The sequence below is a fragment of the Amphiura filiformis genome, chromosome 16 (assembly GCF_039555335.1).
Source record: "Amphiura filiformis chromosome 16, Afil_fr2py, whole genome shotgun sequence".
NCBI lineage: Eukaryota > Metazoa > Echinodermata > Ophiuroidea > Amphilepidida > Amphiuridae > Amphiura > Amphiura filiformis.
In genome coordinates, this window is record NC_092643.1 from 57,066,247 (window position 1) to 57,334,552 (window position 268,306).

The 268,306-nt window shown below is 35.8% G+C and overlaps 1 protein-coding gene across 1 annotated transcript; it reads right to left on the reverse strand.

Annotated features, from left to right (window-relative positions):
- Positions 1-6,307: 6,307 nt before the first annotated feature.
- LOC140136248 (docking protein 5-like) lies at positions 6,308-210,158 on the reverse strand. Its single transcript, XM_072157969.1, has 10 exons — positions 209,805-210,158; positions 184,672-185,011; positions 54,667-54,889; positions 44,604-44,720; positions 40,771-40,960; positions 39,872-40,016; positions 36,674-36,830; positions 35,856-36,053; positions 8,192-8,341; positions 6,308-7,364 (listed from the first exon to the last, which is right to left on the reverse strand). The coding sequence occupies exons 2-10, from the start codon at positions 184,735-184,737 to the stop codon at positions 7,264-7,266; spliced, it is 1,347 nt and encodes a 448-aa protein (XP_072014070.1). The 5' UTR covers positions 184,738-185,011; positions 209,805-210,158; the 3' UTR covers positions 6,308-7,263.
- Between the last annotated feature and the right edge of the window lie 58,148 nt (positions 210,159-268,306).

Here is a 268,306-nt window from a genome sequence, read left to right on the forward strand (position 1 = left end):
ATTGCAAATATCAAAATTATTTGATATCAGAAGGACATTCTTCAAATCAGAATGCAATTTGATATGTCTGATGCGCTCTCATGTCCCACAAAAAATACTGTCCAAATGCTCATACCAGAGCCGTTAACTGAAAATATCATGATCCACTTATATAATCTTTGTTTGTAGCAAATTTGGCATGAAATTTTCTGATCTTCAGGATTTAACCCACTCAGGCCAAATTAACAAATTTGGAACTGGAAATAATTGGCAGTATGATGAGGCCTAAAAAAATTGTTTGATTGGCTTAACCCGACCGACCCTAAAAATAGGCCCGACCCTAGACTTTTTTTTTTTTTTTAATTTAAAAAAAAATTAATTAAAAAAAAGAAACAAAAAAGATCCATACGCAATTTACCGCTTAAAATGTGTGTAAAATCAATCAAACAATTTTTTTAGGCCGTATCCCCTGGCATCCCAAGAATAGCCACGTTGAAAAAATATGAGGCGACCAATTGGAGCCAAAAATGTTTTGAGCCCCACCCTTCAAAAACCTGGCTCAATGCCTGCAATGAAAACAAAAAAGCAGCTATTCCATTTGAAATCTATACACCCTATGGAAGACATGACCTTAATCTTCCACACAGGGGGGTGTAGATTTCATATAGAGTCACCCATTCAGGTAACCCCATTTGAAATTCACACTCCCTGTGAGGTAGATTAAAGTCTTGTCTTCCATAGGGGGTGTATGAATTTCAACTGGAATAGCCCATTTTGACAACTTCACAACCAAGATGCTACAGACGAGGGCGGACATTTTAAAAATGAATTTAGAAGAGCAGCAACGACACCACCTGCATTACATTCCAGATGTTAAATCTACATCATATGCAAAATTTGAGGAAAATTGAACGAGGCTGTTTATTTTAGGGCCATTTGTCTATAACTGGTCTTTACATGTAGCCCTATGGAGAGAGTGCCTGTTGAGGGCGCTATAACCCCATTTTAGGAACAAAAATGTGATATAAAAAAAACTGCCCCGTGCGACTTTTTTAAAATTTTCAGAGTATGTAGTATGAACGCAACTTACAAGAAAATAAGTTTGAACATAAACAAAATTTGAAGGCTGGTCTTACCCTGGAAATGTGAAACCTTTGGACCTGATAACTGTTAAATTGTTGGTCTAGATTATATAAAAGTATACATATTTAGGATGGCAAAGATTTGACGAATCCATATGTTGCCCAAAACAATTTGGTCAATTTTTTAATTTAAGCATTTTTGCCCAAACCTCACCGAAAGTTTCATCAAGTCTTTGCCAATTTAAATATGTATACCTTTATATAAAGACCTCCACATAAAAAGGTAATGCAGCCGTTATAAATTCACCCATAGCTTCAGAACTATTAATTGTATTCACAATATTTTAACATAGAAAGGAGAATGTTTTTTTACGCGCATTTTGATACCCCTCCATCCAATGTCGTTCAATATTAACAACACTACTTTGAAAGAAAAACACCCAAAATTAAAAGTTGCAGTTTACAGTGATCAATGGTTATTATAAAAGCATTGTGGCATGTAAAATCCGCCGTTATCTTCACGCTGAATTCAAATCAATAGAAATAGAGGCCCTGCATGAAATTATCGATTGGCTCCAAACAAAGGATTTGAGCCCGTGTCCTTCACCGTAGTTATGGCGGAGTGCAGTCCATTCAATCAAATGTTGTCATCAACCTATTTGATCGTAGTGCAGGGTTATGTGTGTGAGACGAACTGTCACGGTAGATTGCAATCATGCTTTTGTTGAATGCATTTGAGTTAAAGTCCGCCATATTTACGGGATCATGATACGTCACATGCAAGGCTTCTATAACTAGAGTCATCAATTTGACTTTAATCAATACAAACCCTGTTGCTAGATACAAAACCTTTTTGTAAAATTTAACAAAGTTGATAACCAGTTATCAACTTCCTTATTTTACATTTAAGAAATAAAAGACCTCTTGAAACAAATTCATCAGGATCATTCATAGTTCATTAAAAGTAGAAAACCAAGCCGTAGCCACAGTGCGATGCACCCCCATGCCAATCCAAATAAAAAGGTCCACATTTTTATGTGAACAGTTTTGAAAATTCACAAAAGCTCTACATTTTCTGGTAAAAACATTGAAATCTGCTTTTTTTGTAAAGAAAAAATCACAAAAGGTCCCCCTTTGATCCCACCGCACCCGCACAAATAAATGCTGACTACGGGGCTTGTAAAAAAAATTCTTTTTCGGTTACAATTATTAGATTGCCCATTACTTCTACAAATAAAATTGAAACATGTTTTTTGTGTCAATATATATAAAATGTGATCACAAAATCAAAGCAATACTTTTTGAGTGACACATTTCCAGTAAACACTTACTTGTGTTAAAATAGCTATGATGCAGTGCAGAATTTTGACTTGGTGAGGTACTACAAAAATATAGTTCATAAAATTTACTGTACATAATAATGGTCTAGCACCCTCTATTGACAAAACCTAACTATATAGTAAAAGTCTGAGATGCAAAACTAGTTTGTGTCCGATGATCAACTGCCCCCAGCCTGTGATTAGTTAGTAGCACATAACGTCGGTCGCATCACATACAGACTTATAGTTTAATACCATTTTAAACAAAATTGTTTCACATACAGAGCTATAAGTTTAATACTAAGTTACACAATAATACTCGAAAGATTGGCATGTAAAATTCACCACAATTAAAAACTTTCAAGTGTTTATTTGAGGAAATTTTAGCAATGAATAAGTTTGAGGCTAAATAAAATACCAGTATTGTATAGCTCTGGATGTGAAACACTTTTGTCTGTTATTGTATAGAACAGTATATGATGCGACCAACGATAAGGAAGGTTGCTACGAACCGTCATCAGAGAAAAAGAATCGCCCAAAATAGTGAAAGATAATGTACTTTTACAAGTCAAAAAACACTACTAGGCATATTCTTGACATGGTGCCTTCAAGAAACAAAGTTTCCCAGTAATAAAACCTGAATTTTGAGATGGTTTGCATGCTTGAAAGTGCAACTAACCATAGGGCATGCTGTGATCCACTGCATTCAGAAATTTCAATCATCATGACGAATCGTAAACAAACTTTCTGAGTTTGATTGACAGGTGACGTCAGTCGCAAACTAGTTTCGTTAGCTCTGATTAAAAATACACCTTACACAATCAGCAACTTGAAAGTAACAGAACAGTTTACCAACATTTCTTAATGTTGCAGACTCATTCTTTACACAAAATCCCTGTGGAAGATTTATATTGAATCTTTCTCAGAGGGTGTATGAAATTCAAATAGAGCTGTCTAATGTGTTAATTCCATTTGATATTCATACTCCCCCTGTGGAAAATATTTCCAAAATCTTCCACAGGGTGTGGATTTTAAATGAACAACCCATTCTGTGTCTGATGTGTGCTGTGTCAAATTAAAAAAGTGCGCCAAGTGCCCATATTTTATTTACCATACAACCTAAGATATCTGTTTCAATGTTTCAAGTTCTTCAGACACAGTAAATACAAACCGGCTTGGTCATATTCAATATATGTGACCATCCAGCACAACTGAGCCCTGAAGTCGCTAATCATCATTTTTGAGATATTCAACCAAAATATTCTGCTTGAAATTAGCTTTAAAATGATGTATATCATGTCTATACTACTTGACATTTAAGTAGTGAAAAATCAATAAAACAGTCAATAAATCCTTTGTTTCCTATTGTTTATTGTTAAGTTCAATGGAGCATATCTCAATAGTGGCACTGGAGACATCCGGGCTCAGTTGTGGTGGATGGTCACATATTCTTAATTTATCTAAATACACATACATCTCTCTTGTAAGATACCTACTTGAACTTCCATTAAATTCAGCTGCCTTTTATGATTAACTAGGATCTACAACCTGATTAAACACATCTCACTAAACATGAGCATTAAGACCACTTTAATTAAATAGTTTGGCTCAAAGTTTTGATGAAAATGCAAACCTAATGCAAAACACAATTTTTTGTTCAATTTAATTTAATTTTTTTTTATATGGATGGGGGGGGGGGGCAGTTTGTGAATCAAAATGTGAATCAACTTGCAAAGTTTTTGTTTTTAATAATTAAAAAAAAAGAAAAGAAAAAATATGCAAGATTTTACTAACATGTGCGATAGCTTTTGAGTAAACTATTTTATTAAGATGGCCTAAACATGCTTTGGCTAGTGATAGATCTGAGTCCTGATTTCTGAGTGTTCCTCCAATCTTAAGAATTTAAAGCAATTATATCGATTAAAAAGCTTTAACTTCACAGACATTTGCCTGGGAATGTTATCAAAATCTTATTTTCACATCCTTCACATTATTAACTTTAAAATTGTAACAAATTTGCTAGCATTAATTTCCAAATAACAAGTTTCTTTAATTTGTGAAAAGACAGTTATTGTTTGTTTATGATGACCCAGTTCATAATAATATTCCAGGTCATCGCGCAGCTGTTGGGCACAACACTTACACTAGTTGCTCTTTGGGTAATGTGTGTCACTGGCAAGCATTTATATGAAATTTCTCATACTTAAGAAACAAACCAAAAGATTGATGAAGTTCTACATATCGCCACTGGGCAGAAAAACCTCATAATTATGTACTTTTTGCCCTTGAACATGGATGAAGCAAACCATTCAATATAAAGAATACACCTACAAGGTTTTATCCATTTTCAAGGGCCAAAACTAAATATGAGGTGTTTTTCTGCATGTACTTTTCGCCCTTAAACATGGATAAAGCTTTGTACGTGTAGACTTTATGTTGAAGAGGTTGCTTCATCCATGTTAAAGGACCAAAAGTACATGCAGAAAACACCTCATATTTACTTTAGGCCCTTGAAAATGGATAAAGCCTTGTAGGTGTATACTTTATATTGAATGGTTTGCTTCATCCATGTTCAAGGGCAAAAAGTACATATGAGGTTTTTCCTGCATGTTTTATTATATAATAACATATTTCACCCTGATACGTCAGTGACATCAGTGCACATTTCTTTAGGTGCAGCGTTCGCTCAAAGTATACCCACACACATGCTTAAAGACACTGCACATACAGCTGCCTCCACATGTTGATGTCACTGCCACATCAGGGTGCAAAATAGTATAGTGCCCTCATCATCTGTAATAGCACTGTAAGTGATAAATGTTTGTAAAACTAACTTACATAGTAAACTTTTTAACCCCATCCCTCACTTCTGTCCCCTATATATATTAAATGAAACCAATGGTACACATGTTATGGAGACTGTTTACAAATATTGCACAAAATATAACAAGCAATCATTATACAAATCATGAAATTTATGTAAATCATATGATACACATCTCCACCCAGTAAGAACTTGTTCTTTTGCTGAACTTCTACAAGTTCAATGATATCAGTGTTTTGAGCTTACCTCATTGTAGCAAGCCTTGAAATAAGCCATAAGCAGGCGATAGGAGCAAATATGGCCTCGTAAAGCCACCAATCGCTCCTGGTCCTTGTAAAATTTAAATGAAGAGCAATTTTCTAAAACAAATTGCTCCTGGTTCCAGTTTTGCAACTGATGCAATAGTGCTGGTTGGTATTGTATATGCAGAAAATACTATTTGAAATTTGCTCCTGTTTCTTCAGAAATTGCTCCTGCTTCTTGTGAAATCCCAGTGAACCAGGAGCAATGTTCAAAACAAATTGCTCCTGGTTCCAGTTTTGCAACTGATGCAATAGTGCTGGTTGGTATTGTATATGCAGAAAAGGATTTGCTATTTGAAATTTTGAAAGGAGGCGATGGGAGTAAATTTGCTCTCGTAAAGCTACCTCCTGGTCCTTGTAAAATTCATATGAAGAGCAATTTTCTAAAACAAATTGCTCCTGGTTCCAGTTTTGCAACTGATGCAATAGTGCTGGTTGGTATTGTATATGCAGAAAATACTATTTGAAATTTGCTCCTGTTTCTTCAGAAATTGCTCCTGCTTCTTGTGAAATCCCAGTGAACCAGGAGCAATGTTCAAAACAAATTGCTTCTGGTTCCAGTCCACTTATTTCAAGGCTTGATAGTATCCTGATGTAAAGTTTAATACAATGAAGTAGGTATATTTCAAAACAATGGCTACTTTAACAATGATATCATTACTTGAGGCAGTAAGCAAGACAACATTAAGTTATGACCAGTGACAAGCGATTTGCGCGGAACTTTTTTTCCGTGCAATTGGCTATTTTTTTTACTATGGGCATGTATACATGATTTGCACTGAAAAAAAAGTTCCGCGCAAATCGCCTGTCCCTGGTTATGACTGGTAAAGTTTTCACAATACGGTTGATTCACAATACAATGCACCTCCAGCGGTTGCTAGGGAGAGGCCAAAATATGCAGTGCATCATGGGAAAAAGTCAACATCCAAAGCCCACATAATACAAATACAACACAGAGACATACCATAAAAACTTGATAGTTAGCATATGTGCTTACTATCGAGCGCTTTTAAAACATGCAAACATGAAGAGCCTCATCCACAAAAGTGTAAAGGGTTTTGAGCGAATTATCGATACACATAGTTATATTCGAACAAGTAAATATGCAAATGTGTGTCGAAACCCCATTAGCTCAGCTGGTAAAGTGCCGGACTTTGGTACAATTTCATGTTTTCAAAAGCGCTTGATAGTAAGCGCATATGCTAACTATCGAGTTTTTACGGTATGTCATTGTATGTTTAAATATCTATTTAATGATGTTACACGTGAATGACATTAAAGCAGCAATTGACAATTATAGTAGATCCATTTTCTATCTATTGATTACACAGAATCCTTCACTGAACCCTTTTCAACTTGATTATTATCAGACTCGCATGTAAATCCAATGGTGGTTAGAAAGGCGATGTCGACCCGGGAGGTCAAAAATTGGACTGACAAGAGCAACCGCTGGAAGCGCACCATACTGCAGATACCGATAATTATATACAGATACATATAAAAGAGGTGACATTCTATTGTCCTTGAGTATAAAATAAATTCTATGATATCTGTACAACAAGTTAGTTTCCATAGCAGATCACTACCATATTACCGTACTAATTTGACTCCTGACAACAGATACTGATGAAAAAATTCAATAAGTGCATGGTTTTATATTCATATAAAGCCTGTTTCTCAACATTTGCCTCAAAAACTAACTTGTTTTACAACAATAATAAAGTGTTTCTATATAGTTTTTTTCATCATGTTGAGTATCAGCTTTGTATATCTCTAGTGAAAGCTGATATGATTGCACTGTCTGTAGGACTCGTCAGATTGCTGTCCGTTATGTAGTCACGAAAACTGCTACCATCATCTGTAATGAATATAGAGAGAAACAAGGAAGGGTACTTAGCATTCCAGTTGATGATAAAGTGATAGATAAATCAATATCAATTAACTGTATAAACTACTCTAGTTTGTAGAAACCTCTCAAAAAAAAAACCCAACCAAAATATACTTAACAATATTGCCAATCTTTTAGTGCTGTTATAAACAGAAATACCCAGAAACTACATTATTGTATCATAATATCTTTCTATCTTTCTGCCTGCCTTGGGAGGTTAAAAGAGATAAGAGATGGTTTATTGAGGGCGCTTCACATGATATATAGCGATGCTTGAGTAATCCGGTATTCGCCATTTACAGAAATCATCATAAGAGACGCAGGGCATAATTTAGTGTAGAAATTGTGTATAGCAAAAACTCACTACATCGATGCGTAGCAACCGTGTCACTTTGAATAGAAAATACTACAAAACTGAAATGTGGAGTATATTGCTGCGCGACACCACTTGTACCATGCCCTCACAGCCCCTAACTTTGGGAATTCATCAAATTGGTTTCCAAATACTTTTCTTCCATGTTTGACCATTTCACAAAATCCCTACATCAATCTACTGCAAAGGTAACAACCCGCAACTAAGGAAAACTCTATCAATATCCCCATAGAAACCAATTTACAAACATGACAATCTCTAAGGCACAGTTCCTTAACCCCAATATGCTTCTACACTCAAAGAATAACCTTTGGATGTGTTGGGTACAAAAACTCATATTCCACAACTTGAGGTCAAATTTGAGCTTTGCTTGTTTAATGGGAGTTCATTGCACTGTGTCACTAGGATGAGATCATAGTGTTACCTGTGTCACTTGTAAAATCCATATGCTCTATTGACAAGGTGGATGGCACCGACGGCCGATTATGAGAACTACTCCGTTTCACCCATATGTCTTCATTGGTATGCGCACCACAACTACACGTTCCTACACTGCATACAACGCTGCCCTTGGCTGAAAAAGAGAGCACAACACAAACATACAATATAGTTTTATTCATATTGTTGATATTAAAAAGGGACATCGTTTTTATTGGAAGGGGTTAGGTGTGAAGTTGGATCAAATAATTTAAAAGACGACTGCCTGCAGGGCAATGGTGTAAATAGAGCCAACATATAGGAGGCTATGGGGTGGGAAATATTATCAATGAGGGGGAAAGTTTGGGTTGGTTATCTTCCATAGATAATATACTATATAGACTGCTAATTCATAGACTTTTTGAAAAATCAGTTTAAACTCAAATAATTATATAGTTTAGTGTGGATTTATATGTGACTACGATATCTATCACTATGAAAAGAATATTATTCACTATTGGGCTATTTACTTGAAATCCATACACATCCTATGGAAGACATGATCTTAATCTTCAACACAGAGTGTGAATTTCAAATGGAGTTACATGAATGAGTGACTCCATTGGAAATCTACTCTCTTAAAGGAGTATTTCGTGATCCTCCTCTTTTTATGACATTTTTCAGTTCATATACACGAAAAAAGCTTAATTCCAAAATTTCAGTTGATTCCGATTTTGTGTTTGCGAGTTATGCACGATTATACACTGCTCCATAGACAATGTGTTATAATTTCGTTCTGGTATACCAGAACAAAATTAAAATTTCACAATATCTGCTAAACGAATTAATCTGCAAGATATTTTTTGTACATAAACATTATGTAGCCAGAAGTTTCCAGTGATATAAAAATCTCAACTTTTTTTGAGAAAAGTGGAGGGATGAGGCTGTGGATCACGAAATGCCCTTTTAAATGAAAAGACTGTTGCAATCTTTAAGTCTGTGGTGAGAGCACAATCGAAAAAACAGATTGAATATTCAATCTTTCTTTTTAACGATTGTGCACTATTGACTTATAGATTAAAAGCTGATCTCTTCCTAAAGAGGGTACACCCAGGTCAACACCCCCTGCATGGGAAGGTCATGTCTTTCATAGAGGGTGCAAGGGCTTTAAATGGAATAGTCCAATTACCAATATTGATCCTGTGTCCGCTTAAATCTTATTTTCTCTCTTGCAGTAAAAAACAAAAATAAATGTACATCCTAGCTACTTCACCCTATGAGTGGTTGCTCAGTATAGCTAACACTATGGACCACAATGACCTCATCTCAATGGCATAGTTCAATAACCTCAATTATACAATCACAGTGAAAAAGTTGACCTCAAGTTGCAGAGCATGAGTTTTTGTACCCAAATTTTCAAAGGTCATTCGATGAATGTACAAATGTATTGGGGTTAAAGACTGTGCCCTAATAGATGAGAATGTTGTAGATCCTAGTGTAAAAAGGCTAACAAAAAACGATGCACCTTTGTAGTAAACCTTTAAACCCTTAAGCTTTAGTTCGAGAACCTACTCCAAAGAGGTGTCAATATTGATTGCTAAAGCTAACGCTATCCTAAGACAAAAATTCCCAAATTGGTATTCCTCTGTGTGTCCCTATAGGACAAGCTGCAGTGCCCATAGCAGGGCAGGGCAGGGAAGGGAAACACAAGACATCATAATGCACTCACACAAGTCAATATTTGGTATCCTTATATGAGGTGTGCCAAGGTGCTGAGTTTGTTGATCAAGAGACACGCTAGGCATGTCCACATGCAGGGCTTTTTGCTTAAGTAATGCAGTTCTTGAGCAAAAACTTGGCGGAATCTGCTGTTTGAACTGTCTTGAGGATTCAAATCCTTAAGTTTGCCCAAGAAATTTATCCCCAAGAAAGTTAAGGGCTTTCACGTTTTCCCCCGAGTGATCCTTGAATGCTATCAATGTGTGAACGATACATTTGTGATTCTCGAGTGCTGAGCTCAATTTAATAGGCCTAACAGCTCAATCTGGCATGCCATTTAGATGGGTCACAGTAAGATTCCAGTTGTTATTCCACATCTCACATTCTTAAACACTTGAGAACATTCCTGCAATCTTATTGGTTCTTACCTGTGTGATATGACACGATATCACACGGGTAAGCGCGTGTGCATCGGCCCGATACGCGGACTCGCTATTTGAACCAATCAGAGGCGCACTGCAACAACAGGACTGATCGATTTTAAGTCATAGGTAATTCCTTGTAAAATGTAGAATTTAATTTGATTAAAATTTGTAATAGTTACAATATTTTTATTTGAATTAAAGTGTTTTTAGAATGAGAATAAAGGTATTGTTTTTAGCCGCTGTCGTGCATCTATCGTCTCATATAACACGGGCAGCATCATTATTTTGGGCGTAAAACAACTTGGCTCCGCCTCGTTGTTTTACTTAAAATGTCGCCCGTGTTATATGAGACAATAGATGCACGACAGCGGCTAAAAACAATACCTTTATTCTCTAATCATCACATCATCAGGCATTGCTAATTAAATTCGAGGATTCCAGGCTTCAATCAGGGATTGACTTAGGAATTGCAATTCTCAAGCACACCAATCCTCAAGAATTCTATGAGTGTCTGAACATGACTACTGATGATCATCATTGCGTGTGAAACATTCAAACACATTTGCTTAACTCAAAACGACATGTTCTGAACTTAACCACACTATAGGGGTTTGCACTTATGCTAGGGTGCTGTATTTGGATGTCTTACAGGCATTTGTAGGGTTTTTTTACTATACACATGGAAGTTTTCAGCTTTAACATAATCTGCATGCATATAACAAATGGAAAGTGCACTGTACAGATTTTTGGTAAAAAGTGGATGTAATTTGCCTTGTCACCAAAAAAGTGGACCTGTTATCAATTTTTCTCCACTTTTGGACATTTTTAGTGGAAAAATTAGACAACAATGGAGCTTTGAGTGGATGTTTAGGGTGTGTGACACCCCCTGTGCATTATTTTTCATACCAAGCATGCCAATCATTTAGCATAAGAAGACCCAATCATTTTAAAGATTTTGTCACCAAAACACCCTTATTTCAAGTTATTTGTCAACATTTAAGACAACTACATTTGAAAACAATACAGCTTTGTCAATGAAAGATCCCTCTTTCTACATTTTGTTGAATCATTAAAACTAAAACACAACACAACACATGGTGCTGGTGGATGGTCATGCACTTTTACATCACCCATATTGATTACACTTTTAAAAAATCAACAATTTCCCAACTTTATAAAATAATGAAACAAACCTATATGTGCCCCACATTTGTGTAGTGAGGAGTGATGAAACCAACATATTATTCTTTTGGGAGAAGACACATGAAACCTATATGGCCTGTGGTGATACTCCTATCAGACAAATAGGTGTCAAGAAATGCAAATGTTTTGTATAATTAATGTAGCCACATTCATGTCTCAAGAATCTCAAAGAATTTGAACAAACTAGTGCAAAATTTGAATCCTGAATTTGGCTATTCTGGTTGAAATCCATAGACCCCTTTGGCAGACATCATGACCTTAATCTGTCACACAGGGAGTGTGAATTTCAAATGGGGTTACCTGATTTGGGTAATTCTATTTGAAATCTATACCCCCTGTGTGGAAGATAAGGGCATGTCTTTAGGGGGTGTATGGATTTCAACTGGAATAGCCCAATTTTTAAGAGTTTTTTTATGTCCACACAGTAATTTCGAACAAAGACCCTATAAGCCGAAACCTCTATGCTCTTTGTAGGAGGGCATGGCTCACTCCGCATTACACTTTTTGAGTGCACTTAGAGGACTGTTAAACAAGCTAGCTACTTTTTTTGGGGGGGCGGAGGGGTTGAAATATTGAATTTACACTCGGTTGCTCTTGCTCAGTGTGTAAAACGAGAAAAAAGATTCAAAGATGAAAGATCAAGGAAAAGAAAGCCACTCCCAACAATCGAGTGAACAATTTTACTGTCCGCCTCTGCGTCAAGAAAACTTCTTATTCCTATTTCAAATACCACTGAGGTAATTTTGAGGCATACAATTTTTTTGTTGCCTTATCCATATATAAATTGGAAGAAACAAGTTACCACTTTTTAAACATCTTTTAGATTTCCACAAGTGGATAACTTTACTTTAATCTCCCACACAGGGGGTGCAGATTTCAAATGAAGTCACCCATTTAGGTAACCCCATTTGAAATTCACACTCCCTGTGTACAAGATTAAGGTCATGTCTTCCATAGGGGGTGTATGGATTTCATCTGGAATACCCTAATTCAGCCCATGGTTATGATGTTTCTTCAGGCACTTTCAACCCAGATAATACTCAAGCAAATATATTCACAATAAAGAACTACATAAGATAGCACAGGACATAAATATTTATCAATAAAGATGTGATAAAATACACCACAGTGTAAAATTTCTCTAAATATCATATGAAATTTGATAAGGTGAAATATGAAGAGAGATGTGTGCTTGAAACGGGAGAAATACAAATCTTGTTGAAACGGATGCACTTTATGTAAAATAACACAACATCTAGGATTTCATACTGGGTGATTGAGAACAAGAAGGACTTAAGTACAATAGCTGCCATTTGTGTTAATATTTTATGTTCAGGTGACTACTATTGGGCTTTTCCAGTTAAAATCCATACACCCCTACACACTAAAAACTACGGGGTTATATTTTCCGTGGTCATTTTGAATTGACCACGTTTGGGGTTGTTTTGACCCTTCAAGGGGGTTGTACTGTTTTAATTTGACCACATCCACGAGGTCATTTTAGCCACGACGAACGTGGTCAAAAACTTAGTGGTCATTTTGCCGATACCGTCGCGCATTGATATCAGTTTCTATCTTCCGCTTTGAAAATCTCAATTCATAAATGAGTTTAAACATGAGCTGCAATTAATGTTTGTTGATTAATAAATAAAACTAATTTTTTGACCAAAGTTACCCAATTTGTCAACTTTATAATGACTTGCATTTGAACTATTTGCACACACGGTGTGCATCGGCTCAATGGTCACATCAGCGCCATATTTGTTCTGATTGCGCAGCTCAGCGGATTGTCGTGTGTGCTTGTCTGCATGATGGAATATGAAAAGTTAGTTGAAAGGATGCATAGACCCTTATATGCACGCAGATTCATTCAATTTCATGCTGTCATGGCTGGTGTCTTGGCTGCAGTTGTTATAAGCTTATATCATGTAAGCTTATAATACGTGAACTGTCATAGGCGATGACTGACTGTGTGTGAGTGTGACAGGCCTACACAGAGATGCATTTTGCAGTTTGCTGTTTATGTAATGCTTTCTCTGTGCAGAAACACACTTATGTCCTGGTGGGACCAGCATGACCATAGGCCTACTAAAAAATCCAAACAACCCCTAAATGTGGTTATTGAGTAACCCTATAAAACAACCCTTTCAAATGGGTCATTTCATTTGACCCCGAAATGGGGTCATTAAGTAACCCAATAATGCAACCCTTTTGAAGGGGTCATTTCATTTGACCCCGAAATGTGGTAATATTTTGACCCCAATGGGGTTACTATTTGACCCAAATACGTAGTCATTGCAATGCCCCCGACCAATGGGGTCAAAATGACCCCATTAGTGGTATGGTGTTTAGTTGATAACTATGCTGGGGTCAAAAATGACCCCGTTTGGGTCATTTTTTGACCCCGTAGTTTTAAGTGTGTATGGAAGACATGACCTTAATCTTCAACACAGGGGGTGTATATTTTAAATGGAGTCACCTATGCAGGTAACTCCATTTGATATTCACACTCACTGTGTGGAAGATTAATGTCATGTCTTCCATGGGGGTATGTGGATTTCAACTGGCATAGCCCACTAGTAAACTATACTGTGGAAACCAAAGACTACAATGTAAGACTCAGAACATATAATAATTGGTATTCTCAGAAACTTTGATTGAAACAGTGTGGCAGCACCACGGGGGCATGGAGGAAAATCCCCCCAGTCAGAACTCTTGCCCCCCTTGACCCCTAGTAAAACCCAAAATTACAACAAATTTGTTGATTTTGCCACTGGGCTGAAATCTTTCTGGAAAAGAAAGCATCCTCGTTTATGAACCTGTGTCCTAAACCTTCTTGGCTACTTTATTCCTATCTTTCTTAAATCATTCACTCAGATAAAAGAACTGCAACTTGACTGTATTATATCAAAAGAGGTCAAACTTGTATCTTTGAGAGCCATGCTTGATAAGTGCAAATATCCACCAGTGCCGAAATTCAACACAAAAATATACCATCTTCATAATGCAATAAAAGTCATGCCCATGATAGCTGCCACTTGCTGCTTAGATATAAAATCATTTAACCCAGATATGACCAAGTTCCCAATCTATTGCGGTTGGCAGATTTTCTTGCCCATCTACTTTTGCTTGGGATAAGGGGTCAGTCCTCCTTGCTGGGGAAGGGGGGTCCTTCCCTACTATAATGCTACATATAGAGCCTGGTTCGCCTTAGTGCATAAAAATAGTGCAGTCAGGTTTTGAACACAAGCATTTGAGTGAAAACTTATCAGTCACTATCAGAATACTGTGAAGTTTGCCAATCCTACACAAACAGGTGGAGGAGGCAATGAAGGTAAGCCTTGTCTATGAACATATTGACACCAAGACCCGGACACCAAGATCCGAACCCACAACCTTGTTATCACGAGTCAAAGCTCCTACCACAATGCCACCTTGCATTCAAATTTCTGGTAGCTTCTGTTTTTCTCTTTCAAGGTGGGGTGGTGGGTGGGGGCATGTGGCAGCCATCGTATATATGACTTTGCTGTATTCACATGACATTATGGGCTACTTCACTTGGCAAATAATACCTCTATGACCAGGATGAAACCTGTATTTGCCTAAGAACTAGACCAAAATATTGGCCATCTTGTTTACAGAGTGGTCTGATATCAGGTTAAGAGAAGCCATGCCTATAGATATGGATGCTAGAATCTTAAAATGTAACACAACTTTACACCAAATGTACTAAAAAATAAAGACCATTCTGAAGTTTGTCAAAATTTTGTGAGTTTAATCCATCATTTTCATTGATGTATGAAAATTGTTAAACATGGTTCACAATAATGAAGTGCATGCATCAAATTTTGAAGCAAAAAATGTTTACAGCATGTTAATATTTGCCAAATACGAGGCGTCCTGTTATGTCATAACATGAAAGATATATCATATGCGGTGTCTGAGTCTCTCAATTTTGTTTGCTAACGACCAAGCTATTACTTTCAATGGACTGCAATATCCAGCACATGAGCTATGTTTTATTTGGAAAAACATGATAATATCTTATTTAATCACCAAAACCACTTCAGCAACCGGGGAGGGGGGCAAATTTCTTGGTGAACTAAGAAAGGATCATAAAACGTGAAATATAACATACTGAAGCTTAAATGCGACATGATCAAGGGGAATGAATCGCATGTCGACCCTGGTCGAAAATGAGTTTTACATATGTTTCTAAAGAGGACATTTAGAGCTTTCAGAAACTGAAAACCCCATGTTGATATGACGTTTCGTTGCAAAGTTACATCAATTTATCAATGGCTGAAAACAATATAAAACAAAAGAACTAGTTCCTTTAGAGACTCTTACTTTAGTCTAAATAAGTTTCCTAAGACTTCAAGTTCATTCCTTAAGAGGTCCTTATACTTCCTTCAGAAGTCCCTACCTTAAAAAGTGTCTGTAGATATTTAAAGCAAATGCGCAATATAGATATGATATGGATTTCTGCATATTTAGTCTGGATTTCAGTAGTTCAGACCTGGATTTGAATTCAAAAGTGTCATACAAAATATAACCCCAATTTGGCATACTCAAACCATGGCAAGACGAATATTACCCATACATGAAAAGGTGACAAACGTGAAATGGTAATTTCATAACAGAGTTTTATCGGTGTTATATTGAGATTGTGATGCTGAAGTTGTGCACATGCATCTCAAATAGGCACAATAAACTATTCCAGTCAAAATTCATATACCCCCTATGGAAGACATGACCTTAATCTCCCACACAGGGGGTGTAGATTTCAAATTGAGTCACCCATTCAGGTAACTGCATTTGATATTCACACTCCCTGTGTGGAAGATTAAGGTCATGTTTTCCACAGGGGGTGTATGGATTTCAACTGGAATAGCCTAACTGATATCAAAGTACTAGGTAAACCAACTATTTAGAGTTTGTAATATATCTTGGCATGCCATTACTGAAGTCTACTTCTGTTAAAGAAAACTAATATAAAAGCCTCTCTAATACCTCTGTGATATATACTTTGAATTACTTTCCTCTTGTTTTCAAATTGAAAAACAAAATGCTAATTCCAGTTGAAATCCATACACTACCAGATGAAAGACATGACCTTAATCTTCCACACAGGGGTGTGAATTTCAAATGGGGTTTTGTGAATGGGTGACTCCATTTAAAATCTACACCCCCTGTGTGGGAGATTAATAAGGTCATGTCTTAAATAGGGAGTATATATGGTCAGTAAAATCGGGCGAGTGAAGTGAGCAATAAAATTTGTCATGGGTGTGCCCCCTTAGCCACTTGGTACAGTTATAAGCCAGGGCATTTGCTGAGGGTTTGGGAATGGCTAACAGTGCTCATAAAAGAAATGAGGCCCTTTTTTGACCAAACTGTAATGGGGGACAACATTTCCTGCAGAACCGACTGGGTTGGTTACACACTTGGTATATAAGTTTTGTTAGTAAATAACAAAAGGGGGCAAAACAGTGCAACTTCTTTGACATCCACACTGAACCAAACTGACCATCCTATAGTACTTAGCACCCCTCTATCAATAGATAGCCTCTGAAGATGACCTCACAAAATATGCATCACAGTATGCAGAACACGGAAAAGCATTCTAGTTGAGTACCACTGCCACAGGTGAATGCAGCAACGCATTCTAGCAATGTAACCAAATCTATTTATATGGTCAATTTGTGGTCAGTCCACTACTAGATTTAAAGTGTTGACAGCTTTCTCTTAAACATACAAAGGAGAGAAGTCTAGTACCTCATGCATCCCTCCATCAAAGTCATATAAAATCATATGCATCACAGCTAACTAGAGGCCTCAAACACCTAGAACACCTTCAAAATCAAGTGAGGATGACTTGTATGAAAATTTATGAGCTTGGATTCAGACACACTGAAGTTTTCGGCTTATAAACAAAATTTGAAAAACCCAAATGACCATGATGACAAAAATAGTTTGGTTTAACATAAATTCCCCCAAGAATGTGAATAAACTTGTAAGTCTACATGTAAAGACTAAGTTTTTCATAAATAATTTTCAAAATGTTCATTTATGGTGTTGGATCTACTTGTTTGAAAAGACAACAGATTGGAAATTCAGGTAGATTACATAGGAATTTATTTAAATTGTTCTTCATTTGGATATTGACAACTGATCTCCAACAGTTATGAACAGGTAGATTGCATAGAAAATGTTGTAAATACAGTACAAATATAAATTGTTCTTCATTTGGATATTGACAACTGGTCTTCAACAGTTATGAACAGTTTTCAACTTATTGCTTGCTTTATACCCCAAAAACTTCTTATTTCCACCTGACTTGAAAGACAGGTCTTACCATTTCTGGCCCTGCCTTGCAACATATTAGCTATCCAGATACTTGAAACAAATGTCATTTCTTAAACACACTAAAACTAAATTGCAAAATAAATTAGTTGATAGATGGAGAATTTTAGTCTGCGGAGAATTTTAGTCTGCATTCTTTGATACCTCATTTGGAACAATGGGTTCGTTACATACTTACATGTAGTATATAAGTTTTGTTAAAAAAATAACAAAAGAAGGCAAAACAGTGCAACATCTTTGACATCCACACTGAACCAAACTGACCATCCTATAGTACTTAGCACCCCTCTATCAATAGATAGCCTCTGAAGATGACCTCACAAAATATGCATCACCGTATGCAGAACACGAAAAGGCATTCTAGTTGAGTACCACTGCCACAGGTGAATGCAGCAACGCATTCTAGCAATGTAACCAAATCTATTTATATGGTCAATTTGTGGTCAGTCCACTGCTATATTTAAAGTGTTCACAGCTTTCTCTTAGAAATACAGAGGAGTGAAGTCTAGTACCCCCGTGCAACCCTCCATCAAAGTCATATAAAATCATATACATCACAGCTAACTAGAGGCCTCAAACACCTAGAACACCTTCAAAATCAAGTGAGGATGACTTCTATGAAAATTTATGAGCTTGGATTCAGACACACTTAAAAGTTTTCAGCTGATAAACAAAATTTGAAAAACCCAAATGACCATGATGACAAAAATAGTTTGGTTTAACATAAATTCCCCCAAGAATGTGAATAAACTTGTAAGTCTACATGTAAAGACTAAGTTTTTTATAAACTGTTTTCAAAATGTTCATTCATGATGTTGGATCTACTTGTTTGAAAAGATAACAGATTGGAAATTCAGGTAGATTGCATAGAAAATGCTGTAAATACAGTACAAATATAAATTGCTCTTCATTTGGATATTGACAACTGATCTCCAACAGTTATGAACAATTTTCAACTTATTGCTTGCTTTATACCCCCAAAAACTTCTAATTTCCACCTGATTTGAAAGACAGGTCATACCGTTGCTGGCCCTGCCTTGCAACAGAAGCTATCCAGATACTTGAAACAAATGTCATTTCTTAAACACACTAAAACTAAATTGCAAAATAAATTAGTTGATAGATGGAGAATTTTAGTCTGCGGAGAATTTTAGTCTGCATTCTTTGATACCTCATTTGGAACAATGGGTTCGTTACATACTTACATGTAGTATATAAGTTTTGTTAAAAAAATAACAAAAGAAGGCAAAACAGTGCAACATCTTTGACATCCACACTGAACCAAACTGACCATCCTATAGTACTTAGCACCCCTCTATCAATAGATAGCCTCTGAAGATGACCTCACAAAATATGCATCACCGTATGCAGAACACGAAAAGGCATTCTAGTTGAGTACCACTGCCACAGGTGAATGCAGCAACGCATTCTAGCAATGTAACCAAATCTATTTATATGGTCAATTTGTGGTCAGTCCACTGCTATATTTAAAGTGTTCACAGCTTTCTCTTAGAAATACAGAGGAGTGAAGTCTAGTACCCCCGTGCAACCCTCCATCAAAGTCATATAAATCATATACATCACAGCTAACTAGAGGCCTGAAACACCTAGAACACCTTTCACAATCAAGTGAGGATGACTTCTATGAAAATTTATGAGCTTGGATTCAGACACACTTAAGTTTTCAGCTTATAAACAAAATTTGAAAAACCCAAATGACCATGATGACAAAAATAGTTTGGTTTAACATAAATTCCCTCAAGAATGTGAATAAACTTGTAAGTCAACATGTAAAGACTAAGTTTTTCATAAATAATTTTCAAAATGTTCATTTATGATGTTGGATCTACTTGTTTGAAAAGATAACAGATTGGAAATTCAGGTAGATTGCATAGAAAATGCTGTAAATACAGTACAAATATAAATTGCTCTTCATTTGGATATTGACAGCTGGTCTGGAACAGTTATGAACAATTTTCAACTTATTGCTTGCTTTATACCCCAAAAGCTTCTAATTTCCACCTGATTTGAAAGACAGGTCTTACCATTTCTGGCCCTGCCTTGCAACAGAAGCTATCTAGATACTTGAAACAAATGTCATTTCTTAAAGACACTAAAACTAAATTGTAAAATAAATAAGTTGATAGATGGAGAATTTTAGTCTGCATTCTTTGATACCTCATTTGGAACAATGGGTTCGTTACATACTTACATGTAGTATATAAGTTTTGTTAAAAAATAACAAAAGAAGGCAAGCAGTGCAACATCTTTGACATCCACACTGAACCAAACTGACCATCCTATAGTACTTAGCACCCCTCTATCAATAGATAGCCTCTGAAGATGACCTCACAAAATATGCATCACCGTATGCAGAACACGAAAAAGCATTCTAGTTGAGTACCACTGCCACAGGTGAATGCAGCAATGCATTCTAGCAATGTAACCAAATCTATTTATGGACAATTTGTGGTCAGTCCGCTGCTATATGTAAAGTGTTCACGGCTTTCTCTTAGAAATACAGAAGAGAGAAGTCTAGTACCCCGTGCATCCCTCCATCAAAGTCATATAAAATCATATACATCACAGCTAACTAGAGGCCTCAAACACCTAGAACACCTTCAAAATCAAGTGAGAATGGCTCTATGAAAATTTATGAGCTTGGATTCAGACACACTTAAGTTTTCAGCTTATAAACAAAATTTGAATAACCCCATGACAAAAATAGTTTTGTATATAAATTCCTTCAAGAATGTGAATGAACTTGTAAGTCTACATGTAAAGACTAAGTTTTTCATAAATAGTTTTCAAAATGTTCATTCATGATGTTGGATCTACTTGTTTGAAAAGACAACGGCTTGAAAATTCAGGTAGATTACATAGGAATTTATTTAAATTGTTCTTCATTTGGATATTGACAACTGATCTCCAACAGTTATGAAAAATTTTCAACTTATTGCTTGCTTTATACCCCAAAAAACTTATAATTTCCACCTGATTTGAAAGACAGGTCATACCATTTCTGGCCCTGCCTTGCAACAGAAGCTATCCAGACACTTGAAACAAATGTCATTTCTTAAACACACAAAAACTAAATTGCAAAATAAATGGATAGTTGATAGATGGAGAATTTTGTTCTGCATTCTTTGATACCTCATTTGGAACAATGGGTTGGTTACATACTTACATGTAGTATATAAGTTTTGTTAGAAAATAACAAAAGGGGGCAAAACAGTGCAACTTCTTTGACATCCACACTGAACCATTCTGATCATCCTATAGTACTTAGCACCCTTCTATCAATAGATAGCCTCTGCAGATGACCTCACAAAATATGCATCACTGTATGCAGAACACGAAAAAGCATTCTAGTTGAGTACCACTGCCACAGGTGAATGCAGCAACGCATTCTAGCAATGTAACCAAATCTATTTATGGACAATTTGTGGCCAGTCCACTACTATATATAAAGTGTTCACAGCTTTCTCTTAGAAATACAGAGGAGAGGAGTCTAGTACCCCGTGCATTCCTCCATCAAAGTCATATAAAATCATATACATCACAGCTAACTAGAGGCCTCAAACACCTAGAACACCTTCAAAATCAAGTGAGGATGACTTGTATGAAAATTTATGAGCTTGGATTCAGACACGCTGAAGTTTTCGGCTTATAAACAAAATTTGAAAAACCCAAATGACAAAAATTTGTATAACATAAATTCCCACAAGAATGTGAATAAACTTGTAAAGATTAAGTTTTTCATTATTAAGCATATTTTCAAAATGTTCAATTATGATATAGATTCTATGTTTGAAAAGATAAAAAAGCTTGGAAATTCAGGTAGATTTACATAGGAATATAAATACAATAAATTATTGTTCTTCATTTGCAAATGGTCTTCAACAGTTATGGACAATTTTCAACTTATTGCTTGCTCTATACCCCAAAAGCTGCTCATTTCCACTTGACTTGAATGATGGGTCTCACTGCTTCTGGCCCTGCCTTGCAAGAGAAGCTATATTGCGCACAAAAAGTGCACTTGAAACAGAAGTCATTTCTCAAAATTCAAAATAAATTATAGTTGATAGATGAATAATTTTGTTGTGCACGCTTTGATACCTCATTTGGCACAATGCAACTTTATTCCACTAAGCTATACGATTTCCGCTGTCTTTGTTACAGCACGATTACAGCCTGACAGCTGAAAGCTCACTGCACTGCGTTCAATATCTGTGTGTGATTTGAGGGAAAAGCCAATGTAAATTTTTGTCACATTTGAAAAAACCCTTTTTTATTCAAATTGCTACAAGTTGGGAAATAAAGTTGTATCGTGCTGAATGAGGTATCAAAATATATGCAGAACAAAATTCTCCATCTATCAACTACCTGTTTGGATACATTTTATGCGCAGTATATAGCATTTCACTGCATTATAGGCAATGCCTCAGTTAGCACAGGTGAAAGACCTATCAGCTCACACCTTGCAAATGACCAAAAATAAATTGAGAAGGCAGATCTATATTCAAGCATGTCACTAACACTCCTTGCTATTTCTCTATTGGTTAATTCTAACTATGACAGTGTGCACAGATGCATGTATTTTTGAATGGGGAAATGTATCATACAGTGATAAATTATTTCAACCTACTTTATACCATTATCCATTTAAGTAACCAGCTTGAAAAGGGTCGGTGGGGCTAACAAGGATATAACTAGTCCCAAAATCGAGCCAAACTATATCAATCTGAGAAAGCAACACCCTGTTTTAGGGAAAGTCTGTTCTGGCATAGACCCTGTAAAAAGGTTTATGGTTATACCGTTCTGGATAGAGAGAAATTGATCAATAAGGTGGCTCATATACCTTGAACTTCTGCTGTTATTTCCCTACCAAACCTCGCTTCCCTAATCTGCATTATTCAGGTGCCAAAAGTACCTCATTGTATTCAAAACCTGGCACGTGAGCAGCAATTTGACACTTTGAGCCCACAATCCCAACCACTATTATATTCTCATACATTTTACACATTAATACTGGTTTATACAGTTACAACATATCACCATATTGTCACATTGGAATCCCTGAGCGTACCGTACCCCATGCACTGCCACATAACCTGTCATTTTACAGAGTAGACCGATACTGAAACCACACTTGGGATTGAGTGAGCAAGTGATGCTTTCTTCTGTTTGTCTAGACTCACAATTCAATATTTTACAGTTGGCACGTCCACACGGAGCACTTTTTGCAGTTCTTGTGCGAAAACTTGAGGGGAATTTGCCGTGTGAACTGTCTTCAGGATTGCAATCTCTAAGTTTATCCCCAAATATATCCCCAAGAAATTTAAGGGATTTTGGAACTTCCCCGAGTGATGCTCAAGTGGTCCTCGAGCAGTGGCATAGCATGGTTCATCATATTTGGGGTGGGGCACCGACCATGATTGGGGGGCACTGGGTCTGATTGGGGGCACAGGCTGTTTTTGGCAATCCTATGGGATTTTCTAAATTTTGCAATTGAGTGGGGGCACATGTCACCCCCGTACCTCTATGACGCTACACCAATGTCCTTGAGTGCTACCGCCGTGTGAATGATACCGTTTGCGATTCTCCAGTGCTGAGCATAACCTTTGGCCTTGTATTAATCATATTTAATGTACGGTTCATTTGGGGGGGGGGGCACTAGATGGGTCACAATAAGCTTCCGGTTGTAGTTCTAGAGCTGAAGTCATCAGGCATTGCAAAACTCAAGATTCCAGGTTTCAACTGAGTCGTGTGGACATGCATTCGCAATTCTCGCACACGCGCCAAACCTCAAGAATTGTATGACCATCTGAATACAACTGCTGTGTTAGAAACACCAGGCCTCAAAGATTCAGTGCATTGATATTAGTGCTATTTTTCATGTCAACAGATCGCAACTTGTCCACGCTGGGGTCCACGCCCATGCTGCTGCATACAATGATGAGAAAGGGTTTTACTTGTCACATTGAAAAAATGAATTGACCAATGAAAGTGTTAACATGGGACCCAGGTGTGGGTTTTTCAAAATTTGAAAAATATCAAATTTTTATAATTTGTCATAAAATTTGTATTATATTGTGATTTTCAAAAATGAAAATTATTTGATATCAGAAAGACATGCTTCAGTATTCAGAATGCAATTTGATAGGTCCGAGGTGCTCTCATGTCCCACAAAAAATACTGTCGACACGCAATAAACGCTCATTTTAGATCCCTTAAGGCTGGGTTTAATAGTTATCATACCTACAAGCAAACTTCATTATCTGAATATCTTCAAGAGCAGTCAAAATATGATATTCATCAATCAACATAATCAATACAATGTATAATCCAGAATGCATGTATCATTACTTAAACAATATTGATTCCAAGTAACTTTTACATTTACTCAATTAAAATGTATCAAAAAAATTGCAGGGTATGAACTATTGGGCTATTCTAGCTAAAATCCATACACCCCCTATGGAAGACATAACCATAATCTTCCACACATGGAGTGTGAATTTCAAATGAAGTTACCTGAATGGGTGACTCCATTTGCAATCTACACCCCTTGTGTGGGAGATTGAGGTCATGTCTTCCACAGGAGGTGCATGGATATCAACAGAAATAGCCCATTACTTAAACTTAAAAATAGGACCCTACAGGTCGGTTAAAATGTTACCTCTTTCAAACCTGATACCTACATGATCAATACACACTATCAAATTTATTCTAACAACCACGGCCTCAGATTGAAACTGTAGTCATTCCCGCAAGTAAAATAGTCAATGTCGAAATAACAAGACCCAATTTGTATAAATTAAGGTGAATTAAGTTTCAGCTCATGAAACTAGATCACCTATAGGTAGATGAAACCATAGACACCTAATCGATATTTTCTCTGAAATAAGTTTCGGTTTTTCTACACTTGCATTGTTTTTAGTGCGGTTTTGAGGTATAAGTTTATGACTTTGTAGCGCTGATTGGCACTTCTATAGTTTACTTTGGGTTAAAACCAATTTGATAGATGGTTTTGCAGTTTGCTATTTTAAAAACAAGAAGTCAGTCCCTTCTATTTTCCAAGGAGTTTGAATATAAACTTAACCCTCACCACACCGGTGTTGAGTCTGTAGAATGCAGACGATACATTCCAATTTTTTTTGAAAATTCATAAAATTTCAGAGTTGTACTTTTTTATGACCATATTTGGAATCAGCATGAAAAATGCATTAAAATGAGTACAAACAAGCCTAGTATTGGTTCAGTGGTTTTTGAGATAGCTCTTGATATTTTGAGAAAATAACTGAAACTTGGGACTTTTTATGTTGAAGCTTATGGCTAGCATGCAGAACATTAATAATCACTCACACATATGTAACTAAGAAGCTAGAGTGGAACTTTTATCAAAATATTTATACACTGTGCTGCAGTATGAATTATTTCTTTGCTGTTCAATTTTCATAAAGTTATGAAAGGGTAGATATTTTAAGGAATACACTGTCAACCATCTGAGTAAATTTTACAAGTCTTACTCTTCTGTTTTAAATCATATAACTTGTTTAAAAACTTTGCGAACATTAAACAACTTTTGCTGCTACTTCCCAGGCTACTTCCCAAGTTCATGTTGATCCATAGCTGTGTGGTAATTCTTTCACTTTAAGGCATATTTAGTGATTCCAGTAAAAGTGCTAAAAATAAAATTGTGTATAAATTGCCTAGAAGTGAAGGATAAGTCATCAAAATTGACATTAGGGATTTTTGAAGTAAAAAATTTGGCAAAAAACAAGGAAAACAGCAATATTGACTAAAGTTGAAACCCTATTCAAATATATGCATCTAATTTCTCTGATAAAGTAGAGAAATTACAGATTCATGAAAAATTTCTTACTTTGTCAATGATACATGGCTTAGGTTTAACCACTAGCAAGCTATGTTAGCACATAACATTAACAAAGGTCCCAAAATCTGAATTTCAATGATTTTTACGAACCTCCTTTTGAGCAAATCACTGAATAGGCCTTTAACACTGTACAATTATTTTACAAACCTAAAGCCTTCATGGCTTTAGGTTTAACCACTAGCAAGCTATGTTAGCACTAAGGTGCCAAAATCTGAATTTCGATGATTTTTACGAACCTCCTTTTGAGCCTTTAACACTGTACAATTGTTTTACACAAGGGCATCAAATGCATTATTCGCTTGCTCCACGCATGTTTCCCCACAACTTTTTTCAGGTTTTTCATTGATGCCCCCTTATTAAATCTTGTCTCAGGCCCACTTTTGTCCTGTCTCTTGCCTTTAAATAGGTTGTTTGTTTTAACATGATCGCATTTGACTGTCATCAGTGGGCGTGTGATCGGATACACTACTTTGTTTTGCATGTAATTGGTTTGCAAATTATGGCATTTGTCATTATATCATGTATTTTGGAAGCTGTGAAATAAATGTTTCATGAATTGAATTGAATTATTTTGTATTTGTTAAGTGTTCAAATTATGCTTCCTAAAACTCAATATTACTTTAATTAGCTCTGAATTTTAAAGCAGCAATTAAAGTTTGAAAAAGGCACTGAAAAAATTGTAAGTATATGATGCAGGTAACTATCCAAGCTGCAATTGGGATTCATCATTAATAGTTTTTTCAATCATTTTTCAGCAGTACCATAATTATTGAATCAACTAGCCCTACAATGTTTCCACGGAGACCTATTAAAGCAGATTGGATCATCTTCAATCAACTCGTGTAAAATTACTATTCTTAATCAATTTCTGTGTTGTTCATCCAAAAATGAAACTCATTTTATTTTGGATTGCTCCTCAAAGAAACCTAATCATGGAAACTCAGAGTAATTAGCAATTAAAGAAGTCAGTACAGTTTAAGAATCAATTCATTACAGTGATATATTAAACTCCTGCTACCTGCATTGTACTTTAAAGGCAAACTAGTTGGATATTCGAGTATTAAGTGTCATATTCATAACCTCATGAATATGGACGATGCATGTGATCCAATCATATTATATTATTTGTAAACACGCAAACGCAAATAGAGGTCATTAATATTTCACAATTGACCTCAAAGTGTATAATTGTTCCAATCTCACACATAAATAACCCCTGTTTGCATTTCATTTCATAACACGTAAGCCCGCATACTTGTTGATCGCGTATCAAATGCGAATTAAAACAGTGAACGGAAGATACATTTTCAATAGTCTTTTAAGCAAAAAATTGTGTTATTTTCATGAAACAAATTTGTTAAATGGCAGTAATGAATGACATTCATAACCTCATTAATAAACGCGATGCGTGCGATCCAATCATATTTTATTATTTTGTGAAAACGCGAACGCAAATCGAGGTCATTAATATCTCACAATTGACCGCAAAATGCGTAATTGTTCCAATGTCGCACACAATTGACTTCTAAGCGCCGTGACAGCGTCCAACGAATTGCGCGCACGCTGGCTGCCGATTTGGATTGCGCGCTACCATATTTGCACAGATTCTGATCGCACTTTTTGTTATTGGTCGTTTTGTTTTAGCCTGATCGATTTTGGGAAAGGGAAGATGTAAAAATTGTTTATTTTTACAAACTTTTGAGGAAAATTTTGTGTTATTTTGTAAAGTTAAAAGATCAAAGTGACGGTTATGAATGAGGTTAATAACTTTGCATCGGTTATATGTCGGGCATTGTGAAAAATCTAAACATTTTGCTTTGGACCTCGGAATATCCCTCGGGGCTGCGCCTCGGGATATTCCTCGGTTCCAAAGGCAAAATGTTTAGATTTTTCACAATGCCCTCCAAAAAACCGATGCGCAGTTATTAACCTCTAAATAATAACTTTGCACCATCCGTTTTAAGGTCATTGCGCAAAAATCTATGGGGTTTGTGTTGGGCCTTAGTATTTTTCCTCAGGAGCTCATACTCCCTCAGAAAATCACCTCTGCCCAAAACAAGCCCCTCCGATTTCCCACAATGACCTCAAAACAGATAGTTTCAGATGTTTGAATCCAGCACCTACACAATTTCTGTGAATTTAAGATATACAATAAATCAATTACATTTCATACCATGTATCTTCGTAAGACAGAAATGTCTGTGAATTTGAAATATGCAATAAATCTATTATACAATAGCATACCATGTATCCTAACAAAAGTATTTTATACATATATATAATACATAAGTCCATTACATCCATTCAATTTCTCAGCTTCCGTCTCAATCAATCTCCGTATGTTCCCAGGTGACAAGAAACTCAACAAACCAATTTTAGTTTATAACAAACCTTTCCAATAACTGCATTTTTCTTTTCAATCTATTATACAATTCAGGATATATTTATCTTTGCCAATCTAATTGAATTTCCCCTTGAAACCAAATATTTACTTTCCTTTCGCACATAACACTAAAAACAGAAAACTTGAGATTAATAAAAAATTTCCTATTTAAATCTATTTCTATATATCAAATACTTCAATTTTAATTTGAAAGTTGAAAAGCTGAGAGGATGTAATTGGCAACATGGCCGACGGCAAATTCCACTCATAACGCTTGATCATGTTCTTAATTTAACAAGTGGGATATAAATCAAAATGTATTTCAATTTCAATTGTTACTAATTTACTACCTAACCTAACTCCCTAAACTTACCTCTGATATACACTGTAAAAATTGCTGTGTAAAACTAATGGTTCGCTGACTGTTGATTAAATTTTGATTGAATTTGTCAAATGTATGTTGCTTATAAGACCACATGTATTTTGTAAAACTTGTGTTCAGTATTGAAAACAAACAGCACAATGCATATCTTAAATTTGAGGTTCTTACAGTTGTGACTCTCTGTAAACAAGACAAACAGCTAATGTCCCCTCCAAAGGACAAAGCATTCTCATGATTCATTTGCAAACTCAAAATACCATGGAAAAAATTAAATTTGCATTAATTTGTGCACTAGAAGCAAGTTCTCTAGTCACTGCACCAAGCACACATCCATGTTTTTCTTAAGGTCAGCAACTATTAGTTCACAGCATCTTGCGAATGGTAGTGAGCTTTGGCAAAAATTGCATTGATTATTTCATAGCGAGCATGTCGAAGAATTCAAATATCACAGATATACTTTTGTAGGTTCTGTGGTTCTTGAGTTATGTTGTAAAGAGGGCTGAAACAACAACACTTTTGTAAAACATACATAACTCATTAACAACAATAAATCAAGCACGTTTTCAAAGTATATGATTTGTAGATTGAACTTTTGTAAAACTTTAAAGTGTTATTTTTCAATAATATATTGATTTGGATATTGAAAATTGATAGGAACAATAAGGAAGATTACATACTTGTATTGGGACTTTGCCGAAATCCATCATCCATACTATGGAAGTCATAAACTTAATCTTCCACACAGGGAGTGTGAATTTCAAATGGGGTCAGCTAAAAAAAACTTGTCAGAAATACAAACTACATATTAAGCAAATCTGACACTACATTTATCTCCATGACAATTTTGATATTACTTTTGCCTAATAACACAATTCAACCAACATTGTTAGTCTAAGAACACAAGAAAAAAAGTTCATTATTTGCTCCAGATCTGTCAATTTTTATGCCAAATTGGTTGCTAGTCAAACAAAGCCAACATGCATCCTGATAATGGTTGTAATTTGCAGATTTGACTGAGAGATGCCGCTGGTGTATCAATAATTTGAAATGAGTTCCGTGTTCAATGGACTATATATGCTATCAAATTTGCCGAATTACAGCTATGATAAGCATTGCGGATAAATAATTTGAAATCAGTGAGTGATTAACCCTAGTTCTCATAGTATTGTTTTATATCAAAGTAAGCCTTCAGCAGTTAATTATTTCACTATAATTGAATACTCTCTTTACATCTAACTATTGAGGAAAATTAATTACTATCAAAACGGTTGATGTGAAATATAATTGCCGTGCAATCAAGCAAAAAACGTATCTCAACTCAAGTTTAAACACGCACTTCCTGTATTTGTTCTGCCGATGATGAGTCTTATTTTGCAAGCTTTATTCTTATTCAAAAATTACAAGTGATTTGGTTCACACAGATCTGGCACAAATTTAGGATTTTTTTTACCAAAACTCACATTAATATCTACTTCAGATTTTGCTTCATCACAGCTCATTGAGATTTTTTATAAGAAAGAATATTGTCAAGAATTCCTAAATTTATGTGAAATGCCTTTGCACCCGAGTGTTTTATGATTTAAGGTTTACAGTTTAGGACAGGATATATTAGGGTTAAGAATTGGGATTAGGGTTAGGCTAGGGTTACACACATCGTCATCATCAGTCGGCTGCGGTGCAGGCGACTACAAGCTTTCTCCAACTATTGCGATCTTGGGCAAGTGAAACAATTTTGTTTGGTATTTCTATCAGGGATGTAAATGATGCTTTGAAAAAATTACAGAAAATATTAGAAGTAAATTGTTAAGGAGAGTGACAGTGGCGAGCGCCGGAGGCGCGAAGCCCATACGGCGTGGGGTCCAGGGGCCCGCAAGGGCCTCTGGTGGGTCCAGGGCAAAGGCCCTGGTGGGGTCGAGGGGTGAAGGCCCCAGCTCAAGCTGTAGGGTTTCTGCATGTTTAGAGCCCTTAGGAAGCTGTAATCGTGGGGTAAAATGGCAGTAAATCGTCATGTAAATACTCCTTTAATTTAATACTCCTTTAAATTACAGCACAATATTACTCGCTCGGTACACACAATGTTTTGATCGTGATCGCCATCTTTGATTTTGAATTGGTCTCTTGTACAGCCATTCCATTCTCGCTTTCACATATGTACTTGTGTATTATCGTTCCACATGAAACTGGTAACAGAGGTTGTACAAATGTAAGAGAGACGACAAATGATGGCGATTTACTTATTAATTTATTTTGCCAGACAGTGATTTGCGGCATTAAAAAAACATTTCGGAAAATTAAAAAGATACAGAAAAAAACGGAAAAAATCACGAAATAACGGGAAAATACGGAAAATTTTGTCAAATCTACAAAATTACGGAATTCCGTAAATTTACGGAGAATTTACATCCCTGTTCTATACAGGGCAGCTGAAAAGAAGAGGGTTCTAAGAAAGAACCAAGTTCTCTCTACCCTTTTCATGCAGATTTTCATACAGACCAACACTTTTTTTCCCAAACTTTCCAAGCTTTTCTTAAGTTTGCAATTTTAACTTGTTATAGTTCTTTCACCCCTGCAATTAAATATGAACTGGGAACTAATGTTATAATTATATAACCAATCTTAAAGTCACTTCAAGTTTTTAATCTGAAAAAGATGGGGCAAGGCAATCACATTTCACCTTATAACATACAAACATTAGCAAGCATTGATATGATAGACCAACAATTGCCTCAGTCATATTCAGTAAAGACAATCTCTACACATCCCTTTAAGTTAATCATGAGAAATTTATCTTATACTCTTTCCATGAAAACTACTTTAAAATACTCTAAAGTCAAATTTACTTCCGTAAGGTTAATGTGTGAAATATTCTGCCTCCATTTCACATGTTTTGGTGCAGAGAATAACACATTTAGCAATCAATATGGACTAGACAGATCCATCTCATAACACAAGGACTGACTTAAACTATCTGTGTGCTGGTAATATGCTTCAACCACTGCTTCAACATAAAAAGTCCAAGTTTTGAGATATTTTCTCAAAATATCAAGAGCTATCTCAAGAACCTCTGAACCAATACTAGGCCTGTTTGTACTCATTTTTATGCGTTTTGCATACTGATTCCAAATATGGTCATGAAAATGTACAACACTGACATTTTTGAATTAAAAAAAAAATTGAAACTTGTCGTCTGCAGATGACACCCGTGTGGAGATGGTTAAACTGTAGGTGCTAAATTATGTCAAGATGATAAAAACATCAAGGTAACATCCTCTGCATAATTTACATCATTTCACACATTCCCAAACAAGGGGTGTTTCAGAAGCTATTTTTATATGGTACTTTAAAAAAGTTTTCATGTTATACACAGGCATATCCAAGTGGTGCTTCTTCATTACCGTGAGAAGTCCATGGTGGCAGCAATATTTTTTGAAGGGAGCAATGGGGAGGGGTAAGTGAAATATGGAGGCTACAAATCTGAAAAGTTTGCATATTTGCCCAAAAGGGTGACATTTTCCATGATTTTTAGGTTCTGACTGGAGGGGAGGGGCACAACTGGAAGAGGGGCAAACCCAAACCCATATGGTACTGCCACTGTTCATATCCTCATAATAATCTACTTTGATAAGAGCAAAGCTATCCTCATATAGATTGGTAAAATGGCTGCCATATACAGAATAGAGTCATTCCATCGCTATCTTCAATCTTGTTTAATGATCTATAATTATAAGGAGCTGGCACAACTTGATTACAACCAATGCTACATTCATTCACAATATTGCTATCAATATGAAGCAAATATTTTCCATAAATCTCTAGCAATTGCCGATTATTGGTATCCAAATGGAATTGGATGCTCAAGATTAAACCATGTCACCCACTTTTTTCTCATCTCTGTGCATATCCCCATGTTCCAATTAAGACTAAACCATCTCATACATTACTGGTAACACACATCAAGGTAATTGCAATCATGACTAGGTTCATTCTCAAGCGTTTGATCATTCTATCGAGAAGCGCATAATTATGACATTGCAAATTGTCGAGAACTCCAATCTTGTACAAATTTAAGATTGCCAATTTCAGAGCAAAAGGATGCACATACATTATGCCACAATGAGATATACTAATTCATTTTGCATTTCAAACTCTTTACAGATTTTTTTCCCAGAAAATTCTTGCCCAACGTGTAAATAGTGTACTCCTAATTTGTAATTCTATGGCAAGATTTTTTCCCATTTAAATAACTTTTGAACTGAATATGTGTGATTTTATAGTGTTCATTCAGTAACTTTTCTCCGAGTCCAATTGTACATTATGAGATGGGCTATTCTTGTTGAAATCCAAACACATCCTATGGAAGACATTACCTTACATTACCCACACAGGAAATAGTCTGTGCTACAGACCATGTACCTATATATCCATAGGGAGATAAACTACTGGGAACCACACACTCTTGGAAACCATAGTGGGTACGCTCCTCTCGCTGCTCGCTCCGCTCACTATTCGTGGGGCATCGCGGTTTGTGACTCGTGGCTTGTGTCCCCCTAAATTTGTGAGTAGTCTTTGACAAAGGAAACACAGGGAGCTACAGGGGGTGTAGATTTCAAATAGAGTCACCCGTTCAGGTATTCCCATTTGAAATTCACATTCCCTGTGTGGGAAATTAAGGGGGTGTATGGATTTCAACTGGAATAGCTTGTTGAATTTCAAGAAACTATATTGCTATACCTACAATGCAGTGCTTCTATGGAAGAGTAATAAAATTGACAATTTGAGTAGGTGTGTTCTTTGTCACATGTATTCCAACACCAACTTCCTGTAAACCATGAAAGAGATAAATATTTACCCTCACATCCATACCAGAATGATAATTGCACCTCCTACAACTCACCCCATCCCTATTGACCTGGATTCAGAAGTATATCTTGCAGATAACAAGTCCCTTCCCACCCCTGAAAGCTGCTATTTTTTCCTCATAATTCTCACTAAGTTAAAACCTTCTGCATAAAAATTGGGCTATTCCAAATGAAATCCACAATCCCCCTGTGGAAGATTTTAGAACTATCTTCCACACAGGGAGTATGAATTTCAAATGGAATGAACACATTAGCAGCTCCATTTGAAACTCACCCTCCCTCAGTGGACGGATCAGGTTGAATTTTTCTCAGAGGGTGTAAGAAATTCAAATATAGCTGCCAATTGAAAATCATACTACCCCCTATGGAAGATATTTCCCAAATCTTCAGCAGGGGTAGTGTGGATTTTAAATGGAATAGCCCAATGGTGCTATATGCATGTTGCTTTTACCAAAAACAGGAGATTTACATGAAAGATACAATGTAGGCCTCCATAAAGGCTAAGTTACTCATCATTGAAGCTAATAAGTGCCATAATCATTACAATTGAGTCCCACGCTCCCATCCGATGTAATCGGATAAAACACATACAATTATCACTCATACTATTTGCACACTCGAGTAAAAGGTTTCCTAATCTGACACGACTAAATCGTACCAAGTAAATACTGATGTACCCACGCTAGCAATGTTGTGATTGCCTCGTAATAAAGATACCTATAAAACTCAAGTAGCTTACACACTCTTTGATTAATGTTTGCCAATCACCCCAGATAAGTTGTGTCTCTATCATGAATAAAGTGACAAAAAAGTAGGATGGGAAAGTAGATTAGGGGGGTTGTAACCATGGTAACAGGGGAGAAACTCTCAGTATAATTTCAAACCGATTACTTAATATAAAGTTAAGTTAAACTTAAGCAAAAAAGCAACACTGATATATTGACCTGTATCTCAAGAAGCTGGAGATCAACTGTATACACTATGGGCCACAAAGGCCTCATCTCAATGGCATAGTTCAATAACCTCAATTAAACAATCATAGTGCAAAATTTGACCGTAAGTTGCAGAGTATGAGTTTTTGTACCTACATTGTTTCAAAGGTCATTCAATAAATGTACAAATGTATTGGGTTATAGAATTGTGCCCCTGATGAACACGTTGTGGATCCTAGTGATAACTTAAACAATATCATTGCCATAAGAAGATTGCAACTTACATGTAATAATATGAAAGATATCAAAATTGAGATTCAATATCTATAAAAAATATGATAACATTCAGAGAAACAACTATTACAGTAACTCCTAAGACCCATGATTTATACATGAAGGGCACCCCCTGTGCATCAATCAGTTAACTAAACCATTGTGTTATTCCAGTTGAAATCCATACACCCTATGGAAGACATAACATTAATCACCCACACAGGGGGTGTAGATTTCAAATAGAGTCACCCATACAGGTAACCCAATTTGAAATCCACACCCCCTGTGGGAACAATTAAGGCTGTGTCTTCCATAGGGGGTGTAGATTTCAACCGAAACAGCCCAATGTTGAACAAACTGCTATCATCCTCCATCCTGGATGTTCACCAGAGCAAATAATAACGGGCTATACACTGCAAAGCTATGAAGAGCAGTGTCTATATGCCTACTCTTCTCCTGGATTGTATCACAAGGGCCCTTGATATTCCTACATCCACCTTATTAACTACCGAGCTATTGACGCGTATCCTCTTCGTCGTTCATCAAATCAAATATTTGCTGAACATGTCTATTGAGGATGCCTTCAGTGTTTAATTAGCGATGATGTTTGCTTAGAGCGTCTTGTGATTATCGATCTTGTACATTAGAGAATGTTCAACTGGTGACAAAACAAAGTGTGTCAGGATGCTTGTGTTGAGACTCACAATAGATTTGAGATTTACTTTTAATTTTGATACAATGGCATACATTATTTTCAACATGACAAAAATTTATCACTTCTTGCCGACATTGATGGTAATTTCTTTGATATTAAGTTCATTCAATTCAAAACAAAATTGATTGTTAACTATGATTGTCAATATTTGCCAAAAGTCAAATTACCTTTTGTTAAAACATTTTTATGAAACTCTATCTTCAGCAGGGTAGGGGCGGCCATCACATAGGGCTCCCCTGTATATGGCTTAACATTTCAATTGTCTATTTAATTTGAAACCCATACTCCCTCTGTGAAAGACTATAGTATTTGACAACAGCAGCGGTGTCCAACTGCTCTTCCTGATTATCATGTAAAAAGAACTATGTCATGTGTTGGTACGCAGCATGATCAGTGATGATTGGCTAATGAGGTGTCCATGTGATGAAGACCGCTGAAGAACCTTGCCGAAAACTATAGCTAAATCAACCACAGAGGGAGTGTGGATTTCAACTGGAATATCCTACATCATACTCACCTATTCTTAATCTGTTAATAGAGGCAGGGCTAGACCTCTCTGTTGTTTCACTAGTTGGTGTATTGGTCTCTATACTCCCTACATCCACCCCACTGTCTGACTCCCCTTGACTATGTGAAGGACTGATCTTGACTCTCATAGCCTGTGATGACCGAGGCGATGAGGTGAAAACTGCATAGGGTTTTTTAGTTGGAGAATCTACAATGCAAAGTCAAGAAATAAGTTTTTATTAAGAATTCAATCATTATGTAAGGAGAAGAATAAAAACGGATGCTTTTACACCAAAAAACATGTAAAGAGGGCGTTTTCAATTCCTGTCCATGAGTATACATATCCAATAGTTTGAAAAGTGACATTACCAGGGTTTTTATTTGAGAGGACACAGTGAGTGCCAGAAGTTGGTTAGCACAATAGCTGCCCTGTGAACATTTGGCAATTTACACACAGTACATTGCACTCAACCGCATGGCAGCTACACATGGCAGCTATTGCACTTACCCACTTCTGGCACTGAGCAGTAGTTTTATCCATTTCCCTTCCTCAAGACAGTTAAGTGTGCATTTGATACAAACATGATTGAAGGTGGTGCATATGCAACATGCGATGCAGAGCGAAGTGACAGTGTCCTACAGATCGATACATCATCTTTGAAGGCATGTGTAAATCACACATGGACACCTGTCTTGAGGAAGCCAAATGCACTATACATGCCAGTGGTAAATGAAATTCTGTTGCTTTTTGCAGCATGCTGTAATAAAGACTCTTATCTAGTGGTAGATGAAATGGCACAGCTTTTTGCAGCATCCTATAAGACTTACCTAGTGGTAGATGAAATGAAGCAGCTTTTTGCATCATATGTGGCGTTCTCCTGATGCTATGTTGGCTGCTTGGTGATACATTGTGTGAAGATATAGGCTTATTACTTGGAGATGAATTGTTAGACATCGCTGATGCCATTGGACCATAAACCTTCATCTGGATAAAGGAAAATAATGCAGCAAGATTGTTATTAGGCAATCGGAAGTGGGAGTAAATAACACTATCTGCTCCATTGACAACCATGTGAATGGACAGAAACTATTGAGAATTCTGCCATATTTCTGCCATTTAAAGATTTGTTATAGTTCTAAACATTCTATTTATACAGAATTGTTTCCATATACTTCAATTTTCAAGAATTGTTTAGATTGCAATGACATGACATGTTTTTTGATGGGTAAAAGGCTTTTTCTTCCATAACTTCAACAAGTTCTTTTTTCCCCATACCAAAAAGTAGGGAATTATCAAGTTTATATACCCCTGCACCCAATACTTTTCTAGTTATTGTTGATGCACAAAAAAGTGCCAAATTCAAACCTGATGGTTATGTATTCATGTCAACATTAATACTTCATATTTTACTGTAAAAGTAGAAACTTTTGCCCTACATTTATTTTCGGGCTTTTCGCATACCACCGCAAAAATAACATAATACAAATATATTCCATTTGTGTATCTGCCAATGTATTGAAAGTTCATATTTGGTATAAAGCGTGAAAAAAAAATCGCACACAAAATTTCCATTTTTACAGCAGTCTTGTCAAAAAAGCGACAATCATATGATATAGAGATGTTCTCAATCAAAATGAGATCAACGTTGAATATTCATAAACTTATGACAGGTTTACCTTAAACACAAATGTTACTAACACTCCAATCAAAATTGAATCAATAGCTTCTGAGATATCAAAACTTGTCGTATCCCATAAACAATAGCATGAAACAGGATTATACGTGCTTGTTATGTCATATTTCAAAATCAATTTTCTCAAAAACCGCTTCATTTTGTTCGATTACATCACATTATTATCCATACGTGATATAAGATGAAATAGCTACAATTTTCTGTCATTGATTCCATTTATACATCTTGCTGTTGTTAATCGACAGACGAAGAGTTTTGGCACACACTATTTGAAGCAAATCTCTGTGTTTTCTTTGCAATGGGCTGTTCTGGTTGAAATCCATACACCCCTTGTGGAAGACATTACCTTAATCACCCACACAGGGGGTGTAGATTTCAAATTAAGTTACTCATTCAGGTTACCCCATTTGAAATTCACACTCCCTGTGTGGGAGATTAAGGTCATGTCTTCCATAGGGGGTGTATGGATTTCAACTGGAATAGCCTATACATAAGTTAAATAAAGTGATTCAAACATTTCTGCAGAAGTTTTGCGATAAGAACAATAACAAAATATATCAAAGTTATTGCTGAACTCTTTGCATGCTGGCCATAAGCTTCAACATAAAACTTTTGAGATATTTTCTCAAAATATCAAGAGCAATCTCAAGAACCACTGAACCAATACTAGGCTTGTTTGTACTCATATTATTGCATTTTTCATGCCGATTCCAAATATGTAATGAAAATATACAATTCTGAAATTTTGGAAATTCTGAAGAAAATTTGAAACTTATCGTTTGCAGCCACCACCCACGTGGAGATGGTTATGGTGAACGAAGCCCTGGGTATAATTTGAAACAAAGCCTTGAAAATATTCTTGACTTAGCTCTATAGATGATCCAAGTTTTTCTTTTCTTGATCATTGTAAGGATGTTTTCACATATGAATGTTAATCATCACTGGTCATGATTTGCTCATGACTCTGACGTGACCAGACAATAGTTTCAACGCAGCGTAAATTTGTGCCCAAAGGCAAATTTAATAGTTGGCTGTCAACTTGTATATTTTCAAACCTGGCTTTCTGGTTCTCAAGCATTCAATGTAGCACAACTTGATTGAGGATTAAACAAATTGTCCCATATCATGCAATGATATGTGGCCTGATCTGATCCAATCAGGCCAAAGTCGGAAATGTTGAAAATTGAGTTACGTGGTCAGTACACATTAGTACATAAGCTTACTGATTTTGAATCCCCAGGTCTCCAGGTCTCTTGAATACTTCGATGCAAAGTTATGAACCTTTTATATGCCAAATATCTTTTGATTCTTATAGTTTTTTCTTCTCACTTTTTGCCTATATCTCAGTTTTATTATTGCCGACTTTAGACTGATTGGACCAGATCTGATCACATATAAGGAGCTGAGAGACTGTTACTTGCAGTTCACCCCAAATGGGTTGTTTATGCACAACTCTGCACATTTCACTTAGGGTTCACCCCCCCCCCCCTTTGTCAGCCTCCTTCCTGGGTTCATCATATCAGTATGAGTAGTTGAAATCCACAAACCCCTTATGGAAGACATGATCTTAAGCTTCCACGTGGGGTGTAGCTTCAAATGAAGATTAATGTTTTGTCTTCCATAAGGAGTGTATGGATTTCAACTGGAATAGCCAATACAGTTTGCTGAGAAGGCTTGGCAAAGTCATAGCCAACTTGTCCCAAAAGGGCGACTCTTATAAACAAATCTGGTGATTTGTCATATCACTATTTAATCATGCATCATATTTGTGACCTGCAACCATGCAATGAGCGTAAAGTCGCAAGTTAGTAGTTTCGAGATGCCCTAGCTGTTGCTTTGGTGTTCTATGTTTCACACGCACTGTTCAAGCTAATATTATGTCTGTATGTCCTTTATGAATGGGGACACAATGGGCCATTCACAAAGGACATACTACTGTCTTGCACAGGTACGCGACAAACAAAGAACATCAACTCAGCAGCCAGGACGTCTCGAAACTCCCAACTTGCGACTTTACGCTCATTTTGTGGTAGCAGATCACATTTGTGACACGATCTGGTCCATGGGGGCCAAAGGCGGCAAATTTGAAACTGAGATAAAGGTAAAAATGTGGAGTAAATAAACAATAAAATACATAAGAAAATAGACATCAAAAAACATCATAACTTTAGAACCAAGTATGCTAGACCTTTGCTGTTATCAGTAAATGATAGCCTATTGTATGTATAATGTAATAATTACAGTAACTCAATTTTCAAAAATGCCTCCTTTGGCCCCCATGGACCAGATCCTGTCACATTTATGGTTTTCTCTGTCATGCATGTTTACTTACTTCTGAATCTGGACTATATCTTTTGTCTATCCTGGCTTTTTCTAAGGCTTCTGCTATTGCTAGTGATGCAGTATGTACTCTCTGGTAGATAGCTTCACCTTGTGTGGTCTTCACAGTAAACAGACCTTCCCCTGTTTCACAAAACCTGTTGGGGTAAATTAGAAAGGTAAAAAGAAGAATCATGGTTATGCTGGTTTGCTTCCGTTATACTTAAATCCATAATATGTGTTTTGCTCCACAGTGACGCCATCAATTTTTCTTGAATTTCCAGTTTTTGCAAGATTGTAATGTCTAATGGTGTACTAAAATACCATGTGAAAGATTAATTACAGTAAAATTTTTATATTTTACTGTAAAACTTAAAAACTTTTATATTAAATCCGGAGATTCCAGTTTTATTCCAAGTTCACCGATCGAATGATGGCTAGAACGTCTCGTGGATGTGAGCTTATGTGTACATATATCATTGAATCAGTGACGTATAAATTGTGAGCATATTGCATGCAGAGTTACAATGTACGTCTAGTGCAGGGTAATACATTCAAAATTGTTTTCACATATCGCTATGGTAATTACCGTAAAACCTCGTCTATAAGCATATAGAGTGCTTCTGATGAAAGCTAAATTAATCCAGGCGCCATTATGGAGTTTGAGCAAATAAATTACAGATCCAAGCATATATAAACAAGTATTATTGTAAGACCAATCTATTATATTGGCATATTTATGCATGTATCGTATTGATTAAGCTTTCATCAAAACATTATATATGCTTGTAGACAAGGTTTTACGCGTCCTGTTACATCACTATTTTCGCAGCGAACAGAAATGTTATAGAACTTTTGCATACTTTCAATAGAATCCAGTGGTCCACAGCCCTAATCCCTTTCACTACTCACCTTCCTGATTCAAATGTAAATCTTGAGCTATCTCTGCCATATCTCCTCAATGCATGTAATGGCCATGTGACCAGCTTGAGTCTGGGGTTGAACACGTCCCACAGGTAGATATTCTCTTCCGTTACTTGCAGAGTGCATTCACCCGACATTGAGAGTTGAGGACATGGTAAAAGGTAGACATGGTATCTCTCTGAAAAATGACACAAGGAATATATTAAACAAGTTAAATAAAGATAAATGTATCTAACAATGTATTCCAGAATTAAGGCTGGTGAGGGCGCTGCCCTAGTTCATTGGTAGTGTTTTCAGTGGTTGGTAATCTCTCTGAAAAATGACACAAGGAAAAATATGTTAAACAAATCAGCTCAATTATGTCATATGAACAATATAAATGCTCTCAACAAAACTAGGCTATTGTAGTGTACTTTGCTTTCAATCACAACAATGGTCTGCCATTCCTATGACCAAGCATTGGTATTATAGCTGCTAGTGCACCCCAAAACACACACGCTCATGCAACTGTTCAAGAGCAATATGCTTGCTCCAGGTTCACTCCTAAAAATGAATTTAGATAATTGATTATAGAAGGTTGATTAATAGACCCTTTGAAGTCAAGACATGATTATGATACAGAACAATTTGATAGGATGTATTTTAACAGGCATGATGTCAATTTGAACCACATTTGGTGACATCTTAGTACTAGTATTTAACACTTCTATAACACTAACATACATAGCTGGTGATCCATCCCCACCTCTCCAACACCACCCCCCCCCCCCGACACACACAGAGGACTATCAAGAGCAACTTTAACTTTGAAGTCAAGGCTTGACAATGATACAGATCAACTTGAATGCATTTCATAACAGATATGATGTCATTTTGAACCACATCTGGTGACATCTTAGTATACAACCATGACAACATAGCTGGTGATCCACCCCGACACCCCCATACACACCCACTCTACACACACCCACCCTACACACACCCACACAGAACTATCAAAAGCAGTTCTTATGCTGCTTCACTCCAAAACATGTGTATCTACAATGACTTTTGATGTAGGCTAAACTTTGAAGTTAAGGCATGATAATTGTTACATTGTATTTCACAACAGATATGATGTCATTTTGAGCCACATTTGGTGACACTTTAGTATACACCATACATCTTTATATTGAAATGTGAGTCCAAGGAACTTGTATGTACAATAGCTGCCTTTTGGCATTTGCAATTTGTAGCACTTTAAAGGTGTCTAGGCTAATAGTAATGGGACTTGAGATGCTTCCAAGAGCAACTTTACTCACCAGATGAACAATCCATATGAATTTGTCGTGTTCACTCAAGCTTCATTTTTAGCGCGACTTGTTTTCGGGTCAGAAAAGGCTTGAAAAAGTTGAAAAATTGCCGATTTCGCACGGGTTTTAGTCCGTTCTTTTGAATGGAAAGGTCGTTTTTCATGGACGAAAAGGGTTTGTTGAAGCTTAGTTTGTCACCGATCGTGTAGTATAAAATTTATATTTATATCTTGTAAAAATCCACCGTCATTTAATTTCTTCTGTTCCCAAGTTTCGCCAAATTTCCCGTGGCGTGATCATTTTTAGTCCATGGTGACCAGCCTCCTCTGTGTATAAATACTCCGGCGTGTATTATTTATTTTGGATGAAAGCCCTATCATTTTACTGACAATCTTAGGCAAATGCTGATATAAAATTCTTTCTGATTGGTTAAAATAAAGCATGGGTGCCCAAATTGCTTACAAACTCGGCCACAGGACTCGGCTTCCTCCGATCAAAATATATAAGATTTATACACAATATTATATGTACAGAAAACTGAAAATGTGTATGTTTTTACTGTTGTTTTTAAATGTCATAAAAATAAATACTTGGGGAGCTATGACGAAAAAACAAAAAAGTATGTTCAATAATTTCCAACTGTTTTCCGATCCAGTAGCGCTGTGTGTGCGGAATTTCGTATCGAACAATAGAAATGTTGTTTGCATTGCTTTGTCTGTATTGAACAGTAGATGGTGGTCAGAGAAAATCGATAAATGCCCAGTAAATTTACTATACAATTTCACTGAACAAAATTACATTGGAGAAATTCATATGTCAAACCTAAACATGCTAAAGCCCTGAATGAGATAAGTTTCTGGATTCCTCTGCAACCGCAAATGTCAAAATCTAACTCAAGGCAGCCATATGACTTTAGCAATTTGCAATACATTCAAGCACAAGAGTCATTTGTGGTGCTAAATATAATTTAATTTTTGCACTGATATTCTTTATTTTGGTTACTATGTACTGAAAAGTCCATTATAATTAAAGTTCCTATGAAAGAGGCCTATTACCATGATTACCTATTAAAATACAACAGATTTTGACAGTTTTTTTGGTTTTTGGTTATAACTTAAAAACAATTTTTCTTTGCCAGATGTCATTTGTATTGCTTCCACCAAGTATTACTCCATATGAAGAGGTAGTTTTCTCTGTAAATGACAGCAGTTTGTTTTGACAATCATAATCTGTCATATCCATTCTATGGATGGTTGCTACTTCTAGTTTCTCATGCAATACTGACCGCTTTTCTGAACTAACTTACGAGAAACCATATATGACACGCTCTGACAAATCCAGGAACAAGTCGCATTTTTGACATTTCATGATTTGGATAAAAATGTAAGCACTAGACAATAAGCTTTAAAATGATACCAAAATTATATAAATATCATCAATACTTTTCAAGATATTGATAATTTTGTAAATGATACCTTGATATTTTGCTATTCTGGGTAATGGTCCAATTAGTTTCCTGCCTTACACAAGACTGAATAGGGATTATCATAGTTCAACTATTATTTATTGATTAAATAAACCTGTTTTAAATAAGTACTTTCAAGGATTTGAAATACCACAAAATTAAGAATTCCAAAATTTGATTTTTTTTTTAATGGGCATGTCATGGCGACTTGTTCCGGGTTTTGTTGGAGCTGGTCACATATTATTCAATATGAAGAGGTAGTTTTCTCTGTAGATGACAGCAGTTTGTTTTGACAAGCATAATCTGTCATATCCATTCTATGGATGGTTGCAACTTCTAGATTCTCATGCAATATTGACCGCTTTTCCAAACTAACTTACGAGAAGCAATACACAAATTACTTCTGCCTGAGAAACTGATGAGAAACTGATGATCAAAACCGTAACAAAAAATGTCAGAGAAAAATGTTGCAGTCCTCAAAGCTATCTTATCTTATCTTATACACATGATTCAGTTGCCATGCCCTAAAATTTGGCAAGCCATGAGTGTTTACAAAATATTGGGCATTCATGTCGCACAGGGCAGGGACGTGCACAAATCAACCTCTTGTACAAAATCTAAGCTCTTAAAATTATAGAAGTATACAGTATAGCATTTGTTAGCTCAATCGATAAGGCGTTCGACTATGGTGCGAGAGGTTGCAGGTAAGAACCCTGGCGGTGCCTAGTACGCTCTCGTGAAAAAAGAATTGGCTTGAAATTCCCCTGGACAAGGAATTTACTGCTAATTGTCTCGTTGTAACCTGTACGAAACTCGGGGAGCTGATCCTGGTTGCGAAGGTTATTTGTGGATGTCTATGATGTGCGCTCTTGAAGCAGAAAATGTTCCTGAATTGTTGTTAAATGGTTTATGGAATGATGTGGGCCATAGTGGTCAGCGGGAACCTGCAAAGTGTGCTGAGGTTTGTGGATCAGCATCTAGACGTTGTGCCTGTGCGTAGCGCACTCACTCGCTGCATTTTTTTTGTTATTTCCCATTTAATTCATTGCTAGATTTCAACCTACCACTTTGTTCCATGTGTAATCCTGCCATTAGTATATCAGGTTCTCCTGTAGCTATCCCACAATGCTCTGGGCACAATTCTAAGGCTAAGGCTTTGCACCAATCATCAGCTTCCATTTCTGAAAAATACAAAAAGAGCAGAAAAAGAAAAGGCTCAATAAAATTCAGTTTAAACCATGTCAGCAAGGTCAGGATCCAACCAAAACTTGCTTATCTGGTTTAAAGTGTGACTTGGGGACAGTGCTCCCTCGGAATAATATTATCAGGGAAAAACGGTGGACAAAATGAAAATTTCTCTTAAATCAGCACTTTTTGGATGCTCTATTATACCTCTAATCAGGACCAAATATTCATTGATTGACATAACAAAAACTGAAGCTATACAACACCAATACATAGTGAACCAGTACATAGAGAGCTAGAGCTCTAACAGAAACTCAAATGGTTGCTGGCTCATCCAAAATTACGCCATATAGGGCATGCATGTTTGTGGAATCTATAACAAAAAAAGGTATTCATGTTAACATTATTCTCATCATTCATATTTAATTATGCCCTTAAAAACCAAATGAATTAATACAATAACCCATGACACACTGTAAACTTCAAATTCCTATTTCAAATCCTGAATCATTATTTTGAAATCATATACCCATCCTTACCCAGCCATGAATAATGACTAATATCTAAAACAAAGACAAGTGTTTCTGCTCACCTTCCTACATTTTTCTACAAAACAAAAGTGCACTCTAATTCATCCCCACCAATGCCTGAATGCAAGACAACAAGAATCTATATCGATGAGTTAGTGCAAAAAAAGCCTTATCTGCAATAGCTGCCCTGTGGACAATATGACCCAGGGGGGCCACTCATATAAAGAGTTGTAAGCATGCGTGTGAACAAAAACGCGGAATATGGGTGGTTTTTTCTACTGCAACACGGGCCCGCACGGGCCCGTGTTAAGGGTCTCAAAATCATTGATTATAGCAAATAAGGGTGTCATTTTTGACACCATCTGTCCGTGCTAAGGATATAGTTAAATCACATCCTAGGCCTACCCCTACAATCGTCATAATAAAATATACTGCCCTAATAATGCAGGCGATAATTATGTTGAATAATGATAACTGAGTAGGCCTAAGCCTACCAAATCCAGTTCGGAAGTATCCAATTAGAGTATAATAATAAAGGAAATACTTTTTTACTTTTTTCTTCAAAATTGATCATGCATCCTTGCCAAGGGTTGGATTTAATCCCCTTGTAACTTAGTCATTGTTAAGGGTATGGTTAACAAACCATTATCCTTGTTAAGGGTCATTTTGAAGACACAATGGTTGTCCTTGTTAAGGGTGCTTTTCTGAAGTGCATTCACACGCATGCTTACAACTTGCAATATGACAATATCTGTATTCTATATTGTAAGCTATTGTACATATATGACACCTGGCAGCCATCAGATATGGCTTTCTTGTACTATACCCTCGATATACAAATGATAACGCATGCACTCCAGAAAAAACAGGCGGTATATGGATTACAAGAATAACATGCCAGGACTGGGCTTCCCCCCTTTTCCGCTCATGGGCATGTAGAAAGGTTATACCAGGTACGGTGAATCATGGTGTGGGATCTCCCAGGAAAGCAAAGCTGCAATCAGTAGGATTACGCTAAATGTGTCTGCTAGTCTGCACTGAAAGATGATTTACTCTGCTCAGGATTACCTAAACTCTATGACTTATTGCAATATTTTTATTAAGGTTTGACTGGTTTTGTTGTTAGGCATTGATCGGATTAAGGTAAAACTAGTGAAAATTTGAAGTAAAATGTTGAAAGCTTTACTTGATAGTTGTTCAGATCAGATGGCATTCGCTTAACTCCACTGGTTTATAGTGGAACTGGTTCATCACATTCCCTATAAACTCCACTGGTTTAGTGGAACTGGCTCATTCTGTATTGGGTCAAATGAAGTTGAATCCATTGATCCTCACAGAGAGATTTAGCTTAGGGGTGTGTTTAAATCTAATATCAAGGAAAATATGCTTGACATAAGATGTTGACAAGTGCCAATCATAATTTTAAAAATTTTGTGTTATGGACATTACTGCTTTTATCCATCATGTCGCTATCTTTTTGTCTCTCTGGCACTGTTTCTCTGTCGTTGTCTCTCTCTTTCTCTTTCTTCTCTATCTGTCTGTCTGTCTTCTTTTTCTGACTGTCTCATTGTATCTCATTCTAACACTATACAAAATCTTACAAAGCGAAGCTACTATGCTTGCATGCATTCCACATGATGCGATGATGCAATCACCATAAGTCATATATACACAAGGATTTGTAGGCCGGGCCAGTGAAACACCTGTAGCTACCGGTCACCGATAGCATCCTTGACACCCAAGAGGTCTGGGGTTTGAATCCAAGGTAAACAAACAACTTCTTTGTTCATTTTCTTCCTTCAAAACTTCATTCTTTTCTTTCCCATCAGCACCAAAAAGCCTGATTGTGTTAAGGGGGTACAATTTTGTGCCTATTTTTGCATTTTTCTCAAAACTTATAGCGCATTGGGGACAAGTAAGATATGTATATTATAGGGGCATGGACTACAACTGCACTAGACAACAGTTGTGAAGTTAAGCGTGCTTCAGACTCCGTATTGTACGTACAATATTGTATGTACAATACTTTTCGTGACGTCAAAAAGTATTGCACATGCAATAAATAGTATGTACCGGAAAAATATATATTTTGCTACAATCATTTGTTGCTTAATTGATACGGAGTTGCCAAATTTCTAAGAGTGGTAAATTTAGTGAGTGCACGGAATGATGAACATCTTTTAATGTCTTCTTGTATTCAACTGTACTTGAGTTATTATATAATCAATGGGCACCTTTTTAAAGTTAATAATATTAATACTAATATTAATAATATTAAAATTGTAATAATAATATAAATGGCACATTCAGTTCTTATTTATTTATAGATTTATCTATTTAGGCCTATTTGTTTATTTATTTATTATTTATTTATTTATTTATTTATTTATTTATTTATTTATTTATTTATTTATTTATTTATTTATTTATTTATTTATTTATTTATTTATTTATTTGTTTATTGATTGATTGATTGATTGATTACTGATTGATTAATTGATTTAGAGATTCATTTATACTGATTTATTTATTTATTTATTTATTTATTTATTTATTTATTTATTTGTTTATTGATTGATTGATTGATTGATTACTGATTGATTAATTGATTTAGAGATTCATTTATACTGATATTTAGTCATATATTGATTTAGTCAGTTTAAAAGTATTATTTGTAGGCCTAGGTATGTATTTATTCTGGTTCTGATTTTATTGATACTGATATTTTTGTTATTTTTTAAAGTTTTGGCATAGCATTCGTTACATTATAACACGCTGTGTTGTGAATTTGCAACACCTTTTTACATATTAATATCGTTGAGGCATGTTATGATGGTGTATGTTATAGGCCTACTTATGATCATCACAATACATCCATACACATGTTAATGCAGTAACCGTAGCGTTATAGGGGCACGGAAGCCCCCCCCCCTATTGATCTGAAATTTTAGAAAATCCCATAGGAAAACTGCGAAAGCGGCTTGTGCCCCTCCCCTCATCAGAACCGGATGCAACGCCTTCTATACTTTTTCATTAATTATAGGCGTATTAATAGTAATGCGTTGAGTTTTTAAAAAGTAATATCAATTATGAAGATTATCATTCATCCAGGTATAAATAACTATGAAATTATTATAATCTGATCTACTGGACTTACGTTTTTGTGAGTGGCAATATTTCACTTTTGCGCTTTAACATCAGTTGGCCTGATGATGCATCCGAGATAGGATGTGAAATATTGCCACTCACAAAAACGTAAGTCCAGTAGATCAGATTATAATAATTTCATAGTTAAAAAGTAATATCTGCCTTTATTTCTTTCTTTTTGAAATGACATACGGTACTTGTTACAAAAACAAACCAGCATGGAAAACATTTTTTTTTTTCGTCAGAGGCAGATATTTGGTCTATTCAGTGTCATAAAGCTACAAAATAGACGATCTTTTAAAATCACTTTTAAATGGCTATTTTTTCAACCTTATTGTTTGTATTTGTAATGTTCACACAATCTGACAATGTCCCAACTTATACCTAATATGAATCGAGCCATTTAACATGTGCTTGTAGGACAACGATTTTGAATTAAACTTGTTAATTGTGATATTTTAATTCCCCTAGAACACCACAGTTAAGCGTCCAAAATTGTAAGAGGGTTTTCTTTTATTTTACCTCATTATTTCGCTAAAATTACTCGAAAACCCTCCTAAGAGTTGTTGTTACCAATAAACATATCATAATTTTGGGCAAAGGATAGCCAAATAGTTGACCGAAATCGTATATTTGCACCAATTTTTGACTGAAATCGTATATTAGCATTACCGTCCCTTCGTGGCTATATTGCAAGCCAGATTGCTGCTAAATGTGAAACGAGATTACTTGAAATATATATTTCAGAGTTGAAAGAGTTTCAATTCTACTGAATATATTTCTGAAATATGTCTCTCTGATTGGTTGATTGTCAAGAGGATTACGGCATCCTCAAAGCCTCTTGTTGTAATTCTCTAATCGATATCTATTATAGGACCGATCTTTTGAAATCCATACAACCGTGTCAAATGAAATAGTCTCGAATCATAATTTGTGCACGATACAACGTTGATACGTCAGATTTCGGAATTTTATTTCAAATAGGCATAAATCACATTGAACAGTTGAATGCTGGCAAAAGTTGATAAAATAACTATGGGTCGAATTTACATTAATCAGTGTCCTGGGCCAGGATAACATTTAGGACTCCTTCCAATTCTAAAACAATACTTCACCAAATGTCCTTGCTTTCATTTTCTCATTTAATTTGTTTTAATTTTAATTAATTTCTTTATCCACTGGCTCTGTGGTAAATCCGGTATTGCCAAATATTTCTCGCCCATTACCCGTGTTAATCTATTTATTTATTAAAATGCACCATCTATTAAATTCCTGTAATACAATGTATAGGCCTAGTGTATTTGATAACAAATTTGTTTTTATTTTTGATTAGAATTTGGGTTCCATTACACGATTTCATATATATAAAATAAACCTTGAATAAATATATTTGATTGTTTTGTAAACATTAAATTTGATGTTTACTCATAATTATGTCTGGAAAGTCAGGGAAAAACTAAGGAGTATCGGTATTTAGTTTCCTGGGAAAGTGGATCAGATGAGCAGTGAGTAAAAACATTCGCCCTAAATCTTTATTTGATTTTAATTTTTTATGAATTTATTAGGCCTACTGGTAAAGTGCATCAGCAGCAGCAGCAGCAGTAGAAATTTCTCTTGCATAGATTTTCTGGTGACCTCGCTTGGATTTAGCAAACAATGAACCGTCAGGGTTATAGCGCGTTATTTAATCTGATTCAACTCGTCGTGGCACGTATATTTATTGCATGTGTAATACTTTTTGACGTCACGAAAAGTATTGTACATACAATATTTTACGTACAATACGGAGTCTGAAGCTAGCCTAACAGTCAAAAATGAGGGAAAACCAATATTTGATCAATAAATCAATAACTACTTGCTTTGAGTTGCTGAATTTTCAGTACAGTAGTTGTAGTCCGTGCCCCTATAATATACATATCTTAATTGTCACCAATGTGATATAATTTTTGAGAAAAATGCAAAAATAGGCACAAAATTGACCAGGGGTGTAGTACCCCCTTAAGGTTAATGATAAATGCAACGATAGCAGCAAAAGCAATTCATGTATCGAAAGGAAAAAGCTACAGAACTAACTCACGAAATACGCCCTGTAGAAGTAGGACATGTAGGCTATATTATATATGTAATTTCCTTACACTTGAAATTACTCTTTAGTAGTAGTGAAATTGGGGCTCTGCAAAAATCCTTATCTAAAACGATAACAAACTACTTAAATCTAATGATCCAAATTTTCATTGTAGTTGAAACTTTTGCTTGAGTGAATAAGTGTCACCTGTTTGTTAACAATCCTTTAAACATTTTTTCACAAGATCTCTATAATATCCGAAGTTCTAAAGCATTTAAATTAGAAATAATTTGCGCATTGAAAAACTTTCTCATCACATGCCATACATGGGGCTATTCCAGTTGAAATCCATACACCCACTACAAAAGATGACCTTAATCTCCCGACACAGGGGAACAGATTTCTGATGGAGTCCCCGCAATCCCATTTAAAATTCACACTCCCTGTGTGGAAGATTATGGTCATGTTTTCCATAGGGGGTGTAGGGATTTAAACTGGAATAGCCCAAATCCTTTAAACATTTTTCACTACATCTCAGTTATATCTGCAGTTTTAAAGCATTTAAATTGGAAATAACTTGCACAATGAAAAACCTTCTCCTCAAATGCCATACATTTGATAAACTTGATTAACATCTAAATACACTTTGTATGTCATATCAGCTTCCCTCTTTCCTAGCTATTATTTTCTCTTTCTTTTATACGAGATTCTTGTTGGTAAAATGTAGGCCGGATCTACTGCACGCAGACAAATTATGTTTAAGTGGTCAACCAATACCACCCTGACAAGTACAATTCAATCACACACATACGAAGGGCTATTCTAGTTGAAATCCATACACCCCCTGTGGAAGACATGACCTTAATCCACACAAGGAGTGAAGGTGTCAAATGGAGTGACCATTTCAGGGAATCCGATTCAAAAATTCACACTCCCTGTGTGGGAGATTTAGGTCAAGTCTTCCATAGGGGGTGTAAGGATTTCAACTGGAATAGCCCAAACTGCTGAAAGAAGCTTGCTTGATTTGGGTTCTGTCTGCTTTAATTGTACACATGTGAATTCCACAGTAATGCTTACAACGCAGTGGGAATCTACGCTATGCTTTATTTTTGTCTGAATACTATCCTAGACATATCTGAACAACGTAAACAAGAAAAGCTCAGATTTTTCTGTCTGTATATGCCACACGTTAAGTGACTTTGAGCCTCAAAATTGATCTCAAGTATGTCTTTTCAGCCTACAATGAGACTCTATTTTCATTGCTAAAATCACTTCTAACCCATATAATTTCATTTGTGGAACTGGGCCAGTTGTTAGCCAGAGAAAATTGTCTGAAATACAGGTTTACATTTACCATACTATGGTAGACATGACCTTAATCTCACACCCAGGGACTGTAGATTTCAAATGGAATCACCCATTCAGGTAACCCTAGTTGAAATTCATACTCTCCTCCCTGTGTGGAAGATCCCCAGGAAGATCTTGTGGGGTGTATGGATTTCAACTGGAATAGCCCATACTATGGCAGACATGACCTTAATCTCCCACACAGGGGTGTAGATTTCAAATGGAATTGCCCATTCAGTGTAACCCCATTTAAAATTCACACTCCCTATGTGGACAATCCCCAGGAAGATCCAAGTCTTCCATAGGGGGTGTATGGATTTCAACTGAAATAGCCATTTACTCCATTACGTAGCTCACACCAATTCTACTTCATTTTATCCTCTTCAAATATCCCGTAAGAACTTTGTGAATACTTAGCAGAGAAAAATTTACATCCACTAATCCGAGTACGAATCAAGCTATATAAATTGCTCCATCATTATCACAACCATCTTGAGATGCTCCATCCACCTTAAGCTTATATCAATGGCATGCCAATGGCACCAAAATTATAAAGCCCTCTATACCACACATTGTGTCAAAGACCTATCAGTCTCCCCTGCCTATAACCCACCTGACTTCTGACGCTGTATCACACCTGTCACACCTAAATCCATTGTCTTACACCAAATGAGATCAATCCCAATCACAATGTAACAAACAATGATCGCGATAACATCCCTCCGAGCTCATATCAACATCGCAAATGACATACAAAATTCATATCATGAGATTAAAAAACTGAGAGAAAGAGACAACGAACGAGAAAAACACGACAGAAGTATGACAAATGGATTATGATATTCCCTCGGCATCAATATTATTTTTTATCCTAGGATGAGTCACTCAATATGAGGAAACCTGTCGTGATGAAACGTGAAAATATGGGAGGGGAAAGGTAATGGAATGAAAACATTTGGGTGTACGGTAATCAATACTTAAACAATGGGTTTTAAGTTCCATAGGGCGTTGCCCTATTATTTTGTTTCTAATTAAATTTGTGCAGATATTGGAAGATGTCATTATGCCTCTAGCTTATATGTTTATGTCTCAATGTTTTGATTCAAACGTTACAATTTCTTGACATATTTTTGGGCATATTTAGTGACTTGTATACATAGGATTACAGGTGTAGCTCTGATAATGTGAACTTGAACTTCAAAGTCATCTGATTTTAAAGTAGATGCCTGTCCTTCAAACTCCTGTTTTAATGATTTGTTAAATCTTACAGGATTATATCTTTACTCCCCCTGTTACTTTTTTAAATCTTACAGAATTATATCTTTACTCCCTCCTCCCTTGCTTTTTTTTAAAGTAAGAAATACTTGAACTTTTCAAGGTAAGGCCTAAGAAAATTGTTTGATTGGCATAACCTGACCAACCTACGAATAGGCCCGACCCCGACTTTACTTTTTTTTTTGAAAAAATAAAAATAAATAAATAATAATTTTTTTCTAAAATTTAATAAAAAGAAGACAAAATGTTCCTTGAAGGTCTTTATCAAATGCAATTTACAGCTTTAAAAGTAAAACAAAAACAACAACAACAACAAAATTCCTACCTACCTACCCTATTTTTTTAAAATGTTTTTAGGCCTAATATGAATTCAAAAACATGAACCCCTTTTTTTTAACCTGATTGGAAATTGTACAGTAAGCTCATCATGTTACAGGGAACCCTGGATCTGGCACTCTGGGGTATTTTTAGATCACGAAATTAGGGGTATTTTTAGATAAAGAAACACAGAAGAAATGCATTAATGAAGGGCAAAAAAAAAATTGTGAAATCGCTGAAAATTGTTTTTTTTTTTTATTCTGAAAACTTCATGAAATGAGATGCAAAAGGGGTGATTTCAGAGTTTGCCGATGAGCATCAGAGTACCCATGGATACACAGAGTACCAGAACCAAAAAAAATACTGCACATAGTCAAGTCATGAACTTTAAAAAATATATTTCAGTGTTTGATGCAAGTTAAGTCTCTTTCACCGTGCTTTGATACACATATCGCACATGGTTAAGGCCTATACTTGAAAACATGTTGAGCATCTTAATCTCAGGCCACAGACATCCTAAGAGAACATTACTATACAACGCATGCCTTCATAGTACTAAATCCAATCCACATGTAACAGTTTATAGTTGAAATAATGTTGTACATAGATAAGTGAGCTGATGATAGAAAACAGTTCAATGTAAAGAACTGCTTTCTATGTGGTTTATTTTGTTGAAGGCCCTTTCAGATTTTTTTTCTGCAAAAACTGCAAAATGGTTTTATGGATTGATCATTACTATAAGAAATGCACACAAAACCTTAACAAATTATACCATGCACACATTGGTACACTAAATGAAGACCAATGCGTCAAATTGTTCTAGAGATATAATTTGTCATATAATAATTTTGTCCTATTATTTGATTTCAACCAAAGGAAAGCATCATTAAATATTATCCTATTTGAGTAATATTGTAATATCTAAAAGTAGAAGACTAAGTTTCAATCTTACGATTCAGCGCCTCAAATTCGATGAGAATCACAGAATTGATTCTTGTAACATTTGTTGCAAGAGTCAACTTCTTTCATTGAATCATGCAGTAAGTGAAGCGACTCGGTAGTTTTTGATTCTTTCAAACTGGCACAAAATTGAGGCCCTGAGATTGTAGTGAGGGAAGATCTCTAGAAAAGATTGAATAATTGAACCTTTTTTTAACATCTTTCCCTCACCAGTCTTTTAGATTGAATATCAATCTATTCCTTTACAGTGCAAATAGAATCAGAAATGTTGCCATTGAATGATTGACTTGGTTAACTTACCAGACTCACAACAGAATTGTCGTGATGCACCATCTCCAAACGTTACTACAAATCCATGTATTTTTTTCTCCCGTGGTAACCTAGCAACATAAGTCACAGTATCTAAGAGTATAACCTTATGAAGACCACCACCGATAGCTGCTTTCTCGTCCACAAACTTCTCCAAGCGTTTGGGTCCAGCACTAGATGCTTTCTTAAAGATAACCCATCGTCTCTGCCAGACCTGTAAGTAAGCACAGAGAGAAATAAACAGGAAAATGAAATTATTATTGGAGTTCCTAACAGGAATAACATATCCGATTCAACAAGTTTAATAATAAGTGTTTTGATATATTTAAGGAGCCAAGTTCAAATAGTGTCAACTTTGAGATAAAGGGTGATAGAAATTGTTATTTTCAAGTTTCTTGAATTTCTAAAAGTTTTAGCTAACTTCCAGCACAAAAATTCAACTAAGTTGTTAGCTATGATGGCTGTATAGCCAAACCCATATACAGGAAAATCAGATAATGAGGAATTTCATATTTTTATGTCATCCCTTCTTTCATTCTCTTCCTTTTCATCCATGCGATTCCTCATATGACAAGGCAACATTGGGTTATTCCGGTTGAAATCCATACACCCCTATGGAAGATCTCTAGCTTTCATCTTCCACACAGGGATTGTGAATTTCGGGGTTTATCTGAGTGGGTGACTCCATTTATGAAATATACATCACCTGTGTGGAATATTAACTCTCTTCACGCGGGTGTCGACTGCAGACGACAATTTAAAAAAAAAATTCAAAATTCAAAATTTGTCATGACCATATTTGGAATCAGCATGAAAAATGCATTAAAATGAGTACAAACAAGCCTAGTATTGATTCAGTAGTTCTTAAGATAACTCTTGATATTTTGAGAAAATATTTCAAAACGACACATTTTTCCATTGAAGCGCATGGCTAGCACGCAGAGCATTAAGATCATGTCTTCCATAGGGGGTGTATATGGAGTTCATCTGGAATAACCCATTACTGTCTTACTTGCCTGGCTGTATGTAGGTTTTATATCATTGAACACTATTTTACTGGCCAAGTTTTTATGTAGATTTTCATTTCTCATGTAATTTCTCAGGCTCTCTTTAATACCAGATTCACTCACACAATTACTCACATTCACTCACCAGATTCACTAGACTTACTCATAAAATTACTCTGTCACTCACCAGATTCACTAGACTTACTCATAAAATTACTCTCAGTCCCTCAACAGATTCACTAGACTTACTCACAAAATTACTCAGTCACTCACCAGATTCACTAGACTTACTCACAAAATTACTCAGTCACTCACCAGATTCACTAGACTGACTCACAAAATTACTCACAGACACTCACCAGATTCTCTAGACTTTCTCATAAAATTACTCTCGGTAAGTGACCAGATTCACTAGACTTACTTATCTTGCACCACATGTCACTCATATTAACAATTATGAGTGAATCAAAATTGTGATACAAAGAATTTTGAAGACTCGATCGTCAAAACTTCCCACTTTTACACTGAATTTTCCATATTCTAATAATAAATATTTCAGTTCCTTTACTTTTTCATTATTCTCAAAGTTTAAATCAGTTAAAACTATCTATAGAGAAAGAAACCCTATAGGAGCCTACATTGACATAAAGAAGACAAGTTTGGTGAGAATTTGCCGACAGCTATTCTGTTAGGAGGAAGATTGTTTGCGACAATTAGCTGGCTGACATTTTACAGTGTAAAAACCAGCAACTCTGTTCTCAATCCCATGATGCAACATCAAACATAAATCCTGGCTCTTTATCCTCAAGGGACTGCACATAACACTTTTAATTTCCTTATTATTTGCTGCATTATAAGACATTTGTCATCAAAAGTTGTTATTTTGTAAGAAAATATGTTTTTGACAAGGAATTTTATATCCTGTAAAACAAATTTTTCTAATTCTATTTTTACATTGGGCAATTCCAGTTAAAATACATACACCCCCCATGGAAGACATGATCTTAATCTCCGACACAGGAGGTGTAGATTGCAAATGAAGTCACCCACCAATATTCAGGTAGCCCTGTTTGAAATTCACACTCCCTATGTGAAAGATTAAGGTTTTGTCTTCCATACAGCGTGTACGGGTCCCAACTGGAATAGCCCATTATCCCACTGATCACCGGTTAAGTTACAGGGTGAGTCTATTTCTTTTCTGTATATAAAATAAGAAGTTCAAGCTTCTATAGTGGGAATTATACAAATTGAATGAGCATGTTTAAAAAATAATTCTCACTCAGATATGACGTATTCAAATTTTAATTGTATCTAAAACATAAACATAAAAATGATTATATACCTCAGCAACTGCAAATCATGTTTTGATGGGATTTTCATCATATTTTAGCCGGAACATTTAATGGCCAGTCAAAAGATATCAAAATGTACATTGATTTAGCTCAGCTAGTTTTCCTTGCGTCATTTTTTTCACTTTCATCTCTTGCTTGGAGAAATAAGTAAAGAAAATCCCCTGTAATACACTTGTTTCTCAAATCCTAAAGCCATTTTAAGGTGGGTCAAAGGGGAGCATGATCTAGCAGTGTTTGCACTCAAACATTGAGACAAATAAAGTTGACACACAAGATGAACGGTACGGGTTCTATAAAGGAGATCCCAAGGCATGATATAAGGGAGGCATAAGGGGAATGATTTTCTCGAGGGGGGGCATTTGATTTTGATATATTATTGGTCTTAACTCAAGAACTGGAAGACCTATGGAAATATGATATGATTATTAGCTTCCTAGTTCATTTTCTATAAATTAATGCATCCAGTTTTGTAGTTAACTGCTAAAACTGGAAAATCAGTGGCACTTGCAATTGTCAAGTATAAAGTGATGCATTATGGGAATTGTTCATATCATTGTCACACTGCGTGAAAATAAGGTGTATCAGATGACCAAATAAGAGAATCAATAAAGGCCCATTATCTCTGTCAATATAATAATACAGAGTACCTAGACTTTGTACATTCCAATCCAAAAATTGTACACTATGTATCTTTTGATAAATCAAAATCACGTTTATTTCATATAAAATTCATTTGCCAGTTTGTTTCATGATAAAGGGTTACAAAATAGTAATATTGATATTATAAAAGGTAGTTGATTGTTAATTTTCTCAAAATTCAGTTTATGACAAAGAAAGTAACAATAGCCATTTATGAAGTGATTCAAAGGTTTTGCAGCCAGTGGAGGTGCCAGGATTTTTTTCTGGGGCCATGGGGGAGGGGGCAAAGGGAATTTCAGGGAGGGCAACATCAACAAATTTTGTATAAAACAAATAAACAAATTTTCGTAATTTTGGGTTTTAAGGCTGACAAGGGCTTAAAAGTAGGAGCAAATGGGGGGGATTTTAAGGGCTGCTACTGCTTGCAGCTGTTGTATGGATAAAAAAGTACAAATTGGGACATTTGAAAATCACATGAGAAATTGAAATCAATCAAATAAAACACAACATTTGCAATACAGATTGGAAAGTACCAGAAGAAAAATCAAGGCAATATAGTTGTTGAATCACATTATTAAGATTTCTGCTTTTAAATAAAAATAAAATGAAAAACAAAACAAAACCTGCAAAATGGCCATACCTATATCAACATTTTACCTAATTAGTTAATAAGAACAAACACAAAAGCAACAAAACTGGATTTCCCTTGCAGACTTTCCTTCCCCATCAACTTAAAAACCATTAAACAATGTACCGCTACTTTAAAAGTCAACATTAAAACTAAAATAGATTCATTCTTTTATATTCCCAAACTATTCAGTAAATGAGTTTTTCCTGATCAATTTGGAGAAAGTCTGTTGGAAAAAACCAAAAAAAGTGATTTATAGTTCGCTATATATACACAACCAGTAAGCCTCAGCACACTTCAGAGAAATTTGCTGATGGCAGTGGCCCAAGACACACCATAATAACCATTAGGCTATTCCAGAAATTAATGGCACCCCCTAAAGAAGACATGTGAGTTTCTAGCATAAAATTGGGGGATTCCCAGACCAAAATTTTATTGAAAAAAAAAATGCTTAAAAAAATTGGGAATTTGCAGCGCACACCCCTATTCACACCACCACAATATACCATCGCCATGATCGCAGTGTTAGAAACACAATGAAAATATATTAAAAGCAAAATCCTTATGATGGCACATCAACATCAAGGTCCAAAGATAAACATCCACTGTTTGTTGATTTCTTCAATTCAGTCTACACAATTACAAGGGAGGCCATAATTCTCATAAAGAAGTTACACATTTAAGTAACAGAGTAGCTAAATTTTCAAATAAATGTTTTTTTTTTTGTGTGTGGTTTTTTTGTACAGTACCATGTCCCATTATTGTCAGTATAGCAATGCAAGTAATGCCAATAATCCGCAAAAATGAAATTGAAATCATGTTGTCCCCTTTGGCAAGTGTATGGCTTTCTTTCTTGCTAGATGAAATTCCATTGCTTTTATTATTGTACGTATCCATATGTAGGCCTTATGCAGCAAACCAAATTGACTGATGCATGATTCGGATTTTGACTTGTCAGATTATAATCTTTTCTTGTCATTTACGTCTTGTACCTGTCTGATAGTCATGTTCATATGGAAGGCAACCTCCAAGAAGTCTGAACCTCAGAAGTCTCACTAGGAGGTTCAGGCCCTGTGAATGTCCTCCTCAGACAGGTTGTAAAGGGCAAACCTCCAAGAAGTTTGAACCTCAAGAGGTTTCACTAGGAGGTTCAGGCCCTGTGAATGTCCTCTTCAGAGCCGGGCTTCAGAGGTTGTGAAGGACAAACCTCCAAGAGGTGTGAACCTCAGAGGTTTTAAAGGCTAAACCTCCAAGAGGTTTGAGCTTCCTAGGTCTCACTAGGAGGTTAAGGTCCTGCAAATGTCCTCCTCAGAGGTTCTAAAGGCTACACCTCCAAGAGTTTTGAACCTCAGAGGCATAGGAGATTCAGGCTCTGTGAATGGCCTCCTCACACAGGTTTTAAAAGCCAAACATCCAAGAGGTCTGAACCTCAGAGGTTTCACTAGGAGGTCCAGGCAATGGGAATGTCCTCTTCAGAGGTTGTAAAGGCCATCTCCAATTGGTCTGAACCTCAGAGGTTTCACTAGGAGGTCCAGGCCATGGGAATGTCCTCTTCAGAGGTTGTAAAGGCCATCTCCAATTGGTCTGAACCTCAGAGGTTTCACTCAGGAGGTTTAAGTCCTCTGAATGTCCTCCTGAGAGGTTTTAAACTTCCAAGAGAAACTAAGGTGTTCAGTATGTCTCAACCATCTCCTATTAAAAAATACTGTGTAGTTCTTGTTTCACCCACAAATTTCCTTTGAATGCACTTGGAATACAGCATTTTGCAAAATGCATACAGCATGTTCCTACTGAGCGAAGGGTTGATGGGTGATATGAGTGATATGCAGGGGGGGTCTATGGGCTGGCCTCAGAGGGATCCAGGGACAGCTATATTCATGATATTGGAGCAAACTAAATAATCACGAATCATACAGGAACCCCTTGCAAATATGTTTTTATGCATGCACTGATTTATGAAGTTGCTGAAATTTCTTTTTATAAAGAAGAAAGGGCATTCAACTCTAGCAGTATATTCATATCTTTACATATGTCATCCAGAGTGATAATATAATCTATTGTTTTGTTCAAATTTATTTCTAATATTTCACAATTGATTAGCCTAGACATCAAGCTATTCCAGTTGAAATCCATACACCCCCTATTGCAGACATGACCTTAATCTCCCACACAGGGGGTGTAGATTTCAAATGGAGTCACCCATTCAGGTTACCCCATTTGATATTCACACTCCCTGTGTGGGAGAATAAAATCATGTCTTCCATAGGGGGTGTATGGATTTCAACTGGAATAGTACATTCCTTTTCCTCCAATTCTTCAAAGTCAAAAATTCCCAAAACTGAGACATGCATTTTTAAAAATTAAAATGCACTTCTTGTCAGTGTAATGTCAATGCCTCTCAGAAATACAATGTGTCAGTGTGTAATGCATGATACATATTGGAATATAACACATGTAGAAACATATTGGAGGTTTAGGGCAAGAAGGCCCAATCTGCAATAACTGCCTGATGTTATATTTTTAGATTATGTACAATATAGAATGCAGAAATGATCAACATGTCTACAGGGCAGCTATTGCTATGGAGTATTCTAGCATGAATTCCACAAAATGTATCATTTCTTTAAAAATCGTCAAATTTTTTGAAAGTTCTTTGACTCTTTGATAAGATATTGAAAGAGACAAATTGCTTATTCACAGTTCTGCCTTGAAGGAACATTAATAGTGTATTATCCTACTTGCAGTGCGGATATGCCATATATTTTGTTCGCTGGTTCCTGGGACTTTCATCTCTCACCTGCTGTCATCTCCTCACACAGACCAAACATGCAGACAGTGGATGTTATTATTATAAAAAAATTCGTTTAAACAAAACCAAACTTTAACTCACTAATGACAGTTATGCCTATCATAGTCCGTAGGCATCATCAGAATGATGGTTGTAGATCCTTACCCTTGGTTAACATATCAAGACTGAAGCGGGTGTATTATCAGCCAGGAGAGGATCATACATGTGACTAAGGAAGTGTGCCCCTCATCTCTGTTCATGTTCCTCTTCTCCTGATCCAAATGGATTCTTTGATTCTTCTTGTACTTGCATCACGCTCCTTGCAAAGGATTTTAGCATAGTACAAGTTGATGACATGATTTTGGTGTAATGTTTACCAACAAATCTGATGAATCTATTTAGTGATTTAAGGCAGTGGATGGTTGATCCAAGTCGGCAGATCATTGGCTAATGAAGTCTCAGTGAAATTTGACATTATTGCGTCATGATTTTAAAACATTTTTTTTTTACCATATTTTTCAACAAGCATTGTAACTTAAGCATTATCCTTAACTCTATAATTACGCAGAATTTTATGTCTGTTTAACTAGTGTGGCCAGAGTACACCATCATCACTTCACTCATTTTATTCCTATCTCCCCAATTTCATATTCCATTCACAATGTAAAATCTGACCAAAATATTATCAAGATGTTCATCAACAGTTCAAAAACTCATACCACCTAAATCCTCTCTAAGGACTAGAGAGATCATTGTTTCATGAATTTGTCATAATGCTTAGCAACCAGGTCTCTTAGTGCGTATCATTATGCCATGTTCTCCTCGCGCTGTCTGCCTTCTCTCGTTTTGTCTGACGGACATTATGACACGTTTCCCCTTAGGGTACATAGCATCATTGGGTATGACTTACAGTTAGATTTTCTCTTTATACATCTCTTGTGAAGTATTTTATCCATGCATGCAGTTAACAGAAAAACAACTCTCTTAAAAAAAAAGTTCCTAAACATGCTAAAAAGGTCCTTAAGCTGTCCTGACCTTCAATATTTTATGAAGAACTAAAACGGTCAGAAAGAATCATTTTAAACATGAAAAAGGTTCTGTAAAAGCCAAAAAAGAACCATTTTGGGGTGCTTGCAATTTCCAGAACCCTTTTGCTTGAACCATCCTGTATGTAGAACACCTAGAACCCTTTTTCTAAGAGCGAAGCATCTGAATAAACATTGCTCAACCCCTAATAACACCTAATTAAAAAACAACAACTAAAAGATCTTTATTAGCTTTTATTGATAAATCCCAGTCAACTCAGTAAGGTATTGCCTTTGATAAATGAATACATTTACTAGCTGCTCTTGCCTAAAATTACAAAATCTGTTAAATCTATCACATGAAGTTGATGATACCTTCCAAGCCTGAGCCAGGATTTTTTTGGGATGTGGAGGGCTATGAAGTGGACCTTCAGGAAATCTTTCCTTCAAAAAAGGGCTGATTTACAGGAAAAAGAGGACCTTTTTATTAGGATTGTATTGGATTGGGCAGGTCTGATACCTTCACACAAAATCCCATTTCCACATCTTTCCCAATCACCTGTTTTGTTCTCTGGTATACAGTCACATCGGTGACTTTCATGCTTCACCAATCTTAATCAACCAACAAAACCTGGTCTGGTTGAATAGTATCCCCCACTTCATACATTTATGCATGTTGTCATATCCCCAGGGCAAAATCTTTATTAGTATCGGCTCTCTGGTTTTTCCCCTTAAAAAGTAGAGAAATGGGATAAAAATTTATGAATCATTCACACTTAATCTTCATTACATTACAGTGGTAGTCTGGAGCAACTGGTAGTAGATGATGCAGGTATCATCTGATGTAACTCTCTCTATCATTGGAATATAAGATTGGATGGTAGAAATGAACTTAGTTAACCCCACCCACGGATGTATGGGCTTGGTGTCTGAATTATGATTAGAAAATATGTCTGTTGAGTTTGTCCACACCTTTATTTGTCCTCATTTGACAAATATACTATCCTTTCTGTCCATGCATCTTTCCTATACTAATTACTATCCCATTTGTTTTCGTCCTAACTCTCTTTTGTTTCTGTGTCTGTGTACTGCCATCTACAATGTCTTCCTGTCTGTCTAGTCTCCATCTGCAATGTCCTTTTATTTCTTGCCTTCTTTTTCCCCTCCTTTCCTCCATTTCTCCCTTCATACCTTTCTTCCTTACTTTCCTTCTTTCTGTCTCTTTCATTCTCTGTCTCCCTGTTTTCTTTTTCTCTCTCCCATCTTCCGTTCTCCATCTTTCTTTCTCTCTCTCTCTCTCTCTCCCTTCCTTTCTTTGTTTCTTTCTTTCTTTCCTTCCTTCCTTTCTTCAATCTTTCTTTCTTCCTTCCTTCCATCTTTCTTCATTCTTTCTTTCTTTTGTTCTTTCTATCTTTCATTTGTTTTTTCTTTCTGTGTTTATATCTTTATCTCTCTTTCTCTCATAACATTGCACCTCACTTGCAATAATCATCCATATTCTATTACCTTTTTAAAAAACCTAAACAGTTGAATGTACGAGGGCCGGTCAAAAAGTTCGTAGAACTCGGTATGTTACTTTGTTGCACGGTATTGAATTTGGTCTCATTTGAAAGCTTGTTCCTTCAAAACGTGATTGGAAAGATATTAGATTTTTGCATCACTGTATATGGGCAGGACACTCTTCAGAGGAAGCCTACCTCCATGAATTCACAGGTACTACCAGAAGTGAACACAGGGTCATCATGGAAATTTCTTGTTGTAAATGGTAATGAAGTCCTTGGTATTCAACAGCAACGAAATGGTTCTTAGAGTCCAAGAATGGAATAAGCGTCCTTGAAGATCATCCAAGGTCCAAATAACTTGCTGACGGCACCACCAATGATATACACGCTGGTACAGTGGCATTGATAATGAATAAAGAGCCAAATAAGAAAGATGAGATAGCCACAAAATATGACAACTCTGATGAATGTGTTTTCAATATTAATCCATTAACATTTGGGTATCACAGGGTGTATTCTAGATGGGGTCCCGGAATCTTCATGTACAAAATTGAAACCAGTTGACATATTCAGGTCCACACCTTCTATACACTTAGAATGAGGACCAAGGCAAGTTTAATCTATATGTGGCAAAAGGTGATAAGGCATACATTAATCACTGGAATTATGAGTGAATTTAGTGGAAGCACCTGGATCTCACACCCTCACGAAGATCATCACTCGGTCACCGTGAGTGCAAGGTCTTCATCGCTGTTTCTGAGATCCAGGGATAGTCTTGATGACAGATCATTTGCCAAATGAAAGTACAATTATAGGCATATATCACACAATTTTTATAGCAAAATTGAGGCATGCCATCGTGTGAAGAAGGTTGATGGTAGGAATGTGGCTGTTCTCGGATTGTGTTCTGTACGCTATTTTTAGTTTGTCAAGCTGCCATTCACGGCAGAGGGGTCAGTTAATCAAACTAACCATATTATGGTTCAGGCATGGCCTTCAGTTAGTGAAACCTATTTTAAAATTTTAAGTCCTACCTTCATAATACCAGGTTTGCTGGTGATCAATGCTGGTGAGCCTTCACTGAAGAGTGGCTCAAGGAGCTATCGGAAGACTTCCATTTTGTTGACATAGAAGGTTTCAAGAAAAATTGCGACGGGAATATTAAGGTATATATTGACCATGCTCAAGGGAGAGATAGAAAGAAATTGGCTAGTACTCTTTCAAGTACCTTGTTCTACGAACTTATTGACCGCCCTCGTACCTTCAAACTGAGGTAGCCACATCAATTATTTTGATAAAATCTACAGCATTTGTTGTGTATTGTTCTCATCTGTTCATTGACCCAATTGTCTATGCATAATTTCTCTAAGAAACTCATAATTTCCCTCTGATCCACAGGAGAACCACCATTGTCTACCATATATCCCAGCAGACATTATTCCCACCTTGCCTTTCAGATGAATCCCTCAGACACCGATGAGATACCAAAACACCAAAGCCGCACCTATTCTAAATTAGCATAATTACCTAGCCTATGGCCAATTACATTACACTCTCCTCCAAAACGCTTCTCAAATTTACCTCCAACTTCATATTTTGCTCAACAAATTCTCCAACACTCGATTGGAATGAATCACTCCATGTATTGTTGTATTCCAATTTGTCAACATAATCTAGGATGACTAACTAAGAAAAGACCAGTATGATTTAGAGTGGTGTCCTACCTTATTTGCAGACATGCCAACTTTGAAATCCAGATTCCCGTACTCAGAAGAACAAAAATCCGTATTTTGCACCCTAAAACCGTATTTTTTAAATATGTACCTTTTGCATACCTGCCAACCCCAGAAACCCCAAAAGTGGATCACATAATTGCAAGGGAGCACTTGTGCGAGGGAGCACTATAGCAAGTGCGACCGAGCACGTAACGGCCGGGGTCCAGGGGCCCGGCTTTCGAATTTGCAATCAAATTTGGCAATACCAAAGAACCATCCATCAAAGTAATAAATCAATACAGAAAGATGCTTCCTTTACGAGTTATCACTCATTGAAAGTGCTGACTTTCCTATACCTTACATGGGAAGCGGCCATATTAAAGTTGTCATATTTCTTTAATTACATGACTGATCAAGCTGATTTTCGGATATGTGATGCACAGTTGAAAATTAATTATTAAAAGATTTGGTGACCTCAGTCGACCTTTGACCTTGTATGTGACCTTTGACCTCACGAAATTGGATAAAGTATGTAGACCAAACAAATTGATATATTTCTGGAAACATTGGGGTTTGTTACTTCTAATGTTGTTAGAAGCATGCTTTGTTAAAACTTTCAAGTTCAGAAAATCATTGATCATCATCATCATCATCATCATCATCATCATTATAGTATCAGTTGGTAGGCCTAACATCGGGTTTTGTTCATGTTTTCCAAAAAAATTAAACAGTTTAATGCCAATGTCAATTAGAAGACTGTACTGGGTATAGCAGTTGTCTATGCATGGTTAAAAAGAAAAATATTAAAAATATTAAAAATGTGCCACTGCATGCACCATTGAGAAAACAAAGTCGGAAAGCATCTTGTAGGCTTATTCTTTTGCAGACCTAAATACTTCCAGAAGACGTAGAATGTGTAGCAGTTAGATGAAAATGCATAATAAAAAATATTAATGTGCATGAAAAATCAGGAGAAAATTATTTCGGAAACCATCTTGTAGGCCTATAAATATTACTTTAATGTGCATGCATCGTGCGAAAGTCGGAAGTAAAATGAGGTTGGAAACCTTCTTGTAGGCTTATTCTTTTGCACCAATAGAGTTAAATAGTTAACTAAATACCTTCAGAAGACATACCATGTGTAGCAGTTAGATGAAGATGCTCAATAAAAAATATTAATGTGCATGAAAAATCCGCAAGTCAATTATTTCGGAAACCATCTTGTAGGCCTATAAATATTTCTTTAATGTGCATGCATCGTGCGAAAGTCGAAAGTAAAAGGAGGTCGGAAACCTTCTTGTAGGCTTATTCTTTTGCACCAATAGAGCTAAATAGTTAACTAAATACCTTCAGAAGACATAGCATTAGGTTGTTAATAAAAATATTAATGTGCATGAAAAATCTGCAAGTCAGAAGAAAATTATTTCGGAAACCATCTTGTAGGCCTATTAAATATTTCTTTAATGTGCATGCATGGTGCGAAAGTCGGAAGTAAAAGGAGGTTGGAAACCTTCTTATATGCTTTTTCTTTTGCACCAAAAGAGCTAAATAGTTAACTAAATATCTTCAGAAGACATAGCATTAGGTGGTTAATAAAAAATATTAATGTGCATGAAAAATCTGCAAGTCGGAAGAAAATTATTTCGGAAAGCATTTTAGTAAGCCTATTAAATAATAATTTTTTAATGTGCATGCATCATCGAAAGTCGAGAGAAAAACGATGTAAGCAACCACTTTAACAGACCAAGAAAGAGGTCAAATGATACCAGTAATTCAGTCGGTAGTCTAATCTTGCAGCTGTTTATCTTTTTAAGACACAACATTTTATTATTTTGGTCAAAATTCTGGAATTCCGTATTTTTTTTGGGTTGACCGTACTACCGTATTTTTCACGTTTTACCGTACAAAATACGGTGAAACCGTACTAGTTGGCATGTCTGTATTTGGAGTGGTTTTTGACATTGTGTAAACCAACAATGACAGTATACCAGGCTGGGAATACTTCAGAACTTGATATGCCCGGTTACTCCATGTCCCTACTCGACTTGCTGGCATTATTGGTTTGCGATTACAAATGATGTAGACACATCATATTTGACAGATATTTATGAAAAGTGCAAGCACACAGAGCACAAAAACGAACATCCATCACTAGCGATTTGGGACAATAATTTTCAATGCTACGAACGATTTGAAATAGCTTTAAACCTGAACATGAAGCAAGGAATGAAAGATATGCAAATATCATTAATGATATTTCTTTCCTGTGATGTGACGCTCATTTTATATAGAACTGTAACATAATAACCTACAAAATTGATCAAAAATTCATTTGTAAATGTATTTCCACAGAATAATGACATTTATACAAAATGCAAATATTGACAATACCCCAGATATTCTCCTATTATTGATGTTACAATTAATTCAGAAACTGAATAATTCTGAAAATTAATCTTCCTTTCGCATTTTACATCACAATTAGTGTCAAATACATCAGTTTTCATCACACTCAGCAGTAATAAATATCTCGCTTATTCAGAATTAGCCACATATCCCTATTATTTCAAGATTTTTATCATCAAATCCTTCTCTACCTCCATCCAAGTACTTAGCCAAGTACTGAAAAGTTCATTTTCTGGCTCATCAGATAACACTGTGCCCCAGAGGGCAAAGTGCTCTCACCTACTACACACCCTGCAGCACAGTTAGTTGCAATAATTACACGCGTGAATGAGACCACGAAAGGAAACCCACATACATTTATGACCCTGCGCTTTGAGCTATTTTGGTAACAATTTGTCCGCGCATTTACAGGCCCATTTACGAGGGAGTGACTGCAGATTAGCTGTAAGATTTCCTTCCTTTGAAGACGTAGATTTAGGCAAGAAAAAGTTGCACCCACTTGCTCTTTTGACTTACACAGTATGAGTTCTTATTTTACTATGGAAATGTGCCTGCTACCAGGTTCTTCCCTTGTTGTACAGGGTGGTCCAAACCTTAAAGAATTGTGTGAGTTAAGGATCTAAAATAGCGTGAAGTGCATTTTGAATCTGAAGCATGTCTTTCTGATATCAAATAATTTTCATTTTTGAAAATCACGATATAATACAAATTTTATGACAAATTATAAAAATTTGATATTTTTCAAATTTTGATATATAACAGTCCTCGAAGTAAATTTTATAAATCTAATGATATATTCTTAAAGTGTATGTAGCTGGGAGGAAAAGCCGACGATCAATTGAAAATTTTGACCTTTCATATTGAAGATATGGATTTTTTTCCCCAAAAGACCTAATTTTTTTGGTGTTTTGGGAAAAAAATCCATATCTTCAATAACTAAAGGTCAAAATTTTCAATTGATCGTCGGCTTTTTATCCCACCTACACACGTTAAGTATAAATCATCAGATTTATAAAGTTTACTTCGAGTACTGTTAAATATCAAAAATATCAATTTTTAATGATTTGCCATAAAATGTGTATTACATTGGGAATTTCAAAAAATCAAAATTATTTGATATCAGAACGACATTCTTCGTATTAAGAATGCAATTCGATATGTCTGATGTGCTCTAATGTCCCAAAATAAATACTGTCCAAACGTTCATACCCCAGCCCTTAATTGTGGAGGGAAAATATTTTCATAATGAAGGTCTGAATTCATGTTGATAGACCTACCTATGGTTGAATTAAGTTGATTATGGGTCCCGCTTTGAGAAAAATATCTCTAAACATGGGTCCCGATTTGAAAAAAAAAAAGGTCAAAAAAACTGTTAAATCAGCTATTTTGTAGGTTAAAAAAATCCCTAAACATGGGTCCCGATTGGAAAAAAAATTGTCAAAAGCTGTCAAATCAGCCATTTTTTAGGTAAAAAAAATCCCTGAACATGGGTTCGAATTTGAAAAATATTGTCAAAACTGTCAAATCGGCCATTTTTTTTAGATAAAAAAAATCCCTAAAAATTGGTTGGGGTTGTAGAGCTTGAGTAAGTCCAGGGATATCCATTGCCTGTATCACTAGGATCCACAACATGCTCATCTATCAGGGCACAGTTCTTTAACCCCAATACATTTGTATATTCATTGAATGACTTTTGAAAATGTGGGTACAAAAACTCATTTTCTGCAACTTGAGGTCAAATTTTGCAGCATGATTGTTCAATTGAGGTTATTGAACTATGCCATTGGGATGAGGCCATTGTGGTCCATATAGTGCACAATTTCTTTCCTATTGGTTTCATTTGTACCTTTCTGTTTTAATTACCTGATGCATTAATCTCCTAATAGTACCTGCTATTATGACCACTGCAATAATTAGGACCTACTTCCATCTGTTTCCTGTAGTTCATCATGTTCATTATCACACTCAGTGCATTGCATCAGGAGTATAAGGGCCTTAACGAGGTCTGCAGAAATGGATTGCATTAATTCATATAAAGTACAATGTACCTGACATCATAACTCTGTATTGTTCCCAAAATGCAACAGTTTACTGATTTGAAGCAAAATGTCTTTAACTAAGGTGGCTCAGCATGACCTAGCAGTGTTTGTATTCAAATATTGAGTCAAAAAAAGCTGACATACAAGAAAAATGGTATATGGGTTTTATAAAGGAGATCCAAGGCCTGATATAACGGGTGTCATTTACATCCCATGTGCATGATTTTTCAATGGAGGGGGAAAATTATCAAAACTTTTGTTGACGGAGCTTATCATTCTCAAAGGTGACAGAGCTACCATAGATGACCAGGGTGGCACAAACCTTCAATACAATGGTTCACCTCAAGTTCGGTAGTGACATAGGTGCATATTTTGCTTGTCACAGCATCGAATCGTGTGTAATGTGTGTGTGTACCTTCTTTGTGATTAAAATCACAAAGAAGGTACACACACACATGCAAGAGCGGTGAGACGGCCCCGGGGGCACTTGACATTGGAAGTGAGGGGGATGTGCAGACAGCAGTTCGAAACTAGGGTCTTTCGGTGAGAGCCTAGACATCAAATAAAGAGGGTCTTTCGGTGAGAAGGCCCCCCAAAAAGGGGTCTTTGCATGAAACTGAGGAAAATCTTACCAATAAAAGGGGTCTTTCAGTGAGACTGGGAAAATTTGGGTCAAAATATAAAACGGTATCATTCAGTGAGAGATTATCATATATAACATTTCCCAAAATTCTTGAAAAAAGGGGGTCTTTTGGCAACAGGAAAACAAAGAAAGGTGGTCATTGGGTGAGAGGGAGTTCAGTATAACAAAAAAGGGGATCATTGGGTCAGGGAGTTCAGTAAAACAAAAAAGGGGGTCATTGGGTGTGAGGGAGTTGAAAAATAGGGGCAATGTGGCCGCACATCCCCGTCACCCATTTTCAGTGAGTGCCCCAGGGGTGACGGCACGCTTGCAGTGCAACAGCAAATAAGCATTGAATAAGCAGGTAAGAGTATACATATCATCTGATCACCCTCAAGACAACATATTAATGCAACACATGAGCTGTTTGACCGGTTCAAACGCCTCTACACGTAAATGAGAACTATTTGAAATGCTGTCAGGAAAATTGCAATAATCTTACTCAGGTGTTACACTATGGACCACAATGGTCTCATCCCAATGGCATAGTCCAATAACCTCAATAAAACAACCACAGTGCAAAATGTGACCTCAAGTTGCAGAGTATGATTTTTTGTACCCAAATGTTCAAAGGTCATTTAATGAATGTACATATGTATTGGGGTAAAGAACTGTGCCCTGATATATGAGCATGTTGTGGATCCTAGTGCTATGCATATCTTGTTGTGAATAATAATATTCTAGTTCATTAACATCAACACCTGGTTGAAATCTAAATTACCATCCTTTTATAAATATTACAGAGGCTAATATACACAATGCAGACCTGATCTGGACCAGGGAGTGGGGCAAGAAATATCTGGACATTTTAACACAAGGCAAGTTCTTGTGTCTTCATTGGGTTACTATGCTTTTGTGTCAGTGATGCCCCAGAGGATGATTTAAGGAAGCCCCATCATGCACTGCGAAAGTGTTATCACTCGAGTTTCAACTGCCACTTTACTTTTCAAATCCCATTGAACTCTGTGTAAAAGATGTTGTTTTAAAATTGTGCGTGTGTCATTATTACTTGGTCGATTTTAGAACAAAAGTGATGTGTGTTTAAAGGATAATTCACACCTTCTGTAGATAAAATGTGAAATCGACCAGCATCTTCACAGCGTTTTTTATGTAAATATAACTGTACAAATTCAAATTTAACCATGCACTTCTATGCAGCATAGCAAAGCAGTGGTGTCATGTTACTCACACTGCTCGCCTGCTGCACAGTAAACCCAGTGGGGTGGTGGGTAGTACTTAAATCATCATCTGGTGATGCCCAAAGTGATCCTAATTGTCACATGATCAATTTTGAGCACTGTCAGTGAAAGGGGTAATAGTGAGTCCACAACAAGAAGGGGGAGCATCAGAGGATGATTTAAGGAAGCCCCATCATGCACTGCAAAAGTGTTATCACTAGAGTTTCAATTGCCACTTTACTTTTCAAATCCCATTGAATTCTGTGCAAAAGATGTTGTTTAAGAAATGTGCGTGTGTCATTATTACTCAGTCGATTTCAGATCTAAAGTGATGTATGCATGAAGGATAATTCACACCTTCTGTAGGTAACATAAAATGTGAAATCGACCAGCATTGTGAATGCGTTTTTATTGTAAATATATCAGTCCAAATTCAAATTTAACCATGTTCGTCAATGCAATGTGCGCGCAGTGGTGTCATGTTCACTCACACAGCTGTGCTAACCGCAAGTCAACACAGTGGCGTGGTGGGAAGTGCTTAAATCATCCTCTGGGGGAGCATGGGTCATGTGGCATTTAATTTTTTCGCTGCCAAAGGTGTCAAATTTTTATTTTTAATTTTAATGCATATACTTTTATATTTTTACTCATTAGTGAGGCGAAATGTTTTAACGACTCACTAGCGGGCAAAGTTTTTTTCCTTCAAAAAACTCCCATGGCAACATACTTAATTTGGATTTTTGGTGGTCCTGACTGAATCTAGATTTAATATCATCATGTGGACGCCCCTTATGTGCAATGATCCCCAATCTTGTCAATACTCATCATTTTCATTCCACTTCTCTTAAAGTTCACACATCAAAATATAATTATGAACCTGATTTGTTGACATTTATCAAAATACAAATTTAATTGCATCTGTCACATTTATATTATTAACTAATTTTAATCACACATGCATTGTTTTAAATATGTCACCATGAAGTATAAGTAAAACATGGCTGGAGTTGTTTCGCACAAAGGTGGCGTTCTATAAAAACACTTCTAAATGAGCTAATCTACTTTGCAATTTGCGTTGTAACAGAATACCGTGGTCGGACAACGGTTAAGTGGCCAAGTTGACTTTTTGTCTCGAGTCATGTTGTCTTACTTACTCACCAGAAATCACTACCACAATGGCCTCATCCCAATGGCATAGTTCAATAACCTCAATTAAACAATCATAGTGCAAAATTTGACCTCAAGTTTCAGAGTATGAGTTTTGTACCCAAATTTTCAAAGGTCATTCAATGAATGTGCAAATGTATTGGGGTTAAAGAACTGTGCCTTGATAGATGAGCATGTTGTGGATCCTAGTGAGTATCTCCTTACATGAAATCTTTACAGATCTTCCTTCCTTCTTTAAACAGCAGCCTCTGAGCAGTGATGCCAATCAATTTCAGCTGAAATCGCCGTTCAAATAATCAAAAAGTTACCCAATTTTTCTCCTAATCATTGGTTTCTATGGGACAGGAAACTACTGGAAGTCACCGGAACCAATATTATAAAGCCCCCATTTTTTTTCTTAACCATTGGTTTCTATGGGACAGGAAATTGCCAAAGGTCACGGGGAAAACCTTCAAAAGTCGCCCAATTGGGCTACCAAATCACGGGTTTGGCAACCATACCTCTAAGCTTAATTACGGCTTGCAGGCTTGTATTTGAACTCATTTTAAAGGGGCACAGGTGATTAATTTGTAAGCAGGGCCGCAGATGGGGGGACAGATTTCACTAACGAATATCATGTTCTTCCATATTCAACTTAAACATTATAATGTAAAAACACTTCCAAAGCTCTCACAAGTGCGGTATAAATTTCATGTACTTTAAAAGCTAACATTGTCTTTGGGACCACATAGTATTATAAATCACTTTAAACAAGTAAAAAAGAATGCACATTTTGACTCCATTGAAATAAAATTCTTCAAACAAAGTTTTACTAAAAGGAGTCGCACATAGAGTGCTAATTATAAACAGAAAGAGTTTAGTTAATATGACATTAAATTCAAACATATTTCCTTTTAAATATATAGCTGTTCAAGTATGTTCAATTATTTTATCTCAGCAGAGCTGTGATTGTAGCAACCAGCAAACTCTTTGACTTTCCCCGGTTGACTTTCTGCAATATATAGCCTCACAACACAATAACATTCTTATGCACAAACCCAGTAAACCTTTTACAACCCAGCTTTTATATCATCTTTTTCTTCTCTCCTCTTAAATCAATGTTAAAATAAGGCCAATCTTGTATTATGCCAGTTTGAATGCTAAGAGGCTAGCTGCCATACAAATTCATATAGCTTAACGCTTTCCATACCGGGTGTCGACTGCAGACGACAAGTTCCAAATTTTATTAAAATATTCAAAAATTTCAGAATTTCACATTTTCATGACCATATTTGGAATCGGTATGAAAAATGCATTAAAATGAGTACAAACAAGCCTAGTATTGGTTCAGTGGTTCTTGTAATAGCTCCTGATATTTTCAGAAAATATCTTTAAATCTCAAGACTTTATGTTGATGCTTATGGCTAGTACGCAAGCTATTACTGTGAAAGTTCGAAGATAGAGAAAGCACAAAACAAAGAGCGATAGAAAGAAAAGAATTAAATAAACTAAAAGAAGTTAGTGCCAAGTGAAAATAAAAACCAAAAGCAAAAGAGTTAGATACTGAAAGTGTAAGAAACATGGGAACAAAAGAGAATAAGAGAGGGAAAGAGAATGGGATAGTGTGTGAAAGAGATGTATCATGGGGGCATTTCATTTTCTGCATCTTTTTACACTTGAAGCACTTCCCTATTTATTTCAATCAAATTGATCGACACAAGCCACCATTTATTGCACCCTCATTGCCTGCCAGCAGTTTGTGCATTAGCAAAGACACATTGTATAAACCCTTTACCTAGATATCTCATCAACATTTGCTATGTTTTTACCTCTTTTTGTTATTCACTCTATTAAGATTTGACTTTGTGCTTTCTTTGATGGCCTTTAAGCAGTAAAAAACTTCAAAACAATACTTAACATAAGAATGGAAATTCTTAGAGTACCAGGCACTACTGCGTAAAGTGTAAATGAAGCTAATAGGAGGGGGCCTATACCTTTAAACAAAAAGCGCAATACAATGGCTGCTAAAAGCTAAAAGAATTTTAGTCTTGCAAAACTTTATGACCTTTTGAAGTTTGATGATAAAAGATTGATTTGTTTAAAATAATGCAATTGTGATGGAATGAAGTGGAAACTGCGCTATTCCAGTTGAAATCCTTACACCCTATGGAAGACATGGCCTTAATTTTCCACACGGGGAGTGTGAATTTCAAATGGGGTTACCTGAATGGATGATTCCATTTGAAATCTACACACACTGTGTGGAAGATTCAGGTCATGTCATCCATAAGGGGTGTATGGATTTCAACTGGAATAGCCCTACGAGTTGTTTGTCACTAAGATGGTTTAGAAATCACTGAAAGAGGAGTTTGACTTCTTTTACATTATTTTTATTGTTTTCTGCAGCTTGAAATTATTTATCTCTGGTACAAAAGATATCTCACACTTCCCATAATGCATTTCTACCATTTAAATTTCTTATGATTCGTTATCTAGTGCAACATGGGTCGAGTGAGTAAACATACCTCAATGAACAGAGAACATCCAGATCTTGCAAACTATGTTTATTTCTTGACTATCGACCATGCCTTATAACCAGTCTATTTTCAACATGAAAACAAAAGGAATCTGTACAAAAAGTACAAAGAGTGTCATTTGCTTTTCTGAGGTGATGCATCATGTTGCACGGGATTCTGGGATTGGTAGATATTGCCTCTGCTCGGGGAACTACAAATCTAATTTCAATGGTATTATCAGCATACTATATGACTTGATTTAAAATATTGATTGCAAAATGAAAACTTGATTTTGTTAAGGTTTAGGAGTCTTAAACAGTATTGCTTCATGTAGTTGCATACTGAGAAATTCTAAATTAAGATTTAAGAATCTGCCTGAAAAGTATCAAAAAGTATGGTAAATAAGAAGAGCAGTAAACAAAAGAAGCTGGGAATTCTGCTTTATAGCTTTGTCACAGAAATACCTTTTTACATTTATAAGAGACCCTTAGTTTGGACATAATGTGGTGTGATCAAGCAAAATCAGTCTGAAGTCGGGCATATTCAATTTTCAGTTTTTTACATGATGGTATAAAAGCATTTGCAAAGCTATATTTTGCAGAAAACCCCATTGAAATTGAACATATAGTTCTTAAGATATGAACAGTTGAAGTATTTCCAAAACAATATGCAACAAAAGAAATTAATGCCTTTGTTTGGCTATATCTAAAAATCAATATATTCGACTTCCGACTGATTTTGTTTGATCGCATCACATATGCCAGTGGCACTTTGCCATAGCAGTACCTCTGGCCCAGGTAACATTAGGTGAAAAATTGACTGTCACTGGCCCAGATGTATGATGTATCCATAGACAGATAGACATTGAAACTGTATTAGGATTTGAAGAAGAGTTTGACCACTTGAATTTGAGATAAGTCTACAATATTGTAACATCATCCATAACATAACATCTAGCGAAAAAAAATACTGACCATCACAGAATTTAAAATGGGGCCTCCAAAAGCAAGTTGCTTTGTTGTTTCAAAAATCAAATGATTATATTTTGTATTTTAACCCTATGAGAACTACCTGCTCATTGTTCAAGAAAAAGTTTTCATTATCAATTGGACCAATCAGCAATATTGTTAAAATAATTTCACCACACAAAAAAATCGGGGTAAATTATTTGCAAAGCTCCATTCTGATTGGTGATTAAAATGAAGATATCATGTAATTGACCAATTAGAGGCAATGTTAGATCGGCAGGGTTAATAGATGCAGGGACTAGATAATTCAAAACAACAATAATCTAATTGGCATCAGTTAGATTGTTTCTGCTGCATCTCATGTTCTGACCTCGTAAACGCTCAAATCAATGATGCACACCCTCATAGTAGAACCTCCCCACCACTGACTGGATTTACATTACAGTCATGCAGGCAGCCTCATTCCTACTCTCAATCCAGGAGTATATAACCTGAGCCAGAATCACCAGAAAAATTGCAGAACCAAAAATCAATGCCACCTTCCCGAGGGCAAGCGAGTGTGCAGATGATGGTATTAATAATAAAACAACAGGCAGTGAGGAGGTCTTTGGGCCCTGATTTGGCTATGGTTTATTCATGTCCTAGTTAGCACTTTACTGTCTGTCTACACTTTAAGCTTACCTACACAAGTTACCCAATGTGAAATATATTCCAAACTATAAGAACCACTGAACCAATACAAGTCATATTTGGACTCATGTAAATGCAAATTTCATGCTGATTTCAGATATGTCAACGAAAATAAAATATTTTGTAATTTTTGCAAATTTTGACGGTGAAATTCAATCCTGTCTAGCACTACAATTCACGCCTGAAGAGGGTTACAACATAAAGCCTATGTACGACATGATTGCATTAATATTATTATGATTGCATTTGATACCAAGCCATTGATATTCGATTAGAATTTACTCGGAGGCAAACCTGCTTGCATGATGTCGTTTGCTCATGTAAAGTTTGGAAAACGGGGAAATATAAATTAAATCATGTCTAGGTTCAAATCAATTCTTGGTGAATTATAAAACCATCAACTGCATCTCATAATATTGATTTGTTCTCCTCTTCTGTAATGAAAGTTAAAGCTGCATACACTAGGATCCGCAACATGCTCATCTATCAGGGCACAGTTCTTTAACCCCAATACATGTGTACATTCATTGAATGACCTTTGAAAATTTGGGTACAAAAACTCATACTCTGAAACTTGAGGTCAAATTTTGCACTATGAGTGTTTAATTGAGGTTATTGAACTATGTCATTGGGATGAGGCTATTGTGGTCTTCTGTAATGGAAGTTAAAGCTGCATAGTTTTCCCTACATTACAGACTTATAGGAAATGGGAGGAGGTAGGCTTGTACCCTAGGGGGTACAACAAGTTTTCTGATGAGGGAAATACGAAATCTGATAAAAATGTTTTTAAAAATGGCAAGTTCTCAAGTACTTTAAGCATAGCCTTTTTTCCTTCCTTTCCTCATACATGCTCTTTAAATTGACATCCTTTGACATCAATTGACTCACAGTCTTTGGAAACATACAGTGCTGAAAACCAGGGCTGAAAATTTTGCCCAAATGATAAACCATGACATAGCTTTTCCATTTTTCCCTCCCGTAATTCCTTCCTGTCAATTGATTGATGCCTTACCAAATTCCAATAAAGATTTGTCTGCAAACTATTATTTCAATTTTTACAATTGTATTTATAATTTTTCTTTTATTTGAAAACTGACCGGAACAAGTTGAATTCAGGAGAAGCATTATTCTTGATATAAACAGTTTTGGTCAGGATGTTTTAATCACATTTAAATGTTGAGTTATAAACACTCATCCAAACATCCTTCCTATTGGGAAATTCGGCAGGTAAGCCTCACATTCACCGAGCTGGTAAACCAGTCAAACAAGCACATTTTATGCTATTAAGAATGTGAAATTTTAGAGAAGTGTTTTTACAAAATAATAATTTGTCAACTCTAAATAACATTATGTTAGATTTTTTTGCAGAAAATTTTCATAAATATCTTTGAATGTTGTACCTTTTATATATAACCAGACAATTAAATGTTTTCTGTAATACGTTTTGTGTTTGCTGGGTTTTACTCGCCCTCTCACACCCACCTCCTTAGCCGCAGTCTGTGGCCCTCACAGACTTAGCAGCAAGTCGCGAGCATGAGTAGCTGAGGTCGCAACCTCTCTGGATGGTATACTATTTAAAAGCAACAAGTCTGAAAGTAGTGCTACCGCCTCCTGGGATATTCAAGTTGCAAATCTATAAGACGGGTAACATTTTCCTTGATAATGGCACCAGAAATATAGCAAAGTGAACAATCATACTCTTTCAACTCCAAAATGAACCTGCTAAATCAGGAGCAGCTTATTCAGTTTCAACTACCCACATACCTTGTGGCTTAACTAGAGTAACACTAATCCAGGTCAATGATAGCTAACCCTGATTTAATGAATTAAATCCTAATTAATTAAGGTATGTTGACTGATACCTAAAGACTTGTTGTCTGAGGGCATCAAGTGTAATTGGGATAGCAAGGTATACTGTTATTGGAAGTTTGTGATGATAGAAACTTGACCAGTCACGTTGGTTACAGAGATTTGATATGTTACAGGCCGGGGTACTCAAGTTTGGTTTTGGTAGGGACGTGCTGCTGAGAATTTGAAAGTGGACCCATAAATATACCAATTTTTCAAGAAATTTGGACCCATTTATATACCAAAAGTCAAAATTTTCGGCCGAATTTAACCCAAATTGTCTTAGTTTTTATAAATTTTCCCAAAATTTTGGGAAAATTTTGAAAATTTTGGCTAGATTAAGGAAAAATTGGGCTATTTTCCGAAAAAAATGAGAAAATTTTGAAAAAGGACCCATTCATATACCAAAATAGGCTTTGAAAAAGGGGTCATTGATATACCAAAAGGCTGAAAATGCTACCCATATTTGTGGCACGTCCCCGTATGGTCATTTGTACTGAGAACCCCGGGTTACAGGGAATAGCAATGTTTCATTAAATTATATAGATTTCTAATCATTCTTGTCTGGGAAAGGTCTACACTGGATGAGAGTGGATTTTGATTTGATTTAACTTGTTTGGGTTTTGACAACCCTGGATAACCCAAGAAAGCCTCTATTGAAGCTTATTTCCATTGGGGTCTATTTGAACACCAGGATGGGTTGAGAACATTCAGTGGTTAACACCCTACTCTTTTCGAAACTGGCTGCGAGATACATGTAACAGGTATGGCTCTCTATACACAGACTGATGGCTTAATGTCCCCTCCGATGACGGGGTACTTTCATGATTCATTATTTTACTCAATTCTATGAATCATGGGGAGAGCAGAAGTCTGTATTATAATCTACAGAGGTTGCCAATTAATTTCAGACCTTTTTCTCCATATCTCAGCAAATCTCCACTGTCAGGAATTGAACCCAGGACCTTATGCACTAAAGGCAAGTACCCTAACCACGCTCTGGGAGCACGTGTGGCCGAGTGGATAAGGCGCCCGACTCATAATTCTCGCTATTCGCAATAAGGGCGCCGCCAGCGGTTTTCGATGTAATCGTGATGTATCATGGGAAAAGTCGACATCCAAGTCCGCATAATCTGAATATTACCATGCTATTACATAGGAACACGTGACAATATTTTTTAGTTTGTCAAAATAAAGGTGTTACACGCGAATCGATACTCAATAATACTTAATAATGTGATTTGAAATGTGCACAATTAATTTTTTCTCTATCGATTTGCGTGTAATACCGTTATATTGACAAACTAAAAATATTGTCACATGTTCCTATGTAATAGCATGGTAATATTCGTATTGCGCGGACTTGGATGTCGACCTTTTCCCATGATACATCACGATTTCCCCATGATACATCACGATTACATCGCAAACCGCTGGCGGCGCCCTTATTGCGAATAGCGAGAATTCATAGGTTGCGAGTTCGAGCCCCGCTCGTGCCAACATGTTGTGTCCTTGGGCAAGGCATTTTATCCTCATTGCCTACTGGGGGATGGGGTGGGGTTGGATTGGATGTTTGTATAGTTGTTTGTTTCAATGTTGCAATATTGGCGCTGATTAAGGGATCTAGAATGAGCATTTATTGCGTTTCGACAGTATTATTTGTGGGACATGAGAGCACCTCTGACCTATCGAATTGCATTCTGAATACTGAAGCATGTCTTTCTGATATCAAATAATTTTCATTTTTGAAAATCACGATATAATACAAATTTTATGACAAATTATAAAAATTTGACATTTTTCAATTTTTGATATATAACAGTCCTCGAAGTAAATTATATAAATCTAATGATATATTCTTAAAGTGTATGTAGCTGGGAGGAAAAGCCGACGGTCAATTGAAAATTTTGACCTTTCATATTGAAGATATGGATTTTTTCCCAAAAGACCTATTTTTTTTGGGTGTTTTTGGAAAAAAATCCATATATTCAATACGAAAGGTCCAAATTTTCAATTGATCGTCGGCTTTTCATCCCACCTACATACACTTTAAGTATAAATCATCAGATTTATAAAGTTTACTTCAGTACTGTTAAATATCAAAAATATCAATTTTAATGATTTGCCATAAAATGTGTATTAAATTGCTAATTTCAAAAATCAAAATTATTTGATATCAGAATGACATTCTTCGTATTCAGAATGCAATTCGATATGTCTGATGTGTTCTAATGTCCCAAAATAAATACTGTCCAAACGTTCATACCCCAGCTTAAGCTGCTGCCTGCAAATTGCATTGTGTCTGTTTAGTTGTGTTTAAAATTCTAGCAATTTGAAATTCTTACACCCCATATGGGTGACTTTAATCTATCACACAGGGGGATGTAAGTTTCAAATGGAGTCACCCATTCAGGTAACCCCATTTAAAATTCCTGGTGAAATTCATACTCCCTGTGTCGGAGATTTTATCTTGTTGTCTTCCATAGGGGTGTGGATTTCAACTGGAATAGCCCAATATAACCAAACCTGTGTTCTCTAGAGTTTACATCAAAATGGTTATCAATTACAGGTATCAAAAGACACCACAGCAAAATAATTTGCATTGGATCTCATATAGCTAAGCTTACCACTTGTATTTCCAATGTTTAACTAGCCTCATCCATCTAACAGAGTAACCAATTTATTCAACTTCAATTACATTCAAAACTGGGAATTTTTGCAGCACTAATATTTTCACCTCCCTTTTGATTTCAAGTCCTACATTATTTGCTTGTTTTACACACAAAATGTTCATCTGATAAGCAGAAAGAACTTGCACATAATATTAGAAATTTGCATTTTATTACCGTATGAAAAAAGTACAATGTGATAATGTACAAAGTACAATAAGAGCGATAATTATTGTAGCTCAAAATTTGTAGTTTTTAAGACTGGGGGTCTGGATCAATTCAGCAATGTGCGGACAAAGCCAAAAATAAAGGTTCATGGAATTTGCCTAAATCTTGTGATAGGAAAGGTATTTGGGTCTAATGATTTTGTAACTTGATCAAAATTCGAAAATCCCTTGTTGCCATGGTAACGGTTCTTTGAAGATTGCCACAGGAAAAGTTCATTTTTTCAATTTTACAGTTCGAAAAAGACACATTTTTCTAGCTAGCACTAATGAAATTGCTAGAAGTATGGAACAATTTAAATTGCTGCTGATAAATACCTATGTATTAGACGTTACAAAAATAGTATTGCCAGTTTTCTCACCCACCTAGAATATTGTGTAATATGCAATGCAAAATCCCTCTTTTTTGCAATTATTTTCATTAGTAAAAGTGGTATAACTTTGAAATTCAATAACTCTAAAGAAGAAGTTTGCTGATTAAAGTCAGGGGTTGGATGAGAATGACTATGAATGGGGATGATCAACCAACCAATAAAAAATTGGGGTCTTTACCCCATAACGAAGTTTTACTTTGAAGAAAGTTCGCTATTTTCGATAAAAATGAGCTAATTACATAGCACTTTCACAGTATAAAAAATCCTTTATTGGCTTGTGATTTGCAAATAACATACCCAGAATAGTTCATTGACCCATCATAACCATTGGTTATCATTTATTTAAGTAATTTTCACTTAGTAAACTGCCAGTGACCCCTCCCCAGCCATATGGTTTAATGCATGAAAAATGTGCAAAGTTAGGCATAAAATGGTTACCATGGGCATTAATTTCTTGGTGGTGGTTATCTGTCTTTTACAATCTCTACTCTTCCTAAACAATGGATAAATCGATTATAACTATTGAAACCAAATAAAACGCATTATATTTCAGTTGGTCACTACTCTGGAGTAGGCTAGGGGTTTTCCATGTATAATAATCATTTCTACTTCTTATTTAGGCCTATATTCACTACTGGACTCATTGATTGACTTTATCTGAAATACCTCACCAATAATCTAAATATGGTTTAAACATAATAAGAATGTGATAATTTCGTGGATTTATAATATTTAAGTCCTTTTCGCCAGCGCATAGGGCGCTGGTACCTAATTCTGAGATGGGGTTTGTGTACACTAAAGATTAGCTAAGATTATAGCCTTCTTCTATTGGTATGAATTATTTTTTTAACTTCTTGTGGTGGAAATTTTTTTGATGTCTGCTAATTCGATTTGCAAGGAAAAGAAAGTATGTTTTGCCGTTTCAACGAACAAAAACGATTGAGTATTGCCAAAGTTATGTCTGCATTAATTATGACTTAAAAAGTTATCATAGGTTAGGCCTACACATATAAACATAAACTTGTTCAGCAATCAGCATATCAAAAAATGACATGGTCAAAGCGGGGAATGATCACGAGGTCATATCAGTGGACTACTGCATGAGCATAGCATGATGTTTGGTTGCCTGTGAGTGCATAATAATTGATATGTTGATAACAGATCTAATAATGTTGTGGAATCAAAATCTTCATATATATTTACCACATTGAAGTCAAAGTAATTATCTATCCTATCCTGTATCGTTTTATGGATAAAATTGACTCAAAATGTTATTGATGATATTATTGCTATCTTTAACATCAGTTTTGTCTTTTCAACGGAAAAATCCAATTGAAAATAAAGTTTTTAGGGCTAGCTATAATATTGAACAATATATCCCATATTTTGACATGCACTTATAGAAAATAAATAAATTATTGTCTTACTTTATAAATGATAAATACTGTAAAATGACACATCTTTTTTATTTGATTCATAAAATTACATTCAACAAAATGATTGAAGACTGAGAAAACACACAATGCAGACTACAGAATGGAGTAGGTAAGATGCCATGTCCATAGCTTTGCAGGAGTTTCGGACTAACAATCAACACATTCAAAAAAGACAGTTTAAAAGTGAAGATTGTAGTGAATGATCAGTCCTTTATCATGTGCTTGCCACTATCTACTTTATAGTAAACTATACATTGCGAAATAATATAAAATAATTTTAAAATAAAATGTGCATGTAAGTTGAGTTAACATAGCGAATTAACTAACAACTGCAGTGTATTTCTTGATTTTATAATAAGCATGGGTAAAAAGCAGTAAAGACAAAAATACAGAACAATTTGGAGTAATGAATTAAAGAGTTGACAGGAGTTATAGGAGTTAATGTGTTTTGCTGTTTCAGTGTGCATGTTCTCACCATTGATGGTTTGGTGAACTGTCATGTAACATGGATGTAAGCGTGATCCTAAAAAATGCATTTCACGGAGACCCAAACTATATACAAGACCTCTTCTGCATTGACGCTGGCCTTCCCTTTTAAAGGGAATTTTTATTACCAGTTGTTTCTACCTTATCTGGGGTTTATAGCAACAACAGCAACTGACATACCAAGTAACATTTTTCTTTGTTTTATATAATGTTATCTATAAATCTAGTTCTAAGACTGCATGATACTGAAAACAAATCTCAAATGTAAGAAAGATCAAACATTGTACAAAACAATAGAAAAATGTTTATAAAAACATGGGGGCCGGACTTGAATGCACTTGAATTATTGTTTTTAAAATGCAATGTCACATTTTTTTTAAAAGTTAAATGTGGACATGGTGAAGCCATTGCCAACCCATCATAAAGTGATGCTCAAGTCTTTAATTTGTGTAGATTGTTGTTAGAATTATAAACGGAGTCGCTCATGTGTGGGATTTTCTAATGAGATCATGAACAGTGCCTGACAGATGTCTGTGAGAGTTTTGATGCTGACACTACTAAGTTTGTCATCTTGTACTCTAAATAATCTATTTGTCCCCAAATTTAAGTAATAGGAGTAATGGGATGATAAAGTTCTGGTTCCTGCACCGTTTGCTTTAGGCACTCTTGATATACCATTGTATCTGCAGGATCTGCAAGTTCATCATTGATCTCTCGGAAAAATACTACTTGTGTGTTGTGGGGTCAGATACTGCGTCTCAGATGTAGGCCTGCTAAACATGCTAAATGCCCTCTTGTTGCTATTTTACATCCGCCAAAAACGCATTTGCTTAGCAACAGCAGAAGGGTCTCTCTATTCCCAGCCCGGATTCCCAGTGACCTCTCCATGCTCATACCCATCAATAATAAATTCTTTATGCTTCTTGGAAATTGGGTTTGTTTGTTTCTTGCTGACTATAGGTTAAATACCACTTATTATGTATTACACAGGTTTCAATGGCAAAATGGCGAATTTCGGGTGGACGTTTCTTATATTCAGAACTCTCACAGTTAAATGCCACTAATATCAGGTGAAACTATATGATTTAGATGCCAAATGACCTGAGACTTTTCTTGTTTTAACGCACTGAACCGTAAACACCTCAAAATGGCAGTGCGCTTTTCGAAGCTGAAAGTTACAATATGGTAGAGGCGAATATTTACTAAAACCGTAGCCGTGCGTATGAATTTTGGTACTATTACAACAAAAATGTCATATAATGAGAGAAAATATACCATTTTGAAGCATCAAACTCTAAAAAGTACTTTTTGGCTATATTACTTGGTCAATTTCAGCGATTTTAAAGCAGTCTTTTCAGATGCCATGCAAACAAATAGTTACGTATTTCCATGTATCGCCCAGGCCTATTAGTGGTATATAACCTTTAGGGCCAATTCATGACCTAATCATATCTCTGATTCAGAAAGAATGCATTGCTGTCCGTTTGTATTTCCTCTTATCTTGGCTATAGAAGGCTTTTTAATTTTGATGTTTGTAATTTTGTCATATTTTCCTGATGGAATGTGAGCTACTAGCATCAATGCTTCAATGCTTTATGTATGTCGATGTACATGTTTCCTTGGTTAACTGAATAGCGTTTGCAATACCTCTTGAATCCACCGTAGCTAGTAGATTCATCTACTGAAGATAAAGCTTCACATACTTGCTATTGCTGATTGGTGTTCTCGTAGAATTGGTGAACACTGTTGATTGTACTGGGTTAGTACTAGTAGCTGCCTGATGTTAAAAGCAGCACATAGTTCATGATGTTGATGATTTTCAAATGTTTCTTGGTTAACATTTTCTGATGTTGACTTCCCTGAAGATCCATCTGCTGGAGATGAAACTTTACATGCTTCCTGATGTTGAGGGCTAAGCTTAAAACTTCCAAGCGGCGTGCCAAAAGAATTGCTTGCCCCTTCGGCCTGCCAACAAATCTTTGCCCCCCCCCCGCACATGACATATGTTTGAGTTCCCAATTTGCAAACCTTATAATAATGGTCTAGATGTACATGTATAATGCAAGCGTAGTGAGGAAAGAATTTGGCATATTTGAACATTTCTGCACTGTTTTTCTAAGCCCTTATCAGAGCGTGTCTGTAGTAGGGGAGACCGGGGATGGAAGTTACACGGGGAAGTTGTTACACCTCTCAGTGTGCCAAGCTGGAATAAGAGAGGGCAGGCTAACTGATATCCATATGTTGCCTACACATCACTTGGGTATACTGCCAATCGCGAGCTTTTTCCATTGTTCTACTAAAATGTTAAGTCTAAAAAACTTTTTTTTTCTTTTCCTAGTAACTTTCTGACAAAACTGTAATATTGTAATAGCTTCAACAACTGGAGGTGCGTTATGCTAGCTTGTTATGGTAAATATAGTATGTGTAGGTCACTAATATATCCCAGAGTCATGACCTGTAATTCTGCCTCAGGGTTGTGTTATAGTGGCTTATGTGTGCAAAACTCCCTATGGGGATAGTTGTTACACTGTATCAACCTACCCCATGTAACAACCTACCCCAATTACATTTTACATGTGTTGAACTAAATTTTGGTTCAATTTTCAGGTTTAAATGTTTCGATATGTTTACTATGTATTTTGCTTTACCTAGAGCTGTAATTGTTCTCCTGTAATGATGCCAAGAACCTGAAAAGGTAGATGGAGAGGGAAAACACCTCTTAATGTAACTTGGAAGCTGCTGCCCAACGTGTGTTGGAATATGGTGATTCTTTGCGAGTTGCAGCGGCTGACCATAATATAAGAGCATCATAGTTTAATATAAATGAACTTATTATAGAATAAAAATGATCTAAATGCTTCTAAAGGCCTATAAAAGGTCCATAAAATTTTGTAACATTGTAACAACTTACCCGCATGGTGTAACAACTTACCCGGTATGCGGGGTAAGTTGTTACAAAAAATACCTTCATTAATGAATTAGTAGTTAATTAGTTGTTTGATGTTTTCATGTTTTGTATGCCCCAAGTTTTAGTAAACATAATGGGCTAACCACAGACCCAAGATGGAGTGTTTGAGTTCTTTCATTGGAATTATATGGGGCAAAATGTGAATTTTGTAACGTCCATCCCCGGTCTCCTCTATAGTCTGCCCTGTAAATGTGCTCCAATGTCCATTGCCACCACCTAGCTTGCAATGGCAAACAAAAACCTGGGCAAATCATCATTGCACAGCCCCTGATTGATGTTCTCGTAGAGTTGGTGAACTCTGTTGTTTGTACCGGGTATCTAGCTGTCTGATGCTTAAAGCAGTGGCAAACTTACAAAAACCTGGGCAAATCAGATATGTCGTTTACGGTATATTGACACTACCCTGTGAGCTCCTCTGACGTGCTAGGAACCATGGTATAGGTTCATTTGACCTGCCAAAATTGCTCCCCCCCCTTTTGGGGTTGCCAAAATTCTTGGATACCCCCCCCATATTTACCCTTCCTACAGGGCTTATCATTATTGCACAGCCCCTGATTGGTGTTCTCGTAAAGTTGGTGAACTCTGTTGTTTGTACTGGGTAGCTAGCTGTCTGATGCTAAAAGCAACCTGTCTTCCAAGCGCTGCCCTCTATGTGTATTTGAATAGCGCTGCGATCTGACTAATCTGCTTAACATGCTTAAAAGGCCTGTATGTATAATATAGCTTGTTTGTACCATTTAAAACTGAGACTCAAATTTAAGAAGTCACTTAATCTTTTCATCAATAGAAATATATTTAATAATTATTTCATTACGGTTATTTAAACACACTCCTTTTAAGCGAAACTTGTCTTTTTTGCCATAAATTCCCCTTAAAAATACACATTTTTTCAAAAACTTGGTACTTTTAAAAAGCCAGAACTTCTTTAGAAGTTGAGACCCCAATTTTTTGAAACTATATATCTGTTAGCAAGGGTTCACTCTAGCTATGCCACCATACAATTACAAAATATCAACTTCTTCTTTACAGTTACACCCCTTCAATGTTGGGGTAAAATGACATTTACAAAAAAAGAAAAAAAATGTGTTTTTTCTACTTAAAATTAAAGGATCTTTTAAAAGAGTGACAAGCTCTTTCTTCATTTGTAAGGACTACCAAAGCATGCCCCTATCTGAAGAAAAAAATTAAAAAATTATATCACATCTTATATATTTGTGGCATTCGACCAAACTTTGCCCTTTTTCAAAAATGAAAATTATAAATTTTGGTCATTTTCGACTAATATTTGTTTTGTCCGTTACCATGCCAACAGGCCAAATGCAACTTTTTAAATGTCATTTTAAAATGTCCCCTAAACCCTTTCCATGCTAAAAGAATCAAGGATTTCTATTTTTTTGAGTTTGTCCACATATTTAAAATTTTGCTTGACGGTAACAGACCCCTAGTCTTAAAACTATACAGAATCTTGTTACGTTCTGATAGAACTGGAACCCCGACAGAAGGAAATTACACATGGAATAACATGGTGTATCTATTTTCCCATCCTCAGCGTTCCCCTGGCAACCGGATCTGTTACTATACCTCCTAGTAGAGTAACTTTGTCTGATTGATAAATGTACGTCAGTGATTGCTAGCTGTCTTTTATTTGCTTCCGATATCTCTTTTTAAACAGGGTTTCTCGGTTGAATTTTAGAATTACATATTTTTGTAATTTAGTTCAATTATAGCAATAATGTGCAATTTGCATTAAAAATAGATTTTTATTGTTTTGCTCACAAAATGTTAGTTTTCACTATCAGATGTCTTCTTTTAATTGAAAGCTGAACAAATGAGGTTAAAACAATGAAAGTCGCAATTTCATTCCAGCAAATTTCATTCACAGGGTATTTAAGTGCATCATTGGGCATTATTACTATTATGAAAAAGCAGACATTCGAAAAAACCAACAAAAAAAAGGGTGTTGCTGTGAGCAATTTGCACATTATGGCTTTTAACCAAATATCAAACTCTCAGAACTGAACAGAATTGTGTTGTACTAGTTTTGGTATGGGAAGCTGGATGCCTTCTCTGAATGCTGAGGTTCTTAAATAAGGAATTCGCTTTTTGATCCACAACAAACGTTTTGATGCTAAATCATTAATGTAAGGAGGATAGCTTTGTTAAAGATTTTGTTCGCTATTCTTCAGGTGCTACAGAATAAGGTCTTGTTTATTTGATCTATTCTAAGGGTCATTCACATGTATTCAAGGCATTGGCTTTTTATGTGCGCAAGCCGAGTCCGCTGAGATGAATGTAAAGTAGCTATGGCTTTCATACAGAATTGATCAAATTTTCTAGCATTATAGATGGAATCATTGTAGGCAAAATGGGCTGTTGCAGTTAAAATCCAAACACCCCTATGAATGATATGACTGTAGTCTTCCACACAGGGAGTGCAGATTTCAAAAAGAGTCACTCATTTAGGGAATCCCATTTGAAATTGACACTCCCTGTGTGGAGGATAAGAAGCTGAGTCATGTCTTCGATGGGGGGGGGGGGGGTATGGATTTCAGCTGGAATAGCCCAATTAATGGTAAGAGAACAAACATGGTCAGCATTGACCTTTTCGGTAAATCCCATAAGCCTTTGCGAGTACACATGAGATGTCATCATTTGACATCAGTACGCGCCACGCCAATACACACATTGTTTATTTAGTGAACATTAAGTTTACTGCGCATTGCAAGTCGGTGTGACATCAAATGATGACATCTCAGGTGTACTCGCAAAGGCTTATGGAATTTACCGAAATGGTCAATTACCGGTACTGAAGCTAGTGGTTCTTCAGATATAAGATAAAAAGGCAGGAAAATGTGAGTTCCTTTAAACCTAAACACATTAGCGTATATATTGCAAAAATCATGCTAATAGTAATAGTTCCGAGACAGAGTACAAAAACACCTTGCTTGTCTCATATCATAGATTTCATATACGTCCCAAGGTGATAGCGATGAAACATTCCAATTCAATAACCTTTCTTTACAGCTGTTCCCATTGGTGGGTTTCTATCGTATCATCAATACCACCACCATCTCTTTAAGATGTGAAATCGTAGCCGTTGAAATGAACAACACGAGTGCAGAGGGACGTCTTTAGTTTTTCTTCAATTGGGATCTACCTCCGTCATGATCTCTTCCCCCGTGATACTTATTAACTACAGATCAATAGCCCAATCCCATATGCCTTACAGCTAAAGCAGAGAAATTTCATCTCACTAGTAGAACAATGTTAGACTCTAAAACCAACTGCTTCACAATTCTTCATATTTTTCCCCAAAATAGGTTTATATGTAGGCAAAGAGATATAAGTGGCCTGAAGTGATTTTGTATGAAAATGCAGGAAAAAGCACATAAATTTGGGCTAAAAAGCCTCAAAATAAAATTTAAAATGTGGCTGAAAAAAACTCATGTATAGAAATTTGAAGTAACAAAATGCCTTCAATCAGGCAAATTCCTGGAAACTTACATCTCAGCCCTGATAGGCTATTATCAGGGAAAATATCATACACTTCCAACAATGCATTTCTTCCATTTCAATTTTCTGTACTATATTGCTTTTAATGTAAGGTAAAAAGAATTTTTTTAAAGTAGCATTTCTCAGAGCTTGCAAAGATGTAAAAAAATTTTAATGCGGAATGCATTTTTTCTGTCACGATTCAATCTTAGTCAAAGCTTGAAATGCTTGCAACTTTCAAAACTTACATTTTTATAAACAAACATAATGAAAACATGTCACCAGTTTAAAGTGTTAATCACACAATTCTCCCAACAAATGCTTTTCTAACCTATTTTTACTGATATTTACAAAATAAAATTGCACGGAAAATAAAATTAACCAATTTCTCTCGGATACATGCGCACCGCAAAATTAATTTGCACACTAACTCCGAGACATACTGTTGCAGGTTTTTTTGTTGCTTACACTATACAGCAACATGTTGATTACACTTGATCATCACACTACTTTCATATAGCAGCAGCATTACTTGACATGTTATGGAATGTCTTACTATAATTTCAATAGTTGATTGTCGGATGGCCCAGAGTTGTCCCAAATGACATGGATCTATCTTCAAATGAAATGTAAAGCATCTATGTCTGGCCAGTTTTTATCTCCCGAGTCTGCAATCTTAGCTTTTATAGATTGTATCAATTGAAAAAACATCACGGTGAGGATTGCTTTAGAAAAGATTATTTTATCATAGACACAATGACACAGTGTTCATTGAACTTTAGGATTATTTTACACAAATCATAAACCAATGGAAATATGAGGCTTTGAATAAGATAATTTTGCTAGAATAATATTTTTTTAGAAAAAAAATCCTGTTTTTGTATTAGCAACTGAGCCACTAAAAGCAATAATGTGTGATTTGAATAAAGAATAGATTAGTTTTCACTGATAGCGATATTGATCACATTGTCCTCTTAATTTTGAGCCAAACAAACGAAGTAAAACAATGAAAATTGCCATTTCATTCCAGCGCCTACAATGCTGTTTCAACTCGCTGATTGTATTATTGTCATGAATATTGGCGTCACGGCCGGTTTTACACAGCTAAGACGAACAAACAAGACGCAAGACAAATTGGAGGGCGAAAAAATTGAGGCCGTTGCTGTGGAGCAAATCACACATTATGGCTTTAAGGAGAAATAGGTTCTTATGAACCCAAAACAGCAAATCTTTATGTTTTGGAAGGTTTTTAATTAAACTGTGGATACTTTCGAGATAATACATAATATATATAGACTTTGAGTAATTCATTCTCAATGTCCCAGCATCCTCAGAAAGGGGGGGTGCATAGGGGACACCTCACCCCTGGCTATGCCACTGCATTGTGCACATCAGAAATCCAGTTCCAAATTTTAAAAAAAGGAAATTGTTGCAGTGAAAAAAATCCATGCCACGTTTTTGGTAACCATAACATGATACATAAAACCATGTTTATTTAAATTCTTCATGATACCTTTAGCTTTTATGCTAAACATGAATAAGAATAAGACCCCCACACAGATACATCTTTCATCACAAAACTCCAGCAAAACAGAAAAAGAAAAAGAAACTGGGTTTAATCTGTATCCGTAAGGACTTAAGGGGACCCTTTGCATCGCAGGAATACAGAGAGTTCAGCGTTAGCTAGAGGGGAAACAAAGCAAGCATCGTTTTCTGCTTCTTTCACTTTTAGATATGTCGTCGTCTTTGGAATGAAAAGCTGATCAGCAAAGCAAGCATGCAACCATGAATGGGGTAATGTGCGTGTTTGGGCTATGCTAGCTGTATAGGGCTATTCCCGTTGAAATCCATACACCCTGTGTGGAAGACATGATCTTAATCTCCCACACATGGGGTGTAGATTTTAAATGGAGTCACCCATTCAGGTAATCCCATTTGAAATCCACACCCCCTGTGTGGGATATTAAGGTCATGTCTACTATAGTGGGAGTAAGTAATTCAACCGGAACAGCCCATTACATGACTGAATGAAAACACACTACAAGTAGTTAGGCGACAGCTGATGCATCTGAAACACCTTCTTTTTAAAAGTCGTCAATTTAGTTCAGCGGAATAGAAAGGCAGGAACAGGAAGAATGAGAGAGACACAAAACTAGACTTTTCCGATTAAGATTGCGAGGCTGTTTTGACGGAGAAGCAAAATAGCCTAGAATGAATCGAGTTTGGTTAAGTATTTGGATGCTGATTCCTTGCAAATAAAAACTGAGTGGTTTAAAGTTTGTGTGACATGAATTGTCACTTGTGCTTCTGGTAACTGTCATGAAGTCATGCTTTCTGTTATTATTTCAGTTCAAGATGGTAACCAAAGGTTAAAACGTCATTTGCCAATACATGAATTACATTTTTAAAACTTTGCTGACACATTTTTCCACTTTTTCTTCATTTATAGTAAGTGACTACTTAAAATCAGTATGACAAGGAAAGTAAAATTGAGTGAGTCTTTAGAAGGCTATTTTTGTGTACATTCGAACACAAAATTTTACACAATGGCCGATTTTGGTATATTTGACCTATGACCTATAAGCTGGAAGTAACTATGTTATTTGACATCGCTTATGCATCAATATTCCATGCATGAACATTTTACAGCTCCAAAATTTGTCAAAAATACTGCATCCATCTCCAGTAGACGACAGCAGCATGTAAAGGGTTAAATGTTTGAACAGTTGGAACAGCCAATTTGTTCCATTCAATGTAGGTTACTATTGTTGTGCAGTCTTGCATTGAGGGGACGTATGCATCCATTACATCAAAATCGTTTGCAATTCTACACAAGGGACAAGAAGACGTCACATTTTGAGTTTTCTGAAATCTTGTCTGTTGAAATCAACACTGCTCATTTTCAATTGGCCTTTAAATCCTTCTAAGCATAGAAAATAGAGGGATAAACAAGCTTTCTTTCGTCAGCTGGATGGAAGAGATATCCATAGAAAGGAGGTTGAACTTTGCGTAATAAAATGGAAAAACTTAAAACTTTAACTACGGATCAGAATGTTAAAGCCATAATGTAACATTTCTATACAAATGGTATTTTTCATTAAAATGATATTTTTTACTGTCAGATATGTCCCCGTTTAATTTTGAGTTGAACAACTGAGGTAAAGCAAAGAAAATTGGAATTTACTACCAGCACCAATGCATGTTATTCTACAGTACGGTCCTTAGATGTGTGTGTATGACCATCCCGCACGCCATGTAGGCCTACATACTGAGTTATGAACATCACATATGCAGATTTGTGATTTCGGATTTTGGCAAAACTACAGCACCTTAAAAGTCTTGATTTTGGCAGGGTATCTTAGTTTACAAAAGTACATTACAATCATGTAAAACACTGACCTCTATACATGGCTAACGCCATATTGGAGAGGGCAAAAAAAAATTTCACCTCACTGATGAGTAAAAAAAATCCCCCACCCAACTCTGTATAAAGTTATACATTGAAATTGAAATTAAAATTGAAAAACAAAAACAAATTGCAGCCGAAGGCGGCGTAATACAAAAATTAGTTCAAATCTATAAAATCAGTTCATACAGTTCCTTTTTTTCATGTGATTTTCCCCATTTTTTGCACTGTTTAACATTATATATAAATCCACACACAGTGATAAGTTTGTATAATCATAACCTATGGCTAATTTGGATGGTTTCCATTTATCTCTTTGCCTAAGAAAATACTAAAGAATAATACAATTGTAATGAAAGGGAAAGAAGCATTTGGAAAGCAGGAAGCCAAGAGATTGTCTTTTTTCAAACACACCTAAACCTTGAGGCAAAGGGTTGATCCAGAGAAGATATCTCACACTTCCCAGAATCCTTTGCAACATGACATGTCACCTTATTACATCAAATGACACTCCTATTACTTCATATGGGTTCCCTTTGTTTTTATGTTGAGAATAGACTGGCTAAACATGGGTCGATAGTCAAGAAATAAACATATTTTGCAAGATCTGGATTTGAACTGTTCACTGAAGTACTTTTTGTCACTATCAACCCATTGCACAATATTGCAAATCAATACAGAAAACTGAAATGAAAAAAAAAAATGCATTGTGGGACGTGTACGATATCTTCTCTGGGTTGGATCTCTTTGTACATTGGTGCAATGAAATGATCTCAACCTCATTACACAGTCCATTCACCCTAATTCACTTCATACATGATCTTGATTCTGACCTTATGCTTGGATATGAGTTTTGATAACAAAGATACAATAAATGCAAAGTCCTAAGGTGATGATGTATACAGCTTATACTGAACTCAGACACTGGGATTGTGATGAAGGGGTATTTTAAAAGAGTTAGACAATATAATGTAGTATTAGTGTGCATATTTCCTGTAATGATTCTGAGTCAGGATTGTATATTTACTAACAAAACATTCAAAATCAACAGTGAACTATCTATGAATCATTATTATTATTATTTTAATCATCTTATTGATACTAAGTAACTTGAAGAATGCATTGAAATTTCCTATCATCATCGCTGTCACCATTGTTGTAGGCTATCTGTTGTTATCAACTTTGCCTTCATCATGTTCATTATCATTGTGACTGTCATTGATGCTGATTTCCACTTTTTGGCTCTTATTTTGTAATTACTTGATCACAAAATACACTTTTGGAAGTATTTGTAAAAAAAAATTGTTTATGTGCTAAACCAGTAAATGAAAACATCAAACTTAAGGGCATTTAAGTGATCCACAGCCTCATCCCCCCCACTTTTTTCAAAAAAGTTGAGATTTTTATACCACTGGAAACCTCTGGCTACATAATGTTAATGTACCAAAACTTTGTTGCAGATTAATTAGTTTAGCAAAAATATCGTCAAATTTGAATTTCGTTCTGGTATACCAGAACAAAATTACAACAGTGGCCTATGGAGCAGTGTAATACACATAATCATGCATAACTCGCACAAACGCAAAATCAGAATCAATTGAAAAATGTCACAAAAAGAGGATGCTAGAATCGCGAAATCCTCCTTTAAGTCAAATCTTGGCCAGCCCACAGACCGTGGCCAGCCCCTTCCCCATAGCCCAATGCATTACAATGATAACTTGACATCTCTCCAATAAGAAAACCATAACACATTCTGTCATGTTTACTACAGTACTATCCTGTGCCATGCAATTCAACTACCCTTCCCCCTTTTGAGAACCACAGTATCACAAAACCAATGATGGATAAGTTTACAAGCATGATAAATATTCTTTATACTGGTATCAACTTTGGTTTTACAAAATGTTTAAATAAATTCATACTTGACAAAAATCGAAACCTCCCACCTGATATTTGAACTGCATTACCTACACACAGGGGGTTATTAACCCTCTCCATGAGGGTGTCGACTGCAGACGACAAGTATCAAAACTTGTTTAAAAATTCAAAAATTCAGAATTGTACATTTCCATGCCCATACTTGGAATCAGCATGAAAAATGCATTAAAATGAGTACAATAAAGCCACATATTGGTTCAGTGGTTCTTAAGATAGCTCTAGATATTTTGAGAAAATATCTCAAAACTTGGTACTTTTAATGTTGAAGCCTATGGCCAGCATGCAGAGTATTAAGAGTATAAATAACACATACCCACATAGCCCCATCAGACAAATTCGACACTGTTCACTTACTCCCAAATCCTTCATTTTTAAAGACCAAAATTTGACTGCATCAATGAAACATGACTACGGCTTAAGATCTTATCTTTGGAGCATCCTATAACCCAGAGTGCCGGAAAAAAAGAAGAGACAGAAATCTTGTTTTTATTACAAAATGTATGAATCATTGCAAGTTTGAACTTCTTCTTTTCTTCAGTTTTGTAAGGTTGTATTGCTTGGGTATGGTTGGGATCAGATGGTATAATGTTAGCACCTGCAGGAAATATAGAAATCTATACCAAGGATAGAGGAAGTCTGAAGAAGGTACCAGGAGCACCGAAAGCTTCAAGGTATAAGAAGGAGTTGTGCTATTCCAGTTGAAATCCATACACCCCCTATGGAAGACATGAACTTAATCTTCCACACAGGGTGTGTGAATTTCAAATGGGGTTACCTGAATGGGTGACTCCATTTGAAATCTGCACCCCTTATGTGGGAGATTAAGTTCATGTCTTCCATAGGGGAGTGTGGGTTATAAGCAGAATAGCCAATTGCTGAATACTATAGATATTGGGTATAAATGGCAGGGATATGAACACGGAGGGATCAGTAAGTCTTTTACATTAAAATGGGAGAAAAAGGTGATTTGTGCCCCGGATTTGTGCCAAACTAAGGTACTCTGAAGAACAAGCCAACAGTACCTTGGAACAATCAAAATTCTAAAACGGTGTAATGTCAAGGAAGCTAGAAGAAATAACAAGGATGGTTCATGTTTCTGAAGATCAAGTTGAGCAAGGGTATTTAAGGCAGTTTGAATGATTTGCCCATGATGCATTTTGTACTTCACTGTACAGTGGCTGCAGAAACATTAAAATTTAGGGGGAACAAGCATATTTTGTTCTGGGTTAATTGGGACATTCAGAAGCACACAACAAATTTTCATTATTTCATGGGACACTGTAAATTTTGCAATTTTTCCCGACTTTACCCTAAAACTTAGTGTTTTTGGACTAAAAAGAAAGATGCACAGGGCAATTATTGCTTTATTTTTTCATCTATTATGATTTTTAGTGGGAGTAAGCCCTTGGAAATATTAAGGAGGAAGTGCCCCCCCCCTGCTTCCACCTCGTATGTATCTGTTAAAAAGCTTTCTGAAATTGCAAACAAATTGTTTTCATCCAATATCATGAAATAAAACAGGACTCAAGTAAAATTTCATGATTTAATGAAATCTGTTTAAAAATAAACTCAAATTTGAGCAGAATGTTAAAGAACTGAATCAATTACATCCCATTCATTGCTTCAAAATGTCATATGTTTGTTTCAAGCAAATCACAATTATATTTAATTGATAAGAGTATGCATGTCAGAGGGTATTCAAACCTGTGTTTGAATACCCACAAGGCTGATGACACAGACCTCCTTTGGGTTACCCTTAGAATTGTTGAAATTAAAGTCGAGCATAAACCAGAAACTTAAACTTTACATTTCCAACAGAAACTAGCTGATTGTTGAAAACAAAAGGTTAAGGTGGATCAGAGTGGAGCATGACCTAGCGGTGGTTGCACACAAATAGTGAGACAAATAAAGCTGACACACAAGAGGAATGGTATGGGTTCTACAAAGGAGATTCCAAAGCTGGACTTAATGGGTATCATATCTGCTCCATGTGCCCTTTTTTCGGGAGGGGAAAAATGCCCTTAAGTTTAGTTTTTATATAATTATTGACCTTAACTAAAGAACTGCAATACCTATGGAAATATAAATGCATTTATTAGCTTCTTTGCAGTGGCGGCGCCAGGAATTTTTTAGGGGGGCATTGAGGGGGCAAAGTGAATTTTGGGGGGCAAAATCAACAAATTTTGCACAAAATTGCAGCAAAAAGTGATAACTTCCGTAATTTTGGGTTTTTACTGGGGGGGGGTATAACAGGGGGATTTTCCCCCTCATGCCCCCACCCGTGGCACCGCCACTGCTTCTTTGACTCATTTCCTATAAGATTTATGTATTAATGTTAAGAAGTACACTGCAAGTTTTTAGTTACATGGCTAAAACTAAAAAATATGGCTCCTGCCATCCCTACTCCCCTTAAGTGAATCTGAAAAATGGTTCACTACAAAAAAGTAACCCTTGTCTAATGTTAAATTAATCAGGCAATTTTAAGTCCTGAATAAAAAATGCCTATGAACTCACCTTCAGTCACCACAAAACACCTGAAGCGATGAGCTAACAACACAATTAGCTATGGAAATACCGTTTTATCCCCTGGCTCCACGCAAGTATACAGATAGGATGATTCATTGGAAAAGCCCGGCCCCATTGCTGAGCATCATCCCACTGTCTACATCTCCTTATACTTATCCTGCCCACTGGTCAAAGTAGGAGGATCAGATTCCAGATGATAATATCTACCGCTTTAGAAATTTTACTGTTTTTGACGACTAAGGTGGAAGGATGAAAAATGAACAAATCTTTATAAAGCCTCCTCCTCAAGCTGGTTTTGTAGCTTAAATCAATCATATATATCTTGGGTTTTATCTTGTCTACAGATGTAGATTGGAGAAGGTGGTTTTTAAAGCTACAACTGACTCATGTTGCTAAGTGCAACTTTTGGTAGATGAAAATCTTTTGATATATATATGATAAAATTGTCTGATCAATTATGCATGCATTGTCTACCACCTAGGAGTTTAAACAAATAGTCCTTTGTTCGGACTGAGTGGTGAATGTGGAATGATAATGAATGACAAATGGCTATTTAAAAGAAAATTAAAAAAGAAGAAAAAGGAAGAAAAAGGAAGGAAGGAAGAAAGAAAGAAAGAAAGAAAGAAAGAAAGAAAGAAAGAAAGAAAGAAAGAAAGAAAGAAAGAAAGAAAGAAAGAAAGAAAGAAAGAAAGAAAGAAAGAAAGAAAGAAAGAAAGAAAGAAAAAAAAAAAGAAAGAGAAAGAAAAAAAGGAAAAAGAAAAGAAAAGAAAAAGGAAGAGAAAGAGAAAGGGAAAGGGAAAGGAAAGGGAAAAAGAAAAGAATAGAAAAAGAAAAGAAAGGAAAGGAAAGGAAAAGAAAAGAAAAGAGAGAAAAGAGAAAAGAGAAAAAAAGAGAAAAGAGAAAAGAAAGAGAAAAGATAAACATAAAGGTAAGAAAAATAAAAAGAACAGAAGTCATAATGAAAGCAGTAAATCAAAAGGACAAGATAATGTGAAGACTTAATAAAGAAATGGCAACGATAGAAGACAACTATTTCAGTCATCATTCTACTCTTAGTGTTCATCTCCTTTGCATTTATAATGACAATAGATGTGAATGACCCCTTCACAATCCACCTGTATCTACTGAATTGACTATACAGGCTTACACCTCCCAGCTGGCAACCCATCATCGCAATCCATCCCATCATTTCATTAATCAATCTTACCCAGAAACGAGTAGCTAGCGACCAAAATATCACCTCCAGCAATCTTGGTAATTACAGGCAATCTCTTAATCAATATAAGGTGGTCAAATAAACCTTTTATAGCCAGTTACATCCTCAGTATCTATGGTTACATACGAATCAGCCAGTTTCAGTCCGATTTGCAACAATTGCCCTACGTCCAATCATAGTGACCATTAGCCATTTGGTCTTTTGACTAGATCAGGTCAGAAAGTGGACACTGTCTTGCGGTCGAAGAAAAAATCGCATTAAGGTAGATGTTTCAGTGGGTCAGGTGATCGATAATACACTGAGCAAACTTTGGCCACTTAGCTGAGCAAGATATACGATCTGTGATGAGGTACATGTCAATTTATATGGAAAGATATTTTAAGCGACTGTTATAATATAAAATTGTTCAAATGAAATTAATGACTTACAACATCTTTTTTATGTCAAGATATATCAAGGCATGTTAAAAGCTTTGCTTTAAACTAATTAAAATTGCTTAATTCTCTGCTTAATTCTGTGCACCTATTCAATTATATTTCAAATATGGAACATTGCTTGCATTCTTACAGACCAATATGAATGATTTATGCTGTAATTCGTACACTTTGTTGCTCTTCCTAAAGTTTAGATCATCAGCTATAATGATTCTTTTCTCAAGTTCTATGGTTTTAAAGGTATTAGTACTTCTCAGCACTTATGCAGTGATATCAGTGTGCCAACTTAAGAGTGAATATTCATAAACTTTCAACAACTCACACCTTCTTGAAACTTCTCCTTTCGTATTGTTCCCAGATTGTTGCTACTCCACATCGATGCCTGAAACTCTTTCTAATGAAAACAAGCTTGAAACCAACCCACTAAAGGCTAATGTGTAAGCTATTAGGATAGCTAATAAGTATCAAAGTAGTGACATCAAAAACAAAGTAACATTTGCCAAACTCTATCACTAACGGATGTGCGACCAGAAAACGCCCCCGGCTTCAAAGTATCGACAGAGCATTTTGACAAATCAGACTTCCTACCCGCTCTTCCCTGACAGTACTTTGCAAAAAGAAATTGACCATATCTGACCACGCTTTCTCTTCTCTCGTCTCGGCCCAAGTAGGTAACATTACCTGTGGTGATGAACCGAAAGAGACGTCCACAAAACAACCTGCAGCAACACTGAGAGATACATTACAAATCAATGGTCCCTGGCATCTTGCATTGGTGACCGCATATATGATTCAGTTACACATGTAACGTTTTATCAACGCATATCTATACAGAGATGCCCTTAATTTGTTATTTTTATTGGTGAATCACATTTTTTAAATTGTTGCCCCGGAGAGCTTGAAGAATGCATCATATAACCTAGAGAGGATTTAATAATGATAAAATTTCCATTATACAATGACTAACTAGGAATGCCTCTGGTATTTACCTGTGTTTTTAGGTAAAGGTATTAAAGATGCATACAGTGGAGTTATTAAGAGAATTTCTGTAATGAACAGAAACTTTGAATACTGTCATTGTCGGTAAGCTTTTAAGATGTGACGTCTCAATTAAGCAACACCTGCTATAAATGAACATGTTTTAACCTGTTTCATTTCCGTTACAATTGAACATAAACTGTATGTTATAAACATAAATGTTGAGGCATCTCTGCATGATAGGCTACACAAATGACAGCTACTATCACTAGGATCCACAACATGCTCATCTATCAGGGCACAGTTATTTAACTCCAATACATTTACACATTCATTGAATGACCTTTGAAAATTTGGGTACAAAACCTCATACTCTGCAACTTGAGGTCAAATTTTGCACTATGATTGTTTAATTGAGGCTATTGGACTATGCCATTGGGTTGAGGCCATTGTGGTCCATAGAGTATAGTTTGTCATCATGTAATGGACTCATCCAGTTGAAATCCATACACCCCTTATAGAATACATGATCTTAATCTTCCACACATGGAGTGTGAATTTCAAATGGAGTTACCTGAATGGTGACTCCATTTGAAGTCTACACCCCTGTGCAGAATATTAAGGTCATGTCTTCCACAGGGGGTGTATTGGTTTCAACTGGAATAGCCCATGGATGTTGCTTGTAAAAAGCTTACTCTAAATGACACTTTTATGTTACACAAATAAATAATACTGCATTACTGCTACCACATAACATACAGATAAGAGGAACATAGTTATTGCGATATATGGTTATTGATAAAAGTCACATTCCATCTAACATATTAAACATCCTTTCAAGCTACAGGAATTATTTAAGAAGTGAAGTGTTTCATCTTCACAATACATCCAGGCTCAACATTGGGATATTTCCCTCATAATGGAACAGTCATTTTTCATTTCAAGAGACAAAAGACATCTTAAAGATGTAACTGGATTATAAGCAAGAGGACCGTGTAGCAAGGTTGAAAGATGTGGGGTGGCCATCAAAATGTGAGGTAGCCAAAATACAAATATGCACCAACACTTGTTATAAAACTGTAATAAAGAAATCATATCAAATTTCTCAAATAATGGCTTCCCCGGCAATATACAAACATGCGCCAAAATTGGTATAAAGAAAAACATAACAAATTTCTCAAAAAGTGGGGCGGCTATGGCCTCCCCAGCTGCCCCTCTTGCTAAGGCCCTGGTAAAAATATCTTCTTTTATGTATAAAATCCATAGATGTATACTCTCTATTTTGACTGTTCTTAATAAAACACTGAAGTGAGGTTCATGATACTCCAAAGCTTTATACAGAAGTTGAGAGAACTTGCAATCATTCTAAAACCATACATGATTCCTTTTGAAACAAACATTTCTCTACTGTGTCCATAATGCGTAACCTTCACTTAAATGCTTACATAAACAAACATATATCATCACTGAATCGAAAACACACCTTAACTTGGCCAATTACACATTTTACACAGTTGTTTTTAACCTGAGCAAACTAAACCCATTAAGTCAATAGTAAACTTCAACTGGCTGTTGACTCTACCTGCTCAATAGCTGCTAAAGGCTTGCTGCTGACATCTCAAGGGTATGTTGAATCAATACAGAAGTCTGAACATGAAGCTGTAAGACATGAGCACATTTTGTTGTTTTTTAGCCTAATATTCAAGATGTATATCTAGAAACACTGGACCAATACTAGGCATGTCTGTACTCATCTGTGTGCATTTTTCATATAGACTCCTAATATGAGTTTTGCAATATAAAATTCATTTTTGCAAATTTGATTTTGATTTCAAGACATCACAAGTTATCAGCATTAGTTTGCAGACAAATGAATAAAACATACCACCATGTGAATTCGAGTAACTTGTTTGTTCAACAGCTGCCTTTTGTCATTTAACCCCCTAAGCTGATCTAACATTGCCTCTGATTGGTCAATTAAGTGGTATCTTCACTTTAATCACCAATCAGAATGGAGCTTTGCAAATAATTCACATCATTTTTTTTTTTGCATGGTGAAATTATTCTAACAATGTTGCTGATTCTTTTTGACCAATAAGCAGCTAGTTCTCATGGGGTTAAAATTAGTAGCACTGTTTAGGTGTCAATGCTGATGCCATTGGGACTTGACATGTTTCCAAGAGCAACTTGAGTCAGCTTGATGAATATCTCAAAACCCTGTTTCATACGATGACCATTTGTCAAGATTATGCATTCCTCTGCAAAATGTAATTTCAGAATCTAACATAAGGCAGCCATTCTACAAACAATGTTCTTACATCGCCCAACAATACAGACCCTGAAAAAGTAACGCACTAAAAAACACCAGAATCTGAAGGGTAATGCACCCAAATATGACATCTTCTGCTGCATAAATGTTTACATTTGGAAGTCATTGTTTTTCAGAGCAAGAGAAACTCAATACAAAGCTGTTGTTATCAAGTGTGTACCTTTTAAAACATTTGCAGAAAGAGATGTTGCAATGACCTTTACAAAAGAACATCACAACACTTGTAGTGTTAAATGTTAAGTGCTCTTAAACATAGAAATAGGTAGTGTACATCTCTGCCTGTAATGCTTAACTAGTAACACCATTGTCATCACTTGTTGGGCATTTAACTGCACTTAAATAGGTTTAAAGCAAAGCAATAAACTAAACTTAATGCACCTTTTCTGTACATTTTAAGTGCAAAGCAAAAAAGGTCTTCGGCATGATGACCTGTATATTCCATTATTTAACCCCTTCCAAGGACCTTTGACACCTTTTACCATTTTTACATTCTACAAATGCTACCTACATAAGATAGCAAATGCTACAGAAGGTAGCAAATGCTATCTACTGAAGATAGCAAATGCTACAGAAGGTAGTAAATGCTATCTACAGAAGATAGCAAATACTATATAAGGTAGCAAATGCTATCTACAGAAGATAGCAAATGCTACAGAAGGTAGTAAATGCATAATGTAGTATCTACAGAAGATAGCAACATTATATGCAGAAGACAGCAAATGTTATCTTTGGTTATGTTGTCTACAGAAAATACCAAATGTATTGTACAGAAGATAGCAAATGCTATTATAGCGAAATTCTAACTGCTGTCTAGAGAAGACAATTTATAAGATGTGCCAATATGTCTGCTGTGTTACATTAAAATAGTATAACACATTTTTCAGAGAACACAATTTTTTTATATGTCAGTAATATCATTACTTGTCAGCTGGACATTTGGGCTTTTCTTCCATCTTTAAGTTAGGCGTGCAGCCTAACTTATTTCTTTCTTGCCATTTCTTTCTTCTTTCTTTCTTTCTTTCTTCTTCTTCTCACAATTTGCTACTACTTCCACATCCTGGATCGGATTTCGACCAAACTCGGTCACAAGCAGTATTGGGTAGCTGGCTACAAACATCATGGGTTGTTTAACGTCAGAGGTCATCCAAGGGGTCACAGGGGTCAAAAAAGGTCATTTTAATCGAAAATGCTCCGATTGAGCTGAAATTTAAATGCAATGATCTTATGACATTCTAAACATGTTTAGAATATTTTTAAAATGTATTTAAGGTCATTAAGGGGCCCATAAAGGGGTCAAAGGTCAAGTTTTTCAAAATGCTCCAATTGAGCTTAAATTTAAATGCAATGATCCTTATGATATTTGAAACATTAAAAAAATATTTTGAAATTCATTTAAGGTCATTAAGGGGTAATAAAGGGGTCAAAGGTCAAGTTTTTAAAAATGTTCCAATTGAGCTGAAATTTCAATGCAATGATCCTTATGACATTCTAAACATTTTTAAAACATTTTAAAATTCATTTTAGGTCATTAAGGGGTCATAAAGGGGTCAAAGGTCAAGTGTTCCAAAATGCTCCAATTGAGCTGAAATTTGAATGCAATGATCCTTATGACATTTTCAACATGTTGAAAATATTTCAAAATTCATTTAAGGTCATTAAGGGGCAATAAAGGGGTCAAAGGTCAAGTTTTCAAAATGCTTCAATTGAGCTGAAATTTGAATGCAATGATCCTTATGACATTCTTAACATGTTTTAAATATTTTTAAATTCATTTCAGGTCATTAAGGGGCCATACAGAGGTCACAGGTCAAGTTTTCAAAATGCCAGCTTTCCACGATTAAGGTTTATCAAAACGGCAATTAATGAAACAATCTTATTAAAATTAATACTATCCAACACAGCACTGAGTGTTGCTGCTTGATCAGATCATCACAGTCATCCGCCTAACTTACCTCGTGCCCTTGCAACGGGCACAGTTGCTCTAGTTTACTCTTACTTCCCGGATCTGGAGTGCCGCTGGAGTGAAACCTTGCATTGGATTGTACACAGCCACATAGCAAGGTGACTACAAATGGGGTGTCCAAAAAAGAGACACATGGAATTGGCAAGTTTTAAGCTAAAAAGTGGACAACACGCCCGATTGTACAATTTCTGTTCATTCTTTTCGGTTTGACACAAGGGATTAACATTTTCTCCAGGAGAAATTGAAAGAATATCAAACTGGACAATATGTTACAAGTTTGAACTTATTTTTATGAAAAGATGAGCCTGCTGTTTCAAATTCTGGTAACTTTCCCATTCACTACAATGGTAATCTTTCACTTCAGTGTCAGAGGGAGGTTGAGGAATATTCACACAGAATAGCCAAGTTATGACAACACTCCCACCCAACAGAATCAGATTATTTCGAACTGCTGATGATTGTTTTAAAGACATTTTTTATCCAAACAGTAATTACATTTCAGCACATCACATCAAAGCTCCTATTGGGCACCCTATTCCTGTTTAAAGGAATTTTATTTCCTCCTTATTCTCTCCTTGACCACTAACCCTAACCCTACCCGAGGTTTTTTGGCTATCGGAAGGGAAAGAAGGAACGAAAAAGGAGAGAAGATGAAGAAGAAAGTCACTTGGCACCCCCGGGATTCGAACCTCGGACCCCTCGCATGCCACGCAGAAGATCCCCAGCATGTAGCTACACAGGTGACGTTGGCCCGCCAACGATTCCCTGGGTATATATGACTTGGTCTGATTGCGTCATCAAGTCCCGTGGAATCCGTGCACGCAGAGCGGTTTTAATAGTGAGCTTTAGTGAGTCCTAGTTCTGTTAGGGTTAAGAAGGCATATAGGGAAAATATGCATGGTCATTAACCCTAACCCTACCCGAGGTTTTTGGCTATCGGAAGGGAAAGAAGGAGCGAAAAAGGAGAGAAGATGAAGAAGAAAGTCACTTGGCACCCCGGATTCGAACCTCGGACCCCTCGCATGCCACGCAGAAGATCCCCAGCATGTAGCTACACAGGTGACGTTGGCCCGCCAGCGATTCCCTGGGTATATATGACTTGGTCTGATTGCGTCATCAAGTCCGTGGAATCCGTGCACGCAGAGCGGTTTTAATAGTGAGCTTTAGTGAGTCCTAGTTCTGTTAGGGCTAAACCATTTTAATTCAATACAGTTGATTTGTGATAGCCCATCATCACGCTCAAAAACCAGCAATCAAAACACACTTGAATTGACTTGTTTGGCCACTGGTCAAGTAGGTCAATGAGATCAGCATTGCCACTGACCATATAGTTGTTCAGTTTGCTGGCTTAAAATGACCCCATAAAGGCCAGATTTCTATCCATAAATGAATACTTAATCAGGGTAAAATAAATCTCCTTGGGACTTGGTAAGAGCTAATACATTTTTCACTAGCCTTTGATGATTCATGGGACTATCACTAGGATCCACAACATGCTCACCTATCAGGGGCACAGTTTTTAAACCCCAATACATGTGTACATTCATTGAATGACCTTTGAAGATCTGGGTACAAAAACTCATATTCTGCAACTTGAGGTCAAATTTTGCACAATGATCATGTAATTGAGGGTATTGGACTATGCCATTGGGATGAGACTATTGTGAATCACAGACAATATTGCCCTGTTTACCAATACCCATGTTATTCCCATTTCAATAGATGCTGTTTTATACAGAGGCTGGGATGATGTGATGCGATTTAGCTGAATTAAAATTTCTCGAAAAAAAAACGCTGCCCTACAGACGAATATATTGAAGCTCAAACCCATCCTAATTCCCTTCCTGCATGCTTTAGCAAATTTACAGGATCACTTAAAAAAAAACCCAGTAGCATTCCACACACTTGTATGACAATTAGGGTCATGTGACAATCTCAGTACCAATTTTAACCTTTTCAGCAAACACAGAGCAATGTACAAAATGTTGAAGAAATACACCTTTTAAATGAAATGTTGCTTTCTATCAAATATTACACCTGACCTAAAAGTGGTACATAAAGACCCATGCACGTTGTACTTTTACCACATCATACATTACCGGTTTCTCACTTACACTTAATTACCAGAGTACAGATAGGTATATCAAAACTGTCTACATAATTGACATTGATAGCTTAATACAGGATCAATAGTACGGCATATATATCTTATATGAATCACTCAGTTAGATTTTAGGTTGAATTTTAATGAATACTCCAATTTCAAATAAAATATGTAAATTAGTTCCACGCGACTGGTATACCTGATAGATTGCTTTTACCTGAACCACCCTAATCAAATATATTCATACATATGAATGAGTGTAAGGCATTTTAAGTATTATTAGACTTTGCATTCTTATCATTCTTATCATATTATCATCTGTTAACTTAACATCATCAAGGATGAAAATAATTCTTAATAACACTTGCAAGTAAACGAAAATTAACATGTTCGTCCGTATATTCTAATACTCAAAATCAATCATTTGAAGCAGTACCACTAAATTCCCTATACACATAAAATATTCTCTTTCAAACACAACAATACATGAAATGCTATCTAAAAAAGATAACAAATGCCATCTACAGAAGAAAGCAAATGCCATCTACAGATGATAGCAAATGCTATCTACAGAAAATAGCAATGTTATCTACAGAAGACAGCAAAATGCTTTCTACAGAAGATAGCAAATGCTATCTACAAAAGATAGAAAATCCAATCTACAGAAGATAGTAATGCTTTCTATAAAAGACAGCAAATGCTATCTACAGAAGATATCAAATGCTAAATACATAAGATAGCAAGTGCTATCTATAGAAGATAGCAACACTATAATATACAAAAGACAACAAATTTGATCTCTGATTATGTTGTTTACAGAAAATAGCAAATGTTATCTACTGGAGATGGTCGATCAAAAGATCGTAACTAATTTGGTTCTACTGCCTTACTGAAGATAATTACAAATATGAATATAACTAATGATATTGGTTGAACCCTCATACTATCTACCAAAGATAGCTATTGGTTTCAACAGAAAAGATATTGTGCTATCTACTGAAGATATCTGTTGGTATCAACAGAAAATATATTATGCTATCTCCTGAAGATATCGGTTGGTATCAACCGAAATTATATTATGCTATCTACTGAAGATAGCTGTTGGCATCAACAGACAATATATTGTGCTATCTACTTAAGAAATCTGTTGGTATCAACAGACAAAATATTGTGCTATCCATCCACTGAAGATAGCTGTTGGTATCAACAGAATATATATTGTGCTATCTACTGAAGATAGCTATTAGTATTAACAGAAACATATTGTGCTCTCTACTAAATATAGCAATTGGTATCAACATACAATATATTGTGCTATCTATTGAAGATAGCTATCGGTATCCACAGCAAATATATTGTGATATCTATAACTGAAGATAGCTATTGGTATCAACTGAAAATGTATTTGTTATCTACTGAACTGGTATCAATAAACTATATTGTGTTATCTACTGAAGATCTACTGAAGATAGCAACTGGGATCTATAAGTATCAATAAACTATCTTGTGTTATATAATGGGTACACAGATGATCTACTGAAGATAGCAACTGGTATCAACAAACAATATATTGTGCTATCTACTGAAGATAGCCATTGGTATCAACAGAAAATAGTAAATAATTTGTGCTTTCTACTAATAATGTAAAACCTTAAGACCAATAAATAAATTGTGCTATCTGCTTTAGATAGTTAATGGTATCAACAGCAAATATACTGTGCTATCTACCGAAGATAGTTACTGGTAGCTAAAATTCCTTTAATGCTTATCTGCCCTACTGTCATCATCACTCAATGACCCAAATGGTTGTACAGGTGGCACACAAAAGCCATACCAAGCACCTCATCCCATCAACATCCACAGCATCATCCTCTCAGACAAAATCTAATTATATACTAAGCAAATTGGGCAACATGAGATGAATAAAGTTATCTTAAACTGGCGACACTAATGGTTATGAGAGTGTTTGGTTTCCTTTGAATTAAACATATAGGTTATGATTCACCATGTAACTAAGCATGCATCCCTAGATTGGAGATGGACTTAGGCGATGGGTGTGGCCGGCATCCAGGATTAGATTGGTAACTGGTAGAACCTGTGTCTTTCTTCCATGTGATGGAACCCTTTTCTTTACTCCATATTTACCTTCGTAAATTTCATCACAACTTGGGGAACAATTCTTTTTAAATTTTAGTTTAATTTGATTTACTTTAACTATATTACAAATCTTACAGGTTATTTTGTGGCATAGTGGGTTATTACACACAATAATACTGTTTCAGTAATTGAAGATTTTACTATAGAGCGCATTTTCTCTTTTCACAATGCTTCAGTTTAGTGATTTTAAGAATATTCTAGAACTTCTTCATGAGATCATGGTACATGACACTTTAACATGACACAACTTGAAATTAGAAATTCAAAATAAATTGTACAGGACAAAAATCAAGTATTTCTGTAGACTCATTATTCTTATCATCTTGTTGGTTCAACTTAATCCTCCTCATATGGGTGTCCACATGCAGACGAAAAGTTCAATTTTTTTTTTTTTAAATGCAAGCATTTCAGAATTGTACATTGTCATTACCATATTTGGTATCAGCATGAACAATTGATTAAAATGAGTACAAACAAGCCTAGTATTTGTTCAGTGGTTCTTCAAATCGCTCTGGACATTTTTAGAAAATGTTGAAGCCTATGGCTAGCATATAAAGCATTAATGCTTACTGTAACATTATTGCAAAGAAAGACTGGAAAAAAATGAGCAACCATAGTAACATCAAGTCTGATGGGATTCTCACACCAAATATGGTCACAATGACACCAAACCTCTGAGACAATCTCATCAATTAATGCTAGATAATAGAAGATGAAATCTAAAGGTGATGAATGTACAACAAATCCCTTTGTGCTTCAAAACTGATGACAAGATAAAGTTTCCGCCAACAACACCGTTCTAGTCACAACCTGATCTCCAACAAACCACCGGTGGACTGACGAATACACGGATAGAATTACACCATGGTAGCACATTATTTTCTATGTGGATAGTGTTAAAGTTTTGAGATTTTGGTCTCTGATAAGTGGTAGAAGAGTTGTCAAAATGATGTTCAGATTTGTACATTATTCATGGTCAAATCACACTATTATTTGCACCAGATTGCATCTACAATTTATTTTCACACGTCCAGAAGAAGACCAACCTGTTACCTCTCTGTGGAGCATTGGGCTATTCTAGTTGGAATCCATACACCCCCTGTAGAAGACATGACCTTAATCATCCATACAGGGAGTGTGAAGTTCAAATGGAGCTACCTGAACAGGTGACTCAATTTGAAATCTGCACCCCCTGTGTGGGAGATTAAGATCATGTCTTCCGTAGGGGGCGTATGGATTGCAACTGGAATAGCCTATTTTGTTCTTCTGATATAGGTCAGTTCAAAAACAAATATTTTACTTCTATAGTCACTTAATGTTTCCAACATATCAAGACTCAAGAACCACTGTACCAATACAAGCCATGTTTAGACTTACTTGGATACATTATATGCCGATTCATAATAAACAAGCAGAATTTAAAAAAAAACACATTTTCATAATACACATTTTCATATTTGGTGATTAAAACATTGTCACCTACATTTGCTTTTTGAATATGTGTACAGACAGAGTTAATCCACCCACTACTATTTATTCTTCCGATGATGTTCTTCTATATGACATGTACTTTTACCCCTCAGGGACAGGTCCGCAGGCTGGCCTGTTTTCTCGCCTCGCACAATCCAGTCAGGGGGTGTCCTACATAACACCACTTAAGGCTGCTTAAGGATGTTCAACAATTACAGCCACCTGGATACACTTTGCTCACAGAAAATGTTCTAATCCTGCATGTAAAGCACTATATTTTGAGGAAGAAAGTTTTGTAATCAGGAAATAACCCGTCATTTTGATGGCATGACATGTTCAATGAATTAAAGTAAAATGAAATTTGTTAATATTATAATTTTGCTAAATCCATGTCTGTTACAAAATCCATGCAACTTTTACAGATGAACTTACTTTAGAATATGTTGCCAACGGTAAAATGTTGTAATATTAAAATTTCATCTGCTTATGATAATTTGAAATGAAAACCTTCTTTTCGTCACTTCATCATTAATGAAAAAAAAGTATGGGGGAACAAGATGAAGTGTAGGATAACAAAACACAGTTTGTTTTATTATTATAGTGTACAGCCTGAAAGCTTGCAGATGTGAGATTGTAGAAACAAAGAATATAATCAATAAAAACGGCTTGTTTTGTGAGGTTGGAAGTAGGCTGAGTTCAGTACGGTACTTTGTATTGAATGTAAATATTTCATTGTTTAAACCATTTCAACTTGTTTCTTAAAGGAGTATTTTGTAATCCCAGCATCCTCTTTTTATTACATTTTTTTCAGTAGATATCCAAGAAAAAAGCTTATTTCCTAAAGTTCAGTTGACTCTGATTTTGTGTTTGCAAGTTATGCATGATTATGTGTATTACACTGCTCCATAGGCCACTGTGATGAATTGAGTTACACCAAAACATAATTCAAATTTGATGATATCTTTGCCAAACAAATTAATCTGCAAGAATTTACTTTTTTTTTGACAAGGCTGAGGCTGTGGATTACAAAATGTCCCTTTAAGTTTGCGTTTGAATTAATTTGGTGATATATAGTTACCACAAGTTGCCTACATGTCTTTATGATACTCTTTCAATATTCAGATTTACACTTTCAATAAAGGCTATTCCAGTTGAAATCCATACACCCCCTATGGAAGACATGACCTTAATCTTCCACACAGGGAGTGTGGATTTCAAATGGTCCTACCTGAATGGGGTAAATGAGATTAAATTCATGTCATAGGGGGTGTATTGATTTCAACTGGAATAGCCAATTTGGAGGCAGCTGCTCCAATGTGTGTTCTCTGCATGTTTTGCCTTAAAAAAGATCTTCCCAATTTCAAATTTTGATGTTTTCTAAATCATTTTTCATACTTTACAAATCTCAATTGTTATAATTTAATTTAGCAGGTTTCATTTTTATTAAAGCTCATGCATTAATGCGTACCAGCATGGAAGCAAATTTCAGTATCCTAGCTGTCATTAATAATTTCAGTAAAATGCATCAGCTATCTTCAGTAGATAGCACACTATATCGTATGTTGACTATTATATATTCTTTCTGTTGATACAGCACAATATATTTCCAGGTGATACCAATAGCTATCTTCAGTAGAAAGGACAATATATTTTGTTGGTACTAATAGCTATCTTTAGTATAGCACAATTATTTTCTGTTGATACCAAATAGCTATCTTCCGTAGATAGCAAAGTATAGTTTCTAAGGATACCAATAGCTATCGCCAGTAAATAGCACAATATATATTTTGTTGATACTTGTAATTATATACTTCATTAATATATTCTTGTTCATTGATTGGTTAAAAGTGGATCACATGACCAAAAATAGTTCTACCATCAGTACTCCTATCCGTAAATAGTACCTCTAATCCGTAAATAGTATTTTCAATGTCCCGGATGAGCCGTAAATAGTACCTCCAAGCCGTAAATAGTACTTTTGACCATGCCTTCGGCGTATGCGGCGCATTTGATGCGACGGAACAATTCACGCATTGAAACTGCTATAGCGTGATTTGGCGCTGCTGTAATTGGTTAGCCCGATTTTAGCCTATTCGATTATTTTGAAGGGCAAAATATAGGTTGTGCTTAAATTGGTCGTGCTGTTTACTTAGGATAGAAGCTGGAGAGTCAAAACGTCAAATAATTTTCTTTTAACCAATCAATGAACAAAGAACATATTAATGAAGTATATAAAACAAATATATACTGCCTTTATTCGAAGTTCTGGTTAAAACTATGGTCCCTCGTTGAGATCAATTAATACTATTTTCCTTCGGGGCTGCGCCGCCTCAGGAAAATAGTACTATTGATCTCACCTCGGGCCCATAGTTTTAACCAGAACCTCTCATGGCAGTATATATTTGTATACTATCCTCAGTAGATAGTGCAATATATAATCTGCTGATAGCTATCTTCAGTATAGATAGCACACTATATTGTCTGTTGATAACATTACCTATTATTATATTATGTTGATACACATCTTCAGTAGATAGCACAATATATTTTGTTGATACCAATAGCTATCTTCAATAGATAGTACAATATATTTTCTGTTGATCCCAATAGCTATCTTCAGTAGATAGCACGATATATTTTCTGTTGAAACCAATATCTATCTTTAGTAGAGAGTAAATGATAGTTTCTAAGGATACAATAGCTATCTTCAGTAGATAGCAAAATATATAATCTGTTGATAGCTATCTTCAGTAGATAGCACAATATATTGTCTGTTGATAACATTAACTATATCACAATATATATTCTATTAATACACATCTTCAGTAGATAGCACAATATATTGTCTACTGATACTAATAGCTATCTTCAGTAGATAGCACAATATAATTTTCTGTTAATACTAATAGCTGTCTTCAGCTGATACCAAAAATATTAGCTACAGTAAAGGAAATCATCATGCAAGAAGTGTCATACTGGATGAAGCCGAAGGCTGAACAAGATGAAGTTGAATGAAAAATTGAATGAATGACGCAAAAATTGAAAAACAACAGCTAAAAGGAGCCTCAAAGTTGACCTATTTTTACAAATCATCAAAGACACACATATACAAGTGGGAACAAATGAATAAACATATTCATGATGCTTAGGGATTTTGTGATTATAGTTGTCTCACACATCCTCAATAATTCACTTTGGGCACATCATAGGAAAATCAGGTCAACATAGGTCTTTTAAGACACTTTTCACTGCAAGTCTACTTAGGCTACTTAGCTACCGATATCACAATTGTTCAAAAATTTGTTGTGATACATCAAGAACCATAGCATCAATACTATGTATGTACGTAATTATTTCAATCCATTTATCATGCAAATGTGATGCTGAAAATGTAAATCAAGAACGTCAGGTTTTGGTGAAATTTGTGTGATTCTTGTACCTGCATGACGTCTATCTGATTTTGGAACCAGGTTGCTCTTGATCTATAGACTAACTTTAATCAGTGGCATAATTATGTACTAATGACATGCTGGCTATTCCAGTTGAAATACATAAACCCCATATGGTGGTCATGAACTTAATCTCCCACACAGGGGGTGTAGATATCAAGTGGAATCACTCATTCAGGTAACCCTTTTTGAAATTCACACTCCCTGTGTGGAATATTAAGGCCATGTCAATCATAGGGGGTGTATGGATTTCAACTGGGACAGCCCATTCTGCGCCCACCCTTATCCTCACCACCCCTCAAAACACACATATACTTTGACAATTCTGGTGTAATTACAGGCATTTTTAGCATGATGTGCATACAAGTGATGTTGAGAACTGAAGCGAATTGTTGCAGATTAGATTTGGCCAGGCTGATATGCATTGGTACAAAATGTCAGTATTACCCATCACTGCCATCAATGCAGATTGATTTGGATTGAAATGCATATCATAATACATTACTGAGGTAGATCAGATTTGGTCAGGTACAAAATGTAAATATTACATTATAACACTTTACTTGTTTTATAGTTAAAGACTTAATGTACAATTTCCTTCAAATTTTAAATTTGTCATTATATACTCAAAATGCTGAAATAATAATTATTGGGAATGGTTTCTGTCCATTTTGAGCTGAAATAACGAAGTAAAGTGAAAGAAACACTGCTTGTTATTTTGGCCGTTTAACACACAGTTCTATGGGAGGACATAAAGTCATAATTTCTTGAATTATGACTTTATGTAAAACTTTGCTCTGTTTACCTACAAACACAACAAATTTGGCTGATTCCATTTAGGTGCAAGTTGTGACATGTGTAAACATTACAAATATGCCAAAAATCAGGTTTGAAAAAATTAACCAAATTCATATTATAAGATCGTACATTATGACTTTAATAGCGCAGATCGATTTGGATTGAAAAGCATATCAAATACACAACCGTCCCCCACTGTCACATAAGTGCTGCTGTTACTCTATAAAAAGCATCTAAGTTTGGTTAGCACTCACATAGAGTAGCCACAGGTGTACTAGTCCATTTATAACTCATTTTCCCTTTTATTTATGTCGCTATAACAAAAAGAACCCGGTCACACTTTTGTAAGAAGCTCTGCGTAAATGTTAAGAGGAAAAAAAGTGGGTTAGTTATATCTATCCATCTATTCATCTATCCATCTATTCTGACATACAGGCAGACATCTACTTGTAGTATCTGCTAGAATGGGCTATTCCTTTTGAAATCCTTACACCCCCTGTAGAAGACATGATCGTAATCTATCACACAGGGGGTGTAAATTTCAAATGGAGTGCCCATTCAGGTAACCCCATTTGAAATTCACACCCCCTGTGTGGAAGATTAAGGTCATGTCTTCCATAAGGGGTGTACGATTTCAACTGGAATAGCCCAACAGAGGATGGCTTTAGTTGAAATCTACACTCCCTGTGTGGAAGATTATGGTCATGTTTTCCATAGGGGGTGTAAGGATTTCAACTGGAACAGCCCAATGTCTCCTGTCACTCTTACAACTTAACTCCCTACACACCTGTCGTAGCTCAGTGGTTTTTTTTTCAACAATTTGGTATTGAAAAGTCACAATATAATTGAATTTTTTTCCCAGAATCAGCAAATAGAATATCATCCATTTGAGTCCAAATGTCTAGTATTAAGCTTATATGATTCTTAAGATCTGGACACTTGGTAATTTATTTTTTGACTTTTAAATCAGACACATATAAATCTGAATCTATCTCCTGTTTAAGCTGTTTTCACCTCACCCTACTTCTGATTCCTGTCAACTTCTTATTGGTACATTTGAACATACACAGAATTCATCGGTGATGCAATCCAGCGAAATGGGTCATTTTTCAGGTATATTTTATTTTTTTATTTTTTTATCTAGTAGTAATATTTTCGTCCAATTAACAAGCTCATAATGCTGAAAAATTCTTCCAAATTGGGATTACATATTCCAAGATATGTTTCTTTTCATTTTTGCTGTAAGGAATCAAATACATGGGATTTTTGCATGCCCCTTCGGCCATAATTCAAAATCAATTATAGTGACAAAGGTCCCATTTTGCTTTATGGCATCACAATTGTACATGCACATAACATACATCATGGATAAGTTCCTTTTAACCCTCTACACATGGGTGTCAGCTGCAGACGACAAGTTCTAAATTTTCTAAAAATTCAAAAATTTCAGAATTGTGCATTTTCATGACCATATTTGGAATCAGCATGAAAAATACATTAATATAAGTACAAACAAGCCTAGTATTGGTTCAGTGATTCTTGAGATAGCTCTTGATGTTTTAAGAAAATGTCTCTAGACTTGGATAAGCATCCAAAGCATTAAACAATAATACATATGAATATTTTACATGGTGTGCGACATGTCAATCTATTAATATGATTATTGATATCATATCCTAAAAGTGTCAAAAATTATGATTTGATTGATTGATTTAGTAATTGGCAAAAGTGGTTCAACAAAAGATGTCTAGGGGGATGTCTAGCTTACAAGTGCAATGTCATAGGGGAATTAGGACATAGGACTTATGTTACTGATACCCCAAGTACCAAGTTGTGACCATCTGCTACCTTATACACACTAGGATCCACAACATGCTCATCTAACAGGACAAAGTTCTTTAACCCCAATACATTTATACATTCATTGAATGACCTTAGAAAATTTGGGTACAAAAACTCATACTCTGCAACTTGAGGTCAAATTTTGCACTATGATTGTTTATTGAGGTTATTGAACTATGCCATTAGGATGAGGCCATTGTGGTCCATAGTGACACTCCCATACTGAAATCATATCCGAGCTAAGAAATGAAATTAGCTTCCTGCCATTGATTTGATACCCATTACACTAAATGTATATTTAGCAATTTCACGCCAAATTTGACAGTCATGTTTGACCCACTTATGTCTGAACACAACAGATGTATGCTTTTCAACACTAAATGCATCATTCTTTCTTTCAGTAAAATAGCTGAGTAACCCAACTTGTTTTACTATACTTTGACAATGGGCTATTCCATTTAAAATCCACACTACCCTTGTGGAAGATTTAGCTAAAGTCTTCCACAGAGGGAGTATGAGTTTTGAATAGAATAGACAATTGGGTAACTTCCATTTGAAATACTCACTCCAGTTGTGGAAAATATAGGTAAAGGCATAATACAGGGGGAGTATGGGTTTCAAAATGATAAACTTTAACCAATTACATTTGAAAAACATACTCCCCCTGTGGAAGATATTTCCAAAATCTTCCACAGGGGTAGTGTGGATTTCAACTGGAATAGCCCAATGACTCAATAACCTAATACACTAATTTTTTCTGTGATTTAAACAATAAGCCACACCTATGTAAGATGATACTTGTCTAAGTGAGACAGGATTTAAGCTTATTACCATCATATCAGCTTGCAGGGTAAAAAATAAGTTTATAAAGTGAAAAAATAAATGCTGTGTGATTGCCACATCATTCAGACATTTGAGCACTCAGTAAAATTTCGGGAGGGGAGGGGGAGGGGAGGGATGATCATGATATGCAATGGTCTAGTTGGTCTTAAAGGAGGATTTCGTGATCCTAGCATCCTCTTTTTATGACATTTTACAGTAGATATTCACGAAAAAAGCTTATTCCCAAAATTTCAGTTGATTCCGATTTTGCGTTTGCGAGTTATGCATGATTATGTGGGGGGACGAGGCTGTGGATCATGAAATGCCCTTTTAAATATGCCAAAAAGTTACTGCTTATCACAATTTTGGGTTGATTTTCCCCATTCCAGTATTTTGAGCCACAGGAATACTAGGTCACCACGCCTCATCTGGCTGGTATGCTGCTGCATGCAAATTGAATTGCAATACCTGCCCCTTGTCACCACTCCTTTCTGGTTTAAAGCATTCAATAGCTGCCATTTTATATTTTGTGAACTTCATTCTTTTTTATTACCAACATAAGTCGTAACTTTAAATATATTTTTCAAACTTGGCAATAGTTGCCCGTATTAATTTACCAACATGGATAGATTCTCTTTTATCGATGTCCAATAAAAAGTAAAAATCCAGTATCTAATATGTTATATTATTGCACTATGAAATAAACACAGCCAAAATAAAAAGTCTCCACTAGTTCCATCCCCATTTAATCAGAGCCTGATGAGTTTATGGCAAAATAATTCATATAATAATTTTCTATACACTTTCCCTCGCAGGTTGATACCAAATTTGATATCAAAAGTTTAATCATCGTGAGTGCAGGAACCGTTGTTTGGAAATTCTTGCAATTTAAAACATGACATAGGGAATTGTATCACGTAGCAGAGCTAGCGTGAGTGCCAATAATTATGTCGCCTGAATAGGCCGGCAGGTTAAAGGTTTATCCATGCATCTCTGCCCATGCATGTCAAAATGCAAATCAAATACCCCGCTCTTTCAATTGTGCGCAGGCAAGTGTACAACGATTCCTGTACGGGTTGCTTTAGGCCACATAATAAGCTGATACCATGCATTGGATTTTGCGTGGTCAATTCGTAATTTGTCATTTTTGAAATTGCACAAATTTCCAGACAACGGTTCCTGCTGCTCACGATGATTAAACTTTTGATATCAAATTTGGTATCAACCTTTGAAGGAAAGTGTATAGAAAATTATTATATCAATTATTTTGCCATACACTTATCCGACTCTGATTAAATGGGGATGGAACTAGTGGAGACTTTTTATTTTTGCTGTGTTTACTATGTTTATTAACCCTCCCCTCTGCAGACAACAAGTTCCAAAATCCAAATTTTCTTTCAATTTCAAAAATTTCAGAATTGTACATTGTCATATCCATATTTGGATTCAGCACGACAAATGCATTAAAATGAGTACAAACAAGCCTAGTATTGGATCAGTAATTATTGATAAAGCTCTTAATATTTTGAGAAAATATCTCAAAACTTGGACCTTTTTATGTTGAAGCAAAGCGAGCACTTTGGGAGATAGAGCCATAAGCGGATTACAATAAACCAACTTACACAGGATTGATTACCGCTAAATCTGATATATTTGCACATAATCCACAGATTTAACCTACTTTGTTTCAAATTTCATGATTAATTTGATCAATAACTTATGATATGAAGTCATCTTACAAATCCTCCGTGAGCCAAGATATGAGAGAACAAACTTGGATATAGGTAAATGATAATGTCACAGTACGCCGGTGATACGCTAACAATTTGGTAATGTGATTTTCATTGTTTGTATAAAGTTTTTTCAATCATTCCCTAGAACTCTTTCTTCTATATAATCTCTCATTTTTCTGTTTACAATTCATGATTATAAATCTGATGAAAGAATAACACACATATCAGTTACACAGTCTAATTCTTCAGATTTTAGGCACCAGCTTATTATGAGCTGATAGCCTATACAATTTCCAATTTCTATATACTTAGAGAATATTATTATCATAGTAAAACTGTGTATAAGCCTTATGTTTATACAGATAAAAAATTATGGATATATTGACAGATGCTGTGAATGTTAGTCCATGGAAAACTAAAACTTTTCCTTCACATTTTTTCTATAGTGACAACCACTATGGTTGTTTCATTTTTCATTTGTTTGATCTTTTCATTATTCGTTATTCATTATTTGATACAATTTCATTACTTCATATGTCAATAGTGTAGATACACTGTAACAAGGTATTTGGCAAGTGTTTTGCAAACAGACATGTCTTTATTAACAAAACAAAATTAAACAAAAACTTGTGCTGTTAATAAATCTTAGCTGAAGAGTCCAGACATTGTTTCCGAATTCAATAGCTTTCGAGCAGATCCCAGAAGTAATAAAAATAGAAATATCACAGCTTCACAAAAAACTTCTTTTTTTTTTTTTTGTCACGGCTTTCAGCTTAACCACTATTAGCAGGCTATGTTCGCACATCTTGATGAAAAATCTGAATTTGTACGATATTTATGACCCTCCAAATGAACAAATCGCTGAATGAGCATGTATTGTAAGTTTTAAAGCCCTACATAATGAAAGCTTATTATTCACATATGAGCGATATGCTAATGCTATTTCTCCTACTGACATTTAAATGAACTACTGTTCAATGAGATGAATGACAAAATAACATCTGTGATGTATAACAATAACCATGATAATATGGCCATGACCATGATTTGCTCAATTTTTATTCAATTCAATTCAATTCAATTCAATACTTTTGTTTCATTATAGCTAATAATGTGTTCAAACATTTTTTGAATAATTATAATTGGCTTCAATATATCAGGAGTGTAGGAAATAGATAATGGGAAGGGATCGATAATTTCAGTGGCATACAGAATCCCTCAGTTCGAAATACCAGGACAAATTTGGGCATAATATGTGTTATGTATCTTTTTTTATATCTGTTTAAGACCAAAATTAACCCTGTTTTCACATTAAAATTGCACCTTTTTGCACATTTCTTCCATTAAAGTCATTCTGGGAGCAAGTCAGTGGGATCACTTTGAAATGTTGCCCCTTTGGAAATTTAAAAGTATGCTACTGACTGACGTATCATTTGGGTATTAAAATTTTAAACCTCAAACTTTTCTCAACCCGAAGTTGCATATGAGCAAGTTTGCCACCTAATTTTCAGACTGCTTGAAATTTGAAATATTTAAGGTAAGATCTGTACTGCTTTTGAGCAACCTGTTGACGGCTACAACTTTTTCCCTTTCCTGGTCATCAATCCCCCCTCTTTCCCCTTCCTAATCATTTGGTCTTATCAACTCCAACCCCCCCCTACACACACACACACACCCCTGTGTTTAACTAGTAACAACGCATACGATGCATGCGCCTGTGAGCTGAGAAATTCAGTTTTGGTTTTGAAACGTAAACAAAGCCGAATATCAAAACAACTCCATGCAGAAAATCACTTCTTTTTATAAAACTAAGCAAAATTACAACAATTACTTCAGGGAATATAAACACCAAAGTCATATCTAGCACATATGTCAAAAAGAAGTTGAAAATTCATCAGATAAGCGAGAAAGGGTCGAATTTTCGGTCAAAAAATATTTCGAAAAAAAATCATATTTTTTTGGCCTAAAACTTGGCCATAACAAAATTCCTGTACACCACCAATTTCATGACCAAAAATTAACTGAGTAATCCTCATAGTGTTTTCAAGTCAATTCCCCGGGAGACGGAGAAACGGACATATAGAAAAAAAGATATTTAATTTTATTTAATTTAATCCACAAATTGACACCTGAGTCAGGGCGTTGCAAACATGTCATATACGGTGAGAATGTGTGTACATGTGTAGGGACCGAGTCTACAGCAAGCTTGAACTTCCCGGCTCACGCATGCGCCCTGCGTTTGTTACTAGTTAACCCTGTGTGTGTTTGTCGCCACCCGAGGACATTGTGTTTTGCTATCTAACCGAGGACGTGTGTATGATGTTTTCATCGCCTAACCGTGGACTAAAATGGCGGATTTTTTTGTGTATAATACGAAACGGAATTTTAGCCATCACCTGCTGACGGTATTTTTTACATGTGTGGTCCTCGGTTTCAGGCAAATAGCGTTATAAAGCATTTAGCATGCATTTGAGGTCTTTTGCAGCAGTTTGAGATTGCGGACTGTCCTCGGTTGGAAGTAAGTCCGCAGTTTAGGGTGAAAAATCTTGTGTGTGTCCTCGTTTGCCCGCAAACACACCCCGCACACATTAAAATACAATCACAAAACTGATAAAAATAGAGCAATTGTGTGCTTCATGCTAAAGTAACTACTTCATGTATTATTTGTGTAAATTGTCTTGGGAAGATACGTCAACTCAAAAGATTCACAAAACCCATTTTAACTTGAAATTGCTTAAACCAGCCAATAATTATGCTACATAGACGCCAGTCTTCTATCTTAGCATACTCAAGTATCCATCTGAAAATTTGAAATATCCAACATCAAGTGCTTAGTTTCCATCAGAAGAGGTCTCTGTGGAATTCTACTGATTATCAAGTCTGTTGCCTGCTCCTGAAACAAGATGGCACAAGATTGGTCTAAAACCAGTTAATTTGGCAGGATTTCTTCCCTCTGCTTCTGCAATGATCCCCATCATTCTTTTGGTTATTTGCAGACTTTTTTTTTCAATTCTATTTTTATCCCCTCCTCCCACTCCTCCTTCATTTATTTTGAATTTTGGTCAGACAACAAAAACACCTGTTTTAGGAGAGAATTCTTTTTCTTCTTCCTTTTTTTTTAAATTTTACTAAAATCTTGTAAAATCTGCCATTTTGTGGCCAAAATTGATTTGACTGAAATTAAAAAAAAAAAAAATCAGAACATTTTCAAATTATGTTTGCAAAAAAAAAATTGCCAAGTTTTTCATGCTTTCAGTGAAATTTTAAGGTCATAAGCCTCCAGAAAAAAATCCTGACCCTTTTTGAAAAGTCAATAAAACATGGTGTTTTTTCATCGCCATAACTCTATAATACTACAGGTTGCAGTGCTTTATGATCCACATTAGCACAATCCACTTTATTCCTGTTTAAAAGGGTCATGCTGACAGCCCCCTACTTTGCATAACACAGCAAGTTCGCTTGCTAAACACACAAACAAAAAAATTGTTCTGACAAACTCCCATGACCCAGTTTTTATACAGCCACTTTCCATATAAGCAGCTTGACTAACTTCTTCATCTGATGAAGAACAACTACTAATAATCGAGCTTAGAAAAACAAAATAAGCCGTTTGATGTTCATTTCAATATGTTATACGCTCGTTACACTGCAGTACAACAGGTATACTTTGTTCGGCTTAAAATTGGCAAAAAATGAGACTCACAACATCATGTGTTGATATAGAATATAGCGCACACAGTTTGGTCCAGTACTTACACTGCACTAGTTGCGCATTGTGTATTGCGCGAATGGCACACGCTTATGTAAATTTACGCAGGCATCAATTGGGACTTTATTGATATGTGCAATGACAAAAAACTAATAACTTTTTGCCAAATTATAAACCAAACAAGTAGGGGTAGGGGAGAATTCCCCCACAAAATGTGTATGCGTCTTTTTTTTTAATATCAATTTGTGCTTTAAAATCTTTTCTTGAAAACAAGCTGGTGCCTTGTTGGACCAACCAGACTGGCTATGTAGGCCTATCTATAATTTGGTTCACCTTAAGTTTAGTAGTGATGTATGTGCGTATTTTGCTCACCGCAGTATCGAATCGCGCGCGGAAAGATAAACGCACTGAGTGTACACGCATGCGTACAGAGACAGTTTGTTGGCACGCATACGGCGCAACCGCGAAATACCATTGACATCACTACCAAACTTGAGGTGAACCAAATTATAGGTAGATTGATTGCCCAGTGACCTTCTGGGAAGCCCCCCCCCTCACGACCCTACTTGACAGGTCCATCCACCCGTAGAACAGGGTTTTTTTCTTTCGTCGCCTTATCTACAAAGTACATGCCTATTCTGCATGCCACTGCCATATTGTCGTAAACTTGACAATAAGCTTTACATGGCAAGTACTATGGTAAACATTATAATAAGCCCAAATCTATTATGGATCATAATTTAACCTGCGGACATATGTGTTAATTTTCAATAATGCTGCTGTGTATGCCGCATCAGATTAGCTATGTACAACACAAAGGGGAAACATAATGCTGCATACATACACATAATGTAATTAGTCCAATATGAGGATTAGCTTTTGGTATATACATACAAAAAAGCTGGTATGTTGCTGTGCATGTAAAAGCTTATTATGCGATTGTTGAGATAGGAATATTACTACTGATTAAAGCGACACTTTAATATCCATTAATGCGTTGCATGCTGGCAATACGCTTCAACATAAAACGTTCAAGTTTTGAAATATTTTCTCAAATTATCAAGAGCTATCTCAAGAACCACTGAACCAATACTAGGCTTGTTTGTACTCATTTTAATGCATTTTTCAAACTGATTCCAAATAATGGCATGAAAATGTACAATTCTGACATTTTGAATTTTTTAAGAAATTTTGAAACTTGTCGTCTGCAGTCAACACCTGTGTTGAGTGGGTTAAAGCAACACTTTTTGGCTCCCAATAAAAAGCATAATGATAATAAACAAACAGTAAGTAATGTGTTGCTTTTAGCCTCAAAAGTCTAAATCAATTAAAATGTTTTTAAAATGTCAAAAACTTTTGATACCAATAAATTGCAAATTCCATTCCATCGACCTGCTTCCCACATTCATTCCCCTCCAACGGACTCGCTATCCATCACTCCCATATCACCTACACGCATTATCCCCATATGCTGTGACCAGTAATACCCATGCCATTACACCACCCTCCAGCGATATTCTCACACCGATTAGCCTCTCTTTTAAAACCTATTCTTAAATTCTCACCGACCAAACCAAAGTGAACAACAAAAATACAAAATACCCACTTTATCTTAACAATCACAAGCATCTGTCAGGCAAGATCGCCATTATTGTTGACCAATTTGTAGAATTTCTCTAAATCTTTTTTATTTGCTTTTCATTCTAATTTTTTTTTTACATACTTTCCCAGCCTTATCTACATCTTACTCAATTCAGTATCACGCTACACTATTATTGATATTTTCTCATGAAAATCAAATGTAAATGATTTCTCTCAATATTCAAAATATATTCTTTTGCACACCCCAACATTTTGTCCAAATATTATTTTCATAATTTACAGCCTTATAGTACAACTTCTATTTCATCATCTTGTGAACATACACTACCTGCAAATATTCAATATATCAGCCCTGTAACATGCATGCTAAAGTTAGCCTGTACTTTTCTATCTAATCTTACCCTGCAGTCATCCAATAGTCTTTTGATTCCAACTGAGCAATTACAGTTGAAATCCACACACCCCCTATTGAAGACATGACCTTAATCTTCCACACAGGGGGTCTAGATTTCAAATGGAGTCACCTATTCAGGTAGCCCCATCTATACCCCTATGTGATAGATTAAGGTCCTGTCTTCCACAGGGAATGATGAATTTCAACTGGAACAGCCCATCGCATATTATTGGCATAGAATGGCTAAGCCAACATTGCTATCTACTGAAGACGACACACAGCTTCATGAGGATTTCTTGAGAAAACATTCATGGTTTTACATTAACTACTTTTAACATTAAGGAGTTCATCCCTTGTGTTGGTCACAGTAATCATTTCAGAACACTATCTGATCGTGTGACACAAATATGACCTTTTTAATCCTTTAGCTTCTAGTCCTGTGAGTGAATTACTGTACTACATTTTTTTTTCAAAATTATATATTTTTAATCCATTAATTAGTACCTTGCGGTTTCCATAGTCACCAAAATAGAAACAGTGTGATCATTTTACTATGACTGACAGTGGGGTCTGTTGTCCATTTTGTGTTTGTTGTTTATGCTTTCTGCCTTCTTTGCCAAAATCTTTCTATAAGGACCCCATTGGAAATAAGCCTGAAACACTGGCTTTATGGGTTATCCCAGTTCCTAGTGTATTTTTATCTTCACATTGTATAGCTTTTAATTTCTTATTTTGTCAAGTGTCATGTAAGGTATTTTAAACTTGTTATATTATATATTTATGTATTTTGTATTTTTATAATGCTATTTTATATGAACCAAATAAAATCAATCAATCAATAATGCTGGAATTGATTTGAAATAATAAATCTAAAATGGGCTATTCCATTTAAAATCCACACTACCCCTGTGGAAGATTTTGGAAATATCGTCCACAGGGGGAGTATGAATTTCAAATGGAATGAACACATTAGCAGCTCCATTTAAAACTCACCCTCCCTCAATGGAAGATTCAGGTTGAATCTTTCTCAGAGGGTGTATGAAATTCAAATGCCTAATATGTTTATTCCACTTGAAATTCATACTCCCTCTGATATCTTCCACAGGGGTAGTGGATTTTAAATGAATCAGCCCAATGTATGAATGATTACTGTGATAAAAAGAGCATTATAACATTTATTTCATACATTATTAAACCTTCATACACTGTTAGATATCAAGAACCAACCGGAGCAAGCGTTAGAAAAATCCTAACCATGCATTGATTTGCGTCGCGTAGGCTTGATTCGTTTTTCGGGGGGGTTGATGCATTTATTTTTGCTTGTATTTTCCAACACTTTTAGTGCTATTTTTTTTATAAAAACAGCTGTTTTTTCTTCTTGTGTATGAAATAGGTTGAGGAACACGGCTTCAGGGCTCGTCTAATTTCTCTCCCAACAAGTAATACACGTTCATTAACCTATATATATTGAAGTCAGTGTATAAAAGAATGTAATGTTACATAAATGATATCATACATAACAAGCCAGTCATAACAGGATAGTCAGTGTTTTATAATCAGTTCCCTATTTATGATAACAAAACCTACATCAGCAGATGATGTAACACAATAACCCAAGAGATAGCACCATCCATCACATCAAAATGCCACAGACATTTTCCTAAAAGCATATTAATACTTTCAAAATCCTAGCTTATGGCTTTTACTATTGGCATCCAAACATCTTAACAATCTTAACTTCTCTCTTGGCAATCTTAGATCCTTTTCTTTCTCTCTCACGCTCTCCTCCACTCTCTCTCTCTCTCATACTCTCCTCTCCCTCTCCTCCACTCTCTTTCATGCTCTCTCCCCTTTTTTCTGTCTCTCTTTACTTACAACTTCTCCTCACTCCTTGTAGTCCCCCTCTTCTCTTATTTTCTTGTCTTATTCTCTCACACAAGTTTTGATTTCTTATTTGATCTTACGCTCTCTCTCCCTCTTTCTCATCCTTCTATCGTCAAGCAGTTGTCTTACTATATAGAAAATTGATCATCATGAGGAAAGACTGTTAAAGTCTGTTCGGCTAATAATAGGCAAAAAAATCTTTCACTTACCTGAAGTAAGAACACATCAGCATCAAAAGACATGAAAAGAAAAAAAGAAGAAAACAGAATATTAATATCACAAAGGACTTTGTTTCGTTTGTCTCTCTCCCCCTCTTTCCCTTCCTCCATCCATATTTCTCTCCCTCCCTGTCTCTCTCTCTTACTCTCTCCCCCCCCCCCCCTTTTTTGTCTGCTAATTTTTCGTCTCATTTTATACTCTTCGTCTCCTCCTGTGCCCTTTTTGAAAATGTCTCCATCTCCCTTTCTCTTATCTTATCTTGCAGTGCTTTTTTTTTTTCTTGATAACTAATATACCTAAGAAATTCCACCACCTTTTGCTGATGCACAGCACACAAAATTTATCAGGACGCATCCATCCCTGGATGCCAAATAACTACAAATCCACTACATCATTTCTTGATCCACAAATCACTCTTCATCCCGTCTTCTTCCATCAAAATACATGCACGCTAACACTGGATAGGTGTTTGCATAAATTGCTGCCCTATGATATATTGTTGCGATAATTTATCGCAGCGTTTTGATTCTTTTATATCTAATAACATTGATTAGATTATTTCAATAAATACAACAATTTTTCTAAGAATATCTCTCAAAACAAAGTTTAAACTCATAAAAATAATAATAATATTCATAAACCTGACACTGACAAAAAATGTTGCAAACGGCAGCTATTATGTAACCACCATATTGTATTTAGTTAAATGATGAAGTGAACAACGTTGACGTCAAACTACATTATCGCTGCTCACACTGGTTATAATTATGATGAATTGGAACTTCTCAGGATAGGATATTTCTACATGCATGGCCTTAATAAAATTAATTCCACATTTATATTTGCTTAAGAAAAATAAACCTTTTCAAATGCCACATAATCTTCTGCATCTACTTTAATACATTAAAACATGAATGTCACTTATGTCTGGCAATGAAAATTAATAAGCTGGCACATTTAAACTGGCAAGTTTCAATTAATTATTTCGCCCTTCAATCTTTTAAAATATAAATATCACAATTAATGCTAGCTGGCTTGTTCTGCTGTACACTAATACCATGCTTACATAAATTCATAGGCTTAGGAACCAGGAGGAGGGGGGTGGGGCTAACATGCAGGGGAAGGGGGGGGCTCAGCTCCCTCAATAATTTTGGTCCAGAGCTTGAATACCCTTTAGCCTCCCTCTCCCCTATAGTTCCAGTTGAAGTAAAAACATGTGCTCACATACTGGGAAAAAGGGTGTTTTTTACCATTTTTTGCCAGGGAATTTGACAGGGAACCCACTCGCACACCTCCTGCAACCAGTCATCAACAAAATTTAGCTTTGTCTGCTCTAAAATGTTGAAAATCTTCCTAAGCCACTGCAAAATTATTTGATGTTTTAAACTTTCCTTTAAAACGCACCTTCCTGTCTGTTCTATTTCCTACTCTTATTCTGTCCATTTTCATGTGAATTTTGTGCTCTTCACTCAACTTGCAATCACTATGGACCACAATAGCCTCATCCCAATGGCATAGTTCAATAACCTCAATTAAACACTCATAGTGCAAAATTTGACCTCAAGTTGCAGAGTATAAGTTTTTGTACCCAAATTTTCTAAGGTCATTCAATGAATGTACAAATGTATTGGGGTTAAAGAACTGTGCCCTGATAGATGAACATGTTGTGGATCCTAGTGAATGCATGCATCATTTAATCATCACTCGCACGCAAAAAACTGTCACTTCTTGCTAGACATAAAAGTATGTAATATTGAACCCCAGTTGCCTCTATCCCGCCCACTATATTAGCGTGTGTAATGTACTGACCTATATGGTGATACACGTCTCGTAATCATCATGATCGTATAGCCGCGAGGGATTTCATTTTCTGCCTAATCTGCACGCATTGTTCTAGACTGGCAACATATTGTTGCTGATGTTCTGTTTCCTTTCTTTACTGATTGCATTTTATTTGATACTGCCACAGTTATTAAACTTATTAAACAGCACTTAACACAATAGGAAAGAAAAGATTTTGAAAAAATATCATTGAGCAAACTGTCAATGATTTGCAGTATTTAAAGCTTGCAGTGTGCTTATTGCATTTACAGTTCTTTCTGTCCTGTGGTTCTTGGTTAAGGTAAAACTACACAAATTTATTTATTTTTCATATGTGACCCATCACATCAAAACCAACCACTTGTCTTCAGAAATGAAAATGGAGATTTAAAACTAATCTGCTATTTTTTAGCTTTAAAATGACACCTTACTTGTAGAAATTATACACAGAATAAAAATTCCCTTTAAAAGGGAAAGCCAGCCTCAATGTAGAAGAGGTCTTGTAATTAGTTTTGGTCAATGTGAAAGGCATTTTTAGGATAACGCTTACATCTACATGACAGTCCACCAAACCATCAACGATGAGAACATGCACACTGAAACAGCAGAAAACATTAATTCCTAATCTCATGTCAACTCTTTTAATTCATTACTCCAAATTGTTCTGGTCTGTTTTTTGTTGTTGTTGTTGTTGTTTGTTTTTTTTGTCTTTTCAGCTTTTTACCCACGATATCTCAATTTCCAATTTAGTAATACCAGAACTTACGAACTCAATATCTTCGCTTAGGAATGTCCGATTTCACTGCTTTCGATATACCACTTCACAAATACACTGCCGGTTTGAGTTAACTTACATGTACATTTTATTTTAAAATAACTTAATTAATTCGCAATGTATAGTTTAAGCCTACTATATTATAATAGATAGTGGCCAGCACATTTATAAAGGACTGGTTACTCACTACAATCTTCACTCTTAAACTGTGTTTTTCTGAATGTGCTGATCATGTTGATTGCTAGTCGGAAACTCCTGAAGCTATGGACATGGCATCTTACATACTCCATTCTATAACAGTCTGCCTATAGTGCCTTGTGTGTTTTCTCTTCAATCATTTTGTTGAATGTAATTTTATGAATCAAATAGTTATGTGTCATTTTATTTATAATAAAGAAGTTATTAAATTAATAAAGTAAGACAATTTATTTATCTATAAGTGCATGTCAAATGGGGTACATTGTTCAATACTATAGGCCTACATGCATAAATTATGCCCATATTATAGCTAGGCCCTAAAAACTTTATTTTGCATCGGATTTTTCCCGTTGAAAAGACAAAACTGATGTTTATGATAGCAACCATTTCATCAATAACATTTTGAGTCATTTTTATCCATAAAACGACACAGGATATGATAGATAACTACTTTCACATCAATATGGTCCATATGATCACATATTGTTGAGAATCTGTGATATGATCCGGGATATGATGAAGATTTTGATTCTACAGATCTGTTATCAACATGATATCACGCTGTTCAGTGGTCAAGGAGTAAGGACCCCGGTCAAGGACACTGATATGACATCATAGGTGATGTCAGATTTTCTTCTGCTGACCATATGATGCTATATATTAACTATTATTGTTACATTTAGGCCTATACCTGACTTTTAAAGTCATAATTAGTTCAAACATAACTTTGGTAATACTCACTCGTTTTCGTTCGTTGAAACGGCAAAACATACTTACTTTTCCTTACAAATCCAATTAAAATATTTAAAAAAATTCAACCACAAAAAGTTTTAAACAAAAGTCATTCCAATACCAATAAAAAATAATCTCTTGAGCAAACTGACCCCATCCCAGAAATAGGTACCAGCCCGATGGGCTGGCGAAAAATGTTTCATGAGGCAAAACAAGTTCAAATTCCATTTAATTTTTTATATATATTTTTTATATTTATTTTCTCATCTTCTTTCATTGTTATCTACGAATGAGGCCAGTCGGCATTGGTCGATTTTGATGTGATGGGTCACATATTACGATACACAGTGTTCACTCTGTAAAACTATAAGTGCACAATATATTTTGTATCTTAGATATGTCCCAATGGTTTATCAAGTTTGCAAAAGAAGGATTGCAAACTAACAGTTAAAGGCACTGATTCACTAAGCAGAAATCGTTAGTAACACACATTTCAATGGAGCCTTACATCTTATCCACAACACAGCTATTTTCTTCCTTTTCATATTTTTTTCGCACAAAAAAAATAATTCTGAGAATTGTACATAGACTTGTCCTTCACTTAAAAGCAATTTATTCAAACTTCAAATATTTTAATGCTTTCACAAAGATCACTGCATGACAGGGCTTTTAAATTCTCAACATTGATACGACAAGATAAGTTTTCATAATATGGTTGACCCAATTCTAGCATCTTTTGCCAACACTTACTATTATCATATGACCACAAAGTACCCTGGGAGTCAAATTAATTATACTACACAACAACCTCACTGGAACAAATAATTTCAATTTGCATATTATTTGTGTCATGGTGTACAAATCTGGCCCTAAATGGGCTATTCCAGTTGAAATCCATACACCCCCTATGGAAGACATGACCTGAACCTTCCACACAGGGAGTGTGAATTTCAAATGCTCAATGCAAACTTTGGTTAAGCTAGTTTTGTTATAAATTTCAAGTTTAAGGGTTGACTAAGTATTGTTGGTCCAGGCAGCCAAAGATCGATTTTCATTATCTAAATCAATATATTATTGAAAAATAACATCTTGATGTTTTGCAGAATTTCTGCCTACAAATCATATACTTTGAAAACTTGCTCGATTGTTGTTAATAAGTTATGTACGTTTTACAAAGGTGATGTGGTTTCAGCCCTCTTTACAACATAACTCAAGAACCACAGGACCTACAAAAGTAGTATATGATATTTGAATCCTTCTACACATTCGCTATGAAATGATCAATGCATTTTTTTGCCAAAGCTCACTACCATTCGCAGGATGTTGGTAAAGACCAAATCTTAACAGTTGAAAATAGTTACTAACCTTAATCGAGAGAGATCATATTAGATGGTCAACAATTATGCTTGTTATATACCTATAATTTGCCATGAGATTACAAATTTCCTCAGAGATAATTATTTTCAATTATAACAATATCTCCTCTGTCCTTTCTTTCCATGCTTAACCAGCTATTCCTGTTGAAATACATACACCCCATGTGCAAGACATGACCTTAATCTCCTACACAGGGAGTGTAGATTTCAAATGTATTCACCCATTTAGGTAACCAAATTTGCATTCCCTGTGTGTAAGATTAAGGTCATGTCTTCCATAGGGAGTGTATGGATTTCAGCTGGAATACCCCAATTTTATTCATTGCCCAAGTTACGTTGGTGCTCAGGGTTGCCAAACCTGCGATTTGGTAGCCCAATTGGGCGACTTTTGAAGATTTTTCCCGCAACTTTAGATAATTTCCTGTCCTATAGAAACCAATGGTTAAGAAAAATATTGGGCGACTTTTCAACATTGGCTCCCGCGACTTCCGATAGTTTCCTGCCCTATAGAAACCAATGCTAAAGAGAAAAATTGGGCGACTTTTTCAATTATTTGACCCATAATTCAGGCTGAAATTTTTAGCAACCCTGCTGGTGCTTTCAAGCCATCATTGATACTATCACCTTTTTAGTTAATAACAACATCATCCTTACAGGCACATTTCTATTAACCTAATGACCTACATAGACTACAATAGAACATCTTGTGAACTTTGACTTCTCATACAGGACTTAAGAAAGTACACAACATTACCCTGAAGCTGAGATGGTGTGATCGTATTCATATAACCATTTCCTGGGAAATAAAATTGCAGTTATTTGTACACAGTGATGATAAATAACCTGCAGCGAATCAGTCAAGAGACAGGAAAAAATGATGTGTAAAAATGAAGGCAACTTGGATTCAGGTGATACACCATCCATTAGCACTGTTCCTACTGTCCATAGGGAGGAAAATCTATAAATGGATCAGCAGTATAGAATGATCTTGAAACCATTCTTATAAGATTTGCATGTTGATGTTGTTTTGGAGTAAAAATTATATATTTTTTCAAGTGTTTCAAATGTTTTACATGCTGTTTTCATACGTTTGATATGGACTACATGTTACAATATTAATTCTTAAAGATTTATTATGTCATACTGAATTTTCATACAATATAGACAGTAAAAAGAACAAACAAATAATATGAACAAAACAAATCTGTGAAAATAAATTTTCACTTTACCATCAGTGACAGCTCTACAGGGGCAAGGGGTGCATTTCCCCAAAAATATTTTTCTTCCCCCAGTTTTGAGGTAAACCCCATATTACGTAAATGTTCGCTTTTTGCAGCAACTTTGCGCAAAAAAAACTTTGCCCCCCAAAAGAATTCCTGGTGCTGCCACTGTTTACCATTAGCCCTCAATGGAATGCCCAATGTGCTATATACACAGTGCTTGCCACATTACAAGACGTTTCAATGACAGACATAGGATGCTATCTTCGGTAGATAACAGATGACTTCATCTATGTATATCAGAATATAACAACACCCAAGGCACAGTTCTCTAGTATACATTTATCACTATAGCTAATAAACTGACCTCTACCATTTTTGGGTATGAGTTTAAATACCCAAATAACACAGGATCAGCTGCAAAAGTCACACAAACAATGTAAATTATGCACTATACATTGAACTATTTCCCTCAGAATGAGGCGCTGAAGGTGATACATTTATCACTATAGCTAATAAACTGACCTCTATACCATTTTCTGGGTATGAGTTTAAATACCCAAACACAAGATCAGCTGCAAAATTCACATAAACAATGTAAATGCACTATACATAATGTACTGTTTCCCTCAGAATGAGGCGCTGAAGGTGATTGTCTTGTTTGTTGGCAGACTTGTTTGTTGACTATCTGACCAAAATAGCATGGCTTAATTCGCTTCATGTTTACATTCAATGACTACTAAATGGCCACCAATTAACGACAAAATTGTGTGGGAAAGTATTGATACAATTAAAGGAAAGAAATCATCCCAAATTGATGTAGGTACACATATGTGCATAATACATAAATAAATACATAGCAAGTGGCTGCAGGCATAGAAAAAACATTTACTGTGTAACTATAAATAAGTCGCTCTTTTAGCATGTTTAGCAATAAGTAGGCCCAGACATGGATACGCACTTAAGACAGCGATTGTATTGCATAACTTTAAGATCACGCAGTTGCGTTAATTCTTCTGCTGCTGCAAGCATCAAAACTCAAGACATATTCTTTGTCATTTTACACATTGCAACTGACGAGTGTGGATGGGTCAAACCATCCATACGAAACAAATTTGTATTGTGATGTGGTAATTTCATTTGTATAATAATAATAAATAAATACATAAATAAGATAAATGTACAATACAAATATTTTATTGGCTTCTAATTCTGTGACTTCTAAATGGGCTATTCCATTTGAAATCTACATACCCCTCTGGAAAACATTACCTTAATCTAACACATAAGGAGTGTGAATTTTAAATGGGGTTACCAGAATGGGTGACTCCATTTGAAATCTACACCCCTTGTGTGGGAGATTAAGGTCATATCTTCCATAGGGGGTGTATAGATTTCAAATGGAATTACCCAATTGATACAAGCTTCACTATAATATGAGAGAAGTAAATTATCTTACCGTTAAAACCGTTAAAAATTCACCATGTTTGGGTAAATGACTTTTTAATTTGCAATATTAATGTTTAATTGGATATTAGGAATGCATACCAGATCATTGTTTAGGCTCTGTGCATAAAATTCATTAATTATTTCTGTGAATGCAATTAATGTTAGTGTGTAATTTCATCAAATGGGCTATTCCTGCTAAAATCCATATACCCCTATGGAAGACACAACTTTAATCTCCCTCACTGGGGTATAGATTTCAAATGGAGTCGCCCATATTCAGGTAACCAAATTTTAAAGTCACACTCCCTGTGTGGAAGATTAAGGTCATGTCTTCCATAGGGGGTGTATGTATTTTCAACTAAAACAGCACACTATCATCGCAAAGCTACAGGAAGTTAATTTGATTGTTTAAACTGATATTCAGTAAAGAAAGCATTAGATTTTGAAAAGCTTAAAAGTCAAAGTCATGCATAATTATAAAGCTCACATGGTCATGTGGTGAAGGCACGAACCTGAGGTCCTGGGTTCAATTCTAGCCCTCTTGGTTGATACTCTATGATATTATCTTTCTAACACAAGGAAAAGACTGGCTCTCTGCAAAATGCTTGAATAAATGTTTACCTTATCACTCTTAACTTCTTTTCCTTACACTTTTAGAAAAAAGGTTCCAAGTAGGACTTCAAAAGGTTCTTAAAGCTATCCTGTGTGTAGAACCTTAAAGAGTTCTTCAAAGAACTAAATATGTGCTGCAAATGCCAGAAAGAACCATTTTTGACATGAACAATGTTCTGTAAAGTGCCATGTAACTATAAAATTCACTAATATGCAAGAATGACTATTCCTTTTCAATTTGAACTTTGCAGAGATGATAATTTCAATAATAATTATTATAACTAATCTTACTCAAGGTTGTTTATAGTCCTACTTAACAATTCATATAACCATTAATTTGAAGTTTGCAGAGATGAGCAGTACCAATATTAGAATTAATCTTACACAAGGTTGTTACTCCTACTAAACAATTAATATATACCATTAACTTTAAGTTTGCAGAGATGAGCAATACCAATATTAGAATTAATCTCACTCAAGGTTGTTACTTCTACTAAACAATTAATATATACCATATACAAGAAACAGCTAATCCAAAGCAACCGCAATGTCAACCCATAATTCATCCGCTTACGGCTTCGAATAATAAATAAAATACGACGGCAATTTCTAGCACACTTTCATAAATTGCTTCCGCCTGCCCCTTTTCACAGCACTCCCCATTTGATACATAGCTACACACACGGCACCTTTCATATGTCCCCTCCAGTCATAATATCACAAAGCGTTATTTTCATCCATATTTTTTGTGCCATCTCTTACCCTAACAATGTCCTCTTCATTGCTCATAGCATCCTTATACATTAGTTAACCCTTCATGTGCGATGCAGAGGCCATGATACCTGGTGGTTTATATTTTTTATCTTTGTAAATTTGCACAAAATAGGCAGACTGATATATCATGTTTATTTTATCTTGTCTAACATAAGGTTATTGAACATCTTCGTCGTTGCAATCATTTTCAAAACGTTCTCTGCTTCAATTTTTCCTTATTTTTTACTTAGTGATATACAAGGTGGTTCAAAATAAAATACACCTGGATTTAGCACTTGGCTTTAATTTTTACCTATTTTCCAAATTTATTTCAATGTTTTATTTACATATTATTAAAGTATGTTGCAATGTGAACGCTGCTACTCCTGGCACCCAGCGCTGTGTAAAGTTTGACTTTTTGGGGGGTTTATAACTAAGAAATTACATTTCGTGTTGAAAAAGGTTGTGGAAACACCAAAAGTGGTAGCTTGGTGGAACTGGTCAGTGTAGTGCTAAGGGTAGGTCCCTACTCCTACCATGTGGACACATGGTAGGAGTAGGGACAATATCTGTGTAATTATTATCAATGTTAGCTTACCCGTTACGCCGGGTTTTAACTCAAAATGTGAACACGACTATAGAGCGTGTTATGAGGGATGAAATCAACTTAACTGCAGATGGCAAAGTCATCATTCTTCCCCAAAAGAAACCTACACCCACCCAATTGGTTAAGTTGCCATACCACTGCATTACATGCATTAACCCAATGGGCCTGTAATGTTTAAGCTACTTAACTCCAGACATGGATATAAAGCACTAATGCACAACCTGTTAGTCAATTGACAAACCAACGCCATTAAAGGAACAAAAGAAAACAATACTGAAGCAGGTGGTGACTTTTCATGTTTTGTGTGTTTCATTAGTAAGGGAATGTCAAAAACTATACTCAAATATAGATCGCAACGGTGAACATATATTTTTGTAATGTGTACGCTCGCTTCGTTCAACGAAGGAAAGTGATCATGTGCCAGCTTTAATAATAGCCGGGCGTTAATAGCTTCGTTAATTTTCATGAAATATGTACAGTGCAATGTCTAGGTTCGATCTTAGTTCAGCGTAATGTGTACGCATGCTTAATTAGTTAATCAAGATTAACTTATCTTTGTTGAATGAAGAAATTTTCTAATGTGAACAGGGTCTAGGGCATGATGCACTGATGTCACTGCCTTGATGAAGCCAAATGGACTAGAAGTCTTTTTGCTGTTTTGAAAATTTAGGAACTGTACCATGCACAGAATCAACATGCGAGTCTTTACTTAGTAAGATCGATCTCCTCCTTTGACGATGCGTGTGCTGAACCGCGCCTGAAAGAATTCCCCGAGATTTTACTTGTTTTCATACTAGCAGTTTCTAGACAGCTCACCAATATTTTTCTTGTCTCAAGTGTTCAGATGACATTAAGACCAAAAGGAAGTGTTTCTTACAAATTGCAAAGTTCGCCCACATTGAATTACTGTGGCGATTCCTCAATATTGTCTACAAGCATTACACACAATACCCTTTAATCTGAAATTGCAAAAGGGCGTATACTAGACATGAGCCACAGAGAATCAAACAGAGGTGGAAGAGAGAGAGAGAGAGAGAGAGAGAGACGGGCCTGTACGCAGGATTTTTTTGGGGGGGGTGCTGATTTTGAAAAAGTGGACTTTTTTCCCAAGGGGGGGCAATTTTTGAAAAGTGGACTTTCTTCCCAAAATTTTGACCATTTTTGACCAAAAAAGCGTAAAAAAACTGATTTTTTTTTTGCTGATTTTTTCTGGAAAGAGAGTCAAGGGAGAGAGGAAGAAAGAGACAGATGGAATGGAGAAACTTCATTAGAAGTTTTGGGCGTCACATATACACTCTTAGAGAAAAGGGTTCTAGGGTTTCTACATACATCACAGGACAGCCAGGGATCTAGGGGTTCTCGAGAATTGCAAGAACCCCCAATGGTTCTTTCTGGCCTTTAGTTCATTGTAGAAATATTTAAGGTTCTACATTCAGGAACTACTTAAGAACCTTTTTAGGTTCTTCTTAGAACCTTTTTCCTTCAACTATACTCCTAACATCTTGAACATGGAAAGCAATAAAACATATTTCATACTGAATAATTATGTTGAATCTTGTTTATCAATTGATCTGACAGCTAGGCAAGCTATACCTATCACAAAACAAGAGAAGGCTTTTTGCCATCTTTCATGTCCAAGAACTTGTGCAAATGATCCTCCTTGACAGGGCAAATCGAAATCAGTCGGACTCCTAGTATTACTATATAGCTGTAGTCGTACATTAAACAGATCGCATTACAGGTGTCAACGATGAATGAATATTACATAAGATGAAGGACGTCCAGGACTTTGCCACATTAAACCCATTACAGGATACCCATTCTAAGAAGAGTTTCAAATCTTGATTTAAAAAAATATATTTAAACCATTTTCATTCATAACCTCCCATTTTGAAATCTGCATGATGAAGAAAACAGTTTGATTATAAACATTCCTAATATTGGACTGGTAACTCTATAAGTATACATTAATTATCTATCTTTGGTGCAATCTTTGGCACATTTGCAGGCACAGTATTACTGATTGCAATGGGCTATTCCAGTTAAAATTCATACACCCCCTGTGGAAGATATGGTTGTCATCTCTCACACAGGGGGGTTTAGATTTCAAATGGAGTCACCCATTCAGGTAACCCCATTTGAAATTCACACACCCTGTGTGGAAGATTGATGGTCATACCTTACATAAGGGGTGTATGGTCTTTACCCGGAATAGCCCAGTACGCTCCTTTGATAGGTACTTACTGCCATCCAAGTGAATTTATACATCTTCCCACATTTCTTCACACCTAACAATGTATAAACAGCCTCCTCATCAATAATATGTATCTTTTTAAGCTTAAAGTTTTTGCTGCACTGAAATCATCTCCTTTTACATAAAAGCGCACAATTGCACATAAACCAGCCATGATGATGAAGATCATGATGCAAAAGGATATCTCAAAATTCAATTGATACCACAAATGTTTATTGAACTTCCATGATGTTGGATTGCTCCATTTTAAAATGTAAATTTTCTAGCCCATACTCTATACATGTCTAAGCAGCAGAGCACACAATTGGTTAAGGAAGGCAAAAAGTACACCACCTTGTTGGAATGGAAATCAGATTTGAATACAAGCGCAACAGAAGATGGATAGATCCCTAGCTGCTAGATGAGAACCATGGTGAAATTGTAATTGTAAGCAATATATATATGAAAGTACGATGACCCAGAATAGTAATCCACATTGATTGATTTTCCCAAGACTTTAGATTAGGTGAACTTTTGGTCAGGGGCGTACCGGGGCCACTTGGGGAGGGGGCGATTTCTAAACCCCCATCCTGCAACTAAAATGACTTTACCAAGACGAATGCATTCAAATACTAAAATACTATTTTGAGCTGAGGGGAACAACTTGGCCCTTCGATCAGTACACATTTGCTTTTGGTGATGGAAAAGGCACCATGATCTCATTGTGTGTCAGAATACAACATGAAGTTAGAAATGTAAAATGTATTTGAACGCATCAAGTGCCACATGTTTGTAATCATGTTAATAACCATGTTTGCACATAATTTATAATTTGAATGCACTTCCTATCGTCTCAGAATTCCTTAATGTTTTCAATTCATAATTGATCTCATTTTGTTTCATATTCTGTTCACATTTTATGCAAAACTGTGCATTTTTTCCTTTATAATATGGTATTGGTAACTAAAAGATACTATGCAAACCAATTTTGAGGATTCTTCTTAACATGCACTGTTAGACAGATAAGTATGGGAGGATGCATTCAACACATGTATGTTCAACTTAATCCCATCTATCACTGACAATTTTAGCTTTTCCCAAATAGAGTCAAAGATCAACAGTCTAATTTAGGCAAATTTATGCATTTTTGTTATACATTACTTATACACTCAACCATATCATTACTGTGTTCCAATTTTACAAGAAGTTTGTTAGATACTTGGAACCAGACATTGCTAATATCACCCTGCACATCCATACCCATGTTGCATTAAAACATTTATCTCTTTAAAGAAGCTTTTGAAATTTCATGTTCACAATAGATATATGCAAATGCCAATTCTAATTAACATTAATAAGCAAAACCATTGCCAATCCATACCAATTTTGCATTAAAATCATACATCTCTTTAAAGTGGCTCTTGAAATTTTCATTTTGATGATAGATTTGCAAATGCCAATTCTGGTTAACGGTAATAAACACTACGGAGATATGGCGCCAAATCCTAAGCGAAGCTATTGTGAGTGTCATGCCTCATGAGTTATGTATCCTGCATCACTATGGACCACTATAGTCTCATCCCTATGGCATAGTCCAATAACCTCAATTAAATGATCAATGTGCAAAATTTGACCTCAAGTTGCAGAGTATGAGTTTTTGTACCCAAATTTTCAAAGGTCATTCAATGAATGTGGAAATGTATTGGGGTTAAAGAACTGTGCCCCTGATAGATGAGCATGTTGTGGATCCTAGTCTATATAGGGTCATTTTTCAAATAATGGAAATACGATGAAACTGGATTTGGAGTCAGCTTTTGTTAACTGTTAGATAATAAAGAGAGCTCTTGATCTTGATAAAATGTGATGGTGCTGAAGAAATGATGTGGCATTTTCTTACCGTTTCATGAAATTCAAATAATAAACATTTCATGATCATATGGGAATTGTCAGCAGCTCTATCACATGGTCCTGAATGCACAATGTTGTTACACATAACAATATATGGTTTACCAAGTGAATAATATAAAAACCTCTGTATTTGGTTATCGTTAAAGCCATAATGTGCAATCTTTTAAAATGAATTTGGTTTTTTAAGCCAGATTTTTTTGGCATATTTGTAATTTTTACACATGTTGCCACTTAGGCTACACCTAATTGGAATTGGGCAAATTTGTTGTACTTTAAAGACAACAGGACTATTTTGAATTGTCTCCAATAGAACACCACAGTTAAGTGGCGATGGTGGAAATTGTAAGTGGGGTTTATTTTACCTCATTATTGTGACCAAAAATAAACTTGTTTAGATTTGTTAATATTTTTTCATTTTTGGCAAAGAATAACAAATTCAAATGTGACCAAAATTATGAAGAAAGAAAAAGAAGAAAGAAAGAAAGAAAAAGAAAGAAGAAAGAAAGAAAGAAAAAGAAAGAAGAAAGAAAGAAAGAAAAAGAAAGAAGAAAGAAAGAAAGAAAGAAAGAAAGAAAGAAAGAAAGAAAGAAAGAAGAAAGAAAAAAGAAAGAAAGAAAGAAAAGAAAGAAGAAAGAAAGAAAGAAAAAGAAAGAAGAAAGAAAGAAGAAAGAAGAAAGAAAGAAAAAAAGAAAGAAAGAAAGAAAGAAAGAAAGAAAGAAATAACATGATAAACAAGAGCAACAAAATACTGCAAGGAATAAAGGCACAACACACCATCTAAAGTAAACCCCTTCAGCTCTCGTTTATCAATTAAATTCAGAATTTTCATGGTTCATTCATTTGTTTGTGTTTGTTTTCTCGTGTGTAATATGACCTTTGAACAGCAACTAATTAAATCAAACTCCTTCCCCGAAAAGGAAAACGTGATACAAAATTCAAATCAAGTGATTTCTCACAGCCTTGATCAAGATGGACATCTTGCAATAAACTTCCAGACAATTTGATATGAAAGGCGGCCGATCTTCATAACCCGCAATTTAATATCTTACTTCACCTACGATCCATAAACCACACACAACACACATTTCTGCATACCGATATACACGCTATTGCTATGGGCTACCGTTTTGACTACGGTTTTGTGACAGCACTAAGAAAATTACATTAACTCATGCTTTAGGGTTTTCGTAACACATTGTACTGAAAAAAGTACAAGGACCTGAGTCGATCCTTGTCACCATAATGCATACACAGAATTTAGTGCCACATATGGATTATTGGTAACATGGTTAAGCTACAATCAAGAAAAATAATGTTGGTATACTCTGGCATACGAAATGTAAATTGCGGGCACACCCCATCAGTCCAAAACACTGTCAGTCCGAACCACCGTCAGTCCGAATTTTTAGGGTTATGGTTAGGGTTCCTAACCCTAACCCTAACTCTAACCCTAAACCTAACCTTAAAAATTTGGACTAACAGTGGTTCGGACTGACAGTGTTTTGGACAGACTGTGTTTCAGACTGATGGGGAGATCCTAAATTGTCACCCTTCTCCCCCAATTCAATGTTGATGAAAGCACTTTTGACATTGAGCTCTCCAGGCACCTCCAGGAACTAGTAGAGCAGACATGAAGAGTTCCAACTTACTGTCAAAGTGTGCCAACTATTTGTTTCCTGAATTGTAAGGTACTTCCACATACAATGGAGAAATATATCTTGGAAAAATTTCATTTTCATTTCTTTTTGATGTTAGCCTCTAAAACTGTGCAGTGTTAGTGAAAAGTTTCTTGCCACTATTACAATGCTCTGTGTGCTAGCAATAGCCTTCAACATAAAAAGTCCTTTAGCTTTGGGATATTTTCTCAAAATATCAAGAGCTGTCTTAAGAACCACTGAACCAATACTAGGCTTGTTTGTACTCATTTTAATGCATTTTTCATGCTGATTCCAAATATGATCATTAAAATTTAAAAATTTGATTCTTTAAAAATTGTTTGAAACTTGTCGTCTGCAGTCGACACCCGCGTGGAGAGAATTAAACAGCCTAATTATTGGATTCTATAAAAATCATGAAAATATTACACCACAAAAATATTATGCTTTACAGTAGTGTGTTTTGCCAAACCGAATCATTTGTGTAGTCACACAAAATCATACTCGAAGATGTAAATAAATAATTTCAAGAGCTATTGAGCCTGAAGAGCGTGGGCATTTACTTAGCACTTCTATTGATATAAACGCTTTGTTGCAAAAACCGGATACATATGAATATTGCATTGACGTAATCTTTTAATTTTTAACGCTGTTTGACTGTAGCAAAACAACTAGTAATTGGTTATTTTAATTTCCACATTTTAAGTGGGTTATTAAAACACAGTTAACCACTTGATGGTTAGAATCGACCAATATACAGGACAGAAAATGTCAAAAACAAAACTCTTTGCATTAGAATTACAGATTCGTACGTAATGGTAATAAAAGTAACTTAAATTACTTGTTTATTTCACTTACAGGGAGTGCTTTCGAGGAACTTCCTCATCGTTAGCCAACGTTCGGTGATGTCATCGAGTGTGATGTCACCTGTTCAGGTTGGTCTCTAGCCGTTTTCAAGAAAAACATCTGAGCTAACAACATCGGCTGACGACGAGAAAGTGTGCAAAATACACACTACCCCTGTGGAAGATTTTGGAAATAATCCTTTCCACAAGGGGGAGTATGAATTTCAAATGTAATTAGCACATTATTAACCAACTCTACTTGAAACTCCCCCTCGTCCCTCAATGGAAGATTCAGGTTGAAGATTCAGGCTGAATCTTTCTCAAAGGGTGTATGAAATTCAAATGGAGCTGCCAAATGTGTCCATTCAATTTGAAATTCAACTCCCCCTGTGGCAGATATTTCCAAAATCTTCCACAGGGGTAGTGTGGATTTTACATGGAAAAGCCAAATAAACACCATGACTGAATTACAGATAAACCAAGACTAAAATAAAAATAAAAAATAAATTTTCAACTTCCGATAATTTTCAATTCATGGATCTGTTGTTTTGAAGCAAGTTTGTAACTTCCCAGAAAATCACAAGTAAGCATTGAGTATTTTCTTACCTTCGAAAGTTAAAACAAGATTTATAAGATAACATTTTCATCCTACACAATTTCAATCCAATTGATTTCTTCTCATCTGAATGAGCAAACAAAACAATTTTCAAATCAATGACATCTTCCTTTAACAATTTATCTATCTTCTATTTGATCTCACTATAGTAATTGCCTCCAAAACCTATTACAACACTTCCAAATCACATTTTCACAAGTCGTTTTTGTCAAGGACTGGGTGGATCGGATGAAATTGAACTAGAACGCCGCGAGGCAAACTCTAACGCATCCTAAATTCTGCTATTGGACTTATAGTTGAGCTAGTATATCTCCCAATAGCATTTCTACAACACAAGCCGTATCATTTATATTGACCAATTTTCCCATTGCGTACACTATGTATCTATTTATATCCCACTGCGCCGTATCTAGAAAACGAGTCTGATTGAATTCTGCTATTCAACCTTGGAAACTGTTAATGGAACACGGCAGAAACAGTGGCAAATTGATAAAAGCGACAATTTTACGGTGAATTTAATTTGTCCCCAACATCTTAATGGGTTGTTTGTAAATGGTTGTGTATATGTATAAATGTTAGCTATTTCATCATTTACATGTTTATCGATAAAATTTGACCTATTAATTACATTAATTTGACAAATTTTACCATTTTAATCAGTTTTTAATCATAAAGATACAGATGGTGTTTCCGAATTATTCCACCCAGTGTAAAAACTCATATTATGTTTAGAAAACTACTATTTTAACAATAATCCCCTATCAGTCAGTCCCCTTCTTTTCTTACTGTTTTTCATCAGTCTTCTTTCCTTTCTTAAGGTCTGTATGCACAAAACAAGTTAGACCAGGTCTAACTTTAGACCTGGTCTAACTATGGAGGTTAGACTTAGGAGGGACATCCCTTTAATCTTTTCTGTTCCTCCTTGAATCTGAGCAAAATCCAAAATTAAATCCCTTTTTCTTGCTCACATTCTTTTCTTTCTTCCATCTTTCTCTTGGTGCGTGTATATAATAGCATGTTTTCCTGTCTCCAAAGTCTGTCCATCTCCTTTCTTACTTTCTTCTTATTCCCCTTCCCGTTCATCTTCTTCTTTTTTATATTTTAAAATAGCAGTATTACTTTACAAATCTTGTACTTACCTACAGGTATCATGAGTGGATGGATCAAGTGTAGTGACATCAGAATCAAGACATAAAAAGAGAGAAAAAACAAAGATACATCCTTTAGTGTATATTCCAAATCCCTATCTCCTTCATCTAGCTTTTACATGTTTTACAACATGTTCAAGAAAGTTTGTATATTTCATGTGATCAAGCAAACTTCATTTATAGATGACACTCTCTATAGTATGTTCGGCTTATAAATGGCAAAATGAGACTCATAATATTGTGTATCGATATAAACTTAGGCGCAGCATGCACTTATGCTACTTGTGCTTGTGACTGGCACACAATGTGAATTTATGAGAGCGTTAGTTGGGACTTTATTGATATATGCAGTAACAAAAACCGAACACTTTTCACCAATTTAAGCCAAACAAAATATACCAATATTATTGAAATGGTTGATTTTGTTGGTCAACATCAAAACAAAACTGCAGTGGGCTTGTTTCTATGATAATGAGCATGATGAACATCAAATCAAACAGGCGCCTAGGAAGGTGACAAAAAGTGTGGCGCCCAAGGTTACGTGAAGCTGCAAAAAAGTTCAAAATAGTGCAAAAAGTGGGGTGCCCGCTTGCACAAGAAAACAAATGAAATCTGCCTATAGAATAAGTGGGTCCACTGAAAAATGCTTCTTTGTGGGTCTTTGCTCTAAAAGTTGACTGTACTCTGTGTATGTCGGATTATTGAAACCAATTTCAAAGCTTCTATCAAACACTTGACAATAATTATCTGGAAAATGATTTCCAATAATGAATAGAAAGAATGGTCGTTTCATTGTGTGTGCAGTTGTTAAAATACATGCATGGAAGTGATATACAGAACCATATTTAGCTGATAATACCGGGTGTCCCAAAAGTCCCTTAACATTGTGAATTTGCCATAACTTGCGTTGGGTTAATAGTGTTGTTACAAAAATTGCACAGTATGTAGATAATTCTTTTAGAAATGTTATGATACCAAACATGCCTATGTGGTCATGACCCTCTGGCATGAAATTAATGGATATCTACCGCATCGTAAAACCCACTTTTATAAACGCAAAATAAGTCTCGTCATTTGAGACGTGAACACAATATAACGTGTTATCATTTTAAAAATCTGTTTTGTTTAATTTGGCTGTGTTTGTTTGATTGTTTGTTTATTTTCAATGCGTAATCTTCATTTTCTGTTTTATCTGGGTTTTATATGGAAACTGCTTAAGATCTTTTCTGAGGATTCGATGAACAGTTGTACGCTGTACGCTGTTCTCCATTGAAAGTCGACTTACTGATCGCCTTGGGCTTTTCGCCACCGCTCTTCGTATGACATCAATGTTTGTAGCCGATCTTCCTGTTCTTCCACGCCCTGCCCTAAGTAGATCATGAACAGATCCAGTTGATAGGAATTTCAGCACTAGTTGCTGGATTGTATTTCGGCTGGGTAGTGCATAATTTACATTAAAATGTTCCTTAAACATTGCTTCAGTGAGTTTGTCCGACTTTGTCTCAGCAAAGAACCATATGACCTGAATCCGTTGATCTATATGAAATTCATCTTCACTTCAACTGTTTTAAAGTAAAGTTTAATATTGTCAATATATCCTAATTATAATCTTAAACAGCAGTCCCGCTTTCGCTAAGCCATGTAATCCATGAATGTTCATACCTAAATGTAGCATGTGCAGTGAGTGAACCAACTCTATTGTTCAGGGAAGCACATCATTTCATGTTCTTGAACAAAGAACACATGAGCTTGCTTTTGTGGGTTTGATACACACATATGTACAGTCGCACAGTAAGGTCAATGGGTCATCAATAATGCTGTTTTTGGTATCAGAATAATTCTAAAAGATCAATCTATGTGAATATGTTCTCCATTTTGGTATGAAGTAGGAAATATTTGAGATATGGCCAATTCACAATGTTAAGTTACTTTTGGGACACGCTGTATAACCAACATTTTTGTGACAAAATACACATATCCGATTTCATATTTAATGTGTCTGGTTAGCAACCATGGTAACTCTCGCTTTTACGCTTTCCTCATGGAATAATGTATGCTTCTATGTCTGCTGGGTTGAATCAAGTATTTTGTATATATATATTTTTTGCTTGAAAGCCCTTAACATACAAATAAATGTATCAAGCTAAAACCAAATTATTCTATGGCTTCTGTAAAAATTGGAAAACTTTATCTATGTAATGTATTTTCAATTTGGAATAGATATTCTACTTTTAATGGAATTGGACTTGCTTCTATTAAAAAATCCTAATATTGAAAAAAAAAATCCAACAAATTGAAAAATTTGATTCACAACCGAATAGGTATGTTTCTTAAAAGGGGTCTATATTCTAGTGGTAATGGAATTGGACTTAGTGGAATGCATTGCCATCACATGAAATAATGCACACTCTATCAAGTCTAAATCCTGCATTACACCTGCTGAGGTGTATTATGGTGACTATTATAATGAATATCTGTGGATATGAGAGGAAAATGAATGGTGAGAAAAAGGTGAGGAAGGAAAAGAGACGGAGAGAAAGAAAGAATGTGTAAGACAGAAAGACAGGCATGCATATGATCTAGAGACTATGTGAAGAGAGACCAATATAATACACATTGCACAGATAGAGAGCCAAGTTAGTATTTAATGCTCTGTGTTCTGGCATATAGAAGCGAGAACTGTCTTGGTGCTGGCCATAGCCATTATGTATAAAGTCCCAGTTTTGAGATATTTTCTCAAAATATCAAGACCTATCTTAGAACCACTGAACCAATACTAGGTTTGTTTGTACTTATTTTAATGCATTTTTCATGATGATTCCAAATATGGCAATGAAAATGAACTTGTCATTTGCAGTTGACACCTGTGTGGAGACTAAGAGTAAAAATACAAAATTAAGACAATTTCCACTTTTTGCGGTAATTTTTAGCAAAATTTGGTAATTCCCCCCTCCCCGAAATTCACTTTTCCCCCAATGCCCCCCCCCCAAAAAAAAATTATGTTGACTCCACTGATATAGTTGCTAAGATAAATTGTGGCTTAATCAGAGAAGATCAATCTTATCTGTGAGATCCACAGTCGTGTGTATAGGATTAACACTGTAGAACCAGTTCAGGAAATGCACTTGCTGTGGGTTATCAACATACAAGTCGTAGAGCATCATTTTAATATGAATTCCCCAAGTATAGCTCACCGAAGAGCATGATTCTAAAAATACGGGGTGGGGCATGACCGATAAATGAAAATAGCTCAGAGCTAATGACAAATTTATAGCCACAGAGGTTTTGAGTAAGAAAAAGAGGAGCGAAATGAGGATAAATTTATGTATGAGGGAATTTAAGATAGGAGTGATAATGTGATTACATGGCGTGGATAAATCTGATCGGGCAGTTGATGTCCATCCGCATCATTTAAAATGCATGCATCTCTAAGTTGTATTGAAAGATTTGATACACACCTTTGCATTCTAGGCAATTTTGAATTATGTATCTATTTATTTTATAGTTAAGGGGGTACTACACCTCGATAATTTGTGTCTATTTTTGCATTTTTCTCAAAACTAATAACACAGTGGTAACAAAAGTTATGTATATTATAGGGGCAAGGAATCAATTACTACACTGGAATTTCAGTGATTCAAGACAATTGGTTCGTTATTTATGATAAGAAATAAGGTACCGATGGGATGTACCTCATTTCCGATCATATATACTGAACCACTTGTCTTGAGTCACTGAAATTTCAGTGTAGTAATTGGGATTCTTGCCCCAATAATCTTCATAACTTTTGTTACCAGTGTGTTATTATTTTTTGAGTAAAATGCAAAAATAGTCACAAATTTACCACAGGGGTGTAGCACCCCCTTAAACTACACTCTAATTAAAAATTACTCAATATTGAGCAAAAAGGGAACATCTCAACATATTGAGTAAATTTGTACATGCAGCACTGAATAAACTGTAATTTACTTTTATTAAAAATCCACTCAATATTGAGTACATGTTTTAAATGCAAATTGTCTGCTGTTTCCTTTTTTATTATATTGATAAATTAGAGAGTGTATTATATGAATGATTAGAGCTGCACAAATTGTCTCCAATAATTATAAAAAAAACACTAAATGGTCTGTCTGAGATAGTGTCACTTATAACACATGCAATCATAAAGATATTTTTACAAATACAATGAGGGTATACCTTTACAAATAAAATGAGGATAAAATATGAACCAATGTATCAGTTTTCTAACCATGTAAATATATTAAAGTAGCACTTTATGATCCACAGCCTCATTCGTCTAATTTATTCCAAAAAAGGTCCAGATTTTGTTCCATCAGAAACCTGGAACTACATCATGATTTTGTGCATTAAACCTTCTTACAGAACAATTCCTTTAATAAAGATATCATCCAATTTGTGATTTCAACAGCCTGAAATTGCAACACAGTCAAATAGTGGGTATGCTGACAAATCTTGCATGTCCTTTTGATATTTCTGTCACAAATTGTGGACCATTTTGACATTGACTCCAGTGTCGCCTCTACGGAGCTGGGGGCAAGGGGCATTTGCCCCAAATAATTTTCTTGCCCCCTCAGTTTGCCTCCCACTTTTGAGCCAAAAACCTCAAAATTACGTAAATTTCTGCTTTTTGCCCCAATTTTGCGCACAATTTGTCAATTTTGCCCCCCCTGAAATTCACTTTGCCCCTCCAATGCCTCACCCCCGAACAAATTCCTGGTGCCGCCATCACTGATTGACTGATATATCACAAACATACTAAGGTCTCTATTGTCGATCTAAAATGTATATCATTCACTACCGTAATATTAATCAATTATGCATTTTAAAAATAAACTAAAGTAAAAAAATAAGTTTCTTAATGTCAAGTGAATAAATCATACAGCCTCCAGGAAACACACATCATTTTACATAAAATTAAAAGTTTAAATGTCAGTTTGTATAAAGGGTATAAAAACGTTTGAATAACACTTCAATTCATTAAACATTTTTAAAAACGTGATGCAAAACATTCTAACAGAATGTTATTTAACTGTTGACAAAGTATTTTCCCAAAATATATTACACAATAAGGTTATATAAAAACATATTCATGAACTTTATATAAACCCAACATTTAAATGTTATTAAAACGTTTTGAGAACATTTTTGTGTTTGCTGGGCTACAATGATTTATACAAATGCATTTTTTTCTTATTCTTAAGACATATGATCTGTATTATTTAAGACGTGATAATCGATATGAATGACCAGAATTATTTCATGCTTAATCAACATTCATAAGGGTATATACCGACCCTTAGATACTGTGCACAAAGATCAAGTAAATCCTGGATATAGTTCTCATTTTATCCATAGACCGTTGGATCTTAGCTTAAAGCGCAGGCTTGTAATATTCATAATGTTAACCGGCCGCCCCTACTCAACACCATAGTGTCCTTAAAAGCCCTTAGGCAAGTTGACTTGTTTACACATGACTAGCGTAACCAATTCATATAAGCCCATTGCCTTGATTGAGGATGACATACTGTAGTCGGCATGTGTTAACGAAAAACGGCTTTTCAGCTTGGACCTGTTATTAAAACTGACAATCTCATTTTTAGATTGCAAAGTTCAACATATTTGAGATTGCCAAATTACCGTAGATACTCTGGTGACTACAACATGATACTTTACTTACAATTACTTACAAATTTATCAGTGGACTTTGCATGCTTTGCCTTGGATATGATGCTGCATTACCTTATGGATTTTTGCTAATCAAAACTATTTAGTCTGGAACAATTTTTATAATAATGTATTAAAAGTGGCTTTTGTTTCCATAGCAACACTGAAGTAACTCATTTTGTGATTCTTTCTAAAACTACAAAACCAATAATCTCCTCTATACTTACAAATGCACTATGAAAAATATAATCACAGTTATTCACCAATCTATTTCTGATTTATATTGCCTAAACGCTACCACACTGCCCGAAGTTGGCATATGCATAATTTTCCAGGGTTAACCTTAGTGGATGGAGACACTGCCATTTTACTTTACTTTTACATCGGAGTCTTCTACTAAGAAGCATCATTTAATGAAATAGTGTAATTGTTACAGCACATGGGATATCATGTACGCAACATGCCACTTGCAATGAGTGCCCTGCAAATAATCTCTCCATTTGATGCATAGCCACTTTGCAAGGAAATTGATTTTGAATACTTTAAATAATGCTTCCCTCCTATGCTCCCATGCTGAAAGTACGATGACTGCTTTGTATATAAAATTATATCAGAAAAGAAAGTTACAAAATATTGTTCTGAAGGATCCATGAAGGATCTTAGGGCACTCTGAAGTACTTTTTGGGATGATGAAACTTGTGTAGAATGTTTATATTGATTCTACAAAATGTTCTTTGATTTTTATGAACTTTTTGAATTTGAAGGTCTCACTTTTTCCCACTGTTTTTAACTAAACATATCAAAAAAAGTAACTAACCCCCCTTAAATAATGGCCATTATTCATAAAGGGGCTATTGTATTACAAATCTGTAAAATGCGTTGGAAGCAGAATTTATTTTTGCGCATTTTGACACCTCATTTGATACGATAGCCCAGAAAACAATAAAACACTGGTCAATTTAATGTAGTGAGGTCCAGATTTGAAAGTTGCACTTACATACAAATTTTTACAATACAAAAACACTCAGATATCATTACACAGATTTCTTTCCATTACACTGAATGCAAAATCAATAGAATTTACTTTCAAATCTTGGGCTACATTGATTTAAATATACGCTGTGACATCAATATTTAGTCAATTGCTGCAAATGAGGTGTCAAAATGTGCAGAAATAAATTCTGCTTCCAACGCATTTGACAGACTTGTCATACAATCACCCGCTTTTGAATAATGGTCATTATTTAAAGGGGGGTCAGTTACTTTTTTTGAGATGTTTATTTTGCTTACAGGGTGTATCAAAATGATTGTTCTCCATCCATAATTGGGCTATTCCATTTAAAATCCACACTCCACATTTCAGATAGAATAGACAATTGGGTAACTTCATTTGAAATTGTGGGATAGGCTTTTACGATGGGAATTCATAACAATTAGTGGGTTTTTAGCGGGTTCGCCGTCGGACAAATTTAGAACTGTCAAGCTTTCGTCAGGAGTAGCTCTGACTTCTTCAGGACAAAGTACCTAAGAATGAGACATGTAGACCACCCCTTGTCTACTGATGACTCTGAAAAGAGCCGTTTGCTGAAGACTGCCCCTTGTCAACAGAAACTAGCAGATCTCGCCTATCTGCTGATTTTGTAAGTTTTGGTGGCTCTGAAAAGCCACCAAAACCAGCAGATAGGCGAGATCTGCTAGTTTCTGTTGACAAGGGGCAGTCTTCAGCAAACGGCTCTTTTCAGAGTCATCAGTAGACAAGGGGTGGTCTACATGTCTCATTCTTAGGTACTTTGTCCTGAAGAAGTCAGAGCTACTCCTGACGAAAGCTTGACAGTTCTAAATTTGTCCGACAGCGAACCCGCTAAAAACCCACTAATTGTTCATTTGAAATACTCACTCCAGTTGTGGAAGATATAGGTAAAGCCATAATACAGGGGTAGTATGGGTTTCAAAATGTTTATCTCTGACCAATTACATTTGAAACACATACTCCCCTGTGGAAGATATTTCCAAAATCTACCACAGGGGTAGTGTGGATTTCAACTGGAATAGCCCAACATGTTCTATTTAAAAGTCTAGTCATTCAATTCTAGTTGATCCAATGGTGCGTTTGGAAGAGGCAGGCATATCAAAAACACAAAAAACCAGGCAGAGAACAGCTGAAGAACAATCATTTTGATACAGCCTATAAACATGTTCCCATATTTTAATCTAACTATTTTTCTATCCATTTATCTATCGTTCACTGCACGATGAGCTAGAAGTCAGAAATAACACTTATATTTTATTCTTAACTCATCCCTTCAAATATAGAACACTTGAACAGTCACTGGCCCAGAAACAAAATAAATCCCAGTGCTTTTCTTGTATATGGGCCCAGTCATACAATCTAAACATAGATTGGCGCTGTAAGTAACTAATTCATAATATATAACTGGGAATAGTCTCTCGTACATACAAAATCTGCTGTAAGTCTGAATTGAGTTAATCAGGTTATTATAAGCCTGATGAACTGAGTTATATTCAAGCTACAATTTTGAATAATATGTTTTCAGACAACCAACAGTTGGGTGATAGTAGTCCTTCAAGACAACTCCCGGCTGACATATGGCTGAGGTTATAAACTATGTAACAAGGCCAGCTCTCCCCTCCCCCAATAGATGAGATCCTTGAACAGCTAGCTTGGACTATATTTACAAATATGTATTTATAAATATGCACATCATGGGTGTGACATACCAAGACCAAATCCTCATACTATTATAGACCACTATACAGACAAGAATAGTCTGAATAAGCACCATGCAGATGAATATCATCAAAATTTAGTAATAACTTAAGTAGCAAAATTATTACACATTGGGGAATTCCAAATTTGGAACAAAATAGACAATTTTGCTGCACAATCTGGTGTTTTTACCGCCATTGCATTCAAAATGTACAGGAACACCACCCGCCGTGCCGAAGATCCCTTCCTGTCTACAAGCTGTTATGGCAGTGCAGAGGTGGTCACATGTGCATTTATAAATACGTATTTATAACTACAGTTGAAGTATACTGTTGAAGGACTAATTGAAAGCATCTTCAAGTCCATTCAAGAAGAACTGTTGAATACAAACACAACAAATCATTACTGCTGTTGACACCATGTTTGACAATCATTAAATTGATGATTACAAGAAGAGATTTGTTTGGACATACATCATGCATGTAATATCTTTATTTATATTACAACCTTCGTTAATCATGTTCAGTGTATGATAAAGCCATGCATGGTAAATGACTGCTAAAAGTCTGCTTTTCAACAACTGAAATTGATGTGGCAGCAGAGACTGTTTAATTTGCGCAACCCTTGTCATAAAGGAAACATATTATCCTCATTAGCTCTCGTTATCATCTCCTTTCTCTTCTTCATCTGCAACATATTGCATATTATAAAGCACTGTATGCACGAGAGTTTAATTTTCATGATTTTTGAGAATTTATCAAATGGACATGGAAACGTGAAAATAATAACTGTCAAACATACAAAAATGTATTTATATAATAGAGTTACCATGGTTACATAGTTACATTAGGCCTACACTTGACCTCATTGCACAAATATTATACACAAGTGCTCTAGAAACTCTGTGTAATTTTTTTGACATGGAGAACAGCTTAGCTTCTCTTCTGATGTTCACTTATATATGGAGATTGGAGAGTGTGACCTTCAACATGTAAAATTCGGAGTGCAATTTAGGATAGTTCCCGATAGATGCACACATTTCTGTGGAGCATGGAAAATGGTTATTTGCATAAATACAATATTATATCCTTTTCTGCCGCATTTGTGTATAAAGGATATGACATGTAGATTTTGCAACATTCGAAAATCGCAAAAAATTTTGTATGTTAAAATAACAGCGTATATAATCATCTTTTTCCAACTGTGCACCAGGCAAAAACTTGAAATTAGTATCTCAGTATGCATTTTCATGTAAGAACTTGTAGGAGCATAACCCTCAGTTGCGAAAATCAATTTTAGATGGTCGAGATATTTGGGTAGCAAGAGGTTAACAAAATTACAAGAAAGCATGGAAACCCATAGTTTCTTTACTTTGGTGAAACTTGATATTCAATTTAAATTCAGACCACTTTGCATTCCATAACAGTCAAATCACAACTGCACTTGAATGTATCTACACTAACAGCACATCAGCCAGACGATGCACACTTTTTGCGCTTCCAGTTGAAATCCATACACCCTCTGTTGAAGACATAGCCTTAATGCTCTGCGTGCTAGCCATGCGCTTCAATGGAAAAAGTTCAAGTTTTGAAATATATTCAAAAAATATCAAGAGCTATCTTAAGAACTACTGAACCAATACTAGGCTTGTTTGTACTCATTTTAATGCAATTTTCATGTTGATTCCAAATATGGTCATGAAAATTTACATTTCTGAAATTTTTGAATTTTGATTATTTTTTTTAAACATGTCATCTGCAGTCGACACCCGCGTGAAGAGAGTTAATCTTCCACACAGTGAGTGAGGATTTCAAATGGAGTCACTCATTCAAGTACAGCCCATTTGAAATTCACACTCCCTGTGTGGAAGATTAAGGTCATGTCTTCCACAGGGGGTGTATGGATTTCACCTGGAATAACCCATTATTGAATCAATCCTCTCCCACCCCATGTGTTGAACCTATGTAATGGCACATTGCACCACCAATCGTTTGTATAAAAGTTGAGTGCTCCCGGCACATCCATGTTGTCATGTCATACTTACGTAAGAGAAATCACTTATTCTATTTATACAGCCATGTATGATGGAAAGCTTAAGGCAAACACTGTTGATGTTTTGGGACTGCCTTTTACTGCATGCACTATGATCTAAGTTTGAATGCTCAGTGCCAGAAGTGGGTAAGTGCAATATAGCTGCCCTGTGAACACTTGGTAATTTGTAAACACACAGTATATTGTACTCATCTATACACATGGCAGCTACATATGGCAGCTATTGCACTTACCCACTTCTGGCACTGAGCAATCAAAATGATCTCACTCAGTCCCAATGGCATAGTCCAATAACCCTTATTTAACAACTCAGAGCTCAAATTTTGACCTCAAGATGTGGAGTATGAGTTTTTGTACCCAATGTATTCAAATGTTATTCAATGAAAGAACAAATGTATTGGGGTATAGAACTGTGTCTTGATAGATGCACATGTTTGGGACCCTAATTTAGTAGATGGTTGAACCCGGGATCTGCGATTGAAGTTGGATGTGTCTGTATTGACCGTGTATGCAAAAAAGGTTAGAGAAAGGGTAGATTACTTTATTAAATGACCTAATACCTGTTCCCACAAAAAAAAAAATATGCAAAGTTTTGGGTTAGGCCTAAATAAAAATCCCTTTAAAAAGGGATGCGTCTGGTCCAGAGAAAAGATTGGACGCGTTGTGGTCATGGAAACAGACTTGACGAATCAGGATCCAAGTACTAGTATATTCTCATTACTTTTTATTAATCGACATAAATATAAAAATGAATATAGTTGGTGGTATTTAAATAATTTTTTGAGAATTATTACTTTTTATTGTTGATGGTATTGGACATAATGTACTCAAGTAGCAGCACGATGATAGCGACACTGTTTCATCTCGTTGACCCCATATAACCTGACCCGAATGACCTCTGTTGATAACATTGATTAATTAATTATTTTTTAACTGACTACTCTTTCTTCTTTAAAAGGTTAATATTATAATGCAACCCTGGCACAAAATGGTATAATCCTAGTTGCGGCATGATAGTGGTACTGTTTCACCCGTTGACCTCCATATGACCTTTGACCCCGGATGACCTCTGATTGATAACATTTGACCTCGGATGTATTAATTAATTAATTAATTAATTAATTAATTAATTAATAATTAATTAATTAATTAATTATTAATTAATTAATTATTAATTAATTAATTAATTAATTAATTATTTAATTAATTAATTAATTAATTAAATTTATTTATTTATTTATTTATTTATTTATTTATTTATTTAACTTAAAACTCTTTCTGTCTCCATTTATTAAGGGTTAATATATTTAACCAATCCCTGTCACAAAATTGTTGTGTTGCCCTCAATCGACCGACCCTAAATCTTGAAAAATCAGGGTCACAATATTTTTTTTGAATGATGATTTTTACAGATTTGTTCATAATCTCAATGTGTGTCACTTTAAATTAATATTTTATTGAAAGACTAGTCTTAAATTGAATATCTAACATGTGTAAAAAGTATCCAGAAGTCAAAATTGACAAAATGTCCCCTAATTGAAGAAGCATTATTTAATATTTGAGGGGACTTTTAAAAACTGAAGCTTAAAAAACCATCCGACCGACTTACTTAATTAATAAATAAACTATTAATTAATAAATAAATAAATTAATTAATTAAATCTAGGCTGGTCAAAACCCATCTCTGCTTTCTCTGTCTCAGTATGTCAATGATCACTTTGTGAAATGAAGTGCATTACTTTTTACCAGTGTGCTTCACAATTTGTGTAATATAATTAGCGTTGGATTTTAGAGAACAAAAAATAGTTTCAAATTATACTATTTCATATCATTAAGGAACATTATTACAAAAATACAGCAATATAATGTAATACATTAATATTATGGCAACACACGACTCCATGATTCATGTAATTTTGAAGCTGTATGAAGCTGTATGTATATCTTCTGATTTATTATATTGTACTTTCTAGCGTTGACCTATGAACCTATTATGGCCACAATTCTTCCTACTAAATTTATGACACCATAAACCGCCTTACCCTAAAGAGTCATAAAAGGTTGGTCGGTCAAATCCCATCTGCTGTCTCTGTCTCAGTATCAATAATCACTGTATGTATAACTTCAGCTGAGTTATAACAGATAACTTCTAGAATGTGTCACTAGAACTCCCTGGGGATTTAATCCCGACACTAAATGCATCTGGCCCCTTGGGGCCAGACGCGAAAAGAAAAAGCTTTGATTACCCTTTCTTGACTGACCCAATGACATTTGACAGCTTTTGACCTCTGGTGTAGAAACTGCCAGGGCCAGAACTGGGCCAGAACTGAACCAGATGCCAGTACTAGGATATCCCTTTAAGATCAAAATGTGATGGATTGTCCAATAAGACCAAATGGTGAGTGAATAAGTAACATTTGCTCTTGTAAGCTGGACCTAAAGATCCAGCAAAAAAACACGAAAAAAAACCCACAAATATTAAATTTAGATTTCGACATTTTAGGAAAAACCATACGTACGCTGAAATAAACATAATTGCCATGTTATCCATTAAAATATATTTATGCGCTGAACCGTGAAAAGGTTTTTATAAAATTCAACTTCATTTCTGATTGCAAATATTAGCCTATAGTTTAAAATTCAACTCTAAATACAAATCTTCCTCGCATGATGCACTCATGCCCTGCTTATTTCACCAAATCATTGTAATATAGTCTGACTGTGAATCGCCATGGCTATTTATGGATGGATCGATGATTGACAGCGCAGAATATCTTCAGGAATATTTCCTGATATCGTTTTCTCATATCACTCACACCCACACCCTAATGTCATATCTTTGCAGAAACATTTTACCTTTAAATTGATGATAAATTTGAAGCTCGCCAGGAAAAAAAAATCCGCATAAAATTTCAAGCATCGTAGTAACTTCTTCGCTTGTGCCATTTTTATCAAATTAAGCAGACAACATGACTACAGAGGGCTATTCCAGTTGAAATCCATACACCCCCTATGGAAGACATGATTGTAATCATCCACACAGGGAGTGTATATTTCAAATAGAGTCACCCATAGGTAATCCCATTTGAAATTCACACTCCCTGTGTGGGAGATTAATGTCACGTTTTCCACAGGGGGTGTATGGATGTCAACTGGAATAGCCCATTTCAGGCTTATACTAAAGTATGTTCGGTTCTAAACTGACATACTGCAAAATTCTGTTCTTCCTCTACGTCAATTATTGTTCGATTCTACAATCACAGTACTTTCAATACATAAATGCACATACATCATAAATAACATCATAAATAACATCTGAAGTATACATTAACATTTACGTTCTATGTAAATTTCATTGTTAACATCAATTATTTATCTTTCATACAAAATTATGTACATTTTTTATTCGAATAGAATACACTGCTGACAATTTTCCTTAAGTTTTCATTACCATGCTCGTGTGTTGAACATTAATTTGTGATCCAGCCAGCGATGTATATATGCAAGTCATGCCTGCAGCTGTGAGCATCCACCGTGCATATTTCCCCTCTTGACGACGCTTTTCCAGGTGAATTTTTCCGACCAACCAGGTGGAACAAATTGAAACACACATGAAATATTTTTGCAAAGATGGATCGATCAAGTGGTGTGTTATGTCTCTTTTATAGAGACATGTGAATAAGGCAGATCATGAGATGGAGGGAAAATTGAGGGGAGAGAGTTAGAGCGAGAAAAAAAGAGGTAGGAGAGCAAAGGGAGAGAAAGGAAAGGCTGGGGACAATAAGATTAGGGATGTAAGAGAAATAGAGAACACATGCAACATGTACGATGAACAGAAAGCGATGTAAAAAGGCAGGAATAGGAGGGATAAAAATGAGAGGAGCATCAGACATACAAAAAGAACATTTAAGCAACTGGAGAAAATATAAAACTGTATTTTACATTGGTGGCACCCTAAAAGAGGGCCTTTTTTTCACCCCCCCCCCCCCCGGGTCAGGACAAAAAGCCCAAAAACTGATGCATGGGACCCTATGCGGCCACAAAGTGACCTCTCTACTAAAAGTAACAAATAATCCAGTATTTTGAGCCATATTTTTCCCCAAAACATAAGTTTTGCCCCTCTCTTTGCTTTGACTTTTCCCCATCCCCCTGGAAAAATCCTGGCGCTGCTACTGTTTGAAAACATCTTTAATGCTAAAAAATACTTTGTCAGGCATAATTAAGCATGGATTTGGTTAACAACATTATTTAGATTATTCTATTTTGATATTATTTCCTATCCACACTAACCATGGATTACCTGTATTAACGAGAAAAGCCTCAAAAAATTATTTCCCCAACGTCATCTCAATGTGTTTCTAGTGTTAAGTATTTTATTTTTAGGTGCTTACATTTCCGACACTCACCTCATGAACTTCCTAACCGCTGTGAATTAATGTATAGATCAATCATAATAGAGCAAGAGAAAGAGACAGATAAAAATATGACTAGCTAAAACGATCTATTCCAATTCAATTTATTTATGTGTTGTCTGATGTATTGGGACATGCTGTGTAAAACATGTTTAGATTCACAGCGTGAAGTGAAATGTTGAAGGGCTGTGAATGTCAGGGAGTTGACAAATAGCATTTTGCCATTTTCAAAATATTGAAGTAACTTCAACATTTCTACTCCATTTGTTCCATTTTTCATACTTCTAGAAATGTAAGTTGATAAGAAGACATTTGGAAAGTACTTTTCTAAAACTCTTTCAGTTCACCACCCTCATGCTCCTCCTAATTTTGGTCGTTAACTCACCCCCACAGCCCACACTTTTACAAGAAGAGATACACACATTTGAGGCTATTCGGTTGAAATCCATACACCCTATGAGACATTACCTTAATCTTCCACACAGGAGTGTAGATTTCAAATGGAGTCACCCATAATTTCAGGTAACCCCATTTGAAATTCACACTCCCTGTGGGGAATATTAAGGTCATGCCTTCCATATAGAGGGGTGTATATTCAACACTGGAATCACTTGCATATAGCTGGCATAGCTAAGGGGGAGCAAAAGGGGGCAGCTTCCCCCACCCCACCCATTGTCCTCCTTGGTGCCATCACTGAATACAATATCGTTGCAGTGAAAGTCAGAGCTTTGACAAAATAATCCAATGCATTTTTCTTTTAAAAGTTGTGCTATAATAGTCTTGAAACAGTTTATGCGTGTTTACTCCCACTTATTATTCTAACGCTGAATCTGACAATATTTTCTTGCACAAATTTGCAAAGCTACGTCAATACCCTCCGCTTTTTAACGTCATAATCAAGAAATTGGGAATGTGATCTGGAGCATAAGTGTTAAACTATGGCTGACGGACTCTCCTTGCTCTTCCATTTTCTACCCCACTACACACCGATCTCATCAAGAATTATGAGAAAGCTTGTAAGGCCTACTCATTTCAGCTTGACTGGATAATTCCATCAATTTACTGTCTGTAAAGGAATTGCAAGGTGCGGTGCACCGTCAGTGTCTTGTATGTGAGTGGATTGACGGAAGCGCCATTTCATTAGGTGTGCTACAAGTCTTAGAGCTTTCACTATAGGATCCACAACATGCTCATCTATCAGGGCACAGTTCTTTAACTCCTATACATTTGTACATTCATTGAATGACCTTTGAAAATTTGGGTATAAAAACTCATACCCTGCAACTTGAGGTCAAATTTTGCACTATGAGTGTTTAATTGAGGTTATTGAACTATGTCATTGGGATGAGGCCATTGTGGTCCTTAGTGTTATATGCTGCTTACCACAACAATGCATTACATGGTGCCATATCTGTTTAAAAATATCAATTAGTAGAACCATTAGCTACTATTTAATTAATTTGGGTAATTTCACTAATTCTGTGTCAATTTAGAGTGTGCCATTTTGATGATTTATTATTTTCTTGTAATATAGAAATGAATCTTGCATTTTAAAACATAAGTATGCATAGATTAAAGATAAGATTGGTGGGCTATATAATCAGGGTTGACTATCATAATAATATGCAGCACTTTGATCATATCACTGTGGATCAGTATGGAGTGAGAAAGTGCATAAAATGAAGAAGCTTCAACAGTTGGTTTGATACTAGCACCTGCTATTTTCGTTTGATGTTCGGCCGAAATCATCCCTCAAAAATGTGTTATGTGTGCATGTGTATGCAGCTATTTGGTGCATGGTATATTAAATGTGCAAGTTTTAAAATAAAGTCACTGTGGAAACAGGAAAAAGATGGAGCAACATCAGACAAAACGATGGGTGTTAAGATTATTTTTGAAGATCTCAACATTGAGCAAGCCTCGCAGGATTTATTTTGCGGATGCGAGGAGTTAAATAGTGGACCTTTTGTGATTTTCTCCTTCAATAAAAGGCTAATTTAAATGTTCATACAAAAAAAGCAGTCCTTTGTGAAGTTCTGGACATTCAAATAAGGGCTGATTTTCAATGTATTTTACAGAAAAAAAAGCAGACCAAATCCAGACACGCTATAGGAATGTACAGGAACACAATTTGTTCACTTTTATAGGACGTTTTATATGCGCATAACGTGCGGGACTCACTGAGTTTTCTTATTTCTAAGTCTGTAACTTGATTACATTCTGTCATGTCTGTTATTTTGATACGGTTTAATGAAGATTCCCGGCGATCAATATGTATCAGGAACTTAAACGTTGGATGGAATTTTAATTTGATATCTTAATTTTGGCATTAAAAAGGGTTTCATTTTGTGTTCAATCACATTATCTTTTTGCTATTAAAGGTTCTTGATTCAATATGGTATTCAGTTGCGATTCATGAGAGAATCTTTGCTTGAAATGTTGGTTACTGGAAGGTCATTTAACTACTCTATGTTATGTAGCATAATAAAGTCGAAAGGCTACACACTATGCTTGCAGTCCATAACATATCCACCATCATGTCCGAGGGAAACAAACCAGTCTGATCAGCTGATTAAAAAATGAGAAACGTGATATTCACAGTATTAACTCTTTAAGGTCATGTAAATAAACTCAGCACCTTAAGAACCCCATGATTACAACATGTTTTACTAGAAAGTGAAATTTAAACTTTATTGACCTTACCAATTTAACAATTATCGGCGCCCTCCATTCTACCATGTCCGATGCGTTTCTTTATTAGGCCTATTATTATTGATTTAAGTTCAGCTTGCGGTTACTTACAAGTAAAGGATCATGTTATGTTGGTCATTATATTAGTTCAAGGGGTAGGGTTGCGCTAGGATCGCCAACATTCTCATTTGAAAGGACACAGTTCTTTAAACCCAATATGCTTGTACATTCAGAGTGAACTATGCCACTGGAATTTAGATTATTTTGGTTCATCATAGTGTTGTAATAAGACTTTAAACTTTGGCTTATACCTTTTGGGTTAAAATATTCAGAGGCCAAGGGATGAATTGTTATTTTTTTATTATACACAACCAGATTCCTATGGCTGTTGAGGCCTGTCAGCAGGGAGGTGTGATGGGGGTGCAACCCTACCACCAAAATTTTAAAAAGTATTTAAAAAGTCCAAAAAATTACCAATTGGCAAGCACTAGCAAGCAAATAAAATTCAATTTTAATATGCTTACCGTGATTTGTCAAATAAACGCCCCAGGGCGTTACATTTTCCCAATGGGGGGGGGGGGGCGTTTATTCAAGGTCAATTTTAGAACGATAATTCCCGTTAAAATCATTAGGTAAACTTAAAATTCAGGGGATCAAGCATTGGCTGGATTTTATGCATGCATTTTTTGGACAACACAAGATACGGTACAAGTGGGATTTTTTGCCAAAATAACCACTTTTTAATTCACTAAAAGATGGTATTTGAATGTTTTATGTAACATAAATTCCAATGACGATTGCACATCCGGATAACAGGGAATTCCATATAAAAGAGGTCCGGATACTGATTTAAAACAATACATGTATTTACTATATTGTGAAAGCTTCAAATATGTGTTGCTGTACTGTCATCTGAAAACATGTTTTCTAACCTAAAAGGGATATTACACAAGTTTATCTAAGAGCAGTTATCATGATAGCTGAATCCACACATAGAGTGAAAGGTTCTCATCGATCCATCCATCTGTATATTTATGTTCCACTTCAGCTAGCCATTTCAGTTCATACAGGATAATGCCCCACTTCGCTAAAACACCAAACTCTCATCCGTCTTCTAAACTGTGATCAAACACATAATCGCCTGATTCTGACAGCTTGCGCTGACCACACACACATGCTGGCTCAACGGAGAGCAAATAGTTGAAAAATGAGGATGATCGGCCTTTTGAGAAACACAATCCACAAAATGATCAAGAATTAGCAGAGCATACAGGTATCAGCATGCCTACGGAGCTATAGGCCAATAGGCAAATATAATGTGTTTCTCGTCCCCGTCTGCACCAATTTTTGATGTCGCACCAATTTTTTTTGTTATTTGTTATTTTCAACAATACTATAAAATTTCTGGGAAAAAAGTTCTAAACAAATATATCATACCTATTTTTGATTGTGTATCCATCATTTTCAACTTTTTCTCAATGAAAATGCACTATGCAAAACACTATAAAACATAAATACTATATACAACTTAAATATGATCAATGAATAAGGTATGTCTTAGCCATTTTATACATGAGCGGCCATCTTGAAAAAAAATAACAAAGAAAGTAAAAATAACAAATAATAAGGGCCTCCTCACCAAAAAAAAAAAAATCCGGATGGGAAACAATTCTTTTTTTTTTACTTGGCCTTCTATATAGTGTCTTCTTTTTCATCAGCTGTTTGGTAATTTATCATTAACATACTCTCGCTTCGGTTTGGTCATAATAAAATATCGGCTTGGTGCTAAATTCGAGACAAAGCTACTAGCTTATACTATATATCACTTCATACCCAGACTATGGTAATTGATAATGCCAAGCAATACATCTTTTCATTAATGTTTTGCATGCCACTACATAAGCATACACTTATTTAAGATTTGGTTCAAGTTGTATTACTTAGCCACACAGCTAGGCATGTTTATACCTTTTGATGACTTGGTGCTGTTATTGTATGGTTCCATAGTCAATAGTCATAGACCCGAGTTGTTACCCCGGGTTGTTACACCCACTTCAAATTTCCCCCCAAATGAAAAAGTGTCATTTTCAGCAATGCTGGCTATAGTCGTACTTCTTAATTGTTTGCACACACAGTGTACTCATATCCATCCGTAATTTTTAAAAGATTGCGACCACTGTGCAGTGCAAAGAAATATTGTGTCACGTATGGTCAAGATCTTTATAGTCCTGCACATGTTTGTTTGCTTGTTCACTTATTTATTTGTTTGTTTTGATTGTTTGTTTGGCAATTAAACCCATTGAAATCTTTGACTCATGCTGTCTAATGCTCTGCATGCTAGCCATAGGCTTCAACATGTCAAAGTCCAAGTTTTGAGATATTTTCTCAAAATATCAAGAGCTATCTTAAGAACCACTGGACCAATACTAGGCTTGTTTGTACTCATTTTAATGCATTTTTCATGCTGATTCCGAATATGGTCATGAATATTAAAATTCTACATTGTTGATTTTTGAAAGAAAATTTGGAACTTCTGCATACTAATGTTTTGTATGTTGAATATTTAAATGGGCCATTTACTGCAAAAGGGAGCACTAAGCAATAATCATGATGATATTTTAAAATTGAGTATAGATATTGTGGGTTATGAGCAAGAAGGCGCTATCTGCAATAGCTGCTCTATATACATTTTGACCGGCTGCATTCTATAATGTATGCATCTTAAAAATATGACACCTGGCAGCTATTGCAGATAGGGTCTTCATTCCCTATACCCTTGAAGTTGATAAAAACAAAGTCAAGTTCCTTCAACCTATGATTGGCAGGTATATCTGTGTATAAAATGTATAAGTTAAGTATCATTTACTCATAAGCTACTATCTGTATGCCAATGTTGAATCAAGGCACGATATCACTGATTCAAATTACGATAACATACTGTTTAAGGACATTTAAAAAAAAAAAACACTTTTGTTAATAAAATTGTATATATGTTAGAATCTGCCTATAAAATGTGTTCAAATGAGATCAAATATTCATAGGTATGTGGCTTTTTATATACCACTTCTGGTTTTTTTGGCGAAAAAAAAATCTAAAATTCTTTTTTGGTAAAAATTACACCAGCATGGAAAATATTAACAATTGCTTCTTCTAACTCAGTAATAATAATTCTATCTTTCTCAGCTAGCAACTGGTTTAATTGCATCCTGCTAGTCCCACGAAATTTGATACAAATTCTCAAAATTGAAACTGAGATTACCAACCAACAGCATGATAGGAGCTTCTCTAATACTTAAAAAGAGTTCCAGCATAGATTGATAATAGCAAAAATAGGGGGAAGCATGAGCGGGCGGGGGAAAAAGCTGAAACCGTAATTATAATTTTGCATGCGACTATTTTGAATCTTCTTCGCAGAGAGCTATCATCAGAATTCCTAAAATAACTCAAATCTTTTTGCACTGTACTTGAATATAATCTTATTGCTGAATACCATATTTTAAATAATTTCTTTTGATCATTTTGATATTTTTTAATGAGATAAAGTTTTTCCATCTCAGCAAAACATAAAAATAATTTATGCTTAAAATGTTTTAAGGTGGGTAAGACATATTTTTTCAGTTTTAGCCATTAAACTAAAACACTGCAGTATACTTCTTAACAAAATACATTGATCTTATAATGAAATGAATCAGGGAAACCAATAATCATATTTATATTTCCATAGATTTTATGGTTCCTGAGTTAAGGCCAATAATATACCAAACAAAGGTTTTGCGCATTTTACCCCTCCTGAGAAAAATCATGCACATGCGGGTAGAAACGGCACCTCTTATTATGAAGCCTTGGGATTTCCTTTATAGAACCCCCACCATTCTTCTTGTGTGTCAACTTTATTTGTCTCAATATTTATATATAAGATCCCCTCTGACCTCCCTTAATACATTTTTGTTTGTTTTGGTGAAATATTTGGTGAAACGCTTGAATAACATTAAATGTTGGATATATGATAATTATAATTTATATAAGGTTATGAAAACATTTTAAAATGTGTTGTGTGACAAAAAACAACAACAATTTTAAAATACCGCCAAAACATTACTGTAAATATTTCTGCAAAAGTTAACAAATATTTTATCAAAATATATATTTGTTAAAATAACATGTTTTGCAGCAACTTTTACACATAATGTTATTTAATGATTTATACCCTATATATAACTTGACATTTAAATGTTTTGCGTTTGCTGGGATGTACTTTTACAACGTCTTTCAAAATATAAGTCAAGCGCAGCTCACTCATCAGCATACAATATCAGCAATACCAGCAGAGAGGCAAATAATGTACAGAAAGCATTCCAGGGGATCAGCGGTAGAGTGAGTCACAAGTCCTGTGTCAAGCAAAACCAATTTCATTTTCCCTGTACTTTTTATTTACATGCCTGTATTTCTGTATCTCTCCAAAATATTATTACAAATTCATCAGTATTAGAAGAAACTAATATGAAATTAATATGTCATGAAAAAAAAACCCACCTCCATGCTAAAGTTGGTCCTATCTATCGTGTCTATTGTCTTATTAGTTAACTATTTTGAGCAAAAATTGCAATGTTTTGATCGAAACTGCCATATTTCGAGCCAAATCTCACTATTTGGGGGAAAATTGCCAAATGTTAGGAAACTTTCCAGATTTTTCCCCCCAAAAAATGTTCCTGGTGCCACTACTGCATTTTTAGTTAAGTAACCCGTTTCTGTATTTTGAATCATACAGAAATCAAAACTCCATTATAAACAAAATACAAATGCTACATTTTTTTAAATTGCAAGATGGTCTCATATAACAATAACCTGTTTCCCAGCAAAGTTCAAGCAAATAATTTTGCTCAATTACTTGACATTTGACTTATGGTTATGTTTTTAATCATGAATGCACCTAACAGCACTGCTTTATCAATAAGATGACTGAAGATGCTCACAGTATTAAACAACTTTACCATATAACACAATATGGGCTATTCCAATTGAAATCCATACACCCCGTATGGAAAACATGACCTTAATCTTCCATACAGGGAGTGTGATTTTCAAATGGGTGACTCAATTTGAAATCTACACCCCTGTGTGGAAAAATAGGACGTCTTCCATAGGGGGTGTCTAGATATCAACTGGAACAGCTATGTGCCATTATATGAGAGATAATAGCAATAAGTCTGAAATCTAGTAGTAGAGTGAGTTTTGCAGTCATTTCTTGTAATGGAGATCAATTTATAGAAAATGGTTTAGCATGAATAAAATGTCCAAAATATCTCTTGGTGCAAGAATCTACATGATCCAAGTCGTGTTGTTTGATCAGTTCTACTCTATTAATTCAATTACAGTTCACCCCAGAGAAAATATCTTACCCTTCCCAGAATCCTTTGCAACATGACACATCGCCTCACTACAATTTGTTTTCATGTTGATATGATATGCTGGATACATGGGTAGTTAGTCAAGAAATAAACACATTTTGCAAGATCTGGACAGTGCTCTGTTGTTCATTGAGGTACTTTTGTCACTATCAAACCATGTTGCACTAATAGCAAATCAGTACTAGGCCTATAGGAAGAAATGCATTGTGGGAAGTCTAAGATACTTTTCTGGTTCACCTACATTATTGTATGTGCTTTTTGTAATGTTGAATGTATTGCTAAAAGCTGGGCCTATTTGGTACAAAATTGTACCTATTAACCCACTAGCCATTACCCTCTTTTGAAAAGCATTTGTTCATATAAAATTGCCTTTTCAGACCTACCATTTTAAACACAATAATATAGTATCTCTTGACATGTTGGCCACATTATGCATCAAAATGGGCTTCAAGATATTATTAATACATTTCTATCCATATTTGGGATATTTATATTTCAGAATGTCAGCTCAGCAACTGTGATCAATTTAGGCAGCAAAGTATCAAATTTTTACGCTTCCTTCATTGCAACTGAAAATGTCTCGTCAGGATGAATTTTATATTTTTGGAGCCAAACTTAACTTACTCCAAGCGGGTGTCAACTGCAGACGACAAGTTTCAATTTTTGGTTTGAAAATTCAAAAATGTCAGAATTGTAAATTTTCATGACCATATTTGGAATCAACATGAAAAATGCATTAAAATGAGTACAAACAAGCCTAGTATTGGTTCAGTGGTTCTTGAGATAGCTCTTGATATTTTGACAAAATATTCCATGACTTGGGACTTTTTATGTTGAAGCCTATGGATAGCACGCAGATCATTAATAAGATTATTTATATTTCTCTTCATAAATCAATCTGTGTCAAGTTGACCACCCAGTCTATATATAAAATGATCACAAAAACTAGTTTAAAATCCTACAACCTGAGACCAAATTTCAGGAAATGTTAGTCACTTCATAATTTGGTGCAAATGACGTGCCATGCTCGATACAATTTTGACTTGCTAGCAATGATTTTTAATAAAAATATCAAGATTCAATGGTTATTTTGACATTGTTTTACCTATTACTTGTTGCACAATGATGACATGGAGTGCCTCACTCAGCTTCAATATGATTTTGTGCAAAGGACTTGCCATACACCTGCAGCAAAAGGGGCTATTCCAAGTATTTCCTATACACCCTCTGAATATCCATATATGAATAAAGGAAATCAGTCGCTTGAAAAAACAGCAGTGGTGTAGCCGGGATTTTTTCAGAGGGGGCCAAGGTGGGGGATGGAAGGTCACAAGTGACTTTCAAGGTAGGCAAAATTAGATGAAAATTGTCAAAAAATGTCTAAGAATATAACAAATTCTGGTGACGAACAGAGGTGTTCCACACATGGGAGCTGCCCTGGCCCTCCCTGCTAAGTCACTGTATATCAGTGACTTAACAGTTTTGTCACCATTTGCTTGCAGTCACTTCATGCTGTGGGTGAGATTTTGAGGAATTTTGTTAGTTTATAAAGCTAACATGAGCACCAAATGTATTCAAGACCTCCTTCTCAACTGACGCTGGCTTTCCCTTTTAAAGGGAGTTTTTTGCTGCAGACCCTCCATCCCTCCCTCCAGCTGATACCTCCGTTGTTTCCCTGTTTGTATCACACATTTGGATGAGCTCCTTCACCAGAATAGGAAACTTATATTATAGCCCTGACCAATACCTAGCCTATAAGATTGAACATCAAATCTTTTCTAAAAAGCCAAACAATTTCAAAAACCTATTGTGAAAAGTTATGCGTTATGGGCGTAAGAACACTGTGTACAACAGCCATCAGTTTTCATAAGTGACACGTTATAAGGTCCTTTATCAAGTTCATATTCTATTTATGTAGCCCTTTATCAAGTTCATATTCTATTTATGTAGCTTTTTATGTCAGTTTTTCAATAGCTGTAACAGGTTTTCCTCTAGTAAGGAATACAGCTCAAATTGAATGTGTCCACTTCAGGGTATGTGAAGGTGGATGTTCATAAACAATGTAAATCAATGTTTAAATTTTTTTTTTTTTTTTTCAAATTTAATTATGTCTTCCGAAAACAACTTATGGCCAGATATGACAAAAAGTTGAAAAAGCTCACAGAATACTTTCATTATGGAAATGCTGTTTCTTGCTTTAAAGGGAGTACGAAAAGTAAACAAATTCTTTTGAACAAAACCAAATTTTTTACTTGCTATTGATGGTTTTGCCTATCATGGTCTCTATGTATCATCAGAATGATGATGTGCAATGGGACATGTCCTTCCCCCACTCTTTGGTAAAATTAGCCATTTTTGGTTCTTTTCAGCTATTTTTTGACAATTTATACCAAACGTTCCCTACCCCACTTTTTTAGTCTACTTCATAGCCCCTTTTAGACATTCATACTTTAATATCGACTCATCTCACAATGATTTCAAGCCAGAACAAGAACCGCTCCCACCCAGAAACCGCGACGCTCTCATTTTCTCTGGGCAGAGCGGTCAATGAAGATGTGTGTTTTATGGAAATGATGGCATCAAAAAGGGAATGCAAAGCAGTCTACCACTTTTCAAGACGCATTGACGTCGCTGATAATAAAACATCCACAAACAAAATATTGTAGAGTTTATGAAGAGTCTGGAGCAATAGATGATATGTGAACATGACTGTCCCTCTAATTGGAATGTACAATGACTGTCTAACAATTGCATCCATGCTATCATTTAATTTGTACTACCGGTATATATCATTACCTGACTACACATCAAATTAAAACAATTGATTTCCATTACTAGTTGACATTTGTTGGGAACCATAATTGAGCACATGTCAATAATAATGATTTGGAGCTCCAAATGTTATTGACAAACATCAATGTTGAAGGCAATTTATCACTGTTTATAAACTATTTCTGTCACAGCCATTAAGTTATTGAGTGAACGAATTTAATTATTATCACTGGGTGAAGTATCTGCCATGCTAATAGAAAAAGACATTATTGGTCTAATAATCGATCATGTTTATATTAATATGTGTTTAGTACTGTTTACCTACTTAATTTCAAGAAAAAATAAAGACGATCATACCACTAAGGGAAACATCAAAGACCCGATCAAAGAACACCGCTAACCGGATATATTTTCGTATCTCTATTCAATGAGTGCGTATTTACACTTTGCATCAAGTCAATGAGAGCGTATTGCGTAGGCATGATATGCCTATACAGCGAGATACATATATAAAGGTGATTCACGTATACCAGGCACGTAAAATGCATGCGATACATAATATGTGGAACAGTCATCAAACTTTTGTATTGTTTTTCCATTTTTGCATCAATTAAAATGTTTAAAAACTTGGTTATTTCAATATTTAGAATGACTTAGCAATAGTGGTATGATAAGTCAGTGTCACACTTGGTTCAGCCTCCGGCTTCACCTAGTATGACACTTCGCGCACGATAATTTCCTGTACCATACCTCCGCTTCACCTAATAAACTAATAGTATCCCAGAAGAGTAATTTTGAAAATGCTGTGTCAAAAAGCTCATCATGGTACATCACGGTGGTACATACACAAGTGTATGATATAAAATTGGATTGATTGAGCCCATTTTTATTGGTCAAGCCGAGTTTTTAAATATTGGACAAGACATATTTTCAATATTACAGATTTGTGTCTCTTAATTACTGCTTGGTAGGCATTTTGAGTATTCAATATATCAAAAGAAGGCAATATTTCCTCATTATATTTTGTTGAAAAATCTCGCAGAACCTTTTAAAGTATAGTATGCAAACTGTGAGAGGAAGCCCCACCAGTACAGTTCTTCGAGGGGGTGAACCAAACCTGCCTGGTTATCAAATTAATCAGTGACAAGGTTATCTTTGAATTTGACAGGTGTTAATTGATGGTTTAATGCTATTGCATCAATTAGCACCTGTCAAATTAAGAGATAACCTTGTCACTGATTTGGTTCACCCAAGAAGAACTGCTCTGGCAGGGCTTCCTCTTTAAAACACCCTGTTATATCTATTGCATTCTTGCATATCATCTTGATGGATTGATGAGCTGAAATGTTGAAACTAAACCAGTAATACAGAATTTATTAACCCCATGAGAACTACCAGCCGATTGGCCAAAAAGAAGTTTTCATTATCGATTGGACCAATCAGCAACATTGTTAGAACCACACAAAAAAATGGAGTGAATTATTTGCAAAGCACTATTCTAATTGGTGATTATTAGTGAAGATATCACATAATTGACCAATCAGAGGCAATGTTAGATGGGCAGGTAGTGCTCAGGGGGTTAAATTGATAAATATCTAGTCATATATTTTATTATGATTGATACCTGCAGATGATCACATACATACACATGACCTATATCATCGTATGTCATGTTGATATTTATGACATCTAAAAAAAGATAACACGCTTTGCAAAATCTGTATACAATATTCATAAAAGCCTACACACTATCTTCTTCCCATGAAATATTAAATGATAACAATTTCAAACCTAAACCAGGATATAATAATTTCATTACATCTTCTCAATATACTATAAGATGATATTTTAATCATTACCAAAGGATGAGCGGTTGCCTAGCAACTACTATCATTACAATACTTCTGGCGTCGCATGAGTACCATTTAGCCATTGATCATGTTGGTAAATGAATGTGCAACATTATTGGAATTCATTCTCAGTAGTACCAGATGAAAACAATTTGTTAGGCAGACTGATACAACATAAATTTTATGCCATTTGACAATTTCTAATGCGACGCATGGATAGGTATCATTAATAATGCACGGTTTAAAATAGCAAATATGTTGTGTATCAATTTTATCTAAATTCATCAAAATAATTTAATACAAAATATATTTCTTTAACCATAACTATACTGTGTACTACAAAATATTACAGCAATCACCCTATTCATATACCTATTCATTGCCCGAAACATCAATAGCTACTGGTGGGCGACCAAATGCGTGGCATGCGAGGGGTCTCGGGTTTGAATCCCACCCCAAACAAACATCTTCTTTGTTCATCTTCTAAATTTATTCATTCATTCCTTCTTTCCCTTCCATTCGCCATGCAGAGCTCGCATTTAAAAAAAATAATTTGTTATATATTTTTCTTTGCAAGAAACCCATAATTTATCTGCCTCAAATTTGATTGAGGCCAACTTTCTTTATGTCTGTCCTCGTCCTTCTTGAGCTGGTGAGGTTTCATGTCATTACTTGTTGTTTTTGTGCTTGCTTGCTCGCTTGCTTGCTTGCTTGCTTACTTACTTACTTACTTAATGTGATCAGTATGCTACACTGAAGAAAAAGCCAAATAAAATGCACCAGTGTCCTTACTTATAAATATGTTCATTGGTATGCATATTGCACTTGTGCATTTACATCTCATAATAACACCTTTTACTGGATTCAATGCAAGTACCATTTTTTCCCAACAATCCCACGCCTTCCCCCTCCCATCAGTATGCTGATGATATACATCAAACCCACAGGGGAAGTACACCTTGCGAACTTGAACTTGTGAAATGACTTAAGTCAGTTTACTTGTCCTTTGTTAGTGATGGTGTTGTGTGCATGAATTATGAAGAAGCTGGGAATAGTATTGAGTATACAGGATTAGTTTCTGCTCTATTTGTAGCTATTTGTGTATGCATCAAGCACTTTTTTACTGTCACCAAAAGGCCCTTTTCCTTCAATTTTGAACACATTTCTCATTGAAAGTTCCCAGTTTTTCTCAAAAAATTCACAGAATTTTTTTCTTAAAATATTTCCAAAAATTTCAAAATTTTGATGCCTCCCCCAAATTTAGTAAATTTAGACAATTTCCCCAGTCTCATTAAAAGACCCTTTTTGGGCCTTCTCCTCCGATTACCCTTTTTTTTTGGTCAAATCTCTCACTGAAATGCTCCTAGTTTTGAACTGGTGTCTGCACATCCATGTGACTTCCAAAGTCAAGTGCCCCCACTCGACCAAGACATGATTCATGCGATTTGTCCAAATAAAACAGACCTATGTGGTGTGAAAAGTAAATTTTCAGCTTGGCGACGGTGGTTAGTCTACATTCCTTCATGTTCTCCCTTCAATATATCTTGAAGTTGAAAGAAAAGAAAATGTTGACAGGCATATCACAACATTTGAATCTAGTAACTTTCATCATAGATTGCTTTCATACTGTATATATTCATTTTTGATCCCAACCCGGGATCCCAACATGAGCAAGTTCGCATTAAGCATATCATGAGGCCTATTCAGATGTAGGACATACAATAAGCATCTCAAAAAAAGTAACTGACCCCCCTTAAATAAAGGCCATTATTAAAAAACGGGCTATTGTATTACAAATCTGTAAAATGCGTTGGAAGCAGAATTTATTTCTGCGCATTTTGACACTTCATTTGACACAATAGCCCAATAAAACACGGGTCAATTTAATGTAGTGAGGTCCAGATTTGAAAGTTGCACTTACAACAATACAAAAACACTCAGATAGCATTACGCAGGTTTCCTTCCATTATTACATTATACTGAATACAAATCAATAGAATTTACTGCAACTTTCAAATCTTAGGTTATATTGATTCAAATGTACGCTGTGACGTCAATATTTAGACAATTGCTACAAATGAGGTGTCAAAAGGCGCAGAAATAAATTCTGCTTTCAACATATTTTACAGATTTGTTATACAATCTCCCATTTTTGAATAATGGCCATTATTTAAGGGGGGGGTAGTTACTTTTTTTGAGATGTTTAATTCAAAGCTCCCTGCCAGCCATGCCAGCAATGCAATGCCTGTTTAATTAATCTAAATAACAGCTAACAAAACATACATATAGAAACAGATGTACACAAGTATGATAACCATCTCAACCTATCCTTTAATATGTGGATATTATTAATAGCAACTGGTTTATTCAAGTTGAAATCCACACTCCCCCTGTGGAAGATTTAGCTAAAGTCTTCCACAGAGGGAGTATGGGTTTCAAATAGATTAGACAATTGGGTAACTTCGGTCTAAATACTCACCCCAGTTGGGGAAGATATAGGTAAAGCCATATACAGAAGGAGTGGTTTCAAAATAATTAACCATAGCCAATTCTATTTGAAAAACATCCTCCCTCTTACGATGACATTCCTTTAATCTTCCACAGGGGATGTGTGGATTTCTAACAGAATAGCCAATTTATATAGCAACCATTACCTACGATAACACATTATGAAATATGATACAATGTTTATAATAATTACCCACCAACTAATTTTCTCCCCGAAGATATAAGTAAAGAACTGCGTTGTGATGAGAGGTCAGTGAGGGTTCGCGCCTAATAAAGTCCATTAATCGCAGACGAGGTGCGAAACATCGAGTAGCAATAATACCCAGGGGACGCTAAAATTGTATGAATTGAAAGATATTAATTTCAGTATCGCTTGCTTTTGATTGATCGGGAGGCAAAGCTGGATGTTGTTAAACTTAGCGAGTGTTGATAAATGGATCTATTCATTGGCAAGGGATTTTTTAGCTTTTTGTGTAGTAACTCTTTGATGATAAAATCTACAAAAATAACAGAACACAGATCGTTTTACTGAGATAACATTTACTAGCCTGTAACTGACATTAAGTTGAATTTTGAATATCAATGAGGAAATGCATTTTAGGCAGGTTTTTTACAATTAGATTTACACAATTACACAATATTGAGAGAATACTACCATTACTACCAAGATAATCACCCAATAAGCAATGGAAAGTAGGGCTGTTGTCGACAAGGCTTTTGTCGACAATATTGTCTACAAAGAAATTTCCTGATTGTCGACAAGCATGGACCAATTGTTGATAAAAATATTAGAGGTAAGCTTAAGATAAACTTAACATTGCCATTATTTCCTGCATAACTGCATCAGTCTTCTATTTTCATTTGTAAGTGGTGCAGATTATCTTTTCATTACAATCACAATATTCTGATGCTGCGTATATGGGGTATATGGTAAAATTTTGATGCAAACAAAGGACGCATAAAATGGTCTCTGAACTTAATAATTTTGACTTTATTGATGTACTGCTTTGTCGACAACTTGTCCACGTCAGATCTTGAGATTTGATGATTGTCGACAATTAAAAATCCACTCAACAACAGCCATAATGGAAAGAACAAACGTTTTGTAAAATGGGAGATGCAGTCGGGGCCCAGAAACTGTAAAAACCATGCTATGCTCCATCAGCCTATTTTTGATTACTGGTAGACAGGCCCGTACGCAGGGGGTGCACCCTCCCAAATTTGCCAAAGTGTACAAAAAGTCCCAAAAAATCAGGTTTTTACAGGTTTTTCGTCAAAAAATGGCCAAATTTTGGAAAGAAAGTCCACTTTTCACAAAAATGACCCCCCCCCCCTTGGGAAAAAGGTCCACTTTTTCAAAATCAGCACCCCCCAAACAAAATCCTGCGTATGGACCTGCTGGTAGATCACCCGTCTTCCGCGTTTCGTAAATGCATAGTTTGGATTTGATGTTGGTAAGTTCAAAAGTCTGTCATCAGGTACCAAGAAGAAGAAATCTCAAGAAAACAAATAAGAGGAAGCCAACTCAAAGATAAAAAAGACAAGTATTAATTATTATTTATAAGACATTTTCCCCTGAACAAATTAATTCTAAAATATTCATCACTTTCTAAACAAATATTTATATTTTCCCAACAATTTATTCTGCAGTGCTTTTAAGTGCTAAGCATCCTGTAGAGTTGTACATACATCTTTTCTATTCCTTATAGCCTTCTAATTTACAAAGTCATTGCCATTTGACAAGCTAAATGAAAAAGGCTCTGAAATTGATTACTTTGTCTTGCAATAACCTACAACATGTACAGGAAACCCTTTAAAGGACCTGGATCAAACTGATCCAGATCTGGATCAAATATGAACTAGCCTAATCTAATTCCAGATCAACTTTTTAAATCTGAAATTCCAACTCAAATTTGATCTGAACCAGATATGCGATCTGAAATGGATCAAATTTGAGTCCAGTTCTGGTTCAAATTGATCTTGAATGGATTAAGCTAAACCAGATCAGATTTGATTCAAAAATTAAGAAGAGTGTGCCCATTTGAGTGAAAGATACTGTAGCACTGTCTATGTTATTGCAACAGATAACAATGAGAGATACAACAGAAAGCTGTGCAGGTGCATGGTTAAGGGCATACTGATGTAACTCAGATAGTTGTGCTGTCAATGCTACCACCTAAGGCGTACATGGTATACATCCTTATTTTAATTACTACAATAACTAACTTGTCATGCTGACATTGCATCTTTCACAACAAGATTTGTTGAAGCAATCTTCTTACCCTTGTAGGTTCCTCTATATCAATGACTGATACTTTTGAGACAGGTTTTATGTTACCATGGTTACTGCAAATTTATGCAACAACAACAAGCATTCCCCCATTTTTTTCTTTGCCCCCCCCCCCCCACGTTCTGACAAAAGTCACAGGAAATCCACTATTTGAGATAAAATTTGCCACTATTTGGATCAAAATCGCCTCATTTTAGAAAAAAAATTCCCAAATTTTTCCCCCTCACCAAACAAATTCTCCTTGCCCCCCCAAAAAAAAATCCCTGGCACTGCCGCTGACCACATCATTAATATTTTTTCTTATGAAGGTTTGAAGATTGGTGAAGTTCGTGCAGTTACCATTGTTACAGGCCCCAGGAAGAAGTGTTCAGTCACTGAAAATGATAGGATATGTATGTGTGACCAGAAACAATTCCAGTTTGCATACTTGGATACTTTTTCGAGACCCCAGCATGCTTTGTTCTTTACTGTCCAATTTGCTGCACATTTTATTATCTTATTTTTGTGTTTTTGCTCTAAAGCAGCAAATATTGTGGAAAGGTTTGATAAAAACCATCTTAATTGTATAAATTCCAAATAGCAAGTTCTTTCGTTCACTATGTTCATTCAGTTTTATCAGTTTCAAACCCCCTCAAAAATGTATGTTCCAGATTAGTTCCTCAAGATCATCAGTATGATATAGTTCCTAAGGAACCGTCCCTTTTCATAACAATTCAATTCCCTGTAAAAGATTACGACACACACCTATACCAAAATGCAAACTGAGTGTCAACCTCAGGTGACAGGGCCTCTTTAGCATCCCTGTCATTGCTATCACTTACATGTTTCCTTGCTCCTTGTTTGGGATACATGAAGTAACAACTCCTAACATGTCAGTGTGATCACAACTGCAGGGGAAACTATTGTCAGGACGATACACCTTGCTTGTAAATATGTTCTGTTTAAAGGTGCATTGTGGAATTTCACACAAATTGCGCTCTCAATTTTGGTCAAAGTCCAGTTTTTAACATGTACACAATGTTTGTCCATATATTAATCAGCATCTAAAATAATTAAGCTGAAATCAGTGTCTTTTATGTAAAAAAACATGACTTTGTAATAAAATTCTGGAACCAGACCTTTATTCCACAAGAAGAGTTGAATAACAGATAAGTGTAACAATGTGCTCATAATATCGTCTCTAATAAACATCCCCGGGTGTTGGATTTTTCCAGGGGGGCATCTATAAGGGGTGAATTTTCAACGATAAAACATAGGCAAACTCCATGTAAACTTATAAATGTACCTGGAAATGACAAAATATCGCCAGGTGATCTCTGGTTGTACTTCCTGTACTTAAACTTCAGGGTTGCAATGCTATTTTTGGTTATTTACTCGAGGAATCATGAACATTTCTGCATTTTGGTCGAAAAATATGAGGGGGCATTTATTAGAGGGGGAGAGTTTAATAGAGACAATATGGTATGTGTTTTATTTTCAATACTACAAATTTTTGACTCTAAATTGCTGCTCCATAGGCTCTTTGAATATTCAATCTAGTGTGATTTTTTTTTTCAAAATATCTCGGCTTTATAGCTTTTATATCCGCTTTGTTTCGCATTGCTTTGCATTGTGTTGCATTGTTTTGCATTGCTTTGCTTTACTTTGCTTTAGTTTGGTTCAGTGGTTTGAAATGGTTTGGTTCATCTGAGTTTTATCCATAAGATTGAATAGAAAGAGACTTTTGCACATCACATTTGAGATTACATTAATTTCATGTGCTTGTTTTGATCCATGAAATAACATTAAGCGCATTTACCCCCAGGAATTTACCCCAGACATTTGTTGTGTTAAGACAAAATAATTCATGCTACTAGTAGTACTAGAGTGCAATTTGATGTCACATTGTTAGTACACTGGAATCCATCACCATACAATCACAAAGACCCTTGCATTCTTCAACTCCCAAATGAAGGCCTTGTACAAATTGCATTTCACCTTCCTTACATCAGGTAAGTGAATTCACTAGAATCCAAAACATTCTCATCTAATAGTGCACAGTTCTTTAACCCCAATACATTTGTACATTCATTGAATGACCTTTGAAAATTTGGGAACAAAAACTCATACTCTGTAACTTGAGGTCAAATTTTGCACCATGATTGTTTAATTGAGGTTATTGGACTATGCCATTGGAATGAGGCCATTGTGGTCCATAGTGATTGGGCTATTTCATTTAAAATCCACACTCCCCCTGTATAAGATTTAGCTAAAGTCTTCCACAGAGGGAGTATGAGTTTCGAATAGAATAGACAATTAGGTAACTTCAATTTGAAATACTCACTCCTGTTGTTGAAGGTATAGGTAAAGCCATAATCATGATAATACAGGGGGAGTATGGGTTTCAAAATGATTAACTCTGGCCAATTACATTTGAAAAACATACTCCCTCTGTGGAAGATATTGCCAAAATCTTACACAGGGGTAGTGTGGATTTCAACTGAATAGCCCAATACACACAGAATCTTGCTTCAAATTGTAAAGGGGAAGCTTCCAGGCAACAATTCTGTAGATTCAATTTAATGTGTCCTACATGGGGACAAGTTGGCGACATGGTATACCATTATTAATTTGAAACCTATAAAAATGTTCAATCAGAAACAATTGTTTTTTGGGGCAAGAGGAAAATTAGAAAATATGCCCAAGGGAGGATTTTACGCTTACCGGAATCATGTCCAAAGCCTGATAAATAAGGGCCAAACTATTCCAACAGGAATTCTGCAGTAATGTTGAAAGCAACTGTGGTTGAAAGCCAAGTTCTGTTGAAGTGCAGATGGATTTCAGACAACCTGAGCCAAGCTTTTGGAGGGTAAGTGGGTATTTGAATGGGACTGGGCATGGGGGTTTTGTGACCTATTATTGAACTATTTAAAAGAATCACCATACATGTAGTTTAGATTTGAAATCAATGCTTATTGAGTGCTAGTTCATTATGAATATGCAATAATCTTGTGAAGAAGGCCTATTTATTGTTCAAAGTCAAACAAATAAGGTTGAAATCACAACATTTCAACAGCAATACCAAAGAAAATTTCATCAGTTATAGAACTTCACTTAAATGTATGAGAAATGCAACAAAACACTGTAAATCATACAAATAATATTATATCAGTGCAGTTTGGGGAGCAGCGTGGCACACTGGTTAAGGTCTTTGCCTTTGGTGCGAGAGGTCCCGGTTCGATTCCCTCAAGAGGACCAAAAAAAAAAAATTTAAAATTTTTTTTTTTTTTTAAATCTGCGCTCTCCGTGGTTCATCTGATAATGGCGGGGCAGATATGATCCATGATAAAAGACCTCGTTTACAGGCGGTTCCGATCAGGGTAACGCCCGATTGTTGGCTACACTTGCCTGTCCTGTTAAAACACCCGACCAGCTATCTATGGTGACCACCTTCGTTCACCAGGTCACTTGTATCTGGCCGAAGTTTCGTCAGCGTTTATCTCCTAGATTTCAGCTGTTAATGCCTAGATATGCCCGACATAAAAAATAAAAAAAAGTTCTGAAAGACAACTTATCCTTTTTTCCAACAATAATTTACATGGTTATTTTAAGATCAGAGAGATGGACAAAATTGACCTATATGTAACCAAACTATTCATTCATCAATGGAATTGCAAAATCTTATACAGTGCTACTATGGGTGACAGAAAGATTAAATCAGATGCTATCCTTCTTGAAGAAATCTAGTGTTACAATGACAAAAACACACATAAAACCTTTTTGGCAAATATTCATGATTTCAGGGCATCACACAATTCAAGAAAATCCTCAAGTAGATTAACTTTGATCCAATACCAAAGCCTTCAAAAATAATGAAAAGCTTTTATGTTCGTTCTTAATTTCTTGTGACATCTAGTAAGAGGAAGAAAGGGCTTTATTTTGAGCACTTGACCACTGACTTACAAACCTTTCACCTGCTGATTCTGATTTTAAAGCCATACATTGTAACATTTGCTGAGGAGTAACACCCTCCATATTTTTCAAAATTCTGTTTTTACACGATTGTAAATTACTTTATTAAACTAACGTGATCCTGTAAAAATCAAGACTTTATAGGTGCTGTAGTTTTGTCAAAATCTGTGATTTTGAATAAAGCATAGGAACCGGCATTTAAAATGATGGAAATATAATATCGAACCCATATATATATTTTCATAACCGTCTATGTACATGGCGTGTGGGACGGTCATACACACATCAAAGGTGTGTTTTTAGTGGACTGGTTTCTACAGTCCATGCTGATACATGGGTTGATACGCGCACGCGACAACATGCCCAATAGAAAGAGTACAGGTACTGATTTAGTGGGTGACACTTTATGACAAAATTCTTCAAAAGGTAATTGATAGTTTCATGCATTTCAGTCTGGTTGCTGACAACTTTCCTCAGGTCAAGACACTGTAGGAAATGTCCAAGTAAATAGTTGATAATCACTGAAAGGCACACAGCTATTATTTAGAATTATTAATAGCATTCCTAAGGGTCAATTTATAGCCCAAAATGCATTTAATTTAAAATCAATTTAAACTCAAATTGGATGATATAATTCCAGTATGGTGGTCAAATGGTTTTGAACTTGAATATGTCATGTATGTCAACAATTAGTCTTTGTCACAACCTGAGAACTGATGCAAATTGCCCCCTGGCTACACCACTGCGTGCATGGATCGTGCGGGATCTTTGATAAAGACTAGTCGAAAATATCATTTGATTATGGTTTAAGAACAGGGTTATAGCAGCAATGGATTTCCTGTACAGGCAAAATGAATGGCAATGCCTTAAGTTAAAAAACAAACAGAAACAGCCAAAAATTATGATTTCCTTAGAGAAACTTTGAAGGAAGGACCTCTTAAAACATGGATTTCCTGCACACGCCTAAAAACATCTGTTTGAAATTTGCTTGTGCATGAACTAAGTCATTCTATACATTCATTTGAACTCAAACAATATAAAATATGAAATGAAACAAGTTGCACTGGACAGATAAAAGTTCTGCCTATTATGATAGCAACTGAACACTGTCTTTGGGTATTTTCAACAAGTTGACTTGATTAGAAATACTGAGCTGCCTGGTACAAAGCCAATATAGCATGGGTGTAGTGCAGGAAAGCCCTATCTTCAAATAGCTGGCAGGTGTCATATGTGACAAGGAGAATGAGTGGCATGTCGGCAATTTTCAATCAGAGGTTTTTTACATCATTTTCTGGCAGTTTACAAATGCTACATTTTGATGCAAACCCCATCTGATATCTGATTACAGAGTTATGCGCAATTTATCAATGGCTGAAAACAATATAAAAACAAAAGAATTTGAACACTGTTTTTGCCAATATCTCAAAAACAATATTAGCAACATCCGACTCATTTCCCTTGATCGTGTCACAAATATGAAATGAAACAAGTTGCACTGGACAGATAAAGGTTCCACCTATTATGATAGCAACTGAACACTGTCTTTGGGTATTCTCAACAAGTTGAAACTGTACTGAAACTGAGCTGCCTGGTTCAAAGCCAATATCGTCATGATAGTGTGCGTGTAGTGCAAGTAAGGCCTACCTCCAATAGCTGCCAGGTGTCATATATGTACAATATAGAATACAGAAATTGTCATATTGTCTATAGGGCAGCTATTGCAGGATGGGCTTACTTGCACTCTAGCCTGGTCCGGGATGGTACTGTAGACTGATGCAGACTCAGGATATCTGCACCCAGCCACTCCCTGTAGTACTCATCCTATGTGATAGTATCATCATTTCTTTAAGCTTAAGGGGGTACTACACCCCTCGATAAAGTTGTGTCTATTTTTGCATTTTTCTCAAACACTAATAACACAGTCGTAACAAAAGTTATGTATATTATAGGGGCAAGGAATCCAATTACTGCACTGGAATTTCAGTGACCCAAGATAAGCGGTTCGTTATTTATGACAAGAAATAAGGTACCGCTAGGATGTACCTCATTTCCTATCATATACACTGAACCGCTTGTCTTGATTCACTGAAATTTCAGTGTAGTAATTGGATTCCTTGCCCCAATAATATACATAACTTTTGTTACCAGTGTGTTATTGTTTTTTGAGAAAAATGCAAAAATAGTCACAAATTTACCACAGGGGTGTAGTACCCCCTTAACTCAAACCTTTTATATGCTTATAGATGGATTCCATCACTTTCATAAGCTTTTGTACTGCGATCATACTAGTATCCACAGGTTATTCATTATCCTATAATACCTGTAGCTTTTACATCTGCCTAAAATTGAGTATTTGGTCATTTTCTACCAATCGTAAAATGGCATAGCTAGGGGAAAAGAAGGGCTCTATGGAAGACCTCACCTTAATCTCCCACACAGGGGTGTAGATTGCAAAATGGAGTCAACCATTCAGGTAGCCCCATTTGAAATTCACACTCCCTGTGTCATGTCTTCCACAGGTGTGTATGGATTTTAAACTGTATTTTTAGTCCAATGATATAATTATAGGATTCAAGTAAATCTGATATAGAGCGCAGTCAAACTTTTCAGGTCAGCTCAAAAGAGTGCAGCGTCATAAAACCATGATAGCCAATCTTTCCTGCTGCAGATAGTCAATCTTTCCTACTGCACAATCATGATGATACATGATTCCAAGTGATTGTTTTCATTTATGAGGGGTTCTATGTGACATTAAATCCCATCAATTTGAAATCAGTCCTGTTAAAACACATGTTCCAGAGTTTTTGTATTTTAATTTTCAAAGGTCATTCAATGAATGTACAATTGTATTGGGGTTAAAGAACTGTGCCCTGATAGATGAGCATGTTGTGGATCCTAATGTTATTCCTTGTCTCGGCAGAAGACACTTAACTTGCAACTATACACTTACCCCCAAATGACGACTCCTCAGTCGTACATATCCTTGTTTCACCGTGTCGTCAAATTCTCCCGACATCTCGATGGCAAACACCGCTGTGTCCTGACGGTCAAGACCGACACCCCCTGGGTGGTGGTAGTGTTACATTAGAAAGAAAGGCAATGATGGACTAGACATGTACAAAATGTCATGGAGTGAAGCAAGGCAAGGTTAAAATCCTCATTGCTGGCTGTTCTATCAAATCACAATGCAGTGGTAGCTTTTACCAAAATTGACTCCACCGATACACGATTGCCACTAAAGATAGATTGTAGTCGCTTGGCGTCGGATCTCCAAATGTAAAGAACGGCATCTGCAGTGGGGTAAAAAATTAAAATGAAGAAAAAGGTAAGAAATGAGATGATTTCATCATGGGTGATAGCATTTTATTGATTTTTTTCATTTGATTTAAGGGGCACCATGAGAAATGCCCAGATAAGATATCCTACCCTTCCCAGAATCCTTTGCATCAAATGCCTCTCCAAGTACATTGCATATAGGTCTATTTGAGAATCTAGACTGCTTAAACATGGGTCGATAGTCAAGAGGTAAACATAATTTGCAAGATCTGCATGTGCTCTGTTCATTGAGCTACATTTTGTCACTATCAACCCATGTTGCACTAGATAGATAATCAATACAGGAAATAAAAATGGGAGAAATGCATTGTGGGAAGTGTACGGTATCTTCTCTGGTGGTACCTTACATGCAATAAGAACCAGGTAAACCAATGAACTTCTCTACCTGCAAATGGGCTATTCCAGTTGAAATCCATACACCCCTATGGAAGACATGACCTTAATCTTCCACAAAGGGAGTGTGAATTTCAAATGGGATCTCCTGAATGGGTGATTCAATTTAAATGCGGTCATGTGATGTCTTCCATAGGGGGTATGTGAATTTCAACTGGAACAGCCCAGTATGAGCTCCATGTGCCTCACATTTTTCCACAAAGTTTCCTGAACATAGAAGTCAGAGCAAGATATAATTGAATTTGTCCAAACATAGTTAGTATTGGCTCAATGGGTCTGAAATTTAATTTGATGTGTTTGAAGTGTTATAAAACCTGCTTGTAAGTCATAGACCCCAACATAGATAGACATGTTCCAGGGAAATCTAATGATAATTTATACCAAACCAGTTCTCCGGTTCCCCAACATGCTACCAAAATAGTAACCCCAACACTGCCCAATCTAACAAAATCCAACAAGAAAAACCATTGCCCATGTATTCCTTCCATGTGGTGTCATGACGCCATCACCTTATGTGGCCGGGCCAGTGAAACGCCTGTGGTTACTGGTTTTGTGATCCTGTGCATGGCACAGAGGGGTCTAAGGTTCGAATCCAGGGGTACCAAGTGACTTCTTTGCAGCAAAAAAAACCCATGCGGGTTTTAGGGATACTCTATTCACAAAAATAGGCCATGGACACTTGCAAAATCATTTCAAATGTATAAGTTTTAATATGTTGAGTCAAAATGGACATTGACTATACAAACTGACTCACAATTGGCCTCATTGAAACCCAATGTTCGGATAATTTGTATGTCACTGATTAGACTATGCCATATCAATTTTTAAGAAATACAAAAATATATTATTAATCATGATGCACACATTTAGTTGAACTCAAAATAAAGTTGGGACTTAATTGATGCACACAGCAACAAAAAATGAACCATTTTTGCCAATTATAAACCAAACTAAGGATACATCCACTAGCATTTTTCATCTTATCTAGGCCAGGTTCGTGTAAATCTAGGCTGCGTATAATTGCTAAGCTTATTCAATTAATTTTATCCTCATTCCACTTTTCCTCATACCTTGTGGGAGTTTTTCTTTTCTATATGCTGCTAGCAACTCTCATGGACCACTTGCAATTTATGGGACAATGTATGAGCAAAACACAGCTGAATGAAGAACGCTCACTGGAATCATAATTCATGGATAAAAATTTACCAACGCTGACAAAATAAAGCCCTAGCTGGCATCCCTTAGGGTGCGTAGACAAACATTCCATCACATGAATGATAAACATACGGAGAGACCACTGAATCCATAAACGCAATCCGTGCATGTTATACATACACGCAACATCAAATTCAAAAATGCAATTATGCCGACTGACCTTAATTGAAAATTGCCGCCAGTGTGGACGATTGTATACTGTAAGACAGAAGGCAAAGCAAGCAGTGTGTGCGTGTGCGTACTAACAAAATGTAGTCTGCTAAACTCACAATTTGGGGGCTGAATATGAGGAAATTGTAAATGCAATTGCTGCCATATTACACTAGGATGCTCATCTGCCAGGACAAAGTTTCTTGACCCTAATATGTTTGTACATTCATTGAATGACCTTTTAATATGTTGGGTACCAAAACTCATCTTTATTCCTTCCTTCTTTACCTTCCAGTTGCCAAATTGTGGACGTTAGGGTTAAGGGTTAAGATAGTGACTCTTGAGATGATTAATCCTGGAGCAACTTTGTTTTATGAGGAAGCATCAAGTCCGTCCAAGAAGGGTAGATATAGAAAGGAGTCTAATAATGATTTCTGTGAGTGACCATGGAGTGACCGTCAGGCCATAGACCCTAGAAAGAAGGATTTTGCCTCCTCACAACAATCATGCTATGCCCGCATAGACTCCAAATCGAGGGTTTATGTCCAGAAAGCCCTAACTGCAATAGCTGCCAGGTGTCATATGTTTAAATGTATACAATATAGAATGCAGAAATTGTCAAAAATGTCTGGGGCAGCTATTGCAGATATGGCCTTCTTATCCTAAACCCTCAGCATGGTGGCATTGGCAAGGGATAGAACAGCGGACATATAGCCTGAACATGAAGTGAGGCAGCAATCATTTTACAACCTTATGCTCATAGAGAAAATTTGCTTGAAGGGTTAAAAGATGCATGCATAGATACCTTACAGATAAATAGATAATTACTTGATGCCGATTGATGAAGATCCACCATGAATTTATCAACTGGAATTGTATGTGTAGGTACAGCATAACTATGGTGATATAGGGATGGTAAACTGCTAAAATGCTGAGTGTGTTATTTTGCTTCTCAAAATGGGCTATTCCAGTTTAAATTCACACCCCTATGGAAGACATGACCTTAATCTTCCACACAGAGGGTTTAGATTTCATGGTGTTATCCGGGTAACCCCATTTCACACTCCCTATGTGGAAGATTAAGGTCATGGAAATAGGGGTATGCAGGTGTACGTGTATGAACTGGAATAGCCCTGTGAGAAAGCAATGAAATAATGTAATTTTTTTTGGCAGATATGAATTAATGCTTTGAATTAAAGATGTGTAAACCCTAGCCTATGTTTGTTGCTTTGTTTGTGATGATCGAGCCGGCCGGGGTGGTCCTACAATCCTATAAAAAACTAAAATTGAATTTGTCCGACTTCAGACTGATTTTGCCTGATCACACCACATATAATGAACTTGAAAACTGGATTTTGGATTTCCCTGACAAGTGACTTTGCTTGATCGCATCACATATCACCGACTCACCTGTTCCTCTCTATATACTAGCATGTACAACAGAACATAAATTAGAATTGAATCACCAAGATCATTAACGTAATACGGATGACCACAAATGAACCGTATCATCACAGATCACTCAGTCACCATAAGAACGTACATTATGATTCACACACAGTGTGGTAGTGAATAAATTGTAAATTTAGCTCAGACGTGACCAATTTTGTTCATTACTTTATCTAAACACTTCATAACCAATAAAAATAGTGGATATTTTTAGTCTCTTCCTTGCTAGGTCCCACTTTTTTCAGGTTTTTCAGTAACATGTTTGAAACTGGATTTTTGGAATCTCTGTCCATGACTCCATGGTCAGTGCAATGGTTTCAGTATATTTATTTGTTTATTTATTTTTGTAGAAACCAGTTTATTATTTATTATTATTATTAACCCACATCCCAGCAAACGCGAAAAACATGTTATACTTTGGCTTTTGGTTTAGATAAAAATATTTTGTTAACATTAAATGTCAGGTTATATGAAGGTCATGGAAACGTTTTAAAACGTTTTGTATGAAAACACACTATATACAGCAATATTTTAAAATGTTATTGAAAAATATTTTTTTCAAACATTTTTTTGCCAAATATTTTGTCAACACTTAAATAACATTATGTTTGAATATTTGCAGTAGGTTATCAACAAATGTTTTAGAATGTTATGAAATCGTTTTACACCATTTATATGTCCTTTATATAACCCAACATTTAAACATTTTCTGGCAACCTTTTCTAACCTTTTCAGCTCTTTTGCGAATGATGTCGAAAACCTTTTGTGTTTGCTGTGATGTCATTTTAATGTATACATAATGCCTCAATAAGCTCATCATGGAGTGCATGGAGCACTGGAAGTCCATAACATCATTTAGATGAAGATAGAAATGGCACATAATCAAATTGGCCCATTTTCCTGTCATAGAATTTAGAAGCTTTCAAAAGTGTCATAAAAAGTGGCTCAAAATGCCGACAGCGAGACATAATTGTAAATAGCATCTAGACATTGCTTTGTACTTCGCTAGTTGCTTCTACTACATTTATTATCTGAAAGTATGAAAATATGCATCCTATAATAGCACAAATAAAACAAAAATATGTAAGCGAGAGGCTATGAAGGGGACTCTTGATTCCTGTTGAAGGTCAACCCAATGAAGCTCTATTCTGGGTCCTAATTGATATGGTATATAATTATCTACACCTGAAATCTGTTTCTTTCCTCTACAATACTTTGTGGTTGTTTGTGAATTTGTTTGTTTGCTAAGTGTTATGGCAAGATTATGCTTTAAAGGTTGCGACATTACATAACAAATTTACATGTTTTAGAATTTTGTGTTTGGACCCACAACTAAAAGAACTTACAAAATATATGTCAATTTCATTTCTTATTTTGTGCCAATAAAAGGTTTAAGTAACAATGCTTGCAAATACAAATTCTTTCGAATGCAGAGTTCAATTATGTAGTTTGCGATGCAACCGGTAGCTTAATCCAACCCTGCACGGCAAGCTTCCTTAAACACAAAACATTTGTTAATGTTCAATTTACAGTCTGACATACTTCAAGAGGTGCACTTTTCTCATACTCAATAACCCAGAAACCTATAAACCTAAGGGTCCCATTTTACTTCAATTTTATTTTTAGTCACATTCTGGCCAAATAAGGGGAGTAGATTCCTATCTTGACCTATATTCTGTGGTTAATTTGCAGCAACGCATTTCCTGATTTTATCAGCGGTTTAGCGTGTTTACAAAAACTCATGTGTGTGTAGCATTTTATAAATCAGAATTTTTAATATTCATTATATCCAGATTTTGGCAGTAGGCTTTTTTTTATCGTCTTGATTAAATAAAATTTAGTATTTTCACCCCCCCTAAAAAAAACAAGAACATGCTGAGTTGATCCTATATCATAACATGTGAAGTATCATATTTGGCATAAAACCATGTTGGTGTCACTCAAAAGCTCCTTAATCCAGCAAACACAAAACTTTTAACAGAAAATGTCATATCAAGTTATATAAAAGGTACAAAACATTTTAATAACATACAAAAAAACATTTTGATGCAAAATATTCTAATAATGTTGGCAAAATATTTTGCAAAATTGTTCGCCCAGAAATATTTTATTACATCATTTTGACATTTTTGAAATGTTGTTATATAGTGCATTTTTCTACAAATGTTTTCACGATATAATCCAATATTTAAATGCTATTAAAGCATTTTGAATAAAACCAAAATACCGGTACATTATAACACATTACTAACATTTTAAGAACAGTTTTGTGTGCTGGTTACTAAACAGTGACAGCTATACCAAACAATAACAAAAATCAAATTGCTGACACGTTCCTCATTTTGAGGGAACAAATGATATAGTGCTAGATCATAATTTTTCAGATTTATTTTCATCCAGAATTTATTAGAGATTGCTGTTGATTCATATCACCATTGTCCTCCATCAAGAGATTTTATAAGACAGTCATCAAATCATAACAATGATACAATATTGGTAGTGATAGCGCTACCATTTACAAAATACAATTTTCCATTTCCACCAGTCCACACACACTTTACCCTCTCCAGGCGGGTGTCGACTGCAGACGACAAGTTTCAATTTTTTTTTTTAAATTTGGAAAAATTTCAGGATTTTACATTTTCATGACTATATTTGGAATCAGCATAAAAAATGCATTCAAATGAGTACAAACAAGCATAGTATTGGTTCAGTGGTTCTTAAGATAGCTCTTGATATTTTGAGAAAATATCTCAAAACTAGGATTTTTTATGTTGAAGCTTATGGCCAGCACACAGAGCATTACTGTCTCATTTGTATGCCTAGTCACGTAACAGTAAGCATGGTCGCTATATCCACCCTCATTGCCCTGTTGGTTATTGGCCCAACGTTTACTGAAATAGAATCATCTGTGCCAGGCGCATCATAATCACTAAATAGTGCAAACCTAAATTGTTACAAATGCTATATCCACAATACATACACATCGTTTTTGTTTCCCCATGCGTAATGCTTGCACGAAACACCGAGTATTACCACAAATTACTTCTTGTAATTTAAGATTGAACCCAAACGCTCCTCAAGGGAGATCGGCTCGGCTTGGGCTATTCAGATTACTGAGAGCTACCGAGTTCATAACGTGAACGAGAAAGACGAGACTAGCTCTGCTTTGTATAATGATAACAGACCCTAGTAGAGGTGAATTTGGCTTTGTGTTTATGAGACTTAAGAGCAGTAGCCAATATATAGGGACTTGATTGCATGTTTTGATATGCAATTATTTCATTGCTTTCAACTGCCAGGGATGTATAGACGAGATCTGAAGGCTTTGCTATATGAGTGATGACTTGCCAGCTTCATTTATTAATTTGAAAGTGCTTAAATTTCTAGGTATACTAATCATGCTATTAAATACATGATCATGAAGACTTCATGCTGGAAATCATATCAAAAGTGTTTTATGGCACAAAACTAACTGTCCATTCAATAGTGAACTAAGTTTTGCACACTGGTTCAAATCATTATTTTGTGCACATCAAAATAAAAACAAAAAGTGCACAATTTAACACTCGATGAATAGCAGGGCTTGAATCGGTAACGACCTGAACATTTCAAGTACCACTCCTATTTGCAAAAGTACACTTGAGGGGAGACCCAACTCTCATCCTTATTTTGTCACACCAGTAGCAGGGATGTGTGGAATGATTCGGTCATCAAGGGGGGAACAAAGAGGGATGAGACGCTGACCGTCTGCCGGAATAATGTGATCTGTGTGAGTTCAGAACTCAGGCTTGCCTTGATACAAGAATTCATTTGCCTTTCCCATAAACCAGTATAAGATCGGAAAACGTGCAATTATGTTCAGTCATTTGTGAGCTCACTTGATTGAACTTTTCAATAAATCCCATAATTCCTTGCGCTTAGATCGAGATATCATCATACCATAGATCATTAGATGATCTATGATCATACGATGTCATGCCGACTTGCAATGCGCAGTAATGATGTGCGCATTGATGTGGCATCAAATGACGACATCTCGGGTCTAACTGCAAGGAATTATGGGATTTACCGGAAAGGTCAATTGGGATTTATTTCAGTGCAGCAGTACAAAAAAAATAGTAACATTTCTCTCACCCCAACACACTGTTTAGCACGCGTAGGTATAGGCAGTGTGCGAACAGAATCTCATGGTTTGGAAGTCATGTATTCAGATTTCCTTTTACAAATTAAGCGTACTGCTAGCTGTCCAGCGCGTATTATTTGCACAAGGTTCAATGCACACGCTTAACGTCACGCACATATATACGCGATGGTTAAGCTGTCAAAGGAAATCTGAATAAAACTTTAGTGGTTCTGTGCTCAGAAGAGTCAAGCATGTTCTTGTAATTGTTAAGTGTCAGACCTATTTGAAAAGAAAAGGGGGATCATCCCTGGTTCGGATACCTGCACCCAACCTCTAGGTTTGGCGGAGTGTGGTTGTAACCGACTGCTATGGTGACCTAACCAAAGCAAAAGTAGAATGGACCAATGCAACATTTCTATTGTAAACAATGGCATATAGACACCAGTGAGTCAGACTTGATCACCCTATACAAAACTATGTCTTCGTTTTTAGTTACTGAGTTTATTGCGCATCAAAAACATACCTCATCAATATTCATTACTGTCTTCATTTCAGCCATATCAGTAATATCACGCCATGCTCCATCAAAATTAAATAGATTCCAATTTGTCGCCACATTTATTACTCCAAACATACATTTTGATATTGATACAATCATTATTGTATCACTTTTCATATAAATTCACGGTAACCATGGTAAACTTCCATACCAAGCTGCTAAAAGCTACTGACATTTAATGGGCTATTCCAGTTGAAATCCATACACCCCCTATCAGTTCGGCAAATCCGTCAAAACGGGATGTATACCCCGATCGGGATGTACATCCCAATCGGGATGTATATGGCGCATTTGGAAATGAAACACGAGGGCAGTTCGTATTCGCTATCGCGTACCAGGGTACGGTGTGACAAACACGCTGGCGGAAATTTGTTCATGGTTTCGGAAAATTTTAAACATGTTTAATCGATTCCTTACAAAATTTTACCCATAGGTTATCCGTGGGGAAAAAGGGGTTTACCGTTGCAAAAAAAAGTTATAGAGCCTCAAAGTTGGATTTTACGTTAAAAAAAACTAAATTTTGTAAGAATTCAGGGTCCCAGAGCTTCCCTAGTTAGGTTGTCGCAGAAAAAGCAGGCCCAAACGAATGTGGCGACATTATAAAATGTGTTTCCAACAATCATTCAGTGTTAAGATGAAATTCACAACTTTTATCTATAATCATTTGCAAAAAACAGAGCTCATTATAAAACAGTTTTGAAGATATGATCTCGGATGTAAAAATGGATGAAGGATGCAATTTTAGGCCTAAATATTGATCAGTCAAGTCGCACCGCACAGATCGCATTACGCACAATAGGCCTACTTCATTCAAATTTGTGTTTGTTTGTTTATTTTGTTGTTTTTCATTGTTCGTTTGTTTTGTTTTGTTGCTGTTGTTGTTGTTTTTGTTTGGGGGGATTTTGTTAAGCAAGGGAGGATTTTGGTAGGGGTGCAGCTGTGCAAGGCAAGCAACTTTTAAGTTCGTTGAATAGATTCATCATGCAGCCTCAGTAATGTAGGCTTAGGCCTACACATTTTTGGATTGCTTTTTGACAAAATGAAGTAATTTTTACTCACTATACAATATTTTTTGTAGGACGACACATTATAATATAATTATGTAGTCAGTAATAATTCACTTGGTTTTGAACAAAAATTCAAAATGTTTATCAACATTTAAGGATCTAAAATGAGCGTTTATTATGCGTTTCGACAGTATTTTTGTGGGACATGAGAGCACCTCAGACCTATCGAATTGCATTCTGAATAATGAAGCATGTCTTTCTGATATCAAATAATTTTCATTTTTGAAAATCACAATATAATACAAATTTTATGACAAATCATAAAAATTTGATATTTTTCAAATATTTGATATATAACAGTCCTCAAGTAAATTATATAAATCTAATGATATATTCTTAAAGTGTATGTAGCAGGGAGGAAAAGCCGACGGTCAATTGAAAATTTTGACCTTTCATATTGAAGATATGGATTTTTTCCCCAAAAGACCTAATTTTTTTGGGTGTTTTGGGGAAAAAATCCATATCTTCAATAATGAAAAGGTCAAAATTTTCAATTGATCGTCGGCTTTTCATCCCACCTACATACACTTTAAGTATAAATCATCAGATTTATAAAGTTTACTTCAAGTACTGTTACTGTACTGCTCAGCTCCCTTAATAATTTTTGTGCGGGGGCTGAAAGGTATTTCCTATAGGTGAAGTTAAAAAATTGTGATAAAATAGAGGGAAAATGGGTGTTTGTGACCTAGTTTGCAAAATGTTCTGACTGGGGGGAACCCCCCCCCCCCCCGGAACCCCAGTGTGGCTCACCAAAATGGTATAGGAAGCCAACTTTGAATGTCAATCTTCAGCCAAAATGTTTGAATCTTCAATGCAATGAGGTGTGTTTCACGATTTGAAATAAATGCATGATTTTCTTGGTTTAGGCCTACACTAATGGGCTGTGTAATAATTATTATGAGGGGAGGGTAAATTGGGGGAGGGGGCAAGCCCATTTTTGGCGAGCCGAAAGGGGGGGGGGGGCACCTTTGTTCCATAACCATTAAGGTATAGGACATTTTTAGTTTTTGCTATAGCCCCCGAATGAAATGTATTTAAAGGCCCATTCAGTGATTTGCTCATCCGGACGATCGTAAAAATCATCCAAATTCAGATTTTGGTACCTTTGTCATTGTCATAGATGTGCTAACACAGCATGGGAGTGGTTCAACCGAAAGCCGTGTAGGCTATTTAGGGGCGCACCATTAGATTTCCAGGGGGGCATGGGAGTTTTTGAAGAAAAAAAAATCTTCGCCCACTAGTGAGACGAAAAATTTTTGCCTCACTGATGAGTAAAAAAAATAAATTCCCCACCCAACTTTGTATATAGGTATACATTAAAATTGAAAAATGATATACTTCGCGCAAGGCGGCGTGGCGTAAAAATTTTTGCTGCCTTCGGAGGAAAAAAAATTCCGCCTGCCGGAGGCAAAAAAAAATTCTGCCTGACCCAAACTCCCATGCCCCCCTGAGAATCTATAATGGTGCGTCCCTTAAGACAAAATAAGACATTTTACACAAATCTGTAATTTAGATAGGGCCCTACTTACAGTATCTAAATTAGCTACATGTATTTGACTGTGGCTTCAACTTCGTCATTACTGCTGTTTTCTTCGTTTTTTTGCCAAATTTGTTATTTCAAAAATACCGAATGACTTATCCTTCACTTTTAAGCAATTTATAAACAATTTAAATTTTTTTTTGCACTGGCGCTGGGGATCACTGAATGGGTCTTTATGTTTGTACTCACTCAGGCATTGTCAGGTAGCATTTTGTGCGTAATTTTACATCGAACTAAGTGTTATTCTTTTTTATGCGCATTTTAGTGTCTAAAATGGCCCAAAATGAGGGTTTTTCAATATTGCCGTCCATTTCTAATCTTCACCCCCATAGACTTTACATGTAAAATAAAAAGGCTCATAAAAATTTAATAGCACTTAGTTCGGATGTAAAATTCACACAAAATGCTTTTTGAGTGATTACAAAGATAATTAAATACTTTTCATTCGGGGCTATGTGGAATTTTTTTAATGTATTCCTTGTACAATGACATTTCACAACTTGTCCATTGGAAAGCATTGGTGGGGGAGGAAGCAAGCCGAGAGGAGGGGGGGGCAAGCGATTTTGGCAAACATTCATGGGCGCTTTTTGAATAAAACGCTCAAAAAGGCTTAGGAAAACAGTACGGAAACACTTAAATATGCAAATTTTTCCTATCAGCTGCGCCGCAACATATATCTAGACCATTTAAGATTTGCAAATTGAGATCCCCATGTACTTTTTAGCCTATATTTGACCATTTCGTCAAATTTTACTTTATTTCATTGACTACGTTATCATCATGGTTTATTTGAAATGCATTAGATATTTAGACTATATGCAGATAACATTTTAGGCTGGCCATTTTGGCCTAGCCTTTTGTTACGTGAGGCTACTCGTTTTAAAATTGGTAAGATCTTTAAATGTTGAGCAATATTGAGGATAGGCCTATGCCCATGTTATACATGTAGTGCAATTTCATGCATCCGCTTCACAATTCTTGGTTTTAATTTTTATTTTTTACGTTTTATTATTATCTAGCAGTTTTATGGTTATGGCTAGGTCTATATAGCAGTATAATATAGCACAGTTTATAATAAAATGTTGGGGTCCGGGGTTAGACCTATAGGGTTGGGACGAAATTACAAAACCACTAAAACAGGCCCCATGACACAAGGGAAAAAGGGGTAAAACGAGCAAAATCGCTCAAAAACGCTAAGTTCGCCAAAATTTCCCACAATTTCTGTTAAGTAAGCTTATAATCTGAAAAAAGAGGGGAGATTCTGCAAATAATGTGCAAATAATGTGAAATAATGTGCGATTTACCGCTTTTTCCCTTGTGACATGGGGGCTTAAAACCGACTTCTGCATATTGAATGAAAATCAGTATAGAATAGGCCTACTCAAAAAGTGCTACTTCGTGTGTGTTGCTTATCTTCGAGCTTCGAGTCTCGAATCTCGAGTTTCGAGTTTTATATTTCGAGTTTCGAGTTACATTTTTCGAGTTTCAAGTCTTATATTTCGAGTTTCGAGTCTCATATTTCGAGTTTCGAGTATCGAGTGTCAAATTTCGAGTTATAATATTAATCAATAGTTCAGGGACTAATCACAAAGTGAAAAGAAGTGATAACCCTTTTTGGTTCTACAATGTATATTTTTTTCGCCTAAAAAACTTTTTTTCTGTTCTACTTAGAACCCTTGAAGGGTTCCAGGTTCTACGATAAAGCATTTCCTTGTCTAAAGATGGAACATTAAGAACCCTTCAAAGATTCTATATCAAAAAGAGAAATCTTCTTTAGCCAAGCAAATGGTTTTATCCAAAAAAAACAACAAGGGCCTACTGCTTTTCACTTAGATTGAAAGTACTACTAGGCCTATTTAAATCTTTAAGGTTCTCTATGCATGGATTCTAGAAAGTAGAGTCTATGCTTTATGTAACTTTTTAAAGTTCTTTATATAGTATCATTGCTTAGGGCGCTGAAAACGGGGAAAAAAGAAGGTTCTACGTTGCATTTTTTTTTCTAAGAGAGAACAATGTTTGGCTGATCTATCTTCTGTTTGAGTCCCTGTTAAATCTGATATTGCATACAAATATATTAATTACAATCTTTAAAATAAAAATAAATTGCTTTCCAGCTCGTTTGAGAACATGTGCTTGCAGGCTATAATTAATGTCCTGGAATAAATCAATGCAAATGAGTAAAGTTACGCGGGCCCTGCTGGGCTCCCGGTTGTAAACATGGCGTTTTATACATCCCATTCGGGATGTACTTCCCGCTTATACATTCCGTTCGGGATGTACATCCCGATTTGGTATATATGCTCGTTTTGACGGATTTGCTGAACTGCCTATGGAAGACATGACTTTAGTCTCCCACCCAGGGTGTGGATTTCAAACGGAGTCGCCCATTCAGGTAACCCCATTTGAAATTCACACTCCCTGTGCGGAAGATTAAAGTCATGTCTTCCATGGGCTGTATGGATTTTAACTGGAACAGCTGGATGTGATATAGCATGTAGCACTCTCAGCAGACAAAACCCTTTCAATAATGGAGAAGTAATGTATCAATTTCTTTTTGTCTCAAAATCATTTCAATTAACCCTTTTTATCAAATCATATCAATTAACTCACTTTGATTATTATTTTAAGAGGAACGTTGGACTGGCATGGTATGAAATTATGTTTTAAAAAACTATCTGAGAAGTTTTGAAGAGATGTGCAGGATCAATTATTCCCATACTTTCATTTTTCACTATCGGAGATTGTTTTATTTTTTTGGAGGGGGGAATTGAAATGAAACAGATTTGTACTTTTATTCCAGAGAATGCATGTTTAGTGCTTAAGAACCTGTATACTTCTGAACAGGGAGTTAAGGCCAATATAGAATATTCGATGTAACATGTCTTTGTTATTTAATCTATTCCCATTCTATTTCCAGTAATGTTTAACCTCTAACGAATATGTTATAGCGAATGTCTGGTGGAAATATATTATCAATTTTACATCATCAAATATTCGTTAGAAGTTAAAAATTACTGGAAATAAAATGGAAATAGATGTTTTATCAAATATTCTACATCCAAAAAAAAAAAGTCTGTAGCAACCTTCACAGCTCAAATTTGCCACAAAACAATAGTGGAAAATCAATAGGATTTCACTCTGCTGGTAAAGGACCCAACAGATTTTTATAAGAGGATGTAGAATATTAACATATCTTTGTTATTTAATCTATTCCCAATCTATTTCCAGTAAATGTTTAAGTTCAAACGAATGTTTGGTGACATCGTAAAATATATATATTTCTACCAGATATTCTACGTAACATATTATAGATTTGTTAGAACTTAAACATTACTGAGAATCGAATGGGAATTCAAAGACTCCGAGTCTGTGGTGGCATTTAGAGCCTTCTGAACAGTAAAATATAGAGCTTTTTAGAATTCATTCATAGATCATCTGCAATTGTTCATCCTCCTTATTACTTCTTTTATAAATCCATTTTTCACTTTTAAATTCTATTCAGTTTTCTGAATACTTTTCTTGTATCATATGAATGTTTTACGGAGATATAGAGATGGTACCTAAGCGACTCCATTCTCTATTCTGAATGTTGTTTCCTTTTCAGTTGTTTTGTTTAATATTGTATGATTGAAATGATCAAATTAAAAAATAATCCTGTTATACATGCATGTATTCATTGAGTTGCCGACAAGCTAGGTACATGTATATATAATCTAATATTAAACATACCAGACAATATCTCATTTAAATAACTCATTTGTAAATGATACACACAAAATGACATTTGTAAACATGCACCTGTCTGCTCTCCAATGCAATGAATGAGATAAAGGAGAGATATAAGTGCTGTACTCTATTGTGTATCAATGATAGATATCTTGTTTGAAAATATCATGTCAGTTTACTTCAATAAGGAAATAAGCAAAATCTAGTAAAGAAATATGTATAATGTATAATCCTGGGCTGTCGGAGCCTGTGCGGCGAGCTTTCAGAAAAACAAATTAAACAATTTTCTTTGATTAAAAAAATAAAAATGGTACGTACTCTCTTTAAATGATCATACCTAGAATAGAATCACAAAAATGTGACAGTTCAGGCAGATTCACCCCCTGACCCCCAGAGGGGCTCTGTCCATTCTAACCCTGCTGGGGGTCACCCTCAGAGCCCCTAGCAGCCACCTCACTACTATTTATTACCTTCTGATGGGCTGGTATAATTACAGGAAAATAGTTGGCACACATCAAGACATTTGACATTTTGACAACACCTTTTAAGTATGAGTCATGTAACTATGTTTAATGTTAAGGGGGTATTACACCCCTGGCCAATTTTTTGTCTATTTTTGCATTTTTCAAAAAAATTATAGCACATTGGTGACACGTAAGATATGTATATTATAGGGGCAAGGACTACAACTACTGTACTGAAAATTCAGCAACTCAAAGCAAATAGTTATTGATTTATTGATCAAATATTGGTTTTCCCTCATTTTTGACTGTAACTCCACAACTGTTGTCTGTGCTGAAATAAAATTTCCAGTGCAGTAGTTGTAGTCCTTGCCTCTATAATATACATATCTTACTTGTCCCAAATGTGCTATAATTTTGAGAAAAATGCAAAAACAGGCACAAAATTGGGCAGGGGTGTAGTACCCCCTTAAGTATAGGACTAGGACCCTTCCCTTTTTTCCCAATTTCCCTCATGTCTGGAGGATCCCGTCTCAAAACCATGTTTCACCGAATCAAGGAGCACAATTTCATGGTTAATTTACATATTGCACACCAGAGTGTGTGTCATCATGATGTTTCTTGATCGTATTAAACTCCATAGGAACAACATGAACATTACATTCCCTGAGAACACTTATGTGATATTTAGTCCGCACGATATACTCATGCAATACACTCTATTCATGTTCAACTTCATTCACCTGTGTAAGCATGACCTTGTGCACATCAAATAGGGAAATGTTTTAGCATAACAAAAGGGCAAGCTCCGAATCGTCTGTAAAAGCTACGGAGCATGAACAAGGCCCAACTTTTTGAGAGCCAACACCCTTTATTCACTGTAGAAGTGACGTAAGGCTATCATAGCAACTATTGTTGACTATATTGCCCTGCACTACAACGTTCATGTGGTACCTATGCATTGTACCACATCATGTTGATAACTCGCACCTGTAAGATTAGTATCTTTGAAAAGAGCGGTATTGTATTCAATCTATGATTGCAGACATACACAGGTAATGAGTGCAACCTGCTTGTAGTGCAGGGTGATAGTCAAAAATTGTATTCATCTTTAATTTTGCTATGGTAGTTATTCCGATGATGATGTAACTTCTACAGGAAATAGCAAGTTAGTGTTTATCAGTGAAGATGATAATGTAGTATGCATAAGCATAGACAATAGTAGAGTCTCTTATACTGTATATGGTAGAAGCTAATTAATATTATACATATGTATTTGTCCCGCAGCTAATCTTCCATCAGGTCAGTACCAAGTTTACTTTCATGCCACGAGTGGTTACTTGATTAAAACCCAGTCCGCAAATATCTGACCAACCCAATTGTTTTCGTCTCATGAATAGGAGGAAATATGTATACAGTACTTTGGTTGTGAAGTGAAGAAAATGCTTGGGGTTGTCTTATCCACAGTTTATGAAATTATTGGAGCCTTGCTAACCTTTTAGCCTCTGGTATATAAACTGTATAGATGAATAACATTTATTGAAGTGTGCTTCACTCAGGATCCACAACATGCTCATCTATCAGGGCACAGTTCTTTAACCCCAATACATTTGCATATTCATTGAATGACATTTGAAAATTTGAGTACAAAAACTCATACTCTGCAACTTCAGGTCAAATTTTGTATTATGATTGTGTAATTGAGGTATTGAACTATGCCACTGGAATGAGGCCATTGTGGTCCATAGTGCTTGAAAGCACTCCCGTCAAATCTTTGATAAATAAGTCACATCATTTTAATACGATGTTTTGCAAAATATCTAATGGCTTGATTTTTGAAAAGATTTCTAGCTAAAATTTGTAAATTGATGCTCAAATTTATATTTTTGCAAACAACACTACACAGGGTTTCCTTTTTGCAGAGATGCGAGTCAGTGTTGACAAAAAATCTGAAAATGGCAAAAACAATTCCTGAAAAATGTACTTTGCCTTTATACATTTGAACAGAAATGTCTGAAAATGGCATCATCCGAGTGAAATTTCTTGAAATCAGGAAATTTCCTGAAGACTGGCAACACTGCTTTTAAACAAAATATTGGGCTATTCAAGTTGAAATCCATACACCCCAGACATGAACTTAATCTTCCATACAGGCAGTGCAAATTTTAAATGGGGTTACCTGAATGGGTAACTCCATTTGAAATATACACTCCCTGTGTTGGATGTTAAAATCATGTCATCCATAGGGGGTGCAAGGATTTCAACTGGCAAGCTTAATTCTAAACCAAACCTTCCTGTTTTGATAAAAGATAAATCTTCTTTAATTCTCCTTCAATTTCCTCATCAAGGCCACTGATGCTAACGAAACAAAATCACATACTGTCAAATTTGCGCTACGCTTTATGCATCGCTAACTAAGCTACCAGATCAAACTAAAAACACTACATTTTAAGCTTCCACATCAATCCCTGCCACTACAAGGACTCCAAACATATATTAATTTGACATCTGATCTGTAAAGACCATGCTTTAGAAATAAATGCAACTACTCCACAGATCCTGGGCTACTCCTTACCCGTTTGACATATGTCGTCCATCTTCCTAAGCATGACTTCCTATCCGTAACATATACAACCGTTTGTCTGCTGATTCAGAATCAGATTCTCACTTTATACCTCATTCTCAAATATTAGAATTTCAAATGTTCCGAACTGGCATCTTCTTGTAAAATGTACAAGTCCAATATTTCTAGGAAATGATAAATCTGAACTCCAAATTCATTTTGTTACAATGTAGAAAACCAACAGTTGGTTTGCTAGTCTCAGGACCAAGTGAACCCCATGCCATGCATCATATAAATAATCATAATTGCATTAAAGCTGTAATGTACAATGTACAATCTTTTAAAATGAGATTTTTTGGAATATTTGTAATGTTTACACATGTCCCTACTTACATCTAATTGGTCAGCCAAATTCATTGTGTTTTTAGGACAACAGAGTAAGTTTGAATACATATGCACACTTTTACAATACTTGTGATGGCGTGGGGTTATTTACAGTCTGATTGACGGCACCCAAAATAATGTGCAGATTATGTGTCTACCAACTAGACCACTCCCACTGAATAAGAAGCTGCAATTACGTCCATTTTTCGGTTTTATTTTTCGCACTTTGACTATATTTTTAAGCATTTCGCTACTTTTTAAATTCAGCAATATGAATTTTCTAACATAGACCCCACACAAAAGAACACAATTATTTACTCAATTTACAAACATGAAAATTAATCTTCCACAAAATTGCCACTTTAACAGGATAGAGTCGCATTTCAATCAATTCAATTGCATTTATTTGAATATATGTCACATCACAACCAAAGTGTTTCCATTGTACAAAATAGCATATCCCTCATCATTTTGCGAATTGGCTGCCTTGCCTCTGGTGAATCCCACCACTGTATACAAAGCTTTAAAAAGTAATGAGAGGAGAGAGATATATCATAAGCAATGTGCTTCATGTATACATTGGACTCAATCAATGTCACAAGCAACTTCAACGCTACTCGTTCTTCATCAGATTCCATCCTGCAATTCAGTGCAGCTCAATGACTGAGGGCCAGTGAGGTGAAGTTACAAACATGTTTACTTTGAAATGAATAGTGGTCGTTTATTGAAATACTTGCACATAATCTTATCCATGGATAACTATAAGTAGAAAAAAATAGCTTGGAAAGGAGGTTATTTTATAATTTATATTGTCTGTCTTCCAGATGTGGTTAGGCTTTGGGTTTTCTGAAAAATCATACAAAATTAGTGTCTATTTGTATATTTTTAAGAAACCTATAGTACATGAAGTATTAGCATGATTAGTGTCTAGCTACTACTAGTAGCCACACTCATTCTTGATCAACTATTCATGCATGAGCTGTAATGACCTTAAGATTAAAGTGTAAACCAGGCTTTAATCACCTTAATTGACTACATTTGGTTTTAAATTTTGATTGAAAATAAAATGTCTTCCCGATAAATAAGCAAAAAACGCCATAATGCTCTGTGTGCTGACCATAGGCTTTAACACAAAAAGTTAAAGTTTTGAGATATTTTTTCAAAATATCACCTGCTGTCTAATGAACCACTGAACCAATACTAGGCTTGTTTGTACTCATTTTAATGCATTTTTCTTGCAGATTCCAAATATGGTCATGAAACTGTACAATTTTGAAATATTGAATTTATAAATTCAAAATTTCAAATTTGTTGTCTGCAGTCAACACCTGCACAGAGGGGGTTATGTAACTCAACAAAACAGTGCAGTAAGCAGTATGTATTGCAATCGGAAAGTATGCACCCATCCAAAGTGATATAGACCCACCTTACATTCATGATAGCTTTTATGGTTTTAAATCTCAATTTTCCGTAATGAATCTGGCATGTTCCTACAACAAGTAGCATTCTAAACACTTAAACAAGTAAATCTCAGAACTTTGAACTTTTCACACACACCATGGAGTAGTTAAACCTAAGTCATGTTGTATTGTCATCAGTGTAATGATTATATAGCCATGTATTATTCATGTGAACCACTTTTGCATTATATCATTTGGGTGGTTTTGACGCCTCTTACGGAATTACATTTCATAATTGGCAACATAGTGGCTAGGATGTTGATGAGGAATTGATGATACTACACCAAAAAAGTCGACTAAATGATGAGAATCAGATGACTACATAATAAAGATGTGTCAATCAATCCAATACACTCTAAAATCTACTTTAGTTTCCTACGACTCTAAATGTTATGTAACATGTTTATGCAAATGTTACTCAATTCATGCATATGCAACCAGTTACAATACAGTTTATGTTCTTGCAACTATACCAGGAATATCGCAGCACACTGTAACACTATTTTGGACATACTTCCATGATTTGACAGCTAGAAAATTCTAAGGCAGTAGTTGAATCCTGAAATTAGTCTTTTCCTTCATGATGTACTAGTCTTCCTGATATTTTTTGAAACTTTTTTCCTTAAATTCTGGGAAATTTCTTGACAATGTTCAACCTCCTTTTCTTGAAAGCAAACAACCAAAATTCTTGAAAATGTCTACACTGTACCATACCCACTTTGTTTTTGACTTCACTTTCCAACATCTTCAAAACTACAGCATAAGAAATAGGCCTACCAGATACAATTTGCACTGCACATCTGAATGCACTAGACTACTACTAGTGTTGAAAGTTAATGTATCTTCTCCTTATATCTGAATATTATCTTCTGGAAAAATAAACCATGACTTCATAACCATAATTAATCAGTGCATGTACAAAGCAACAGCAATAATATATTGTCCTACGTCCACCACTAAACTTACGCTTCTACAGATTTAACCATCAGTGATCCCAACTTAAATATGCTCTGCGTGCTGGCCATAGGCTTCAACGTAAAAAGGCTATATTTTGAGATATTTGTTCAAAATATCAAGAGCTATCTTAAGAACCACTGAACCAATACTAGGCTTGTTTGTACTCATTTTAATGCATTTTTCATGCTGATTCCAAATATGGTCATGAAAATTTACAATTCTGAAATTTTGGAATTTTTTTTTCAGCAGTCCATGTGGAGTATACACCTGCATTATTCATACAAATTGGGCTATTCCATTTAAAAATACACACTACCCCTGTGGAAGATTTTGGAAATATCCTCTACATGTGGAGCATGAATTTCAAATAGTATGAACACATTAGTAGCTCAATTTGAAACTCACCCTCCCTATGTAGAAATTTCAGATGGGATCTTCCTCAGAGGGTATATGAATTCAAATGAAGCTGCCCTAATGTGTTAATTGACTTAATTCCATTTGAAATTTATACTCCCCCTGTAGAAGATATTTCCAAAATCTTCCACAGGGGTAGTGTGTATTTTAATAGCCCATTAACATGGTTAAACTTAAAGGTTCTCAATGCTCATGTTGCTCAGTGCTCAATCCAGTCTTGTGTCATGTTCTAGAAATTACCTTTTGGTCAAGGCACACACAGAATGCATACCAGTTCTTATATATTCATAATGTGAACACAAATTATTTAATCAAGCACAGACCAGTGTTTGAAGTGTATACCATGTACAAATACATCCTTTACTGCACAAATATTGTCACAGACAAATAATTGCATTTTCATGGGTGTACTTTGATTTCTAAACACTCCAAATAATGATGTTTAAACAAACCGATGATGATCAGACCATTCCCAAATAAAGCGAAACTAAATCATGAATACAGGCTAGTCCTTAAAATCTACAGAACTGTCTGTTCTGCTTTCCTTGTTCACATTGTATGTTGTATGGAATGCAACTTGCATACTTCTCTACTGTTCAGAAATTGCATTTTGTTCTGAAACAGAAAAGCGGACTTAAAGGCTTATGCAGTGATCTCAGCGAAAGTGTAAAAAATTAAAATTGTGTACAAATTGCCTAAAACTAAAAGTGAAGGATAAAGTCATCAAATTTGTCATTAAGTATTTTTGAAATGAAATATTTGGCAAAATATGAAGAAAACAGAAGTATTTATAATACACAATCACCTTAACCACTAGCAGACTATATGTTAGCACATCTATGACACTATCAAAGGTGCTGAAATCTAAATTTTGATGATTTTTACGATCCTCCGGATGAGCAAATCACTGAATTAGGCATTTCAAACATCTATACACATCCTTTTGCAATATATTTAAAGGCAGTTATACATGGGAAATTGGGAATCATCCACATTTTCTTCCCTTTTCAAAATTGTCAGATCACCTGTTCTTAAAACAGCATTCAAACAATTTTCAGTAAAACTGTCAAAATCTGCCAATAGAAACTTTACAATCACACTACCTTCTAAGATCAAATTCTGATAATTGTAATTTGTATACCTAAAAAATTATATTTTCATCTGAAATGGACATTCGATTCAATTCCGACTGCAGCTTACTTGTGACATGTATGATATATCAAAAAGTATGTTATGTCTGCAAGGCTATTTTTTATATTTATGATTAACATTAGCAAATTTTATCAAAAAATTGTTATAAAACGCTTATTTTTCTTCATATATCTTCACACTGAAAACTAATTTAAACAAGAGTAGTGTAAACTAAGCTTATTCTCTTCCAAGTAAAACCGAGTTCTTCATTTCAAAAAAATTACCCGTAAGGTATTTCATGGTAACATCCAATTTGGTGGCATGTATAATTTTTCTTTTCAGAGATTTAAGCAGCATGAATTCAACAGTGCTATTCCAGTTGAAATCCATACGCCCCCTATGGAAGAATAGTCACCCACATAGGGAATGTAGATTTCAAACGGAGTCACCCAATCAGGTAACCCCATTTGAAATATAATACACACTCCCTGTGTGGAAGATTCTTCATGTCTTCCACAGAGGGTATATGAATTTCAATTTGAACAGCCCATTTCTATCATCACATAGAGAGAATTCTCTACATAATCTTCAATTGATGGTAAGCGGTGAAATCACTATAGCTGTGTAAACAGCTTCACTGATTTCCCCACTGTACTTTTCAATTTTTAATATAAAAGCCTGTTCTCTGCATGTTGCTCTTAAAGTATAGCTGTTCTCAAAATAGGCATCTACACGATCACTTTGAATCAAGATTTAGATCTGGATCAGAAAAAATGTCCCGGATTGACTGATTCTGGATCAAAGACAGGCAAATGTAATGAGTTTTGTGTACATTTTGTACACAGTAATGGTGTAGCCAGGACTTTTTCAGGAGGAGGAGGAAAGGGGGCAAGGCAAATTTCCAGGGGGGCAAACTTGCAAACTTTGACGAAAATGGTCAAAATGGGCTAAAAATTACAAAAAGGTCTCCCATAGGGGGGTCTTGGGAAGGGGGGCAATCCTTCTCACAGTGGGGCAGCTGCCCCTTGCTCCGCCACTGGTACACAGCCACGTGCTGTGATGACCAGGGTATCTGCATTAGGCTGATTCAATGCAAAACTAGATTTCACTGTGGAATCTGTTCTTCAGAGGCAGATACGGATTGATTTGAATCAAAAACTATGATCAATGTACCATGAAACAATAACCTTTTTTTTATAAATATCATGCATTTTTGTAAAATAAAATTGCTGACATTTGTTGCTATTAACTAGTCTCCATTGAGGGAAAGTTGAAATCAGAATAATTATATTGCAACTATACAAGTGGCTTTTGCACTTTTACACATTCACCATATATTCAGTATACTTTAGTCTCTTTCAATGGTTATAGCCACAAAGTAATTGTTTACTGCTTCTGAGATATATGATTGAACAGTGGAGTAGCCAAGGAGGAGGGGGGGCACCTTCCCCCCTTGTGAACATCTTGCCCCCTCCTGCTCCCATGTGGGATTCCGGCCACCAACATTTTGAAGATCTTTTTGACCATTTTGGAATTCTTTTTTGAACATTTTGGATAAGTTTCACCAGATTTCCTCCCTAACCTTCCCCTAGCACTGGCTTCTGTGCTGTATTCTGATATCTGTATGATGATTTTCCAACTGTTTGAGAGGCGTCGCGGTTTGAGAACGGGGCTAGTTCTACCTTCCCCCTTTGCCATCCTCCCTCTTTAAACAAAATCCTGCCTACGCTACTGGATATGTACCATAACAGACATAGTATTTGGAAACGGAAGGAGAGCTAATACTTGTTTAATACTTGCAGAGTGAATCCAAGGAGATGGAAAGTATACAGTCAATCCAATATCTGGAATCATTGGTGATGGAATAAAGTGTATGTTCAGATTTCTTGGGACTTAGTAGAACTAAATTTAACACAGCTAAAGTAGGTGCATGCATAGTACTGCTCAACTCCATAACCAGGCTCCATTTAATAGTGTTGCACTAGACTAAATATTGTGACAACTGCATTTTTTATTGGAAAATGTGTGGATGCACAACTTAAAAATGTTTTTCTAAAACGTAATAAAGGTGTTATAAACATGTTTTGGTTTTAGTCAAAATGTTCGAATACATTTAAATGTTGGGTTACATCATGAAAATGTTTTAAAAATGTTTTAAATATGAACAAACACAAGAACATCATTTTAAAAATGTGAGTCAAAATATTATTGTAAAATATTTTTTGGCAAACAATTTGGCAAAATATTATTTTAACAGAATGCTATTTAATATTTAACTATTGACAAAATATTTTGCACAATTAAATGTTTGCCCAAATATTTCATGTTTTAAAAACGTATTCATGATCTTTATATAGCCTGACATTTAAATGTTATTAAAACATTTTAATAACATTTTTGTATTTGCTGTGTATCCAAGTATCTTTTTTTCAAATCTTGTAATGAAATACAATGAGAGCCCTACTAAAATAAAGACCCTTCACAACTGATTTTGAGTTATACTGTTTCCCGCCTGCATCCAAAATTGAGAATTGCAAAATATTTTATTTTTATTTTAAAGTTTCTCTGTGAAATAGCATTTTAATTACATTAATTTTCTACTTTCTTACTTTGCTCACATTAACTATGATGCTTAACAAACAAACAACACCCCCGCATTATTATCAATGTATAAAATCAACCATAATTGCAATATAATTAAATATGCAGTGCCAAAATGTACTATTGATATTGGACTGTGACCACTCGTTTCGAAATAAAGAAAATAAAAAGTAATTAATAATTAAAAGTTACTTTGAGCCTTTTTTAAATTCTTAAACAGTAAACTAAGAGTTAATTGTGAAGGGCCTCATAGTATTATCTTCAATCAATTTGAGATCGTACTGGAAGTTAACATGGTGGTAACAAGTGAAAATTCCAAAGATAAACACTTATAACTTTTCCTTAAATTTGAACCCTATTTTGCTGATTTCATGGTCAAATTTCCTGGACAGTCCAAATTAAATACCCCCTAATTTGCCAATTTCGCGGTCCTTTCTGCTGGTAAAAAAATTACCCTTTTTCCGCGCTATTTGGTAACTCTCATGGTTGCCGATTTTGGGTTGAGTTGGGGGGGCCGGGATTTGAACATAAAAACATGCCATATAACTTACCAATTAAAAACTTTGAAGCAGCACATTAACCGGTAACCACAACAAAGTAAGTTCCAATATTAAAAGTTCCAAACAACAAGTCACTCTAAGAACACATGTCCAATGGCTTAACAAGTAGTTTAAATCCTATTATATCCTATCGACAAAGTTATCCACAGGCGATGGATCATACTAGTATCTTCAAGAAAACACTATACGTAGGTACTACTCAGTCACAGCGGCACAATCACAACAACCTTGCAGTATCGACTGCGACTAGAAACACAGACACGCAGTAGCAAATTGAAGTATACACGTTGATGTACAAGCAGGAGCAGAGTATATATCGCTGCTAGACAGTGCACCACCACAATACGACCACTCACTGTGAGTGGAGCCAGTGATCTGAATGGATGAAGCAACTCTACATGCTAAGCCTGCTGACTGAATCAGCCTAAAGCAAAGTTACTAGCAAACTCCCTCACTCATCTAATGCTCAACACACACACTGCTGTGGTATGGCATTGTAGTGCCAGTATTTAATAAATATTGGAAGCACTATCATACCTGCCATACCAATGAAATCTACCCGCTATAATAGCTGGCATGGTCCTGGTGAAATTTTTTCGCCGAAGGCGGCGAAAAAAAACCCCATTTCTGCCTTCGGAGGCAAAAAAAAAAAAAAATTTCGCCGCCTTCGGCTTCTAAGTAATTATTTTTCAATTTTAATGTATATCTTTATACAAAGTTGGGTGGGAGAATTTTTTTTTTTTTACTCATCAGTGAGGCAAAATTTTTTTTTGTCTCACTAGTGGGCAAAATTTTTTAATAGTATTTACTATTTAGCACAATTTTATAAGCATTTCATCAGTCTTTGACCATGTTAAATTTAAAAATATCTATGATCAAATTATTTTTTTTTCCTTAAAAAATCAGGTCAAAAACCATCATCACAAACACAAACCAAAAACACCTTTTCTTTGGGGCAGATACGATATTGGAAACGTGGAAAATAAAAGAAAACTAAAAGGTATGCAAATGCTAGGCCTGGTTCAGACTTTTAAAATAATCATTATTCATTATGTTGAATGCAAGTACTAGCATTTCTTATTGCTGTTGAACCAAATTTTTTAATGTCAAATATGGAGTGTGTATCGGCCCTTACAGCAGCCACATAAGTATATAAATTCCAAGTATAAAGCCATTATGTGTGATTTGCTCACAGCGATGCCCTCAATTTTTCTCAAATTTGTACTTTCTGCATGATTGTGATACCCAATGATATACTTTTTACCCTGTTTAAGATGTCTGAAATGCTTTCAGTAAAATTAAGAGTTTTCATTATAAAATAATGAAAAGATATTTGATAGCGAAAACTAACCATATTTGAGAAAATATTAAAATCTATTTTTAGTGCAAATAGCACATTATTGCTTTTAAACTTAATAACACCCAGTACGTCAATACTTTTGTTTTATAAGGACCCACATATACCCTATAGCGTAATGAGTCTACAATATCAATTACTTATCGAGCCAGACAGGACTAAGCCAGACAAGTGTTGGTATTTGACCAAATATAGCAAACTCTTTACCTCTCTCAGGCACCAATAAGACCAGTCAACATCTTCTCACAAAGTCCTCATCTCAATTACCACCATACAAATAAGTAAGAAAAACCCTGTAAGTTGAACGCAAATCCCTTAACCATGCTAAATACCCTGCCATTTAGCCTAAATGTCTAGAGTCCTACAAAACAGAACACGGTTTTGAATATAATAGTAAACATAGTACAACGAGTGCCAAAAATGACTCCTACCTCGCTGGACCAGCTCACTACAAAACTTTATTCTCCTTAAGGCATGCGACAACATTTAACAATACCTGAGCATGTGGTGTACATTTCCAGTAACAGTTGGGTAAATTTACTCCCAAAATACAACCAAATCAAGTGTCAGGTTTCGTGTAGGCTACACTTTTTTCCCTCGCTATTTTGTGAAAACGAAGTGACATGTAACATGCTCTAGTTTATCGCATGGAATATGGAAGCGGGATGCAAAAACGTCCTGTGGAGATTTTCAGCTCGGCTTGCAGGTAAAGTATGTCGGGAAGTTGGTAATTAGTCGGAAAGTAGGTGATGTCACATTTTTTCATATACCTTACCATTATTTTGATCACAATATTGAAATGTTATACTATAGTCCTTGCTCTTATAAATGCTCTTGAATGAAGTCCCTAAACACAAGATTAGGTTTTGATGACTATTACGGTACTTGTGGCTGTGGATAACTTCGCTTCACAAATTAATTATGAGCGTACAATTTATTTTCTTTTATCTTGCATTCTTTTATTTTATTCTACTGAATCTATTCTGATAAATTCCTCACATATTTCAAGGTACCCCCTCCGGCGGGAGGGGGGGTCTTCAAAATTTTTTGGTCAAAATGGGGTTACATCATAGCCATACAATGGTAACCTGCACTTTAATGCACAGCGATGTACTTTTTTTTTTTTCTTTCTGGCAAGTCCCGAAAGCTGTGAGAGCCCCACAGTTTGGTAACCCAGGGACTGCCTTTTGAGGAGAGCGAGAGCAATATAGCTCTCTACTGCTCTCCTTAAATCTAATATAGGAGAGTTAATTTTAGCTCTCCTTAGTTGACCATTCTCTCCTTACATTCTATTGTAAACAGGTAAATGCTCTAAACAGGGCCTTGGAGGCTCCAGAAGAGTTATTTAATGCTCTCCTGCAAATTCCAAAAGACAGTTCCTAATAACTGTTGGTTTAGAGAGTGACCAGATCAGGCCTCTGTCAAGAACAATCCGAAATGACCATTCAAACATAACAAACAAGAGATGATGATTCATAATGTGTATCCTCGGAGAATAATTTCCAGGCATCTTTCTCCATCCATTTTGCATAATATGCAGGTTCAAAATTATTCAAAACATGCATATAAAGGTTACAACAGGTGAACGTATTTGAAATAAAAGCGCTTTACCTTGCCTAGAAACAAAGTTGAAATTTAAATTAGTTATTGAAATTCAGACTTGCTTTTAGATTCTCATTTCCATTACTTGACATTATCAAAAGTCAGCCGTTTCAAAGAGAAACAAACCAAAGCAAGCATCATGAATCATGTAAACGCTCCTCTATCCTCTCTCTGCCAATGTCGTTTTCTTCCGCACAAATTACCACAAAGCGTCGTCATAATCATCTCATCTTACAATAACACGTCAATAAAATTATCATTATTATTCATTTGAAATTCAAATTTGCGTTTGTATAGATAACCGGGATACTGCTATATTGACTGGTCAATCAATAACCGACACGTTCCTATTTACGCACATGTTTAATGCATTTTAAGGCGGTAAAGCGGGCGAAATTCCATGAGTACCTGAGCTACTCATCCATGGCTACTTAAAACGTCTTTGTCTTGGCTGTCATTGATACCAATGCATTTTGACTGGAGGCTTCAGAGGAGAATGCGGCTAAGCAATGTCAAGTTTTTGTGGTGGTATTAAACCTGTAAAACAATTTATTTTCATGGCCACTTTATTTTCACAAATTTTATAAAAAGATTTAAGCTATTTTGCTTAAATTTGTGAAAATGTTATGACACATCAAAGTTTGGTAACAAACTGATTTCTGTGGTTCAACCAAATTTGTTAACATTAATTTACCTTAATTGTGGAATATTACAAATATGAATGATGGTTGTTGCCAAATGATTATCTGTAATGCCCAATAGGGATTGCAGATATTGCGATTTGATAAATCTTAATCGGTATTCTATGACAAATTAATTCAGGTCGTGACGATGGTGTTTGATTTTCAACAAAGATTTTGATAATGCTGCTTTATTAATGAGATATAACCCTGCATTTTTTCTCTCTTTATTAAAAAAAATAAAAACCAAAAATCTGTGACAGTTGGACCCACAGAACTTTTTTTGTTATCCCTAAACCTTTTTCTCTCTTTATGCAGAGTTTGTGTTAAATTTTAGTGGAGAATAAGCATCTAATGATGCTTTCAAATACTTTTTTTTTCTAAGTGGAAGATTTTCACCACAAATTCAATATGATTTTTTATAACAGATAAACAAATAAATGCAACATAGCAAAGCAATTACAGTAATATTAAATACAATAATGAATATTGACTGCTCAGTACCAGAAATGGGTAAGTGCAATAGTTGCCGTGTGACTATTTGGCAATTTACTTACACATGGCAGCTATTGCACTTACCCACTTCTGGCACTGAGCAGTCGATCAGAGGAAAGAGGGTAAATGCAATAGCTGCCCTGTGAACATTTGGCAACTTCCCACACAGTATATTGTACTTATCTACACATGGTAGTTACACATGGCAGCTATTGCATTTACCCACTTCTGGCCCTGAGCAGAATAACAATTTTAGACAGTAATACCTCTACTCTCATCTTCAGTAAAGCAGTCTATTGCAGCTCCAAACATCAAAACGGAAGCAAGTCTGAAAGGACAAAAAAACAAAACACCAAAGTCAGTTATACAAAAGTCATCAAAATCAAATTTGACGGCCAAATGATTTATCTGAAATACCCAATGGGGATTGCAGATATTGCGATTTGATCAATCTTAATCTGTATTCTACGACAAATTAATACAAAGCATGACAATGGTGTTTGACTTTCGCCCCAAGATTTTGATAATACTGCTTAGATTAATGACCCTGCATTTGTGATGCCATCAAGCAAAATCAGTCGGAACTCGGAAATATTGATTTTGAGATATATCCAAACAAAGGAAGTATTTCCTTTTGTTTCTTCTTGTTTTGGAAACTCTTTAATTGCTCATATCTTTGGAACTGGTTGTTCAATTTCAATGGGATATTCTGCAAAATGCAGCTTTGTAAATGCTTTTTACTATCCTATAAGAAACTGAAAATTTAATATTTCCGAGTTCCGACTGAATTTGCTTGATCGCATCACATATAAAGAGCTTTTGTTAAATTTCAGCGGAGTATTAACATTCATCGATGCTTACAAATATATAATGTTGTTTTTTACTATACTAACTTTGAATATTTTCACCACAAATTTACAATAATGCATATCAAAAATGTGAAGTAAATAAATAAATTTAGACAATTACCTCTACTGCCATCTTCAGTAAAGCAGCATAATAGCAAAATGGAACAAGTCTGAGGAGGAAAAAATACCAGAAAACCAAAGTTACAAAAATCATCAAAATCAAATTAGTAATCTCTTTCAATAGGTTATGAGTAATGCACCCAATTTCACATGTGTCATGTATAATAATTCAGACATCATTAGGTGAAATCAAAACCTGGCACATTCATAAGGCTATTCCAGTTGAAATCCATACCCCCTATGGAAGACCGTGATGACCTTAATCTTCCACACAGTTACCTGAAGGGGTGACTATATTTTAAATCTACACCCCATTAGCACAGGCTCTGTGCTGTACTCTGATCGATGCTGGCTTCACTCGCTATTCAAGAGGTGTCACAATTTCTGAATGGGGCTAGTTCTACACCCTGTGTGTTGAAGATTAAGGTTGTGTCTTCCATAGGGGTGTATGAATTTCAAATGGAACAGCCCAGTACATCATGCCCTGCAACAACCCTTGTTTAACTCTCAAGTCCTTTTGTTCTCGTAAGCACCAAGAACTGATTCATAAGTTGGCTCCTGGCAAAAACAGCTACCATGCCCACCGTGATACCTCTTGAAGTCAAATCAAACACCAATCTTTTGTGTAAATTAGGTGGTATCATGGTGGAATTGGAGTCACACAAAACACACCAAGCATTGGTAGACTTGACAGTGGTTAAGCACATCAAGTTGGGCCCACTCTTGGTTTCAAGTGTCCTGTGGAGGAAAACATAGCTATTGGGCAGCAAATCAAGTGATCTTTGTGATTGTATGCACAAGATGCAGGGTGATTCACCTGCCCTGCCTGGTCAGTCAGTTGAAATGGCTGGTGTTTGAGTTGATCAAATTTAAAACTAAAAGTATTTAGGGAAAAAAATGTTTGTCTCTTTTATCCCAAAAGCACTATGTGTGTTTTGTTTCCAATCAAAAAAGGCTACATGCGGAGGCAGAATTTCTTTTTTAATATTGCATTTTAGCCCACTTTTTTTGTGTGTGATATTGATTTTTTTACCTAACAATTAAAAAAAACATGCAAAAACTGAAAAAAAAGTACTAAAATGTGAATTTTAATGTTTGCATTTTTTTCAAGCCATTTGGGCAAGTTTACCTGTAAAGTGTGCTGAGGCTTGTGGACCAATGTCTAGGCATTGTGCCTGTGCATATCGCACTATAAATCACTGCACTTTTTTTACACGATTTGTCATAAGCATAATCTTGATAATTGGCGATTCCAGTTGATATCCATACACCCCTACGGAAGACATGACCGGTGACCTTAAATCTTCGGTCAATTTCAAATTTGCCTGAATAAGTGACTCCATGTGAAATCTACATCCCTATGTGGGAGTTTAAGGTTACACCTTCAACAGGGGGTGTATAGATTTCAAATGGAATAACAAAATACATATATATATATATAGCGAATAAATTGTAGATAGAGGGGCCCCTATTAGAGCAGCCTTTTAATAGAGAGATGCTTTCACAACTCCTAACCTCTACTTCAAGGATTCAATACAATAGTCTTGGTTTACACACATTCATATCTGGAGGAAATTTTTTTTATACTAGATAGCATTTTTAAACTAAACAGTGGTGTTGTTGACAAGACATGCCCATTGAGCACAAAAGAGGTTGAGACGTCAGGACGTGAATAACGTAAGAATGCCCGGTCGGCCGCTGCTAGAGCAACAAGCACATTAAGTTCTAGCCTAAAGGGAAATTACTTGGCTAATCAAGTCCTTCTCAACTATGCATGAAAAATAACTCAACGTCACGGTGTAGATGGTAGATGGTGTGAAAATGTTTAGTTCAAATCACTACTGGGAAGGATGGATGTAGATTGTCACAACACCATCAACCTACAATGATACATTGACCCTACTTCATCTTGTAGCAGTCAGAGCAAGTCTGTGTCTTAGCCCGGGGTCTTAGCCACCCGTCCACCTGGCATTTTGGACAGGCAGTTTGCTCCTGGGACAGGCAAGATTAACGCCTTTGGCAGATTTCTAAATTCTAAAAATAATGCTTAAATAAAGTTCTGTGAACTGAAAACAAGACCAGGCTAATAAATCAAGGCCATAGCAATTTGAACTGATTGAATCCTTTGAAGGTGCAGAGGAGGTCTGGTTTATTTTACAGTCAAATTTTGGACAGGGAGGTTTGGGTGATTAAATGATAGGCACTTATCATATCCTACCTAAAGAGTTGTTCCATCCCCGCCCATCTCCAGAACCACTGTACTGTCAACTGTTACCCTCCCAACCAAATGAACATATGCCAAATATTCATCCATAATGGAATCAATCATGTACAGTTTTACTTTTACATCCTTGATTTGGCCTTAAAATTAAGGTGGTTTTTTTTTTAACTGAGTTTTTTTTTTCCAGAAAATAACAAATTGCCAATAATTTAAAAATATGTATCCTCATTTACCATGCTAACAAGTCATGAAATACAAACATACTTTCCAAATCACTGCTTTCCAATGGTGTAGCCAGGGGAAATTATGAAAGTCTTACCCCCTCCCATTACCGTCAATCTTCTTGAAATGTAGGGGTGACAATTGACCTGAAAAGAACAAAAAAAGGGTCGTTTTGTCAAAAGGTGGATAGGGGACACATCCTGTCCCCAGGATTGACACCCATTCCCCTCCCCCTCCAGATGCTGGCTGCACTGATATTTGTGACTTTTAGGCCATTTTGGACCATTTCCCCCTTGAAAATCTCCCTCTCCCCCTTTCCCCCTTCTGAAAAAATCCTGGCTACACTACTAGATGAGATAATATATTTGAATGGGGCTTCAACTCGGTGTCAAAATAGTAGTTTTCTTTGTTTTTTGCCAATTTTTTATTTCAAAAATATCTAATCACAATTTGAATGACTTATCCTTCATTTTAGGCAATATAAACAATTTTAATTTTGTTACACTTAGGCTGCAGGGATCACTGAATGGACCTTTAAGGTCAGTAAAATCACACAAATCACAAAACGCCTATCCCATTACATACCAATTATGTCAATAATTATTTGCTTGTTAAAACATTCCAAACATCATTATAATCAAAAGCCTATCATTAATCTAGTTTATTTAAGCCACTTCTTTTTAACCAAATCAGACTTATTCAATATCAACCTTGCATTACACACCTGTACTATTTGTTCTTAAAATAGGTGTGCTCAGATGGCCATACAATTCTTGAGGATTAGCATACATGTACTTGAGAACCGTGATTCCTAAATCAATCCCTGACTGCGTGTCCACACAAGATCCTCAAGTTTTGCGATGCCCAATGGCTTCTGGATCACAACTGGACCTATCTTAGTGGTGCACCAAATTGAACCATATCATAATACTAATCATGGCGTGTCCGTCTGTCCGTCCGTCCCTCCCTCTAACGCGTGCGAGCGGTGCGCTATCGCGTTGTGCGCGGAGTACCGACGGGCGCAGTGAAAGCTTTACAGCGTGGCTAATCGTGCAGCTGCATCTCATCGGATCAATAGGCCTATTTTCAACACAATACGGCACACGTGCCTATTACAGCAGAACATGACTATTTCCGGGGTGCAAATGAATAGAAAAAACTTGGGTAATTAGAGATAGTCCTATCACGAGAACCACCCAACCCGAGAACCGCGAAATCTAGTTAAATATAATTAAACCAAGGTAGTAATTATACTCTTATTATTGCTATCAGGATTTTCTTGTAATAATGACTGATTTTGACAAACTTTGTGAACTTATTTCTGTATTGAACCATATAAAAAAACAGAAATTTTAAATTGATAGCGATTAAATGTTTCTCTGTTCTCTATGGTATAATGGTATAGTCAGCAATTATGCTTTCTTTCAAGCTGGCCAAGGAAGAAAAATATTATCCTTGACTGGGATTTGATCCCAGGACCTCCAGTACTCCAGGCCTGTCATCTTACCAATTGAGATACTGTTTTATACAGGGTCAGCTAAAATAGTCTTATTAAATTTGTGGACTCCAATGACAAAAAAAAGGTCCTCAATGGACCACTGTATGCCTATTTTACATTTCTTTAGATAAAAGTACTATATATCTTTCAATGTTTACCCTCACCCTCTACCTCACTTTTTGATGAAATCCCATGGATGTGGGATGAAAAGTAAAATAAAAAAGTCAATATTTGTTGAGGGAACTCTTTAAAATCTCTATTTATCATCTTCCAATGTTGTTTGGCGACAAAAAAGGCATGTTAGTGACAATTGTGAATTTGTGAAAACATTGGGTCTTTTGGCTCTCCAAACTTTTTCATACTGGGCCGACAACTCTCCCAAGGTGGTGTCTTTTGGAACTAGCATTGCACCTTTATGCCTGCGTATAAAGTTTAACTTAACATTCTTGCTGCATGCATGGATTTTAAAACTCAACACTCAACTCATCATGCTCATAACAAAACAAGCTGATGACGTAAAGCGTGCAAGAAAAAGTGCTTCCCCTCATTTCTGTCTAACTATTACCCCGAATGTCTTGAACTTTTTTTGATATTAGTCAATCAGGCTGTTGCATGACTCCAGGGTAGATCGTAGGCAATAAATGCTCCTGTTCCTTGTATTTGTGCAAGAGAAAAATTAAGCAAGACCCATGAGGTATGCCAGTTGAAATCCATACCCCCTCTGTGGAAAACATGACCTGAATCTTCCACACAGGGAGTGCAAATTTCAAATGGAGTTGCATGAATGGGTGACTGCATTTGAAGTCTACACCCCCTGTGTGGGAGATTAAGGTCGTGTCACCCAAAGGGGGTGTATGGATTTCAACTGGAATAGCCCTTTGCGTCGCTGCCAGTTCCTCTTTTCCCTTACAGGTCAAAGGAATTTAATTTCCAAAATACGTGAGAGTTGAAATGCCAGCTCAGTTAGTTGTTAGTTGCCGGTAACGAGTGATGCCGATTTTATCTAGTTTTGTCCTCGGTGGCAATGATTAGATTTACTTTGAATGTTATTGCTTTCTCTGTTTAGGTAATGCTAGCACCGAATTGATTTTGGCAGTGCTTGTGTGTGTATTGATGTGACTGGCATTCACTGATACTTTTTATCAGGGAAAATTTCATGGTAGATAAATGTTTAAGTACTTTTATTATTGCGAAAACATTCACTTATTTTGAAGATTTACTAATTATGTATTCTTGAAGTTATTTACTAGATCTATAATTTGTTCTTTTATCATCTTTATGCAAGAATATTGAAGACGGCTTGAAGCGTGAACATCATGCGGTTTGAAAATTTGTGCTTTTACAATACTTGCACAATACCTTTTCTTGACTATTGGGTTTGTTTATTGCTCAAGATAAATCTATTTTTCTACTTTGTAGAATGTTGCATGCCTTACAGGGTGTTTTCTATGTGTGACATGAATAGGGAGTGAAAACAATGTTTTCATTAGGGACCTAGTTGAAAACTCAGTAACTTGAGCTCTGCTTGTTCTACTTGAAACAACTTGAAATGTTCTTCTAACATTGCTGTTAAAGCCATATTATAACATTTGCTGTTGAGGACGCCCTCACTGATTTTTTAAAATTCATTTTTTACACGATTATATTGTACTTTATTAAACCAATATACCCTGCAAAAATCAAGACTCTAGGTGCTGTAGTTTTGTCAAAATCCGAGATTTTGAATAAAGCGCTGGAACCGGCGTCTTATTATTACGATGGAATTATTAGTCGAACGCATACACGATGTTCATAACACATACGTACACGGCGTATGGGACGGTGATCTACACAACAAAGGGTCGTACCATAACATGACCGAAGAAGGAGTGGTACGTATTGGCGACATACTGCGCTGGTAGTAAATTCCAATCTTCTTTGCTTTGCCGTAGTTGTTCGCTCAAAATTAAAAGGGATATATCTGACAGTAAAACTAACATTTTATGTCAAAGAATTGCTAATCTATTTTGTATGATAATGTTATAATATTGCTTTAAGGGGCTGTTGATTGCCCAAAAGAGCCATAATAGACTGATTTGGCAGAAAATGGTCCTCCACACACATCACTGATTAAGATGATGCTGTTAACATGGTTAGCCCCCCCCCCCCCACCCACCTTTGTTCCATAACCATTATTAAGGTATAGGACATTTTTTGTTTTTGCTATAGCCCCGAATGAAATGTATTTAATTATGTTTATACTCACTCAGGTAGCATTGTGAGTGAATTTTACATCCGAACTAAGTGCTACTCTTTTTTATGGGCATTTTAGTGTCTAAAATGGCCCAAAATGAGGGTTTTTCAATATTGCCGTCCATTTATAATCGTCACCCCATAGACTTTACATGTAAAATAAAAAGGCTCATAAAATTTAATAGCACCTAGTTAGGATGTAAAATTCACACAAAATGCTTTTGAGTGATTACAAAGATAATTAAATACTTTTCATTCGGGGCTATGTGGAATTTTTTTTAATGTATTCCTTGTACAATGACATTTCACAATAAAATGTCCATTGGAAACAAAGGTGCCCCCTCCTGGGTACTCTAGTTTGGATTCAAGGGGTGTGAGAATTTGAAAGTGGACCCATCAATATACCAATTTTTCAAGCAATTTGGACCCACCAATATACCAAAATTCAAATTGTCAAAATTAAGTCAAATTGTCTTGATTTTTAAAACTTTTCTACCAAATTTGTCGGTAATTTCAAAATTTTTAGCTATAGTCCGGTAAGATTGGGCTATTTTGACCAATTAATATATACCATTTTTTAAAGAAATTTAGACTGTGAACATCTTCATTTGATGTGATCTGTGAAACCCCTTCACAGGGTGACATTTTGGATATTTGAGTCTTGTAGACAAAAAAACATGGAAATTTATGACTCCTTTTAGAACAGTGTTCATGTTGTACCTGTGACTTCAACATCAAAACTTGTGGGCACAGAAGGATTGAAAAAAATAAAGAAATATGTAATGTGATCTGTGAAAACCCTTCACATGGTGACATTTTGGATATTTGAGTTTTGTAGACAAAAAAATGGAAATTTATGACTCCTTTTAGAACGGTGTTGATTTTGTTCCTGTGACTTCATCATCAAAAGGTGCGAGCAAAGAAGGATTGAAAAAAAGGAGTTTTAGCTTTTATTATCTTTAGGAAAATACAACATGTGAAGGGTTTTAAAGATCACATAACATAATACCAAAAGTTAAATTTTTCAACCAAATTTTAATTTAGAGGTTTAAACCTTTGATCACAACACAAAAATTTGCGTACCTGGAATTTTCAGTCGACACTTCGACTTTCATCAGCAGATTGGCAACCCAATTCAGAGGTCAGTGACCTTTCGGACACTTGACCCCAAAATCGGGTCGTACACTCTAGGTAGCTTGTATCGCCCCCGTCTCTGTTCACCGATGGCTGGTTCACTTTGATATAGATGGCCTCCTTCAACACCACACTCAAAATATCTGGGTTCCTTGTCCAGAATTTGAATTAAAACAAATTGTTTTAGTTTCTACATCTTTTCCCCCAAGTTATTCTTTATAATAAAATGGAAATCTAAACACAACCTCAAAGAGTACAAATACTTCTATATATATTTCTTTTATCAAATATAACACGATGGCCTGAAGCAAAAAATATGCTCTAAATTTACTGTGCAGTAAGAAGGTTATGACCCCAATATGACATTTGGCTATTCCAGTAGTACTCGTTACACCCCCTGTGCAAGACAGAAACCCATAAGTCATCCCATCTAAATAGGCAATTCCATCTGAAATCCATGTACCCCCTATGGAAGATTATGATCTTGATCTCCCACACATGGGGTATCTAAATGAGTGACTCAATATAAAATCTACATCCCATGTGTAGGAGATTAAGGTGTCTTCCATAGGGGGTGTATGGGTTTGAACTGGAATAGCCCAAGTTTTTGCTTCCTAAAGTACTAGAAAGCCTTTGAAGATGAAGTCATGCTTAAAATTTGACTGTGAAATTTTATTGTTATCAAGTCAAAACATGTGTAAAATTATCAACAATAGATTGATCCCTGATGCTTTTATAAAACCACCATGACCACTATGTCAGTGAACGCATTAGATGACTTATTTGAGCGGTGTTTTGTTCCTGACCGGATTTTCACACTTTAAAGCCACATTTACATACCCACAAAATGAGGCTTGAACAAAAGATTTGCATTGCTCTTTGGGACTGACCTTAAAAGCCTGTAAAAATAGGGTGTGTTGTTTTTTGGATTGTATTTTTCATATTTGAATTTTCACAAATTTGGTATAAGATTCACAAAATATTTTGCCTGTTAGTAATTGGCACCGCTTTAAGGACAATACAAACTTTTCTCTTTTTGGGCCTGATGTATGGTATGGCAGAATAGAGGCAGGGGCATATCCAAGGGGATCAGCTGTGAGAAGCCCCCATCTGGGATGCTGACTGCCCTGATATTTAAGATTTTATGCCTTTTTTTTTTTTTTTAGCCCATTTTTTGACCATTTTTGTCAAAGTTTTCCCCCTTACAAGTTTTCTTGCCCCCTTTGCCCACCCTCTGAAAAGTGCTGACTATGCCACTGAATGGAGGGAGGGAGGAAGTGATGTATATCTGGAAGTTTAAGAATTATAGGAAGTAGAAAAGTGAAGAAAATCAAGCCGCCTTGTTCGGCCTAATATAAAAAATCTTGAGAAATGTCGCAGACATGCATTGTTTCATTAATTGATGTATGAACATGGCACTCTAACTATATATAATGTAACAAACTGCTTTGTAGTCCTTTTTGATAAACACTTCACCCCATATATTCCCTTCCATTAAACACAACACATACCTAGTGACTGCTCTGCCTTCTCGGCGCATCACCTTTTTCGGATGGGAGCGGTTCTAATTCTGAACTTGTAATCATTGTGAGATGAGTTGTTATTGAAGTATAAATTTCAATTAAAGGAGTATTTCGTGATCATAACATCCTCTTTTTATGACATTTTCAGTACATATCCACGAAAAAAGCATATTCCCAAAATTTCAGTTGATTCCGGTTTTTTGTGAGTTATGCATGATTATGAGTATTACACTGCTCCATAGACAATACGCTGTAATTTCGTTCTGGTATACCAGAACGAAATTCAAATTTCACGATATCTTTGCTAAACAAATTAATATGCAAGAAATATTTTGTACATAAACATTATGTAGCCAGGTTTCCAGTGATATAAAAATCTCAACTTTTTTTGAGAAAAGTGGTGGGATGAGGCTGTGGATCACGAAATGTCCTTTTAAAAAAGGGGCTATAAAATAGACTAATGACGTAAATGTTCCTAATTTTTAGAGCGGAGTCCCAGAATGTTCTGAAACGCTCCACCAAATATTGTACTTCACCCTTTTTTTATCATCGACATGATCAATTTAATTCATGTTGAAACATCTTCATGAAGATGGCACCATCAATAACAGACATTTGCCCCGACCATCCTTGTTGGGAAAAAAAGTTGTTCTGTAAGTCACAAATTTTCTCAAGAGCTCTTAAGATTTTGACTTTTAGTTCTAGTACACCATTGCCTGTCTGTCTCAAAAACAAATCTCTGGGGACCATTCAATATTTACGCCTGGGGAGTGGGAGTTTAATGGGGGAATCAAAATTCTGTGGTCTTGAGGGAGAATCTGAATTTTTTACTTGAACCATAAGGGGGATTGTTAAGTTTTAAATGGAGAAAGCAAGGGGGAAATCCAAAAGTTTTGAGTGGGAATGTTAAGTTTTAAATGTGAAGTTTTATATGGAGAAAGCAAGGGGGAAATGGAGAAAGCATGGGGAAAATCTTAAAAGTTTTTAGCTGACGTACGTAACGCAAGGATATAATGCAAAATGTTTTGTTGATTTTGTTGTCAAAATTCCCACTCCCCCTGGCATAAATATTGAATGGTCCCTTATTTAAAAAAATTGAGGCTGGTAAGGGATCTCTTACTATACTTTGACGCCAAAAGAATCTGCAGCTCTGTTGACACCAAAAGACCCCAATCGGCAGCTCTGCAGCTCTGTTGACACCAAAAGACCCCAATTGGCAGCTCTTTTGACACCAAAAGACCCCAATCGGCAGCTCTTTTGTCATACTTACTGCTTCCCCATTCAAAAGTACAGGAATACCATAAACAGCACAAAGATCAGCTTTCCAATTTGTAAACAGTAATGGCAACATCCAGTCCTGGTATCAATGAAGTGTTTAATACAAATTAATCAATTCAATATTACTGACTGGTAGGTATATGTTGTAACTACAATTGAATGTTTACAGCTATAGCTTTCAACTGCCAATAGACTAGTGTCACAATCCAGCCCTAATCATACCTCTATGCCAGGCTGCATGTCTTGCATTATTGCAAATTCTCACACGTTCTGAATCTAAATGGATAGCAGCTCATTACATTTTAATATGAAATTGACAGTTCATTCTAAATGTCATAATATCCTTTCATAAAACCAGTGTCTACTCTCACTTCCCTGATAATAAAACCAATTCTCTGATCACAGTCCTGATTGCCATTTAATTGGTTTCTCCCTCCTCGTCTGATTACAACTTATGACGAAAACCTTGAAATACTATTGTGTCATTTTATTTCAGGACACGTGGTGCTTCGAAACATTCAATTTTATCTGATGATCAAAAGTAAACAATGAAACATTAGAATCGGCATCACTATATGAAGTTTTCTCATGGCTAATCATCTGCAGTAGACATTTTATTCATTCTTGAATTTCAAAAAGATATGTATCTTTGTTTTCTTGCATTGCATAAGCTCAATATATTGAATCAAAATATTACAAAATTTACAAAAAGCTTGATGTGGCATGTGTGGGCGTGAAAAAAACCCCAGACATTTGTGACAAACCTGGTGGTTCAGTCGGAGCACTGAGAGAATGATAAATTCTGTTGCGGACACCCCCTGATTGCACCATCACTGATCAGACTCTCACCCTAACTTGAATAGAACACTTCATATAATTGAATTCACATAATAGAATATACTGTGATGTACAGGTGTTAAACTGGAGTTTACACAAAACCCTTCCAAATTGTTGTTTATCTTCCCTTAATTGGGTATTTTTAGGCCTGCATGCAGGGGATGCGGGTGCAGATGCATTCCCTCCCACATTTGGAAAAATATATTTAAAAAATTCCCCAAAATCCCAATTTGCTAAAAAAAAAAAAATTGAGTTTGTAATGCTCCTTTGTTCAGAAAGAGGTATGGGAAGGCCCAATTTTCACAAAATAGCCCCTTTCCTGGAACTTAAAAGTTTATATTTTCAAAATCCACGCCCCACAAAAATCCTCTGTATGTACAGGTCTGGGTATTTTATACTATTTTTATCAAAACACCGAAAATTTGCTTTTAAAATCAGAATACATAGGAATTGTATTTTGCTCTTTGGCTAGAAACCCCAGCTAGAAACAAAGTGGTTTAAGATGATGGTCCATATGCCCTTAACACATGAAATCAATTTCTTGTGACCAATTATTGTGCTGCAATCAAAGTTTAAATATAGATACTTATTTCATTGCTCACTTGCAAGCCAATAAGAACTAAATGGCAAAATTTCAGTAGTAACTGCACTTTACCACTCCATCATGACCATGGATAATTAAAATCATTAAGGGCTGGGGTATGAGCGTTTGGACAGTATTTATTTTGGGACATCAGAGCACATCAGACATATCGAATTGCATTCTGAATACGAAGAATGTCATTCTGATATCAAATAATTTTGATTTTTGAAATTCGCAATTTAATACACATTTTATGGCAAATCATTAAAATTGATATTTTTGATATTTAACAGTACTTGAAGTAAACTTTATAAATCTGATGATTTATACTTAAAGTGTATGTAGGTGGGATGAAAAGCCGACGATCAATTGAAAATTTTGACTTTTCGTATTGAAGATATGGATTTTTTTCCCAAAACACCAAAAAAATTAGGTCTTTTTGGGAAAAAATCCATATCTTCAATATGAAAGGTCAAAATTTTCAATTGACCGTCGGCTTTTCCTCCCTGCTACATACACTTTAAGAATATATCATTAGATTTATATAATTTACTTCGAGGACTGTTATATATCAAAATTTGAAAAATATCAAATTTTTATAATTTGTCATAAAATTTGTATTATATTGTGATTTTCAAAAATGAAAATTATTTGATATCAGAAAGACATGCTTCAGATTCAGAATGCAATTCGATAGGTCCGAGGTGCTCTCATGTCCCACAAAAAATACTGTTTAAAACGCAATAAACGCTCATTTTAGATCCCTTAAGGTGTTTCAAGATTCATAATCATGATCATGATTAAACTGCTACACTCGTCTTTCCCTCCTTCCTCCTGAGACCAATATCAATAAAGTGTAGTCTTATTATAATCCTGGCTTCATCCCTCTCACTGCTGTCACCTCAATGCTATCTACTGAAGATAGCACTCTTTTTTGCCCCTCACTCTTTCTCTCACCCAGCAGTTATTTAGCTTTAACAATATTCATAAATATGGAATGGCTCTGGAACTGGGGGGGGGGTGCTCCAATAATTTTGATGGAGGTCCCCTAGGGAACTAGTTATTTGAGATGAAATTAATCATTTTAGGGTAAAATTAATCATTTTAAGGCAAAATTTGAAGGCATAATTCTGGGGAAAGAAGAACCAGGCATCGCACACTAGCACAACATGACATGCATAGACAGATAAACCAGAGAAAAAAGAACATACCTGATTGTGCAGGGACTTGAACTCCGTTGCATTTCTAAAGCTTCCACCTGACCCCCACCACCCCCTTTTTCGCCATCTGCACAGATGTATTGATGGCACCCTCCATAAATAAACATCTTCCAGAACCTATGATCAGTGATGATACGTATTCTGCATGTGGCCAATAGGCGCCGCCATACAAGACCAAGTGTAACCAATTCCTCATGCTAACTTTATCAGACAAATATCATCAAAGTTAGTAATTATTGTACATTTGGGCTTTCTGCATTTTTGTTTACAGGAGTACAAAATTATTTGGCGACAGAAAAGAATTATTGACAGAAACGTTCACAAAATTATCACAAAATTGAAGCATAGACACAATTTGCTGCACAAACTGGTCTCCTGTCTACAAGCTGTTATGGCAGCGTCCAGATAGTCACAAGCATATTTATAAATATGTATTTATAAATATAGTTGAAGCTAACTTAACTGCACAGTATGTCTGTCTATCTGTCTGTCACTGTTTTTGTTTAAATATTAATCCTCTGTCTGTGTCTCCTTTTCCTTTTTGCCCACTTTGTTCCTTACTCATTTCACTCTTGAGTGCATTTTATTGCCCCCCGCCTCTTGCTTCTGATGTCATCATTTGAATCAAATACAAATTGAATCCATTGATATCAATTGCCTACATTGCGATATTATAAACAAGCTTGGGAATTTTCCAGGTACACATTTCAATTTTGTCATAATGCAGACAAAAAACATGAAAATTTCAGAACAATTCTCAATATCGAAATAATGACATCCACCAATAATTACAGTAATTATATAAATCTGGGTAAAATTCCCCAGTAGTATCATCTTCGCAATAAAAAAAATTCAATTTTGTATTTGCCTCCATCTTAAATTTTTTAAAGCGATTGATGCAGAAATAACTGAAATCCAATTATTCCAACCTATAGGAAATATTTGGATGCGTTTTAATTGAATTTTATATGTTGATTAGGGGTGTAGGGACTAAATCCACAGAGAAAATCTTTGCATAACTTACGCCATTTAACTCCATTGGGGAAATCAATATTTACTATAAACGCAACCAATTCAAGCTTTAACTAACGAATTACCAGTTGTGAGATTTGAAAGGAACAGAATTCCGACGCATACACTTGAGCCCTCCTGCAGGAATACTGCTCTGCATTCGTTAGCACAATTACTGCTTAGCTCATCCCAATAATTAAAAGACAATGCACAGCTTGTGGCATGCTCACTGTAAGTTCATTGACTATGTACTCAATAATGAATGCAATTAATATTTAATGTTCTGCACATGATATCAGTTATACACAATGCAATTACTATACATACTGTATCAAAATGATTGGAATCGATGACTCATATTTTTGGAATATTTTTGGCTATTTTTTGGCTGATATTTTGGAATAATATGTACCAGTTTAGGCTCAAAATATTTTTGAATATTTGAAATTTTTGTAGTTTTATCTTCTCTAAGAATTTTAGGCCATGACGATAGCACATTCTGTTCAGAAGTTATATGTTTTTAAAGGAAGTGAGATATTGATTGAGAGTATCTGTGAAATAAATACTTTTGAGCAGTGCAGCTTTCCAACTTGTGTTGCGTGAGCAAAACTAAGAAAACGTTGATCTTCATTTGAATGATAATAGCTCCCAGATGCAACAACCTATTGGCTTCAGATTATTTGATCATTAAGTTCACATATGTCCCTTTTTATCAGTAGCAAAAAACATGACAATGTTTAGTGATTTTATATTTTTAAACTATTTTTGAAAATGTCACATATCCCATGCAATTCTAGTAATTTTGATACAGTTTGTACAACCCTATTATATAGAAATGATGCAGGTGATCTCAAACCATGACTAGGCATACTGGGGACAATGAAGCCTAACCTGGCTTACAAGTATGTACATGGTCCAAAACAGAACTCTGGGTCTTTTTCACCAAACTTGGATCTGCAATGGGGTCTCAAATTGCCTCCTTTGTTGGGAAAAAGGGGCATCTTTTAAAAGCAGTCATCTGTGTTACCTACTCTTCAACCATTTCTATCTGAAGTAGTGTTATGGTGTTTTTGAAGTATGTAAATGCAGCAAAGAACCATGGTTCATTTTTACACAAATTTTGAATAGGATTAATGGTTTTGGTTAAGGTTTAGGGTTTCAGGGTTTTTTTTTATTAGGGTTAGGGGTTAAATATATTAAACCAGAAACAACTAGAAACAAGCCTCTGGAAACAAACTAGAATCTTCCGAGTGTAAGAGAGTTAGAGACTGATTTCAGCCTCTTACACACTATTGCAATTTTGCTCCTATACTTTTGCACTGGGAAGCAGGGACAGACTTAGGTTTTAGTTTTCTACTGGCCCTCCGGGCCAGTGAAACGGCAAATCTACTGGCCCTGCAATAAATTTACTGGCCCAACTTTTTCAATATGTTCTACTGCAAAAAGAGCTCCTAAAAAGTGCAAATAAAGAAGCATGTTCCCATGCCCGTAACCAGGGGCAGATGATGAACACCACCCTTGCCATTCACGAGCGTAGCAAGTAAAAAAATAGAGGTTTTCAGTCCTTGTCGGTCAAAAAAGGTCCAAATTTTGAACAAAAGTCCACTTTTTAAAAATCCTGGTTATGGGCCTGCACGTTCCAATGCGACTTTTAAAGTTAGAGACTACCAATTAGGCCTACCAAACTTGACACATGTTACTTGTGTGTTAACATTATTTTATTCTGTGCCACCATGGACCCTAAAAATCTTTTTCCAGGATCTATGGTGCCACTTTAATTCAAGCAAACCTGAAAATTTTTAATAATTTTGAGCATACCCCGGTACTCAATATAGAGAGACTAGTCACGAACACAAGTTCAGTCAGTAGTCTTTCCTTAATCTATAGTTCCAAAAGTTCACAAAAGAAAAGGTTCAAGTATGCGGTATTTGTGTTATCGCTATCATCATCAGATAGAGCATGAAAGAGCTTGGAAATAGTACATAGGCCTACATCGCCGTGAAAAGCGGCCGTATATTTCCAACTTGCTTGCAACGCAAGGATAAGAATAAATAGACAAAAAAATCATTAAATAACTAGAGCGGTTCTCGACTTGCGCGGTTCTCGACGCAAAGCGTCGGCCGCAATGCCTCCACCTTGAGGCGTATCATTTTAACCGGTGCAATTTCACTAGGATCTCTAGATGACAGTGTAGGTTTACTGTACCCACCAAGTTTCATGCCCATACAACAGTTTAGTAACTTGACCTTAGATGACCCCTGGGTGACCTTGGATGACCCTGGAATGACCTTCCAAAAATTTGACTCTAAATGTTGACTGTACCCACCAAGTTTCATGCCCATACAACAGTTTTTAGTAACTTGACCTCAGATGACCCTGGATGACCCCAAAATGACCTTCCAAAATTTTGGCTCTAAATGTTGACTGTACCCACCAAGTTTTATGCCCATATGACAATTTTTAGTAATTTGACCTCAGATGACCCCTGGGTGACCTTGGCTGACCCCAAAATGACCTTCAAAAAATTGGCTCTAAATGTTGACTGTACTCACCCAGTTTCATGCCCATACGGCAGTTTTGCTAATTTGACCTCAGATGACCCCTGGATGACCTCTGGTGACCTTGACCCACTGACCAATACAAACTTGTTCTGTCTAGGGTCAAGATGCACTCACCCACCAAGTTTGAGGAACGTATGCGACCCCTAGTCTCCGAGAAAATGGTATTTTGCTTGTTACGCATAAATTATGCAAATTAGGTACTTAATTACCATATTTTGTGCTGAAAATCTAATCAGGTCAAGAACCTCTGGCCCCGCTACTTCCCACCAAGTGACGTCACTGTACCCCATACGGATCTCCAGATAATCTGTTCAAAAGGTATTTTGCTTATTACGCATATTACGATAAATTATGCAAATTAGGTACTTAATTACCATATTTTTGCGGCGAAAACCTTCTATAATTTGAAGACCCCCAATGACCATCCCTCCACCAACTTGCATCACTGTATGTCTTACCAGTTCTGAGAAATTGCACTCGCAAGCTCGGACGGACAGAGAGACAGACAGACAGACAGACAGACAGACAGACGGACAACCAGGAAACATAATACCTCCGGTGGAGGCATAAAAATATAAATTACACACAGGTACAGGTGACAAGTGGAGCAGAAACTGTGTCCAATTGTGTCCATCACAAATTATATCTTGTCTCAGTCATATGAGTTATATCAGGATCAAAAATCTAGTGGCCCGCCGGGCCAGCATTGTTGGAAGTTTACTGGCCCGAGGCAAAATCAACTGGCCCCGGGCCACCGCTTAAATCCGTCCCTACTGGGAAGAACTGCGGTTCTTCCCTGCAAAATGGAAGTATTATATAGTTCTGTTTTTTCAAGGTATACAAACTTTACCGGTAAAGTTGACATCCTTTCCACAACTTTACGTGCCAAGTTGCAAATTTGATGCCCCTTTTGCTTTCTGATGTATCCCTTTACAACTACATGGAGTCCTGAATTTTCTGTACAACCATAGGAACCTGACCAAAGTTCCAACAGCAATACCAGCTTGCCCACCCCATCATATCTGGTAATTTCAATCATGTGGGAAGGGTAAACATTCAGAAATGACAAATACATAGGACATGTAAGAGTAGATGTAAGAAAGATGATGAAGAAACATGGAGTCTTTTTGGAGAGTCAACGTAAAATTAAATCATTATGAAAATACTATAGACATTTGACATCTGCTATATGAGAAATTTTCCAACATTGCAAGAGTTTTAATCACTGAATCCTCACCAGTGTGACTATGTGTGGTTTTTGCATTGGGACTTATCTAAGGAGCATTGCTATCTATCTCATATAATCCAATGCCAATTACTAGCTGGTAATTATAGATTGCATTCATTAAGCTATCACTAGGATCCACAACATGCTCATCTAATCAGGGCACAGTTCTTTAACCCCAATACATTTGTAGATCCATTGAATGACCTCTGAAAATGTGGGTACGAAAACTCATACCCTGCAACTTGAGGTCAAATTTTGCACTATGATTGTTTAATGAGGTTATTGAACTATGTCATTGGGATGAGGCCATTGTGGTCCATAGTGTATGGAGGATTTAATAGCACTTACCCATTGATCGATGATTGCCAACACTATATGTTACATAGTATTTTATTGGCAGCACAAGAATCCATTAAATATTATAGTTAATTTTGTGTTATACTTATGTTTAATTTTTCACGGTCAATATGGTTTAATTATTCAATTATTGTAAATGATGGAGATATCATTTTTTTATAACACATATCTGTCAATTAATAAAAAACATGTAATGTGATTGGTTGCTACAGATTTGCATAGGTGGAGCTCTGTTTGTTTCAGCCAATCACATCTAACTTTAATCTGTCACTCAGATCATTCTATGTGATTGGTTATGAATGGTGCATTTATACTATGATCAGCTCAAAATAGATAAGAATTATTTGTTTTTGTTACTGCGCAAATCAATAACGTCCCAACTTACACCTGTGTAAAAAGTTCACAAAAGCGTGTGTCAGTCAAACAATACACAAAGCGCTATACACACAGCTTGTGCCGGGGTGTGTGTATGTGATTCTATATCAATCCAAGATGTTATGAGTCCCGCCTGTTAAGAGCTGATCAGAGTATAGGCGTGGGATTAACAACATTCAATGCGCAAATGTAATGTGACGATGCATCACACTTCAAATTTATGTCAGATGCAAAATAACTACCACATTGTTTGTGTGTATCCGTGCCTCACGCATATAATACACGTACACATCTCATATTTTTGGCATTTCTCTATCAAAGATGTCATCATACAGACTGCTTCTCAAAGTTAAATGCAGAGATATTGTAAAAGTTTGTCTATATACAAATTTGGCTATTCCAGTTGCTTCCACAGAGGGAGTGTGAATTTCACACAGGGTTACATGAATGGGTGATTCCATTTAAAATCTACATCCCCTGTGTGGGAGATTATGGCAACTTTATCGCTACTCCACTAGCCATGATTGGATATGCTAGTAGAAACAGTCAAAGCGCTACCAGCGTTTGATTACCGTACTAGTGATTTTTTAATTGTGTGTTGCGACTGCATGCTAGTATATTATATGATATGCCCTTTAAGGAAATATTTAACATAACTTACATTAGCAGATCTTCTTGGTATAAAGGGTTCCACTATGATAGGTGTTGGAGCTTCTTATACCTATGTGAGAAAAAAATAGATGGTTTGATTTAGGACAAGTGATCTTTGTTTTAAAATATATAGACAATTCATAGATGGTCTTTTTCCATTATCTTATGACTGGCAGGCTCAGCATATGTAACAAAATGGCTTAGAAATCTATTAGGGCCCTACATGTTTCACCAAAGATCTTCTCTGGTTTGAAGTGGTTTCTTAAAGATATTTACAATCAATTTTAGCAGTGCTTGAAATAAGGCCGACCCTCAGGCTAGTGGAAGTTACTGCAGGTATGCTACCCTCAAATCTCAAATGTTTCCAGATGAAGAGGAAAATTTCCTTTATACAAAATTTCAGTTCTGACAGAATCATCCTAAGTTTGTTCACTGCACTTTAGTTATATACATTATAATCTATATTCATCAGCAGAATATTATTTCACAAGACCCTAGATATTAATGATTAATCCATTTGAGTTGTTATAGCGCATTAAGTGGGAATCAGATTTTAAAAGCTTTCATGTTTGACATTTATCTAATGATATTATTTAGTGTGAGACAGTCTGTGATATATTGATGTTCCAATTATTGATGTTATGTTATTACATAAAGTACATTACTGATATGGAGATCAGGGATCATAGAGGAAAGGGATGATCAACAGTGAAATTATCTTTGATGCTATGCTGGTTTTGCCCTAACAAAAGTATGAAATCGACTGCTCAATGCCAGATGTGGGTAGGTAAGTGCAATAGCTGCCATGAGTAGCGGCCATGAGTACAATATACTGTGTGATGTAAATTGCCAAATGTTCACAGGGCAGCTATTACACTAACCCACTTGTGGCACTGAGCAAAATAGTCTCCAGTGATATCAAGAAATCAGCAGGTGAAGCTACAGTGTTGTAAAGTTCTCATCCTCATAAATGTGTGATTGTTCACCACCTGTATGCAAACATTGTTCACTTCCTCAATGCAAGTATGATGTTGAGACTAGTAGTAACTAGGGTTGAGGCATTCATTCTATGTTATACAGATCTATGAAAATATTTTGGCCTACCGGATACTTGCATTCATTTGACCAACTTCAAAGAGTACTAATATGTTGCATTTTTGACCCTGCAGTTTCATTTTTATGCTTATTAATTTTGTTTGATTGAGAATTAATATAATTATGTTGTAGTTGCTGTGGCATAATTTGTGTGTTACAGTCTAATGAATGCCTGGACAAAATGCTGCACTTTTCAGATACAGCATATTAATAGGTGCATGTGAAACTACCATAGCATCAGCTCTATTTGACAGAATTAGGGTGAAGTTAGTTATCCCTTTTTTCTAGGATCCATGTGGAGATGCACCACTTCCAGTAGATTATACACATATTGGCCTACTGCAGTTGAAATCCATGAAAGCCATACACACAGGGGTTGCAGATTTCAAATGGAGTCACACATTCAGGAAACCATTTGAAATTCACACTCCCTGTGTGGAAGATTAAGGTCAAGTCTTGTCTTCCATAGGGGGTGTATGGATTTCAAATGCAAATGGAATAGTCCATTTGAAGCTGCAGGAATGAGGAAAAGGTGTCAAAGTTTTGAAAGATAATCATGAGCATGGCAATAGCAAAATTAATAATGTATTAGTATAAGCAATGAGCAAATAGATGACGACGATGATATGATGATCACAATGATGGCGACGATGACCGATGTGATTGACAATGATGTTAACATAAATTTTGTAAATTTTGAATTTGTCAAATAAACTGAGCTCAAAAAGAAACTTATAATTTTTTACAACTTGTGAATCACAAGGTCATATCTTAAAATTGTGTCAAACAAAATGAACCAAAATTACACACAGGATTACTTTAATACTCTACTCAAAACACATGTCAGTAACCAAGCAGTTATCCAACTGACACAACAGCAAAATGCACTGTCATGGGACAGCTTCCTGGACTTCCTCCACTTTCACAGCCCAACATTTGGCACCCAGCACAAAAAAATCTGTGAGAATGCACACAAGATCCTTGCACAGATGATAAAACGGTGCTGCTTTCTGCTCTTTTTTCATGAAACAGGGCTGGTCTGTGAATGTGGTCCAGGAAGCTGTTCCATGTCAGTGCATTTTGCTGTTGTGTCAGTTGGATAACTGCTTGATTACTGACATGTGATAAGAGTAGAGTATTGAAGTAAACCTGTGTGTAATTTTGGTTCAATTTGATGGACAGGATTTCAAGATATGACCTTGTGAAAAATTATAAGTTTCTTTTTGAGCTCAGTTTATATAAAAAGTGTCCAATAAAGTTATTCCTACAGCACTTACATTTGACTGCATGTCCACCAGCCTTGATTCCATCTTCCTCCACTGTCTGTAGTATGTGACAGATTCCCAGAATTTCTGTAAAACAAAGGTGATCAAATTACACACATTATAGATGGTAAAGAGATAATAATATAAAACAACTAAAATGAGGGGACAAATGGCAAAACTGCACAGTCCCCTTTCCTACAATATGTAATATTGGCATTCACTACAGTGTTGCAAGATTACCATGGGCCTGCAAATAGGGAGACCAAGGGGACCTGATTGACCCAACAAAATATTAAATTAAGTCTTCAATTTAACTATTTGCTTACTTGCCTATGTTGCGTGGTGTCCTGGAACCAATACAGCATGCCATATTCCCCTGCATTCCTTGGCCATTCCCAATCCATTACATTCACAGTCCAGTGTCCTGTGTCCATCATCCACCTATGTTAGAAGGGATCTACAAGGGTTTCTGTGCTTTGGTGTCCAATAGATCAGCTTGGCTGCACAGGGTTATTTTTACCAGCATAAGAGGATCCCCATCATGACATCATCCAATGGCACAGGCCTATCTAAAGAACACAGGCCCTTAGGCCTATTGAAGGGGCATGCAGGGGCACATGCCTGTCCAGGCTGTTAACCAGGTGTTCCCCCCCAATTGCCAAAGGTCAAAAAAGTTCCTTTTTTGACTCAAAAAGTCCCATTTGCAAGCCTAGTGAGCGAAAAAATAAAGGCTTTTTTATACCTGTTTAGTCAAAAAAGGCTCAAATTTTGAAAAAATGTCCACATTTTCAAATCCGCCCCACTGTCCACTTTTTCAAAATCAGCCCCCTCCCCAAAAAAGTCCTGGCTACGGGCCTGTGCTTGTCTAAGGAGCAAAGGCCTATTTAAGGGGCACATGAATATAGGACACCCAAAAGAATGATGGAGGCCCAAAAGTCAACCCAACAAATTTAATTGGAACAATTTTGGTATAATTTTGCATGCATTTCCAAAATACAGACATGCCTATCTATATCCTTCTACCCTAGGCACAGTCAGCTCTCTGCAGCCCTGCCCCAGATCCATTCTGGAAATCCCTTTACTTGGATGGATATGAACAGATTTAGTTCATGATTTCAAGCATTTTCTGCATGGTCTATAATCCCCACCTCCCCATTAGGCCCCGGCATTAGGCCTACAAAAGAAAATCATTTGATTGGCATAACCCGACTGACCCTGAAAATAGGCCCGACCTAGACTTTTTTTCCTATTATTTTGCCAAAAAAAAAAGGGAAAAAAGTTGCAAAGCCTTTATCATATGCAATTTAGCGCTTAAAATGTGTGTAAAAAAATTAAAATTAAAAAAAAAAAGGATTGGCGACCGACCTACCCTAATTTTTTTGTTACGCCTAATCAAACAATTTTGTTAGGCCTTAGAGACATCAGGCTATTTGAAATCAATACAAGTGGTGTAGATTTCAAATGGAATCACTTATTCCGGTATATAATTCTTCAGGTAACCTCATTTGAAATTCACACTCCGTGTGGATAATTAACATGATGCATTAATGTAGCCAGGCAAATGAGGACCTATTACATAAAGGATACACACATGACAAATGAGGACACACCTCCCACCGTGGACATCATCGGATATGGCCAGGACATCGCAAATAACGTAAAAATGCATTTGAAACGGGTCCTCCGATGGGGGGTATAGGATGGGCCACGGTTGGAGTAAGTGGTCTGGTGTGTGTGTGTGCGAGGTCCACAGTATGTCGAGTAAGAATAGGTGTGTGAGTCCTCAGTTAGATACTTTTAAATCATGTGCAGAATGAGGTCCCCGTTTTCCTGCCTATGTGAGTGGGGGTGTATGTGTAAGGTCACATCTTGCGTGGGGTGTATGGATTTCAAAGGAATAGCCCATCTTTTGTAACATACTGCATAATTTGGATATGGATTTCTATGTTTGTGGCAGATGAGACATTTAATCCTGTTAAATTTATCGATCATTCCAATTTATTTTTACACAAGTGTAGCATCACACTGCAGGCAGCTAACAAAATTCTCCACCCATTCAGATCAATCGTACTGCTTTTAATTATTTGTGCTCAAAGTTATGACCACTCAAACTTCACAAATGTTTTTGACTATGAACGTTTTTTGATGAACGTTTATATACAAATACAACAATGCAATGATGGGTAGCAAGTAACTCTAAATTTCAATTCATCATAAACTTTAATGTTCAAACATAATATAATCTACAATAATCTACAATAACACCAACACCTTATCCTACACTCTAAGATAAGAAAATTCCAAAACTAACCTTTTTTGGTCTCTCAGGTGAATGGTTCTCATGAGCAAAGATAAAAGGATTTCAGGGCAATATGAAGAACTTCTTTTGTTCTCTAAAACTCAAAAGTTCTTAGATTTTGAATACAAGGTTTTAAAAATTTAAAACCTTTGGAGAACCAAATAAGGTTCTAAATGACATTCACAGAGCCAAAACAGGTTCCTCAGAGTGTCCTAAGCTCCTTTTATGACATAAGAACATTCAAGGGTTCTCCTGAGGACAAAAAAGGTTCCTTTTGTAACTTTCTAAATTTTATGAGTGTAGACCACATCAATAAAACAATCATTTTAAAAATAAATGTTTTCTCCATCAAACTAAAGCGGCAGCTTCCCCCTTGTGAGAAACCTGTCCTTGAAAGTTGACTTGCCCCCCCCCCCCCTCTGAAAAAGTGCTGGCTATGCCACTTCTACACAATTGGAAAACCATCTGAGAAATGCTTCTTAATTAGTTTTCCAATGTCTTTCAAGAAAATTAATAAACTACATACAATAATCATAACAATAACCACTAATGCTAGTCTATGTCATTTAACAGTCTTAAAAACAAGATACAGTTTGATGTTTTTTTAAAGAAATTCTAATAAGGTCGTGCATCATGAATTGGGGTATTGGAAAAGGTGGAGGCGTTACATTTTTTCATTTTATTCAGGACATTTTGTCCTACATGTAGATCTCAAGAATGGAGAGGGGTACTAAACTAGTTTTGGTCTCATTTTGTTGCTTATAATCTATCTAGTTCAAATTGTGGAAAGAAAGAACTTCACACTTCGTTTACTTCTTGAGATATTGCAATTCAAACGATGTGAAGTCAGAGGTGGAGGATCCTACGGTTGAGGCATGTGTTAAAGTATAGGGAATGTTGATTTTTGGCGCCTCACAATACATTTTTTACTGTATCTTCATAACTCAGCAAGGTATTGAGATGGATTAATGTACCATTGTTTTGGTATTTATGTCTAGTTTGAAATGTGACCGTTTTACTCCAAGCTCAGTTAATTTGTTGCAAGTGTGCTGCATTCTGTGTCATCGGTTCTAGGCTTTTTCTATACCGTTACGTTACTGTGTTTTTTACCCTATTACATATTTCTTACCCTACTGCTGTAAAAGTTTACATTTGTTGGATGGAAATTTGATGAGGAATTCAAATATGCCATTGGTTTTTGTGTAGGTCATGAAGGAAAAAAATTATGTACGACTTTTGAACACCCTGTATCTCAGTTGGGCAACATAACTCATCCTTGGAAGTTTGCTTTGTTTGGAAGCCTACAATGTTATTAGCACATCTAAAAAGGTTTTAGCAGAACAGGTATTTATGTTAGTAAATAAGAGAGGAACAAACTTGTATACTTTTTGAACCAAAATTTAGCTTTTCCACCCTATATGACATTTGTGGCACCCTGTACATTGACCAATTGTTTGTATATACATGTGTGTATTCCTGGTACCCTAAGCTTTACAGTAATATATAGTTTTATAGGGTTTTGATGAATAGTTTATGAATTAGATCAGTCTAAGTACAAAAACATGTAAATTGTTAGTATGTAACGCATTTGGCCCCCAATTCATAGCGCACGACCATAACACTTGGGAAAAAGAGGAAACAAAACTTTTGCACTGGATAGTACTAAACACATTGCGTAACATTATGTATGCAATAACACTACTGTGAATTCTTTTTAAAATGCAAGTTTTTTGTTGGTTTTTTTTGCAAAACTTTTTTGTTTTTTTTGTCCAAAACTTTAAAAATTATATCCTGTGATTACATGTATGCTTGTAATTTAAAAGAAATGATGTGTATTTCTTTGTAACAGAATCATGTCTTCAATAAAGGCCTATTCAGTGATCTCAGTAAAAGTGTAAAAAAAATAGCTCATTTTGTTCAATGTCCACGTAAAAATTGTCCTATTTCATCTCTAACACAGTGTTTGGCTTATCTACCACCAGCAGGCTATGTTAGCATATGTGTGCTACTAACGATGGTGCAAAAAAAAAAGAATTTTGATGATTTACATGATTTTTTGAATGAGCAAATCACAGAATAGGCCTTTAACTAAGACATGTCTTTTGCTCTTTACGGACCGTTTACAAACACTTGTGAGGGGGCCTCCTTTTTGACATGAAAATTATGGGTCAACCCCATAAAAAACATGCAATTACATGCATGTTGCGTATAATTTGTGCTATACAGATTAGTATATATTTTTGTATTACACTGTATTTATATGCTTATATTTATATTGTACATGCCTTGTTGGATGAATAAATTTGATTGATTGATTGATTGATATATAAACTTAATTTTTCCAGGAAAATTTGTGGTCATTTTTTTCAGGGCCCCCCTTAGGAGGGTCAAGAATTTTCAGGGTCCCTTTTTTTTGCATCAGGCCCCCCTAACAAGTGTTTGTGAACGGTCCCTTATTCATTTTTATCACAGAATGTAGCTAAAACTCAAATACAATGCTATCTAGTGCTACATTTGAAGCCAAACAATAACAAAACAAAATAACTATATGATCAAGAACAAGACAATCTTTCTAAAAATGTGACCATGTGAGACTTGTTTTTGAGTTATAGACCTTCAAAGATGACATTCCCATTTGAAATTTTATTTTAGTTTCATGGTATTTGACTGTGGGACTTAGTGGACTTTCAAATCCTTGAAAGTACTTTATTAAAAAGTGGTGTATTTAATCAATAAATAACAGTTGAACTATGATAATCCCTATTCTGAGTTAATCCTGTGTTGGGCAGGAAACTAATTGGCCCATTACTCAGATTAGCAATTTGGCAATAACATCAAGGTATCATTTACAAAATAATCCATATCTTGAAAACTATTGATGCTATTTATATAATTTTGGTATCACATTGTCAAGTGCTTACATTTTTATTCAAATCATGAAATGTCAAAAATGCAACTCAGTTGTTCCTGGTTTTGTCAGAGCGGGTCACAAATATGGTTTTAATCATGACATTATTACAATATTTATCATGTGTTCTACATTGATACACCATACAGCAAGCAGCAATTGTGTCATTTCATATCAATTCCACTGTGACTTTCCACATTTTTTCTGAACATGTTGGAAGACCTCTTGAGGTATGTCTTTTAAAACAGACATAAAATGATTCTTTTTTAATTTCTAAAATTGTATGTTTAAGTTTCCTTTCTTATGTTATCCATATTACAAATATCAAAAGTTAGCTTCAACTATATTTATAAATACGCCCATTACTACCTGCACGCAGTCATAACAGCTTATAACAGGAAGTCTGGAAATGATCTTTGCACAGCAGGTAACCTTCCTGTAGGCCTATATTTCAATACAAAGCCGGTACAAGTGAGATGAGCTTGTGCAGCAAAAATTTTTTTTTTTCCAACTTTGTGATATAATAATTATTTTATTTTTCTGTCAATAAATCATTTAAAATTTTTTGTTTTTTATAACTTCAAAGATTCAGAAACCCCCTATGTGTAATTCTTTTGCTATTTAATTTATTACTATGGTGATATTTGTCTAAAAAGTTATCATCCTTTAAGGTCGGTCACCTACCTTTGCACAGTATTTTTTGTGGGGCCTGAGAGTGAGAGCATATCAGATATATTGAATTGAATATTCTGATATCAAATCATTTTTATTTTTTGAAATTCGCAATATAATACATATTTTATGGCAAATTATTAAAAATACATTTATTTTCCCAAAAATGTATATCTTCAATACGAAAGGTCAAAATTTTCAAATGATTGTCGGCTTTTCCTCCCAGCTACATACACTTTAAGTTCTGTACATATCAGTAGATTTATAAATTTTACTTTGAGGACTGTTAAATATGAAAAATAAGGAAAAAAAATCACAATTTTTAATAATTCGCCATAAAATGTGTTTTATATCGCCAATTTCAAAATTACTTGATATCAGAAGGGCATTCCTTATTTGATGTCTGATGTACACTCATGTCCCACAAAAATAGTGTGAAAATGTTGCTATCCGATCCCTTGTTTGTGCGAAGATTTGGTTATACTTGGTCTTGGTATTGTGGTGCCCATGTGCGTATTAATAATATAGTTGAGGCTAACTAATCACAGTACAAAAAAATGCTTATTATAAAATAAGTAATTGCCTAATGATGTTGTCTAAACAAGAACTCCTAATAATAGTACTCATACGATTTTTTAAAAGACACATTTTTACATTTTCTGTGTTTGGGGGAATGGATTACATTTGTTTTGCCACAGCCAGGCCCGTTCCCAGGATTTTTTTTTTGGGGGGGGGGGGTGCTGATTTTGAAAAAGTGTTTTTCCAAGGGGGGGGGCAATTTTGGAAAAAGTGGACTTTTCCCCCCCAAATTTGGACCTTTTTTGACCAAAAAACCATTAAAAACCTGATTCTTAAATTTTGGGACTTTTTGTCTACTTTTGCAAATTTGGGGAGGTGCGGTCGCACCCGCCCGCTCTCTTTTTTCCTGCTTCGGCGCCTGGCCACATCTACACATATAGTATATATGTGTACATGCACATACCACAATACACGTGGTACAGACAGTAATTTTCTACTCTTCACAGCTATATGAAAAATACAAATCCCCTGGTAAGTTGTAGTTAGCTAAGCCAAGGGGATAAAAAAAAAACACATTTTCAAATTTTCCGTGTTTTTTGGGAATGGATCACATTTTTTTGGTCACAGTATCTGCACATATATCTCACACATAAAACATTCATGTGACCAGTCTATGTAAACATACTATCACATTCAATGTTTTACGTTAATGTGGTGTCATTTCATTGTGAGTGTCTCATTACGAACATGACTGAAGCACTATGACTGAAACATGTCACAATATCTACATTGTGATCAATACATTGAAACATCACTGAACATGGCAGTTATCGGAAACCCACATTTAAAGAAAATAAATAAATAACATCAGTGATATCGACAGCTCAGTACCAGAAATGGTAAGTGCAATAGCTGCCACATGTAGATGAGTAGGCCTACAATATACTGTGAGTAAATTGTCAAATGTCATTATGTATGAAAAAATAAAGTGGGATTCGTCTATATTTGTTACATAAAATCAATATTTGACATCCAACATCTGTATGAGATGTCAATTTAAAGCAAATAGAAAGTTCCTGAACTTGGTTAAAAAATCTAAATGTTAAAGACAATTGGCATATTCATCTCCTCCCCTCTATGTATCATTTCATGATGTAGCATACAGCTAAAGAATTTTACAATTTGTGTGGTTTATCATCACCTACATGTGTCATTTCATGCCTATTCTTGTGACCACCACGGGTAAAGCACTTGTCACAATATCTGCATTTGTGTGGTTTATCACCTGTGTGTGTCATTTCATGCCTATTCTTGTGACCACCACGGGTAAAGCACTTGTCACAATATCTGCATTTGTGTGGTTTATCACCTGTGTGTGTCATTTCATGTTGTTTCTTGTGTACAAGACTGGCCGAAACACTTATTACAATATCTGCATTTGTGTGGTTTATCACCAGTATGTGTCATTTCATGTAGTTTCTTTTGACCACCACGGGTAAAGCACTTGTCACAATATCTGCATTTGTGTGGTTTATCACCAGTATGTGTCATTTCATGTCGTTTCTTTTCACCAGCCTGGTTGAAGCACTTGCCACAATATACGCAATTATGTGGTTTATGACCAGTATGTCTCATTTCATGTTGTTTCTTGTTACCAGTATGGATGAAGCACTTGTCACAATATCTGCATTTATGTGGTTTATCATCAGTATGTATCATTTCATGTTGTTTCTTGTGACTAGCCTGGCTGAAGCACTTGTCACAATATCTGCATTTGTGTGGTTTATCACCAGTATGTGTCATTTCATGTTGTTTCTTGTCACTAGCCCGGCTGAAACACTTGTCACAATATCTGCATTTGTGTGGTTTATCATCAGTATGTATCATTTCATGTTGTTTCTTGTCACCAGCCCGGCTGAAACACTTGTTGCAATATCTGCATTTATGTGGTTTATCACCAGTATGTATCATTTCATGACGTTTCTTGTGACCAGCCAGATTGAAGCACTTATCACAATATCTGCATTTGTGTGGCTTTTCACCTGCATGTGTCCTTTCGTGATGTTTCTTGTCACTAGCCTGGCTAAACAGCTTGTCACAATATCTGCATTTATGTGGTTTATCACCAGTATGTGTCATCTCATGTCGTTTCTTGTTACCAGCCTGGCTAAAGCACTTGTCACAATATCTACATTTGTGTGGTTTATCACTTGTATGTGTCATTTCATGTCGTTTCCTGTTACTAGCCCTGCTAAAGCACTCGTCACAATATCTGCATTTATGTGCCATTTCATGTTTCTCTTTGTCACCAGCATGGATGAAGCCCATGTCACAATATCTGCATTTGTGTGGTTTATCGCATGTGTGTGTCATTTCATGTTGTTTCTTGTGATCAGCTCGGCTAAATCTCTTCCCACAATATCCGCATTTGTGTGGTTTATCACCAGTATGTGTCATTTCATGTTGTTTCTTGTGATCAGCCCGGCTAAAGCACTTGCCACAATATACGCAATTATGTGGTTTATGACCAGTATGTCTCATTTCATGTTGTTTCTTGTTACCAGTATGGATGAAGCACTTGTCACAATATCTGCATTTGTGTGGTTTATCACCAGTATGTATCATTTCATGTTGTTTCTTGTGACTAGCCTGGCTGAAGCACTTGTCACAATATCTGCATTTGTGTGGTTTATGACCAGTATGTGTCATTTCATGTCGTTTCTTGGCACCAGTATGGATGAAGCACTTGTCACAATATCTGCATTTGTGTGGTTTATCATCAGTATGTATCATTTCATGTCGTTTCTTGGCACCAGTATGGATGAAGCACTTGTCACAATATCTGCATTTGTGTGGTTTATCACCAGTATGTATCATTTCATGTCGTTTCTTGGCACCAGTATGGATGAAGCACTTGTCACAATATCTGCATTTGTGTGGTTTATCACCTGTATGTCTCATTTCATGTTGTTTCTTGTGACCAGCCTGGCTAAAGCACTTGTCACAATATCTACATTTATGAGGTTTATCACCTAAATGGTTCATTTCATGGTTTTTCTTGTTCCATGCCTGTTTGAAGCTCTTACCACAATATCTGCACTCATGAGGTTTCTTCTCTGTGACCATGCCATGTTGACTCTTGTCACTTGCCTGGCCAATGTGCTTGTCAATACATCTGCTTTTATGTGACGTAATATTACCAAAATTGGCATGATTTATCCTGTGATAACAATATGCTTGTCTGACACACTTCTGGTTCTGTATGATACACCCTGCCTTTGGTGGAAGACTAGGATTAGTATACCAATATGAAGTAATACGCATCCTATGATGACGTAGGTGGGATAGAAAGCGTGATGTGTTCCATGTGAATCTTTGTCTGCAGTACCTGCATGTTGATGTCATCTTGACTCCTTTCATTGCCATCACTAAAATGAGAACAAGAAAGAAAGATGCAACCTAGAACCTATATACAATAGTAAATTTCACTTGGGGTGTGTGCCAGGGTTGTTTGATCATTGATTTATATCGCGATTTAAATCACTTGATTTTTTTTCTTAAATCACTGCTTGAATGGGGTACTACACCCATTGCTTATTTTTGTGTTTTTTGTGTTTTTTTGTGTGTTTTTTTTGCATTTTGTGAAGAAATGAGAAAAATAATTGGACAGAGTTGTATGCAAAATGAAGGGGTAAGATTTGTGTCAATGCCCATCTGTTATAAACTGCCCGGCTATTTTTTCGGGTACTCTGCAGGCAGGGGTTGGAGTGGGTCAGTGCATTATCAACAGCCTTCATTTTCACATGCATGGAATCTATAAGCTTAACTACTGAACATACAGGCCTATGCACCCCCTTACTCACATCACTAGTATCACAAACATTCAAATTCCATCATGAAATCTAACCGCCTTTCATAGTACACTGATTTTCAAGTTACGACACATGGCCAGCCCTACAGGGACAAGATTTGTGTCAATGCCCGCCTATTATAAACTGCCCGGCTATTTACCGGATACTCGGCAGGCAGGGGCTGGAGTGAGTCAGGTTTCAATTGACAAGTGCATTATCACACACAGCTTTCATTTTGTGCAAATTTAGCCAAAATTATGCAAATTTCTGCTCATTTTAATGCTTATTTCAAGTGTAAAAGAGTTTTTCTGACAATAGAAATTAATTTGGTTTGGTGTAATACGCCCGTATGCTAAGTAAAGATTTGTTCCAAGTCTACCAGGTTATAATACTGATAATAACAATAAAAAAAACTTTTTAGACTGCAACAAGTCTGTCCTAAAACATTGTATCTATTTGGATGATTTGAAAATTCAAAATCATATTTGCTACTCAAAGTAAAATTGTTTGAAGTTAAAAAAAGTGGATATAATTACATCCAATATTCAGTGTTATACATAGATTATGAAACTGATTTTATTTCATTTTGTCAAAAATGGCTGATACGCCACTATGTCTTGGGAGCGACAAATTTCTATAGATAGTATAACAAAAGATTTATTGTATTCTATTCAAGTACTCTACTTAAATAGAATAAATTATGTTTTGTTATGAAACACACATCCAAGTTACTAGGATACCAGGGAAACATGTTTAACGCACAAAACACACATATTTACGCATTCAGGCACTTTGCGGACCCCTTCAAATCCAAAGTCCCATAGTCCAACGGGTACAAAATCTTGAAAACGTACGCGTTCAAATATATTAACAATATTTATTTTCAATATAGATTTTTTAATAGTCTATTTTTCTTCATTTCAGCTTAATTTAGCAGTTGTCATGGTTGTATGTAAATTCCTATTAGATACGTTGTAATAAAACATGATTGTAAATATTTGTATATTAATTTTCTCTGAGGACTTGCAGCAAAATTGATACGATTTTATTTTCCTTGGTATGGGATTGTGGCTAGTAGTCATGTGATGATGATGATGATGATATGATGATGATGACGACGATGACGACGATGATAATGATGATGACGACGACGACGACGACGACGACGATGATGATAATTTATACACAAAGCGACAAAAGGCGAACAAACATGCCTAGCATGTAATTCTATTTTAACATGGAAAAATTTGACCTCTTATCTTCTATAAACTAAGATTATGCATATCTGATCTCTTCAATAAACATTGTAAAAGTCGATTTGGCCTTGGTCCGGGGCTTGCCGAACATATGTCACATAAATGTTCGAATTATAAAGACATAGTTTGTTGACCTTATAATGTCTGTGCACTCATAAATTGACCTCTGAGGGTATTTGGTATAAACACATCATCAACTATAACAGAAGGTTAACTTTCTTGTTGAATGGAGGCTTCGAGGTCACTGAACTGTGTATTTGGAGATGATGTCTTTTTTAGCTCATAGCACACGTGTTAAGCAAAAACATATACATTGATAAGTAAGCAGGGTACTACTGTGAGTTGACACCATAGAAACGTGCTCTTTGTTTTAACATTACAAGTAACATGAGTGGCAAACATTAATGATTTATATTGCTTGCAACCCCCTCCCCAAAGCAATGTTGGAGCCAGTACTAGACCAATTGTCCGTTCCTGTCTCAGTATCAAAACAACATTGACTGGTGGGTGCGGGAGGGGGGGGGGGGGTTGAGAATTTCATACTAAATTAAATCCCTCATCACTGCTATCAACGTCACCATCACAACTCTAATAATCATCTGACTTCATTTGTATTATCCATCATCATCATCATCATCATCATCATCATCATCATCATCATCATCATCAACAACAACAACAACAACAACAACAACAACAACAACAACAACAACAACAACAACAACAACAACAACATCACCATCATCATCATCTACACCATCATCATCACCATCATCATCACCATCATCATCATCATCATCATCGTAATTCGTCATCATCATTTACACTATAGCCACACAAATAGAAATCTTACATTAACTGCAAGTCATCAGAAAAACAAAATATTTTGAACAAATTATTGTTTTATTACTGTGCGCAGTTTGCAACAACATCAACAGCTAGATTATGCTCAAATGAAAAATAAAATAGACTTTGAAAAATCTATAATGAAAAAATATTATGTTTTAAGTATGATTTAATATAGGCATGAGCCAAGTATGTTTTCTGCTATAAGTATGAAAACATACTTGCTAAGTATGAAGACATACTTGCTGGGGGAATTCCCGGTGGGTTCAGTTTGTATTTAAAGGTAGGACGTATGACCGTTCCAGGATTAGAAAATGACCCCTATTTCACGGGGAATCAAGGACATTTGCAGCAATTTTACCCCCTATTTTACGTGAAATCAAGGAAAATTTGCCCCCCAAATACCTCCCCTATTTTTATCATTTTGAGGACGCATTTTCATTTCACCCCCTTATCACGAGGAATCGAGGACATTTTTTCGAAATAAATACCCCTATTTTTACCATTTAAGGACGCTTTTGAATTTTTACCCATATTTCATGGGGAAATGAGGACAATAACGAAAACTGTAGCGATAAAACACGGACGAAAGTCCTAGAAATATACCCTATTTTCCATTTCAAGGACAATTTTGCTCCAAAACACCCCTAATTTGGACAATCGCGAACAATTTTGTCCTCGAAAATTCCGCGGACATTTCTTGAAAAGTACCCCTAATTGGAACCATCATGCGTACACATTGTCAGTGAAGACTGAACCCACCGTGGGGGGAATTGTGTGTGTATCGTCCTTTCGATAAGTATGAAATCATACTTAGTGCTTGGGGGCAAAAACATCGGCCAATTTGGAATATTGCTAACATGCCATACTTGCTAGGAGCAAGGTGCGTGTAAAGAAATTTGGATAATTACACAATTCAGAAGAAGTGTAAATTGACAATATGAAAAAGAAAGAAAGAAAGAAAGAAAGAAAGAAAGAAAGAAAGAAAGAAAGAAGTTAAGGTAAAAAAGCTCTTAAACATATCGTACAGAAGAGGATAGGAAAAGTAATAATATTAAAAAATAGCACTACAGAACTCCTTGAATAAGTTCATCAGGATTGTTAGATATCAATTATTGGTAAATTATGCTTTACAAATCCACTTGATTACTCACGTTTTTAGACGTTTCATCTTCCTACGGAAGACTTCATCAGTAATGTGATGAACCAGCAACACTCCTACTCTCATCTCCAGAGGGTGTAGTTCTTTGCAATAGCTGGTCATATACATGATTGAGTGAATTAGCGGAAGAACTAGCTACGGTCAGAATTGACGACGAGGACATTTTTAATTCACATGATGTCGTGTCACTGTTCACGAATACCCCTATCAATAAAAGCGCTGGAGATAGTGAGAGATTATCTGGACAAGGACACCACGCTGAAACAAAGAACATTACTTAACACCGAGGACATTATTGAATTACTTGAATTTGTCTTGACGACGACATATTTTTCCTTCAGGGAGAAATTTACATGCAGAAATTTGGAGCGGCCATGGGAAGCCCAGTGGCGCAATTATCGCGAACATTTTTATGGAATGGCTGGAACAAAAAGCCATAGCCAATGCACCCATCGCTTGTCGTCCAAAATTATGGAAAAGATATGTCGACGATATCCTCGAGATTATACCAAAGGGCACTATGCAAGAACTGACAGATCACCTCAACAAAGCGGATCCAACCAACAACATTAAGTTCACGCACGAGGAAGAAGCAGAAGGAAAAATACCTTTCCTCGTCGCTGATCAATCGGAAAGAAGACGGTTCGGTAAAGACAACAGTGTACAGAAAGAAAAGCACACCGACCAGTATTTAAACTTTGCTTCCGCAACATCCCTTACACCAAAAATTGGGTGTGGTCAGAACGTTACTTGATCGGAAGGACGCGATTGTAGCGGAAGAGGAGGATAAACAACAGGAGGAGGAACACATCAAACATGCGCTAAATCAATGTGGATATCCTAACTGGACGATTGAAAAAGTGAAACAACAGATCAGTGATAAGACCAAAGCGAAGAAGAAAGCAAAGGACAAGAACACAGAAAGAAGTAAGGGCATGGTAGTGATACCCTATGTCCAAGGTGTGTCCGAAAGACTGCAACGTGTGTTTAAAAAGCATAACATCCAGACAGCGATGAGACCACACAATACGCTGAAACAAAACCTTGTACACCCCAAAGACAAAATAGAATTAAGCCACCAAAACTTGCGATTGTGTTTATGAAATACCATGCAAAAGTTGCAAGAAGTCGTACATTGGGGAAACCGGCAGACCTTTCGGGGTAAGACTGAAAGAACATTTAAAGAATCTGAAAAGTTAACAGAGAGGAAATTCACACGCGCTGTTCGAAAGGAGTCGGTCGATGAAATTAACAAGTCCGCCATCACAGACCATGTTTCGCAACAAAACCATGTTATTGATTGGGACGGAGCCAAAGTAATTGACAAAGACTCATGTAAGCAAACCAGATGGATTAGAGAAGCAATGTGGATCAGAAACGGGGGGCCAACGTTATCAACCGCGATGAAGGGACATACTCACTCAATCATGTATATGACCAGCTATTGCAAAGAACTACACCCTCTGGAGATGAGAGTAGGAGTGTTGCTGGTTCATCACATTACTGATGAAGTCTTCCGTAGGAAGATGAAACGTCTAAAAACGTGAATAATCAAGTGGATTTGTAAAGCATAATTTACCAATAATTAGCACTACAGAAGATTCGAACTCATGGCTATCATTATAACCTATGGTTCACAAGTCACAGCCTCTACCGCTGCAACACGAGGAACTCTCTGAACAGTTAATCGATTTATAATGTATATTAAGTTATTCAATGTACGTATGGTCCGTGGCGTGATAGAAAACTGAACTGAAACGTATCAAATAGATAATTTCATCGGTTTACTCCGAATATATTTGTTGGCAATGTATTTAGGGTTGTAAAAATAAATTTGGAATTTTGATTCATTAACTTCCCCACGATCGACAAAATTTAAAGAAAGAAAATTACAATGATTTCTTTTTAAACTGTTTGTAATCGACCGTTAGCGTTATCGTATTATAAATAAATTTGCCACGACTAACAACGGCCCTCCGACAGTGTAGTGGTTTTGTTAATGCTTTGTGATCTCGAGATCTAGAGTTCGAGTCCCATTGACGCCGTTTTTTTACTTTAAAAATCTGCACCTTATCCCTTTTTAAAATCTCAGATGACACCTTCGTCGGTTCAAATTTTAACAAAAATATGATCAATAAAAAAAATCTGTGAGAGTATAGATTTTAATTAGCTATGTCTGAAGAATTTGAATAGATATGATTTGGTTTATCGTTCATTATCGAACTCCCTGCACACGCACATTGTCTTTACCTAGAACTGGCTCATTTCCTCGGACAACAAGGCAGCTACGCGGTTTAGGGACGCCTTGGCCGCGCCCATGTTCTGTGGCTGAACCCACGACTCGGACAACGAGGCCGCGAAGCGGCGCGGCCTTGGGCGCGTGAAGCTAGCCACCGGCGGCTGAACTCAACAAGTACGCGAAGCAGCGGTTTGCCACTTTTGATCGCTACTTCCAGCGCGTACAGGTTAGGGCACTTAACCCTATATGAAAAGCTCACATACGTGTACATCCCCTACAGATATATGCACACTGAACGAATCCCTCCCTGCTTAGTATGAACTTTTCGTCTACTGAAGATAGCAATAAGTGTATGAGTAATGCGTGGGACATTGGTCAATGAGGTCTTCTGCTATAAGTATGAAATATTTACCCGTACGCCGTCAACACCCAAAGACCCACCATCTCAAAATTCCAGGATCTAACATGCCCACCAAAATTGTTTGATTTGCCCCCCCACCCTACCCCACCCGGGAAGCGGCCTAGGGCGTGTGAAGCGTGCCTCCGCCACTGAACCCAACGAGGACGCTAAAGCGGTGGCTCGCCACTTTTGATCGCTACTTCAAGCGATATTAATGTGTTTGGTCAATGATGTCTTCTGCTATAAGTATGAAGTTATAAGGGCATGGTGATAAGCCTTTTGATAAGTATGAAACCATACTTAATATTCAGCTAGCTTAGCATGCAATCATCTGACTTCAGATATGCAAACTGTTTAAAACAATATTTATTTTCAATATAGATTTTTAATAGTCTATTTTTTCTTCATTTCAGCTTAATTTAGCAGTTGTCATGGTTGTATGTAAATTCCTATTAGATACGTTGTAATAAAACATGATTGTAAATATTTGTATATTAATTTTCTCTGAGGACTTGCAGCAAAATTGATATGATTTTATTTTCCTTGGTATGGGATTGTGGCTAGTAGTCATGTGATGATGATGATGATATGATGATGACGACGACGATGATAATGACGACGACGACGATGACGACGATGATGATGATAATTTATACACAAAGCGACAAAGGCGAACAAACATGCCTAGCATGTAATTCTATTTTAACATGGAAAAATTTGACCTCTTATCTTCTCGCAAACTAAGATTATGCATATCTGATCTCTTCAATAAACATTGTAAAAGTCGATTTGGCCTTGGTCCGGGGCTTGCCGAACATATGTCACATAAATGTTCGAATTATAAAGACATAGTTTGTTGACCTTATAATGTCTGTGCACTCATAAATTGACCTCTGAGGGTATTTGGTATAAACACATCATCAACTATAACAGAAGGTTAACTTTCTTGTTGAATGGAGGCTTGAGGTCACTGAACTGTGTATTTGGAGATGATGTCTTTTTAGCTCATAGCACACGTGTTAAGCAAAAACATATACATTGAGAAGTAAGCAGGGTACTACTGTGAGTTGACACCATAGAAAGCGTGCTCTTTGTTTTAACATTACAAGTAACATGAGTGGCAAACATTAATGATTTATATTGCTTGCAACCCCCCTCCCCAAAGCAATGTTGGAGCCAATACTAGACCAATTGTCCGTTCCTGTCTCAGTATCAAAACAACATTGACTGGTGGGTGCGGGAGGGGGGTTGAGAATTTCATACTAAATTAAATCCCTCATCACTGCCATCAACGTCACCATCACAACTCTAATAATCATCTGACTTCATTTGTATTATCCATCATCATCGTCATCAACAACAACAACAACAACAACAACAACAACAACAACACCATCACCATCATCATCATCTACACCATCATCATCACCATCATCATCACCATCATCATCACCATCATCATCATCGTCGTCGTCATCATCATTTACACTATAGCCACACAAATAGAAATCTTACATCAACTGCAAGTCATCAGAAAAACAAAATATTTTAAACAAATTATTGTTTTATTACTGTGCGCACAGTTTGCAACAACAACATCAACTGCTAGATTATGCTCAAATGAAAAATAAAATAGACTTTGAAAAATCTATAATGAAAAAATATTTTGTTTATTGCAAAATTTGAATAGAAAACACCCAATAGTGTGCATTTATTCACAGCTTTTGGTGGCTACGTATTATTTTCTATATGACAAAAGAAAAATGTGTAGCAGCGTAACATTATTAACATTGTCGTCCCACCTCTAGTTAAAACTCTTCTTGGAGTATTTAGGAGGACCCACAACCAAGTACCAAGTAAACCGGCACTCCGGCAGACTCAGAAGTCACGGCTCATGACGCATTGACATATACATTTTAATATTATATCTGACCCGTACTTAGCTTTTCATTATGAAGATGATATTCGTTGGATAGCCCTTGACCTCTGCACAACCTCCATGCTCATTTCCCAGTCCCAGTTCGGGTTTAAAAGCATATTGGTGTTAACGTGTTGTCCGACATGCTCACTAAACAAATATAGGTACGATTTACTTAACTTTCGTCATGCATCGAAAGCTGAGATGGTCTTAATACGGTTGTATCCAGTGCTTATAATGGCACTTTCAATGGCATCACGGCACTCTTTTGTGGTTTCTAAAACCAAACGGAGAAACCGGGCGGAGGGACTCCCACTTTGGAGGCGTATGTAGGGCCGTTAAGATCCCCTTTTCAGTGTCGCTGCCACCCAAAGACCCTATATTTGTTTACCAACACATGCTCTGTGACCTGAATACCCTTTATTTTTGCATTTGATCTGTCACCCAAAGACCCTCATTTTCAATTTGAACAGCAACTTTCATTTATCACTGAAATGTTACTTATTTTTTTGAAAAAACAAAAGAAATTTGAAGCCATTTAGAACTAGAAATTCAATGTTCGAGGTTTTTGTGAAACTGTTTCGGCTCTCACCCAAAGATTCCATTTAAAAAAAAAGGTCATGTTCTCACCCAATGACCCCATATTTTTTACATTTTGCTCTCACCGAATGCCCAAAATCATGCTCTCACCCATCAATGACCCCATGATTTTTTACATTTTGCTCATTCACAACACAAATTTTTGGCTTTTTTACACACTAATATTGACAAAATGGTCCACCAAATCGCTTCAATTGTTTTCATTTTGCAAGTTTCTTACTTCTCAGGGGGCATATTTTACATTTAATTTTTTACATCTTCTAAAACATCTTTTACATCTTCCGACTGCTCTAGAAGCTTCTAGATCCGCCACTGCTCCAAAAACACACACACATTATTAAAAATGTCTTCAAAAATAATAATAAAAAAATACCCCTTGGGCAATGTTTTGGACCCTTTCAGAGGAAAAAATCACAATTGAAAGGGTCCAAAAAATTTGAAAATACCCCTTCAGCAAAATGCTTAAAGAAAACCCTGTAGGATAGGGTAAACAAAAAATATAGGCCTACATGTATAGGGCCAAAATGATATACTAAAATGGTTTAAAGTACTTAGTGTGTAGAGATATTTTATAAGTTCAGGACATGAGGTGATAAACATATTTATGTACTTCATAAAAAAAAAAGAAAAAAAAAGAAGAGGGGTACTGATGAAAATCATGATATTACATATAGCCTTATAAATCAACTTTTTCATTTTTTACCATTTTTGGTAAATATAAGTTAATTTCTTTCTTTTAAATCAGTGATGGCCAGGTGGAAGTCGGCAGACCACAAGACCCAGACATTAGGACATGAATTGGAAGCCCATCGTGATCTTCCACCTAGAGTAATTAAGGCCAAACACTTGTGCTGAAAATCAAATTGGTCACTTATCATCGCCCACTGTTCAAAATGTGACATCTACACCAATTACAGTCCCCAAAATGGTCTACTTTTTAGCTGACCTCAATTCCGAAACATTTAGTGATAGTTAAAAATGCGATCCCCATCCTTTGGTTACCTTTGGACGAATTTGTAGAAATCTCCGCGGAGTCTCTGTGTCTTGAAATTCCCCGGTACAAACATCGAAAATGTCGCATTTCTCAGTCCCGGTGATGATACTATATCCGCATCGCTGTTTTTGTGCTGGGTTGCAACGGCAACCCAGCACTTATGCTGGGTTCTGTTTTCTGTTGTTTCTATAAGTAATTCATGAAGAAAGCGGAAACTTGTAAAAATGTTGCAAAAATTGATCAAAATGGTTATGACAAACAGAAATACTAAAATTGGCCTGTGCAGATATCAGAAATATTGTGTTGATTTTGCATGTTAAGGTAAAATAGGTATATGTTTTAGGAAAATAATTTTTCTGAATCTTGACTAGGAAGTTTTGCTGGTTCTCTTCACTAGAACACTTATCTTGGCAGGCTATGGGATCATGTGGGCGGACACGCCGGGTACCATACATGCTTTGTAGGAGTTCAGTATCTCAGTGTGTTGTATGGTATGTGATCCAATATCTCTGGTGAGAGCTACCTGCTGAGTTATGATGACATATTTAATTTACACATCTTACTCTATTCATGTTCCTAGTGGTCTGTCTGTGGTGGTCTGTTATCTTGGCCAAATTGAGTTAAGCATGGGAAATTAGTGCTATACATAGGCCTGCCATATGTATGAAAGAACAACTCAAATTCATCCTCTGTGTCTATTGAGCATGTGAAAAATAGCATGTATGAAAGAATCACCCAATTCCATGATTTGAGTCTTGTAACACATTGATTGAAATCAGTATGTATAAAAGTCCACTTTTAACACATTCATTGCTAGAGAGTGACTTTTGAGAAAGAAATGGGTTTAATAAAGGAAAGTGTGTTGTTTATATTACATTGCAGAATGCTTATCAACATTATACATACCTGTGTGCTTTATTTTGTATTATCTTACTAGTGGTAATCTCATTCTAACATTGTTGTCTTTGTATATGATTCAAAAACCACCCAAGTCCAAAATTTAAAATGAACCCCACGAAGTCCCTGAAATGCTAATCGTCATACCTAATACATGTTAATCCACTCATTTGCACGTAAAACTTTCCATATTGACCAGGTAAATCTAACTGAAGGAATTAAAATGATACACATGTTTTTCTCTCAAAATCACTTCCGATGGACTTGGGTGGCTTTTGTATTCATGTATTCAATTTTCAACTACATGTAACCACAGATATTGACCATGCAACATGCAGTAAACATGGTAAAAGTTGAATCCCTCACATCGAACACCTGTGTTAATAAATAAGCAAGATCACTGAATATTGGAAATAACAGTGTCTGCTTCCTACTCATGCCATCCAAACCTGGTGATAATATTTGAGTAGGAGGACAATACGTGAGTGGAGATATTTGAGGTCAAAGGTCATCTAGATGTCAAATGAGGTCATTGTTGATTTAGATTAAGCGATGGGGGGAATTGCTCTCCTTTGTAAAAGTAAATTTCAATGTCAAACATTACCTAGTGATAATAATCTCTGCGTAAGGGAGCATCAGGTGAGTGAAAATGTTTTGAGGTCATAGGTCATATAGGGTCAAATTTTGGAATTGTTAGTATTGGGCTTTAAGTTGGTGAACGTAAACCTGAAGAGGAGTAACAACGTAAAGAGCATATGAATTGAAGTATAAGAATTGGAATGGAACTGATGTATTAATGAATCCAACTGAGTCATCAGTATCTGGGAAAAAGTGCCTGATTTTGGGGTTTGAACCAACCGAATCTTGCCACTTCAAATTATTTTGACTATTTTTACAAAAAGAAATATGAAGTTACTCATTGTGAACAACCATGTCCCAGGCTCAGCACATCCCTTTTTAAAGGGATTTTTATCATACATGAACATGCATATCTCCGACCCCTGTAAGGTCAAAAATGTGGTGTTGATTTCAACCAATCCGATCCACCGATTGTGACCACGTGGGCGGTTTCATGAATATTTAATAAGCAGCTTGATACTGACGTCATATCTGAGGTGACCAGGAGGTAGGAGCTACCATTTTGGCCAACTGAACTCGACTCGTGCGTTCTTTTGGTTGACATAAATCGAACAAAATTTTCAATAACGGGTAATAGTAGGATTTCAATTTTTTATGAAGTTACTTGTAGTTTTGAGGCATGACAAGTTGTTTTTGGAAACTTAGATGTTTGTTGCAACTGATGATGTAATCGCAAGGTGAGTGAATTCGTGAAGAGATTTGCTTGTTTGAGTGATAGTAGGATACGGGATGTAGGCTAGTCCCCTGTGTTTGACCTGCTCTGACATCTCAATTCATGCAGAATTATTCGTACCTGCTTTACCAGACAGCAATACTGCATATTGCTGTATGGAACCAGACATATCGCTCATTCTACAAAATCCGGTGCCAATCCACTATAAAAATTGAAAAAATAAAAGTTGTTCAAAAAGACCTGCTTTTTGTGTTTTTTAAGAGTAAATGTATCACTACTTTCAGATGTAAAAATTGCCAACACCACTTGCATATTTTTCTTTCAGGAAATCATGATGTTTTTAACACTAAAACTCAATGTAATGTGAGCTACGTTACCGACTACAAAATGGGCTGGTTTTACTCAATCCAAGGTCATAAAAAGCAAACTAATGATCACTTGAGTGAAATGTAAAACAGATTTCACCATTTCATAGAAGTTTTGAAGATGCGTAAATGAGTGTGTAACGTAGCTCACAATAACGTAGTTCACTGGTTTTTAATGTTTTTAATGTGATTTGCGAACGTTAGAACGTTATGTCGGTTAATTCTAATATAAATGGGGTTCGACCACTGGTAGCTTTCACATATTATTAGGAAGGACATGTAATACATGTGCATACTATAGAATCCTGGTAACGTAGCTCACCAATCTTAACATGGTCGGTCGAAATTTCAATGTTTACAACATTTCTATGCCAAAAATGCTACAGCATCACGATTTTTACTGTGATTTTTAAAAACCTATGAGTGTTTCCTTTCAAAAACCACAAATTACATTGATACCTCTGTTTTACTTCTTTCCAATAACGTGTGTTAAAAAGGGGTAACGTAGCTCACAGCGTTTTGGTGGAAAATGCAATTTATTTTAGAATTAATTACACAAAGACGTTTTAATCACTAAAAATAATGTTGATAAACAATATGATGGTGCGTTATCTAATTAAAAAACAACAAATATGTAAAGAAATCGCATTTATTCAAAGAAAATATTCAAGATATATAATCAGTGAGCAGTGAGCAGTGAGCAGTGCTCCACATCAGCTCCCAAATGTTTATAGATTATACTGCTTTTGCTGTGAATTACTGTATGAATTTTATACCTATGTGATCATCTTAATGCCAGGATCATTTTGATCTACTTTGTTTTATGGATTTCATCATCATTTTCATGTATTTTGTGATATTTTATCTGAATTTCTGCTGTTGTTTTTGAACTATATTGGACTACATTGGACCAGTGATATTGATTATTGATTTTCTTCTGACTGAACTTCCTCCCAATTCATAATGGACTTATCTTCTGTAACAAAGGGTGTGGTCACCCATTTATGGCAATCATACAATGGAACTTTCAATGGCTTCACTAACAATGATATATTTGAAAATTCACTGTGGGAAATACAACCAAAAACCATGTCCACAACCATAGCAGTAAACCCTGACATCTTTGATCAGTTCAATTATGAACTGTGTGCAAGATATGGTGCCCCACAAGATCACAGGAAATATGGACTAATATACAGGGCTGCAATGCCTAACTCTATGCATGTAGTTACCATCACTTGCTATTCTTCAACCTGTGCAGTGTCAGTGCAAGGTTCTCTACATGCAGCCTGGGTTGATACTGCCCTTCCTTCGATTGGACATAGTCTCATAGCTGACAATGAACTAGCAGTATCTACATGTAATCCCATCACTTCAACACCAGCTCAACTCAGCTCTACCAAGAAATCTGCCTCATCTAACTCAATTCTGAATTTTTCTTTAAACTGTGAGGACTTCCCACCCCTCCCCAACACTCAATCATCAAGTCAACCAAAAACAGAAACTGTCTCAACTCAAACCACAACTAAATGTACTACCAGCAAGCATACCCAAACAATAGCATCTGGTGATACAACCATTAAACTAAGGAAACAATATAAAGACAATGAAGCCAAACTATGTGATGAGGTAAAACGCCTTCAAGATGCAAATAATGATTTACGCACACAGTTAGCAGAGTACAGAGAACTAAGAACGTCATATGTTCAGCTATCATCCTCGTACAGAGAACTTTCTGACAGGAATGCTGTTCTAGAAGTGCAGCAAGAAACTCTAAAACTAAAACACATGATCAACTTTTCATGCACCCCAGGAAGTCGGTTTCGTGCCTGAAGCTTTTCCTGAAAGAAGACCTTCAACCCCTGTGCCCCTAAGAAACAAATTCGATATTCTGTGCATAGAGGAACCTGTCCATGCAACTGAAGACTCCTCAACCTCCCAACAGGCCCCCCACCCAACCCTTGCCATACCCTTGTACAATAGTTCTGCTTCAGTGCGACCAAAGGAGCGTCCTCATCCCAAGGAAACAAACAACTCTACAGCAAAAAGTTTTGCCGAAGCAGCTACATGTAAATCAAAACCAAACAAGTTGAACAACAAACCCCCTGTCTCATCTACAGCTGCAGCTCGAGTGAAATTACAGCAATCATCCACAGCTACAACAACTACTCAAACACAGAAGTCATCTGCTACAGCTCCAACACAATCGCAGACATCTTCTGCAAAGCAATCGCAGCAACAACCACCATTACGGAAAAGGAAAGTTGCACTTATCATCGGCGATTCAATTCCTAAAGGACTTATCGGTAGAAAATTGTCACGTCAGTTCCACGTTATGAACTATAGCCTACCAGGTAGCACCCCGAAATGTGGCTTCAATTTGCACCATCTATTTTAAATGTTGTCAACCCTGATATTGTGATCATCCATCTTGGTACAAACACTATAGATAAGCAACAACCTGAATTATGTATGAACATGCTTCAACAGCTTGGTGAACTCATCGCAAGAAAGGGTTGTCATATCGCTTACTCGGGTCTGACTGTCCAATTGAAGATGACAAGACATTCTATTGGTAACATCATCAACCTCGGAATCACGCACTTGTGCCTTATGAAAGGATGGACCTTTATTGATAATTCAAATTTGAAACTTCATCACTTGTCTACCTCTGATGGAATTCACTTAAACTCAAAGGGACTTATTGTGCTTGCCAAAAATTATATTGATTATCTACACAAAATGCAACAAGTCCATTTTCATCAGGATGTCTCTATGTTAAAAAAAGGCTAACAATATCTTCAAAGTGTGTGACTCATAATTATGATATGACTCTTCATAACACAAATTGTTCAAGTTCTTGTAATGATATAAATGTTTATAATATAACTTTAGATGCCAATTTGTCAATTACTCATGATCATAGTATTGGTGAAAATATTTCAAATGATGTTGATAGTATATCTGCTGACACAGGTATTGACACTGCTACTTCTTCTGATACATGTAGACTGTCAAATCATGCTAATGGTACTGTTGAAAATGTTTCAAATATTGACTGTCACAATCATGGTACTTCTGATTTTAAATCCTATGATGTTGATAAAGCTAGCATGTCTTTTCAAAATAATGTTGGTACATTTACTTTTTCTGATTATACTTGCTCTAGTACCAAGACCAATTTATCAACTCATGATCATAATACTGATGAAAGTAATGTTTTAAGTAATGTTGATACTTCAATTGACAGTATGTCATCTTACAGTAGCAATACTTCTAATCTTTGTATACCAAACACATCGCTAAGTAATTCTTGTGAAAATGTTATTAATGTTAATGAGTTTAATTCTAATATGAGACATATTCCTGATGTGAAAGGTACTAAAATAATTCACCTCAACATCTGCAGTCTGCCAAAGTATATTGATGAGATCCGTCATTTTGCATTCAAAAATAATGTTGATATAATCGGTGTCTGTGAAACTCGTTTAGATTATACTTTTTCTGATAATGAAATTTCACTTAATGATTTCTCAATTTATCGTGCAGATCGATACAGAAGTGGCGGTGGAGTGGCTGTTTATGTTAAGAATTGTATAAATTATAATATTCGCATACGATCTCACACATAGTGAACTTGAAATTATTTGTCTTGAAATTATGCCACAGCATTGTAAACCTTATGTTATTATTTACTGGTATAGAGTGCCAAACACGTCTATTGAGCTCTTTAATCACATTGATAATATTATTTCTCAAGTTGATTCTGAGGATAAGGACTATTTCCTCATGGGAGACCTCAATTGTGATCTGATCTCTGATGATCCCCATTGTTATACAAAGAGGTTAATTGAGATGTGCTCTTCATATGATTTAAGTCAATTGATTAAAGAGGCCACTAGAATCACTCCAAAGTCTAAAACCCTTATTGATCATATTTATACATCTAATGCTAGTAAGGTGACTCATTCTGGAGTAGTTCATAATGGTATTAGTGACCATTCACTTATCTATGGTATAAGAGGCAAAGATAAAAATGTCAGTCAAGGTCATAAATTTGTCAAATCTAGATCATATAAAAACTTTAACATGTATTCTTTTGTAAATCAGCTCAGTAGTGTTTCCTGGGCCTCAGTATATGAGGCTGCTGATGCTGACTTAGCTTTAGATGAATTTGAGTGTATTTTTCTGAATGTTGCAAATAACCATGCACCTCTGAAGCAGAGAAGAGTTAGACAAAATTTAAGCCCATGGTTAACACCGAAATTAGTGAATTGATGAATAAGCGTGACATGGCTAAGTTAAAAGCAGTAAAGTCTAACAATTCTATGGATTGGGCCAATTTTCGTTGTCTAAAAAATAAAGTTACTAGTGCAATTAGGAAAAGTAAGCGCACATATCTTACAGATTCTCTTGCTGCTTGTAAAGGTAATACAAAGAAAACATGGAAACAGCTGCGTTATATTGTTCCTTCTAGAAAATCATATTCTAAAATAAATTGTATTCGAAATGAAGATAGGGATATAACAGATCCAAAGCTCATTTCAAATGAATTAAACAAGTTCTTCACATGTGTTGGATCTAATCTTGCTGCCAAACTTGGTCCTGTTGATATTCATGATGCTTGTAGAAATATTGATAATAATGTTAATGATTCTTCCAATGATCTCTCCTTTGATATAATTCCAGTGACTGTTGAATATGTTATTGAACAATTATGTAATCTTCCTACCAACAAAGCCACTGGTTTTGATGAGATCCCTGCAAGACTTTTAAAGGCAGGAGCATATGTAATTGCACCTATTTTGACTCACATAATAAATTATTCTATCATGACGTGCAAATTTCCAACAAATTGGAAAAAGCAAAAGTCACACCTATCTACAAGAGTGGCCAGCATTCTGATCCAAACAATTACAGGCCTATCTCTATTTTACCAGTTGTATCGAAAATTATTGAAAGGGCTATTTTTGATCAACTTTATAGTTATTTAGACTCTAACAATTTGATCTCTCCTTACCAATCTGGTTTTCGCCCTTCACATTCTACTTCAACTTCGCTTGCCTTAATAACTGAAGATTGGTTTGACAATATAAATGATGGTAATGTTATTGGTGTATCAATGATTGATTTAAAAAGGCATTTGATACTGTAAACCATGCCATTTTGATCAAAAAATTACAGTGTTATGGAATCAGCAAATACAGTATTGATTGGTTCAGTAGTTATCTTTCAAACAGAACCCAAGCTACATCTGTTAATGGTTCTCTTTCTGATTTTGAACTTATTAGTTACGGAGTGCCTCAAGGTTCAATACTTGGACCTCTCCTTTTTATTGTTTTCATTAATGATTTACCAAACTGTCTTAAATTTACTAAGATCAGCATGTATGCTGATGATACTATTATTTACTGTGCTGGCAAAAACCCAGCTGATATTGTACATAACCTTAATAATGACCTTTCTTCAATGAAACAGTGGCTTGACAATAATAAGCTAAGTTTGAATGTAAATAAGACTAAATTTATTATGCTTGGAACACCACAAAGATTGGCTAAAATTAATGATGATGTTTTGAATGTTCATATTAATGGTGATATTATTGAAAGAGTTTTCTCTTGCACCCATTTGGGTATAATAATTGATAGTAATTTAAATTGGCATGATCATATTGATTATTTGTTGAAGAAGTCTGCCAGGAGTATTTCTATGATCAGGAGGGCTAAGTCATTAGTTCCCATGAGTGCTCTCAAGCTTATATACAACTCTATTGTTGCACCACATTTCAATTATTGTAATATAATATGGGGTAATTGTACCAAAACAGATTCAATTAAGTTGCAACGAATGCAGGCAAGAGCTGCTAGGTATATTTGCAATGTTCCTTGGGACACATCAGGGTCTGAAGTTCTTAATCAACTCAGCTGGTTGACACTTGCTGAAATAAGAAACATCCATTTGGCAGAGTTCATGTTCAGGGTTACAAACAACATACTTCCTGATAATATTTGCATGTTATTTGAGAAAAAGGAATATAATTATAATCTCAGGCGTAATCCAAATAATGTTGATGTTCCTTTTCCTTCAAATAACTTTAAGAACGCATGTCTTTCATACAGGGGTGCTCATCTATGGAGCGATCTCTCAGCTGAAGCACAGTTGTGTGATAGACCTGCTGCGTTCAGGAGATTGCTTTACTGTAATTATGAATTGAACTTTGCCTAAATGTTTGCTTTTGGTTATTACTTTGTCAATTGTACTTGCTTTGTATGCTTAATTTATATCACTTTGTCATATATAGTTTTTATACTTGTTTTGTATTTCCATTTACTTTTAATATCCTTGATTAATGATGTAATGTAACATGTAAATTTATATAGCAACACGGCCCCAGGGAAGACCAGCTCAAGGGCTGATCTGGGCTTTTCCGTGTATAAATAAAATTGAAATGAAATGAAAATGAAAAGGGTTAGATGTGACACTTGAGCAGTGGAAACGCATTTTTAGCGATTTTTGAGCCTTTGCAAGGGTTAATCAGGCTGAAGAAAGCATTAAAAGTATGGAAAACTATCCGGGGTCACTCCCATTGTGGCCTGTACACCATCCGCGATAATGAAAAGCGTAAAAGGGTCGTTTTATCGTGGGTAGGCACGATCTGCGCGTATCGCGTTTAGGGTGTCAAAAACATGAAAAATTGGAAAAAAAGGGTAGCAAAATTGCAATTTCTAAATACGCGGAAAAAAGGGTATGAAATTTGATGTTAGGAATGAAATCCCTGTTTAGGGTGTCGTTTTAGCCAAGGGTTAAATCCTTGTTTAGGGTGCTTTTCAAAAGTTGATTATCGCGGATGGTGTAGGCCTACACTGTACAGGCCACAATGGGAGTGACCCCCCAGGGAAAACTATATATCTCCGTGTAGATCTCGTTGAGTTCTACCAGAAAAACAACATATTTGATGCCCTAAATGCTCGACAAAGTGTTTGTGGACCAAAGAATGGAAAAAAGGCTATTGGCACCGGATTTTGTAGAATGAGCGATATAGTGATCTTCTAATTATTCTGGTTTTTTATCCCGCACACCACTGTATTATATTATCTGCACGATTCGTGGGGATTCGTTACGATGTGATCACCGGCGATATCGCCTTTTTCTTTGCACCATGGACCATACAACCCTATTAGAGGGTTCTGTTCCAGTATTCCTGTAGTTGTAGAGGAAGCTAAAACTCTAAATCATGAACTTGCATTCCGGGGCTTGCATGATATGCTTGCATGACAGTTCTACTTGCATTGACTTGGAAGCTGAGCAACAGAAAAGAGTTATTTCATAATTACTTTACCAGGTCGTTTTTTTCACCAGTTGTCCATTTTAAGCGTGGAAATGTCCCGGCAAATGTCCATTTAAATCAGCTGTTCCGAAAGTTACTTATTCTGCACCATGCTTGTTTTCCCGGGTTGTTTTCCAGTATTGAACGTCTGACCTTGCTATATCCAGCTCGTATGCAATCAATCTGTGGCGGCAAGTGGATAAGGGGGCACAACACTATAATACTCATTACAAAATATTGGTCGGGATATTGGTTTATACACATGCTCTGTCACCCGAAGACCGTCCCCTATTTTTCCATTTGATCTGTCACCCAAAGACCCTTACAAGTTCAATTTGAACAGCAACTTTCATTTATCACTGATTTTGTTACTTATTTTGAAAAAACAATGAAATTTGAAGCCATTTAGAACTAGAAATTCGATTTTCGAGGTTTTTGCGTCGCTGTTTCGGCTCTCACCCAAAGATACCATTTAAAAAAAAGGTCATGTTTTCACCCAATGACCCCATATTGCCCACTCTAATTATGAGTCGTGTTTTATAGAAATTGAATGTAATTCTTCTAAAAATGCTGTAGTCGGTGTGTTATACAGGGCTCACAATTCAATAAATGACTTTATGACGGATTTTGACCCTCTTTTAAAAAAATTAACATCAGACAGAAAACAGATATATATAATGGGTGATTTCAACATTGATTTACTAAAGGTAGATAGTCACAGACCCACTCATGATTATCTTGAACTTCTTTACTCATGTTCATTGACGCCTACAATTTATAAACCAACTAGAATTACGCCAACATCAGCTACAATTATTGACAATATTCTGACAACCAATGAAAATATAATCAAATCGACAATTTTGATTACAGACATAAGTGACCATTTTCCAACTACTTTGTCAACCAATCTTGAAATACATAAACGAAATGAAAAAAACGAATAAGGCAACTTACACAAGAATTCATAGTGATGTTAATGTATCTAAGTTTAAAAAACGACTGTCAGAGGTTAAATGGGACGAAACTCTTGACAATAATAATGCAAATGATGATTATAATACATTTATTGATACTTTTAATACTTTATATGATGATTGTATCCCATTAAAAAAATGCACGGGTAATAGAAGAAAAGAACCAATAGCACCATGGATCACCAAAGGTTTACTTAAGAGTATTAATAAAAAGAATTTATTGTATAAACAATATATTAAATCACCTAATGCTAGAAATTGTCAATTATTTAAAACATATAAAAATAAGTTACAAATGCTTCTTCGAAAATCGAAACGAAAATATTTTTCTCTAAGTTTGAGCATGCTAAATGCAATATGAAACAAACATGGAAAACAATCAATGATGTTATTGGACGAAGCAAAAACAATCGACTCAAAGTAAATTTAAAGATGAAGGTGGCAATACTATCAACAATCCTCAAGATATCTCAAATAAATTTAATGATTTTTTTGTAAATATAGGTCCTAATCTTGCTTCAACCATTCAACACAAAGGAAACATTATTTTGATTATCTAAACGATACCATATCTGGGAGTATGTACCTGAAACCAATTGTTGAACTTGATATAATCAAAATTATAGATAAGTTAAAGTTAAATAAGAGTGGTGGTCACGACAATATTGGCAATCTAATCATAAAAAAGTAAGTCGAGAAATTGCCAAACCTCTTAATATGATATTTAATTTATCTATTTCTACCGGAATTGTTCCAGATAAAATGAAAGTAGCTAAGGTCATACCACTTTTCAAAAAACAAGATGTTGAAGTTTTCTCAAATTATCGTCCCGTTTCTCTCCTACCATGTTTTTCCAAAATTCTTGAAAGATTAGTTTTTAACAGATGTATGGATTATATTGATACTCAAGGAATCCTTAACACTAAACAATTTGGTTTTAGACCAAAGCACTCAACCTCTATGGCTATTGAACAAATGGTAGATAAAATAAATTTCGCGGTTGAGAGAAACGAGACGACTGTTGGAATATTTTTGGACTTGTCTAAGGCATTTGATACAATTGATCACAATATTCTCCTTCACAAACTAGAACACTATGGCCTTCGTGGCATTGTCTTAGACTGGTTCAGAAGTTATTTAAGTAACAGGAAACAATATGTATCTTATAATTGCCATTCATCAGAATTGAAAAATGTAATTTGCGGAGTTCCGCAAGGATCTATTCTCGGCCCTCTTTTATTTATACTATATATAAATGATATAACTAATACATCTAATATACTTGATTTCATCCTCTTTGCAGATGATACAACAATTTTATATTCACATGAAAACATAGAAAAGCAAGTCAATCTTATAAACAAAGAACTAGAGGAAGTGAGCAATTGGTTCAGAGCAAATAAATTGTCTGTTAATGCCAGTAAAACAAATTACATGATACTAGGAACGCCAAATATGACACAAATTAATGATCTGAGAATCATACTTAACTACACTACCTTAGAAAGAGTACAACAAACCAAGTTTCTTGGTGTGTTAATAGATGAATGTCTCACTT

What these genes read in the sequence shown, in the direction of transcription:
- LOC140136248 (XM_072157969.1), bottom strand. Translation starts at nt 184,737, where the DNA reads ATGTCGGGAGAATTTGACGACACGGTGAAACAAGGATATGTACGACTG. An exon ending in ATTACACATGGAACAAAGTG is followed by an intron (nt 40,961 to 44,603) that starts GTAGGTTGAAAT and finishes GTCATTTTTCAG; the next exon opens with AGAGATACCATGTCTACCTT. An exon ending in TTTACATTTGAATCAGGAAG is followed by an intron (nt 40,017 to 40,770) that starts GTGAGTAGTGAA and finishes TTACCCCAACAG; the next exon opens with GTTTTGTGAAACAGGGGAAG.